We start from the raw sequence: 288,358 nt of genomic DNA on the forward strand, positions 1-288,358 counted from the left end.
TTGATATAATGTTGAAATTTTCATAAAAACTGGAACGTATTGTCCAGAGTGGCCAGGGGATCAGTTTCCGAAGGATCATTCTAACCTCTTTCTAGGACAATAGTGATAGCAGACACTTAGGGTGCTCTGTTTTAAATTCCACACATATGTTCATTCAATTAATCCTCTCAAAACTCTATAGGGTAGATACTATTATTGTCCCTATTTTACAGATAAGGAAACTGAGACATGGTGAGGTTAAGTAAATTGTTCAAAGTCACAAGCCTAGAAAAGACAGAGCCTCTGTGCTTACTCACTATGCAGTGTGCTTCCCGAGGGTCTAGTGCAGGTTCAGGCTAGATGATTTGGGGGGTTATGGTTTTCTAAGAATTGAAAACAGAGGAAGGATGAGTCCCAGATCCCATCTGGTTTTTCGTAGAGCTGCAGCTATGGTACTTGCACAGAGCACTTTACTAGAAATTTAAAAAGCAAGATTCTAATACGTGTTTCTTTCCTTACTAGCTGGGTGATGTTGAACAAATTCATGTAAGCTTCTGAGGTACAGGTTCTTTATCTATATAAGGATTCAATAATATAGATATGTTTTATCTAGCTCATTGGGTGGGTATAAGGTTCAAATGAGAGTATGTATATAAAAAGTCCATTATACATCTTTTAAAAGACTACACAAATTCAGGGTATTATGTTTACTAATTCCAAGCATGTTTTAGAAACAGAGGACTAGACATTTACAAATGACTCAAAGCTGAGATAAATCTGTTGTCTCTGCCTTCCTTTTTTTCATTTCAAGCCAATAACACACACACACGCACACACACGCGCGCACACACACACACGGAATTATGTTGCAAATGAGAGGGACTTGAAAAGGTATCTTATCAAAACATGTCCAATTGAAATGAGAAATGGCCGAGCCACCATGAGCCTCTGACAATTTTATGGCCTAATCCTGTAACCTTACACATGCCAGACTACAAAAATGATTTAGGGGCCAGACTCATAAAAGAGGAGGCTACGATGCTTCAGGAATCAAATGTGTTTAGAGAAAGCATAGCTCTGCCTCACCAGGCACTAGAGAGAGCATGCTGCTGGGCCAATGGGTCAGAAACAGCCAAAATGTTTTGCCATGTTTTACAAAACCAAGGGGGTTTTCCATCATTCTTACCCATGCTTTTGAGTATTCTGTTGTTGTAAAGTCAACAAATGGCATATGGATATGGTTAAGAGCATAGGTTCTAGAATCATATTGCTTGGATTCAAATCCACCTCTGCCACTAGCTGTGTAACTTAGAGCAAGTTATTTAAATCTCTTTAAGTCTCAGTTTCCTCATCTGTAGAGTAGGCATTATGATAACAGTACTTACCTCAAAGGTTATTATGAGAGTTAATATCTAATAATATCTGTAATATTATCTATATGAAATGCTTAGCCTAATGTATAGCACATTTAATAAGCCCTCGATGAATGTAAGCTTTTATTTGTTTATTTATTTATTTGGTAACGATTTTATTGAGATAAAGTTCACATACTCTTTTTTTTTTTTGAAAGCTCTCATTAGTTTTATATGTAGACTTGTTTCAGGCACAGAATTACACCAAACTTTTCCAATTTAACTAGTCCTTCATAAGAGACTTTATCAAAAGAGGAAAGAAGTAAACAATGTCTAATGACTGAATCTCCAGATATAGAATTTCCAAGGATATTAAATACTAAGTAATTAACGTGTTTGCACAGACCAGTTTAAATGGAGATGAACCCTATTTATTCCATCCCATCTGAGTTTGAAATACTGGATTGCTGGTTATTGGATTTCTTTTTATTTTATTAGGCACACATTCCTGTTACTCATCCTTTTTCTTATTCCTGGAATTGTGATGATGGTGGCATATGGATTAATCTCTTTGGAACTTTACCAAGGAATAAAATTTGATGCTAGCCAGAAGAAGTCTGCTCGAGGTAACTATCTTTTAGCTGTATATTTATACTGAAAGGTCACAGAAGCTTGTTTTCTGTAACTTAAAACAGATCTGCCCACAGTATATTTTCAAAAGTACTCTGAACAGTTTTATGTGTCATAAGCCACAGTCATGAGACCAAGTACCTCTAGTTCCTCATCTGTACAATGGAGAAACCATTCCTTGCAACAGAGTGCTGAGTGGAATAAGATGAGATAATACACACAAACCCCAGCTACAAGCTGAGGGCCCATGTGTCCCAGTCTTTCTGTAACGCTGTATTCAGATGGACCCCCTTCGGCCACAGAAGCTAATGATAATTCCAGTCCCACATCCTATCTCCTCCATTCACCCTCACTTTGCAGTGGCCACAAAGCCTCACCTTCCCATTCATTACAATCCACTACCCACATAACCTTTTCCCCTTCTCACGCCACCTCTCCACTCCCTTCTTTACTATGTATAACTTAGTCTCTCTAGCTTCTTTGGTTTTGCTGATTTTTGCTCTTTATCCAGATTCCTCCCAGTAAAAGCAGTTTGGAGGCTTACCAAGGAAGCAGGGTCCTTTCCTTCCCCTGAGGAGCTGGGGAAAATAAGGAAAAGAGTGTGAATATTCATTCTTCAATCATTTTTTATGCTTATACTCTACATACACAGAACGTTATTTTATCATTATATATCGTGTTCTATATTAGATATTATTTTACTAGTTTTAAGCAGCTTTTCATTTGAAGGAGAGGATTGGTACAGGTCAGTACTTACCAAGGACTCGTATAGATCAGTGCTTACATTGCAGGCCCAAGGTTGCCCGAGTCTTCAGTTCAAGTTTGGATTGGCCCCCTTGGTGGAGGGGGTGGGGGCTCCGTGCCTTCCGTGTGGCTTGGCCCATCCCGAACAATAAGTGATGTCCCTTGCCCACCCAGAAAGGAAACCGAGCACGGGCAGCAGCGGCAGGTACGAGGACAGCGACGGGTGTTACCTGCAGAAAGCCAAGCACCCTCGGAAGCTGGAGCTTCAGCGGCTGTCCAGCAGCAGCAGCGGCAGGGTCGAGCGCATCAGGAGCAGCAGCTCCGCGGCCAACCTGATGGCCAAGAAGCGGGTGATCCGCATGCTCATGGTCATCGTGGTCCTCTTCTTCCTCTGCTGGATGCCCATCTTCAGCGCCAACGCCTGGCGGGCCTACGACACGGCCTCCGCGGAGCGCCACCTCTCGGGGACCCCCATCTCCTTCATCCTCCTGCTCTCCTACACCTCCTCCTGCGTCAACCCCATCATCTACTGCTTCATGAACAAACGGTTCCGCCTGGGCTTCATGGCCACCTTCCCCTGCTGCCCCAGCCCCGGTCCCCGGGGGGTGAGAGGAGAGGTGGGAGAGGAGGAGGAAGGCAGGACCACAGGAGCCTCGCTGTCCAGGTACTCGTACAGCCACATGGGCGCCTCCGCCCCGCCCCCGTGAGCAGGAGCCGCCCTGCAGGGCAGAAGGAGCGGGGACGGCGGAAGGGGGCCTAGACCGAGGAGGACGAGGAGGCAGGACGTGAGGGAGGAGAAGGTTCCATTGGCAGGGGGAACTAGTCACTGCTTTTCATCCTTCATCCGGGCTCCAGGAAACACTGCTAGGGTGGGGGCTTAACTTGCTTTCTAGGCAGTTCAAGGCAGGACATTTTCAATCATTCACCATCAGAAAAACCTCAGCACGCCAGTAATGGAAGTCCAACAGGGCTCGAGCTGCAAATGTAATTGCCCAGGACATGTTCCACCGGGGATGTGGACCCTACTGAGCCTTAGGAGGTTCTAGAACATCCAAGGTGGTCTCTCGTGCCCCATAGTGACACGCTTCTGTGCTTTGCTGCTTCTGCTGATGCAGAAATGTGGTGGCTGCTTTGCCCCTGGGGAGTCTAACCGTTCATCTACACACTATGGCCACCTCCCTCATCATGACCACACAGAGGAACAGGAAGCAAACCCTCTTCTGGCCATTTTCTGTAGTAAGAGCACAGCTTGACTTTCTCTTCTTGAGGTCGGTCAAGGACATTCAGAGACATAAGTTTATGTGGTCATCAGAATAGCATAAGAAACTTTGTCTCAAAGATAGGATTTGGAACTTACATTTCTTTAAATAACAGAGGATGCAAGGCAAATAAAATAGCTAGATGAAATGCTATCTTACTATAAGGAATATTAAGTACCAGAAGGTACATAGAAATATTTTTTTCTACTTTAATGATATCTATCATTTAACACCACCTTCATATGGTGATATTAAGCCCTAGGGCTTCTTTGCCTCAACTTTATTTTTCATACTCATCTGGCACTTTCTTTTTTCCAGAAAGACCTCCAGGTACAAAGGTGAGTTGTAACCTATGCGTACCTGGCCAAGGGTGGAAAAATGAATAGTCGGGCCCAGAATAAAAATTTGGGCCCAGAATAAAAAGTTGGGCATACCCGGACTCAATTAACAAAATAGCTTTTGATTGTCAAAGCTGTCTGTTCTTTAAATACAAGCTATGTATTTGGCTAATAATTGTACTGATTTTATGTACATGTGTAAACCAAACATATGTTCTTTACATACAAGTATACTCTTTGGTGTATTTAAAAAAAGAAAAATAGTCAATTGATGTTGGAATTCAGCAAGTGTTATAATCTTACATTTCTTTACAACAGTTGGAGTGTCATGGGAACTTCTTTTCTTTGCAAAATTAGTGTTGAAATCTCTCTCCTCTAATTTAGAAATCTCAATTTAAAATAAGATATGGTTATACATTTAGATAACAGGAAACGCATTTCTAGAATAGAATGTGTCAATCCAGTCTACCAGTACTTCTTTCTTTTTAAGGACAACATTGTCCTGTCTGCTTAAATAAATTAACAGACATTTTTGACTGAAGCAAGTTTACATGCTAGTGTAGGAAGTAAAAAAAACAAAAACAACAACAACAAAAACACAAAGAAAGAGTATAGCTTCCATGTCTCCACGCATCTGACAAGTGAGTTTTCTTTTTCTTGTTTTCATGGGGCCACAACCATCCATCGATCCAGGCCTGACAATCTTTGTAGCACACAAGGGCCAGTGATTTCAATTATTGAAAAAATCAATGAGGAAGAGGGGAAGGGGAGGAGAATGGGAAGAAGTAATCATGAGAGGAAGGAACGCGGTATAATTGAAGAAGCTAATGAGTGTCACCATTTGATTTTTTGGGGGCGGGAGGCGGTGATCAAATGCTAACAGACAAGAAACTTGAGCACATAACTATTTATTAAAGTCAGATGTTAGTTTTTCTATTCCTCAGACTACAATATAATATTAATATTTATAACCAGTCATCTGAAAGATTTCAAAGTAAAAATTCAACCCACTAAAATGCACACTACTAAATGATAATGATAAAAGGTGTAAGACATTGAAAATGTCTCCAATATTTGAGTAAATCCTTCAAAATCTATAATTTTCCTGCCAGAAGGATAAACATTCTCCTCTGACAGTGTTAGCATACAAATGAAGATAAATTAGGCCCACCAATTTGGGGAACTTCTGGAAGTTCCAAAGGTGTATTAACCTAAATATAGGTGGCCAGAATTAGCAAATAAAAATACAGGATGTCCAGTTAAATTCTAATTTCAGACAAATATTTTTTTTAGTGTATGTCCCACGCACTAAAATACATTCCTATAAAATAATTTTTGAATCACATCAAAATATAAACAAGATTTCCCAGATAGAGACCAATAAAATGCCTCCTGTTCACTAAATATCTTGAAAGGTCTTTCACATAAAGTTTTTTAAAAGAAAGAAGAAACACACTATTAACTTCAGAATCTGTGCCTGACTTTTGGGAATGGTACTAACAACAGGCTGATTTTACACTTTAAAAAAAAAATTTAACATAAGTCTGTTCTATAAATAAAGGCCCCTGCCTTTATTTCATGCTCAAGTGGGTTACCAATTTGAATTTGAAATAAAGTGACAAGTAGAGTTAAGAAAACAGATTCACCCAGTTTTGGCATCTTCTAGTGTCTTCTGGTAGCTTCCACTCATCAACAGAGTGTATCTTTGTGTACAACTTGAGTGTATCTTTGATCTTTACTTAATACATGTGTCCCAGTGGTTTCTTGTGCCCTCGTTACCATGGCAATCTCTCCCAATAAACTAGAAGTGGCTAATGAGCAGTGCGTGCATCCATATGGCTGGTTACACGTTTGTGTGTGCTTCACAGGTACCCCCGCCCATCAGTTCAAATGCAATATTCATGAGGCCAGTGACAGTAGCTGTTAAACCTCCACTGTATTTCGTTCCAGTGTTCTGCCCAGTACTGTGCACACTGTGAGTGCTCAATAAATCTTGTGACTGATTTCTGTTCTACCTCCTGTGCTTTTGGGGGCCCCTCTTTCCATCCACAGTGGTGATTCTCAACAAGGAGGGCACATTCATGGGGAAGGGAGATGGTATCAGAATTTCTGGAGGGCTTTTTCCAACTCTACAGGTATCCCCACCCAAGATTCAGCTATGTGAGCATTTGCTGCCATCTCTTCTTCCCCTTTTTCTCTCCTCCAGTGTGTGTGTGTGTGTGTGTGTGTGTGTGTGTGTGTGTGTGTGTGTGTGTAAGTAATGAAAGATATTACTGATGGCAGGTGTTGTGTATGTGAACCAGGAAAGACAGATACAAAAGCTTTGGTGGAAAGGACATAAATACTGTATAACTGCATTCAAACAGAGTATCTAAAATCGTCCAAATCACCAAAACAAAAAGCAGAAAGGGGGTGAGCAGGGGCTGGAGGAGGGAGGAGCAGGAATTAGTATTTAGTGAGTATAGAGATTCAGTGTTGGAAGATGAAAAAGGTCTAGAGACATGTGAATATACTTAACACTGCTGAACTGGTACACTAACCATTGTCACCCCAATAAATTTAACTTAAAAAATGGTGAAGACGGTAAATCTAGTGTTACGTGTTTTGTAACACAGTTAAAAAGGGTGGTGGGGTTTGGGAACCACTCGTCTATAATATGGCTCCAGCCTGGCTGCTCCCTGCCCTCATTCCCTTTAAGGAGAACAGTGAACGACCACACCCCTAAAATACCCAACTTCCTCATTAGGGTCGGTAAACATGATCAAAGCCCATCTGTGCCTTCGCTGTCCCCTCCCGCCCATTGCTGTCCTGTGGGACCCCACTGAGAGCCTCAGTGACACCTGTGGTGGAGCTTCCTCTGCTTCCTTGGATGGGATTTCTCTGGCCCCTGTAGCTTCCTGGCCACCCTCAAATGCAACACAGATTCCAGGTTTCCTAAACCAGCTCCCACAGCCCAGGGCCAGCCCCACAAGTCCACACCCCACCCCAGCTCGTAGAAGCCCAGCCTGAGAGGAATATCAGGTCCTTCCTTCTTGCCCAGGAAGAGGTCAGAGAACTATGTTATCCAGCAGCCAGCACGGGTCATAGCACATAACAGGGTCTCCATAGGTGCCTGGGGTGAGTGAGTGAGGGAATAAGGAATACATTTAAATGGAGTTGCTCCTCAATGCCAGTCCTTTCCTGGCCCCTTCGGGGAGGCCCTGCCATCCTAACCAGACACATCTTGCACAATGTGCAGCAGTGCTTGACAAAAGGAGAGGCTGACTGGGCAGCCACATTCTGTTTCCAACCCACCACGCTGTACCTGCTTTCGAGTTCACCGCCCATAAACACCTCTTCTGAGGGGAAAGAGGATATACTCTGGACTGCAAGTCCAGAATTCTTGTGTCCCAGTCTTAGTAATGTGGCTAACTTGCTGTGTGGCTCCAGGCAAGTCACACACCCTCTCTGTGTATGTGCTTCCTCATGCAAAATGAGGGGTTTTTTGCTCCATCTCTAATACTGTATGACTTGGTGGGTCAGAATTTTCTATGTCCTTTGATGATTCCACACCCTCCCTAATTTCATTGGCTTCCCACAGACCCTGTAATCAGAGAAGCCCCTGATACCCAAGCACATAACCATCTCTGAGAACAACTTCACCTTTAGGACACCTCTGAGAGAAGGCTGCTAGGGCCCACAGAGGAATCTGCAAGCTCTCAGCACCTCTGGGTCACAGCTGCTCAGAGCAACTTCTGAGAGGCTAGTCTCTGGAACACGATCTCCATTCTTGTAGAAACGTAGAAACAAAAATTCACTTCCCCAACAAATTTGGCCTAGGGGTTCAACATTTATTAAAGCCTGCTTTATGCACCATGCAAGTCACTAGTGACAGCAGGTGCCAATAAACATTCATAGAAAGGTAAATCAATGTCTGTTACACATGGTTCCAATTTAGTTCTCAAAGCAACGTATGTGAGGCACCACTTTCCCCACCTCACAGGTGAAGAAATTGAGGCTCAGAAGTGATGGTAATGGGTTGAAGGTCAGGCGGCTAGTAAATGACAGAGACAGAATCGGGCTCCATTCTAATGCCATCAGGCTGCTGTCAGGATTAGGTGGCATTGAGTAGTCAAAGTAATCAATAGGTGGCAATTTCACTTCCTACAATGCTTTCCAGTTCCTAGTCCTTGTGCTACAATGACCGTAAGGAAGAGAAATCCCTTTTCTGTCCCCTTTCTTCCCTGCCCCCCCAGGGACATTTGGTGCCAACCCTGCGCTCCCTGAATGGGGAGGATTTCAAAGCTGGCTTTCTGCACTTGTGTCCTGGATGCTTCTTTCCCGGTGTTTATTTTTAGAAGGAAGATAACACACTTTGCCACCTCCCTGGGAAGCCAAAAGATAACTATCAGTAAATGAGTTTTCACCTCTTTGGCGACTTATCAACATTATTAAAGCCAGTCTGTTTTCTCAGAATCATCGGAGAGGAAACAAATACAAGCCAACTTACCCATCAGCCTGCAGTGTAAAGCCTCCTGGTTAGCCCCTTCACCTGTTACCTTTTTATCAAATCCCCCCTCCCTGGTGAAATGTGCCGATTGTAGTTACCTGGAGGCCAGACTAGGATGCCCGGATGTCCTCCATAGCCCCGACCTCATCATATCTGCGGTGGAACTACTTGTCTTAGTCCAAACCACTTCTCCTGATTCCCTCTGCCTGCTAGTGGTACCTTCATTCTCTCAGATTCTTGGGCTCAAAATCTGGCTCATCTTTTAAAGGGTGGTATCAGGAAGTGGTGGAGAAGATGGACTTGGGAATCAGAAAGACTTGAATTCATATCCCGGAGCCAAGGCTCAGCAGCTGTGGATAGTGGTTAATACTCAGCAACCCCCCCCCCCACACACACACACACACACACGTTTGAGAGTCCTCATCTGTAGCACTCAGCTCATGGGGATTTTGTGAAAATTAAGTTATGTTAAATCATATTTAAGGATAGTCGTGTCGTTAAATTTACAATGATAGTTTCAATGTTAAAGGGGACTTTCTCAGCCTCAGATCGTGGCCGTGGATAGCTGTGCCACCAGAGCCGGAGCAGACTGGAGAATGCATCACTGACCGGAGTCAGAAAATCACACACTGTCAGAGGCCCCCACGCAGTATGCCTGCATGGGAGGGTGGACGTCTCTGAAAAACCCACCAAATTGCCCAAGAGGAAGAGCCAGCATTTGTACATCTGCCATGACAAAGGGCATTTGACCGCTGAAGAAGAAGACAAACAACATCACTTTTGTCCTTTTACCACTTAGCCCTCCTGCCATTCTCAAGAGGAGATGGAGCCAGGAAAAGAGGGAGGGAGAGAGAGGAAGGGGGGAGGGAAAAGGGGAGGGAGAGAACCAGTTTTTTCTCCACTGTAACTGTCTTACTTGGGACCTATCTGACTTACAGGAAAGGAGAGAAGCTTCAAACTGGATGTGAGACATAAGGTTTGATTTATATCGTACTAAACACCCAGAGATGAAGTTCTAATGAAGAGATGGGGAAAGCTATGGGATCTACCAGAGAGATCATGGAGAGAGTGTGGGGACAGGAATAATCTAATAGATGGGGACTAAAGACAGAGGTAGGAGAAAAATAAAGCTGTTTCCTAATTGTTCCACATCTTTCAATAAATGTGTTACATGTGAACAGTGTCTGGCCAGCAGTAGGTACTTAATGAATGGCAGCCATCATAAGCAATATTTAAGGCACCTATTTCAGTTATTAGCCCAGTCTGGCTGGTCTTTTCAAGTTTTATTGAGAACACCCTGATCAGAATTATTTTTGTTACTCATCACCCAAAAAGTCACGATTGCGTTTCAACTGATCTCCCAACCCCCAACTGTCTCCCACCCCAGTTCACCCCACTCTCTGGTTATCAGACTGGTCTTACCAATATTAGGCTTGGACCATCTCATTCCCTGCCCAGGAATTCTCAGTGGCTCCCCATTGCCTACGACCCACTTTCTTAGCTTGGCACTGAAGTTTCCAGCAATTGGGAGTCAACCTTCCTTCCTTATCAGTCAATTTCCTCTTCTTTTCACAACAGAACGATTTGCTGTCCCCTGAGCACTTCCTTGCACTTATGCCTCCCTCAGTTTGGGACGTGCTTTTGTTCTTTTGCTCTTCCTGATAAAACCCTCTCTTTCTTCATGGCTCAGCTCACACATTATCTTCTCCATAAAACCTCCCAAATCCTGTACTGAAAAGGACTTCTCCCTCCTCTGAGCTCTTGTACGTGTTCCATTGTCCAACAAAAGCTTGTTCCTTGCTCCCCCCTGCACACACACACACTCTTCATTGCTAGCATTATACATAAGCATTGATGCTATTGTGTTTAGGGGAAGAAAGTCCAGTTCTGAGGAATAAATCATAGTAAATTTGTGCTGGACACAATCTCATTCCTCTCTATTAGTTTTTGGTATAGGGGTTAAGTTTTTGCCCCCATTCCAGCCAGAGATGTTTAATAACTACGCTCCAATTAAACAAACAAACAAAAAAGCCTTAATTTGTAGCAAGTTTGCTCATTTCCACGGCATAATTACTCCCACCATGGCCAATTTCAAGGTACCAGTGGGAGATTATTGAACACGGAGCTTTGAAAAGATGAGCACTAGCTGAGTACTTTGTAGAATTTCCACCATGCTGATACAATTAACATCAATAGCCTAGATAATACTTAAATGTAGTAAAATAAATAGGAAGGGATGCATTTTGAGTATTTATTACCCTTTTATTTTTATTTTTTTTTGAAACTTTAACAATTGGCTCTTGCAAGCCAATAAAAGCCAACTGTAACATACCACTGGTTCTAGCCAATTGCTATAGACAAAGTTTGTGTCCCCTCAAAATTCATATGTTGAAATCTAACCCTCAATATGATGGTATTTGGAGCTGGGGTCTTTGGAAGGTGATCAGGTTATGAGGGCAGACACCTCATAAATGGAATTTGTGCCCTTATAAAAGAGACCCCAGAGGGCTCCCTCGCCCATTCTGCCAGGTGAGGACATGGTGAGAAGATGGCTGTTTATAATGAACCAGGAAGCAAGTTCCCACTAGATACCACACATGTCGGCACTTTGATCTTGACTTCCCAGCCTCCAGAACTGTGAGAAATTAACATTTGTTGTTTAATGCACCCAGCCTGTGGTATTTTTGTTAGAGCAACCTGAATGGACTAAGACACCAATGAAATGTAAGGAGAAGTCTGCTCAGAGTCTCTGGGTTTATCAGTCAGTTTTTGTGGCGTTATGCTTCAGTGACAGAGGACCCCAAAAGCTAGCACAGACCATCATGCATGAAGGTTTTCAAAACATATTTGATGAGTAAACCCCTCATTTATAAAGTATTTGGACTAGATTAATGGTTTTCAAATCTTAAGGCAGAGAAACTTCCTTTTTCTCCCCCTAAGCAATTCTGTATGGAAGCCCCAAAATAGGAGCGAGATAATAGCATAGCTGTTCTAGTTGAAGGAATGGGGGTTTTGAGACACTGCCTTGGTGTCTTCACGGAACCCCTTGGGTTCCACAGAACATAATTTATAAGCCACTTATTTAGCTCCATTCCAGGACCAATAATTCTAGGGCCCGAAATATTAGCCTGTTGTCTATCACACTAACCAGTGACTTCATCTAAGTTTGGCCTCACAAGTTCAGGACCTTAATTTCCAGACTTGCTGTGCCCTTGGTTTTGACGAGTGAGCAGCTCACTTTCCATTAGGATCTCAATTACAAGTGCCCTCATGCATCATTCAGGCGCATCCTACCAGACTCTCCCTGTGTGGTTTCCTGCCCGCGACGCACTGGCCCAGTGTGTGCCAGGAACAGCCGTGGGGAGGGGGGAGGTCTCCTTGTCTGTCCTACAGCCAGAACTCCCTGCCCCATCCTAAGAGTCTGCCTTTCCCATACTGGCCTTCCAAGCTGTCATGACAGGGATCCTAAAACCATCTGAGATGACTAGAGTTTTCCAATCACCCCAGATGAAAAATAAAGACCCCAACTGAGCTCTACCCCTGCATTAAAGGTCTGTGATTTCATAGTTTCCAAGTGTCCCTTAGGAGGAAGGACTACCTCTAACCCCACATCGTGTCATTCGGACTCATCAGCCCTGATGGAAGCTTTCAGAAGGCTCCTCCCACAGGCCTTTTTATGACATCAGCTCGGCCCACCTGCAACAACCAGGATGCCTTTCCCAGGTTTTGTGCAGCCAGGGTCTCCGTTTATACAACTAGTGTATATAACTCACATTCATTGCATGGAAGGGAAGGAGCCCTGTGGAGGCCCTGTGGGGAATCCATGAACCCTCCCCCTGGACCACAGCATTTAGCTGTGAGGAAACCCTGGGAAAGTAGGTCCATGCCATGCGAGGTCTCAGCTCCTGCTGCCCGCACAAGAACGCAGGACATGGTGAGGCCAAGAAGGAACAACAACGGAACCATAGGTAGGGGAGTCATACCACTATATTCTTGATGGCAGCTGGTCGAGACACAAAAGCAAACATCTACCAGTACCCCAACAGAGGTTCTTCCTGCACCCCAGTCTTACTGGTGGCCACTATCGAGACACAGGAAGTCGGATCCACACAATCCACAATCTGCCATTCACACTTGCTAACCCCACTAGCTAGCCGCAATCCTCCGTCCACTTTTCTGCCAACCAACCAACCCCCTAGCGTAGCCACGGCAGTTACGTTAATGGTTAATGGCTAACCGGTAACAGCTGACGGCCACCCAGCCACAGCGGATGGCCATCTGATTACAGCTGACAGCCATCTACTGCCCGAGCCAGCACCCCTCCACGTGAGGCTGAGAGCCTGGAAACTGCTCTCTGGGGCTCTGTCGCCACACTCCAACATGATTCCTGGTATCAATTGTACCAATTGTGTTCCTGTAAAATTCATATGTTGAAGTCCTAACCCCCAATACCTCAGAATGTGGGTGTATTTGGAGATAGGGACTTTAAAGAGGTGATTAAGTTAAAATGAGGCTGTTAGGGTGGGCCCTAATCCAATATGACAGGTATCCTTAGAAGAAGAAGAGGAAATTGGACACAACGAGAGACATCTGGGATATGGGAGCACAGAGAAATGACCATGTGAAGAGGCAGCAAGAAGGCGGCCATCTGCAAGCCAAGGAGAGGCCTCAGAGGAAACCGGCCCTGCTGGCATCTGGATCCTGAACTTCCAGTCTGCAGAACTGTGGGGAAATACATTTGTTGTTTAAGCCCCCAGTCAGTGGTATTTTGTTACATGGCCCTAGTTGATGAATACACCTCCCCTTCCTGAAGGGTGCAGGGCTCAGAGGGCTACTCTCATTCCCAAGTCCCAGAACCAGCCCGAGCTGGTCAGAGAAGACAGAGCCTCAGAAATACATGCCCCTTACAGGGCGCCAGCTGGAACCCCTGAGAGCAGGAGCTGAGTCCTCCCACCTGCCCTTTGATGTCTTCTGCCTCAGCTGCTCTGTGTCTAATTTCATCCCTCAAGCCCTGAAGCAGCAGCTGCAATCAGAAGACAGCCAATCGGGGGGCAAATAAAACAGATGGGCAAGTAGAACATGAATGGTGGCTACAGGGGGTTTCAGCCAAACTGAAAAATTGCCCCCTGGGGCAGGCCCATGGATCTGAAGACGTAATTCAGCAGGTGTTTTCTTGGTATCTTCCAGGTGTAGCCTTGCCAGAAAAAATACACGGACACACTAAAATTTGAATTTCAGATAAGCAATGAACAATGTTTCAGTATAAGCATGTCCTGTGCAAAGGTGTATTTTTATTTGCTGAATCTGACAACTATACCCAGGGGCTGTCAGTGGGGCAGGTGCCAGGGGCGGGGAAGGAAAGTGAGGAAATGGACTGAGAGGTGAGAAATCAAATGTGATCAAGGGCTGCACACACAGGACATGGCAGGGACGGGCACACATCAACTGCTGCACCACTTTTTGAAGAAGGAATGGTGTGGGGGCAGAGCCCCAGAAAGTAGTTTCCAGGCTCTCGGCCTCACGTGGAGGAGTGCTGGCTCAGGTAGTAGATGGCCGTCAGCTGTGGCTGATTGGCCGTCAGCTGTAGCCAGTTAGCTAATTAGCCGCCAATATAACTGCTGCGGCTATGGAGGAGAGGAGAGAGAAAGAATGGGGGCTAGCAAGAAGATGGCGGCTGGGCTGGCAAGTGTGGATGGCGGTTTGCGGACAGTGTGGATCCAGCCTCCAGTGAGAGTATAGTGCCGCCAGAGAGAATATAGTGGTATGACTCCCCTACCTATGGCTCCGTGGGTGTTCCTTTTCGGCCTCACCATGTCCTGCGTTATGTGGGGAGCGGGACCAGAGACCCTGCAGGCCTCCCTGCATGACAAATGGCGCAGCGAGCAGGGTCTCCCGCACGACAAATGGAGTGCCTCTGGGTGATGTGTCTCTGGCTAGGACAAATGGAGCTGGAGACGGTCACTACCCCAGCGCTGCACCCCCCCCCACACACACACACACACACACACTCGGAGTCCAGTCAAAGAATCCAAGTTGCATGCACGTCCTGTTGCTGCTGGAACAAATTACTACAAATTTAGTAGCTTAAAACAACACAAATGTATTACCTTACAGTTCTGGAGGTCAAAAGTCTGAAATGGGTCTCCCTGGGCTAAAATCAAGGCATTAGGAGAACTGCGTTCCTTCTGGAAATCATCAGGGAGAACCCTAGAATAGACGAAAGAATTGTGGCATTACCAGAGAGAGCTAGCCCAGCTCACTTAGCATGCCCTGGCTAATTTAGAGAGCATTCCTGTGGCAACATGCAGAAAGGATGCATGGTCTGTGTAGCAACCACAAGCAACACTACCTGGGTTCATTCTGGACCCTTCCCTGTGCTAGCTGTGAGCCATTGGGCAAGTTAACAACCTCTCTGTGCCTCAGTACTCTTGTCTATGAAATGGGAGGAGAGCAGTACCTCTGAGGGAACTGCAAAGAACAAAGGAGGTCATTTTTTAGAAACGCACTTACCATATCAGAGGCACTCAAAGGTGGTGGCTAAAATGATTCACCAATGAGTCTCAGTTGGAATTGCTACTTTTGTTTCTGGCAAGCCCATGAGGAGGACAGGGCAGACATTAGATGCTCAATAAATATTCGTTGAGTTGAATTACAGGCACCCACCACCACCTGACCCGTCACGGTGCAGATCAGCGCTGCATTGCTTTGCGTTGGTAAACCTTGCTCTTCTGTCTCCATCCTTAGGTCTGAAGCAACAGGAAGGCAGGCCTAGTGCCCTTTGAGCTTCTCCAGGGTCCTTGGCCCAGGCTTTGCCCAAAGTAGGTACCCATGACACTGACCAGCCCCAGGTCACTTGAACAAAAGCCCAGGTGAGATGGATCCCATGGGCTAGCTCTATCATTTCCCTAACCCCTCCCCTCCTACTTTAGAAGTGGACCGACCAGGGCTTCCTTGCCCATAAAACTGGCAATTCTGATGTTGCTAATTTTTTTTTCCTTTTTTTGGTACTAAATGTTTTACATTTAATATTTTTTCATACAATTCTGGTAACAATCTTATAGGGTAGGTACTATAATTATGTTCACAATTCTTAGATAAAGGCATTGAGACCCAGTGAGATGAAGAAATTTTCCCAAGATCACAAAGCCCTAGGAGACAGGGCCAGCATTTAAGTCCCGGCCTCCGGGTCCTTGAGTCTGACCCTTCACCTCACACCATATACATGCACCACACATGCACACTGCCCACCACACATGATGTTGCCGAGTCTTCATTCTCAGCCTCCTTCACTACCCTAATGACTTACAAACACACACGTGACCCTCACCCTCCTTTCTCAGCTGACCCCCAGGTGGTACGTGTGGATCCAGACGGCAGCTGCACTGCGTCCAGCAGAAGTGGGGGAGGTCAGGGAGTGAGCCCCGCCCCCCACCAGGCATCGGGCAGCGCAGGTTTCTCTCGGTGATTTTTTGACAATGCGAACCGGGTCCCGTTGATTCACTAGGGTCTGGGGCAGCAGCAGGTATGTTGTTTCTGCCCGCTGTAATCAGGACCCAGCACCACCAGAGGAAGAGAAAGGCGGCTGTCTCGCAGCCCTTGGAAGGAACGGTCCTGTTCCTTTTGTTTATGTAAGTGGGTGCCCAGCTGCCAGCAAATTGTCAGATCAAAGCCAAAGGTGAGGAGCTCCGCGCATACGCGCTTCAGAGCAAACAGGAAAATGTGTTTAGGTCTCCAGTTGTCAGTTTTGATCTGTCAATTTCTTATTTTTAGCTCAGCAATAACAAAATACACTTAACTATGGCAATAACCGTTAATATTGAATTTCCTGTGGGAAAGATAATCTCATTAAGGTGAGTCTAAAACTAGCTCCTGGTCCCCTTAACCCTTGTTTTTACAAGGGGAATTTTGAGAAATTCAGGTATACTGGAAAATGGCTGATTTTTTGTTTGTTTTGTTTTGTATTTTAATTGGGAAGGGTGGTGTTGGCCCCCCAATATCTGAACCAAGAATATAAAGGTGCAGAGAAGGAAGTGGAATCTGATCGATTTTAGCACAAAGAAGTAGACTAACTGAGACCTAGAGCCCTAGAATTTGGGGTGAGTCATGGAAAGTCCTTTGAAGAATAAAATCATGGTGCATGAGAGGGTAACATGGCCTGAAGACCCTGATCCCCATTTGAGATTCATTGTCCTAATTCTGTGAGGACCCAATAAAACTGAAAGGGATTAGTGCAGTGAGGTACCTTGTGTGGTTGATAAACACGGCCTTCAATACCCAGGCTGCTGGTGGAAGATTAAATTATTGTTCAGCAAACATCCTTTCTCTTGACACCACCACCTCCTCCACGGGAGGCATAGACTTCCCTGCCCTACAGATATTGGGACTGACTATGTGACCTGCTTTGGCCAAAAGAATTTGGTGGAGGGTTGGGGAAGGAAGTAATAGGGAGCAAGTTTTGAGCCTATAACTGAAGAGGTGTTGAGAGTGTTTCCACAGTTTACAGCTGGTCCAAGACGGATGAGAGACAGAGACATGGGACAGATCGGGACCTTACCTGCTGCTTAAAATCAAGACACAGCAAAGCCTAGTAGAGAGTCAAGTTGACCAATAGACACTTGAGCAGGAAATAAATGTGAGCAGGAAATAATATGTCCTGAGCTTTTGGATGACTTGTTATGCAGCATAACTGTAGCAATAGCTGACTAATGCACTGCCCTTCTCCTTGTTTCCTATTACCTCTCTCTATGTGTCTCCCTTCCTTTACTCTCTGCCTTCTCCCTATTAAAACCTTTCAACCTAAAAAATGTGAGGTCATCCTCTTACCTCTTCAACGGAACTTCAATTATAGAGTTTCTCCCTCCCAAATATACATGCTTTTATCAAGTCACTTGTCTCTTTTCAGAAAGACAGACTTTGCTATTAGGATTTCAGGAATCAGCAAGCGAATAAGAAAGGCATTTAAAGACTAGGGACATCTTTCTTGGGTGTCCTGATTTCATATTCGTAGAAGCCTAGGATGAGGCAGAACACAGTATATGGCTGATTTTTCAGGAAGACGCAAAATATTGGGAAAATGGCTCAGCAAAAGCCATGTATCTGTTTCATTCTATCACTTGCTCTGAAAAAGTTGAAGCACGGGTTGGCACTTCTAGCTGGATGTATAAGGACTTCCCCTCCTCCCCACCCCTCCCTTAAAGTTTGGCCAGATCCCCGGTCCAAATAGCAACATGTGTTCAGGAAGATGTTTAATGTTAGCAGAAGGTTCCAGAGAATCTCTCAGGGCCCTTGTGTTTATTAAATATAAAAACTCATGTTTAAATACAATGTCAAAGGTATGACACAGACCAACACGATCCAAGACAGGCTCTTGGCTCTAATCTTCAATAACTAGATGTTCTTTAAGTTTGACTTCTGGGCTCAAAGCCTTGACAGATTTTCCGGGACGGCTCAGCCGACTCAAGGAAGAAGTCAAAGGAGGCCAACAAAGCCCATCTATTTCTTTCCATCATCTGCGCTTAACAGCAGAGGCTCTGAGTTTCATATTGGGGTATAGTCTGTAGTTGAGTCAAAATCATTGTGGGGGCGGAGCCCCAGAAAGAAGTTTCCAGGCTCTCGGCCTCACATAGAAAGGTGTTGGCTCAGGTAGTAAATGGCCAACTGTGATTGCATGGCCATCAGCTGTGGCTAGTTGGCCGTCAGCTGTAACCAGTGAGCCATTGGCCACAATATAACTGCTGTGGCTATGCTAGGAGAGAGAGAGGAAAAGATGGCGGTTTGAGAAAAAGGAAGAGAAGGAGAGAAGAAGGATGGGGCTAGCAAGAAGATGGCGGCTGGGCTGGCAAGCGTGGATGGCGGTTTGCGGACAGTGTGTATCCAGCCTCCAGTGAGAGTATAGTGCTGCCAGCGAGAATAAAGTGGTATGACTCCCCTACCTATGGCTCCGTGGGTGTTCCTTTTTGGCCTCACCATATCCTGCGTTCTTGTATGGGGAGCGGGAGCAGAGACCCCGCAGGCCGTCCCGCACGACAAATGGCGCAGCGAGCAGGGTCCCCAGCTTGACACATGGCGTAGTCGGCAGGATATGGTGCCGGCCAAAGCTCTCCAAAGGACGGTGGAGCAGTTTGTGTGTATGAACACTCAGTCTGAGGAAGACCAGGAGGAGCAGCTGCCGGAGAGCTGGACCCTCGTGGAGGGGTGGGAGGACGTGGACGGTTCTCCCACCAGCACAGGAAAAGCCATGCAGCTGCTGGAGAGATGGAGCCCCGTGGAGAGGTGGAAAGATGTGGACGGTTCTCCCACCAGCACAGGAAAAGCCATGCAGCTGCTGGAGAGATGGAGCCCCGTGGAGAGGTGGAAAGATGTGGACAGTTCCCCAACCAGCACAGGCCGGAGAAAGCGAAGGTCGTTGCAGTCCTGTGGGCCGGGGAAGTTCCTGCTCAGGCAGCCCGGATGCAGGACTTATAGTCCCAGGAGGTAACGCTTGCTGAGTCCTCCGTGGGAGATGAGGGTGAGGTCAAGGTCGTCCCTCACCCCCAGGACAGCCCTGGTGAATGACTATGGACTATGGGGAATTGCCTTCCATCCCTAATTTAATGGACCGCTTGACTGTTTGTTTGGGAACTGTTGTTAGTGGAACTGGGGGATATTTGCTTTTGTCTCTTGACTGGCCGCCATTGAGAATATGTAAGCACCTTGATTGTGAGTCGCTGTTGTTCCAGCAGGGTACCCTGAGAGGCACAGAGAGAGTGGCAGTGCGCTGAGAGGTCTGGCTGAGCCCTGAAGATACCCTGGCTGTGCCCAGGAAGTCGGGCTGTTCCCAGAGAGAGTAGTAGAGCCCTGAAGGTACCCTGGCTGTGCCCAGGAAGTCGGGCTGTTCCCAGAGAGAGTAGTAGAGCCCTGAAGGTACCCTGGCTGTGCCCAGGAAGTCGGGCTGTTCCCAGAGAGAGTAGTAGAGCCCTGAAGGTACCCTGGCTGTGTCCAGGAAGTCGGGCTGTTCCCAGAGAGAGTGGCAGTGCCCTGAGAGCCCTGGCTGTGTCCAGGAAGTGTGGCTGAGCCCTGAAGATAGCCCTGGCTGTGTCCAGGAAGTGTGGCTGTTCCCAGAGAAAGTGGCAGTGCCCTGAGAAACCCTAGCTGTGTCCGGGAAGACAGGTGGTACCCTAAGAAGTCCAGGAAGTCTGGCTGTGCCCAGGAGTACTGGTGGTGCCCTGAGAAACCCTGGCTGTGTCCGGGAAGACAGGTGGTACCCTAAGAAGTCCAGGAAGTCTGGCTGTGCCCAGGAGTACTGGTGGTGCCCTGAGAAACCCTGGCTGTGTCCGGGAAGACAGGTGGTACCCTAAGAAGTCCAGGAAGTCTGGCAGTGCCCAGGAGTACTGGTGGTGCCCTGAGAAACCCTGGCTGTGTCCGGGAAGACAGGTGGTACCCTAAGAAGTCCAGGAAGTCTGGCCGTGCCCAGAAGCACTGGTGGTGCCCTGAGAAACCCTGGCTGTGCCCAGAGAGCCTGGCTGTGTCCAGGATATTGCATTCACCCCCAGGCTCCTCGCACAGGTCCCCTCGCGGAAGACGCTTGTCGCGTAGATTGTGAGGCGAGAGCCTGTAGGGGTGGAGTGTGGGGGCGGAGCCCCAGAAAGAAGTTTCCAGGCTCTCGGCCTCACATAGAAAGGTGTTGGCTCAGGTAGTAAATGGCCAACTGTGATTGCATGGCCATCAGCTGTGGCTAGTTGGCCGTCAGCTGTAACCAGTGAGCCATTGGCCACAATATAACTGCTGTGGCTATGCTAGGAGAGAGAGAGGAAAAGATGGCGGTTTGAGAAAAAGGAAGAGAAGGAGAGAAGAAGGATGGGGCTAGCAAGAAGATGGCGGCTGGGCTGGCAAGCGTGGATGGCGGTTTGCGGACAGTGTGTATCCAGCCTCCAGTGAGAGTATAGTGCTGCCAGCGAGAATAAAGTGGTATGACTCCCCTACCTATGGCTCCGTGGGTGTTCCTTTTTGGCCTCACCATATCCTGCGTTCTTGTATGGGGAGCGGGAGCAGAGACCCCGCAGGCCGTCCCGCACGACAATCATGCTCCGTTCCTGACTGCCTGCCTGCTCTGGGAACAGGACTATGTTTTCCCATAGAACCCAGACTTCAGGTTTATTCATTCATTCCTTTAATAAAGAGTTGTTTATACAGCATGGGGAATATAGTCAATAATATTGTGACAGCATGGTATGGGGTCAGATGGTTGACAGACTCATCATGGTGATCATTCCCTTAGGTATGTAAATGGTGAATAACTATGGTGTACCCCTGAAACTACTATAATGTATGTTAGCTATAGTTGAATAAAAATATTTAAAAAATAAATAATAAATTAAAAAACAAAAACCGTTATTGAGAACCTGCTGTGTGCCAGCCCAGCTCCAGGACCTGGGCACACCTGAGGTACAGGCAATGCCCAGGTCCTCTGGTTCGGTTCTGGAGGAGGAGAGACAGCCAACACAAGGAAACACACGACTTGTTTGGTGACAGGACTATGATGAAAATAAAACAGGGTGATGGGATGATACAGGTGAATAAAAGAGGGTCCATCACAGTTCGGTAGCGTGGTCAGGGAATAGCAGAAGCAGAAGCTTCCATACTGCTTATCCCATGAGGAATGCTATTGTATGTACTTCACACATATTAGTTCATTTAATCCTCACAGGAACCCCATAGGGTATTGTTACTGCCCTTTTACAGATGAGGAAACTGAGGCACAGAGAAACAGAGTAACTTGCCCTGTATCACTCATCGAGTAGGTAGAGGAGGTGGAATGCAGGCCCAGGGGTTGAGAGTCCACACTCTTATCCAATATGTGACATATCGCCTCATGGAGCAGGTCGCATTGGAGCAGAAGCCTGAGTAATAGGAAGGGGCCAGCCATGTAAAGATCTCAGTAAGAGTGTCCCCGACAAAGGGACAAGAAGATCATTGCAGTCCTGTAGGTAAGAGATAAGGGAGGTGTGGACCAACGTGGCAGCAGTGGACACAGTGAGAAGTGGCAGCTTTGGGAATCTGTTTTCACTCTGGTGTTATTTCTCGTTTAGGTGTCACCTTTCCTGCTAAACTGTAAGCTCCATGAAGGCAAGCATCTCATCTATCTTGCTCACCGTATGTCCTAATGCCTCATGCAGTGCTTAATTCATAGATATACTGAATACTTCTTTTTGGATTAATGAATTAGTGAACTAGCTAGTTAATATGCATTTGACCAGTCTGATGTTGGTTTGCATGCCAAAGCCTTCACCTGTTAATTGTTTAACCTTGGGCAAGTTACTTAACCTCTCTGCTCCTCACTTTCATTTCCTGTACAATGGGTGCAATAAGACAATCACAGGGTTGGGTGTTGAAAGAATTAAATGAGGTATCTTTTTGTAAAGAGTAAGGCCACCATAGATTAGGTCCTACAGAAATGTTGGTGTCCAACTTTCTTTCCCGATTACATGCAAACCAGAGCTGTTCCAGTGACATGAGACCATTGTAGAATCTAGAGTTTAAAGGGACTTTGAGCCCTTGTTCCTTGAAGTATAGTCCAAGGCCAAGCCCGTCTATATCCCGTTGGAGACCATTAGAAATAAAGAAACTCAGACCTCCCTCCACTGAATCAGAATTTCTATAGGAGGGTCCAGGTTCTTTCATAAGACATCCTCCCATCCAGGTATCCTTATCATCAAGGATGAAATCAGGAGAGGAAATCATGAGAGGCTGAGCCTGCTCTAGTCCAGGGTCCCGTCTCCTTTACACTGTTCCAGATGCATGGATCCCAAACCACCACTGCCTCTGGTGCTTGCTGCGTGGGCCTCCGAACGTCGCTGCTAACCCGTTTCCTGGCTGCTGCGCGTCAGACACCTGCCACTCCTCGCTGAGCCCCCAATGACACATCAGCCATCCCACTAGATGTCCATGCTGTACCCATCAGCTGAGCTTCGTGCCCGACGGGAGCCTGAGCCTGGCTGACGAGTGTCATGGCTCCCTGTGAGAGGTGCCTCCTCTCCTGCCAGCCCTCCTGCCTCACCTGCTGATCTGAGGAAACATAACGGAACATAAAGGATTCTGACTGGCTGTGGAAGGTGGCCTCACTTCTGAATCACCCGCCACACAAACAAACCCTAAAGTTAGAGGTCCAAGAGAGGACACCTGTTGACTAGCCTACCAAACATTTTCCAGGCCTGTGTTCAAGGCTCATTCATCAACTCTGAGCCTAGAGTGCCATAAAAATTGATGTTTTCATTTCTAAGATATGACCAAACCTTCCCGAAAATAAACTTTCTTCTCTTCGTTGATGCAGAACTCACTTTAGTGAGGTGTGGAACCTGCTCTTCGTTCTTGCTGAAAGTACTCATTTGGGCTTGTTAGGCAGCTGAAATAAGGGTGCCTTGCCTAGCACCCTGTAACCATTGTTTTGCACCTCACTACACCTGCTTCTAAACAGTGCTTAAAGGTCATCTGTATTGGGATGAGAACCATAGTCATTATGCTAAAACACAACTTCCTCAGGGTGGAGGCCCTGTCTGCCATGGCCACCTGCCTGGCACGAAGTGGGCATTCTATTTATATTTGTTAGTAAGTGCCATAAAGCACAGACAGGGACTTAACAAAGATGCTCTTAAAGATGAGAATCAGAGGCCACCTTACAGTTCATGTTTTTATCCAGTGTTCTTTGCCTTTAAGCCTTGACTGAACGAGGGCTGACTAGTATGCTCTGTCACCGCCAAGTATTTCCCAGGCCACGTTCAAGCTTGCTGACATCTACCGGCCAACACTTACCATTGTCTTTGCCTCCGTAGATTTAAATTTTAACCAAGCCCATGCAAAACTTGTAACATTTGCAGAAAATTATGGAAACATGATCTATGATAAAGATTAGGCAGTTATATTCCATTTTCAAACAAATGGCCATCAGCTGTTTGGATTAACTGTTTTAAAAGCTTAGATTATAAATTAGAGCTCAATGAAATTTCCAGTCAGTAAACTGTTATCCCCTCATTTGATGAATGTGCTGTTTCTCCCGGATTGTATGGCTCCTGCCTCAAAGTCTGTGAGTTTGGGGAAAAGCAAATCAGGTCTGAAAGATGGAGAACATTCCCTGAATACACTCAGGCCCAGAACATAAAGATTCAGAAAAGCCTAGCAGACACAGGTGCCCCTGCTAGATAAGCCAGGAGGTCCATCTTCCCTGTCCCCCACCAAAGATGTAGGGGTGTCCGTGTGTGTGCGCTATACTTTTTTATATCTGAACTATCATGGAGGGGTGCTTGCAGAGGAGACAATGGACCCCTTCACACCAGTCCCCGATGCATCAGAGGGAAGACTGGTCCAGTAACTAAAACTGCCCCAGAAAGACTACACACACACACACACACACACACACACACACACACACACACCCTTAATTTCAAAGATTCTCCCAAGACTTGGTATTGCTCAGGAATGGCCATCGAGGAGCTGATGCTTCTGGAATGAGCCCTGATGTTTCTACACGAGTAGACCCAACATCTGGCTGCTGATTCTTCAGACTGATCAGAGCTTCCACTGCCTCACTCAGCCACAAAAAGCCTGCTCTGGCCAAGGGCAGGCAGGTAGACTACGCTGTAGTCCAGGAAATGTTCCCCTTCCTTGAAAATAGATTTAGCATCTCTGAGAATTAATGTTTGTCCCTGAGAACAGGGTTGTCCGTGTGTGTGATTTCAGAGTTGCCTTTTGGACAGCTTCTCACTGGCAGGATCACCGAAGTCCCCGACCTGCCCGCTGACCTGCTGGGCAGCCCCCACAGGGCTCATTCATTCCACACCCTCATCCAATAAATATTCATGGAGCCATTACCGACACTGTCCTAGGCTCTGGGAATACGCAGTGAACAGGACAGTTTTCCTTCTCTAGGATGTTGTCTTCTCGCGGGAAAGAAAGGCAATACACAAGTACACAAATGCAAAAGCGGTCAGTGCTACACAGAAAATAAAACAGGGAAGGAGATACAGAGGGAATGACTTAGGGGGCTGGAAGAGAGAGGTTTGTTAGGGTGGGCATCTTTGAGGGATGCTATTTGACACCTGAATGAAATGAGGGAGACAGCCCGGCAAACATCTGGGAAGTGCAACCTAAGCAGATGAAACAGAAGGTGCAAAGGCCCAGAGGTGGGAATCTTTGGCATGTCTGAGGAGCCCAAGGAATGCACGTCATATACATGGCCTCAAATAATCTTCACAAAGACCCTAAGCAGTAAGTACTATTATCCCCTCTCCCTCGTTTTACCGATAAAGAAACGAAGGCTCAGAGAGGTTAAGTAACTTGCCCAAGGTCATCCAGCTGACAAATGGTGAAGCCAGGCAAGGAATCCAGGCAGTCTGGCTGTGGAGTCCAGGCTCGTAAAGAATTTGAATTAACGTGAGAAGAAACAAGTGTCATGTATTAACTGGAACACGTGGGGGAGCGGAGGGGGAATAGGGGTGGAAGGAGCATCCCAGGAACAAACCAGTCTTTGTGGATAAAGGGCTTTTCCTTCCTGTTGTGGAGACTTGTAGACGAGACTCCTTCAGAAGAGGGCGTGCCAGCTGACATGAAAGAAACACAGGGACCTAGAGTGTGTCTGTGTGGATCCCAAGTGAATTGTTTGCACTTTCTCTTGTATGACTGTGGGGACAGTGAGGGTATCATTTTAAATTCCTCTCAGCTTAGACCCATAGGTCCTAATTACTGCCCGTCTGTAAAGCCTGAGGGTTTTGCACAGCCCATGAGGCACTGTCATGAGGAAGTGCAGTGCCCCTCATCCTTCTCTCCCTGAGCAGGTGAGAAGGTGGCAGCACAGTTCAAGAGGGGGTGGTTCTGGGATTCCAGAGGGTGGACAGACAGAGAGCCCCATGGCTTTCTTTCCCTCCTGAGAGCATAGCCCTTCCCAGGAGGTGTAGCAGACAGACAGCCTGTGTCTTTCTGTCTCATGCCAGAACTCAAGGTTCCTGAGGAGAGTGGCATAGTGTATCTCACACTAATCTCCCCAGCCTGTAGCACAGGTCCTGGCAGGTTGCAGGCACTCAGTAAACAGGCGTGACATCGATATGTGATGTGCCCATCAGCATCTTCTGTTGCAAGGAGCAGAAAATTTCTGGTTTAAGCCAGAAGAACATTTCTTGACCTGGTAATGGAAGAACTGGGAACTACATTTGGCTTTTCACCCAAGGGATGTGGGGCTCCTATGGTGAACCCAGAACTCCTGTGCTCTTCATGTCTGAGCTCAGGCTTGCACTGTATTTGTTTCATTCTAAGGGAGAGGGTTGCAGCCATTCAGCCCCCACCCAACCTCCCAAGTTCACACCGATCGGGGGAGGAGAAAGCCAGCTGGGCTGTTGCCAGGTTCCTGGGAATCACTCTGGTTGGACCAGCTTACCTCACGTCACCAGCCCTGAGCCAATGTCTGTAGGTGGAAAAATGCAGTGCTCTGATTGGGTTAGATCTGGGTCACGTGCTCCACCCCAGATCGCTGAAATGCTTTCCCACACTGACCACAAGGATGAGCAAAGAGGGAGGGGAAGCCCTGCTATAAAAATCTGCTCTACTATTGAGAACAAGGGGGAAGGGATGATGGGGAGGAAAGACAAATGGTCTGTCCTATCACGGACGGATGTGGTAATGGTAGCAATAATAATGACAAACATGTATAGAGTGCTAACTTCTACAAGGTTCCATTCTAAGCACTTTACAAGTATTCACGCACTCCTGGTAACAGTCCTATGGATTGGTCATATGCTTAGTCTGCACTTCACAGATGAAGAAGCACAGAGAGGTTAAGTAAGTTGCCCAAGCTTACACAGCCCCAAACTGGCAGAACCAGGAATCAGACCCAGTCATCCAGCTGCAAAGTCCATGCTGTTAACTAAGCATATGTAAAAACTGCTGAGAAAGCCCAGGAAGGGGACACATTAAGGGGCAGCATTACAGCAGACACCCAGTGCCACGCAGAGCCCTGACGCGTGACAGGTGTTCACTAACTATTTATCACATGACGAAATGGGGCACTGGTTTCATCCGCGTGCCCGTAATATCCTCAGACTGCAAGTGCCTTGATTTCCAGAACTATCCTTTGTACTACTCCTGTATCCTCCTAGGTTCAGAGTGGGTGCTGACATTTTTATTTTGGGGGAAATGAGTAAGTGGTCATGACTGGAAGAAATATCCTCTCCTCCCCACCTCAGAGAGGATTCTCTTCCTTCATCCACCTGAACTTTTTACCCGGGGAAGCAATTCCAGAAACTAATTTTCTGGGTGATCTTGATAACATTTCCATCTCTGCTCTTCTGGGAAAGCTTTCTTCAGAGACCATATCTATCTACGTCTCTTGCCAAACAATGGACAGGAGCTGCCAGAGCCCACATGCTGTAGACTCAGAGATCTACTGTGTTTCCCCGAAAATAAGACCTGACCGGACCATCAGCTCTAATGCATCTTTTGGAGCAAAAATTAATATGAGACCCAGTATTACATTATTATATTATATAATATATTATATTATATTACACCAGTCTTATATTATAGTAAAATAAGACCGGGTCTTATATGAATTTTTGCTCCAAAAGATGCATTAGAGCTGATTGTCCAGCTAGGTCTTATTTTCAGGGAAATACAATATGAAGCTGAGATTCTCTTGGGGAATTGGATCAGGCATTAACCAAATAATCACACACATAACTTAAAGGACCGGGAGCTAAGAGAGCATGTAATGAGGAATTCGTAGAGGTAGGGCTGGCAGTGGGAGCGAATGGCTCCCAGAAGAAGTGACATTTGGGCCAAGCTCAGTAGAGTGGGTGGGAGTTCCAGCTGACATAGGTTGAAGGAAAAAGCATCCAGGCAGAAGGAAGAAAGAGGTCAAAGGCGGTGAAGAGGGATTGACAGAGGCAGGGTGGGTGGTACAGAGGTTGGGGGCGGAAAGAAAGATGAAGACAGACAGACAAGCAGGAGCCTGACCCTGCAAGATTTTGTTTCGTTTGTTGGGAATTTTATCTTTCACGCTAGGACACTGACAATCCAGTAATGGCTAATGGGTTTAAGAGAAAGAGATGTGATCCAATTTCTATTTTAGAAGGTCCCCTGGTTGTGGTGTGGAAAACCAGAGTGGATAAGGGGAAAACCATTAAGAGGCTACTGGAGAAGTCTACACAAGAGAGGATGGAAGTTTGGACAAAAGTGATGGCCTTGGAAAGGGGTAACAATCGACAGAGAGTCAAGAAATGTTTCAGACACAAAAAAACAAGACAGCTATGTGACCAGAGCAGATTCAGAAATGTATTTTCTACTCACCGCACCCCCAGGACAATTGTCAGACTTCATAGGCCCTAGGCACTTGTTTTTCTTGAAGGTCACTCCCTCTGTTCATACAAAATACCCGCAGCCCACATTAAACACGGCAGTGGTAAAAAAAATAAAAAAAAATAAAAAAAATAAAGATTTTAATAATTTTGCCTTTCAAATTATTTAGCCCTATATATATGTAATACATTTAGTTCACAAATGGTCACAGTTTCTTGGCAATCATCAGGTAGACCAAAAAGTCCTAGCCAAATGAGAAAATCTAACTGCATCACTCCAATCTCTGCCTCCGTCCTCTGGTGGCCTCCTCTTCTCCCTCTGCATGTCTCTCACAAGGACACTTGTCATTGCATTGGGGGCCCACCTGGATAAGCTGAGATGATCTCATCTTGAGATCCTTCACTTCATTACATGTGCAAAGACCTTTATTTCCAAGAAAAGTCACATTGCCAAGTTCCAAGGATTAGCACACAGACGTAACTGTTGGGGACCACCATTAAGCCCATTACATATAGACAGACCAGTTTGTTTATTCTTCAATCAGGTGGTGGACATTTGGGTTCTTTCTGCTTTGGGGACATTATAAATATAGCTGCTGTAAACACCCACAGGGCTTCGCACAGACCTATGCTTTCATTTTTCTTGAATATGGGATAAGGGCTATTCCTTCATTTTGTTAACACACCAGGTGCTTCAAAAAATGGAAGTGATCCATCCCTCTCTGTCCACCTCTGAGTGGCTGGGCTCTGGGACCTCCACCCCCAGCTCTGCCATGTCTGTTTCATCCTGGCTTCAGGCAAGTTCAGGTCCCGTCATCCTGCCCTGTAGCTCCTGCCCCCTGCCCTCACACCCCTGCACTTTGAGAGTCAAGGGCATTTGTATAAATGGGCTTTCAGAGAGGAAGCACCTGGGCACGGAATGGCGACTGAATCTCATTTCCCAGGGCCTGCTTCCTTAGGCACCAGGCTCACATGTGGCAGTTTCTCTTTCTGTCACATGAGTCCACGGTGGCCTGAGGAAGCCATAGATAGATGGACCTGCTGCGGTGCATGCCTCTGCCAGCCCACTCTAGGGTCACAGCCGGGCGGGCCCAGACAGGCTGCTGGGAGAACGGCTGACATGCAACTTTATAATCAACCTGCAATTTGGTTATCTCAAAAAACAAATGAACAATCAATACAGCTAATCTCCCACGGACTCCCCCGCTGAGATGGGAACTCAAGCTAAGCCTGCTTTGTGCTTGGCTGTATTTGTTCTGTTGGTTCAAAGGAGTCTTCTGTTTTATGTCAACATTTGCTTTTGAACCCTTCTTATTTTTTTTATTTATTTATTTTGTTTCATTATTTGCTTCTGCTTGTCCTTGCTGGGTGTGAGAACGCCCGGGTGCCAGGGCCCTTATATTCTAGCTCTTCCGTGTCTGTGAGATCCTGCACACCTGTGTGACCCTCAAACAGCAGCTTATCTCACACTGACTAGGACACCTTCAAACTCCCAGAGATGAAGGAGCCAATGAAGTAGTTTAGAAAAGTGACCTCACCGGTTCCCCCGGGAAGGCTGCCCCCTACCATGCAGGTGAGAAGGCTCTCACTGGGAGCCAGGGAGCACTGCGTCCATCTGCACCTCCTCGTCCCATTATTGACCCAGAGACTCTTAAAATTCGATGTCCTTGACCTTCTGGCTATATTGTCAGCACTAACTCAGCCTGTCACTGCTGAGCAGAGTATATAGATGGAGGCTCATTTCCTCTCCAGGATTCATTCCTTCTATTAAAAAGCCCCTCTCTAGCCATTTGTGGATTGAGACACCGGGTCTGCTTCTACGGCAGAGATGGAGAAATCTGCCTAATTTTGTCCCAGCTCAACTTTTATATTCTCTGCTTCCTAGGGGCCATCCTCAATTTTGTGCAGCTTAATTCATAATAACAAACATAGTTTCTGGGAGGCTGGAAACCAGGAGCATTCACCTTTCTGACTAGAGAATTCGATGTCTGCTCATACACAGGTGAGACGCCCCTCATGTCCTGCACCACGTGATAAATGTCATGGGGTAAAAATCCAGTTGGCTTCAAATATAACCCAGGTCTGCCCTTTCTTTTCCAAGCAGCTGCCTCCCCCTAAAGGCATAGCTGAGTTTCCACATGCCCCAAATCAAACCTTGCATTACATGAGTGCCTGCTGTATGCCGACTACTTTACTTATTCAATTGCATTTTTATCTTTATCAACCACCTCATGAGGCAGATATCGTTACCCTCATTTTACAGATGAGGAATATTAAGCACTGACCGATGATTTACATGAAAATTACATTCGGAGGAAAGGAAGAGAGGAATGGGAATAAGGGAATGGGAATGGGAATAAGCAAAATCCTCATCTACCACAGCACGAACTTGACAGATAATGTTTAACAAGTCAAGAAACAGACTATATGCTTATTATTTAGAAATACGGAGGTAAATGCCAGAAGAGACAACTGAGTTGAAAGGGGTTCGAGCTGGGGAAGTGGAAAGAGCTGAGGAAAGAGTGTGACTTTCATTTACGCTCTTTAGTACTAGGTGATTTTCTTTAACCCTGCAGTTGCATTACTTGGCTAAAAATAAAAACTTTAAAAGTGGGGTAGAGGCCCGGGTTTAACTGAGTCAGACATTCTTCAACCAAAGAAATAAATTCTAATCACAAGTGCAGAGAGAGCTTCCCAAACTTCCTTCCCTCACCTTTAGAAGTTCAGGAGGTGAGAAGGAACCACGAGCAAAGCCTACTCGAGAAGCCAGAAAGCTTGGCGTCCTGGAAGCCAAGGGAAGTTTCAAAACGGGGGGATTAACCAGCTGTGTTAAGTGAGTAAAAGGCACGTGCAGTATTTCAAAGCAACACTTTAGTAATGCACTCTGCATCTAGCTCTCAAAATATGGGTTTGCCAGTATATTTTTAACAGCTCAGAAAACAAACTATTTCATATGCCTTAACGTGCTGTTTTCAATCTTTTAAAATGTGTCCACATTTGTTACAAAGGTTAAGAAGGAAAAAAGACAAAAGCAAAGCTTCCTGTTGCCCTGGGCTCCAGCACCTACCTACAAAGTCAAGTCTTTCTCTCTCTCTCTGCTTGTCCAGGTGAACCAAACTGCAGTCAACATGCGCAGAGCACTGCTCTTTACACACACCTGGCTAGTGTTCAAATCATACGATGGGAGATGTTAGAACATCGCATTCCAGAAAGAGTATCCTTGGTTTTGTTGAAATATTTTCAGAGCAGGAATGCGTGTGTGTGTGTGTGTGTGTGTGTGTGTGTGTGTGTGTGTCTTTTGGGAAATGTTTCTAGGGATCTCACCCTTTATTTTGCTTCTCTCTGCTCACCTTGCATCTACAATCCCACTCCCTTGAAGGAACTTGTTTCATTTAGATGTAAAATCACAGTGAGAGGAAGAAAACATGGCCTTCCTAGAGCCAGGCCACAGGAAGTTTCTCTGCCTAGAAGCCGGGCAGGGCAGGCCACTTTGAGAGTCCAGCTTTCACTTAGCTCTGAGGATTGTCTGTCTGAAATCTCAATACTGCAGATGCCACTTGTTTAGATTTTTGTGATACTTTAGTCTCTTTGAATTTGTAATTGTTCTCAAGAACCCAATTAAAATGGCAGGTTTTTTTTGTTTTCAAACCAGAGTTTTAAAACTCAGGAGCTATTCAATGTTCCTCTAACTTCCAGGTACAGCAATTTTGTCTTGGATGCTAAAAGCTCTGGAGTTGATGACACATCCTTGCATGGTGACTATAATTGCATGTGAACGTTTCTGTTTTCAGATAGGTGGCGTTATTAGCCTACTACGAGAATCTGACTAGCCCATTTGTGACTTGGTATATAAGGCCTTTTCAAGTGTAAGGAGAAATTTTAATGGTGCTTCAAAATCAGTAAGGCTAAGTCTAAAACCATTATTACTGAGTTAGTGAACAGTGAGTTAGAAAACAATGTTTTAAAAACAATCACTTTTATGGAGCGAAGAGGCATTCTTTGCGCCAATCACGCCCATTTCTGTCTGGGGACACACTAGGCCCTGGCTCCTCAAGGTGGGGTCTCTAGACCTACAGCACTGGTGTCACCTGGGACTTGTTAGAAATGCAGGATATCGAGACCCACCCCTGCAGAGCTACTGTTAAGACTCACATTTTAACAGCCTCGCTTTGGGGGTGGGGGGTGGGTCCTGCACAGAACAACATTTGAGAAGCATTAAACAGGACACCCAGAGCTCAGTCTTGGACGTCTTTTCTACCTGGTCGCCTCCCTCAGTGATCTCATCAGGCTTATGGCTTTCGACACCATCTGTATGTGATTGATGCCGGCACAGACTGCGCCCTGAGCTCCACATCTGGAGCCCGAACTGCTTCTTGGACGTTGTAACTTCAAGTCTAATAGCTGTCTCAGAATTAACATCCCTAAAACGAACGCTGCATTTCCTCCCCCACGCCCCCCTTGCTCCTCTACCGTTTCATCGCCACCTTCAGTCTTCTCTATCTTAGGAAATTGCACTTCCATTCTTCTAGTTTGCATTCCGAGGTAGGGAGAGAGGTCACTCCTGAATCTCAGGGAGATGGCAGGGCAACTGCGGTCTGGGCTGCCCCAGCCCACGTGCTGAGCTGCACCAGGTCCCTGCGGGGCTCTCACAGTCCCTCGGCCCCCCCTCTGTCCCTGCTTCCCACTGGGCTGGCTCTTCTGTTAAGGAGGGGTGCTCTCTGGAAACTTCGCAGACCCCAAGTAAGCAGGCGCTCAGAGCCCTCCTGGCCCCTGGGATATTTCTAAGCGTAATTCAGGCTTCCCTTCAAGTCTGTGAATTTCTGCTATTCTTACAAAATCTCGTCCTTAAGTTAACCAGTCTTGGTTTGATTTTTAAAAACCATTGCGACTCCAGTAATGTTTATCATATTGGAGGTGTCCATTTAAAAATCTTTGAAGTATTATTAATAAATACACAACAGCCATATCATTGTTTTCTGGAATGAAGAAGCAAATAGCAGGCCTGAGGACGAGGCTCACATTGGTCCTGGGAGACGCAGGCCACTGGACCCCTGAATCCGGCTAAGGACAACCAGAGCAGGTGTTTGGGCTTCGAGGCTGCATGCATGTGGAGCCAGGAGCACGGCTAAGGGCTTCTCATTTGTGCTCCCTCCGAATAACTGGCACTCCACACCCCCTCCCCCTTACAGAGACAAATGAAAAGTGGAGAGCTGCAGAACCAGCCACCCAGATGATAAATCACAAGTGCCTTTATGACCTGAGCATCAATCACAGGGGTCGTTGTGTCACACTCTGTCCGAGTTCTGGTCTTCCTAAAGCCAGCATGAGGTCCAGAAACGCACCTCGTTACAATTGGCTATTAACTCTATTAAGAGACAAAGATCCGTTATCTTCACCTGGAATGTGGGGAATGTTTCCAAGTGTACGGGATAGATTTTCTCTAGAGGTGTGTAACTTAGCACGCATTATGTGTAAGGCTGGGTCAGGGGGATTAAGGACATTAGCCAAGAGGTCAGGCCACTAGAATAGTAATAAATAAAAATCCAAACACTTGGCAACTGGATCGCACTTTCAAATTAATACGGCATTTTCAATCCATCACATTTCGTTTTTCCACTTCCCTAGGGCTTTTTTTCTCAAATGTAAAACGTGATGACTGAAATAGAATGGCTGTTCCCCGTCAAGTTCCTTAAGACAGAATTTGTCCCAGAACCACTCCCCAGTAACCTTACTCCTTTGATAACTGTGATTTGAGGCTAGTGTGGCACTTAGGAGCGTGACTCGGGGCTACCTGGGTCCACATCTGAATACCAGCTCTGCTAAATTTAAACATCTGACTTTAGGCAAGTCCGGAGATTGTCTCTTCATCTCTAAAACAAGCGTATTAGCTCACCGGGTTATGGTAGGGATTAAATCATGGCCATAAAGCAATTTACCAGTGACCTTGCCTCTGCCCTGGACCCTCAGCTCAAGTCCGTTCATCATCTTAGCTAACTATTGTGAAACCCCAACCAGGGCGTAAGATGCAAGAAAAGCCAAGTATCATCATAGAGATGGACACCCAGCATACCATTTAAAGTGTAATCTAGGTTTCTCAGAAGAACCCTCCCTGCTATGGACTGAAGTGTCCCCCCAGAATTCATGTTGAAGCCCTAACCCCCCATGTGACTGTGTCTGGAGTTAGGGCCTTTACTTAATTTACATAATGGTTAAATGAGGTCCTAAGAGTGGGGACCTGACCAGGTAAGACTGAGGCCTTAAGGACACAGCCGGTGCCCTGTGAGCACATAGAGAGGCCACCATTTGTGCCAGCAAGAGTCCTCATCAGAGCCTGACCCCGCTGGCACCCTATCTCGACTTCCAGCCTTCAGAACTGTGAGAAAATCAATTTCTGTTGTTTCAGCGCCCTGCCTAGGGTCTTTTCTTGAGGCAGCCCAAGCTAAGACAAGCCCTTCGCAGTTTTCAGGAAATGGCCACACCCTGATTGAGCCGAGACCCTAGAATGTTACTGGCCATTTAGAAATAGGGATGGCTCTTCATGCTTCTAAAACAAATAGCTGCATATTCCATTATCTTCCTGCTGACGGCCTCCCCCCACCCCCATCACATTATTCACACCTTTGTCATCTTACCAGCTACTGGTCGATCCCAGCTGACAACTCTTCCAGCCATTCTCCAGGACAGCTGGTGATTATAATCACAATGACCGTCCTCAGAGTCACAATTACTTTTCCCCCAGCTTTTCATTCTACCATCTAAATACCTAAATGCCACATTAAGAACTTAGCTGTGAAGGTGTAGGAACAGGAGGAAACCAGACTCACTGGCTGTGTGCTGTGTGCTGAGGAAGAACCAAGGAAGGCAGCCGTGCAGGGAAAAGTTAACTGGAGAGCGGGAAGGGTAAAAAGAGCAGCGTCCGAGAAAGCTCAAGAGGCCCCTGTGGGAATGACTTGGGCACACTCTCCACTCCTTTATATGAAGGAGGTAGGGGGTATATGTGGATTGATAGTTTGGGATTTAAGTAAGTACTAGCGACCCTACTTGTCCAGCACCAGTAGAAATGAACAAACAGGCAAAGGTGGCAGCATGCCTGGCCCACCTGTCTGACTGGACTGAACGGGCAGGGTAGTGGAATCTCAGGAGATGACGCGCAGGGACCAGTCACTGTGCCAGACAGAACTTGAGGCACACTTCAACTTCACACTTACCTTTAACATTTTTTAAATAAAATACCACATGTAAAGTGCTACCTCCCCAAAACAAAATATTCTGTAAATCCCAAGTTATAAAATAACCTATTTGTGTTTAGTGTGAATGTTTCTTGTAGTTAAAAACCTGTCCCTTTTCTGTATTAGAGAATAGTTATCTGCCTTTCCTATACACCAAGATGAGTCATGGTTTCTACTTATGTGTGCATTACACCTTTAACTATTTATTGACGACCACTGTGCCAGGCACACAACGGCCTTCTCCTTAACACAAACACCGACATGTGTCACTATCCAGTCTCACGGGTCCTGCTGGGTCTGTGGCACACCGTTCTGTCTCTTGGCCTTAGGCTTTAGGCTCTAACTTCTAAGTCAAGATGGATCGCCCCACCTGTACTTTACATACATCAACTTAGTGTGTCTCCCTCAGTGTTTTCTAGCACTAAACTGTTTTTAGGGTTTCTACTTAGTGGATCTTTCTAGATTTCTTTTTTTTTTAGAGGAGAGGATGGTTTCTGTGAGCACTCACCACTAGAACCTCATGTATCTTGACCGCTCCATCTCTGTAACTGACAATCATCTTGGGGTTTGATGACAAAATGCACACACACACTTTATGGATCTTTTACAAGATTGCTTGGAAAGTGACCAAGGGCTAGATACAAGCAAGGGGTACAAGCTTATTATTCTCTTCTAAATTCTAAGCCAGTAACCTCTCCCAATCTTAGCCTTTAAAAGCCTCCCAATTCAAATTTCAGCTAAATTGTTTCTTATTTAACAATTACTATCTTTAGAGCAAGATGTCTTTAGCAAAATCCTGATAACTTCACTTACACACTTTTATTTTGGGGTAGGTCAGGTAAGAAATGAACTATGATTTTAAAAATACATAACTTCCCCCTTTTACTGTTTCCCTATGAAACAAAGTGTGCTCTCTCTCCGATTAGGAGCCCCCACCAAATAGCACAAAACATTCTAAGTTCTTTTGTACACCAGACCAAACGACAACCCTATACTGGAACAGCAAGCTGTTAACAAATAATATTTTCAAATTTTGTTGAGATTTGCTTAAATATTCCTGAATTGGGAGAGACACCCCTTGAGTGACAAAGCCCATTTCCTTATTTACAAGGGAGGGGCAAAAAAACCTCATTAAAGCACTCCATACCGTGTTTCCCTGAAAATAAGACCAGGTCTTGTACCGTATTTCCCAGAAAATAAGACCAGGTCTTATATTAACTTTTGCTCCAAAAGACGCATTAAGGTGTATTTTTCAGGGGATGTCTTATTTTTTCATGTACAACAATCTACATTTATTCAAATACAGTTATATCATCTTCTTCTGGAACATTGTCATAACATACTAAATGCATCCGTCTGGCTGACGATCTTAACTGGGGCTTATTTTCGGGGTAGGTCTCATTTTCGGGGAAACACGGTAGTTAAAAGCATTGAAAAGCAAGTTAGCACAGCTATCACTTTGAGGTGATGCAGATAGCAAGGTAAGGTTGTAAATACACAAACTGTAATATGGAATTTAATTTTATCTTTATGATGTATTCTGAAATCAAAGATGATATACATGCATCAGGCACATCCAAAAGAAGACTTTTACAATGGTTTACATTTCCTTTTTATTTATTCCTTGAAACTGCCCCTATTGCAGGTTTCTCATGGATGAAATATGGAACTGAGCAGATTCATTTTTTCTACAAAATTATGGTATAAACTTGCTCAATTTTCTATCTTATTGCTAACAAACCTTACAGGCGCACAGTTTGTAAAATAAACCCCTTAAGGACTGAATGTGTAGAGCATGCTGCAAGGTACAAGAAATAAGCTAAAAATGAGCACATAAACCTACACCTGGACCAACATAGTACTGAATGCTGGCGAACATTTATCACAACACAGGGAGAAATTAATACAAGGAGATACAGTTCAGTCCTGAAAGGGTTAAATAGAAACCCTAATATATTACTGTTTTTACCATCCATCCTACATTACAGTGCTTGAAAACAAAGTCAAAAGTCTGGCACAGAAAATTACACACATTTGTTCAGTACTCATCAGAAACACAGCTGCTTTTGAAATCAAAAGTAACTTGGTTAATAACTGAATAGCATTTTGCTTCAGAAAGGAACACCAAACCCCCTCCCCACCATGGGCTACCTAGTTAAACATGACTAGTTAGTTTCGTTCTCAAAAACTGCATTGGAAATGTTCTGTGAGGGCACAGATGGTACCAGTTTCCTTAGAAAAACAAACAAAAAACTAACCAGCTATAACTGCAAATAAGTCTGTGCAGTAAGAGTGACAAATATTTCATGAATTAATATATAGATGACGATGCCTTGAGTTGCCACAGTTCAAGAAGAGTCAGCAGCAGGTTAAATATTATACTAGTGTTCAACTCTGAAGTTATTCAAAATAAAAAGGGCATTTTACATTTAAAGCATTTAGCTTGCCTTCCCAATCTCTGAGATCAATGCAATGGAACTATTAAAAACATTAGATCACAGACTCAGCTTCTACGCACAGTTTTAGAAATTGCAGAGAATCATGACAGCATAAGGTACACGTCTAAAACGGAATTAAAACCAAACAAGACCTCAAATGTACTATACTTGAACTGTCACGGTTGTGATTCTAGGAGTCTTTATGAGGGAAATGACCAGCATCTCTAATGATGCCTCCACTGGGGGAGGGGCCATCTTCTACTATAACTGGAGGACAAGGCTCCTATAAACAACAGGCTGAAAATGATTTACAAATCCATTTAAAAAAATTCTTTTTAAGCAGCTGTCAAAAGAACAACTGATGAAACCATAAACTACAATGGACAAATCATTTCAGTCTTTAGTTTGTGGTATGCAGACGGCAAAAAAATAGCAGGGGGGAATGCCTATATAAGTACATTCTTGGACTTTTCAGAAAAACAAACAGGGAAAGAGTTTACAGTTTAATATTTCAATTATCTTATTCGAAGAAACAGAGTCAAGATAAGCTATATTTAAACAGTAAAAAAAAAAAAGATCATTTTAATAAAGCCATAAACTTGAAAAATTATTTTGTGCTGCAAAGCTGGGTAAGGAATAGTTTGTTCTTCAAAAAGCATCTCATCTGTTATCAGTTAATTTAATATAATTCTGTAACTAAATGCCAAACCTGGGAAGTGGAAGGAACTTGTGGCCCATTAAAAATAAAGCAGCACTAAAAACATTTCCACACTCTGAACAAAAAGCACTGTGTAAAGGCTTCTTGTATGACTCAACAGAGAGAATAAATACTACTCAGAATTAAGCAAGTTTGTAAGAAAGAGCCAGTAAACAGTTAACACAAAGAAAGATAAGGCCACAATGAATTCTGCCCTTGATCAGTGGAACAGATCGGAAGTGTGAGGCTGGATTAGCTTACAAGAGAGAAGCTAGTGACTGGAGCAGATTTGAAGAAAGAAGGCTATATATAGTATAATGCAGCCTGTGAGTAATTAAAAAGGCTTACAGTAAGAGAAAACCACAATAAGTTTGATTCAACCACTAATGTGTTTTACAAATGACTTCCCCCTTGAAAACTGAGGAAAAAGCGATTTAAAGATGTTAGGAATTGTATTTACAATGGCAAAGTCTGAGCAAAAATATGAGTGATGAAGATAGCAAAGCTGAAAAATAAAAATGCTACTAACAATGATGTTTAAAAAGTTTACCAACAGAAACTTCCAAATAGCCCAGGACACCAGAAAGACAAGGTATGGTATGGAAACACTGCAGGAAGTTACAGTTTTGCATTCATAAGGTACTTGTGGCTCCTGTTTTATGGGACAGTAAAAGCTTACCACAATCTAGAGGTAGTTTTTACTCTAAGAAGGATGATTGTTTTACCAGACTGAACCCTATAACATTACACACATGGTTCCTGTACTAAATGTAGCCCGGATGAGTCTGCTGTAGTCTCTAAGAAACCGAACAAAGGCATAACCAAAGTGCAGGAATGGAAGCAATGGGAAACGGGCGAGCTTAGCATGCAAGGCCAACACACAACCCTGAATGCAACCAAATCTTAACTGAACGGAAAAATGTTTTCTGAGGAGACATTTCTGGAGACGCTCAGTATTGGGGAAGAGAAGACCAAAACAAGGCAGGGAAAGAAATGGAAAGATAAGTTACATTTGCATTTGTATAATCTCACAACTATCTGCTTCTAAAGTACTGTTTCCAGCTATTTTAGTTGACCATCTAATAAGAGCATCTTGTTTTAAGGTTACAATGATGTCTTGGCCTAGGCTACCAAAAAAAAAAAAAAAAAAAAAAAGTAAATAAAAACATGCTTTTGCTGAGATTTTCCTCATTATACAATACGGGCACCATCTACCAACTGGTAGCAAATACTTCTATGATATTTTTGTGTCATATGCTAACGAGGCAGAAAACACCCTACTAAATGAAATCACTGGGAACATTACAAATTCAAAATAAAATGTTTAACTTACACATAATACAAGTTATGTACAAGATCAGGAAGGGAAAAAACCTGAACAAATCCTGGAACATGTAGATACATTTACGTGTGGGAAAGGGGGGAGAATACTTCAAATACCAACAGGTTCTGTGCCATTAACTCATTAATGACTAAATGGCCACATTTAATTTCATGTAAATGTTAGAATCGCTTGGCTCACCACTATAAATACATTTTTTTAAAAAAACATGGAAATAACTGCCAAGTGTCTGAGAACAGAGACTAAGTTAATGTACATTACACGTATCGCAGGCAAGGCAGAGGCATTTTTTTAAAGCTTTTGCACAGACTTCATATAATCTTTAAAAAAAAAGTATGCAGGCCTTTACAAGATTTGATTTGCTGAAATCAAGACAATTTCAACTTACGAAAAGTCATAAGACTTCAGCTTTAAAAGAAATAAAAAATAAAAAGAACAGTTCCAGCCTTGGACCAAAAAATCCTAGAAGGGTATGGTAATTAGATTAAACAGCATGGTCAGGCTTGGAACCCGAATGAATTAAGAACAAAAGCTCAAGGGGGGGGGGGCGGGGAGAAAAACAACCTATTTGGTAACAAAGATGTACTATATATGGTGATATAAAAAAAGGTATGGTGAAAATGTACCTTTTACTAAAGCTTATACAAGTTCCTTGGTCCATAAAAACTATGTTAGATATGATTAACTTTTATTCCAGCCACATCTCTATTTCTTGCCCATTTAAACAAAACCAAACAAAGCCCAACCAAAAATAACAGCTGAAGAAAATTGATTTCCAATAGTTTGTACATTTTGATGCTTTGTTTTGTTTTACTGTGGCTTCTGAACTTCAAATCAGCACTTGTGGGTAATGGGGTTTTTGAATAATATAACCTGGCCTGGTATGAAAAGTTTTCCCAAGAAACCACCAAAGATTGTTCCTTTTTTTCCTCTCTTTTTTGTCAACATTTTGCAGCACTCAAAGTCCGTTTAAGTCCTAGCAACAAGACGGTGGTTAGGACACCACTGTTGCTGTAGACGATGTGACACTGGTTGAATTTGTGCTGACACTTGTGTAACTTCCCTCGCTGTTTGTGTTTGATTCATTAGGGGGCACTTGGCTTGAATTGGCTCGAAGGATTGCTCCCGCTGCACTGCAGTGTGGCCGTGGCCCTGGTTCTGGTGTGTAGGTAAAGGTAAGGCTGGTGGAATAAATGATTCCATCATTTCGGACCAAAGTTACTGGAACCTGGACTGGCTGCCGGACCCATCTCCAACCTTCTCGGAATGCAGAAATGTCTGGGACAACACAGAGCATGCTCTCTCCACATCTGAGGAGGAAATAGAAATCACTTAAAAGCAAGGCAAATTTTAGAACAGAAACTTAGAACTAGGCTGCTTAATATATTATCGATATCAGGAAAGAATCACATGTACCCAACTCCCGCCCAAAACTCTGGATGAAGTAAAAAGTTTTACCAAGTACCTGTACATAGTTTCAGCTTCTACATCCCCAAACCACACTCGTAAATTTGGAGTGAAATTCTGTCCTGTAAGTTCAAGCATTGCTACGTCCCCACCGCCATTCAACTGCAAGTCACAGAAAATCAGAACAACGTTGAGAAAGCTTTTCATTTCTCATTAAAGTGTGCAGATTAGTTTCTCATTCAATTATCATTTGCAAAAAAAAATGGATCATTAAATTCTTCTTTTAAATGACATGATTATAAAGACAAAGTGTGCTAAAAACATCTCAAGATAACAAAAAGTCCATTTTAACTTTAAATTGTCTTGCATAAAAGTATGCTTCTATTTTTTTTTTTAAATCAACAAATGATGTATTACAAAACCCCCAAATCACCAGATTTGGAGAAAAATCAAAATTATTCTGAAATAACATTATTGCAAGTCAGAGTTGAGAAAAGTTGCAAAGAGGTAAAAGTCAAGCTGTAAGTGGTCTCACCTGAAGACTTTCTACGACAGGCACAGGTGTGACAGGGGCTAGGACAGGGCCCATCCCCTCGTAGAATGTATACTCTGCCTTATCCGTGCTAATGATTGTCCAGGAAGCCCCATCATTTATCATCTCTTTATTTGGTTCTTTTGGGCATGGAGTGGCCTTACGAAGAAAGAATGTTTAGAAATTGAGTTTTACATGCACTGCAGTATAAGACAGTTTTAACAAGTAACACTCATGGGCTAGAATTAACATGGAAAGAATTTGGTAAAAATGTATCAATTTCCCAAGCATGGTCCTTTGCCAATCCCTAAATAAACACAAACAGAATATTAACATGACAACCTTACACAGCAGTTTTTATTAATAGCAAATAGTTCAGTGACATACTAAATAACTAATAGTACCTTTCAGAATAACCATTTAAAAGAACACCAGTACCTGTATAATTTTGAAAATAAAAGTCCAGTATCTGTGATGTAAATAGCGGTTTAAAACTCTGTAGGGATCCCTAAGAAAGAAAGAATCACAGCCTCTCCTTAGAAAGCAGCTAGAAAAGTATGCACTTTCTGAAGGAGAGACCCAGATGTGAACCGAAACCCCCACCCCGACCTGAAGACACCTAGCCCAGTCCCTCTGTGCTCGGCTGAGCAGATCGGCTGTGTGTGACCATCTCTCGGGAACAGGTCTCAGGTGTCTACAAATGCATTTCCCATGAAAGTGTAACACCTATTAAATCATCTGCCCATCATAAATGTCCTCATGAAAGCCTTCTGAGTAGGTGTAGTTAAAAATTAGCTTTTGAACCATGTCGTCATTACTATCTTGGAAGACCCCAATATAAATCTGATGAGAATTATGAACACCCCTGCATGCAACTTTCGGGGATTCTCCGAACACTCAAAATCTACTTTTGGATAATTGGAGGATCTTTTTCATCCCAGAACTAGATGGTAACTGTTTCTCTGAGAACATTTTCAAATTTTGAGTTCTTTCCCGAGGTAGGAAGACCGCCGTGTCTGAGGACCTTTGGACGTGAGATAAATATCTGAACACAGCTTCATGTATTTGCATACAACTAACATTAAACAAGAGTTTCATGTTTCTGCATGCTATTAATCTAAGTTTGCACATTTTAGATTTCACCAATAATTTAAAAACATACCTGAAATTGGATTATTCTTTCTTGAGAAAGGCACAAGTACATTCTTTCTGTGTCCTTAAGGTAAAACGCACATTTGTGGAGCTGCGACACAGGGTCATCCGCATCCAGCAGCGCGGTCTGCTTGTCAACTTTCCTAATTATCTAATGTCAACAATTAAAAAAGAGACGGTCATCACATGGAGAGTTTTCATTATGTATGCTGTCAAGAGTATAAGCTATACAGTAATACGTTTGTTATTTGTCAGACACCTACACATACAAACACATTCTCAAACAACAAGGCTAAAAAATACTTTTAGATCTCAAACGTGTTAGAATGTGGAAACTGTGACCTTCTTCCATGAACACTTGAAAAACAGGACAGGTAGGCACTTGTTTTCTAGATAAGGGCTTTTCAAATTTTAATGTGCATACAAATCATCCAGGGTGCTTGTTACAAATTCATCGGTTCTGATCCTACAGATCTCCTGTGGGGCCTCGGACTCTGCATTCTTAACAAGTTTCCAGCTGATGTTAATCCTGTTGGTCTCTATTCTGAGGAGCAAGTTCAGGTGACCTTTCCAATCAAATACAACGACAAATAATCCAACATCGAAGGGAAAACAATCTCTAAAGGCTAACTTGGGTGTAGCACAGTGTAGTCCATTTACGCGATACTTACACATATATTTTTGAAAACCTAAAATAGGTATCATTTTGCAGATTAGAAATGGGCTCAGAAAGGTCAGGTAAGTTTCTCAAAATCAGCTGGTTAGTAGCTGAAGGACCAGAATATGATTCCACAGCTGGCTGCCTGCCCAGGCTGAACTCTCCATTATGCTCTACAAATTTATAATCCAAATATTCCAGAAAACACGCATGGATATCTGGAAGATAATCCTATCAAACCTTAGATATCATTTGTCACACAGATGCTAATCACTAAGTGTTTGCTGATTATGAAGACCAATCCCAACAGCGTACAAACATGTTAGAACTATTTCTCATCTAAAATCAAAAGTAAAGAAAACCCTTCCTTGACTACATGTCCCTGGGCCCCGATCTCACCACCCCATTTATCTTTTCTCCTTTATAGAAAACTCTTCTTCCTCACCATCCAATCTACTGAAATCTCTCCAGCCTTGCCTCAGTCTCCACTACAACTGCCACCAAGGCCACCAAGGAAGGACTCACAGACACATGAAGCCCACGGGCAGTTCTCTGTCCTCATCTTACTGGCTTCCTCAGAAGCCTGTGACACAGGCTTTCTCCTTTTGGGGCCTTTACGGCGTCCCAGAGCCAAGTCCTCTGACCTTTGCTCCTCTCCATACTCGACACTTCCTGTACTGCTTAGAGGCTAGCAACTTCTACATTTCTCTCTCCAGCCCTATCCTCTCCAGCACTCAACTTGTATATTTAACTACCTAGTTAGCAGTTCCACTTAAGATGTCTAGCAGGCAAACTCAATCTTAAGCAAAAACAGAATTTTTGATTTCCTCCTAAACGTGAATCTCCCTCAACTCCCAGCTCAATAAATGGTGCCACCGCTCACTCAATCCAAAACCCTTAATTGGAATCATCCTTGACGCCTTGCTTTCTCTTACACCCAATCATCTTCATCTGTCAACAAATACTGTTAGGTCTACTTTCAAATAAATCAGTCACCTTTCATCACCTTGCACTACAATCCTAATCTAAGATGCCATCATCAACTCTTGCTTGAATTATGACAAAAGCTCAACCGCCTGTCTCTCTGCTTCACTGCTACACCCCTATGTTCTCCATAGAACAACCAGTTATCCTTCTAAACATAAATCAACCATCATTCCCTGTTTAAAACCCTCTAGCGGCCTCCTATCATACACATATAATGTAAAGCCCTTAGAAAGATACAGCGAGGAACTACACAAGACGGTGCCCACAGCTAACCTTAAAGCTTCATTTCCTGCCACTTACCCCTTCCATTACTCCCTCAGCTCTCGCCGCAATGGCTTCCTTACTAGCCCTCAAACATCCCTGTCTTTATGCTCGCATTCTGTCTGCCTGAAATGCTCCTTACCCAGTCTGTGGTTCCCCAACTTCATCTTGGTCTCAGAGTTCTTTGATTTCTCTAAAACCCGTTCCCAATTCTCTATCCCTTTCTAATCCGCCTTTTTATCACTTATATTAACCTTTTAATATATTATGTGGTTATTTCTTTAACTGATCTTTGTCTATCTCCTTATCAAAATGTAAGCATCAAAATGAGGACAGGAAGTGTGGTGTGTGTCGCTCACCAGGCACAAAGAAGGTTCAGGACTATTTGTATAATGCATGCCTGCATGCAGGGCTCTAATACTCTGCCCCACAGTGAACAGCCTTCCTAGTAACTCTCAAGGGTTTTGGGAGAATTAAGTGAATACATACATAGATAACAGTGCCATTACATTATGTAATATTATCGACTTTGACCACTTGACTCACACCTCACTCACCTACATTCAAGGATTTTTCTACAGGTAAGCCATAAGTATAAAAGTCCCAATCTTTAAGTTAACATTCTTCATATTTACACATTTTTTAGCTCTGTGCTTTATTAGTTAGAATATTTGTCATTCTACTATACCACCACCAATTTTTGAGTTTAAAGGGAGTCAGTACACTTTGAGCAATTGTAACTTCTATGATAGTCTGTAAGACTAAATTTAAGCAAAATGGTTCAATTCAATGCTAAAGTTTCAAAGCTATATTTAAATTGAATGAGGATTTTAGAGAAATAACTAATTTTTGAATGATATAAGTCTAAAGCTTCCAGTAAGTCTATAAGCACTCACTCATGCTTCTCCCACCACATAAGAGTCAAGATTTGTCTCTTGTTGTTTGTGTACTCCACTGTTTCTCCACTAGCTAGTAATAATAAGCACATTGAAAACATGGGCCATGTTTTGTTCAATTTTATTACCTATAATCCTTTGGACACAGACACTGCTGAATGACCTAGCTCTTACCAACAAAGAAACCGAAGACGTCCACTACTATTTGGCATCAAAAACTTGCTTTGATCATTTCTAATTATCACTAAGAGGATGGATTCTGAGAAACCAGGTAGTACGAACATTATAATTTAAGCTATCAAGGGTTGCTCCAACCAGCTTTCTCTCTTCTCTGCTAGCTCTGTAGATTGCGGGTACAGTATTTACCATATTTTCTGAGGTTAACTTGATACAGCTCTTAAGGACAGGAAACATAAACATGTCTTATTCGTAGTCCTAGCACTCTGCCTGGTAAATGCCCAGTAATTGTTGGCGGAGTTTATGTCACTGATGAGCTTGTCTAACAGACTTCAGATGTCCCCAAATCTTGGAGTATCTGACAGCTTTGAGGACATGGGATAAATGGCTAACTGGTGTTTTCTTGTTAGTGGCTAGACCTACACAGAACGTGCCTGTTTCCATTTGAGAGTAGCCTAAACAGGACTTCTCATTAGGACATTTATCCTATTGGAACTTGGTCTCGGGGGGACAGTGTTTTCCAAGCAAAGACCTCCAATAAAGCTGATATTCTAAAAAGCAGTAAAAGCAACTTTGAGATATTAAGGCAGTATTATCCTTCTTAAAAGCATATGAAAGCTACAGAATGCCTCCTCTGGAAAATATGCCTTCCCTGAAAGCTGCATGTAAATGGAAGTGCAGTAGGGCGGGAAGTAGTGCCGGCCACCTAAAGTCTGTCTATGACTTCGAGGAAACGGATTCCTCAGTCATAGACCTTCTAGAAAGACCTATTTACCAGTATGTTAATAATGGCACTGCAACTTTTCCTAAGGCAGTTTTCTTACTGCAACATTTTTATAGTCAAAGTCGTGTGGTTTTGAGTGTTGAAAATATTCAATTAAATATGACTTTCAAGCAAGGCAGACTTTTGGTATTTTATATGAAAATGTAAGTGAAAACACTATTTTAGCATCTGAGTCTGTCTCCTACAAGTGGTCCATATATAAGCCATTGCTGATCAGAGGCATGAGCCTCTGAATTGTGCTTCTGCAGTATAAGCATTTAATGCCAGAGCAAATAAACATTATCCTTTAGAGTGACATCTCGTGAATGAGGAGAACTTGAGTAAATGCTGATTTGGTTTTTTTTTTGGTTTGTGCCTTTCCTTTTTTACACTGTTTTTTTCCTACCTTTACCCTTTTTATTAGAATTTGTCTCAGTTTTAAGGTTTTATAAATTAATATTACTACACATATTTTAGCTTATTAAGTTGAAACTGGAAATAAGGTCACCTTGTACAACCATGACATGGAAAAAATAAAACAAAAACAATAAAAAGAAATGATGAATTTTCTTGGACAATCTAGCCCCTTCCTGCTGTAATAGTCCCAGAAAATATAAGCCAATGAAATATTTCACCAAAGAGATAAATATAAAGCATATTCTGGAATAGTCATACTAAATGTTCTCCCATTCACCCAACCCCCCACAACCTGACCTTGAATCAAACTTACTCATTAAGTTCCCTCCATCTTTAATACAACTAAATTGTATTCCATTTCAGAAAAGGAGGGGAATTATGGGGGAGGTAATATAAAGGGCTTTTGTTTTCATTTTGCTAAGAAAAGCAGTTTTTAGTTTCATGATCTTTCTAGTTAAAAAAAAAAAGCCCTAAACATTACGTCTCTCCCAGAGTAAGAAATAACCAATTTTATTTAATTTTTTATAAATCTAGCTTCTTGTGGGAGAGTAAAGTAGTAAAAATTATGCTTGTATTTCTAAAGAAGTAAGAATTTCTGTGCTTTTGAAAACTTGGTCCTATGCTGGGATGCAGAGGTACCATAAAAAATGAATACAGTGTATCTGCATTAAGAAATCATAACGTAATTTTATAGTGTCCTCTATTGAACATATTCAGATATACAACCACCAAAACTTATTAGAAATAGTACAAGAGGAAGTCATTAAGAATGCATTCATAGAAATTGGGTAACTGCCTTAAAGCATTTTTTAAATAAGGTAGGGTACAACTGTCAATTATAAATACCAGTGATTACTGGTATTTTAAATTAAAAATCTCTTTTTAAAAATTAAAATAAAATATATCTCTTTTTAAATTGAGGTGTATTTTTACATTTCAATGTTGTGTCTTTTCTGTGTCCTTAATTTTTAGAACACATATTACTACAGCAAAAGTGCAGCCATACCAATCTCGGGAGTGCCATGCCGGTAACCGAACACACAAGTTTCACCGTCTGTCCGTAATGGATGTAGCCATCGCGAACCGTGAATTCTTCTCCTTCTGATTCATCATCATCCACTGCAGTGCAATAGAAAAAGAGATCCAATTATTATCTTTTAGAATGCATTAATCTGCTCAGGAATACAACAAAACAGTGAACTGGTAAGTCTTATTACCGACAAGAATTTAACAATTTCACACCAAAAATGTCAAATGCACATTTTTATACTCACAGAGATGAATGTAAAATGCTCCCCACTGCTGAGAACTGGCATGGAAATTACCTCCTTCTACATGCAAGTATCTGGTACTGACTGTCTGGGATCGAAGTCGATTAAACAGAGCCACCTTTGTTCCGGAGGCAATGCACACTGCAAAGAAAAAAACAACTTCTGTTTACGTGATTGGAAGGGACGGGGAGAAAGAAGGAATGTGTACTTGGCAAGTTATACTTATTTTTTATTGTAATTTAATAATTCTTTTAACAAATGGTTTAATCCTCCAAAGAATACAGATGATACCTCCCCCAAAGTCAAGGAAATTCTCATTAATGTCAGGCTAAAGATATAAAATATGCCCATCAAAATCCTTTTTCAATGAGAGCTACATAGTATGTTTAATGCAGTGCTGTTCATTAAAGGGAAATTATTTTTTAAATATTAAATGTCCAACAGTGGAAACTGATTAAATAAAGCACATCATTCACCTATCTAAACTGTGTATCTAAATGCAGTGATGAGAAAATATCTATCTTCCTGGAATATCACTGAATGGAAAAGCAGACTATAAAGCACTCGGTATACCGTGGTTCCATTAGGTAAATAAATGTATGTATTTTTATGTAATCGCACGCATGTCTCAATGTGCTCACATCCAATCCTGTGGAACATTATTCACAGAGGCGTCGAGAGGGATGTTTATCAAAGTTGATGACAACTGCCTCTGGGTATTATTATCTTTTTAGATTTTGATTTCTCCTAAATACCTTACTGTATATATAGCATTGCATGAAATTTCTTGAAAATACAACCACATCTATGTAAGCAGGAAAACATTCGGAAAGTGAAATATGTTCTCTGCCATCAAGAAACTTAAGAGTTCATAGAAATACAAAGTGAAAGAGGTTAATTAAAATCCTGTAATTTGAATGAGATATAGCCTAAATACATGACATTATATGCCTCCTGATGCAAGAACACTTCACCATGAAGTGAGCTTTGTCCTCAAGCAACAAAAAAAACAGAACCAAAGAACAACAAACTTAAATCTGATCAAGCCTCTAACCTGACTACTGACAAAGACCCTCTCCTTGACCGAACTTTAGACAGGCTCCTGAGCCCTTTTCTCCACCAGGCCTCTTCCGTGGGCCTCGTCAGCTGCCTGGTTACTGCAAGAATCCTGCTAAGCCATCCTCCCACGCTTGTTATCTAATGAAGTTCTCACCACCACCACCCTCCTTTGCCTGCCTTTAGAAAGAATTTTGTTAGACTAGTTTGTCAAAAGCCCCCTACCCTAAATGTCCACTCTCAGTAATTTTCCATCCACTGACCCCACCCCGCCCCTTACTCTGCTCTTTGCCTATAAATCCCATTTACCCTTTTTGTATTTGGAATTGAACTCAGTTGTACACTGAAGTCTCTTTTCTCTACTGCGATAGTACTGAATAATATCTGTCTTTACCACCTTTAACTAGTGTCAGGCTGTTTCTCTTTGACACCACCCATTTACTGAAAATACATGCACTACATACACCAAGGAAATGAAATGGGCAGAATCCAGTATGTGAAAATGTCTCATGGCCAAATGACTCAGTCTCCTGAATAAATAAATTACATAGAGGGAGGTCATGAGGGGGGGAGATGGAGAGGGAATTAGTAGATAAAAAACCATGTCAACACAATATATGTTGTAATATCTATTGGACCTTATTTAAATTTTGATTCAAACAAAGGGCTAAAAAATGATATTTTAGACAACTGAAAATTTTAACACTGATTAGGTATTTGATGAAATTATTTCTTTTTATAGTTATTTTATTACACGTTTGTTTTCACGTGATCACACTGTTGTGCTTACATTAAAAAGCAAGAGACCCTTTCTTTCAGAGATACATAGGAATATTTATCTGGTATGATGTCTTAGATCTGCATCAAATTAGGGCAGAGAAAAGTGGGGGTGGGGAAGGGGTACCGAATGAAGAATTAAGATTGGCCTGAAGTTAAGATTAGTTGAAGTTAGAAGATCACAGGAGGTTTCATTTCATTATGCAACTGTCTGCTTCAGTAGGTTTAAAACCTTCCGTAACAAAAAATAAATAACAATGACTGAGTAGACTAAAAACCATTCAAAATTATGAATGCATAAGTTCATAATAAAACAAAACAAAATAAGGGCAAACAAAACAAAAATTCTAAAGCTCACTGGTCCCCTTCAAAGAATATTATTGTTTATTCTGCAAATTAGGAAATAGGCATTTATCCTGCCTTTTCTCTACAGACTACTTTTGAGGCAAATAGCTAACAAATGCAGAAGTTATGAATAAAAGAATGAGAAAGTCACCATTTTGCAGCCCTTGAGGAAATATCTGATTTAAGCAGCCATCATCAGAGACTACTAAAACCACTAAATTAAAGGTTGCTGAGAAACTCCGTAATGGGTAGATCAGGTCAACAGCTCATTTTACTATAGTCAATCTTAAGATGACAAGAAGTGGGATAATCAGGAATTATGAGTTCTAATTTGATAGAAATGGACATATATAGGACCAGCTAATTCTAAAATAAATGTCCTTAGGTCTACCATCAGTTTATGTAAAATATGAGACAGAGGAACATGGAATCAGCCAGAATCAAAATATGGAAATTCCACAGGAAAAAATGACCCATTTTCTTCAACAAATAAATGACAAGGAAGAAATAAAAGGTTGGAAGGAGAGAGAAGAAACTATTACAGATTAAAATCTATGGACCTTATTTGGATCCGGTTTTGAACAAATCAACAGTTAAAAACAACACAACTGTAAAATGGTATTTCTGAGACAATGTGATAAATATGCACATGGACTGGTTTTTAGACGGCATCAAAGAACTACTGTCAACTGTGTTAGGTGGTAAAGATGTTTATAAAGAACGTTATCTGTAGAAGAGTCACTACTGAAGAAATGGCGGTTGAAAGGACACAATGTCTGAGATTTACATTAAAACATTCCAGCAGTAGGAGGAAGAAGAGGTGCTGGTGGGAATGGAGACAATGAAACAGAACTGGTGAAAATCTGGTAAGGCCAGGTAGACGGTCTTAAACTGCTTTGTCCCTTTTAAGTAAGTTTGAAAGTTTTCATAATAAAAAGTTAATATAAAAATGGGTGTAGGGGTTGATATGTTTAATCCAAACAGATAGCTTTTGTCTTTGGTAATCTAAAATCTGCTGATGAGATGGCAGTCTCCGCCAGAGCAACCACGTTAAAAGTTTTGTTTAGATTCTCAGGACAGCCTTCCACAGCCCATTTGATACAATAACGCTGTTTCTCAGAGGTGCTTTTGACTTTCTTGGTGGACCCATTCTTTGTGCAATGGGAACTGTCTGGGCCTAAGACACTCCATGGTAATATAACTCCCTCCAGTCGCCGTGACAGCAAAAGAAAAAAACTCCCATTTTTCCAAATGTCTTCAGGGAGCACTGAAGAACCAACTATTAGATGAGAACCACTTCCCTAGACCAGGTAGTGTCCATTTAAAAAAAAAAGACAATACAGCAATAATAATAAATGAACGTGATCTTTTCAGATAAAGTGAGGGCCACAAAAATATGAATGAAGAACAAACTACCTATGAAAAAACAATTTTTAATTTAAAAAATAGTTGAATTTATCTTATTAATTCCTGGCGGGAGGTGGGGACAGGAAAGAAAACGGAGGTATACGTACAGTCAGCATTTTTCAGTGACTGCTTCTTTTTGGAAGGCTTGGAGATGACTTTTATCCGCTTGCTGAGGAACACACCAATGTCGTCGCTGTTGCCGTAGAACATCTTCACAGACAGCATGAAGTGCTTCCTCTTGTCTGAGTCGGATATGTACAACGTTTTGGCAGTGCAATAGTTCTGTGAAAGAAGAGGACAGTTTTAATAGCACAAAACCTTGTTGGTTATGTACCTATGACTCAGTATGGCCACGGCTAGGTTTGATCAGACTTCAATGCAATAATTTAAACGAAGAGTTGATGAAACCGACTATAAAAATTACAGAAATTAATCTCTGAAGACGAAGTTCAGAGTCTCCCTTAGCAAGTCTATAAAATACTAACATTGTGATCCATCTCACCCTCCCTAAAAGACTTTTTAAAAATCATCTTTTCTTACTTTATATAGCTCTGCATCCCTATCACAGAATTATCAGTATTACAGTGGTGATATAAAACAACTGAATTTTACAGTTAAAAAGAAAATCTGTGACTGTCTTTCTGTAAAGAAAACATAAATAAAGCTTTCAGGATTCAATCAAATGACGTAAAAACCTTTAGCAGTGGTCCTTCCCAAAATAATGCATACAATGTGAACACTAGAGTAACCACCTCTAAGTCTAAGGAAAACTAACTGGATGATTATAAAACATCTTATGCCAGCAAGGGCTTATGGGAGAATATTTTAAAGGACTCTTTAGGAAAGAGAAACACAGAATTTTGTCAGTTTGCTAGAAAATAAACTCTGGTAATTAAAAATATAGTATCAAAGAGTTCCAGCACTCTCAAAAAGCAAAGATACTTCAAAAGGCTACTATTCCCAACATATATGATAATTCTAAAATCTTTCCTATTCCCCTGATCTCTGAATTAGGGAAGGGACTAAATTATTGATCTCCTTTTTGAGACTGAATAAATGATGCTCAAGCACATCTTAAGTATTTAGATTATCTGAATTATATACTTTATTAAAAAAATAGGCTAAACAAGTCCCTGTGACTACCTCTGCTGTGTGTTTTCTTTTAAAAAGCAGGGCAAATGTCACTCTTTTAAGAAATAAGCTAATGTGCTCTAGGTTTTTAATCTTCCAATTTTATTCACAGGCAATTTTAGTAGAATAAAAATAATGCCATAGTTTATTTCATTTCATAGTTTATTTCAAAGTTATATAAGAAAATTTAAGTGCTGTCTTGAATATTTACACTCAATTAACTTTTTACAAATCCGAAAGTGTGGTAAAAGCTTTGAGACTTTGTTCTGCAGAAGACAAAATGAGATAAAGCTAATCTCAGTAACAAGAAAAATGGAAACAACAGTACTTTGCATTCACATGGATCCTTTCACCCAAGGACCTCCAGGTACTCAGAGATGCTCTGGCAGGAGCGTGGGTAAATACTTGGAAAATTAAATATGTATCTAAACAAAGGCAATTACATTCATATGGGAAATTTTAAAAATGTTAAGATCACTAATATGACTGTTAACATCACAGGATGTGGTCAATACCAGAAAAGAGAAAATAATGAAATCTAGCAAAAATAAGATAGCTTGGGAAACAGGAAAGTAATAAAGAGCAGAGATGGGTATACCTATACACAAAGGGCTTTATTTTGTTTGGAAAAAGCAAACACACATATCTCCTTGGAAAGGAAGGAAATATACCCCCTAATTACAAAAGTGAGCAGTTTGAATCTATTAAAAAAAACAAAAAAACCTATACCTGAGATAATTTTATTATAACTATTATTACAAAAATAACTATATAAGGCCATTGACACAAACTAGTCAAATTCCATTATGGGGGGCAGGGGGGAGAAGTCACTGACTCAAAAAAAGGTACTATGACTTTAAGAAAGTAAATAAAAACTAAAGTTACATTTGCTTCATCATACCAAAAGGCTAAGTCAGCTAACAAAATCCTAAAAAATGGCATATAAAAAGAAATCTTTCTATAAATAATGAAGAGTTTAACTTAAAAACAACTAAAACATTTACCCTGAAATGAAAATTACCACATCTAATGCTGCAAAACAAAAGTATTCTGGAAATATTTACATTGTATAATTTGAATTACAGAAAACAAAGCTAGCAAGAGAGGTGTAGGGAATATAATTTTAAAAATAAGAAAAACACAAGTGTTCTAATTAGGTAAATAATGCATATGTTGTATAGCTTACCTATCTCCAACTATGTAAAACTGAGGAAATGAATATTTAACAAACTAACACCATTACATGAAATCTCAGCTCCAAAATATGGTCAAATGCCATGACCTTTATAAAAACAAGGGCTACATATATTAGAGCTTTGTTGCAATGAATATTGAAATAAATACAAATACCCAATCAAGTAAAATAAATATTCCTTCCTTTTCAATAATGAGGAATTATACCATTCAATGAACAGATTGTTGAAAGAAAATATTAGTATCTTAAATGAATGGAGGTTGACTGAGACGGGCCAAATGCTCTTTCCGAAGCTCAGCGTCCCCGTTCCCGGGCCACTTTTGCCTACCTGGGCCCCATCCTCTGATGCCTTTATGCCTCAAGCACATGACTACGTTGTTCTTTCCGCCTGGAATGGCTTCTGCTGTCTCAACAAGTCTAACTTCATACAGACTTCTCTAACAGCATTTCGTTCACACTACATATTAACATATCATTTTAGCTTATAGCCATTGTACGACCCTATTAGTAGGTTTGTAAAATACTTATAATGCTCAAGCTCTCAGGTCTTCTTCTCCTCTTCTGCAAATTTCTAGGGCTTGGAGAAAAGATAGAAGTTGAAGCAAGATATACTAAGCTGTGATGCTAGGAAAGGCAAGCGGGGATGCATCTGTTTGGTACTACTTCCCTTAAAAACTGCTGAAAGCTGGAATTGGTTAAAGCGAGCAGTGACATTCAGTTAACACAGTTTTATGTACACTGATTGCTAGAATCCTGGCTTCTCACTACCCATGTGATCTAACTATTCATTCATTGTACCAAGCATCGATATGTAAACTTGGAGATGTATAACTCGGAGACTCTCTGTAGAACAGGGAAACAGATGACACATGGCTAAGGCCTAGTAGATCAACCCACCACTTAAATATATCCTTTATATCCTTTGGCTCAAGGGTCATAATACAGAAATACTTTTGACTGCTCTATTTTCTTAAAGGTGAAACAACCTTTATTGTAATAAGTTTTATCGCAAACCTAATTTGAAATACATAGTTGACTAGTCTTACTGATAACTATTATAAAGACACAAATGACATAAAAATACTCAAATCTGAAGAAGGTTGCTATTAAGGCTTCCTAGCACTCATTATCTGTAAAATGACTAACACTGAATTTGAGAGCACAAATCCCGTAGCTCACCACCTTCAAAGTTACCCTCCAACCCCTACCCCTAGAGCCAACTACAACACAGCAAACACGAAGAAATTCAATAGAGTTACTGAATGATGAAATAGCTTTTTATGGACTATTTTAAAAGACATTCATGTGGTCAATGAGATCAGAACTAACCATTTTTCCAATTTTAATATCAAGGGAAAACAAAATAGTTAAATGCTAAGTCGATAAAGAACTATTTTGAAACACTGCTTTCAAATGTATAAAATAAAATTAGTAAAACAAATTCATAAATTTCATTCCCTAGCAAATTAATTAAAGAAAATCCCTAAAGGTTTGAGTAAAGCCAGCTGTGGCTGTTCTTATCTATAACATCATTGTACTCCACACAGAGGACAGGTAACATTTACGATCTTTACAACCCAAGTAAATGCTTCTAAGAATTTATCTATATCACTTTGCATCTAGTATAAGACTAAGACTAAGAGAATATAGCAAAAATATTGCTGAACTATGTATTTTCATTGTTCTTTGAGCATTATGCCCCCGTCAGACAAATGAGCGTTTGCCCCCTAAATTTATTCCTTCCCGTGGAATCTGACTCCCAGCCTGCTAAAACTGCAGCCCGCTGAGGAGGAAGCTGACCGTGTTACCACCATTAGATGCTGACAGCTCGAGCTCCATGCATCATGACTAGACCACAGATATCTGAGAAGTTTATTTCTGGTTCTGATTTATATGTTCAAAAAATTGCTACCAATAGTCATCGGGGGGAAAAAAAATCACCACCACAAAAACAAATAAAGAAACTACATTTTGGTATTATGGTGCCCTGTATGGGAACCAACCTAGCCTTACTTTACCTTTCCTTCCAAGTTCAACTGCTGCATTTCTTGGTCACTATTTCCTATTCCAATAAATGCACATGGTTGAGACTCTTGTTCAGAACAACCATCGCGCTCCATTTGTTCTTTTTTTTTCTTCCATCCACTGCCCATAAGATACACACAAGGAGGAGGGCAAAAAAACCTGAAACATAACAAAAATAATGCAATTAGATTCAAGAAATCATTTCCTTGTCTTGAACAGAAGAATATAAAATCATATTGAGGGGCGGCTGGATGGCTCAGTTGGTTAGAGCGTAAGCTCTGAACAACAGGGTTGCTGGTTCGATTCCCAGATGGGTCAGTGAACTGTGCCCTCCACAACTAGATTGAAGACAATGAGCTGCCACTGAGCTTCCGGAGAGGCAGTCTGTTAGCTCAGTTGGTTAAGAGCGTGAGCTTCTTTCAAGAATAAGGTTACCGGTTCAATTCCCGCATGGGATGGTGGGCTGTGCCCCCTGAAACTAAAGATTGAAAATGGCAACTGGACTTGGAGCTGATGGGCCCTGGAGAAACATACTGTTCCCCAATAAAATTTATTAAAAAAAAAAAAAAAGCAGATTGTTGACTGAGGTTGTATTTCAAAGAACCAAAATAAAGCTTACCTACAATAACTAAGTTAAAAAAAAAAATCACATTGAACTGCACTAAGCTCCTAAGGAAACCATTTTGGTGAAGCCCTCTACATTGCAAACAATCACAGCAATGGCACAGAAACCGAGACTTCCACAAAGCCACATCTGTTCAGGTAAGGTTCATCTGTACTGCAGTGATGCATTCAGCTAGATTAAATAATTTTTAGAGCAGGGAATTGCTCTTTACATTTTCAAACAGCTCAGAGTTCTTAACTATTAGAGTTCAGCAAACCCAATGTACTCTAACATGTTACAAAACATGATATACCACCACAGAATATACAATTACTGAATGAAGCCTACTCAAAATGATATATTATTAATGAATGACACTATTATTACAAATATTATACTTTATTAGGTAATTCACTCGGAAAATAGAATTAGAGCAATGCCCAAAGTAGAAACTTTCAAAATAGTAATAAAGCTAAACAGAATTAAAAGCAAACTGGAACACTGAATTACTGTGCTTTATATAAAACCTTATACCCTGAACACCTGATCATGTGATGACTGAAAGAATAATACACTATATCCTTTTAACTCCTAGACTACCCAGAGGTTTGTTTTGCTAATTACCAAAAACCTGCCCTCACAAACTCTTCCCACCTGGACTACTTACATACCTATTTCACAGCCGAACTCAAGCCTCATATTTCACATAGCTTAGATCATCAACCCAGTCCTTACGTAGGGTATAATTTTCTTTTGCTCAATTATACACACTGATCTGTACATACTTTACAACAACATTTACACCATGACACTCAAATACTTACTCCAATAATAGCCAGGTAAACTCAAACAGTAGCCAGGTAGAATATGAATGGTGAACCACACGTACAATAAATAACAGGAATATCCTTCTAATGACCCGAAGAAGTAGGTTCCCTCCCTTTTTTCTTAAAACACAAAGCCCTATGGTAATTCCCACTTTTCATATAGTTATGAGTAATGAGTATAGGAAATATTTTCTTAATCCTTTTAAGCCCACTGTCAGAAAAACAAGAGCTTAAATGCAGTAATAATTAGCCACTGGTGTGTAACTCCGATGATAAGCAAACCATGAGGAGCGGCAGGCCCGTGAGTACACACACCCACTCACAAATACTGCTGAGCTGCAGGCATGTGGCTCCAGCATTGGTCACACCCTTCGATTGTTCAATAGATGCTTGAAATGAAATTTTATATGAAATTCCTAGTTTTAAAATTTGGCCACTTTTTTGTGCTTTTTAACACTTTGCAAGCCAACAAAGTGCAGACTGAAAAAAAAAAAGTACACATGCGTGTGTGTGTGTGTGTGTGTGTGTGTGTGTGTGTGTGCACGACAGCCCAGGCTGGGCGCTCCGGCCTTCCTACAGGGAGTAATAGCTACTTGTTTGCTTCCTGCTGGGTGCCTACCATATACAATACTGACTGAATTGAATCAAAATACATGATGGCACCTTCTTTTTGTTCAACTTTTAAAGACTATTTTAGAAGCAATTTACATGTAATTTACAAGTTAGCCAGGTTTATTTAATGGTCATTAACTCACCAAATTATTTACTACATTCCTAGTCTATATCACGCACTGGAAATACAGTAATTTAAAAAAAGAAAAAATTCCTGTTCTGATGCGTCACATTCTAATAGGAGACACAATTTTAAAAAAAAGATAAATGAGTATCACAATGTATATACTCTGCTAGCTGGTGGTAAATACAGAAGGAAAAAAATAAAGCAGGGGAGGGGTATTTAAAATGTCGAAGACCCGGCGGCCAGGGAGAGCTTGAGTCACAACCTAAAGCCGTGGTATCTGGGGCTGAGAGCGCTGCAGCAGAGGGAGAGCAAGTGCAATGGCCCTAAAGTAGGGAGGACCACACCAAGCAGAGGGGACACAACAGACCAGGGTGGTGGGAGAAGAGAAGAGGAGGAGGAAGAGGAGAGAACGACCCTGACGCCAGGGATAATGGGAAAGTAGACCAAGCAGGCCCTGAGGGGTCAAGCTGAGTGAGGAGTGCAGCCTCCGGAGTCTTCTTATGTTTATCTAACCCATTAGAGCAGCTTTCGTGCCCACACACTCTCAGTGTGGCCACGGACACAGAGGTCACAGCTGAGGCAGTGGGCTCAGCTCCAAGTCACTCCAAGTTTGGAGGGATGCCTGGATTGGCTGGGCTCGTTCTGAGGTTGGCTCAATTCAAGTCTACACCAGGGAGCTTTCTGGCCTCCAGTGCTGGGAGCTACCCAATGCTTATCATGGCACAGACTCAAACACCTAGCTGGCAGGCTCTCAGGATGCTGGGAAGACATCAATTTTGGAAACTTGTCTCCTATTAGAATTTTATTGAACACGGATATTAAGACTCCTTAGTAAACTGGTATACCAGCTATAAAATTCACAGAGCTATGCTTTAGTTCAGCGTACCAAACGTAGTAGTCAAACCTCAACAAGTTATCATAAAAGGTACTTTTATTTCACATATGAAAAATATAAAGAAGGTGAAAACTGTAAAAGTCTGGGTAGTGCTGGTTCTCTCAAGAGTATCAGGATAAAATGCCATGAACGGTCTAAAATTGGTCACTCAGAACACTGACCAAGGTTCTATATTGAAAATGTTCTTCCAATCATGTAATAAATAATAAAAAGACTCTTTAATTTCCTCTGAGCTAGCCTTTTTTAATCAACTCTACAACTATTCAAAACAGTTGTGATGCAAGAAAGCAGCAAATCCAATATAATCTAAACATGGATTATTTCTATAATATGATGAAGTCATTTTAAAATCCCAATATTGCTACCCCCAAAAAACAGCTAATGAATCAACTGTCCAAATTAAAAAATTGTTGTTTCACACCTCATTATAAAGATGTATTTTAATTTTTTCTTCTGTTAATTAGGTGGCCTTTTTTCTCATCCCCATTCTCTTTAATTTCCTTTCTTTTGTCTGTATTCTTCCCTTTTTTGTACATATGCTTCTATTATATTATGACTGAAGTATGTAGAAATTAAAATTTGATTCATTAGCTGTTTTTGGACAGTTGGTCAATATGTAGCCAACGCACTGTGAGCGAAAAGTTTGACCATCAAGAGGCCAGGTTACAGTGTTCAACAGCTGTTATAAAAGGATATCCTATGAAACATTGCGCCTGTGTTTTCTAATCTTTCCCAGTAGCTGTATTTAAGCAACTATGCCAAACAATGCTTTTTTCGGCCACTTGGTGGCAATATGCACACATGTATGATTTTATTCCTTTTCTAGTTCAAACAATCTGTCTTTATTTTCAAAGAATGATTTAACACCTTTTTCCTCAAATCCTGAGATGAGGTCTGGAAAATACCTTACAGATTCAAAAAGGCCTTTAACACATTATATAAAATTAGCTAGGTTAGATGAAACCCAAAAACATCATTTACATTATCTGACTACCTCTGCAGACTCATTACCCTTTGATGATGATTTCATTCAAAAGCAAAAAAAACACAACAGTTTGCACACCAGTTACCATAACACACATTCTCACAGTTCTAACTGTTTAAATGGCCTTACTGTTGTCGCAACAGCATCATATCACTTTCACTTCTGCTTAATTACTTCCCTTGACAAAGTTGAAGGAATGTTAGTATGTCAAATGGCATTTCCATTTCTTTAACGGAAATTTTCCTCTGGACAAAATAATCTTTTTGAAAGTTTGTTTTTCAACCTGGAAAGACCTCCTTTAATCAAAAAGTAAAACTAACCACTAACATAAACGGGATACCGGATGTGCTAAGCAAATAAATATTTGTTATTAGGCACAAAAGTTAGTATCAAGACAATTTATAATTTTAGGATAAAATTTCCTGACCACATATTTCTAGCACCATTCACTGGAGTTATTTTATATGCTTAGGAGACTGTAGTCGTGTCCCCAAGTTACCTCACACCTTATGCCTTAGCAGCTTTTCAGAAAGGCCTGATCGACAAGAGGGCCCACCTGCCTCTTTCCACTGCGCACCCCACCCCTGAGGAAGGGACCAGACCTCCCGCAGAAACACGTCTTGCCAGTCGTCCAGGAGGCTGGACTGCGTGAACATTCCCTTATTACTAATACTTTTTAAAAATCAAGTAATTTTAATAGATTTCCACCTTTTTGTAAAACTAATACATGGGCACTCTAAGAGACTTTGAATAATATAAATATGTAAAAATATAGAAAGTAGTTACACTAGTCTTTTCATCATTTTTTCTTCAGTCTTTGGAGGCTAGAAGCTTAGATACTTCCAACTTTCTTTTGACTGGTGTTTTAGACTGGCCTGGCCAAAAAACAGATACTGAAAATAAAGGCAATTACAATAAAAGATAACCCTTAAATTACCTATTTTAACTTGAAAAGCCACTATAGCTTTGTACTCGTGTATTTTTAACAGTGACTAATAAACAGGAATCTTATCTGGACTTAGATGTAATTTTTTGAGTACCTCTTCTGTTATCTCCACTGGGCTTGTTCTCCACCATAGTATTAAATGGCATGGTGACTTTTAAAATTAACAGTAAAGATCCTTTTGCATAGTACCTGACATCTAATAGGTCATCAGAAATAAAGAATAAATGAGTTAATGAATGAATCCAATTGTACTAAAATGCACCCTCAAAAATCCAGAGAAAGAGAAGCTGCACTGCTCAAGTTGGTAGCGATACAATACACACATGCCTAATATTTCCATTAGATCCAGCCCAGTCTCATTCAGCTAATGCTAAAAGGGATAATCCTAGGCAAAGTTAATGAGACAGGATAGTTAGTATGTTGCTAGGTAGGTAGACAGGGGGGTCCCTGGTGGAAGAAACAAAAAAGCAGCCATATCCTGAAACTCCAGGTCCTGGAATGTCTCCTTCACTCCAGGACAGAGACATGAGAATACAGCTGGAGGTTAATAGATAATCGCAAATCCCTTCTGGCCCACAAAGGAGCAGATCTGATAGACAGGAATGGGTCATTTCGTTAATCCCTTCAGAATGGGCAAACAGGACAAACCTGATAGATGAATTCCATTAGAAGGCTCCAGCTCCCTTCCCCAAGCAGGCAGGGGAAGGTATAAAAGTAAGAGCTTTTGCCTCAGTCACTGGACACCCCCACTCAGGACCGCCTCCCGCTCGGGAGCTGCAACCTCTTCTCTGGCCTCTAATAAACTATCTTCCTTTACAACTCTTTGCCTGTCCCTGGTCCGTGTGTCCACTCTTCGGCTTCACAAGACTCGATCCCAGCCCACACCCAGAAACTGCCGGCAGATCCAGCATCATTTACATCATTTGGGGACTCACAGAAAAATCATTCCTCCACCATTATGTTCATAAAGTTTGTGTTCTGTAGGCATCTTAACGTTGTCCTCATCCTCAAGCCCTGTTGTACATAACCAACACTCAAACACAAATGGAAGGCTATGAAAATTAGGGCAATAAAAAGAATAAGAAATCTGGAATCAGAGCCAGTAGTTCTAATTCTGGCTACATCCATTCCTCACTGAGGTGAATCTGGGCATAGGGAAAGTCTCTGATCCTTAGTTTCCTCACTCACAGAATTGGAAGGATAACGTGGCTTTTTACAAGATTATTCTGAGGATGAAAATTTAAAAACATTTATAAAGGCATTTCCAGAACAATGCCTGGCTCATAAGTAGGAAACTGCGTTCCTCAGATTCACTGTGAGATGCAAGGCTGGCCCAATGTGAGTCATCTCACGTAATGCAGGTGTTGCCTTGCTCTGTTTTGCTTAGGAAAAAACAGCTGCAGCAGCAGATGATTTTCTATGTACACATACTCAATTTCATTATTAAAACATGCTCTCTATCTGAATTTCCAGTATCAGCTTCATGAAAAAAGGGGCCACTACCTTGATTTGGTTTCTATGTCCCAAACTGTAGATACCAACTTCTTCCAATATTTAACTCTAAATCAGACCATTAAATTCTATCAGTAAAATAAGATAATCAGGAACTTAGTAAACTTGGATAATGATAAAAAGAACGCTTGGTAGTATGAGTCCTGAATACTGCTTTCCCTTGTTTACCCTCTTTGAGGACAAAATAAACTATCAACTAAATAGTTTCACCTTCTTTTCAGCTCAGAATTAGAGAACTCTAAGAAAGAGACTTCTCAATTTCCTTCTAGCATGTAAATTAATTATATAGTGACATTTCCCTTCTTTTAATACATATGCTAAGGTTTCATTTATCTCACAAACTCTAAGATTCCACTCATTCTTTCCAGCCCAACAGCCAAACCTAAGTTTTTATTCTTTTTCCCACTTGAGTTTGGTGCCTTTCTAGCCAAGGCAAAAAAAAATCTTTCATCTTCACCCACTAACAAGGCTTTGTTCGTGAAATGCTTAACATAAAAATGCTGTCTGAAAGACAAAGACTTGAGAAACTATTAACAACAAAAATCTAGAACCAAATAAAAAGACAAACAACAGAAGTCCATCATCATAGACCAAAAATGCTGAAATGTGTAAGATACCGTAATAAATACTAAAGATCACTTTGTTATAATTTAATTTTGGCTAATCTGATTTATGTCACTGCGTAGTTACACACATTCATGTGGTAGGACAGGACTAACTCAGTTTTGCTGTTTTTTGCCTAGTGTGAACAGGCACAGCACCAAGGAGGAGAGGGGCTGGGAGCCCTTTTCTTTACAATCAATCATTCCATAGTCCAATTCAGGTTTGCTCAGCCTCTTTTTAACACGTTGCGTGCGGATCACGAGAATCTTCATTTTTTTCTGAGCCATGCGTTAAGGACGGATAACGAGAATTCTCGTTTTTACTGTTGACTCTTTTTACTTTGCACATTTTATTGAATTATTTGTGTTTTGTTAATAACAAAGGATGCTGCTTTCAGCAGTATCACACCAGGAGGGATTACTAACATCATAGGTGAGTAAATCCTAAAAAATTCCATAGAAAAATAATAAATGACATAGAAGCATTTACGCTTTAAAGAGAAGAGTGCATTTTAAAGTAGTTTCTTTTAAAAACCTGCCGGAACAGAGGGGTATGAGGGATTTAAACCCCACCGTACGCAACGTGTTAAAATGATACTTTTGGGGTCACATTTGTTTACAAAACTACATTTTCCAGCAAAAGGAAAGCTACTTTTTGAACAAGCAAATACATCACAGAAAAACTTACAGAATATCATGCAGCCCAAAAGAAAAATTACGGATTATTACATTTTTATGTCATGACATTACGGATTCATTCAGCCTCGTGATCGTTACTAAACCTGCAACAATTCACATTGTTTCCCCCCTTCAATAGATACAAATCCCCCATTTTTAATTTTGTCCTTGCAAATAACCCAATAGAAGCCATCCTCTTACTTCCACATTAATACATCATTTGCAAATTCATGTGATATCTACAATGAACTATCCACAAGAAGAACAATCTTACCTTTTTTCATTTCCATATGACTTCTGTGCAACTTTTGCATGAAGAATAAGTACTGTTTGATCCCCTCGCTCTTTTAAATAATTCCGCATAGCTTCCCTAAAAGAAAACACAAACATTACTATTACAGGGGTGAGATTTAGGATATTAGTATGCTCTGTAATGAGAAAAATGCTTATGAGTATTTTTTATACAAACAAATCTAAAAATGAAAACAGTAAGGCAAGACAAACTCATGAACTAAACTGAAAGAATGCTACATACGGGAGTAATAAATGCTGCTCATCTTCAACTCTATACTTTGTTCTTTAAAAGAAGAAACTGTCCTTCATTCTTGGAATTTATGATATAACTGAATTAAACCACAATTACAACTTCTAGAATCACTATGTGCATTACTAATCTGACTTTTAACTGTTTATAAAATTAATGACATGCAATACTATATATTTAATAATCTAAATCCCCACCAGCCACTCTTCCCCAGCTGCTAAGAGTTTTTTTCATTGAATACAAAGCCACAACAAATCATTAGATCATACAAACTTATTATTATCTGTTCTTAAAATAACAACCCTACATAAGGACTAAGAAAGGGCTATCATTTATATACAAACACACAATTACCCTGAGGGGTGTTACTAAATATATAACCAAATTTAATAAAAGCTAATTCAAATTAGTGAAAAACTGAATTAAATTTGGGAAAAGAATACAATGTTAATTCTTTCAAGTAAAAGTACTTCACCTATTTATTATCCATATGTCATTTCAAAAGTTCAAAGTGTTAAATATATTTGCCCAATTATTTTGGTAAACATACTACAGAGTATAAAAAACACAAGGTCTACACAGATCAAACTTTTACAATTTGCAATCAGCAGAGTCCCAATTTTGGAGATGTTTTACACATTACAAAATTAAAGCAAAAGTATTTCAAAGACAGTCATCAAGAAACACTTTTAACAAGTTAATTGCTGTTTTATTCATATTATAAATAAATGACAATTGTATACTTACACAAAAGGGGATACCTACACAATAGTAAATTATTAAATGTAGGGAACTCTAGACGTAGAGCAGTTAGAGAAAGCACTTAGAGAAACTGAGTGGCCTGGGACAAATTGTTTAACTGTATCCAGCCTGAGTTTCATGTATGATAATAACAGGTATCAATGCTGACATAACAGAGTGGTTGTGGGGATTCAATGAGATAATCTAGATGACAGCCTTTATGTTTACTGACTGAAAACCTGTTAGCTGCAAGGCAGGGCAAGGAACACGGGATCCCACAGATTGAGAATGAATCCATATCTCTTTTTTTTTAATTAAAGTTTATTGGGCTGACAATTGTTAGTAGAGTTACATAGATTTCAGGTGTACAATTCTGTATTACATCATCTATAAATCCCATTGTGTGTTCACCACCCAGAGTCTGTTCTCCTTCCATCACCATATATTTCATCCCCTTTACCCTCATCTAACAACCCCCTCCCCCCATATCTCTTAAAAGTCCAGTGAAGACATTTGGAAAACAAATGGTAATGAAATACATGATCCAAATATAGAGGTGTAAACAGACGTCCACTTCCTGGCATACAACTTGAAAGTTGCGATATATTTGAAAAGAAAAATGTTCAACAGCAAGTGTATTTCCTCACATTAAATTCTACCTGCATTTATAGTCTCTATTATATCATTTAGCAATTACTTCCTGTTTGTCAGATTTCATGTCTTTTTTCCTTGTCTTCCCAGGCTACAAAATCTTTAAGACACACTACTAGACACTGAAGAGAACCAAAATCTTACCGCCCTGAAACTGGTTTTGGAGGTATTGATTAGCTGTTTCTTAAGAAACAAGCTACAAAAGGAACCTTTGACCCTCCCCCCTTTCCTGCCCAAGAGATTCAGACAGAGAAGCCTGCGACAGGAAGGAAGGAAATCTTAGAATGCTGCCCTGCCTAATTTGCATTAAGTGTGGTAAATAAGAGGACATCCCCGTGCCCCCCAGTTTCTGGGCTGCCCAGCAAGAATTTGCCTGCCATGTATGTTCCTCTCTTCCTCAAGTACCTGTAAACAGCCCATTCTCACTTCTGAAATCTGATGCCCATCCTCCCCTTTCTCCTTTGTCCCCAAATACCTTATATACCCAATGTTGCCTCACTGCCTTGGGAATTTTCATGCATATATGAACTCCCCAGGTGCATGTATTAAAATTTTGATTCTTCACCTATTAATCTGTCTCTGTTAATTAGCCCAGCTAGAAGAACTTAGAAGGTGGGAGGAAAAGCATTATTATTTTTAGACCCCACAACACATTTTAGAAGAGAGGTTAAATAACTTTCCCAAGATGGTACTGAAGACCCAGAATTCAAACTTAGGCAGTCTGGCTCTTAAGTACAAAATTATACTATCAGATATTTTGCAGTGGTTATGAGCACAGCTTTGGTATGAAGCAGACAGGTCTAAACCTTAACTCTTGTCACTTACTAAGCCTGAGGTTTCTCAACCTATAAAAAAACAGTAAGTAGTATCTCATACAGTGAAAAAAATATTTTTAAGTTAAGTTACTCCCACAAACTAAAAATACCAGGTGTCAGTAAACGATTATTTTCTTAGAAAGGGTATAGGAGGAGAAGGAAGGAGACTTCCACTGAAGTTTGAATGCAAACTTGAAAAGCACTTGGAGGTAAAGGACTCCTGAGGCCTGCGTTTTGCAAGCACATCAAGTTAAGCTGGACATTTATCCACCTTCCCATTAAAGATTTACTGAGAGTCTATTACATCTCAGACACTGGTTATCGTGCTAGTTGCCAATATTGGAAGTAACTGTCCACAAATTATGATCATGACAAATGCTTTCAGATCTCAAGGTGTATATGATGAATGCAAGATGAGAGCTCCAGTTTTCCTGTCTTTCCCTTTATATTTATAATACAAACTCCTGAAAAAATCAAATACAACCTTAAAGTAATCATTAATAATAGCTGTCTTGTAATAGTAATATGCCAAATAGCTTCTTTCAACAGAAAGAAAAAAAACTTTGCTTAATAGTGAACAATTATGCTTTTTGCCAATTAAAAGGTGATAATTTATTTCTGCAATTTAAGGAGCTCATAAAAAAAAAAAAAGCCAGTACTCCAAAGAAACACACTTAAACAGTAAAGCCCTTGGACTAATAGCCCATGTGCTTTTCATCCAAATAGAATAGGGTTTCATCAATAGAACAGGGTTTCAATTTCACCACTGTTGGCATCCTGGGCAAAATAATTCTTTGTTGTGAAGGGACTGTCCTGTGAACCTAGCTTTTGGCATCTACTATAATAGTTGCTATCCTTTAAAATTTATTACTGCTTTTGGATACTCCATATTGACGTTATCTGCGTATTTAGCCAAGCGATTTTTGATCAATAATAAACATATGTTGGGATCTCTTGAACTTGTATGTATGTGTACTCCTTTGACATGACATTGCTATCAATGTATATAGTTTAATCTTAACCGCCTTTACTTTCTCTAATTAACACATTGTTTCAATTGCCTTTGTCTTTTGCCATTGCATATTGCCACATAAATTGATTAGCTATTGCTAAACAAATCAATTAGCCCCTCGCTAGCATGTGCGCCTCTCTCTTTTACCCCGCTCGCTCGTCATTATTGCACTATAGGGTATTTAACAGTATCTCTACCCTTTAGAAAGCCAGCAGTACCCTTCCTGAGTTGACAACCAAAAATGTTTCCAGATATTACCAAACATCACAGGGTAGAGAAGATCACCTGAGTTGAAAACTACTGGATTAGTGAAAACCAAAAATATTCCAACAAACAAGATGCCAAAATCATCCAATGTCTAAAGAAAGAACGAGGGAAATTTTATTACTGGAAAATATAATGCAGGTGCTGCAAGAATTTTACCAGAATTACTGTGTATTACTAAATTGTTAAAACATAATAACAAAGTTAAAATTCATAATTTGTTGGAAGATGCTATTTAACAAGTTTTTAATTCTTTGTTAATTTCATTTAACGAATCCTTATAAAATATTCATTCTGAATAAAAACCATTTAAAAATTATTTCAAGAACACCACGAAGTAACTAGTTTTAAAAGAAGTAACATGGAAGTGTAACCATTTAGAAAAGCAAAAAATTTTACTCATCAATATTTTTACTGACATAAACTCATGGCATATGCCATTCTAGTTTGACATGTTTAAATGGTCTATCATTATCTCTGTCAATTTTTTGGCTGTGTTTCCTTCATAAATTTCAAACTTTAATTCTGCAAACAAAATTCACAAAAACAATGTCCTTTTAGTGCCAACCCACATTCTGCAAACAGACCCCTTACTTCCTCACCACACTCATATATAATATACCTCTGTGACTGTTCCAAGGGGAGAATAAGTGATTTAAACCAGACCTCTGTCTGTGTATGTGTGTGTGGGGGGGGGAGGGGGAGTTGGAGGTGACCATAGCAGCCCCAACTACTCTAGGAGAGAAAGGGGCCTGTGGCCCCCAAAGGGATAGAAGGCCCAGCTAGTCATCCTTACCAACAGGCTGAGTCCCTATACTTCTTAATCTGGATTTTTGTCACTCGTGAAATCCAAGTAACAAAAGTTCCAACATAAATTGTCTTCTAGTAAATAAACTTATTTTTGTTTTATCAAGCGTTTCCATAGTAAACGTACACCCCCCCCCCCACGTGCAAACATTTTAGAGAGCTGCAGAGTATACAGTTTAAGAAACACTACTATAAGCCAGAGGTCAGCACACCATGCCAGCAGCCAGGTTTTCTACTCCTTAGAAGCTAAGAAGGCCTTTTACTTTTTAAAAGGGTTGTGAAAAAGAAGTCTATGCAATGGAGACAGTAGGTGGACCTCAAAGCCTAAAATACGTACTACTTGGGTCCTTACAGAAAACATTTGCTGAGCCCTGCATAGGCAATAAAAATGAAAAGATTTTAAAAGCAAAGTTGCAAAACGGAATGAATAATATTCTAATTTTTTAATCAATTAAATATACCACTGGTTGACATTTAATAAAGTTTTTTTTTTTTTTTTTTTTTTTTTTAAAGCCTCTTTCTCCAAATTGGACTTGGGGACCATTGAAAGTCCAAAAGGTTCAACGGGATTCCTCACTTCTACTTCAGAATGCTGACTACATACCAACACCCCCCTCCAAAAAAAACCCTCATGGAGCTGCCCCATTTCTGTCAGATTCCAGCAGTTAAAAGTCTTTCACACCATCTCAGACAACACTTTTCAAAGTGAGTGCCACAACAGTTCCGATTTGCCAACAGAAGACTGGCCTACTCAAGGAAGTTTTAGAGAAACTGGAGCAAATAAACTGAAACCAATTCTTTCACTACTGCAGGACTACTTAGTCATTTTAAATCTTCCAGAGGGGGATACCTGTATGCAGCATTTTCCCAACTACTAGATGAGACCAAGATCTCTGTTTTTCTTCCAAAGGAGGCTGTTTCCCCAAGTGCCAAGTTTGAAAATGATCATCTAGCGATAGTACCAACCAAGTTCCTCACGATACTAATGAAACGTTAAGGCCGCTGCACTAGGTTTCTCTATCTATTGGTGACTCAGGCCAAACAACAGTGCAGCTCATGTTCCTATGGGAATACTGGCAAATTTCATTTCATTCCCTCTTTATAACAGAAGTAAAAATAATATCCCATAATTCTATGAAAGTAAATGTGCAGGTAAACTGCTTCAAATCCTGTCACATAGCTATGAGACAAATCCTTTCAAGTTCTGATAAACGCTCCATGGTTTTTATTCCCCCTCCCAAACAGACACAGGCTATTACATTGTAAGGATTGGGTCACCATCACTTCTGTGTTCTATTTTAAAAGCTTATTTTGGAAATAAGCCATTTTACTACTTCCTTAAAGCTGTATATAGAGAATAGTGTACAGAGAAAAATTTGAGACTTGAGGATTTTGAGAACATATAACAGTAGGGGATACTGACATTCAAAGGTAGGTCATCACCTTAAAACTTGGCTCCTTGAATCCCAGGGACCACCCAGACCCTTCCTCCTCCACTCCATTTTCTTCCCCTAAGTTGCCTGACAAACATGACTGGCCTGAGAAAAGTTGAGTATCAGTTGCAACTACTTTTATATAAATCATTCACCATTTATGAACTAATTAGCTGACTAATAACGATATAGAGCAAATCTACATTAATAGTAATGTTACTATTAACGTAGATTAACTTTATGGTTTTATTTTACTATAAACCTAAATTCACTTCATGTCTACTCAGCGTACAGTGTTTCCTTCTCAGGGTTGTCTTGTGATAAAGTAGAAGGAGAACCTATGACTAGGTAAAAACACCAATATTGTAACCTGTGATATAAAATAGCCTCTCGACTACTAGAAAAGGGCCAAAATAGACATTAATCTGACCTAAGTCAAAATTGCAAAAAACAGATGGTTCTGTTGTTACAAACTGATAAATCATAAATAGGCATAGTAAGCAGCGTCCTTAGCTATAATCCAGGGTGGATAAGAATAAACTGTTTTAAGAGTTTCTCATTAGGCACTGGTAAAATACGCCAAAACTGCATGCTCTGGAAGAAAAGCAATTCCAAAAGAAAAAAAGGGGGGCTTACTCAAAGACAATGGAATCCCAAAATTAATATGTAAATATTTATAAAATAAATATAACCCATGTTGACAGGGACAACAGATATGAAGGCTATTTCTTAACTATCATTTTACGGTACATGTTATTACTTACTCTGCGGCAATCTCCAAAACAAGCCAAGAAAGAGTTTCAGAAACTGAGTTTTCCCATAGTCTGACCAGGGCAGAGATGGAGGTACAATGAGACCAGAGAGGGGTGGCAGTGAGACCAACAGGGTATAGGGCTTCAAAAACGTGTTAGTCCAAGTGATAGAAAAAAGATTTTTTAAGCAGAGAAAACAACATCAAAGAGTTCCAACAATTACAGCAAACCTTACAAAAATCTCAGTACTAAACAAATTCAAGCAAAAGCATGAGTTAGCGGATACTAAAGTGGAGCGTTGCGAAGGGGAAGGAGGTTAAGACTACATACATGCCTTTGAAGGTTGTTTACAACACAAGAGTCTTCAAGATTCCAGTTGTAACCTTTTGGTTATTGACACAAGGGGGCAAAGTCAGTACATGAGGTATTCAGCTGAATAACATCTATGTTTTTGTAAAGCATGAATTCCAGTCCTGCTGCAGTCACAACTTCAGAGCTCAGACCTACTCTGACATAGGGACAGGCACACTCACTGGGATCCCCTCAGCATTCTAGAAACTGCCGAACTGCACTGCAACTATATTTTCATTGATCACACCAGGCTCTAAATTACTAAATAAGAAGCCTCCACAATTAAGAAAAACAAAACAAAAACTGTGTCCATAAATTAGTATAAGATCTAGTTATTCTGTTGTGTTTTTTAATCCAGTCAGCTATACCTGTGAGCCACATTAAAGGGTCTATTGCAAGAAAGTGGGATTCCCTGAAGAGACAACCCTCCATTCCTACCACAGATATTTCTGAAAGTAGGCAGTCTGTTTTTTAACAAAGTGAATCCATAGTAATGCTGAATAATACATAGTGTTAACTATTCTTAATTAAAAATTTAAACTGTGTAGATAGAATTGTGCTTAGAACACTATCTAAAAGTTCACCTCTAAATAACAAGATGCTTTTTTAATATTGGTTAATTTGGAAGATGGGGGTAAAAACAGAATGGTTTAAAAGATTTCTTTTTAAAGGGAAAAGAAACCATTTCTGAATCAAATTCTCCAACCACCCTCCCCACACCCCAATGAAAACAGAAATAAAATCCTTTTAAAAATATTTCTGATTAAGTAAAAGACACTAAAATTTTCCTAACAGGGAAAAAACCCTTTAAAGGAGAAATGAAAAAAAAAAAACATGGTTAAAAAGAACCAGATGGAACCTAAATGTGCTATATACTATCACAAGGAAAAACTTCCTGATTTTTAACTTTGGGATTAAAATCAATTTTTTATCAGAGAATTGGTCATTGCTTTTACATTACATTCCAATTTTGTTTTATACAAACTGTTTTGCTAAGTTTGCTTTATTCTAACGTTGATAATAAAGAATAAATATCTGTAAGTTTGCCCTCCTTAAAAGAGATTTAAAAAGAAATAAAGCTTACCTGAATTCTCCCCTATAAGATACACTAATTCCTGTTAAGGTATTTTTAAAGGATAAAAGCTACTAAAATTTTTAACATATTTACTGAGATTTAACTGAAAAACAATGAAATGCACTTATTTTCAAGTGCACACTTTGGGAAGGTTTGGCATTTGTATACATCATCATCACAATCCAGATAAAGGTAGTCATCATTCTCAAATTTCTCTTCTGCCTCTTTATAACCACCCCCTTGCCTCTCCCCACCCCCAGGAAACCACTGATCTGGCTTTGGCATTATTGACCAGTTTGCATTTTCTAAAATTTTATATAAATAGAATCATACAGTATGTATTCTTTTTTCCTGACCTTTGAAGAATATTGAGCATAATTACCAGATTCACCTGTGTTGTATCAATAGTTTATTTCCTTTTATTGCTGAATAGAAATCCATTGTAGAATACACCACAAATGGTTGATCCACTCACCTGTTGGTGGGTATTTGGGGTAGTTGTTTGGCCACTGCAACTAACACTGCCACTACCATCTGTGTTCAGGTCTCTGTTATTGTACAGGCATGTTTTCATTGTTCTTGATAAAATATGTAAGAATGAAATAAATGGCTGGGCCATATGGTATGGGTATTTAATTTTTTAAGAAAGGGCCAAATTATTTTCCAAAGTTATTGTACTATTTTTTCATACCCACTACCCAGTGTGGCGAGTGCAGTGGTATCTCACTGTGGTCTTAATTTATATTTCTCTAATGGTTATTTTCCATATGTATTTATGGTTTGGAGAAGTATCTGTTCAAATCATTTTTCCATTTAAAAACTCCTGTTTGAGAATTCTTTTCATAACCTGGATGTCAATGTTTTATTCCTAATTTTGATGAAGTAAATCAATTTTTTTCTTTCATAGATATGCTTTTGGTGTTATATCTAAGAAATTTTGCCTAACCCAAGGTCACAAAGATTTTCTCCTATGTTTTCTAATAAAACCTATATAAAGTTTTACATTCAGGTGTATTTTGAGCTAATTTTGTATATGGTTCTAGGTAGGTACGGATCGTAGTTATTTTGTGTATGTGTATCCAAGTAGTAGGAGCATATCGATATGCAATTGTTCGAGAATCACTAGCTAAAAACCCTTTATCTAACTAACCTGCCTTTGCACCTTGATTAAAAACCATACATCTCAAGGATTATTTCTGGCCACTACTCTGCTTCAAAGATCTACTTGGTTATATCTTTACACCAATACTATTTTTTATTTTGTAGCTTTATATTAAGTTTTGAAATCAGGTACTGTAACTTCTTGCTGCTCTTTTTCAAAGTTGTTTTGGCTATTCTAGGTATTTTGCATTTCCATTTAAATTTTTAGAAACAGCTTGTCAATGGCTACCAAAAAAGCCTGCTGGGATTTTGATTCAAATTATGTTGAATCCATAGATGACTTTGGGAAGAAGTTACCTTTAAATAATATCAAGTCTTCTGCCTGAAGAACATTTATTCAGAACTTCAAGTTGTTTGCAGCAATGTTTGGTAGTTTTTAATGTATAATTCATCTATGTTGGATTTTTTCCTAAGAATGACATATTTTTGATGCTATTGGAAATGATATTGTTTTTTCAATTTCAATTTCCCACTGTTCATGACTAATATAAAAAATACAATTCATTTTTGTACAATTTGTATGTGGAGCATGTATGTCCCACAACCTTGCTAAACTCACTTATTAGTTCTAGTAGCTTTTTTTTGAAGAGTCCATAAAATTTTCTATATACATGACCACAATGCCTACACATTAAAAGAGTTTTACTTCTTTCTTTCCAATTTGGATGCCTTTCATTTCTTTTTCTGGCCTTATTGTATCTATTCAGAACCTCTAGCACAATGCTAAATGGAAGCAGTGAGAGCGGACACCCTTGCGTTGTTCCTGATCTTAAGGGCAAACACTGTTTTTCACAATTTAGTATGGTGTAAAATGTAGTTTTTCATAGGTACACATTGTCAAAATAAGTTAATTCCCATTATTCCTAGTTGGATGTGAATCTTCATCAAGAATGAATGTCACAAGCTTTTTCTAAATCCCTTAAGACAGACCATATAATTTTCCTTTTTCGTTAATATATTGAATCACATTGACTGATTTCCATTTCTGAGATAAATCTCATTAGGTCATAATATATTATCCCTTCCACATATTGTTGGATTCATTTTGAAAATTTGTTAAGACTTTTTACACCTATGTTCGTAAGGTATATTGGTCTATGGTTTTATTTTCTTGTAATGTCTTTGTCTGCTTTTAGCAACATGGCAATGCTGTCCTCAAGAATGAATTGGGAAGTATGTCCTGTTCTCCAATTTTCTGGAAGAATTCTGTGTAGAACTGGCATGGTATAGTTCTTAAATGTCTGGCAGAATTCCAGTGAAATCATCTGTAGTTTTCATTTGTGGGAAGATATATACTTATAAATTCAATTTCTTTAGCTATAGAGCTGTTCAAGTTATCGGTTTCTTCTTGAGTAAGCTTGGGTAGTTTGCTAGTTTCAAGGAATTTGTACCTTTCTTCAAAAGTTACTGAATTTATTGGCAGAAAGTTATTTATAATAGTCGCTTGTTATTCTTTACTATCTGAAGAATCTGTAGTGATATCACCTTTCTCATTTTTAATAGTAGTAATTTGTACAGAATCAGATTTCCATCTGGTATAACTGTCCTCTGTGAAGGAGTTCTTTAACATCTCTTGTAGCTTAGTGCTTATTTGTGAATCTTTTTTCAGTTTTTTTATGTCTAAAAAGGTCTTAGTTTTGCCTCTGCTGGATACAGAATTCTAGGTTGCTATATTTACCCCCTTGGGTACTTGAAAGATTTTGCTCCACAATGTTCTACCGAGACAAGGTTCCAGATGAAAAAACCTCCTGTCATCCTTCTTTGTTCCTCTGTATATATCTTTGTTCCTTTGCTCCTCTGTATATATCTTTTTTTCCTCTGTTGCTTTTAACATTTTCTCTTTATCACTGACTTTAAGCAATTTGATTATGATGTGCGTCAGTGTAGTATTTGTACTTGGGTCTCACTGAGTTTCTTGGAATGGTGATTGTAGTTTTCATCAAATTTAGAAAAAATTCTAGCCATTATTTCTTCACATATTCTTTTAGTTATACCCTCCCCTTCAATGACTCCAATTACATGTATGTTAGTCCATGAATAAAAAAAACCACAGCTCACTAAGCATTTTTTTCCTCCAGATTTTTTCTGTGTGATTCATTTTGGATAGTTTCTATTGCTGTCTTCAAGTTCACTAATCTTTTCACCAGCAGTACCTATCTGCAATTAATCCCATCAGGTATGTATTTTGATCTTACGTACTGAGGTTTCATCTCTGGAAATCTGATTTGGATCTTCCCTTTTTAATCTTCCATGTCTTATATTTAACTTGTTCAATCTTTCTCTAGCTCAGGGATGTACCATTAAAGCCTATAGGTCAAAGCCAACTCACCACCTGTTTTAGAAATAACAATGTTTTCCAGTATATAGACACATCCATTGGTTTACATATTGTTTATGGCTGGTTTTATGCTACAACAGAGTTGAATAGTTATAACAGACTGTATTGTATGGATCACAAAAAACAAAACTATTTATTTACCATCTGACCCTTCAAAGAAAAATTCTGTGAACTCCTGATCTTATCATCTTGAACATATAGAAGACAAATATAAGCGTTTTAATGTCTTTGTCTGTCATCTGTGTCATTTTCTAGGTTGGTTTTAATGGACTGATTTTTCTCCTCATATGGATTCATATTTTCCTGCTTTTTTTTATGACTGGCATATTTTGATTAAATATTAGGGACACAATGAATTTTACTTTTGAGTGCTGGATGTCTATTCCTGTAAATATTCTTGAACTTTGTTCTGGTACACAGTTATTTGGAAAGAGTTTGATCCTTTCAATCTTACTTTTGAGTTGTTAGGTGAAACCAGACAGCATATAGCCTAGGCTTAATTTTGCATCACTACTGAAGCAAAGCCCTTCTGCCTACTCTAGTTGCTGCACTGTGAATAAGAGTTTTCCACACTGGCTACTGGGAACAGGCACAAATCATAGTACTGAGTGAGTTTTAGGAATTCTTTCCTCTTAATTCTTTAGGTTGGTCCCCCAATCCCACCCCCGAACTTGGGTAATTCCCTCACATACATGTGCTGATCCATACTCAGCTGAAGACTAGAGGGAACCCTCTGCGATCTCTGGAGCTCTGCGCAGCATTTTCCTTCGTTCTCTGCCCTGGAAACTCGAGCCACCTTGGCCTCTGTAGCTCTATCTCCTCAGCTCAAGGTGCTTACTGGGCTTCACCTGGATTCCCCCTCCCTACATCATGTCCTGGAAACTCTCTCCAGGCACTAAGCTGGAGCAATCATAGGGCTCACCTCATTTGTCTCCTGTCTCTCAAGGATCACTGTCCTTTCATGCCTGCCGTCCAATATCTTGAAAACCGCTGTTTCATCTATTTTGTCCAGGTTTTTAGTTGTTTCAGGCCGGAGAGTAATTCCAGTCCCTGTTATTCCATCTTGGCCAGAGGCGGAAGTCCTAAAAGCTACTAAAATTTTCCAAACAGGGATAACTGCCTAAAGGGTAAATGGAAAATCATGATCAAGTAGATGGGACCTAACTATATTATTGTATATATTTAAGGAAAGAAACTTTTCTTTATGATATTATTGTATTGATTGCTATTTTTACAGAGGTATCCATTAAAGTAACTAATGTGTTCATTAAAATATATTTTATTGTTTAGGTGTCACTCCAACCTATTGCTGCTGGTAATAAAATAAAAATATTTTAAATTTTAAATTTCAAAATGTCTATACACATGAATTAAGCAATTCCGCTTAGAATGCCTTCATGATATATAAAAGTTAATTGAAATCATATTTACATGGACCTGTGAGACAAGTTTTATTTTCCCAGCCCATTCAATCTGCAATATTTATGCAATGCCTTTTGAAAAAGGTGGTTTTTTGTTAATATTGAAGTAATTTCAGACTTATAGAAAAGTTGCCCAAGTAGTACAAAGAATTCTTAGTCCCCTCTCCTCCAGACTGCCCAAATATTAACATTTTACCGTATTTGTATACTAGGCTTTTAAACCATTTAAGAGTACACTATAGACATAAAGCACCTTCACCAAAAATACTTCAGTGTTAATTTTCTAAATCAAAGACAGTCTCTTTTACAACCACAATACAATTATCACGGATACAATATTTGTAGCTATAGATTTTATTCACATGTTGCCACAGTCCCACTAATGCCCTTTATTGGGGGGGGGAGGGGAACTATTGAGAAACTACTGCCCTTGGGCCAAATCAGGATAGTCACCAGTTTTTCTAAACTAAGTTGAGCTGGAACAGAAATGCCACTCATTTACATGGCTGACTTGGAGATATACGAATGGAGTTGAAAAGTCACAAAAGACTTAGTGTGCCTCAAAAAGCCTAATACGTTTATTATCTGGCCCGTTACAGAAAACATTTGCCAACTCCAGCTTTACAGCAAAAGAAAAATTTTTTCCTGGCCCAGGATTTGGGTGAATTTAGTTGCCGTGTCTTGTTCTGCTTTAATCTGGTAATCCTGTCTTTGTTTTTCATGATCTTGAAAATTCTGAAGAATATATGCCATTTATTTTATAGAATGCCCCTCCTTTTTATCTTTCTGATGTTTCCTTATGCTTACATTTAGCTTAACGTATTTTGGCAAGAACATCACAAAAGTGATACTGTGTTCTTCTCAGGATGCAGAGTATTTATTTGTAATATTTATTTGTCCATTACTGGTGGTGTTAATTTAGATCACTTAATTAAGGTGGTGTCTGCCATGTTTCTGCCCTGTCATATTACTATTTGGTGCTTTATAATACATACTTTGTGAGGACATGCTTAGAGATTACGTAAATATTATGTTTCTCATCAGATTTTAAACCAATAGCTTTAGCATTCATTGATACTTTCTGAGGGAAACAATTATCATTGTAGTCGTTACCAAATTGTGATTTCCTAGTTCCACCACTCCTTCTACATGTATTAGGTGGATTTCTTCTGTAAGGAAAAGCTATCTTCTCTTCTCCATTTATTGAATCATTTTAAAACACAGTATAGACTTCTAAACTGTCACTTGCTTATATGGGTTTTAATCTATTACTATCATTATTTATTTTGATGATCAAAGTGCCCATGATTTGGCCAAAGGGAGCTTCTTCAAGCTGGCTCTCTTTGAGTCCTTCTGGCATGTCCCCATCATTCTTTGAGTGCCACAGCTTTTTTAATAATAACAATAATGTGAAAATAACCCAAATGACCATCAATGTAAAATAGTAAATAAAAGCAGTGTAAAGATAATGCAGAGAACTAAGTAGAAGTTAAGAGGCATTAAAAGGCACAGAACAATGGACAGGTATGATGTCAGACTTTAAAAAGAAAAAAGACAGGAATATGTTTTACATGCATACAATTTTCTTGACAGATATTAACAATGCAGGATTGCATTAACTCTAGGACTGAAACCGCAACTGGGTATCTTTTTATTTTACAACCACTGACTTAGAACTTTTAAAAATCATTTTCAAGACTAATACTTTTAAATTTAACATTTGTAATTAAAATACTCATAGACATTAAAAATGGGTAAAATCTTGTGTTTCCTATAAAATTCTTTCCTGAAAGCATTTAAGTATCTTTCAAGTCCCACTTGTAGTCAACAAACTGTGACTGGCTAAATGCAACTAGATATAGGAAGTTATCTTCACACTGCAGCCCTGGTTATGTTAACTATATACTGCCCAAGACTAATTACTCGGAGGTTTCATTCTCGCCTTTGAACTCTATCTTCTTATCCTGTGATTTTTAGGGGTGCAGGGGGAGATGTGGGATAGGGAAGATGGTAATAAGTTTATAATTTAGATACCAATATTTGATTAACTTCTTTTCAAGAGCTCCTAATATAGTTTCTAAAATGACAGCATCTTATACTTTTAAGAAATGTTTGGGTGAAAGGCTGACTAATATAATGCTTACCTAGTTAGTCGTTTAGGTGGAGGCCGCTCACCAAATTTTCTGGGGAAAAAAAAAAGGTAAGAAATTAAATAGGCTGTATGACATACTCCACAATAAGCTTTTTAGGAACCACAAAATCTCCTTTAAAACTTATACTTCAACCCTACTGAAGACCAGAGTAAAGAGAAATCCTCTAGTAAATATCTATACCCAGAAATAACAAAATATATACTTTAAAATGGTTCGTAAACAAAAACACACCCTAAGTAGGCCTTACTTCATCCTCCATCATGACAACACTCAGTGTCACACATCGCTTCTGGTACGGCAATTTCTGTCACATAAAAACATCACGGTGTGTCCTCATCTACCTATTCACTGGATCTGGCACTGTGCGACTTCTGGCTCTTCCCAAAAGTCAAAATGACCATGAAAGGTAAACATTTTGAATTGATTCAGGACATGGAGGCAGTCACGACAGCCCAGATAGACACTCACAAAAGAGAACTTCCAGAACTGCTTCAGAAAGTGGCAAGAATGATGGGATCAGTGTGTCTGAAGCGAGGGGGAGTATTTTGAGGGGGGTTAATAGCAATGTGTCTTTTACTATAATACATTTTTAAAAATTTAAATATTCACTGTATGTTGTGATCACACCTTATACATTATTACTATATATCCTGTAAAAATATACATTATTACTATATATCCTGTAAAAATATACAATATGAAAAACAAAATAAATGGTCCTACGAAGCTGTTTAGTAATTTGCTAACAAAAAAATACAAGAGGCCAATTAGAAAGGGCTATATACAACATTCTGTCTTGTCTCCAGATTCATTTATTCACCTAGTAGGGACCAAGTATAGGCATTTGGTATTCATGGGTGAATAAAAAAGAACCAAATCCAGGCCATAATGGAACTTATATGCTATTAGGACAAATGGAACTATGAGATATGCTCAAGATGTTCATCTATATGATTTATAAAAGCCAAAAAATTACAAACATCTTAAATATTGTACCTATTGAACGAATGAAGAGGTTAGTATTTGCCCAATAGAAAATATATTTTTAAAGTAAATATATAATTTATCTTTACTTTAAAAAGCTTACTCATTCCTTCATCCATAGCAGAAAATAGCCTAAGTCACACAACTCTGAGCAAGACATGTCAGCCTTTGTCGTACTTCAAATACTAGCTCTGGACCTGCTCTTACCTTAAGAAACACAGCAACACTGCTTAACACTTTACAGGTATAACCAATGGTCCTTTGCTACTGTAACAAAGATGATCGAGGAATGATGTATCCTCCTGGACTCTCACATTTAAGTAACATGCTTCTTTTAGAACAAATATCTAATGGGATAGATCTCAAAGACATGCCATGTTTGCAGCTGGCCCCACCAGGGAGAAAGCATACTTCCCCCTTATTATGTATACTGGATAGAACATTTGGAAAGCAGTTTCCTTTATTTTTATAGTCCCTTTATGCTACCTTTTCTTTTTCAATTAAAAACAAGAACAACAAACATAACTTTATAACAGACTACCAGCAGTTTGTGTAAAGAAGCAGGAAGAGTGGAAAGCTATAAATGTGGGGTGACGCAGGTCAGCATCTCCCGCTATTCTCAGCATCTGGCTTTTCAGCTATCTCCAATATTACTGCCAGGTTACGGGGGGCCTTTCCAAAAATCCATACCTGGGGAGGGATTTTCCCACGTTAAATCACAATAAGCCTCATTATCCAGATGGCACAACTGAGTTGTGAGAAGTGATAGAAAACCATTAACATGGCATATGAAGATCTTACATGAAAATTGTGTCTTAAAATCTATGGCCTCCAAAAAAGGAGGCAATCAGACGATGGGCAAACTACTCCATTTTCATGTATCGAGAAACTGAATGTGACAAACTGACATCAAATGCCTCCTGATATGATGTGAACATAGTCAATGATATTGTAATAACTACGTATGGTGTGTCAGATGATACTAGACTTATCGGGGTGATCACTTCATAAGTTGTACGTCTAATCACTATGTTGTACACATGAAACTAATATAATATTGTATGTCAACTTTAATTGAAAAATAAAATTACTTTAAAAAACCTCACCTGAAATTAATAAAAAATAAATTAAAAGAAAAACAAAACAAATGCTTGTCTCCCCAATAAGTTTTAATTAAAACAAAACAAAACACCCAAATGCCTCCTATTATCATGAATTTAGAGCACAATATCACTTCTGTGATACTGCTGCCAAAAAACGAAGAACACGAATCTAAATATAAGGAAACATAAACCTAAACTGTGGAATATTTAATAAAATAACTGAACTATACTTTTAAAAGCATTATGGTTATGAAACACAAACAAAAAATACCGAGAAACTGGCCCAGGTTAAAAGAGACTGAATACACACGATAACTGAATACAACATACTATCCAGAATTTACTTCTGCTATAAACATTTAGACACATGACAAAATCTGAATAAAATCAGCAGATTGGAAAACATGATTATATCAATTTTCATTTTCTGGTTTAGTAACTGTACAGGGGTTACATAAGAGAATGTCTTATTTTTAGAAACACTAGCTTTAGTATTTAGAGCATGACGTCTACTTCTTACCTTCAAGGGTTCAGGTAAAATGAGTGAATGAGTCAGTGAGGAGAGAGAGAGAGAGAGAGAGAGAGAGAGAGAGAGAGAGAGAGAGAGAGACAGAGACAGAGACAGAGACATACAACGGGATGAAAAAAATGTGAAATGTTAATACTTGCGGTATATGGGTGAACTTTGTAATATTCTTGCATTTTTTCTATAAATTGGAATTATATCAGAAGAAAAAATTCACATTTAGAGAAGCACTAATCTCTCCTGATCAAGTTGCTGGACTGACTTTGTTTGCCACGGAACCTGGTGGTGACAAACCTATTAATGGGAGGTGACATATATGAGACTATGGCCAGCTTCCTGGCATAGCTTTTACATATGTTCTTATGAAAACTATTTAAGAATCGCTTGCTGTAGGTTTAAAGTTTGATAATACCCAGTGATGGTGTAGAGTGGAGAAACAGGAATTCTCATGTACTGCTGGGAGTTTAAATTTGTGCATTCTTTTTGGAAAACATTTTGGCAATGTCGATTATAACTCAAGATGTGCATTCTTTTGAATTCCCAACCATTTCAATTCTGGAAATTTCTTATATAGGTAGACAATTTGGGACTGTGCAAAAATGTGCATACAGCAAAATGCAATAAAGAAATCATCTGTATTAAGAAAACAATTTTCTGAAAACATTTATCCATGAAGGTATGTGTGCTCCGATGTTCATTGCAGCTTTATTTATGGCAGCCAAGACATGGAAACAACCAAAGTGTCCTTCAAAAGATGATGGATAAAGAAGTTGTGGTATATATACACAATGGAATACTATTTTGCCATAAGAAAAGATGAAACAGTACCATCTGTGACAACATGGATGGATCTTGAGATTATTATGCTAAGTGAAATGTCAGACAGAAAAAGTCGAGAACCATATTTCACTGATATGTGGTATATAAAACTGGAAACAAAGGAACAAGACAAATGAAGAAACAAAAACTCATAGACACAGACAATAGTTTAGTAGTTATCACAGGATGGACTTTATTCCTATTGTCTTCAAATTCTATTTTAACATCAAAATTTTAGAAGGTAGTGATTTGCAGTCCTCGGCTGCACCAAGCCAGGATGTATGCACTTCAAATTAAGTTAAATATTAAGTCAATGAGGATGTAAGTCCTGACAAAATTGGCCTCTTCCTTCTCCATCCAAATTGCAGATTCCCACAATCTTCCCTCCTACTCAGTAGACAAAAGATCAGGATGGACTATGGTCCTTTGGCAAATCACCTACCGTAAGAATATGCTTTTTTTAAAAAAAAATCACTAATAAAGCAGTGTCATGGAAAAATACTGAATTTGTACTAGAATTAGAACGCTCCTATTGTTAAATTAAAAATTGGCTTCCTTTGCCTATCTCTCCTAAAACTGAGATGAATAAGGAGAGAATGATATAATTAATTGTTTTACTAGATTCTGGTTCCCGTTTCCCTTCATTAACCGTTTAACACACATCTAAGTGCCTACTGTGTGTCAGGCCCTGTACTAGACACTTGGGACACATGGCAAGTAAGAAACACGGTCCCTATGCATACTGAATACAGTGCAATAGAAGCTACTAAAGGGCTGGCCACTGGGCTACATACTGTGCATGGTTATCTCACATATCAATTTTATAAGGTGGGTACCATCTTTCTCATTACACAGACGAGGAAATCAGCTTCGAAAGCACCTTGCCCAAGTTCCCATAAAGGTAAATTTGGTTCAAATGCGACTAGAGTGTGATGTTCGTGACTTTCCATACACTCTGCATTGAGAAAGAACTGAAGTTCAATTCTGGATACTAACATGTTAAGACAATGCCCAGGGTATAAATTTTTATGACAGAATTGTAAAGTGCACTAATTGATCCTAAAACTCACTATGATACAGTGTAGATTTGGTTTGCTTCAGTGAGAGGTCAACAAAAAAACCTGAAAAGGAACCTTCTTTCATAACCTGACTCTCAATGCTTGACTCCTGACTAAATTTTTTAAGGGTAATTTTTTCTTTGCTTAGTACAAAGTGAGAAAAATGTTTTCTAAAACTACACATACATAAAACTCAGGAAATCTAAAGACATCTTCTGTGGGAGCCACACGTTGGCTACTGCGTACATATAAATATAGACACGTGTGTGTGTGTGTGTGCCCATATACATAAGTCATAAATTTGACAATTACTCTTGGATCTTTCCCTGCACAAGGATAATACGTTACAATTGCAATGGGAACTATGAAAGTCTGGTGACTTTTGTGTTTCCACTATCGATCATTTTCTACAAAGTACATTTTTTTCTGAGTTGAAAAGGATGAAGAATCTACACACACATGCTCAGTTTAATGAAGAGGTTTTGCATTCTTCTTTTTTCTGCTGGTAGAAATTACAGACATACTACCAGCTTAACCTCCATCAAACCATGTTTGCCCAATCTCTTAAACAGCCAAACCGCTAACACACAGCTTGGCGCTCTCAGGTATTTGAATTCAGCAGTGCATCTGCCTTTTATTTTCCTTTTAAATAATGCAGGCCAGAACATCTACGGATGGGACAGCCCAAGTAAGGTCAAATGCATAAAGGAAAGGCTCTGATTCAGGTTTTGTAAGTAAGGAGTTAATAAGCTGTTTCAAAGAAGCCTGTCCCTAAGAGAAAAAAATTTAAAATGACCATTATTACTTTAAAACATGCAAAATAGGACACTGAATTACAAGGGAGAATATTCAATAGATAAAAATAATAAAATGATCAAAATTCATGTTCGGAATGGGGAAAAGAGCTTTCCAGAATGTTTCTAATAACACCATTGCATGAACAAGGAAACGCCTTTCTGCTTGAGTGTTAATACCCAAAACAATATTATTTCTTTTGAATTGTAGTTTAGCTTTCTGTTATCACGTCATATTATAATAATCAAACCTCCTTTTGTGGTAAAGCCAAAAACCACTCTGAAGAAGTGGTCTTAACCACAATGCAAAGCTTAAAGAATGCTTTCTGCCAAAGTGTATCTGAGCCACTAACCTGTCAAGCTGCTTCATGCACTGCCAGGGCACAAAAAGCAGGCCCAGCAGCTGGCATCTGCTCACTCAAGCCCCACAGGAGGCCATGAGGCTCTGAAAGAGGAATACACAACACAGGGCACAGGGGTTGACGGAACAAAATTTGACAGCAAACTGCTTTGCTTTGGGTGGTACTACTATCAGGCGGCCTCATACTTCCACCACCATCTGAGGCAGCTCTGCTCAGCCAGCACAGGTAAAGGAAATTGAGAATCACCATGAAGTGATAAACAGGAGGTCATCAATAACTTACGGTGGTGAAACACTAGTACAGGAGCAAAAGGTTTGGGAGTTTGAGGGGAGCCGTGAGGAAAACAAGAGGAAAGGCTCTAATAGGTGTAGACTTAACTGTCACTTTGGGTCATTCATGCATGTACTTGCTATTTTGCTGTGCTATGAATTTAAATTATGCAAACTTCAAAGCTGCTGTCTTGCAGTTAGTTTACTAGTTAACTGTTCAGTCAACTACCCTACATCAAACTGTTTAACTAGAAAATAGGATAGTTTTTCTTTCAAGATGAGTTCTGTGGTGGCACCTTAATTTCCTCATGTTCCCCTTTCACCAACCTCTACACGTGCATGTTCCTTTAAGACACGTGGCCTCTCTTCTCTACAGTATCACTGATGTCCCTTCATTCTTGCCTTCCATCACAAGCAATTCATTGACAAAGGCCGTCATCAACTGTATTTCCAAATTATCTCCCATATTTCCAATCCCTGATTCCATAAAGTTAGGAGCTTTCATTACTACATATATCTACAGCTTCCTAAACTGGCCTCATATACAGGCATAACTCATTTTATTGCACTTGATTCACTTTACTGGGCTCCACAGATGTTGCATTTAAAAAAAAAAATTGAAGGCAAGACCCTCCACCAGCAAAAAGATTACAACTCACTTTATTGAGGTGGTTAGTCTGGAACTGAACCTGCAATATCTCCCAGGTGTGCCCTGTAGCAAATGACAAGGAGAAAATCCTGAGATATCCTACATTAAATTACAGCAGGCCAAAGGGTGGAAGGAAGAGAACAAAGGGTTAAGCAGTTAACAACTGCAGTGCAAAACCAACAAAAGACTGCTCACACTCCTTTGTGTCTGTTGGAATTGTTGAATTAACTTAGGCTATTTTCTGAGATTATCTAAAATGCGACAACAGCCAGTTCCTATTTACACAGGAGCTTTTCAGAGCAGGAGCTTTGCAGATGGGACTGCACCTGTCCTAGTCCCACTTCACCTTCTCCCATCGCGTCTGTCTACAGCGAGTGTAATTCTTTCAGAGCAGCTCACATCTTTCTCCCCTCTAGTGCAGGAATAAAAGGCCTTGCAAAACTCCAGGATGAGGGATGTGTCTTTTCTAACCTAGCCATGCTGCTGGTGGTTTAGACTCCATGTCCCAAGCCGGGTCTTATTGCTAGCAATGGCCTACTAAAACCCTTTCGTTTAATAAACAGACTTTCAGCCTTAGAAGTTCAAATTTTTGTTTAATACAGAATAGACAAGCAGATTGCAACAAACAATATATTCCTTGTGTATGCGCTCATTTAATTCTCATTAACAATCACTAAAGGGTAGGCATCATTTCAAACTTAGAAGGAAAAACTGAAGCTCAGAATGTTATAAGGCAGCATTTCCCCGACTTCTGATTACACGACGACGATACTAAAGTTGAAGATAACAAGACCCACATATAAATATATAAGGAAGCAATTCTCTTGTCCTTAAGCGACTTACTGTCTTTGCCTTCCCAAAATAATTACTTTTATTTTTTCCTAATTCACTAATAAATTGTCAATACGCTTTTTCCATTAAAACAAACTACCTATCATATGAAAACATATTTAATGTCTCAGAAAAATCACTTCTTAACCTGTACACTATTTCTCATCCAACCAAAACTGTTCAATCCCAAGGATAAAATGCTGTAGTAATATAACTACAGAATATGAAACAATACTAATAAGGTTAAACAAACCAGGAAAAACAGCTCTAAGGAACAGTCAAATCCAGGGCCTTTAAAACCTATAAGTATCCTAGTAATGAAGAAAATGCCAACCTGTTTCCACAATAAACTGGAGGTGCACACAGTGGATTTTTTAGGCCATTAACTTGTCTGCTGGACAACACTTTTCTTAAAAATGGCAGCAGTGTACATTAGAGAAATATGGCCAAAGCTATAAGCTTGTATTATTCACATTAAAGCTGACTCGAGGGCATACAATATTAACATCAATTTTTCAAATGCAAGTCTGCACATGTTAAAAAACAAAAACTTATCATGGAATCGTAACTCTTGAAATCATATTTAGGGGCTGGCCCGGTGGCTCAGGCGGGTTGGAGCTCTGTGCTCCTAACTCCGAAGGCTGCCGGTTTGATTCCCACATGGGCCAGTGGGCTCTCAACCACAAGGTTGCCGGTTCAACTCCCGCAAGGGATGATGGGCTGTGCCCCCTGCAACTAGCAACGGAAACTGGACCTGGAGCTGAGCTGCGCCCTCCACAACTAAGACTGAAAGGACAACAACTTGACTTGGAAAAAAGGCCTGGAAGTACACACTGTTCCCCAATACAGTCCTGTTCCCCTTCCCCAATAAAATATTTTAAAAAACAAACAAAACCAAAAAACTGGATTATTTAGATCAACTATTGTAAAGTAAACAATGATTATGAGCAAGCTGATCTAAAAGGCCTAATAAGTTATTTTCTACAATGGAGGAAAAGTTATAAACAGCCCTTCAAATGAGCTGATAATAAGTTTACAAATGTTACAATGAGGAGAAAAAGGAACTATTTTACCAAGTCCAAAGAGCTAAAATGATGATTAATTTCCTCACCTTAATGAAAATATCTACTTCTCCCATGGAGAATGCCCTGCAAAGATACAATGCTTCTACGTTACTGTTGATACTTGCTCAAGAGTAGTAATGTTCTTTAATGAGGCATGTTGACACTTCAAAAAAGTGACAGTCCGGTTTCTGACAAATTCTATGGAGTGGTATGAAGATCTAAATGGGGCTACAAACAATACACCTGAAAAGAGGTCCTTAGAAGTTTATGTTCCTTCATGTAGTTGTATTGAGCCTAATAAGAAAAAAATTCTGATGTGTTCTAAATTAAATTACAGTGGCTGGAGAGCGAAAGAGAACTGTAACAAAAGACTTAGCAGATTCCCCTGTTGACATTTCGGATTAATTTCCAGGTGTCTATTTCCGCAGCTCCTCCCCTTGTTTACACGTGGGGTTGGGGACTGCTACCCTAGCACACCACAGGAGCGGCCTTTTCTTCAGGTGGACTCTGCTGGCCCCCCACACCGTCCCCCACCCCTTTGCCTACAGCTCATATACATTCTTTCTTTCCCCTTACCCCTCCTTGATGTGTAAAATGGCTCACAAAACTCTGGGACTGCGAACATGCTGTCTTTTCTACCTAGCCATGCTGCGGGTCGTTTAGACTCCATGCCCCAAGACCAGTCTTTTGGCTACCACCGTGTTTCCCCAAAAATAAGGCCTACCCCGAAAACAAGCCCCAGTTAAGATCATCAGCCAGCCCGATGCATTTAGTACATTATGACAATGTTCCAGAAGAAGATGACATGACTGTATTTGAATAAATGTAGATTGCTGTACATGAAAAAATAAGATATCCCCTGAAAATATGCCCTAATGCGTCTTTTGGATCAAAAATTAATATAAGACCAGGTCTTATTTTCGGGGGAACACGGTAGCATTTTGGGCTCAATAAAACCTTACAAAAAGACTTTCAGCTGTGGGAGGTTAAAGATTTTTCATTGAACATTTTGGCACCCAAATGAGGGGCCAAGATTTGGAGAAGCAGAAAGGGACACTGCTCTCTCAGGACGGCGTATGACACCCACACAACCCCCCAGTGGCTTATGGGACCCAAGGTGCTCCTCCTTTTTTCTGCCCCTCCCTGGATTTCTGCCCTGGATCGTGCAAACCCACACCTTGTGGGAGAAGCACCGTTTTTACTGGAAACAGAAAGCATTCATAAGTAGCCCCCAGGACGTGATGACGCATCGCTCCCTCAGCGTCCACATTCGGCAGGTACCGTTCTGCACCACGCAAGGGAAGGAGGGAATCCCCAGTCCATCAGCTGACTGGTGAGTCTGAGGGGATGCCCTCAACTGTCTCCATAGCAGTGAGTCTTTGACATAACTGACCTCGGAGTGGCATCTTGTGGCCATTCCATGTAATTACTATTCGGTGTTTGTGTTTGGCTCCCGCCTGACCAATGCTAGCTCAGCTTTGGAAACTGAGAATGGGGCTTTTCCACTCCAAAGATAAGGGCAGTCACCGACCCAATGCGGTGGGCACTCAAGAAGCAGCACTCTATCCACCAGAAAACAATTTCCCAGCCTTGATTGGTTGAAAGCAATTTAAATTATAGGAAGCCAAAGCTCCAAAACTTACCCTGCCACGGCCCAAAACACCCAAAGGTGCTTAAAACAATAAATAAATATATGGGGTTGATTCATGCAGTTTTTCTAAAAAAAAAATCTAACTGTGTTACCCTTACTAAAATTAATTTAAGTCAGAATTCAGAATCTTTCTCCCTTCTAAATTTAGATTTGCAGGAGGAAATATTTGTGAAGTTAGATTCTTGGGATAAAGGTAGGAATACATTTTGAGGGAATTAAAATTGCCCTAAGATGGTCATTTCTGAATGAATAAGAGACACTCTAAATTAGATAGGTTATAGGTAGTTTATAAAAAGAAATCTTAAAAAAACAAAATTTTATATCTGGTTAAGATGAATAATATTAGAATGCATTTAAATAAGCAAATTTAAATATCAAAACTTAGTTGATGCAAAACCAGAGTTTGGTTCTTTTTCACTCTGTTAAAGACAGTTTTTCCTGTATTTATTGTTCTGCTCTAGATAAGAAATTATGAAAAAGGTTTCGACCTAGAAAGCAAGAGTCTATGTTTTATTAAAAGTTTCGTGCTTTATATTGAAGGGTTTTGCTAACAATAGGTAACTTGTATTTTTGTTTGATATCTTTAGTCACTTTGAATAAATAATTTAATTTTTCATAATATATGATATTTTAGTCAAGTATGCTTGACAAACTTCCCAGGGTTCAAGTTTTAAGACTCCCTTAACCTGGAATAGCTTTGGGTTATTCCAATGGGCCCCTAGAATGCCTCCAAGATTTATTCTCTCTCTCCTTATAAAAGGGAAAATTTAAACTAATTGAGTCTATTTGATATACTACAATTACATGGGAAGCTTTGTCAAAGAAATAATAATTACGTTGTATTTTATATACATTATATAGTATTTTCACTTGTAATTATAATTATCTCAAAATGTTGTTAGAGAAAAGCAAATTTGTTTTTCAATTGCATTATAATCAGATCTATAACTATATCATTTTAATTAAATTTTTTCTCATTTACAGTCATTGCTTTACTCTGATGCTTTTGCAAATATGTTTCATCTTCAGAAAGATCCATGGAGAAGACTGACTTACTCTAAATATGTTTCTGAGAATAAATTTTCAGATTATCTTTAACTGGATGAAGATTTACAGAACTCTAAAGAATAACGGGACTCATGAAATACTGGCAAATGATCAAGATAAACAAGAGTTATGGGACTAAATGAGGATAATTATTTTTATGCCTTTTTATTTGAAATTGATTTTTAAAATCTTTTGTTACTTATGACTTAGAACAACTTGGTAAATTATACCTTTGTAAGTAATACTGAAACATTTACATTTTCCTTCCTACCTGATCCCTCCAGAATTTGGAAACTCGTCATGAGTACTATTATTTTCATGGCAACATGGTTATTTACAAAAATTCAGTAAGAAACTCTTCTCTTTATAACAGGACACAATTGGAAACTGGTTTTATTACCAAAGCTGTGGGTGGAATGTCATATTTGAGCAGGTTTAAAAGAGCCTATATAATCAATTGCTGTTTTTCCAGTATTTATACAAATAATCAGGCCTAATTTATTAAAGCTAGACTTATGCAATAAAGTCTTAATTTGGCAATATTTGATAAAAAATGAGGGTGATTTTTGAGAGAAAAGTTATGTTTCAATAGAAACTATAATAATACACACTATGGATATCAGATTCTAGCATTCAGTTAATTGTCTTTAAAGTTTTATTTTTCACCTGTTAACTGGATTACAACCTGAATTCTTCGTTTTCTTAAATATTTGGCTACAACTCTCCAAGCTAACGTTTCTTTTTTCTACCTTCCTTTGACTTGGAATTATTGGGAACTAAAACGTATTTTTTCCTGTGCCTTACAATTACAAACTATAGCTAGACAACTTGATGTAAACTGTAGAGAAATGGCCAATACAGCTCATGCTTAAGTAATCTCAGTGACTGATGCTGTGTAAACCAGTTGAGCTGAGCAGGTACCTGATGACCTTCAAACTGCAGGCCATCAGACTATCACGGCCCGCCTTCGCTCCAGCAACAGAAGCTTTGAGCCTTACATCGAAAAATCTCCTTGATAGCCTTATAGACTCAGGAACTACATTTATAATTTACTTTAATCATTAATTTTGTTTCTTTTGTCATTAGCTTTTAAAAACATACCCCTTATTTAGATGTCTAACTGCTTACAGTAACCTTTTAGTTGGTTGCCAGCAGGGATAAACCCGTTATTTAGAAAACTATTACAAGTTGGTTCAATATTTTGCCTTTTTTGATTATGATAATTTTTAATGTTATACCTGTTGCTTCTCTCAATTATGCAGCTCCATAAATCAAATCCCAACTAACATGATGCTTGCTCGACAGATGGAACTAGCTACCTGTATCTTTCCAGAAGTTACTCTTCAAAAAAATTGAAATCCTCATCAGCTGGTGACTGGTAACACTCTTTGCCCATAAGTGGCCGAAGAAGACATCTCATCACCTGATGTAATCCTTGGACTTCCCTCTGTGGGACAGCACCACCTAGGAATAAGCCTTCCTAGCAATGGTGGGACAATGCCTTGAACATAAAAGGGCCATTTAAGCATCATTAAAATCATGCAGACATTCTACTGGGATGCTTTCTTCAGAAGATCTGGATAAAAGGGGGGAAAGTCACAAGGAAAAAATTCTTGAGATGTTCTATTAAGTTGGTGCAAAAGTAATTGTGGTTTAAAAGGTTAAAAACAATTGCAAAAACTGAAATTACTTCTGCACCAACCTGATAAATTATAGTGGTGAAAGAGACAGAAGAACTCGAATAAGACTTCTCACATTCCTGTTGTGCCTGTTGGAATTTTGCTTTCCAGGTGGCTATTTCCGCAGCTCCTCCACTTGTTTACACGTGGGCTTTCCGGGCGGCCACCCCCAGCCACTCCACAGGGGCCGCCGTTTTTTTATGTGGGCTCCACTGGCCTCTTACACCTTTTCTCACCCCTTGCCTGTTGCTTATATAAATAAATTCTTTCAGACCACCTCTTTCTTCTCCCTTCCTTCCCTCCCCCCTCTGCCTGGTACTGTAGACTCCATGGTCGAAAACCAGTCTTTTGGCTACTAGCATTTTTGGCATAATAAGACCCAAGATTTTGGAGTTTAACATAGGAAAACCTGCATTTACCAGGCGCAGGTCTCCAGCAATTTCATCCAGGCCATTATTTTTTTATTGTAATAACACTAATCAAATGCTAATACAAGACTCATTATGTGTAAACTGATAATGATGCAGTTAACAAATTAACTTCTGGGCTTTTAAAAATTAAATTCTCAATGCTAAGTATAAATTTGAACTTTGGAATGAAACTCAAAGTTAAAAGGGGAATTATTCTAATTGTTGACTTCTTCCCCTGGTTATCCATCAATGCCTTGTTTTGGTTCTATTGCTCAAGAATTAATCCTAGTGGTCTGGTTATACCCACACACTGTTTATTCTGGAAGAGGAATACTACTTGTCCTGGGTCAGCCCTCTTCACTTTTGGACAACCTCCTAGGACCTACGTCACATGCTATTTTTCATAGCATCATCACTTCCACTTGGCCTGACTGGTTCTCAGACCTCAAAAACACTCTTCATGTATTATTCTAGACAAGAAGAATGTAGAACAAATATTCTGTTGGTTCAGGTTGTATGTAAAAGTGCAGAGAACACCGAGGGGTGCTAAGGGGGGAAAGGAGAGGGGAGGAACACTAGAGTGTACGCAGTAAAAAAGAAGAGAAAGACTGCGTGAGGAAGCATCACAGCCACCAAGTAGAAGAGAAATAAAGGAGAGCAATGGAGTGTCTAGAGACCATAAAAAGGGCAACTGCCTCCCTCCTCACAAAACAAATCTGGTCGATCCCCCAAATGGAGCTGTTTTAGCTCAAATACAGAGCTTTCTCTTCTGTGGGATATGAGCACAAATTACAATCATTCTTGCTTTATAAAAAATCTCATACTTGGATAATGGATCTCTACCATTATGAGATAAACCTACTGAATTCATAAACTATTACCAAGTTTTGTTCCCCAAAAGTCCAGGTCTTTCTAACCCTTTTGGCTATTCTATAGCTTCAGCCTCCACGTCTGTAAAATAGGAATGTGAATTCTAACAACCTGGAGAGCTGTGTGAAGACTGAGTTAATAATACATGTAAAACACTTGGAAAGGGGCCTTTTGTAAGTGCAGTACTCATTAAATGTTAGCTATTTACGCACTCAGATTTCCTCAGCCTTTAGTTAGACTTACAAATCCCAACCTGCGAAAGCGCAGAGTGATGACAAAACTGTAAAAATTAAGATCAAGATCATTTTGAAATAAGATTACTTCCTTAAATATCAACTCATTCTCTCCATATGTAAATTAAGAGATAGGTAAGTAAGAGACAGCTGATCTTCCAGGATAAGGCAGATGTCTTAAAAACCCAGTATCAAAAGTTCATTCGTTTGACAAATATTTACTGAGTACCTGCTCCGACTAGTCACTATTCCAGGTGTACAGGAGTCAACAAAATTTGTGTAATTTAGGAGAAGGAAATGGAAGGCAGAGAGACTGAAAATGTGTACCCTGTAGTGGAAGTGCCAGGGGCCTACCTCCTCCAGATCACCCGTGTTTTACATATACTTCCGGTAAGCTCCTTGCCCCTGGGCTAGAATTTCTCACAGGTTAGTTTTCCCAGGGGAATTTCAACAATAAAGACGTTCTAATAAAGCTAAATTTCATGCACTTGATTAATCTAGCTGCTTAGCTGCTACCACCAGGACTTGTATGTCCATTTTTAATCACTTATTATTATAAAACACAAAAGTAGCATATTTTCAACTTATATGTTGACATGATAGTTGTTAAAGCAACACCTGGGGACTTGTGGAGGTCAACTAAAGCTGCCGTTATTTTATTTGCACTTCCCTCTTCACTAGCTACATAACAAAGCCGCACAGAGCTCACCTCCTGAAATGAGTCAGAAGGAATCTGGCTACATCACTGGTGAGGTCTCCATAAGGGAAGCTGTACTCATTCACGAAACAAGTGTGGCATTTTGAGGACAGAATGCACGCATATTTTCCTGCTCACTTATATACTCTCCTCTTAATCCCATAATCGCTCAACAGTACAAGATAAACTGACTTCATTGTATTTTTCAAAAGGAGTGAGACCTTGATTTTCATGACCATTACTGACACAGCATATCCCACTTTTCAATTAAGTTCATACTTGAGATGGCGGTCTAAAGTACTCTTTTAATACGGGGGAGGGGGGGCTCAAAAGATGGTATTAATCTATCTAAAATGAATGCTAGCATCACATTGCGTTACAATTTTAATAGTTTTTTCTTTCTTAAATGTGTATACATTTTTTGGCACCCTCTGTAGATATCCCAGAGCCCACAGAACTGCAAAATAGTGTTGTTTTCAAATAAAATATAAAATAGCTTGAGAAATTGCCTAATGCTAACAATACTGCCATTTAATCAAGATTTTTAAAACTAATCTTCACAATCTAAAACATCTTTTTGAAATAGTCTCAAAGCAGCTAATCTTCATTCTTAAAGGGTGATTTTGACTTGTTAATAACCACAAGTTTACTGGAATCATATCTAATAATTAACGTAAATTACGCAATCTTCCTCCTTCTAATCCTAGATGTGTGGCTGGGTGGGGCGCTGCCTCTGGCCACTGCTGTCAGTTCTGGGCCAACTAAACTACAATTAAGTTCAAGTTTCCTTCTAAACCTTACACCTTTGGAGGAAAAAAATCTACAGAAAAAGACTGCAAGTTGCTCTTTTGCATGATGATAACCAAAAGGGACACAATTTTGAAGAAACAAATGCCACAAAGTGACAACAGGAAACCTTGCTCTCTCAACAGGATAAACAGCATGAGGCAGAAAATGATGAAGTGGGGCGTACACACGACTGAAATAATGATAAAAAGCCAAGCGACGCTACTGAGATGAGCAGGAAAACTGGGGTAGCCTGGGGGGAGCCTGGGTCAGTGGGGATGGGGGGACTTGGGGGAAACAAAGTAATAAAAAACAGGAATTCAACTCTTCCGTTCTCCGAAGCCATAGGCTCCTGTCCTCTGCCTCCACCGCTAGCAAGATACGCCTGCGTACACTGGTGCAAAGACAAGCAACCACCACCTGGGTAGTGAACCCACTGGTTGGGGAGTTACACTTTATCTTCTGTAAGTTCAAAACATGATTTCTAAATTTAGTATATATATCATACCCAGTTCAGAGCAGAAACTGGATATTTGACTCAATTTCAAGAACTTGAGAGAAGAACTGTGCTTATTATCTTTAGGCCTTTTATTTTGGCAGAGTTCTTCCATTTTCAAGTCCCAAGTGTAGAAAACTGATGTACAAATTCCATTGTTATGAAACAATTTACCAGAAATCGTCATTGTCTTACTGTTTTCTAGGGAGGAAATTGTCTTTTAGACACAATTTTACAACATACATATCACTCTACTTGATAAAGCAGCTTTGGTTAATGCCCCTCAAAAGCCACTGCTTATGTCCTATTCTCCTCCACTCCTTAGATAATATCCTGTACTAACCTTCACTTCAAATGGAAAGGACGGTAGGGGGATCCTTGGAGGGGACAGAGCAGGATATACCATCAGAAGTAACAGGCTGGTACCTATCCTGGTCACTTCTTAGTGTGGCAAAACAATACAAAACTAATACCACTTCCGAGGGACACCTGTAATTAGGGGAGGCATATGCTTAGTGGGACGAAAATGATCCAATGAACATACACGTCAATGTGTATATGTTGTGTTTATTGCAGCATTTTTTAAAATTAAAATGTTTTTTTAAAAAATACACTGTTTTCTACATTCAGTGCACTGTTTTATTTTCTATTATAATACATGTCTTACTGCTGGTTATATAACCCACTAAATCGATTTCTTGACCCACTAATGAATGGGCTGGAACCTGCAATTTGAAAAACACAGCTTTAAAGACGCACAAATGACCCTAACAGGAGAAGAGGACTACAGATAAACTACCATTCTCTAGTGACCATCTTCTTTCACTGATGAGAAAAGCCCAAAAAACTGAAAACATCAAATAGTGATTGTTTATTTAATTCTAGAAAGGTCACAGGAGAAAGTGTAAGACTCAGGATAAGAAGAAATGTAATAGCACCCCACCTCCCAAAAGAGGTTCCTTTTCTGGAATTTAATAATCATCACCACTGTTAATCTTACACTGGCTTCCTACATGCTCAAGTCTGCACTAAGTGTGTGTGTGTGTGTGTGTGTGTGTGTGTGTGTGTGTGTATATATGTATGTATGTATGTATGTATATATATATATATATATAAATTATGTGTACACACACACCGGGAAGCGGTGGGGGGGGGCCAAAAAATGTACATTTTAAGAAAGGAAAACTGTATTAAAATTGTAATACTCAATATATACCGATAACAAAAGATGAATACAAGTCACATTTGACTTCTGCAATTACAAGAGGTGCTCAAAGTGGTTACCATCAGCGTCCAGACCCTTCTGATTATGGCAAACCACTGCTTGAGCATAGATAACATCTCCTAAAATGTGTATGTATTTTTTGGCACCGTGTGTGTGTGTGTGTGTGTGTGTGTGTGTGTACACATATATATACATGTATATACACATAAAATACAATATATAAATTACATTATATAATTATACACTTATGTTATATTCTTAATATATAAATTTATGGTTTTTTTCCCAGATCATTTTACAACCTGTCAAAATAACAAAGTGTTAGATCTGAAACACAGGACAGTTGGCCCCAGAATCTAAGCTCTTAACCACTGTTACAAACTCTTCCAAAAAGAAGAGGCGTTCCCAACTCTAGCTGTGCATCAAGAATCCAGTGTATTGACAAAAAACAGATGCCAAGTACCACCCGAAAAAAAGAGTCTGAAGCTGAATTAGTGAGTATAGTATTATAGAAAAATGTATTTTGTAAACAATGTATCGATTACATACATTATATCAGAAAGATCTTTTTGGACACTGGATACTATTGTGTGCCGTTGGACACAAAGTACCTGGTTCAAATGAATAATTGCCTTGGTTAATAAGCAGCTGACTTTACCATGTAACTTGATTAGATCACTGTCATTATATTTAATATAAAGCAGTTTTACCTTAGGTTTAATAAACAAATTCCATTAAGAATTCAACTGCTGACATGTCAAAAGAATCTTAACATAAGGCAGCCTAACATAGATCACGGAGTGCACCAGTGCATCTCCATTAAGTTTATCTATTCATGACTTAAACCTCTATCTTCCCAACGTATTTTCCTTCATTACCTAAAAAACAAAGAATTCTGAATGTGATGTAACATTAATGAACTCAGCCTTCTCCTTGTGTTGGTTCCCTTTTACCACCCTTAAGAACTCATTTAGCAGCAAGCACACGGTACAAAATTAGGAGACTTCCAAGGTTTCAAATAATTAAAAATGGTTTTGTCCACATCACTCAAATAAAAATGTTATGAAGATAAAGAGCTAAAAGATCTTTGATGGTTAGGTGGGTAACAAAGCCTAGCATTACCATGACCAGCAACCACAAATAACAGTAGGACTATATACCACAAACACATAAATGATTAACTGAATACATACAATCGCACTATTAATAAAGAATTACTCATTTTCCTCTCAATAAAAATTCTTTATAAAACACAAAAACAAGCACAAACTATAAACAGCACAAGTAAGAATTATTTTGTTTGATCAGATTAACACCCCAATTGAAGAATTTATCCAAGTGTTTCCTGTTCAGGCGACCATGAAAAAACAGCACTGCAGAAAAACTAGTCTATGATATAAATCAAAAAGATAATTACAGACTAATATATGCATAATCCCTAAACTATTTGGTGAGAGGAATTATAGCCCATTACTATTAAAATCTAGGGAAAATAAGGGGGAGGAGGATGGTAGAAGAGGTTAAATGGGGTCAAATATATGGTGATGGAAGGAGAACTGACTCTGGGTGGTGAACACACAATGTGAGATACAGATAATGTATTACAGAATTGTACACCTGAAATTTATGTAACTTTACTAACAATTGTCACCCCAATAAACTTTAATTAAAAGAAAAATAATCTAGGGAAAACAGCTACAGTGTCTTCTCTAACCATATTGCAAAAAGAAAAAAAAAATCACCCATCAGGCTTGAAATATAGATTTTTTTTTCCTAACCAAAAAAAAAACAACAACAAAAAAACTATTGCCATAAATCCATAACCACATCTGCAATGTAAACACTAAAATATCTTAAAATACGAGATAATTCAGTACAGAATCATGACCGTTTATTGTATCCACGACGCTGGGGGGCACTGGGAGACTTCTAAAGCATACCTTTTAATCCACGCCATGGCACTTCAAGGACATGTTAAGGTAAATCACAGCTTGGGACAGTTCGATGCACCTCAAAACACCTCAGCCCGTGTATCAGTATCATTCTCCTTTCCTTTTGAGATCATAATGGTTCCGAAGAACTATAATGCTTCCATTTGAATGATAGTCTCATAATTTCAATGACTTAAAAACAAAAACAAAAAATAAGGACTTCAATGTTGGTATGTTAAGCCACTGGTGCACTGTTAACTGCTGCCATGACTAAGAAAAACCAAGAAGCCACCACTATTATTAGGTAATACTGTCACTGTTAACGAGGCGTACGTGCTTAGTGGTCAGAGAGACAACTCTGGCTTTGCTGGGATCTCTCAAAACCCCACAAATCTCTAACCCAATCGATTCTTCAGTTTTCTTCTGAATGAAAAATAACCTAAAAGACAGGTCTGAACACTTGGTAGGTGCCAGGTCCACTTCTGATTGACCAACTATTTTACTCTGTGTTGAACGAGCTCAGGAAATCACCACACACCTGTATAAAAGGGAATTCATTAATAGAGACAGCGGGGGTTCCTTCAAACAATACCCCTCCTGCTGTTAATATTACTGAATCATTTTAATTTCATGGAAGTCATTAAACGGAAACGAGCTCCTGCTTCTAAAGCATACTTCTATGAAGAGCATGCATGGGTCTGAACAGAGATGGCTGACTGCTATCAAGTTTTACTGCTGCTCTGGGACTGCCTTGGCAGACTCTGTTCCTCTTCTCACCCCAACCACCTTGCTTATATAAAAACATTAAGAACATGTCATTATTAAAATAAGAAGTCTACGTATCACCTTTTAAATCTAAGAATTCACTCTACGTTTCTTCTAGAGTTACAAGACAGCAAGAATACTCGAGCTACATAAAGAAAATGAAGCTGATAAATTATCAATACACATATATATTCACATCATAAAGCAATTAAAATTACTTAAAGAGGTCTGATCAGGAAATTTTTAATGAAAACAAGCTATAAAAAGGGCTTCCAAGGGAAGAAAGAAGCTTCGAGAAGCTGTTCCACTCTGGGTTTGGGGAACAGCTCGTGTAAAGGTTAACAGACAAGGAACGAAAGCAAGAGGACAAAGTCCCAGGCTGGGGCTAACAAGGATGTGCTAAGGAGAAAGTGAAACTATTGGCTGTTTGAAAGGGTAGATTCGAGTGACAACCTTTCAAGTCCACTGTCAGAAAAATTACATATTTCTGAGACTTGGCGCTATTGAAGGTTATGGAGAATGCAGATTATAAAATGTAGGTTCCTTCAGAAAGCTGATAATGGTGGCGGAATTGCATATAGGAAAGAACTCTACCCGAGTAGGGTGGGAAGAAACTAATGAAGCACAGAGAAACAAGGGCCTCGGGCCAATAAAAGCACTGCAGCCACGGCCATCGTTTTGAAACTGAGCATTTTACCACATTCGTGCAACCCCCTGACCGGAACGTTCCCACTGCAGCTTTAAACCACTTAATGGCTCTGTAGATATATACAACTTCCTGGAAGGACATCCACATTGTTTCCTATGGCTCTGCGCCTCCAAATAAAAGCATCCTACACAGAACTATCAGGTTCACGCTCCTGAAGTACAGCGCCTCCCTTGCACACAAAGAACAACGCTCACCACTGGGGAATACGGCAGGCTATATAAAGAATAAACGCCTCGGTCTGCCTCATTACCTCGTTCAATTTTCAGAACCCCAGTTTACAGAGGAAAAAACTGAGGTTCTGTAGTGAAGGGACTGACCCAAGAAAACATGCAGTAAGAGAAAAGAACTAGGACTTACATGTAGATCTTCTGGCTGGGATTTCGCACTTTTCTACCACAGCACTGTTGTAGAGCATTAAATCATAAACTACTCTGATTCCCATCTTGATAGTAAAACTGTAAGTTCCAGTTAAACACTGGGGGCAAGAGGACGTCAAGCATCTATAGCTAAGAGACTGAAGTCAGGATCAGTGAGACCTAGTAACTAAAAGATACTTGTGATCTAGCAATTCTGGAAGAGGAAATATTCAGCTGATTTTACTTCGAGGAACTCCCAACTGGGGGAAGCCCATTCCTTAAAACATATATCCAAATTTTCAGTAACATTGATAAAAACATCTACCAAAGTGTCTGATGAGACTACTACTCTTAAAGTGGCAAACACCTAGGGTTCAACTGGGATATGCCTACAGTTTTTTGCTAGAATTCTACATGGCACCGTATGGACAGGTATCATTTAAATATAAATACACATGCATATATACACATACACAACTATCCTTTTTCAAATGGATCAGTGTACCTGCCAGGAGACCAAAGATAGGAGGGTGGGAACAGTAGAGAGGGAGGAAAAAACACAGTAAGTAGTTCAAAAGTGCTAAGTAAAGGATGTTAGGGAAGGAAAAGCAGTAACACCGTAAATCTGCTCACAAACACTACTATGTATCTATTCAAAACAAGCAAGTCAACAGAAGTTTCTTTCCTTTCTAGGATTGAGAGGAAACTAAGAAACGTGAAAGAGCCTGAATATACTTTTTATGTCTACTATTAGGTGGGTGCAAAATTGTAGTTTAAAAGGTTAAAAACATGAGTTTCTATGAGTTTCCTTCTCCTTCAGCTTAGTTGCTTAGGTCTCTTTTTGTTTAAAATAAAATGTAAATTTTGGTGACTTAAAAGATTATGTGGTTATGAATGATAAAGAATGTGCTGATCAAGTTCTGAACTTGGGAGTGAGGAATCAGAGGTTAGAAACTTAACTGGATGTTTAACTTCTCTGTAGATAATACCAGCACAAAATTGCAGTAATAATGCTTAAATGTGAAAACACCTGAAACACTGCCCATCAGAGTAGGCATTTGCTGACCTCTGAAGGTACAACTTGGTAATCAGTTACTGCTAACGCCACAACTCTAAAATCAAAATAAAACATGTTCCTAGGAATGTTTTAATGTAATGGTCAAGAAACACGCTTTTAAGTTTAAAAAATGTTCACACTTATGTTTATTCCAATTATGTGGGTGATGATCAAATTTGTGGCTCTAATTCACTGCAGTTTATCGGAACTTTCTGCAAATGGGTACGGAGATGTGATAAATAAAGTTAGTCTGTTTAGTTCTTGCTTGTAGTTGGATTTTTTAAAGAACTGATGAGGTAAAAGTATTACATATTAATCAAGTAATCTTGGTATTTTAATTATGCATCCTCTGCCATATTCGTCAGTGTTGAATAAAAGATAATGTGGTAAGAATATTAAGAAAATTTCTAATTACAGAGACTAATTTAAGGGAGACAGTCTATATTCAAACACTGTAGAGGTAAAACAATAAAGGCAATTTATGCTAAAAAGAGTAACCTATTATCTATTTCTCTCCAGCCACTAAAATGCCTCAGTCTCAAACCCATAGTTAGAAATAATAAGTTTAACAGACAACATTTACGAAGTGCTTCCCACATGCTAAGTATCTCATTTAAATACCAACTACCTTCTATTAGCTTATCTTTTAAGATGAGGTCGAAAGAAATTAAGCTGAAGAGCTATCCTATAACTGTACCCATCCTAGAAAGAACGAATTTAAGAGTCTCCAGGGACTTCTTTTGATCTGTTTTAATTTTCCATTACTATTCTTCATCTATGTTTTATATTCTCTTCATGCTTTTCAATTTTCCAATGCCAACTGTTACAAAAATTTGATATATAGCAATTTGTGTGGGTAGATGTTTTAATAGGAAAGGAACATCAAAGAAAACTGTGTGTTAATGAGTTCCAAAACATAACACATTTTCCTGAGATGAAACTGTGTTGAAATGTATTAATAGAAGTCACAACGTCAGGCCGTGGGCCTACAATTACAACTCTGCTAAATAGAAATGGACCGCAGAGAACTTGGAAAGCGATGCATTTCCTAGGAAGTAATGGATTAGAAAAGGGAATGGCCGGCCCCATACACTTGTTCTCACCTGCTGTCCTCGTTTTAACTCAAATTATGAAATTACTGCCACAAAGTAACCAAGATTTTGGAGATAGCGTCACAATTAACAGATAACAACACCTACTTGATGGCAACTCACTCATCATCCCTATTTTACTTGACAATATCCATATCACAGAAGTTATTTCATCAGATGCAGGGGCCGTTTTATTTTATCTATCCAATAATCCAAATTCTTTCAAAACAATTCTTCCATCAGACTAGAAAATGTATTACACCACCTTCTCTGTTTGGCGTACTTCAAAGTGTACATAACTTTGAACGTATTACTTAACCCTCATAATAATCCAATGATTGTATTAAAAACTCCAGGTCTTCTAAAATCAGTTAACTTTATACTATACCTTTAACCATTATGGTAATACTATGTTAACACTTTGCTTACCCTACCACTAATAAAATAAGCATTTTAGATCCCCAAACCATGGTATTATATATTTGAGTTGTACAGAGTAAGAACTTCTGTAATCATCCTGCGGCAACAAACACTATTTTCTAACCGTGGATCTATACAAGAGTGCAGTGTTTTGTACTGTTTTACAAACTAAATTTTATTGTAGTCACTCTCCAATAATTAAACAAAAAAACCCCTTGCCCCAAAAACCCCCAAACAAAAGCAACCCATGTGTCCATCAGCAGATGGATAGATTTTTCAAAAGTGGTACGTACGTTTATATAATGGAATACTATTCTGCCTTAAAAAGGAAATTCTGATATGTGTTGCAACACGAATGAACCTTGAAGACATTAACGCTAAGTGAAATAAGCCAGTCACAAAAGGACAAATACGGTACGACCCCACTTATCTGCAGTACCTAGAGCAGTCAAATACAGAGACAGAAAGCAGAACGACGGTTACCAAGGGCTTGGAGTAAGAGAGAATGGCGACTTATTGTTTAATGGGCTCAGAGTTTCACTTTAGGAAGATGGAAGAAGTTCTGGAGCTGGAGCGTGGGAATGGCTGCACAACCATACGAATGTACTCAATACCACTGAACTGTGTAGTTAAAACTGGTTAAAATGGTCAATTTTATGTGACCACAATAAAAAAAAACACCACACCTTACGTACACATACAGACAGTAACTTATCTTCTTTAAAAAATTTTTCCGATTTTATCCCAAACCTATACCGCCTAACCGCTCCGATAGCCGCAACATTCGGTCTTTTCCCTTCTTATCCTAAACCAAGCCTCAGAGATTAACTCTGTCTAACTGCTGGGATCTGATTCCTTCCTTTCTTCATTTCTAATGCCATGGGCTTCGTCACAGCATATGACCATTGGGACAGCCTCACAGCTCATCTGTCATCCTCAGAAACCTTGCCTTTACAGTTACTGCTCTTGGAAAAAAAGCTCGTATGTAAAACCTTTCGAAAGGCCCGCATTGTCTTCTCAAGTTTCAAGTTCTGAGCAACACACTAAACAATATTTTGTTATCTGGTCCAACCTATCTTTCTGGACTCACCTTCCACAAGCCTCGCTTGCTTTCTATACTGTACACCAGATTACTTGCTTCCTTTCCTCACCATACTTACTAGGCTCGCCTGCCTCCACGCTTTTCCTGTTGAAATCTGCTCATCAACTCTTATACTGCTGTATATGGATGTAAGTTAACATATGGATACATAATAAAGTTATATATGGATATAAGCTTTTGGAGAACATTTGACAGCATCTATCAAACCTGCAAGCGCACACACCCTTGCAGCCAGTACGTGTCCTAAAAGTGTATGTCCTACAAAAATATTCATGCATATGTGGTACACAAAGGTATTTACCAGCGTTGTTTCTCAGAGAGAAACACATCGAGTTGTACACCAAATGGGAACTAGCTAAATAAGTTGTTACACCTACATTATGGATAAGGAATACTACAGACTTAAAGGGAGAGAAGTAATCCTAAATATATGCTAAGAAAAGAACTCAAGATTATTAAATTTTAAAACTGAACATAATACATAATATACAAATTCATTAATATGAGCCCATCTGCCCTGAAGAAAACCCAAACTACACTTATGTACTTTCATGTGTATTTTAATTGTGTGGAAGAATATATCCCAAATTCTGTGGAAGAATATATCCCAAATTTTTAATAGTGGTTACCTCTGCAGGAGTAGAACTGAGGGTTTCTAAACTATCCTAATCATGATACGGAAATATACTCCTGAATTAATTCTGTACCATTTCAAATGTGTTACAAACAGGCAGGAAGAGCCTACAGATGGGAGACCGTCTCACTCCTGACCCACTTGGCCTGATCGACTTCCTACTCTATTTAGCCAATGACACAGGATTTAACTGAATGGCGGCGGCACACACAGCAGAAGCTCATGCAGCCTGTCTTGGGCACAGATTCATCTTGGCCCAAGCTCCCGAAGGGCACTCAAGGCTGCCAGCACCAGCCTCCTAAGGTCCAGCTCCAGCAGGGCTGAGAAAGCCACATTCTTACTTGGCCGCTACTCAGGCTTACTGACTTTATTTTCTCCCATTTAAAGGAATGTTTACAAACACTAGGTACTGCTGGGTTTTTTAATAAACTTATCTGTCTCCAACAAGAACCACATCCTGACTGGGAAGGGCAGAGGACAGTCAGGACCCAGGTGTTCTGACAAAATCTCCTGCCTCCAGACTTCCAGAACTCATCTTTCTCTAGTATAATTTAACAGTGTTAAAATAAGAAGAGGAGGGAATCCTTCACGAAGGCTTTGCTGAAACCCCCTGTCTGAATTCATCATTCCTTCTCCTGTACCTCAGTGTTCCTTGAGAAATGTCTCTATTACAGGCAAGTTTGTGTTCTTCCTTACATTACAGTTAGTTATGAGCATAGCTCGATTCCCCACTAAGGCACAAACTACCAAGGACAAAACTGTACTTAACTCATCTTTTATAAAACTGAAGGCGGTCCAAGTTCTTGGCTATAACAGTGTTTCAAGAAATGACTCCTGAATAAGATTTGTTGAAAACAGTTCAGTGCATGATACTAGACAGCCCACAGATGGGATGTGTTTAACTTCCCAATAAAAATGTCAACAGGCAGTATCAAATCAAATAAGAAGAATCAATAAGAAATTTTAAATGGAGTTCCATTTCAACATATTTGGTTAAATGAAACCTTTGAGTTGGAAGAGAGAATACAAACCTCAAAAACCACTACATGTCACAGGCAAAAGTAGAACAGCAGAAAACTTTTAACAGCATTTAAATAAAAATAAGTTCATCTCTATCATAAGCTATTGGAAAAAAAAAATCTTTTCATATTCCCGTGACATCACAAGAGTCTATATACAATTACAGCTTCTGCATATTCTGATTATTTGATCAGTTTCCTGTGTAAATCTTTGCCAAAAAAACCTAAAAATACAAATCTTATTTACATTTTGTATGTGATCCTTGTGACCTAAATACTTGATGTTAGGAACAAAATCCTACCTTCTCGTAAATATTTCATATTAAATAAAATTAATAAAGATGTAAAAATTATTTGAAAAATGTTAAACTTGCGGAAAAATGTTCCTTGATAGTGGTATATGTTGTCATGCTCTGAAGAATCTTATGAATTATAAATGACAATTGCAAATAAGAACTAACATTTACGAGTAAACTCAGTGTATAAAAAAGATTGTCTATCTCATTTATTTACTACCATGTTTCCCTGAAAATAAGACCTAGCTGGATAATCAGCTCTAATACGTCTTTTGGAGCAAAAATTAATATAAGACCTGGTATTATATTACATTATATCTGGTATATTATATTATATTATATTATATTATATTATATTATATTATATTATATTACATTACATTATATTATACAAAACCTGGTCTTATAGTAAAATAAGACTAGGTCTTATATTAATTTTTGCTCCAAAAGACACATTGGAGCTGATTGTGCGGCTAGGTCTTATTTTCGGGGAAACACCGTACCAATTCTATGGGTAGGTACAGTAATTAACATTCCATTTTATAGATACAGAAACTGAGTCTTAAAGAAGTAACTTGCAAAAAGTGACAATGAAGTAGCAGAGCCTGAATTCAAAGCCTCATCTTTCTGAATCCAAAAAAACTAATACTCACCTGCAACTCACTCTATGTAGTTAACAAATCAAATAAAAACAATCCGCTAAAATTTATGTTTCTTTGCTATGAATCACCTTAGGCAACTAGAAATAAAATGATGCTGATGTAAAAGGAAGTCACGTAGCTTCAGACATGGTTTTTCCTGGCAGCACATTGTTTTGAGGCAATTGGGAACAAGCTTTTTCACAATTAAAAATAAAACCTTAGCAAAAGATGAATATTTTAAGGAAAAAACCCTTGAAAACCTACAAAAGAACTTTTATTTCCTATTAGTGGTTGAATTCAGGGGCTTCAGGAAATCTTTCCCTTTCAGCTGGGGTAATCATCTATTTGCAAAGCTGCCTGTGCAAATGAAGAAGCTGCAAAAGAAAATTCCTCCTGTGTTAAAAACACCAGACTAATTAATAAAGAAGAATTCGCCCTGACTTAGATTTTCAATTTTAATGAAAATAGTCTCTTAGTTGCAATGCCCTTCCAGGACCTAGGAGGAGGAGGCTGGAGCCCACAAAGACCCCAAAGGCAATAATACAAGGTAAAAACGCTAGTCTTTGGCTTATTATTAGAGTTGTTTTAGTTATTATTCAAGATCAAAGTTCCGTGGATTTTTAGTAGTCTGTCCCACCTGTTTTTCCCCCATAAGCTGTCTTACTGTAACTGCACAGTTTTGCAGAACTCAAGGTTTGTCAGGATACATAGGGCATCATGGCAGAGAATCCTGCATGCATTTGACAAACAACCCTATGAACCTTCAGTACATAAGGACGCACTAAAACGCCGTGATAATTTTTCCTTTGGTTTTGTTTTTGGTTTTTAAAAGATGTGAGGTAAACTCCAACCCTACAGGGAAAATAACGAATTTGTGTTAAAACTGCCACCATTAGGACAAAAGTGCACAAGTAGAGATGAATGCTACTTTGAATTTAAAAGTTTAGATGATTTTTTATTGATCTTTAAAGATCAATGTCAACTCCCTGTGATCCCAGGCAAAGTAGACACGAGAAAAATACATACACACACACACACACACACACACACACACACACACACACACACCTCTCTCTCTCTCCCCCCTCCCCCTCCCCTTCCTCCTCCCCCTCCCCCCCTCTCTCCTGCAGCCCTTTGGGCACATCCCTTCTTAATATAACTACAGAAACTGGTACTATGGAGAGTGACGCTACTAAGTAATCTGTATAAACTAAGGCAATGGGTCCTATCCAGCATGCATATATTTGCAAATATATAAACATACTATCAAAACAGAAAGCTCATAAAGATCAACACAGCTTGTATAGAAAACAGGCTACATAGCAGGTATTTTGATAGATACAGTTGCCCTGAATAACTGTCCATAACATAGAGCATTCCAGGGGAACTTCTCCTAAGTGACGCCTGGAGACCTAAGTATGTGGTTAAATGGGTCCTGGTACCAACTGCGGAATTGTGGGAAGGGGTCTCCCACACCAAGAAGCACTTCTCTGGATACTGGGACGGTATCCTACAATTCAATTCAATTCTGACACAATCTACAGATAGTCAGATCCTACAGTTTAAGGGTTCAGTCTTTCAAGACTGCCCTCCTCCCTCAGATGCCAGTTGCAAGGCCAGATTTTGATGACCAGCTAGACACTTGTGGGTCCCATGACCCCCTCCTTGGATTCGGTTAATTTGCTAGAGCAGCTCAAAGATCCTAGGGTGACAGTTTAATAACTAGATTCCTGGTTTATTATAAAAGGAGCCAGATGGAAGAGATGCGAGGAATGGGGAAAGGGCACCGGGTTTCCCCACCCTTTTCAAGGGCAAGGCTCTCCCATCACTTCCACATGTTCACCAGCCTGGAAGCATTCCAAATCCTGCCACGTGGGTTTTTTATGATGGCTTCATTAGTCATAATTGACGAAATCATTGGTCAGTGGCAAATGATTCAGCACACAGCCCCTCCCCACCCCCAGGAGGCTGAAGGGTGGGACCACAGGTTCCAACCCTCGGATCCCCCGCGGGCTCCACGGCAACCAGCCCCCTTTCTTATGCACTTTCCAAAAGTCACCTCACTGACAAAACAAAAGACACCTTTCATTGCTCTCATGACTGAGGAAATTCCAAGGGTTTTAGGAGCTGTGAGCCAGGAACTGTGGACGAAGATATATGTGAGATATATTTTGGTCGTCTGAATGCTCAAATATATACTATACTTCTTATAAATCACAGTATAACCGTGGTCAAAAATTTGTCTTCTTCCCATTATTCTTAATATTGGAGCTTTATGCCTCCCAATTTCCCTGTTTCTATCAAAATTGTCTCAGTACTTATGTTTTTCACGTCAAAGATTACATACTAATCTGCACAGTATTATCACATTTATTGTTGAAATCAACAGGGTTGGGGTAAGTTACACACTTTAATAGAATAAAGCAAACAATTTTCAAGTATTTAGGTAACCCAATATTGATACATAAAATACTTTTGTTTACTCCAGGAAAGTTCCTTTCCTTTATAATTACATTTGGCAAATAAAATAGTTCATCTTCCCTAAGTACCATCAATTTAGAGCAAAACCAATATTCAAAATTATGTTTCCTACCAAGAGTTGGCCTGCCTGACATTTTTAAATACGTCACCATGCAAAATCCAGAAGCAATACGAGCAAATTACTCCTTTGCACACGTCTCCATCTCCCAATCTCACCCCAACCAGTTTCCCACATCAAACGATGGCAACCCTGTAATGACCCTTGTTCAGGCCCAAATCCATGGCGTCACCTTTGACTCCTCTCTTATCTTCACACACCATATCCTACACCCATCTAATCTAGGCAGCTCTGCCTCAGGGCCTTCACATTTGCAGTTCCTTCTTGCTGGAATGTTCTTCCCCCATATGCATACATGCCTGACATTCTCACCTTATCCTTAAGGTCCTTTGCTCAAATGTCACCATCTCAGGGAGACCTTCCATGAGCAATTCATCTTGTTGCAAGCCAAGCTCTTCCCAACGCTCCCCCTACTATTCCCAACTTTTTCTTCTTAAGCCCTTATCTCAATAAATATTTTACTTGTTGTCTGTCTCTCGCTGAAATGCAACCTCCATATACTTGCAGAGATGTGCGTGTGCGTGTTTTCTCCACGTGTGTATGTTGCTGCCTGGAACACAGCACTAAGAGTCAGCCCGTCAGGGGAGCCAGCCTGCGGGAAGGACAGGCATTCCACAACGGGAAAAAGCTGACGGGCTCTCACTGACTGGTTTGTTTCAGCACATCACCAATCACCTTGTTTAGTGACCTGAGCCCTCAGAAAACAGGTGAAGGTCTGAAGATGATTTCTGCAACAAAACAGGTATTGAAGAAAATACTAATAATTCAAGCCCACCAAATAAATAAATAGCAGAAGGGTGGCCTCTTCCTCCTAGTAGCATTTCCTCTTTACCAAGTAAAAATGATGAACTAATCAGAAATGGATATAGCAAGACAGTCAAAAAGAAAATAGAAAGAACCAAGATAACTTTTAAAATATATATATATATGTATATATATACACATCTACTGTTAACAATAACCTCACCCTACATATAAGTTTTGCCCTGAAATATTACCAAATGACAAGGTAATCACAATTAGTATGACACTTTAACAATGATACTTTAAGTACTTAAAACACAGCACATCTCTATAGGTTGTGAGCTTCTTCTATCTGGCAAGGTTTAAAGACATGATTTTCAATTCAGTACTTTGGAAAATTACATTGAAATCAACTATATATGTTTAGATTCCTCTTTAGCAGTTTCTTCAGAAGCCACATACCATGAGGAAAGAAATATGACTTGGGGAAAAACATGGACATAACCAAAATGTATTTTCTTGTTAGTAAATTACTGTATAAGTATGTATGGAAAACACTGTTGAAGATCATGGAGTGGAGACAAGAACTACTATTAGGAAAAATTACATAGTGTGGGAAATTTCCCATAATGTTGGTAATTAATATAGATGGTTTTTCTAATCTGCCTCAGTTTATAGTATTTGCTCACTTGTTAATGAAATGCAAAATATTTCTAAGAAAACATCTACAGGAAAACACTGCCAACTGTAAATTCATTCTACAGCTTAATATTTACGGAGTGCCTTCTACATGACAGGTACTCTGCTAGGTGCAAGGGACAGAGCACTGAACAAAAGACAAGGTTATCTTCAGGAGGAAGCGTCTCGGATTTCTTTAATAAAAGCATTTTATGGAAAATCAGTGATAGCATTATCTGTTTAACCAAAACAAAACAAGATTTCTATAAAAAGCTTCCTGAGATTCATCACACAAGAAACTCATTCATTACATCTTTCATTAGAAGCAAGGGAAATGACCACAGAATGGCACAAAGTCTGCTACCAGATGTCATGGATATGGTTAGGTTTATAAAACAATGTATCTTCGTAAGACAAGTAGTAACCACGAAAATATTTGGGACCACACAGATGTTTGCTCTTTATCGCTGGCAAAGCACTTAAAAGGGTTGTGAAACTTGACGAGTTACTGGTCTTTCTTATAGCAGCTTCCTATAGTATGCTACGTACCATGTTTCCCCAAAAATAAGACCTAGCCGGACCATCAGCTCTAAGGAGTCTTGTGGAGCAAAAATTAATATAAGACCTGGTCTTATTTTACTATACTTATTTTACTATAAGTCTTATAGTAAAGTAAGACCGGGTCTTATATAATAAATATAATATAATATAATATAATATAATATAATATAATATAATATAATAATATAATATAATGTAATATAAATGTAATATAATACCAGGTCTTATTTTAAGATCAGGTCTTATATAATATAATGTAAGACCAGATCTTATATTAATTTTTGCTCCAAAACACACATTAGAGCTGATGGGCCAGCTAGGTCTTATTTTCAGGGAAACACGGTAGCTTCACTTGACTGGTTTCTACACCATTCCTTAAATGTTGATGCTCACCAGCGGTCTGTCTGTGCTTAACTCCAACTTTCCCCAGGAGACTTGCCCACTCGCAAGGTTTTAACTACCATCTAACAGTCTTCAAGTATGTATTTCCAACCTTGACCTCTCTCTCCCCTGAGGTCCAGGAACCACAACATAATACATATACATAACTGGCCGCTGGGTACCTTCATCTAGCTCTCTTACAAATTCAACATTCTCAAAACCAAAAACTTCTCCCCCCAACACTAACTCTTCTACTACGCCAATTATCTCAGTGCCATCTCATCTTCACAAATGGCACCAATACCACCCCAGATTTTTTTCCTTCTTGATAATTTTAGTAACACTAAAGTCAAGATATATCCACCATGACTCTATTCGCTCTTAAAACTTGCTCCAACCAGTTATAGTATTAAAGAAATAAAGCCCCATTCTACCTTTCCAAAAGTCAACCTGTTCCCACATATCGCCAAAATGTCAGAGTTCCTTTCAGATGTCATTAAGAAATAACTCCAAAAGACATTTGCTGCTAGCTATAGAATAAATATAGCCTAGAGATGCAAAGTTTTTAGAATCTTAATAGTTGACTGTGTTTTTGAAATGTCAGGAGCATAAATATACATGTGGATCCCCAGTATGTGAGTGTGCATGTTTTTATATTTCCAACAGGAAAAGGAAAACAAACATTAAAAGGGGGAAAGGTAATCCTATCAACAAGTAAAATCTCCACATTAGAGCTGAAAAAAAGATGTGATTCTGTAACTGTAAGCCCCTCCATACTGTATTCTCTGCGAATCTTCCTCACACACAACGGAAACCTATCCTTGATCCTAATAAGCACCTGCCTCCCAACGCCTCACAGCACTGGGTGGGCCAGCCCTCTGACTAAAGCAGAAATGAAAACGGCACATTGATGTCAGAGCTAATGAAAGTCAGAGAGTAGCAGAGGTAGCTAAGAAGTCCGTGAGAGGGCAGCTGAGGCATTAGTACCCACTACTAGGTGATTCCTCTCACAAGAACAGACTACATACACTCCCCCAGGAGCACAGGAACTATATATCACACTTCCAAGTTTTGGAAGTTCTCAAGTTCACTAAGTCATTGTAATATCTACATCGTATTCTCTTACCAGGCGTGATCTTTCAGAAGTATACCAAGTTGGTGTGATCAGGAACTCATCCAACATAAACAGGCACCTCAGCAGGCACTATTAGGGACCAGAGCTAGGAAAGCCATCTGTTTGATGGAAATAATATTTCTGCTTCCCTAGTGGTTATAGCTATCAGTGACAACTGTGAAATCCCAGAAAAGAAATTTTAACTGCCTCAAAATTTTAATTATTCATATAAACTGGCCAAGCAATTAAAGTTAAATGTTACACAAAGGGCTCTCTAATCCCTTAATATTTTTTGGCTTATTATTCCATTGGTAGTCTACATCTGCTCTGCTAAAATTTGTTTATGAATCAGAAATAACTCACTGGGAATGCCTTTATATCTGAAAGTGACTGTGGATAATAACTAAATTCACAAAAATTGTTCCTTTAATGTGCATAAAAATCTTCCTGAAAACATGTCCCACACAATAAAAGAACAGATGTTATTGCCAAAGTTTATACTCTCAACCACTATGAAGAATAAGACGAAATTTAACAACAACAACAAAAAGTTCACATTAACAGCACATTTAACCTAGACCTTTCGAATCTCTTCAATGATCAACAACTTATGATCAGGAAGCATGCAAAGCACTGCCTTTACAAATCAAGTGACTCTATTATGATGATTTAAATACATCAATAGTGAAGAGATTTGCAAATAGGGTGCCAAAAAAATGTATACACATTTTAAGAAAGGAAAAAAACTGTATTAAAATTGTAAAACTCACTATATACCAATAACAAGAGACGAATACAAGTCACATTTGACTTCTGCAATTACAAGAGGTGCTCAGAGTGGTTACCATCGGCATCCAGACCCTTCTGATTATGGTGAACTACTGCTTGAGCCATGCTGACCAGTGTCCGCTTGTATCGCCACGCATGACGCCGGCTCAGTTTCTTCCCACGGTACCACCATCTCAGCCTTCTCACGAATGCAAGCGGTCGTTAGGCGTGTTGGAAGTTCACTCGCATATCCACGCCTCCACTGTAACTGTACCTTCCACAACGTGCTCGAATTTCAAACACCACTTCGAAATGGTCTTGGGCTCCAACGACAACCGTGCTCCCGCCATTCTCTTTGACTGTCCTCCCTGTGGCTTGGTGACGCCAGCATTCACGTGATTAATGCCACCTTTTGAGCGAGCATCATACTACACACTGCTACCATAATTCAATTCAATTTGCTACCGAAATTCAATTCAACTTTAAAAGTACATAGATAACATCTCTTAAAATGTGTAAAAGTTTTTTTGATACCCCCGGTGTATATTCTAAGACCTTCAAAAACGCTGACCATAATACCACATACACAGTGGTGGGTATTTTTTGGTCAGAGATCCTCATTTGTTTCAACTATTGCTCTTCCAGCCTTATTCTTTTTCTTGAAATAAACATTTTCTAGAATTCTTTTGAGAAATGTATCGCCTAGATTTTTTGATAGAAAATACCATAGCTCCCTTTCTCGTAGTTTATGTCCAGGTGGTCTTTAATATCTCAGAATAAAACTACTTTTAATAATTAATAGTTAACTATTTGGATATGCTCCACAGCATTAAAACCACAGACTTCTGAAAGAAAAATGGGTGTAAGCACTGTGCCTAAAACTGTATGTATGGCCAATCAGACCAGACAAGCCAGCATTTACGCTTTACACAGCAGACACAGGATAAAGCTCCATCCACAAGTACTGTTACACACAGCAGTAGTTAGCTACTGAGAGCAAAAATACTAGATGATAGAACCCATGCTCGTAAAACATCTTCAGGTTACAATTTACCTTTACACGTATCCAAATGATACAGCTGAGAAAGAATTATCACAACAGTAAAGCAAAACATTCCAAACTCCTTCAAAATCATAAGAGCAGTAGCAGAATGATTGCTCCAAAAATTACCAGACTAGAAACTCTCTCTCAGTCTGTACTATCCTAACTCATCCCCCTCAAAACACTCAACCTTAGGGATTCACAAATAACAAACACAGAATTCACTGCAACTGGGACCACCATTTGTAAGCAGCCTTTCAGTGCTCCAAAAAGGCTCATCATTGTAGACGCTCATCAGTGAAGCCACATCCACAGCTGCTGTCTTAGTTACAAAAACAACAAAATTTGACAGCAAAAACTTTAAAATTATATTTACAGAGCAGTTTTAAACAAAATTAAAATTACTACAGTATAAAAGAATGAATATATCTAGACAACGAGAAACTCTTAAAGTCATTCTTAACAGTAATACCTTTCATTTATAGGGTGTGAGAATTATTTTCAAAGCTCTCTGACACGTATTCGTATATGTTGAATTTAAAGCCTAGATCAAAGAGGTATCATTTTACGCTGAAAAAAGGTGCAGCAGAAATATCAGCAAATTTGTTAGTGGTAAAGAGAATCTGTTTCATGACCACCAGCCTGTGTTCTTTCTACAACCTTTCTTCCAAAGTTGTGTAATGAAATGCAGAGACAAAATCCCAAATAAAACTGTTCTAAAAAATAAAGATTAAAAAAAATCTTACACAAACCAATTTCCTGTTCAACCTTACCCTCCTGCCTCAGATCTGTAAATGGATCGAGGGGAAGGGCTCCTCTGGTTAGTGGGTACAGCCAATCACGTGCTGATGGATGACTAAGGGGTAACCATGCAGCTGGGGGTGCAGGAGGAGGCAGAGCAGGGATTCCCAGTAGTGTTATCACATACGAGGTAGATGTTCATAGCAAGGAAATGGAATCCAGAGACATGAGTTTGAATGCCAACTCTCCCACCTCAGTGAAAAAACACAGCTTTCAAAAAGTGATGTTTAAGAAGCACTTCATTCATTCATTCCACAGATACTGAGGACCTACTATGTAGCAAGCACTATATCCTAGTGGGGGAAAGGCAAATAAAACGTTCTGCTAATTGATACATACAAGAGAGAAAAATAAAAGAGGGCAGGAGCACAGAATGTGGAATGAAAAGCAAGACAAATGTGGTAAAACGAAAAAGTACTAGAAAGGAGACCAAGAAAAGGTGCCAGTGAGGTGGGAAACCAGGAGGGTGGTATCCTAGAAGCCAAAGGAAAAAATGTTTGAAGAGGGGAGTGATCCACGATTTCAAATGCTGATCAAGTCAGATAATAGCTGAAAAAAACGGACCACTATATTCACCTGTGTGGAGGGAACTGGTAAGCTTGAGAGGAGCAGTTTTGTTAGAATGGTGGAGATAAAAAAAGCTCGGCTGAAGTAGGTTTAGGGAGAATGGAGTGAGAGTAATTGGAGATAGAACTCTTCACGGGAAGTTTGTTGCAAAAGGGAAAAGTGAAATAGGGAATAGAGGAGTGTGGAGTCCAGAGAAGTAATAGCATGTTTGTATGTTGTCAAGAATGCATCAGTAGAAAGGTAAAAACTAAGACCCGAGAGAAGGAAGGCTGGCTGGCCAGGCCAGTTTCCAAGGGCAGCTGAGAAGAGATGGGATCTAGTGCACACGGAGAGGGCTTGCTCTTAAAGGGGAGCGCTCACAGGCTTTGCGCATGTCAGTAGGCATCAGAAATCACGTAGGGTGTGCTGAAACACTGTTGAATGCCACTGCCAGAGCTTTTGAGAAGGTGGGGCTGGACTGAAATAATTTGCATTTCTAACAAGTTCCCAGATTATCACATTGCTGCGGGTCCAAGGACCTCACTTTAAGAACCACAGCTCTGTATCAATAGAAGGGAAGCAGAAAAAAAATTGAGTGTTTGAGAATAAATGCTATACACTTGGTTATACATTTGGAAAGAAATAAGGTTGGAGCCCATATCACATAATACACAGGGAAAAATAAATCCTCCCAGAAGGGTTAAAGGGATAAATCATGTTTTAAACTGTAGAAGAGCATATATACAAGAAAAACACATACAAATATGCTTTCATAATCTTAGAGTGAGGAAAATAAGCAAAATACAGAGCCAAAGGAAAAACTACAGACTTGACTACATAAAAATTTTAAATTCCTGTTAAGATAATAAGATTGAATGATTAATGAAAAGTTAGAAGAAAATATTTAATATATTGACAAAAAGTATTATCCAGAAAATAAGAAGTTCCTACACAAAATGAGAAAGACATCCGTAAGGAAAAAAACAAATGGCCAATAAACAGATGAAAAAAGAACAGTGATTCCACTTAAAAGTACTCACACCCAGGTTTTGATATCTTCGCACGTGCACAGATGTGTTTGGGGCAGTAATGGGAAAAAACGAGAAGCAGACTCCCTCAAAGCAACGACTGAGAACAACAGGAGTGACACGTACGGACACCCAGAAGTACACAAAGAACACTGTTCCCAAGTAGCTGAAGAACAATATGCTGTTTAATTGGCATCCAATTTATGTGCAGGAAGGGCAGACAGGAGGACTCCCAGTTTTTTACATCACATATGCAAAAAGTGTGGGAGGAGACTGCCCATCACACTCTAACACAGGCCATCTGGGGCAGAAGCCAGGAGGCGCCACTCCTTATGCTCCACGTTTACTTTCGAGTTTTTTTAACAATATATTTATATGTTACTTTGGGGGGTAATAAACATTTTTTTAAAAGAAAAGCCTGAAAGGATAAATATACATTTAAATGTTACTTTGTGTTTAATTTGGTAGGATTAGGATTTGTTTACCTTTTTCTATTTTGTTACTTTTGTTTTGAGAGAAAAATACATGTAGCACTTGAACTATCCATCGTCAATACAAAGATGTTGAGTCTGTCTTTTAATGTGAGCCCAAAGAAAGTTTAGATTTTTAGAGAATCTTTCATAACAATAGTAACCATGACTTTTCCTTTTTCCGTGCACGAGAAAGGTGAGCCTGGCAAGATAAATTAATTTGGAGTTTGGGAGGATACTCACCCCACTGTAAATAAATAGTGTGTATCTTTGGGGGTTGGGGTTTAGGTGTGTAGAGGAACCATCTTATTATATTATATTGATTTCATTTACAATTAACAAATATTTAGCTAATGATTTTTTTAAAAAAACTCAGATGGGATTTTAGGATGATTGTGTCAACAGCAGAGTTTTTCAATCTCCCACCTGAAAGACAGGGTAACTAGACAGCAAATGAAAATCTCTGCACACTATCTACAACAAAATTAGGTCACAACCCCCCAAATACCAAAAGGTGTACACTAACACCATCAACAGCCATAGATTAAAGAAGGAAGCAAGTGGGGTAGTGGGTTGACAAGTCTGTGATAATAGTCCAACCATGAGATGAAGGAGGCTTGGAGAAATAAAGCAAGGGCAGTAGGCGAGGAGAGCCCAGAATATCTGACACAAAAAATCTGGAAGCAGAAAGGGAAAGATTTGGTACCCAACAAAACAAGAAAATGCAACAGTAGGAGGAAATGAAGAAAATCCTTAAGTTCATTTTTACCTGTGGCAGCAAGATGGACAACAGCACTAGTAGCAGGTACCAAGCCTATTTCATAAGATACGACAGGTCTAGGTAGTGAAAGAACAAGTTGTTTTGGAAAAACCAAGTTTCATGGGCATATAGAACAACCAGTAGGAGTTCTAGAAATATGGATCTAAACATCTGAGCTAATGATACAGATATAAAGTCAAAGAACAGATAAGGAGAGAAAGATAAAGATTGCAAATGATGATATTCAAGACTGGAGGAAGAGGAGGAGGCAGCAAAGAAAAGACGGAATGTTTAAGAGATGAAGACAATGAGTGTCTTGCTAATCAAGAATAAAGACATCATGGTCAACAAAAACAAAGGATGCAAAAAAATTAAACAGACTCATGACCAATATGAAGTTTGGAGATCTGGTTGAAAGATTATTTACTGATCACCTGGGGTGACAACCAGATTTTAAAATATAACACAATATAAATATGAGAAAAGTGGTAAAGAAAAGATAAGGCAGTATCTTGAATGAGAGCTACGAACGGAAATGGACATTAAGCAATTCTTATAGACCAGACCTAGTCTGGCAGCCCCTTTACATACATACATTTGATCCTTACAAGAATTCTCAGATAGACTCTCCATTTTACAAATGGGGAAACTTAAGTTCAGTGCAATCATATAACCTGCCCAAGGCCATATATTGTGTATACAAAATAATTAAAAGACCTGGAAATTGGTCTTTAGGCAGAAAAGGAGTAAGATAATAAAAAACTGAAAATACAAATTGAAAAAGGAGGATTAATGGATAGAACATCACAGGAGTACCTGACAAAATTATAGTAAATTTTACTTAAAGATAAATGATGCTAGCTACTTCAGAGAACCTTTTAAGTTCAAAGACTAGTCAAGTCTAATTTTGAAAGCATTTCTAGAACACAGATTTATTTTGAAAATAATCTAATAATGAATATAATCTCCTTTTCCTTAAAGGCTTGCATTAGACATTATCTGGGACTGTCTTGCCACCTAAGAGAGAGCTTGGAAGCTTCCAGGTGATTACATTTATTTAGGTGGCGCGGTAAACAAAAGCTCTGTCAGTACGTACAGGGCAGTGCAAATGGCAACGCAGAAGCAAAGCTGTGTAAACTTGAGGTAAATGACTAAATCCCAGACCCTCACATACCTTATCTATAAAAAGTTTAATACCATCTCCCTCATTTTGTAGTTGAGGATTCAGCAGATATTCAATGAAATGTCAGTTCTCTAATCTTCTTGATAGTATATTTGCTAAACTATTGACATTTTAATACAATATTATATACATACATATATGTATATATGTATATATGTATATATGTGTGTGTGTGTATATATATATATATATATACACACACACACACATATATATACAGTATGAATGTCAATATTTCTTTTTTTTCCCCTTAACAATAACCCACACCCTTCGGACCAACTCGAATGTCAGCATTTCATTAGGAAAAAAAGTTGAAGAATACAGAGGGTGCCAAAAAAATATATACACATTTTAAGACAGGAAAACACTGTATTAAAATTGTAACACTCAATATATACCAATAACAAAACACGAATACAAGTCATGTGTATACATTTTCTTGGCACCCCCAGTATACTCCCAATTGTTAAGAGTAGTTAATTTTCTGATAGAAGACTACAGCGGCTCCCTTCACATGATGTATTTAAACAACTTTTGAGTTTCTCATAACAGACATTATTTTTCCAATGAGAAAAATAATCAACATTGCGTGTTTACACGACATTCATTAACCCTTAAAAAGTTCCACATCAAGATAGTCACTTCCCTGAAATAATTATGGAAACAAGATAAACATGAAATGAAAAAAGGAATCAACTGTACACCTAAGCTACCACGTGAATTTAAATTCTAATATAATTTAAAAGATATTTAATTTACCAACTGACAACTTCCAGGAGTTACAGCTAAGAAACTAGGTTTAAGCGAATGACATGCCACTAACCTTGTATGTAAAATGTATGCATCACACTGTATATCATGGGGCAAGGCCACGATGAAAAATGGCTTGTTTACCAATAATTATGAAATAACCTTCAAAAGCTACAGCTATCCAGGTGTGTGTTTTTTAACATTACAAGAGTGAAGCAGCAACTCCCACTAATTCAGTACTATTTAATCAAATAATGACACTCATTATAAACTGTAAATTACCAAAACTATCACTACTATCTTTGAAATGCTGAAAAAGATTTCAGTAATACTGTCTTGACACATACACTAAAAAAAAAAATCCCTGTATGAAAATCATCAGGTTCATAAATGAGCCCATCTTTCAGTATAAAATTTCAAGTTGTGGCCACCTTCCCCGTGTGACAGTCTTTTTCTCAATCTCTTCCATTCTTCCATTTTCTTTTCCAGAGGCTTTAGGAACTCAAGACAGCCGGGATTTAGTGCAGGGAGCAGAACTAAAAGCTAAGGAGGCAAGAGGCAGGGACTGGTGAGCCAGGGGTAATTGAACGGAGGCTTCTCTCGAGTGGGGGCCGCGACAGCAGAGCGGGTGAGAAGGTGTGCAGGGAGAACAAATGTGTTCTCCAAGAGGCCGCCCTCACTGGGCAGAAAACAGCACCGGAGGAAAGAACAGGCTGGCTCAGAGAAGACACTGGCAGCAGCAGTCCACCTGCCAGGCTTGGGGCTGAGAGATTTGTTTTCTTGGTCTAAGTGCCCACAAATAGGATTGAGAAAGTATTTTAAAAAACAAAGTGCATGTAACATTAAAAGGCAGCTGAGGGGTATAAATAAGAGAGTATAAGACCAGCATAAGTCTCTCCCCAAAAATCAAACCAGGAACTAGTCCCACTCAGTCAGTGAATGTATCTTAGCTATTAGCTAACTGTAAATTATTTAATCTATCTGTGCCTATTCATTTAAACGAGTGGTTACTTTAGAACATATGATTAGCAAAGTCTTTTCCAGCTCTGAAGTTTACTGAATCGAATGGATTGAATAATCTGTAGGACGTAGTTACATTTTATGGTACGTTGCTCCACAACAGGGAGGGTACCATACACCAGAATATAAATAAGCGAACATAGAGTCATAGCCCATTAGCCCTATTATTAAATCCAGTAAGAAACAAATTCCCAGTCTCTTCCATTAAAACAATCCACAGTCTTAAGAAAAACCATGATCTAAAATCTAGCCACCAGGCTTCACTTGAAACACATTCAGAGATGAGAAGTTTAGTCACTTGTGAATTTCACTGAGCCTTCTTTCTACAGAACATGTTCTAATGCCATTATGCTTTTCTATTTGTTAACATTCGGGGTTTTCTACTTGCTATATGCTTCATATTCCACTTCAAAAAGTATAGTCCTGAAATGGCAAAAAGCTGAACATAACAATCCCGAGGTCAGTTTCTCAGGAGGTTCCACGTTCTCAGGAGGTTCCACGTAGAAAAACCAATCAATGCTGAATGACAGCCATATCACTTCAACTAAGTGCCACCTAGTGGCAAGTGTTATATATTATTACATCCATACAAATCCTATTCATCCAGAATAATCTGGCCCACAGCAGTTGCTCCGCAATTACAAAAGACAGTAAAATATTGATCCTCTGCTTATGGAGCTGACAGATTAAAGACACACAGAGATAATCAATGCAGATGTATTAATTCAACTGCATAAAGATTTTAAATGTTACAGCAGATGTATGCAAAAATAAGTATTTGGCTTTTATTTAAAAGCTAAAAGAAACAAAAACACTTTGTTAAGTAGGTTCTCTTATATCTGTTCACTTCACTCAGACTTTCCCATTTCTAATTACTTCATCACTCAGTTTCCAATCGTTAGTTGTTTTTCCCTCACGTTCCCTTTTCACACTTCCCCTCAACCCAGCTTATCCTATTTATTGAGCGCCCACTACTTCCAGAACTGGCCTATGGCATTTCATTTCCCCTATCTCATTTAATCCTCACATCAATACCAGGAAGTATTATATTCTCCCATTTTTTAGACAAGTGCAAGACTTAGGTTAAGTGACATGCTCAAAGCCACGGATCTATTTTAGAGATAGCGCTGCGATTCTAAAGCTCCCTATGCCACCCTGCCTCAAAAAGAGCTGTTTGTTTTTCCATTCCTAGGCCTACCACCAAGATGAGACCTTGGTTGTATTTCTCTTACGGTCTCCATCAATTCCAATCTATTTTACAATGTTTACGTACAGCCTGACCTCTTCAAAAACGTTTAGTGATGCCCTCCCATGTCCCTGATTGATAATTCAAACCCTTAGCTTAGCACTCAAGGTCCTCTAAGAGGCCCCGGCCAGTTTCCCAGTTTTATTTCCCACCACTCCCTATCAACTCTCACGTTTTCTATGAACTCTCCTTCTTTGTATAGAGCCATACAATTTTTTGCATGAAAAATTTTCTCACATTCAAATCAAAAGTCACATGATTTCGAAAAGCATGCTGGGAACTATGGAAACAACAAAAAGTTCAGCGATTGTCAGGGGTTAGGGAGGAAGGAGGGATTTAGGGCAGTGAAACTACTCTGTATGATACTACAATGGCAGATACATTATACATTTGTCCAAACCTAAAGAATGTACACCAAGAGTGAACCCTTGTGTTAACTATGGACTTGGGAAGACAATAATGTGTCAATGTAAGTTTATAAATTATAACAAATGTCCCACTCTGCTGGGGGATGCTGATAATGGGGGAGGCTACTTATATGTGGGGGCACGGAGGACATGGGAAATCTCTACACCTTCCCCTCAATTTTGCTGCTTCAAAAAATAAAGTCTATTAAAAAAAAGTATGCTGGCAAAATAAAGCAAGATATTAGTGGGTCTGCAGTTTTCCAAAACGGGAACAAACACTCTTGTTCCAATTATGCAAACCAGCTTAAAGCTTCTATGTTCTGTCTGGAGCAAGATTAGTTCCAAAATAAGTTGTTTATAATAATCATTTTTTAAAATCCACAACACTGGTTCTATATTTTATAAGGCAACTAATATTGTAGTCATAGGTAACACAATCTTTACCACACTATTAAAAAAACAAAACAAAACAGGGCTTTATAACGTGATAAACATTTTTCCTGGTTACATAAACTTTTTATGAGAAACTATTCTTATTCATTTACAACTCTACCAACTAATTAACAATGTACAAAAAATTAGCCCTAAGACCAAGTTAAAAATACTGAATATAGACAAGGAAGCACGGGAGGGGAATTCAAAGAATCAACTTGATTTTCCAGTGTATTCCACCGCACATCCAACAGGAGCAGCACTTTCACTGCAGGGCTTTTGCAACTTAGGGTACCTAAAAAGTAGTGGTTTCTAGCTTCTCATTTTTGTAAACTTAAAATAGTGTAAATATTCCCTAGACTGCCATGAACATGACCAATCTAACTAAAAAACTGCCATGCATTGTCTCAACACAACAAAACTACACAAACATTTATACAGATTACTACCAATTACACAAACCAAACCGGAGAGCCTCCAATGCTTGCTCTTCCCCAGTAGTAAGTTATGTTCAGGAACTACATTACCCTTTTCACACCATTAGGATATCATTTCATTCCCTGGAGCAGAAGCAGGCCTAATGAGGCATAAGCGACACCATGATGCAGTGCCAGACCTAAGGGGCATCCAGAACTGTGGGCAGCGTGTCTGAGAAATGGTAGCAGTTGGGCATTCAACATTCCTACATTATTACGGTTGTCCAAGCAGAGAAGAAAGCAGTAAGACACAGACCCCAAAAAGTTGGGGGTGACTCAATGACAACATCCGTGGTCAAGCAGTAATTTACCAAGTATGTCTGCTCAAAACGCCAAGGCACATATTTCAAGGGCTGCGGTCCTCTGTACTAAATACACTGCTGCCTTCCTAAAACATGACCCACAAACCACACGTTGCAATATAAAAAGTCCATCTTGAACCCTGCCTGTGAAAAGTTACTAGGAGAAACCAACTGTTATAATTAAAATATCATATAGAGTTTTAGTATCTACAAATAACTTACACATGCATTGTTTTATTTGACCTTTATAATTTCACGTATTTTACCTTACTTATAGTCACAATGTGCCTGGCAGATAAATACAACAAAATTATCATTCCCTATCTTACAGAGGTAGAACCTGAAGCTTGGAGAAATCACAAGTAACCTGTCCATAAGAACTGAGCCTCTCTTAAGATTATCAATTTATTTGGTTCAATGGCATGAATCCCCCAAAAAGCAGTCTACTGTGTTTTAAGGTTTAATATACATCCTCATGCGTCTAAGCAGTACTTAAAAACACTTAAAAATAATGAACTCTTGAGACTCACTTGACAGTCAACCATTAAAAAAAATGTGACATTTAAGCTTGTCAGTTTTATACAAACAATATAGTATTTTCTAATAACCCAAAAGAAACTTTTACCTAAGAGTTTTACTATAATGCTCTCAGGGGTTATGAGACTGCCGCCAGTGGAAAATATCAAATCCTATGGGCATTTTAGCAACTAAATTCCCTACAGAATCAATATATCAAATTCTGCCTACATGAACCACGCTGCATGAAGGTTTCAAAGTACTCAGTCCTTTGCTCAAAAAATCCTTTACTGAGTACGTATCATATGCTAGACATTCTTCTGAGTATAAGAATATATAAATGATTCAGAGAATGATATCCGCCATCAAGTAACTAATAGCCTTTGGATGTGACCATTATAATTTAGTATGACACTTCCAAGAAAATTATACCAGGTCCTTTTAAGGAGGGGCACTGAACCCACCCTGGTGGATCTGGTTAGAATATCCTCAGACCTAAGTCTTGAATAACAAACCATCAACACCAGCACTTTTCAAGCCCAGGGAGGCATTAAACTGCTGAGCCCATGCAGGGAACTCCAAGTTCTTATATATGGTTGGAGCATTGAATATGAAGGGAGAGAAAGGCAAACAGTACAGGTGGAGAAAAGGTAAATGGAATAGATATAGAGGATCCTACATGCCATGCTAGCTAACATTTTTTTGAGCACTTGGTATGTGTCAGGCAGGCATCCTACTAAATGTTTTCTTGCATTTATTTAACCCTCACAACAACCCATTGAGCTAAGAAATTACCTTGCAATAGATGGAAGAGGCAAGGAGAGACTAGAACACCTGTCAATGTTACAGCTTTTAAGTGGCAGAGACAGAATTGGAACTCAGTCCAGGTTAAATCCTAAACTATCCATCCAATCTCTGCTGCCTCTTTTAATGAAGGCTGCTAGGGGGAGCCATTGAAAGGTTTTGTAACTAAGGAGTGAAGTGATCAGATTTGCTTTTTAGAAAGACTGTGGAAGGTGGATAAAGGGTGTTGAATCTAGAAGCAGAAAGAAGAGACTGCCAATGTCTGTAGTAATCCAGGTGAGAAATGATAAAAGCATGAACTGTGGCACTGAGGACGAAGTAGACAGATTCAAGAAATTTTTCAGGAGAGAAAATTTATCAGTTCTTAGTGAGTAAATGTAAAGGGTTAGTGTGAGAAGAATCCAGAAACCTGGCGTGGGGAACTCATTGGGATATGATATCATCTACCAGGAATAGAGATGCAACAGGTTTTGTTTGTTCAATAAATACCTACAGAGTGTCTCCCATATGCAGGTCTGAAATTACAGTCCTGGTTGTTAGAAAATATTGAGAACAAATGACAAAGCATTCAAAACACAAAGTATATTGAAAATTTATTATGACTATTAACAAACTTGGCCTAAAGTCTAGTGAAAACATTCTGTGCTATTTTTTTAAAAAATACTACCACACGCAGAAAACAAGTCAGTAGAATAAAAGCATCCCATAATTTTACAATGTTATTACATTTGAGTTTGACAGACCTTCAATCTCTTACACCACACACACACACACACACACACACACACACACACACATACACACCCCACCCTGTAATTTGTTTTACTCTCCCTCTAAGTTTATAGGATAAAAAATGTTTTATTACCCAAACTATAATACATATTTGATGTGTTTTTTTCATCCTACTATCACCACTGTGATTTGCCAAGAACTTAGTTCATAACCTTCTACTTGACTTCCTACAAAATATGACCTACTTCACATCAGCTTCAGTCACAATTCCTAGACTTTAACCACACCTTTCGTCTAAGGATGCTCTCTGCAAATCCTAAAGCACAGCAATCCTGTGCAGATGTGGCAAGTTATTACAATTCCCATTTTACTACATAGTTAGGAAATTGGCCCAGGGGATGTAGAGTAACTTGGAAATAATCACAAAGCCTGATGCCAAAAATAACAACTTTTAGTCAATCCATGAGAAAATACTGCCCCTAGTTGAAATAACATGAAAATGAGTATTAGAAGAAAGCAAAATGCAAAATAATGTTTTAAAGCCAAGTCCTAGGTTTTTAAAATTTATTTTTAAAAATGACCAAATACTAGAATTAAGATTTGCAAGAACTGACACCCTATTTCCCCCCTAATACCTTATCCATCTGGAGTGCCAAAAATGACTTAATGAATTAGAGCTGGCAAGAGTGGCTTCCCCAAAAACCATCTTTCTTATCCACTTAAAAAACATTGATAGAAATCTGTTAGTATAAGAGGTAACATTTTAGTAAACTTAACTGCTTAAAATCTAACACCTAGAGGCACATTAGATCTGAAAATACTGATTGTGAGCCTGATATTTTTCCTGCACTCTCCTGCAATATGCATGAGCAATAAATTTACAGCTTTAATCATCAATTATCAGAAAGTCTCCCAACCACAGCTCATGCCGTTTCTAAATATGCTATTGTTTGATATAATTTAGTAAAGACACTGTTTCATTTGGTCACCAAATAAAGATCTTACACAATTTAGAAACAAAAAAACACAACTTGGTTTGTGAAAGTTGCTTTTATGATATTTGTGTGATCATTCTTACATGCATAAATCAGAGCAAAATACCTCCCATTATTATTACACTTTGCTTACAGTGAGAAACAACTGTGTGCTCAAGATTTTACCTTCAAAAGAATGATTATGCACTAAGAACAAGTAAAGGAGAAATGACTGTTGGTCAAAATCCAGTCATGGAACCCAGACTGCAAATTTTGACAAAAGTCTCACATATCAATCATGAAACACGAGTTTCCGTCAATTAAAATTCATACTAATTCTAATCACAGCCTTCAAAAAAAATAAAAACGCTTTCCACTATACCAACATCCCTCACACTACATCTGGCACATTCTCTACTAGTGGCATTTTATGTGGAACTTTAGTTTACAAATGATAATAATCCAGATGATTTTAAGGGTAACATTATCTTCTAAAAGTAGTGATAAATTAGTGGGGGGAAGGGAACCTCCTGAAATACACATTCAGCCTAGCAATCCTGGTAAATCTAACACCTTATTCCCAGTACCAGAATATTGAGGCCACTTAAATACACCACACCGCTTTCTCCCTACCCACCCCCACAACTCCAAGCTTTTAACACAACCGTAACAATAAGCACCGCGAACGATTTAAAGCTCCTTTAACATTAAAGCTCCTTTACCTTAAGACTATTACTTAAATGTCTTTTCATTGCATTTCATTAATGCATTCCACAAAGATTCTAGAAGCAGTATTCATCGACCAGAACTGCAGTCTTAAGCGCTTTCCTCATTTCAACTCCAAAGATGGGGCAGGGGGTTGTCATAAATCTACAGAGCAAAAGCGAATAATTGTAAACTATAATGATGAAGAAAAAGTTAAACACTTATATCAAATTCACAAGCAGGATGCCTTCCTTCTTCCTTACGAAGCAGGAGTTACTGGTACAAATAACTAAACTCCACACCTAGAGTCTAGAAAAGGCTGAAATTCTCCACCCCAACATTTACAAGTTTTTAACATCAAAATTCACTTCACTGCTACTCACATGCCAAACGAATATCCAACGTGGAGATCTGAAACTACTCTCACACGCCAAAGGAAAAGAAAAAAAACACACACACACCTTGCGCTTCTTCTAACCGTTCGCCCTACGATACCCTCAGGTAACCCAGACGCAAAGCTGCTACCACGACAGCTGCCCTTGGCCTAGGCCGCCAGGAACCAAGAGCCGGAGGGGCAATAACCAAGAGACCCGATCTTTTTCCAGCGTTACTGTTTCCAAGCAAAACCACCACGGGCCCAAAGAGAGGCGAAGAAAACTGGAGACACTGTAATCCCGAGAGAAATGGGGAGGCGGGGTGCACAGAATCCCGAGAGAAAAGGGTGCGAGAGCAGGAGCGCCGAGCAGGAAAGTAAGTATCCCCACGCATCTTTCAGACCCACAACAACAAGCCCGGGGTCTGCCTGCACGTACCAGCACCAGATGGAGTCCCCGGGGCTGAGACAGTTCAGCCGACACACACTGTGGGGAACGGATAAATCAATCGATGGGAGGGAAATGGGGGTGCCAAGCGAATAAGCCACTGGGTGGGAGAGACAAAGCCTGTTGGGATGATCAAAGACAACACAGAAAGGTGAGAGTAATACATGAGAAAAATAATAGATGAAAACTGAAGAGAGAGAAATCTGGTGCCTGGGCTGTGGCAGGTCACTTAACTGCCGAATGGAGAGGGGCACAACAAAGGGGCACGGGAGGAAGGACAGCCGAAGGGAGGAGATGGAGAAGGGATGCAGGGCGCGATGGGTCGGACAAAGCGCCCAAGGCGGCGAAACAAAGGGCCGGGGGTAGAGAGTCGCGGGGGGCAACTGGGAAAGACAAAGCGCCCGGGACCGGGGGCACCGGCCGGGCGAGGAGGCGACGACGATCCAGAGAAACAAAGCTGCGTGGGGCTGAGAGGCAGGGCCCGGGAGCGGCAGCGCGGAAGACGAGCGGAGGGCACGGCGCCCGCGGGCCCCGTGCGCCCCGCCGCACTTACGCCCGCACCCGCCGGCCTCGCCGCCGCCGCCGCCCGCCCTCACGCGCCGGAGCCAGAGCCAAGGCGGCGCAGAGCGGGCTGCGCACGGCCACACGCCGCCGCGCTCGGCGCACGCGACGCAGCTCCCGCGCCCCCCGGACGCCAAGCGCGCTGCGGCCCCCGAACCCGCCTCCCGTCGCGGGCTCGGAGACGCCCGCAACTTTCCCGGTTCCCAGCGCTCCGATTCCCTCAGACTTACCCTGTCACAACAGGCGCCATCTTCCACAAACTCTCGCCAAAACTCCAACCCTCGCGAGATTCCCCCCGACGCCTGCCCTGGTCCCTCTCCCCCGCCCCTTCCCTTTTTCCTCACTCCGTGATTCCACCCAGCCCCCGCGCTCCTTTTCCCCTAGCAGCCGCCGCGAAGAGCCAGACGCCTCGCGCCGCCCGCGAAGTAGGGGATCCTGCTCGCTGCCTTCCCTGGAAACCTACCCAAGCGATGGAGCATGCGCAGGCGGCTCCGCCACGGGCGAGCCCGCCGTGTGGTCCATGGGGAGCGCTCCGGTTATCCGGGTTTTGAGACGCGCCTTGAAGGACGTACGTGGAGACTGAGGAAAACCGGAGGGGATTACAACGGGGACGGGGAATGGAGGGGTCAGGAGGCGGGGCCGAAGCGAAGGGAGGAGGGGTCCTGGGAAAATCTGCCGCGTTTCACAGGCCTAGATGAAACACCTCCTCAAATGGGTGTTTTCCAAGTGGCTTCCCGCTCACTCTGGTTCCCAGCCCTTTTCATTCATTCAAACGTTCATTGGACGCCTCCTTTATGCTAATGTCAGCGTTAGGTGCTGGAGCTACACTGATGCCTAGAGTTCGGGCGAGTGACCACACGAGGAACTATCCTCATTCATTCGACCCTCTTGCCAGCGGAGAGACGGACGAGAGTACAGTGTAGTTTGACCCTCCAGAACTATGTAAAGGGAAAACTTTTGCAGTTGAGCTCTGTCGCCTTAGTTTTCTATTCCTTGCGTGTGAAATGAGGTCAGGCCAAGGCCTCTGGCAAAGACATGCCTAATGTCCACCTCGCATACCACGCCAGAGCGCCGCGTAGTTTTCTCCGGCGGGGAAAAGTGCGTTGGAATTGAGAGCCACCACTTCCCTGCCCCGCACCCCAGCCAGAGGCCCCGCTCGGACAGAGAGCTGCCTGCGCTGTGAGCCTCCCTAGAACTTCATCCCAGCTCCCAGCCTTGCATGAACCTAGGTGTATAAAGGAACAGACTCTGCGCAGGCCTTCCCGCGAGCCTGGCACAGTCGAGGACACTGCTCGCTGCCCGAAATGTACTTCAGGCGACCTACCTAAGCCTGGAAGCCTCCGAGCAAACTTGGCCCGACTGGGCATTTAGCAAAAAGGTGCAAAGCCCCAATCCCCGCCCTCCCTACCAGCAGCACCCCTTTCTACCCTCTACCCCGCCTTGCCCTTTCAATTCCTAGAGATTCCCAGAACCAGCACTGCCTCCCGCAGGGAGCCCCAAAACCCGGAGAACTGGAATCCACTGCCCGAAACCTGCTGAACGCGCTGCAGGACTGGCGCGGCACGCGCGAGCGGCACTGCGCATGTGCCCAATGCGGGCAGCTGAGTCTCACGCTACACCTCCTTCCCACCGCCTTCCACTACTCGCCTCAGACACAACACGAGCCGTGGGAAATTTCGTAAACCTCGCGAGAATGCGCCCACTGTTGCCTATGCTTTCGCCCCAAATCTCGCGGAGCCCAGGCGGGACAGGTGTTTGTCTAGTGCAGCTCCGGGTGCTTTTCGTGCCGCGCGTGCCCGGGCGGCGGGCGGCGGGCGGCGAGCGCGGGCGGGATAAGAAGGGCAGGGAGCGGCTCGCCGCGGAGGCGAGGCGGGTGGGCGCGTGGCGGGGAGCGGGGGGAGGAGGGAGGCCGCGAGGGTTCTCGACGTCTTGCACCTACATGCCGCGTGACGCTTTGTGGAAGAAAAATGGGTCGGGTCGGGAAACTCTAAAGGAAGAAGGGGAAGCCAGGAGATTAGAAACTCCTGGTGCGGGTGGTTAAGAGGTGAAACTCTAGGGTAGGAGGAGCCCCAGGCGGGTCCCCCGGGGAGGTTTCCTGTCGCCCTCTACGAACCTGGTACTTTCCTAAACCGTCTTAGACGCCGCGTCCCCGGCCTCCGGGAGCTGACGGCCCCCAGTGTCGGGTTTGAGTCATGCTTCTGAGTCACCTAGTCTGGCCCTCACTTTGAAACAAGTTCAGATTATTTTAGCTACTCTCTTCTAGCAATTGGTTATATTCTTTCTCATCTACCCGCTGGCCTCGCGAGTTGGGTACAGAAAAAAAGCTGCTCCCTGCGCTCTCGCATTGTTGCCTTTATAGATTCTGCCTCCCATTTAAGGACACTTTTTTTTTTTTAATTTCTTCCCCGCTAATCTCTTCCTAGCCTTTTAAAGTGATCTCTACATAACAGTTTCTGTTCTTGTTTTTTTTTTCTCCCACTAATATGACTTAAAATACTGGTTTTGCTTTCATTCACCTTTCAGTTTGTTGAATTATTCGTTCCATTTTAAGTATTGTTTCATCAGGTGCTTTAATGACAACTGTTTTAAATGCATACCTTCTTTTTGGATTATTTATGTGTCCAGTGAATTCCTGGTTACATTCTCCAATCAGGCACATTCCAGATTGCCCTGGTGTAGTTTTGTACCAGCCTAGCCTAGCGTTGTCTAAGAACTCGTGTCTTGGTGACATCATAGACCCACAAATGTAAAATTGAATTCTGTTTTGATTTTTGGAGGACAGTGAGTCCTTTGATTGGGGTTCCTGTTCTGCTGGTTGTATAGTGGACGAGAAATCGTATTTTTGAATTGTTTCAAGGTTTTTAGTTTGTGTGTGTGAGTGTGCATTTACCTCACCCTTTGATTAAATATTTCACACAGGAAAAGAGAAGATATAAGGACACTTACTATAGTATCTCAATGCCAGTCTGATGTGGAACACGAGAGCTCAGGAGGAAGACAATGCCCATGGGCACACATTCCTTGGAGCCTTCATCCCAAGAAGACATTTCAGTCATGGTCTAGTCCAGGCCATTAATCTAATTTGGAACCATGGCCATCTGAGAACCCCAGCCATGGAAAGCCAGGGCAACCACAACGCAAATCACAACTCCTCTTCACCCTAAAACATGTTCCACCTGCATTCTTTCCCCAGCCAAGTAAATGACAACTCCATCCTTCCTCTCCATTAAGCCAAGAACCGCAGAGCCATTCTTGCCTTCTTTTCCTCTCACATCCAACATCTCATCGAACAAAATATGCTGGCTCCACTTTCAAAATAAGACCCACAGTCGGAACAGTTCCCCACCTCCATGGTGACCAGCCCCGTCCAAGCCATCTCATTTCTCACCTGCTTTACAGGAAGACTAACTGGTTCTCCCTTCCGTTCTTGCCCTCCCTCAGTCTGTTCCCAACAGAGCATTCAGTGTAACTCTCTAGAACTCGCCCATGGTTTTCCCATTTCACTATGAGCACCTACACAATCTGGCCTGCCACCCTGACCGCTCTATTCTTCCCCTTAGCTCTAACCAGCAGACTTTCTTGCTGTTCCTAAAACATAACAACTCCTGCCTTTGCCCTTTCCTCAGATGCTGTATGGCTCGTTCCTTCACTGCTTTCAGGTCTTTGCTTAAATGTCACCTCAGTGAGGCCTACCCTGACCACCCTTCACTAAAGTGACTCCTCACACTCTGTGTTCCCTCCTTTATTTTCCCTACAGGGCTTATCATAAACTAACACAGCATATATCATACCAGTGTGTTGTGTTTACTCTCTGCCTCCTCCCATTGTAATGTAATCTTAATGAGGGCAGGGACTTCTGTCTCTGTATTCATTGTTTGAGCCTCAGCCACTAGAACAATGCCTGGTGCACGAGAGATGCTCAGTAAGCATTTGTAGACTGAATAAGCTGTCTTCCACTTTAGAGCAGAGCAGAAATGATTCTGAAGACTCACGAAGCCTTCTAGGGTTCAAAACAGTATTGGGGTTAGACCAGACTTGAATACCCCAGAGCCAGCCTGCCTGCGGAGGAGAAAAGAGCCTATAGATCAATTGCCTGTGTTGACTTTCTGCCAAAAAATTTCTTACTCCTGGGTTAGACCAGAAGATGAGCCTACATTTATTTGAAGGGTTTCCATTACTCTCCATTTTAGAACCTCAGGAATGAAAACACTATTGACAGGATATTAAAAAACAGGTATTCTCACGTGTTGCTAGTGAGCGTGAAAATGGATGTAAGCTTTATAAAAAACCATTTTGATAAAATTTAACCACTACCTGTTAATCCTATAATTCCATGTCTAGAAATCTACCTAACAAATATACTCACACGTGTGAAATTACTTATACTGCAGCATCATTGATGGGAGAGAATATTGGTTAACAACCTAAATGTCAAGAGATGTCTTATTTTTTAAAAAGTCATGATATATTCATAGAATTGGATAGTATGCATTTGTTAATAAGCTGAGGTTGCTTTTTATGTACTTATGTGGAAGGATCACAAAAAGCAAGGTGCAAAATGGTGATAAATATATACTTATTTGCCTATATGTATCTAAAATGGTTCTGGAAGAACACAATAGAAACTGTAAACAGTGACTGCTTCTCTCTAAGAGACTTAAGGGTTGGAAGACGTAAGTGAGAGGTGCCTTATCTCACAACCAGCTTTGAATTTTGTATCAAGTGCATGTTTTGCCTATACAAAATATAAAACATAAAAAAGGGAAAAAAGAAAAGGAATAAATGTACAAGAAGAAAAAAATTGACCAAATAAAATTGCTTTCTCCCATTTGCTAGAAAACGATTTTCTAATAGAAGTTATGTACACGATCTACCACCTCAGTAGAATTAAGTACCATAGAATTTCACCTCAGTCATTTGATAATACTGAATTCTTGGTCCATTCAAATAGTAAGTTTAAAGTCGTTACCACTCCACATCAGGCATGATCTTTGGTGGTTTACAAAGATGGATAAGGCAAAGCCCTCAGGACTTCCTGGCTAATGGAGTACACAGGCCAGTGGCACTATTATTCCAGGATAGAGGTACAATGGAAGAAGCACCTAACTCTTGCCTGTTGAGCCCAGGGAAACCTTGCAGAGGTGACTTTTGTACTGACTCTTAACAGAGTGGGAGTTCAGAAGACAATAGGAGGAGGAAATATGAGACGCACAGGAAACAGCATGTTCAAGCTCTGAGGTGTGAAAGCATTTTGTATTCAGGGGAACTCCAGGTGGGGGTTCGGTGTATGTAGAAGTGTGTATGGGGAGGGTATTGGAGGGTAGGCATCCTAACCGGTCTCAAGAAGGACTTGGTAGAAAAGTGTGTCTCAAAAGTTCGTGGGCTGGGCGTCAGAATCACCTGAATCCCACTCCCTAAGACTAAATGAGCAAGTCTGAGCTGAAGCCCAGGAACAAGCATTGCTAGCAAGCTGGTCAGGTATTCTGATGTAAATTGTCCATGAAGCAAGGCTGCAGAATCTTTGTTATAGAAGTTAGGTGCAATCTTCAGGAGTTTCACATTAAAGGGAGTAATGTCATATAGTTGTTTTGTTTTGTTTTTAAATAATACATGAAATACTTAAACATTAAAAGGAATGAGTTTGCAAAGCCCTGAGTATATCCAATGGGCTTGTGAAGCCGGCAGTGGCAGTGAGGCAAGCATTCCTGAAAGGATCACGTTTTGCTCTGGTGGTTTAAACACAGTGACACATTTCAATATTGTTTTCATTCTAAGATTGAGTTATACCATCTTATATTGAGAGACACTAAAACATTGAAAATTTTACTAGGCACCCCCATGATGGGGAACATGGGCTCTAGTACAAAAATGTATGAGTGCTAGCTGTGAAACCTTAGATAAGTTACTTAACCTGTCAGTGCCTCAGTTTCCTCACCTGTAAAGTGGCGATAATACCACCTACCGTGTTTCCCTGAAAATAAGACCTAGCCAGACCATTAGCTCTAATGCGTCTTTTGGAGCAAAAATTAATATAAGACCTGGTATATTTATTATATTTATATTAATTATATCATTATTATATATAAGACTGGGTCTTATATTAATTTTTGCTCCAAAAGACACATTAGAGCTGATGGTCCAGCTAGGTCTTATTTTCAGGGAAACTTGGTAATTCATAGGGTTGTCATGAGGATTCAGAGTTTTTATGTCTAAAGTATATAGAATGATACCTGTAACATAATTGTTATAGCAATATTAGTTTTTATCATTTTTATTCAATAAATCTGTAAGTTGCACTCATCCATGAAAATTCTTATAAAACATGTCAAAATGTCTTTAAAACTTCAAAAATCAATGTCAAATTGGCCAAATATAGTGATGATTTTATCTAGAGTGGTGTTAATTCTTTTTTTTTTTTACCATATCCTACTCAGAAGTGACAATATCATTATTATTGTTATTTAATTCCTAAGAGGCTCACATGTCCAAAAAGATTGGGAAACCTGTGGTAGTGGCCACTGAGAGCCTCTGCGAATGGAAGGCACAGTTGGATGTGACCAGATCGTGAGGTGGCTGTGTGCCTAAGAAAGCCGACTGGTAACTCACGTTAGAAATTAGGAACCGTTCACGCCTCAGAATTTTCATAACTCGTGGTTTTCATTCATATCTATGCCTCTTTCTTTTTTTTAAGTATCTCTATTGCCTTCTACTATGTGTTAATCAAGGAGAATAAAATGTACGGGAGATTGAAAGAGTCAAGAAGGATTTCATCAGACTGCAATTCTGTAAGGAAAAGAAGCTCTAATTCTAGGATTACAAGACGTGAAAAGAACACTGAAAATGAGTAATGGAGTGGGCTTCAGGAGAACTTGCGAAACAAAAATAAATATTCACCCTTTACTTTCCAATCATGTTTGATTTTCATAGGATTCTTTGGCCCTGGGAATTTGAGACTTTTTTTGCAGGCCCAAGTCAGGCTGTGCTGGACTTGCTAACATGTGCAGCAGTTCAAGAAGGTGAAGCAAGAAAAAGCTCGGGCCATTTACTCTAGTGATGTGGAACGTGAATGGAATCAAATGCACATTTCGTGAGAAGAATGAACAAGTCTAATAATTTGTCAGAAGTTTTCGTAGCTAATGTAATTGGAAGAAAATGTTTCCATGTGTGATTGATATATCTTGTTCTTTTTATGACACGAACAAGATAGAGCCAGTTATTAGTATCTACAAAAAAATGACAACACCATATGAATCAAAATCCGATGATCTGTTTCTAAAGGAATATATCTAAATTTTTATTTCCTAACCTTTCCCCTTTGCCATGCATTATAAATTGCAGTAGTTTAGGGTTCTGTGTTGAGGCAATGTTGAATACCCATGGTTAAAAAAAGAAATAGCCAGGGTGGCCGGTTAGCTCAGTTGGTTAGAGCGTGGTGCTGATAACACCAAGGTTGCCTGTTCGATCCCCACATGGGCCACTGTGAGCTGCGCCCTCCTTAAAAAAGAAAGAAAAGAAACAGCTACTTTAAGAAGGAAAGCATTGGATTGGCTCTACCACTAGCCAGCTGGTTAACTTCTAGCTAATTTTTCCTCATGTGCAAATGGGAAATTTAAGACCTATTGCTTAGGGTCATTTGAGAATTAGTTGAGATATTACATGAAATACCTGGGTACACAGTAGGTACTTCATAAAAGTTACTTCTTTAGGAAATTCTCCCACCCACACCAATGCTCAGTTTTCTATTCAATGGGCTAATGCTACCTGCCTCAGAGATTTGTTGCACAGATCAAATTAGCTAATTATGTAGATAAATAGAATTGTCTTCAAGTTCATTGTATTTATTTTTGGTTGATACATTTATTTTTAAAAATGTGGCTATGGTTTTATAGCAAAGCAACAGAACAGAGAACAGAGCAGCCGGTTAGCTGAGTTGGTTAGAGCTCAGTGCTCATAACAACAGGGTTGCCGGTTCAATCCCCACATGGGCCAGTGAGCTGCACCCTCCACAACTAGATTGAAATCGACTTGACTTGGAGCTGATGGTTCCTGGAAAAACATTGTTCCCCAATATTCCCAAATAAAAATTAAAAAAAAAAAAAAAGAACAGAACAGAAAATGATCCCTGCATCTTCTCCTCTGGCCCATGTTACTATTAACAGCACAGATGGCCGTTAACAGTTTTACAAAGAGAGTCTACCAGAAAGGTTTCACTCTGCATCTGTGTGGCTTTGTGTCATAGATAGTGTAATGATAAGCATCAACTTGTAGATTAACTTTGTGGCTAGCACCCGTGTCCAAAATAGACTAAGGACTAAAGACCAACTTTGGAACTATTCTATTCAAGCACTGGCAAATAGTGAGGGATAAGAAAACAAGTCCCATCTTGTGAAATACGTAAGTGTCAGACAGCTGGTGAACTGAGAGTCCCCTTGGGCATCCTAACTAGCATTGTGCATTGTCATTTTTAATAATTACCATTATGTCAATATCTTTCATTTAAAAAATTTTAATTGTCATGTCAACATGCCGTAATTTTTTAAATCTTGTGAAATTAATGCAGGAAAAAAGATCATTTCTAATTAATATTGAGTACTAAACATTGAGTACATACTTAAGTTTATGCAGTAGATATGTTTGAAAAGTTTCATCTCAATCTCATAATGATATATTTAATTTGTAAAATGGATTGGAGAAACTAAAGGAATGTTTAAAGACTGTTAGATATTATAACTGGTATTGTCATATAAGTTCTTTTTGCTACTAAATGATTATTTAAATTCTATTATAATTAGCATCCTGTAGAAGGTAAAATAAAGTCTATTAAGGCGACATAAATATCCCACTAGTGGAAAAATATTTCTCAAGATCTTAACTACAAATCACCTCCCATTAAGTACTTTGGAAAGATTTTGAAATTTATGCATGCATCTTTTCTTTTTTTCTCCCAGCTTTCCAAACACTTGGCTTAAATCCTACCCTTAGAATTACTTTTGACTTCAATGGAGTTTTAAACTACCGTCTAGGAGAAGCATTTGGCTCCTACTGTTCAAGTCTAAAGTTCTCCAGAAATGTTCTTAGGAAATGCGACTCTGATTTTCATCACACAGTTTTACCTACATAGCATCATATTTTCCTTCACCAGCAAACACTAAGTATTTTATTTTTAACCAGCACAGCTATATCTATATTTGCATGGTACTTTCCAAGTTTCCAAAAGAGGCAACAAATCACATAATCTAGGCAAAAACAAAGGACTTATGATGTGAAAAATAAGTTCTGAAAAACATTACAACAGAAGTATTTCATTTTCTGCAATAAACCATTTTCAGAAAGTTGTAAGCCAATCTAACGCAGGAGATCAGCTTTCTATTTAAAGGGACTCTGTGATATATAATTTTTGAAGTGACAATAAATATGATTGAGTCTACACTATCCTAAGCCTTCCTACAAACATTTCAGTCAGTCCTCAGGACAAAGCGGCGAATAAGGAACTTAATCCGTGTTGTTACAGATGAGGCTCAGAGAGCATGACTTGTACCAGTTATACTTCTAGAAGTGGAATTTATGACTATCAGTGAGTTCTTTTTTGCTGTAGAAGTTTAAATTATTATGACAACCTGATAAAGAATACCTTGTGTCAAATATGCAGAGAATCAGATTATAATTTTTTCAGATTACAATTTTAATAATTTACAAAAATATAAATGCCAAGGAATGCAAAAATTTATTTTTAAATAGCTGGATATATATATATATATATATATATATATATATATATATATATATATATATATAATCTCATGTGAACTTGCACCAGTGGCTAAGGATGGGTGACCAAGGCAGAAGGAGACCTAATACCCTGTGGATTTCTTTGCCATGCTTATTATTTTAAAAGATAATCCACCAAAGACATCACAAGTAAAGAAAACTACAGACCAACAAATATAGACACAAAAATCTTCAACAAAATACTAGGAATAGGGCCAGCCCAGTGGCTCAGGTGGTTAGAGCTCCATGCTCCTAACTCCAAAGGCTGCCGGTTCGATTCCCACATGGGCCAGTGGGCTCTCAACCACAAGGTTGCCAGTTCAATTCCTTGAGTCCTGCAAGGGATGGTGGGCTGCGCCCCTGCATCTAGCAACAGCAACTGGACCTGGAGCTGAGCTGTGCCCTCCACAACTAAGACTGAAAGGACAACAAATTGAAGCTGAACGGCACCCTCCACAACTAAGATTGAAAGGACAACAACTTGACTTGGAGAAAAGTCCTGGAAGTACACACTGTTCCCCAATAAAGTCCTGTTCCCCTTCCCCAATAAAATCTTAAAAAAAAAAAAAAAAGTACTAGGAATAGAAGGAAACTTCCTCAGCCTGATAAAGGGCATCTATGAGAAATTCAGAAGCAACATCATTTTGAAGGTGGAAGACATCATTTCCAACTAATATCAGGAAAAAGACAAGGATTTCTATTCTATCACTTCTATTCAACATTGTACTGGAGGCTCTAATCAGGCAATTCAGCAAGAAAATGAAACAAAAGGCATCCAGATTGGGAAAGAAGAGGTAAAACTATTTCTATTTGCAGATGACATGATCTTACATACAGAAAATTCTAAGGACTCTACTAAAAATTATTAGAGCTTATATTCAAGTTTAGCAAGGTCAACATACAAGGCAGGATACAAGGTCAATATAAAAACATCAATTGTTTTTCTATATGTTTGCAATGGACAGTTCAAAAAAAAAAATTAAGAAAACTATCCCATTAGAATAATATAAAAACAATAAAATACTTAGAAATAAATTTAACAAAAGTAAAATTTTATACTCTGAAAACTATAAAACATTGTTGAAAGAACTTTTGAAAGATCTAAATAAATGGAAAGTCACCTCTCATTCATGGATTGAAACATACTGTTATTAAGATGGGAACACGCCCCAAATTGATCTATAAATTCAACACAATCACTATCAAAATCCCAACTGTCCACTTTACAGAAATGAACAAACTATTTCTAAAATTCATATGGAAACTCAAGGAACTCAGAATAGCCAAACAATCATGAAAAAGAACAAAGTTGGAGGATTTATATTTCCCTTTTTCAAAACTTACTACAAAGCCACAGTAATCAAGACTGTGATACTGGCATACACTAGATATAGAAATCAATGGGATGGAATTGAGAGTCCCGACATAAACCCTCATTTATGGTCAACTGATTTTTAACAAGAGTACCAAAACAACTTAATGGGGGGAAAAATTGTCTTCAACAAATGGAGCTGGGACAACTGGATATCCATATGCAAAAGAATGAAGTTGGTCAGAACTTCACAACATATATAAAAATGACCTTAAACTAGATCATAGACCTACATGTAAAAACTGAAACTAAAATTTTTTGAAGTATAGGGGTGGGGCGGCCAGATGGCTCCGTTGGTTGGTGCACGAGCTCTAAACAGGGTTACCGGTTGGATTCCCACATGGGCCAGGGAGCTGCACCCTCCACAACCAGATTGAAGGACAACAACTTGGAGCTGATGGGCCCTGTAGAAACACACTGTTCCCCAATATTCCCCAATAAAAATTTAAAAAAAGAAAAGTAAAAAGAAAGTATAGGGGTAATTCATCATGACCTTGGATTAGCTATGGTATGGTTTTTTTTTTTTAGATGTGACACCAAAAGTGCAAGCAACAAAAGAATAGATTAATTCTACATCATCAAAACTAAACTTTTGTGCTTTAAAGGACATTCTCAAGAAAGTGAAAAAGACACCCCACAGAGTGGGAGAAAATATTTTTAAACCATATATCTGATAAGGATCTAGTATGAAGAATATATAAATATATAAAGAATTCTTAAAACTGAATAATAAAAAGACAACCCAACTTAAAAATGGGCAAAAGATCTAAATAGACATTTATCCAAAGAAGATATGCAAATGGCCAATAAGCACCTGGAAAAATATTCAACATCATTAGCCCATCATTAGCCATCAGGGAAATGCAAAGCAAGACCACAATGAGATACCATTTCACTCACTAGGATGGCAATAATAAAAAAGACAGACAATGACAAGTGCTGGCATGGATGTGGAAAATCGACTCCTTTAAACGTTGCTGGTGGGAATGTAAAATGGAGCCACTTTGAAAAACAGTCTTGCAGTTTCTGAAAAGGTTAAAGATAAGATTTACCATATGACCCAGCAATCCCTCTCCTAAATATATACCCAAGAGAACTGAAAACATATCCACACAAAAACTTGTACATGAACGTTCATGGCAGCATTAATCATAATAACCAAAAAGTACAAATAACCCAAATGTTCATTAACTAAAGAATGGATACGTAAAATGTGGTATATCTATAAAATGGAAGATTATTAAGCCATAAAAAGAAATTAAGTACTGACACATGCTTCAACATGGATAAACCTTGAAAAACATACTAAATGAAAAGCAAGTCACAAAGGTTCCATGAAGTGTCCAGAATAGACAAATCTATAGAGATAGAAAGTAGATTAATTGTTGCCTAGAACTAGGGAGTTTAGGGGTTGAGGGATATCTTTCGGAGTAATGAAAATGTTCTAAAATTGTTTGTGGTGATGGTTGTACAACTGTGAATATACTAAAAATCATTGAATGTACACTTTAAATGGGTGAATTATATGGTATGTGACGTGTATCCCAATAACGCTGTTAACAAAAAATGAATAAATTAATCAAATTTAACTTTAATTAGGTGCATTAAAAATCACTGTGATCATAACCTTCTTCTTAGTCATAGGCTGGTATAAAGTTTCAAGTACAGGCAAATAAATAATAAACTCCATAGAAAATTAGGGAATAGTCATAACTATGTCTGTTATTTACCTCTAGCTTCGTAGTAAGTTTGAGATTATATTTCTGACAAGGATAACATTCCTTAGCATTTCAGAAATGGACTCGTTTTAAGATAAAAAGAATAGCTGAAATTATTGAGTACCAACTTAACCCAAGGGACTTCATGTACATTTGATCCTCCCAACCCCTGAACAGAACTCCTACCCCCTTTTAATAGTTAGGGAAGCTATGGCACAGAGAAATTAAGTAACTTTCCTTAGCTCACACTCACAGTTACAGATAAAGCGAGAAGGTAAATGCTAGGGTTCTTCTAACCTTTCCTATAACCTGCCCTATGCTGGCCTGCTGGGTCACTTTATCACTCATTACCACTGGTGAATTAAGAATCCAAAGACCTGGGGAACTTGTAAGGGAAATTACATAATGGCTATGCTAATGTTACTTTGAGGACCTAAGAATCATGACACCACTCTAGGCCATTCCAGGGTGCTGGTCACAGGGCTGAGGATGGGGTGGAGTTGGAAATAGAACTTTCTTATTTTCAAATGTGGAGGAAAGGATGAGGAAATTGAAAAGAAAACCCCAAAGGTTCTCTCCAGCACTAAAGTTTAGTCAATTTAAGGCTCTACCTTAATGGAGCTGAAGGCACCCTGGAATTAAAATCACTATTTCTTCCTCTCCTGATTTAGTCTTGTCCCAGGATCCATGATTGAGGTGTCACCTTCAGGACTCCAATGACTATAATTCCATCAAGAAGTATGTTTTCAGACCTCCTCCCCGCCCCCCGGCTTAGCTGTACTCTTCCAGTAAAATGCATGCCATCAAAATCATCTTTGCAAATTTAGTCCTTTTATACTCAGAAAAATTACCCGTAGGTGTCAAATTGAACTTCAGTCTATACCATGTCTATTTCTAGCCCTTCATTAAAATTGCCTTTTAATATGTGACAGATCACAAAAAATGCTCTATTCTTTTTTTAATTTTATTGTTTTTAGAATGGGTAATGCATACACACGGAACAAAATTTGAAATTCATAGCAGGGGATGCACCTAGGGTTGCCAGAGCTAGCAAATAAAAATATAGGACATCCAGTTACGGTTGAATTTCAGATCAACAACAAATAAATTTTTAGTATAAATTTGTCCCATGCAGTCTTTGGGACATACTTAAGATTATTTGTTATTTATCTGAAATTCAAATTTAAGTGGCATCCTGTATTTTAGTTGGCAGCACTAACTGCAGAGAAAAATGAGACTCCCTCTGGCTATGGTTTCCCAGGGACCCAGTTGTCCTCTCAAAAGAAAATCCTATTACCAGTTTCTTGAGTATCCTTCCAGGAAAATTCCATAATCAGCTTTCCTTTACAGCAATCAAAGCTATCAAGCCCCAGCACAAAATAGAATCTGAAAGAAATGGATCTAAACCGAATGGAACAACGTCTGAGTTTTTAATTTGGACTCATAACAGTTACTAAACGAACTTAACGGAAGCCATACGATGCACCAGCTAGGTAACCTTGAGTGTGTTCCTTACCTTCTGGGATCATGTGCAGAAGAAGGTTAATATTAATACCCACTATACATTTGTTGTGAATCGTACGTAACACACCTAACATGCATACAAAATGCCTGGCAAAATGGTGGGCATTGGGTTGGCAGAGTCCCCTTCCTGTTTAGATGTTTTGGGGTATTTATTTGTAACTTTCTTAAGAAGTTCATCATTAAGGCCCAGTCTGGAAGTACAGGCCAGATAAACTAACTCTGTCTCAGTACAACCTTCTAAATTCGCCATCAGGTAACTCAGTTAATGACGTGAACTGACTTTATAATCCTGAATATTTACGTCATTCGGGACCCTGATGGCTCAGTTTATCCTCTCCAACTTTCACTTTATTGAATCTGTTCCTCTGTCATCCACTGATTCAAAAAGAAATATTTACTGAACACCACTAACAGCCAAGCACTACTCTAGGCACCGGGGAGACAGGTTTGAGCAAGATCACAGCGCTCGGAGGACTCGTGTTCAAGGATGGAGACATAGATAACAAGAGCGTAAAGAAATAAATAAGATCATTTTAAATAATGATAAAAGCTAATTGAACAGGAGTGAAAAATGCTAGGGGAAGAGGGAAGCTATTTGGATTCATTGCCCTCTTCATAATAAATTCCTTTCATTGTACTTAAACTGCTCAAAGTACTTTGCGGAATTCTTTTTCAAAGGTTTTTAAACAATACAAGTAGAGAGCAACAACCTTTACAATTTTTTTTATGCGCGCTTTTGTCTGGTTTATTTTTCTTTTCATCCTGTATAATCAGAATCCAGCATTAGTCTATCACATCTTCCACGAGTGTCTCCAATCAATTTTTTTATGTCCCAGCTTGTGTTAAATAGAAGTGAAATATTAAGGGAAATAGATTTAAGGGAAACTTGAACAATTCTTGAAGCATTGTTCTTGATCATTTAATTTATTGAAAGGAGATGCTGCTCTCGTTCTTGACTCAGCAGCAACCATTCTTTTTGTTTACATGCAGTCATTGTTTTATGTGTTGTTTTGCTCTATACTGGACACAATGTTTCCTACATGATTTTCAGTTAAGAGCCGGGAGGTATAGTGTCTTGTGTTTGTAGTGATATGCATATTGTCTTTCTCGGATGTGTTTCCTCACCATGGAGAAAAGAGCGCTTTGGATTCTTGCCGGCGTGAGTGCTAATGTTAGGGGTGAATATGCTGCAGAGCCATTGAGCGTAAAGAAGACCCTAAACGAGATCCAAACACATGGGCACCAGGTGCTTCTTTCTCTTCACAAAAAAGTCCTCACCACGGAACTCCATCCCCTGGGGGGCGGGGCAAGCGATGAAGGCTAACCAATCCAACGCATTGTAGGTGGTACAGGCCCATGGACTGACGCTTATAAACAGCCAATGACAAACGCATGAGGTTCTTTGTGAGACACGGCAAACCCGGAAGAAAAGTCGGTCTTGGACTTTCTAGCACCTTGAAAGTGGCTAAAATGGTCTTAAATGCCTGAATGAGTCACCAAACCATCATACACACCATCGCAGTAGGGGAGATGGAGATAGTTTTGCTCGCCCGTGTACACGATGAAGAGGTTAATGGGAGTCTGTTTGAGGGGACGCAAGGCAAGGTCCTGCCAGTGCTTTGCCACCAGGGTCGGGTCTGTCTCTTGCAGGCTGGTATGAGGCACTTTTGTGTCCATGTAACCAACTGGGTACAGTGAGTCTCCCTGGCCACAGCCCTTACTGCCTGCCCCAGGCCCACTCAGCTCAATGGCCCCCTTGAAGTGCTGGCCTCGTTGGCCACCAGTCTCCCCTGAGAGTTCATGGCAAAGGCTGCCTACCAAAGCGGAGAAGCTCCTTGTCATGCAGAGTGTTGCACAAGGTCTCAGCTCCCGCTCCCCACGTAAGAATGCAGGATATGGTAAAGCCAAAAAGGAACACCCACGGTGGCATAGATAGGGGAGTTATCCACTACAGTCTCGCTGATGGCTGGGTTGGAGACACAGGAAGCAGGAGCCACACTATCTGCAACTTGCCCTCCACTTCTCTCTGCCAACCAACCTCACTTGCTAACTACAATCCGCTCTTGTTAGCTCAGCCACCATCTTCTTGCTAGCCCCCACTTTCTCCTTGTGCAGCCACGGCAGTTATATTAGTGGCCAATGGCTCACTGGTTACAGCTGACGGCCAACTAACCACAGCTGATGGCCATCCAATCACAATTGATGGCCATTTACTACCCGTGAGCACCTTTCCACGTGAGGGCGAGAGCCTGGAAACTACACTACTGGCTCTGTCCCCACACTCCTTTCTCTAAGGCATAGCTGGGCCTGAGGCTATGCGCCCACAGCCTTTCCAATTTTAAATTCATTCTTCAGGCTAGCAGTATGCAGATACCAAAGTCTTTCAAAAGTATACACTTGGGTATTTCTACTTTTCGTTGGTCAAGTCTACATGGGAAAAGGAACGCTATGAGCATTCAAATTCTGAGTACCAATTATTAATGGGCAAAACAGTTATTCACATTTACAATCCATCTCCACCACCACCCCAGACGTGCGTGCGTGCACACACACACACACACACACACACACACACACACACGCAGTGCTGGGAGCTGGGTGCTTTTATCCGTATTTTATAGGTGATGAAGGTGAGGCTCCCAAAGTTCAAGTGACTTATTTGCCCACGAACACCGAGGTCAGAAGTGAACAAATCAGATTTGAAGCCATCTTTCTGCCTCCAAATCAAGAACCTTTTTACTTATACTACCAGCCAACTTATAATTTCATGCCATTCCTACTCCTTGGAAAAAACTTGCTTCTTCATTAAGAGGTTTTCATTAAAAAAAAAAAAATGCTGTGAAGGAAGTTGGGGTATGCTGAGGAGTTTGGGCATAAATATTTCAGCATTGTTTAAAAATTATAATAACGTCCCATTTCATTTTGCCTGTAAAGTCACATATTATCAGAACTAATATTCAGAGATAATCATCTATTTGTAATGGGGGTGAATACAAAATTATTTTAAAATCAGTCTTAGCTATCTTTTCTGAGAAGCTGCTTGTGGTTTGTCAGGATAATGCAATTCCTGTCTGTGTACTATAAAATTAGTACAATTTATATGAAGAAAACCTTTTTCCCTTGTTCCGCCCAGTGAAATGATGCATTTTCTTGATGATTAAAAACAAAACAGCCTATGATGCTATATTAGTTCAAAAAATTTCTCAGAATGGCATATTAAAACTGAAACTGAAACATCACGGAGGTGGTAAAATCTACTCACATTCAATTATTTATGGGCAGAAAAATATTACATACCATCGGTGTCTGCAGACTTACAATATGTGTTAATAATGATATTAAAAAATAAGTGAAACTGCTCGCTTCGGCAGCACATATACTAAAATATAAGTGAAATTTAGGGTGAATCCTCTAGATAAGTATGTTCTTCTCAACAGGTTTAGAACAGTTGTTGAATTTAATAGACTCTTAAAATTAACTGAAGTATAAAATGAGAAACACATAAGATACGATAATATTAAACTTTGCTAAAAAGATAAGAATAATTTTGAAATGTCACTAGTTTGTTGTTTCTTAGTTGACTCTCCCTCCCCTCCCCTATCCTTAAATCTTTCATCTTTTGAGGTATAAACTGTTTATTTCATTGCCCCATTCTTTTTTTTTTTTTTTTTTTTTTGAGTTCTTCTCTTTCATTTTTTTTGAGCAGGAGGGAAATGTGAGGTTTGTGTAGGACAAGCTGCATATTTAGAGGTAGTAATACAGCTTTCTCTGTCCTCTTTGTCTCTTGGAAGTCTAGATTTTATATGCCTCTCAAATAGTTAGTCTTAATTCTACTTAAATGCATTTTACAGATTTACTTCTTCTTAGAAGTGCTTTTTCAGACTATTACTTTGTATTCCAATAACTACACTGGTTTTCTTGCTTCTAAAATTTGGACTTTCCTGAGTTGGTGATGTCATTTTTGGTGTTGTCCATTGTTGTCCTCTCCACAACCCCCTCCCACCCTGAATCACTCTGCACTGTTAATAATACCAAACTCATGCGTTAAAGAACAGGCGTGTCAGGCATACTGCTTTGAACTTGACTTTTACAGGAATTTCTAAGCCAGAATGTTTCCTCAAATTATGGTTCTATTGAACAAATATTAGTTATTAAGAAGATCCTTTTAATACCTCTCTTCCCCTTTATTTACTGTAAAGGGTTGGGTTTCTTTTGGAGGCACACAAGTAGTACGGAATTTAGCTTTGTCCATCTCGTGCAAATCCCTGTAGGGTTTGTAAAAATACAACCCATAATCCCCTCTTGAAAAAACATACTGATTATTTGTGCTTATGCTGGTTCCAAATATTACAATAGTTTCTGGATTTTTGCCACATTCCTCTCTAGATGGTCATTGGGAGAATTTGTTTATAATGTGTGTTTTGAATGAAATTTAAAAATTCCAAGACCACAGGATGTAAGACTCAATTGTAGGTTAAACTTCATTTTGCACTTTTGCAAAGAGGCCTCACTTAGATTACAACAATAGCAACACTGAATAGAAAATGAGAGAAGGTGTGTTTTTTTCCCCCAAGGATTAGTGTTTGGAAGAATATAAGAGAAAGCATGCTATTTCCAAGAATTAGGGGATGTTCTCAAAATGCCCTATAGCATTCAGTGGGTGGTTTGGGTGAATTAAAACATTAAGATGTATTATGGATATCATGAAAACCATTTTCTTTAGGGATTGTGCTAGCTGTGATTTTAAAATCAGAAACAAAACCTGGAATTTAAAATTGGCCCCTCACTCCACCTGAAAAGTAGTTAAGTTCCTGGGGGATAAACAGTGTAATAGCAACTTTTTTTAAGGCAACATTAAAAATATAAAAGCTCCCTTGGGACTTTTTCCTTCTAAGAAATTCTAGTTTTTTTCTCTCCTACTCTATTTATTTTAGAAACTGATGCTAATTAAAGAACGCTTTAAGATTTTAGGACCAAATGAAAGACTTAATGATAGACTTCATAAACCGGTGTGTCTGACTTTACCTGTTCCCTGCTCTGGAGCTTTTGCCTGTTACCACTTGGATGTATTCTTTTACTCTCCACAGCTTGTAAAACAGAAAACAGTGAACACAATAGACAACACATGTAAGCGAAGGCCAGCTTCCTCTAGCGACATTCTCGGTCACCACAAACTGATGGATTTCTCCTCAAGATGTTTTAGTTTCATTCTATAAACCTCTCTCTCTCTCTCTCTCTCTCTCTCTCTCTCTCTCACACACACACACACACACACACACACACACACACACACCAGTGATTTCTATGACATAAACTTTCTGGAATTCCATAAACACAGGATAGGCAACACGGGTTAACCACTTGTCTAGGAAAGAAAACAAGCAGACAGTTGCCCACAGAACACATCTTACATTTGGGCTTCTACGTGTGCCAAGAAAGTGATCCAAGAAAGCGATAGCTTTGAGTCCCTGCCTGAATAATAACAGGACCTTGAAAGCACTATTGCTATTTTAAAAGAATGTTGCTTGTTAACAGATGCACAAAGAATTATGGCCTCTGCATTAAGCTCTTTCGTTTATTGCTGACATTGATCTTCAGAGATGGTGTGGTAGGTAGCAAACAGCACATATAAACCTTCTGTTAGGTATAGAGGAAAATATTGTACTTAAAAAAAAAAAGAATATAACATCATGTCACTGGTGAAAATAAAATCATTTGTTATTCATCAAGATAAAGAAAAAGATATTATTAGGTTGGTGCAAAAGTAATTGCGGTTTTTGCAATGATTTTTAACCTTTTAAACCGCAATTACTTTTGCACCAAACTGATAGTAGCTCATATATGGCAGCTTCCTTACCACTTTTAGCAAATGGAGCGAAGACTAAAAGAGTAAATAAATGCCCTGAGTATTGCCCTTCTTCACCAAGCCACTTGACTTATACTGAGGCTAATTAATATTGCCCCCAAACAGTGATCCCATTCACAGCTTTATGCTAAGCAGCTATACTCAACAGCGAGTTTTAGGCCCAAGTCTACTCCCACTTACCTAGTGCTGAAGAAAAGAGAGCATAGTTAGAGGTGGAGTGGGTAGAGATGTGACTGACAGCCGTGTCTTTGTGATTACAGTGGGAGATCACTGTGCTAAATATTAGCAACTTTGTTATTCTATCAGCACTGACATCAGGAAGCCATCACATGGCACTACCACTGGTGATTACAGCAACGGCTAATTCAAGGAATCAAATTAGTCACTGAACTCCACTTAAGACAGATTCAAAGGAAGGCTCTTCGGTGGAGGCAGAGGGAATACTCTCTCTCCATTGCACACTTATAGTCTCATTTGGGCTCATTAATTTATGTGCTGTCATAGCAGTTCTAAATGGGAAGAATCTGTTTTCTCAATTACTGATATCACATGAGCATTGCAGGAATGAAGTGATTTACTGTGGTTATACAATTATACAATTCCTCTAATTTCACCCCTAGGGTAACTCTACAGCATCACAATCTGAATCTGAATCCAGCTCAGATTGTGGAGGGAGGAATCCCTCAGGAGCCTTCTTTCCCTTCAAACATCCTTGAATCATATGAGTATTGGATCGGCAGGGACCGCGCTGCTGAAAATCCACAACCATCACCTCTCCTCCAAGCCCCAAATCAGCTCTGGTTGATTCCTTGGCCAATAGGGTGGAAGGGACCTGCAGTAGACTTGTTTTCTTCACAGAACCAATCTTTGGGAGTGACACTTAAGTGAGGTAGGGTAAAGTGTGCTTTAGGAATCCCTGCACATTATTTTACCTCTCCTAACCACTATCAGCCTTTTCCTCTCACTCCCTCATCAATAGCCTGGTCCTGTACTCCACATCAAAGCCCACCTCTCTGCATTCTACAAAGTCAAGTACTAACCAGATAAAGCAATTCGTGCTGTGAATGGGAGAGAAGCGCGCCTCTTCCCCACACATGTGTGCACACGTGTGTGTACACACATACACACACAAGCCCTTTTCTTCTTGGAGAGCAGGCATACTTGTCATCGTGTAACAAAGTGTCATTCCAACAGAAGAAATATAAGCCTAATAGAAGAGGAGAAAAATTATCTCGTCATTTTCCTACTTAAATATTTTCAGTTATTTATAGCAATTCATCCCAAAGCTCAATGCTAGTCAGTCCAGAGAAAATGTCTAGAAGAGAGTAGTTGTCAGAAGGGCAGGGCCTGATAAACAGAGCGACACTCACGTAGATGTGTAATGGTTCATCCTTGATTCTTCTCTTTCCATCATCAACTGTATCCAATCTGTTGGCAAGTTCTGTTGGTTCTATTTTCAAACTATGCCCCGCATCTAATAATTTTTACCATCTGCCCTCTAGATCCTAGTCCAGGGCATATCACCTCTCTCTAGGTACCTGCATTACCTTCTACCTTCTCCCTACTTCTACTCTACCCCTGCCCCTACCCCTACCATCCATTCTCTGCAGGATTTCCCAGAGTGATCTCTTCAAAATGTAAATCAGATTACGTTACTCTTAAAGTAAAACTTCCCACATACACGTCTATTACATATTTTTTATATTCCTTGAGCATTTTGCCATGATAATTAGTATTGAATGTTCTTTAACCAAAAGGCTGCATGCTGTTTTACCAGAAACAAAGAATCTGGGAGCTTGACGGCATTACCTTCCAGATTCAGGAGAAAAGGTGGGTGGCGACAGCTTTGGAACGGAGGAAAGCCAGCAGAGTCCTGGTGGCCTACAGTCACGGAAGAAAGGGGGATGCTAAGAGCTGACCTGGCCCGAGGAGGGGCCTGGGCTGAGCAGTAGAAGCGCCCCTGACTGGCCCATGAGGCCCCACAGGATGTGGCTTCTGCTCACTCTCACCCCTCTCCCAGAGTTCTGTGCTCCAGCTATATTCAATGTCTTTCATTCCTGAATACAGGAACACCAACTTGTCTTGCCATTCATTTTCTCTGCTTAGAAGGGCCTTCACCAGATTCTCTTCCTGGTAAATATTTATTCAGTTCATACAATTCCCCAGAATAGATTTCCCTCAGCACCACTTAATTTCTTTCCTTGCTCTGAAGTTTGCATAATTGTAAGCCTATCCTTTTATTCTAAATGACAACTTTGTAATAACGTCTTTCAGTAGGTTTCCAACTTTTGAAGTTTTCTATATGCCACGAAAATTAATATTTATAATTCTGTGCGATGTAAAAAAAAGATTATACTGAACAATGTCCTCTTGAATCAGAAAGGCAACTAGTGCAGATGTTAACCCTGGACCAGAAGAGAATCTAAATCTACTAGTCGTTCTGACAAGTTGTTTCTCCACTCCGATGGCCTACTTCTCTGGACTCTGGATTGTTGCACAAAGATTAACCCTCATTTCCCTCTACTTTTCACATGCAGATTAGTTTTATCTCTCTGCAATACTTCTCAACACGTGTTACAGAAATATATACAGGTAATAAACTTATTAAGTTAATACCTATTTGCTCAGGGCACATAAACAGTGTCCAAAGAGAATGCTTTTCACTTTTTAAAATGAAAGATTATTTACTTTATTGCTTATTCACTTCCTTGGAGGAAGAACAACTGGTCTAACACAGAAATAAGTGATATTAATTGTTATGTATTTTATTTACAGTTCTATTCTGGAAGGAGCATTCCCATTAATAAACAGAAACATTAATTGGTACTATAATAACTAAATAAAAGTACTCTCAGTCTTCTACTTTGGGGGTAATATTTAGGGCATATTTTTCAGCTAACTAGAGAAATCCTGACAGAGCTGGAGTACTTGGACAAAGGCACATTATTACTGGTAGAGATAGACTTGAGTTCTTTTACAGAAGGATTGGACAGCTGCTTACACCTGCCTTAATTTTTATTCAGGCTAAAGTTATCTGTTCCAGGATCCTATGTCATGCAGTATAAAGCTTTGGTTTCAATCAGTCACTAGCACGGGAGCTTGGATATATTTGAAATTCCTTTCAGAGGAGAAAATTAGCCAAGGATTTTGATCGTATTGCTTCTCGCACCCAGGCCAAAGTGGGTTGGCTCTCCATCAGAACAAGAACTCATATTGGCATCTCACTCTTAAAGTCAGAGAATCATCACATTTTGGCCCCAAGGGGACTTTAGAGTTCATGTGATCCAACTTACTTATTTTACATTTTTCTATGACATTATATTAGCAGTTTTTGTTCCATCATACCAAATATCCAAGACCCCTAAATTAACTAACAATATAGAGTACGTGTACTATAGGTGCCTGTTAGAGGATGTCAAGACAAAAAAATTCTTCAGCAGCTCAGAAGCACTTATGATTTCTGACGTTAAAAGAGAGAGTTCAGGGCCAGCCCGGTGGCTCAGGCGGTTGGAGCTCCGTGCTCCTAAGGCCGAAAGCTGCTGGTTCAATTCCCACACGGGCCAGTGGGCTCTCAATCACAAGGTTGCTGGTTAGACTCCCACAAGGGATTGTGGGCTGCACCCCCTGCAATTAACAACGGCAACTGGGCCTGGAGCGCCCTCCACAACTACAATTGAAAGACAACAACTTGACTTGGAAAAAATCCTGGAAGTACTCACTGTTCCCCAATAAAGTCCTGTTCCCCTTCCCCAATAAAATCTTTAAAAAGAGAGAGAGAGAGAGAGAGAGAGAGAGAGAGAGAGAGAGAGAGTCCAGCAGATAGATTAACCATCCATTCACGTATATTCTCCAAGTTCCATTCTTAATTTGGTAAAGAAATTAGAGAGCAACATACCTGAACCACCTTATCCTTAGCTTCTTGCTCAAATACTTGCTCAAATATATTCACCAAGTTAAAGGTGAATATGTCCTCTGTTTACATACAGGGTCATATGAGCATATCATTAAAGATGTCGACCACCCTTATCAAGTGGTATTAGCTTACCCAGATCCATGTGATAAATTCTTTCTTCAATTTAATTTCAGGCAATGATAACATGTATGCTTGCTCTTGTCAGAAAATGAAACCCCTGTAGCCTATCATGTTTCTCTTTTTACCTTCGCTGCCAGAAATATATGAACCAAATTTACTGCCAAGTGTTGTAATCTGATCAACTCTGGTATTGAGAAGTATTTACTTCTCCTGCTTGCTTCTTAAATATTTTGTTTCTGCGCTGCCTCAAGTAATTTTAGAAGTACGTCAGTTGACAATAGAAATTTCAATTAATAAAATGGGGAAAAACAATTTGTGGGAGTGAGGAATAGTCAGACTTGCCAATGGCACATGTCTGGGAAGGCCTTTCTACCTGTGTTTCCATTTGGAGGGTAGTGTTTGGTGTCAGAAAACCTGGGTTTAATTCCCAGCTATACAACTTACTTGCTAAATAACCTTACAAAAAGTCACCTATCTTCCACTTCCTCATTTTTAAATTGGGACGTTAATGCTGTTGATCCACTGGGTTGTTGTGACAACTGGATAAGAAAACATGGGGAGATGCTTTCTAAACAGTGAGTCACTCTAGAAATGTTCGTTGTTTTAACTTCCACATTCTGTCTTGCAGTGCTGACCCACTCTGTTTTAAACAGTGTATGTTTGTGGGGGTTTTAAAATAAGTTGATAAATTCCCGAATAAATTCACAAATTCTTTGATACTCCTTTTAAGAGATGAAGCCGAATTGCTCTCCCCTAGAATGTGGGATGTATTTAGTAACTTGTTTCTAGCCAATAGAATATGGCAGAAGTGACAGTGTGTGACTTGTGGGACTCACTCATGGAAAGCACTGCGCCTTCTTCCTCACTCTCATTCTTAGATCACTCTTTCTGTGTGTTCTGAGGACATTCAATCAGACCTACATGGAGGCCCCGTGATGAGCAACTGAAGCCTCTTGCCAAGAGTTATGTGAATGTGCCATCTTGGAAGCAGATTCTTCATCCCCAGGCAAATTTTCAGAAGACGGCACCCTCAGCCAACTTTTTGATTACCAACTCCTGAATCACATCAAGCCAGAACCACCAGCTAAGCTACTCTTGAATTCCTGACCCTCAGAAACTCTATAAGAGAATAACTGTGTATTCTTGCTTAAAGAGCCTAAATTTGGGGGTAATTTGTGAGAGTTGATATGGACAAGATAAGATACTTTGAGCTACTCTCAACTTGGTAATGTCAGTTTCTAACCAAATATTAATAATTGTTAGTTGCAAAACCATAATTTATTTCCAACAAGTATGAAGTCCTGGGCTGAAGAATCTTAATTACAGTAAGGGGTTAATAAGTGGAAGATAACCTTTAAAAATCCAACATCACAACTGTTAAGGAAATACATTACAGCTTGTTCCGATGAATAAGTGTGAAGTCAGTAATCTTGCATTTTGTAGCCTTTTTTCTCTTCACCTCCTGATTATCACTTCTGGGTTTTGTAGGTATCATAACATATAACAACAAAATAAGTACTATCAAAAACAACTGCCCAGCTTGAGAGGTATTCTCAATAATCACTATCATATTTAATCTTGTAATTTGGCTGTATTGATTCATTTGGATATTATGAGAAAATGGAGACTTGGGAGTTACGTGACCTCTCAATATAATCTACCTTTAATTTAATCTCCTGGATGTCTTACCAAACCACAAAAATCACTGTATCAAAAAACTTATTCAAATATATTCAGTAGGAAAGAAGAGAAAAATCAGTAGCTTCTGACTCTTTTTGCTTTAGAAAATCCTAAAAGCTATCTTTAATTAAAAAGAGTCTACACTTAAAAACAAAGGGACAATATTTTCCTGATCTCAATTAAGTATTTTCTTCTAGTATAATATTAAACTTTTATGAAATATATCAAGCTCATCTGATATGTCATAATTTAAATTTCTTAGATGTTTATTTGAATATGGAGTGTATCATTAACTCTCTTGCACCAGTTTATTTTGGTTTTTGTCCCAGATGATTTATCTCTGTGTTCCTATATTTCAAACTAAACTGAAAATTAAAATTCAAGTGCAGTCTCATAGTGGTATAGAGATTTTAACATGGTGTTGGCAGTTCATCCCAAAAGAAATAAATGCCCCAGACTTGGACACGTTCTTTATGTCTCTTGGTGACCTGATCCTACTGTTCATAGCAAAATTCCCTTTTAGATGATTCATAGGCAAAATTTACATTAGCAAAAAGGAAAGGAAGATTAAGGATGAAGGAAATTATTTACATCTCACAGAATTCCTTGAGAATTTGATAAAACTATGACTGTCTCCCTAGGTAAACACATACACATGAAGTTTGCATCAAAATGTGTGGGGAGAGGTCTTTTCTGATCTAGATAATTTGGAAAGCACTTTCTTTGAAAGAGCTATGTAACTCAGATAGAAAAGGGGGATTAAATTAGAACAAAAGGGTTTTAAGAAATAACTTTATAAGACCAAGACTAAGAACTGTTAAATTAGCATAACTCTTCTGTCCAGACATCAAGAAATTAGAACTCCAGTGTCTATGAATATTTACATGTAGCCATTTGAAGATGGGGGATAGACTCATTGAATAATTCCATCTTTTTGATTTGCCTTCTCTGAAGATAAATATGTATCTTGCTTATATTATTTTTTCATTGGCTGCTAAAAGCAACCCACAGGATACAAATCTTTTTCAAACACTAAATATTTTAAAATTATAATAAACAAGTCAGAGAGAATTTTAAGATGATGTAGTAGAGTGGTTTCAAACTTTTTTTCTGAGCAATGGCACTCTAGACAGTATTGTAAACTATAACAGATTAAAATGGCATTTTTATCATAACTGTTTTTTTAAATATTAAAATGAAAACAACTCCTTATTATGTCATTCCAAGTGGCTGATTTTGTTTAACACAAACTTTTAGAAATAGGACCTAACAGAAAATAGTAACGGCTTCATCATCCGATGGTTTTTTGTACTTAGTTTTGGTCACTCAGTAAATATCAAGAAAATTCTGATTTGGATATAAATGTAGTTGCAAATGGTAACAATTTTTAAAGAGTCACCTTTTCTTCAAATAAATAAAGATGGGAGGAAATGCTTTATTCAAAGTCTACATAAAAACTAAATAGCACATGGGAAATCTCCAATTTATGAAAATTAAGATATAACTCATCTTATATCTTACTATTTGCTTTAATTTTTTATTGTAATAAACTATACACAACATAAAATTTATCATTTTAATCATTAAGTGTATAATTCAGTGGCATTAAGTACATTCACAAGGTTGTACAACCATTACCACTAACCACTTCCAGAAATTTTTCTTTTCTTTTTTATATAAACCTCTCTCATTTTATTTTATTTTTATTTTATTTTTTATTAGTTTTAGGTCAGAACTTTTTCATTATCCCAAATCACTTGCTTTTTTTTGTTTTAAGTTTTTCCAGTCCAGTTTTAAAATTAATTTATTTCATTGCCCTCCTTCATGAAGATTCACATTAGAAAGACAGGTGAATTATTAGCTGCCTAATCTACATCATTACGGAGAAGTAGTTGTGTGCAGAGAACTGGAAATATTAAAACCAGGAACTCATTACATGGGTTTTGCATCCTCCCGTGCCCACCCCATCCGAGTATGACAGCTCCTTCAGAGCAGGACTGTCCAGAAAAACACTACCCTGACTGCCGGGACCACTATGTGTGCTTCTTTAATTAGGGAGAGGGTGAAGCAGTGAGTGGGGCCTCTGAAAAATACCTTGTCTGGCATTAATCACACCGTTTGCTTTTAAACAACCAATTTTTAAATAGTAAAAAATGAAACTTGAATCCAATGTTTGCAAAGCTCCTAAAGCACCTCATGGAGCAGTTTAAAACGTATGGTCCACTTAGTTATCGGAAGCAGAGAGCATTAACTGATCTGGACAAGTACCACTGTCTACGGTTAGAGAAGAAATGGGGCTCTCCTGGTCCCTGGACAGTGCTGCTTTTTCTATTCGACCCTGCCATCCTGAGGACCCACATCTCTTTATGATTCTACTCCTTAAAAGACAATTTCAACTCCACTCAAAAAAAAAAACCTTTCACCTCTCTCTATGTGAAAATGAGAAGTTCAAATGTGGCATGCAAAAACCTGCTCTCTTCTTGGGAGGTTTCACTGAAATTCATCATCGCTTGTCTAGTCTGGTCTTAGAATCATCCTAAATTAAAAGCAAGTCTAAGCAACTACAGGAATAGGCGTAAACATTTCAAATATCATCTGCAGAACAGCCTGCTATGCAAAACCTGACTTCTTCCGTAAGTGGCCCCTCCAAGTTTATGGCTCTGCTCAGGTCACTGTCCCCTTCCACCCCGCCCACCCTTCTGTTAATACCATTTAATTGAGTGATATTTATTAAGAATTGCCAGGTACGACAGACATGTCCTACAAACAAACAGCTAACATTGATTAAGTACCTCCTATGTGCCAGGCTATTTTGCACCTATGTGTGAGGGAACTCATTTCAGCATTCCAGATTGCCGACATATATATTTGTTCTTCACATTGTCCTTTGAACTGGTTTTAACATCTGTCTGGTTCCCTAATGGATTAGTGAGCTAAGGTCTTTATTTAGCATGTGTTCATTTTACATTTGTGTGAAAGTCATGATTTTACATTTTTGAAAATTATATTTTAGTACCTTATTTTTAGACGAAAAAATTAAAGATGAATATGAAGCATGTGTGATAACCTAGAAAGCAAAAGCAGCAAAGAGAAGGTAAAGGGGCAGAATCATTGAAGAGCTTCTAATTAGAATGTCAAAGCCTTGGCATTCTCAATCACAATATTATATACAGTGCTTAGCACATAGTAGGTGCTGAATAAATATTCATCAAAGGAGCCAGTAGCTTGGAAGATAGATAGATAGATAGATAGATAGATAGATAGATAGATAGATAGATAGATAGATAGATGATAGATAGATAGATAGATAGATAGATAGATAGATAGATAGATAGATAGATAGAATAAGCAGCAACTAGGAAAAAGAACATGAAGATATCATGCACAAATAACTTGTGAAGATGCTGAGTCCAATTTTTAAAAGCATGTCAGAAATCTATGGGGAAAAGCAACCCATTTCAAAACACTATCATGCCAGCAAAACCCTTCCTCTGGGCTTTAGGGGCTAGAGAGGGTCAGGAGGGCATTTCTCTCAGGGAAAAATGTGAGCCCACAAGTACAAACTAAGTCTCTCCCTTCTGCTAACATTTGCCATCTTTTCCTCTATCGCTGCCATCCCAGATAGTTTTAAATCCTGCCAAAGAGATGAGCAGGCCGTTCACCTCTGTGTGCTCTTCACAAGTCAGATTTTCCATGACATTGCCCTGACATTTTGGGGCACCTACAGCTCAGCCAGGCTGGCCCTCACCTACACAACTCTCAAGCCTAACCCACAAGGGTCACGCATTGGAGATCCCAAGCTCCATGGCCCACAGGCTTGTAGCCTAGACCTGGATCCGAGAGAGAGAAAGAGAGAGAGGTTCTTGTCTGGTGGTGCAGGAGGTGGAGAGGAAAGTCCCAAATCATAAACTAAAGAATTCCATAAATGTTAGATTTGCACGAGTACTAGTGTTACAGAGAGGGATGAGAACCCAGTTTTCACAAGTTCGGTTTTTTACTTACAGGAAACTATGTGGCCCGATGATTCTGTGCCAGCAAACATAGAATAATACTATTTAGCCAAAAGGAACAAAAATTCAACATCAATTTCATAGGCTGAAGAAGGAAGATATGATTTAACTCTGCCCTTGCTGCAAGGGAAACAGAGAGAAAGATTTCTTTGCTAAAATAACCTTTCTCTGAAGATACAGGGACACTTAACCTAAGACTTTAAATTTGCCTATGTAAAGTTTTTCCTTAACATAGTATGTGCTCAGTTAAACATCAAACACACAAAGCCACTACTGTAGGTCTCCTGTCATGGTAAAGCAAAGACTTGTTAGTCTTTTTCGCTCCTATTTAAATGATTCCAAGTGTTTCACATACAGCACTTATCCAGCAAACCCAACAAAATAGGAAAGTAATCAACAGAGACAGCATTCCCGTGTGTAACAACAAGCCTAAAGCCCAAGGCAACTTTAGATTTTCCACAGATTACATTTTAATAGACTTCTGCGGATTGTATCATTTCAGGGAAGTCATTTCTCTTGAACATGTGGCATGTACTCTCACATCCCGCCATCTTGGCACAAGCAAGAACGCTTAGCCCCTGAGAGCTCATCCAGCATTCTACCATTCCTAATGCTTTGTTTCAATCACCTCACAGAAAGTGTTCTACATCAGAGACTTTAAAAGTAGATGCTTTAGGGGCAGCCGGATGGCTCAGTTGGTTAGAGCACGAGCTCTCAACAAGGTTGCCAGTTCAATTCCCGCACGGGATGGTGGGCTGCACCCCCTGCAACCAAAGATTGAAAACTGCGACTGGATTTGGAGCTGAGTTGCATCCCCCACAACTAGATTGAAGGATGACGACTTGGAGCTGATGGGCCCTGGAGAAACTTACTATTCCCCAATTAAAAAAAAAAGTCATTAAAAAAAAGTAGGTGTTTTAAATTTATAGAAACTCTAAGTTAGCCTGTTATCTCAATATCTCTTTTGAGCCATAAAAACTGTGGTTTCAAGAGGAGGTGACAATTGTGATATGTTCAGACACCTCCTGCCCAGGTGGTTTTTCTCTGGACCACTGACTTGACATGTTTCTTAACCACATGTGAGTCACACAGTCTTTCTGGGTTTTAATTTCTTCTTCCGGACTTATTGATAGTCATTCCCTTCCTACCCCCCCCCCCCAGGGCGGTTGGGAGGAGTAAGTAGAATCATGGATTGCTCGGTTCCACCTTTTCAGTTTCTTCAAGGAGAAACAGGTATCCACAGAGATTCAGAGGCTGGCTTCAGGTTATACAGCTGATGGGTGGCAGAGCTGGGATTTGAATCCAGATCTGTGCTTTTTAACTGAATCTGCTTACGATGACAAATTACCAGGCTTTGTTCCAAACAGAAGTCAGGGAACCGACAACTCCACAGTGGAAAGAACACACCTATAAAGTCAGACATCCCTGGGATTGTCTGCCACTTTCTCTTTATGCGACCTTCGGTATGACCTTGGGTAAGTGTGTGAACTTTCTTTGCCTCTGTTTCTTCATTTATGAAGTAGCAACAATGACACCTAACCTGTTAGTCTATTGTAAACATGAAGTGGCAAAAGAGCCAGCTCCCCATCACTTCAGTGCTTTCTTCCTCCACGCTGTCTAATCTGTCACCTCCAACCCTGGGACTTTAGAAATATTCTCCTTGATCAAAAGCTATGCCTTCCCTTGTCTTCTTTCCGGTTTCAGAAATTCCTCAAATTCATTTATTAGTCAACAAATGCTTATTGAGCACCTAGTGTGTACCAGATGCTTTTCTAGGCACCCGGGATGCAGCAGTGAACAAAATAGCCCAGATTCCTGCGCCTTACATTTTCCATTCTAGAGGCCGAGGTGTGCCGAGGTGAGGTTGGAGGCGAAAATAAGAAGAAAACAAAGAAGTAAATGCAAATACAAAGCACGTTAGGAGGTGACAAGTGTTCGGAGGAAAATAAAGCAGAGAAGAGGGTAGCATAGGATCCATAGAGTGGTCTGTCTAGAAAGTCCTCTCTGAGAAGGTAACATCTGAGCAAAAACCCATAGGCGGCAGGGGCGTGGACCAATAACAAACCCTTTCCCCCAAAACCAGAGATAACACAAACACTGCCAGAAGAAACCAACATGGAAGAAACCAACATGGAAGAAACCAACATGCCAGAAGAAACACAGATTCCCAGGGAGGTGTCCATGGAGATGGCTGAGTCTTGGCTGTGGCTGTGTGCAGCTTTCAAGAAGAGGGGGAAACGGTTAGAGTACCAAGCTCTGAGAGTGGCTGCAAGGGGCCCCAGAGAGGCTGTGGTCACCACTGATGAAAACAACTGCCCACTTCCCCACTTCTCCCTGAAAGCTGACGAGGGGACAGAGGCAGTTGTGTGAACAGCTCACTGGCCCAGTTCCTCTCAACTTTTCTGAAGGAGGGTGTGCATGTCTGGGTGAAAATGGTCAACGGAGAGGTTCGTCCCTGGGCTTGGAATAGATGCCCTCCTTCTCTGAGATTCCAGAATGGCCTTGGAAAACTACACTCTCTGCTGCCTGCTTCTTTCGGCCAGCTAGAGCTGGGAAGTCCTTCACCTCTGCAGCCTGCCAACCGGGTGGCATCTCGCCTTCCTGGAGGTCAACAGCCAGCAGGCTTTGGAAAACAGGGAGCTTGGAAAAAAGTCACTTGAATTTTATAAAGTGGTAACTACTCTGGGGCTCTATGTAATTAAACCTAAATGCCATTTTCCTCCTAAAGCTCTCAGGTGAGGTAACAGTTCTTTTTAATGTCAACTCAGGAAGTTTTACCCAAGAAAAAGGAGGGGGGCGGGCTGTTTGCCAAATCAGGAAATGTGAATTAACTGACAAGGAGCTGAAAAAAAGAGACTGAGGCAACCGAGAAGGGAAGTGGGAGAGAGCAAAAGGTAGTCCCACAAATGACTAGACTTGGGAAACACAGGCCAATTTTCACTGCAAGTAAATTCTGCTAGTTGAACCTTCCTTTTTATTGTGGGTTGCTTTGAAAAACTTGGATGGAAATAAAATCCAAACTTAATGCTGTCTTCATGGAAGGAAAACCTAAGGCATTAACAAGGGTTTCCAGCCTCTGCAATGTAAACATTCACCTTGGGCATGGAAACTCTTGCTCTGAGTTTGCATGAGTTCCCTGTTTCATGCCACAAATCTAACCACAGCTTTCTGCCCAATGTATGGTTTTAAACAATGAATACATTATGTAGATCAAATAGGACTTTCCTCCACCCCACCACCCCTTCCCTGGTATTAGGCCTACTTCATGGTTTCAAACATGCTTGGCACACCCTGAGGACAGAGAGAGAAGAAAGCCCTGTTTTTAAGCAGGTGTTCAGGAACCAAGAATGAATCACTTTGGAAAAAATGAAGACAAAATTCAAGTTCATCTGTCACCAAATCTGTACTACGTTTTAGAAAACATAAGTAATAACCTTTTCATTTTCTCTTTTCTGCAAATATCTCTTGGTTTTATCTAGAACAAAATCAAATGTCTGAAACACAAGGAATTTTGTCCAAAGAGGTTTTGCCCTAAATGGTTTCCCTCCACCCTCAGCAGATTCTACTACTGCATTTCCAGACTCAGCCTTGATGAGGGCTGCCCCAGTCAGGGGGCCTTTTAAGGGACAAGGCAAGTGACCCAAAGCAGTGACCCTGCAGAGTGTGAAATCAACAGCAAGCACGTGTGCACATGTGTGTTTGTGGCTGGGTGCGTGTCTGTGACACTGTGTGACCAAATGAAAAGAGATCATAGTTTCTTTGTTAGAGTTTCATGGGTCTTTCCTAGTTGACAGACCTGGCTCTCACATAGAAGGCTTGGTCTTTGATGAAAAACACTCCACATACCTGGACTTGGGTTGGATGAAGGGGGATCAAGTGCACTCAGGGAAGACTCCATCCAATGCTTTTCAAACTCCAGTACCTGAGATGCTTGTTGAAAAATCTCTGAGGTCCCATTTCCAAAGATTCTGAGCCCTAGTCCAGGGTGGTCATTTAACCACCATACCAGCCATTTCACATGCTGAGGAATACCAGTTTACTCTATGAGCCAGAATCCTTCTTTTTCCGTGCAATCTTTCCATTAGTAAGTATACTGCTTCCTTCAGAGGGTCTGGATCCTTCTTAAAAATAAATGTTAGTTGTCTGAAAGTAAGTTCAGACACCCGTAGGAACCCCTCTTCCCTCAGGCACTGCACAACCCTGTCTCTCCCTTCATTTTCCTTCCTTGAATTCTCCTCCCTCTGCCCTCTCACCTGTTTCTCCTTTTCCTTAGTTTAGTTCATGAAGCCAATTCATGAACTTCACTAAAGTTTAAGGTGCCGGGATTATAAAAATAATTGAAGAGGGCTGGCCCGGTGGCTCAGGCGGTTAGAGCTCCGTGCTCCTAACTCCGAAGGCTGCCGGTTCGATTCCCACATTGGCCAGTGGGCTCTCAACCACAAGGTTGCCAGTTCAATTCCTCAACTCCCACAAGGGATGGTGGGCTCTGCCCCCTGCAACTAAGATTGAACACAGCACCTTGAGCTGAGCTGCCGCTGAACTCCCGGATGGCTCAGTTGGTTGGAGCCTGTCCTCTCAACCGCAAGGTTGCCGGTTTGACTCCCACAATGGATCGTGGGCTGTGCTCCCTGCAACTAGCAACGGCAACTAGACCTGGAGCTGAGCTGCGCCTTCCACAACTAAGATTGAAAGGACAGCAACTTGACTTGAAAAAAAGGCCTGGAAGTACACACTGTTCCCCCAATAAAGTCCTGTTCCCCTTCCCCAATAAAATCTTTATAAATAAATAAATAAATAAATAAATAAATAAATAAATAAATAAATAAATAAATGAATGAAGACAGAGCGCCTGCCTTTAAGAAGCTGAAGTGTGGTTGAAGAGGCAGACTGATTAAACAGATCATTTCAACAGGGAGAGCCATGTGTTAACATAATTGTGGGTCCTCCCAGAATCTTCCGTGAGTGGGGGCTCAGAGGGAAGGGACTTTGAGAAAGTGCTTTGAACAGTGCTAAGTGCTATGGTTTTCCAGCTGGCTGAAGTGGGGGAACAGTGGCAAACCCTGGTCCAAGCATCCCAGTTCCCTGCTACCCCCACCAAATTAAGGCACAGGTATCTGCCAATTGCCAGTTTACCAGAACAGCCTAAGACATCAACTAGCAGAGAAAAAGAGCAAAAGTGATTCAGAATTATCATTACAAAAGGATACAAGTGTCCAAAATGTCCAGGGACTGAACCCACGTTTATCAAGTTAATATACAAAATCCGTTCAAAACAGATCTTTTAAATTTAGATCTGTGCAGAGAAAGAGCATTGCTTGGGGGATGGAGCAGAGGAATTGGGAGATAACACGAACAACAAGCATTACTGCCGGAGCTTTCCTGTCAGCAGCTTTGACCCTGGGAAACAGAATGCTGGCATCGAAATCGAAACTTCTTTCCCTATAAAATGATAACTAAGATTTGAAAATACATATCTAGATGTTTAAAGATAAAATATTGAGTTTTCTGTTTCGGTGGATCATGCATATGAGAAAATCTGCAAAACTGAAGAAAAGTCTTTCAAAATGCTGTGAATAAGTAAGAGTATCATCTTTGTGGCTATCTTGGTAACACTGATAACTTTCAATTAATCTTGGGTTTTCAATAATGAAAACAAAAATAATCCCCAACCCCCCTCCATTGGTGCTCCCTCTCTCTCAACCCTGCTTGACCTTGGACAAGACACTTTCTGCTTTTTGTTTTCATAAAGTAGGCGTTAAAAATCTCTTTGCTTCTAGATGCTTGACAATGACGCTGAAAAGATTTATGCACTAATTCTGGCAAATTCACCTGAACTGACTGAAGGAGCCAAGAGTGTGTGTGCCTTCAGTGGAGAGAACAGAGAAGCAAAAGAACCACATTTTTTTTTTCCACTGTACTCCTTGCTGGCTAATTAGAAAACAGATTCATTAAGGCTCAGGCCCAAAGAAAAAGCCCAAAGCGTGAAAGAGACCAAAGGGAATTACATCATTTCCTCTGTATCTTCCCTAAGGGCATCCTGGTATCGGAGAGAATGACTCAGGCCACAGAAATGAAGGAAAAACAGCTCAACTTCCAATATTGATTATTTTGGACCAGAACCTTCTACAGAAGAGGACACTTTTTTAGAAAAATAAAGGAGTGAGGCAAGCAAAGAGGGTGGTTTTCTGACAGGGCTGAAAAATAAAGCAGAGGGAAACCAAAGCTAAATCATAGCATGTACTGTTCCTTCTCCCCTCCATATAAAAATCAAAGCAGCGTACAGACTTTATTCAACTAAGTTTTTGGAATTCATATTCAGTCAGATTCTTGGAATAGAAGCATTGGTGTAGAAGCTTATACTTAAAAAAATTCATTTATTATTATAGGAATGTCAGATGTGATTGGGCAGATAAATTAAGTCAGAAGATCTTTTTATTCTGACTATTCCAAGTAGCTGTTATTCTTATATTGAAATTGTAGTTTCCTGCCGTGAAAATGTCTAATTAAATTCATTCCTTTGCCTCTAGCAATAACACACACTTAGTAATCTATTGTTCTTGCTCAGGTGATGATAGAATACTGATATTTACATACGAATACAAGTCACATCTTCTTCTTTTTCTTTCTTTCTTTCTTTCTTCTTTTTTTTTTTTTTCAGTTAGTCCCAGTACACTCACAGGAACCCAGGAATGATCCTTGGCAAATTCCTAAACTGTGAGTCTGTTATTCTGGCTGCTGAATTGCATTTACACTGGGAGGTTGGACCCAGGACCAGCCTTGTCCCTTCTCCAAGCCCCACCCTCTGCAGACACCAAGACTCTGGAGCAACATAAGCAAATGTGACTTGGGGAAAATCAGGTCCTCTTATATTTTACAGCTTGGATTTAGAGATCCATCAAGCTCCATGAGCCCCAGGAAAAACAGGTAAAGTAAATGTTGCTCTTCTGTATAACCACTTCTGCTCTACCTTGAAATCAAGAGTGAGAGACAACTTATTGACTATTTGCATTATCAGAAAGTACAAGTTTAAGGTTATCTGGGCTTTAATAATTAATATCATGGAAGAGAAGAAAAGCACTTCTTTGGAACTTTGGCAATAAAATGATTAAGAGGTTCAGATTATGGAAAGAAAGTTGGAAACTGTTTAGATAATTAACATTTCTACCTTTAGCACAATTTTACCTGGGAATTGTGGTGTTTCTGTCACTGAAGCTGTCAACAGAAATCACCAGTGATACCTGATCTTTTTGGATGATGAATCCATCCATCCACCCATCCATCCATCCATCCATCCATCCATCAATCCACCCATCCATCCACCCAGCCAGCCATCCACCCACCCAGCCATCCATCCATCCATCCATCCATCAATCCACCCATCCACCCACCCAGCCATCCTGTTTTTCCAGGATGCAGACAGTGTGCTAAGCAATGTGTTAAGTGCTGGGAGCTCTCCAGGGAATGAGATGTGGCAGGACAGTCTACTGGGGGAGAAGGATTTGATAACTTCAGGCAAAATACCTGCCACAGTAGGCAGGGGGCCGTGGGAGCACGGGGGAAAGGCACTGACACCATCTTGAAGGTTAAGAGGCATCCTTAAGAAAGTGACAAATTAAGCTGAGACACAAAGGCAAGAGCAGTTAGCCCGGGAAAGGGCCTGGTGCTTTGGGAAAAATATCTGCTTCAGTGTGGCTATACTGGAGAGGGAGAAAGTGAGCGAGCATGTTTGCTATGTGCTGGGAGGAAATGTGGAAAGAGAATAGTGATGAGAAGGAAGGCTGGAAAGATGAACAGGAAGGAAATTTCGAGGCAAGATAAAGAGTTTGACAGCAACATAGGGATTTTAAGAATTTTAAAATAGAGGGAATGGCAGGATCAAATATACAGTGGAGGAAGATCACTGTTAAGAGGCTACATGATGGAGGGGCAAAGAGGAGAGACAGGGAAGTCAGTTCAGAGGCTGCTGCAGAGCTCCAGGCTAGATACACTAGAGACATAGATTAATAAGAATTTATTCATGAATTCAACACATATTTATTGAGGCATATGGAATCAGATTATGAACAAAAACCCATCTGCCTTCACAGAGCTTAAAATCTGGTGGAGGAAATAGACAGTAATTATGCAATTGTACAAATATATGGAAAATGACAATTGTAATAGTGCTATTGTGGCAGAGATTGCTTTGTCCCCAAATCTGTTGTTTGCCTCTTTGTGCAGGTAGATAGGTGAGCTACATTTCCCAGCCTCCCTTGCAGTGGGGGTATTGTCCTGTGACTAAAGTCTAGCCAACTGCATCTAAGTAGAAGTGATGGGGCATTGTAGAGAAATAAACCAAGAGGAGCCTGGCCCCCTAAATGTGTGGAGAAAATTGTACTGACAACTGAACACCAGTTCAGGAGCTCCTAATGGCTGAATAATTACATATTTGGGTCTACTTGTGACATCAGCTTAACCTACCCTAAACCAGTATATTTGTAAAAGAGAGGCACAGAGTAAAATGAAAGCGTAAAGTTGGGGGACCTGACATATCTGGGGAAGGAAAGTCAGGAAGATTTCATTGTGGAGCTCTGAGGATGAGTAGGACTTCACTGAAATGGATGGATGTGGACAACTCATGAAACACACAACAGGTAGGCTCCATGGAACCAGACAATTGGATGTGTAGCTGAAATTAAAGATAATATCCAGGATTCTGCGACAGGAAACTTGATGGATCATAATGTTGGCATAAGAGCATACGAAACATAACAAGTTTTGGGTGGAAGACAAGATCACTTTTGGACTTGGGAAGTGTGTAGTGCCTGAGGACCACACGAGAGACGTCCAGACTGTTGGAATGACGGTTCTAGAGCTCTGTAAGAATTAGATGGCAGATAGAGTGTGGAGAATTCATCTGCCTCTGAATAATAATTGAAATAAGGGAAAGAGAGCAGATGAACCAAGGAGATAGTGTAATGTAAAAAAGCAGAAAATCAAAGATGGACTCTCAAGGAATGCCAACATACGGGAATAATCTAGGAAAGAGTCTTCAAAAAAACAAACATAAAACTCAAGAGTAGCAGTCAGAGTGGGAAGAGTGAGATTGGATGAAAAAGGGATCCTAAGAGCTAAGGGGAAAAAATGTTACACATCTTTAATTTCTAATTTAAATAAATTATAACTAATTTTTCTCTGCTAATTTGGCATAACAGGAATCAAACTTAGGATGGTCATAAGACATTGTTAATTAGACAGTCACTGGAAAGCTCTGATTTAAAATGGTTGAAAGTTTCTTATATGATGACAGAGAATTTAAACTCATGCTTTAGAAATTGTGCGTACAATTATGCAAATTGCACAGAGTTTCTGATTCAAACAATCACCTACCTAGTCACATTCCTGGTTCTGACAGAGCGATATTTCAGGGTGCTATTTGGTTCTACATCATCATCAGAACAACGCAGAAGGTGGAAATAACTTTAAAAGTGTAGTAAAATATTCCATTGTAACAAGAAAAGTATAATCTGGACTCTTCAGTTCCTTTCATTGTGATTTTCTTTTTTCCTTTTGATTTTGCAAAGTCGTCAAAAACTGATTTTGTTTGGAATAATTTTAATAACCAAAAAAAGACCAACCACTTCCCTCTCTTCTTCCCCTTTATTTTCTATTTACTTTTCTCAGTTCTCTTACCTTTGACCAAGGGACAGAGCCTTCCTCATTTCTTCTCTACTTCCCAAAGCCCAATTTAGCTCTGCTGGTTGACATAAAACATTTTCTTCAGATTATAAAGATGCTTTTCAGGAGATTCTAAAGATGTTTTTCCTTCTGTCTTTATTTCCCACTTCCCCCCTCTTAAAAAAACAAAAATCCTCCTTTTTCCTGCTTATCCATCATCTCAGCCCTCCAGCTGATGCATCTCTTTCTTTCCTGTCTCTTCTCATTCTTTTCCTGCTCATTTTACTCTTTGCCAACCTCCTCTTCTTCTATCTTTAAACAGTTTCTGTCCTTTTTTGCTTTTGTACCTTGGTTTGGAGCCACCATGAGTCAATGCGATATTTTCCTCAATGTCCACATGTGTGTTTTAACTTCCTCATCTATAAAGTGGGCAGAATCACGCCTTTTCTCATGCATCCCCCTCCCTTATTTTTAAAAAATACCTTTTATATGCAAGATACTGTTTTAAATCATTTAGGGAATAAGACATTGGTCATTTTTCTCTGTCCTCAAAGAGTTTACCATAAATAAGTAAAAATCTATGGCTTCCTAAGAGTAATTGTGGCAAGAGGTGTCAGGCATGAACAGCATAGGCAGTGGGTGGGCAGTGAGTTCAGAGAAAAGAGGGATTGAGGTGGATTCAGGAAACCAAGATGGCACCATGGAAAAGGAGAGGAGCCTTGAGGTGGGGGTGGCTGTGAAGGATTTGTATTTTATGCTTATCAGAGTCAGGGCCCCAGGGACGTACAAAGGAATAAAAGAGTGACATTTCAATGAGGAGCACTTCAAAAGTCCAAAATGGTCCTCAACTGCAAAGTACTATTATTTCTATCTACTTGTAAGTCAACACTCTCTACAAAACAACTTCAAAAACCTCCATCGTTTGGCCTCTTTGAAATGTCAGATTGATCAGAGCTCCTGGGCTACAAAAAACACACACAGATAACAGCTGCTTTTTTGTATCCTGAGTCAACTAAACTTTTTGATGATAGATTCGACAGGTAAGAGAGTTGAGGACACAGAGCATTAAAAAAAGTTTATGATGTCCAATTCTGAGTATGCCACAGCTAAAATGGAACTCAAGCCAAAATCTACAATGAGCCGAACACTTAGCAATGACCCGTTAGTTTTTGGTTTCTACCCTTAAGTTTAATAGGTTTTTTTTTTCCCCAAGAGCTTTTGTCCTGATTAGTGCCATTAGTACATGAAAGAAGACTTGTATTTGTACCAGAGAAGCCATGCAAAGTACCTAGTATGCTCTAAGTTCCTTTTTATACATATATTATTGTTACAAAGGAATATTTTACTACACTTTTAAAGTTATTTCCACCTTCTGCGTTGTTCTGATTATGATGTAGAACCAAATAGCACCCTGAAATATCGCTCTGTCAGAACCAGGAATGTGACTAGGTAGGTGATTGTTTGAATCAGAAACTCTGTGCAATTTGCATAATTGTACGCACAATTTCTAAAGCATGAGTTTAAATTCTCTGTCATCATATAAGAAACTTTCAACCATTTTAAATCAGAGCTTTCCAGTGACTGTCTAATTAACAACGTCTTATGACCATCCTAAGTTTGATTCCTATTATGCCAAATTAGCAGGGAAAAATTAGTTATAATTTACTTAAATTAGAAATTAAAGATGTGTAACATTTTTTTTCCCTTAGCTCTTAGGATCCCTTTTTCATAGAGTCTCACTCTTCCCACTCTGACTGCTACTCTTGAGTTTGTTTGTTTTTTTGAAGACTCCCTCCTAGATTGTTCCCGTATGTTGGCATTCCTTGGGAGTCCGTCTTTGATTTTCTGCTTTTTCACATTACACTATCTCCTTGGTTCATCTGCTCTCTTTCCCTTATTTCAATTATTATTCAGAGGCAGATGAATTCCCCACACTCTATCTGCCATCTAATTCTTACAGAGCTCCAGAACCGTCATTCCAACAGTCTGGACGTCTCTAGTGTGGTCCTCAGGCACTACACACTTCCCAAGTCCAAAAGTGATCTTGTCTTCCGCCCAAAACTTGTTATCTTTTTGATTTTCTGTGTTTCCTTACTTCTCACGTGTTTTAAAACAAATTTCCCCCTAACTGACATAACATCAGCTTGTCTCTGCTCCTTCTTGCAGAAAGAATCTAGCTCACATAGTTATGTACAGAATGTGTTTTTATACAGAAAGTATGCAGAAAACATACTTTCATGGGCCTTAGCCATAATCTGTTGCAGTTTAAGCATTGCTGATATAATAAAATCGTGGATTGTTCAAGTTATTTAGGTTGCAGGTGGCCTTCTCTTCTTTTTGGTTCCTTTATCTTTAAATGTGTCTACTGCCAGCTATTACTGAGAAGATAGGTGAACGCAGGGAGAAAAAGCTCAAGTCGGCTCCTTATTATGTCTTCTAACAATTTGGTGACGGGCAAGTAGGAACTAATGAGTAGGTAGTATAGCATACAGAAGCAGCATATGTACTGGTTTAAAGGTATATACTTGAATTTGAACTTGAGCCTGACTCAATCTCTTTATGACTCAGTTCCTTTACTTGTAAAATAGGAGTAATAATACTACTTTATAGGATCATTTTGAGGATTAAATGACTTATTAGATGTAAAAGGCTTAGAAAAGTGCCTGACACATAGTAATGAGTTAGTAATGATGAATATCATTATTACCTACGTTATTGGGCTAGTTGGGAATTAAATAGGATAATACAAGTAAGACACATAGTAGATTACCTAATACATAAACTAAACAAATATTCGCAAGTACTATAACAAAAACATGACAACAAATACTATAATTCCTTAAGTACTTTCTCAGTTAATGGACTGACCATTTTACATTTGAATCGATCATGTTCTTTGACTAAGTTGGCCCATGTGATTGAAAGTTGCAAGTAACTACAGGGTCTCAGAAAGGCAGCTTGGTATGATGAGAAAGTCACCAACCAGGCGACCAGAGTGTTAGTTCCAGCTTCAGCAGAACTTGGCCTCGTCATTTGATCTCTCTGAGTTTCAATGTCATCATTTGTTAAATCAAGGCCACAGTGTTCTTCTAGCTCATAAATGCTGTGATTCTAAATATTCATGTGGCTTTAAAACTTGGTTTGTAGATATGCATTTACAAGAAATTAAAATCTGTCCTTGCAGCTAACATTACTTCAATTCTTCTAGACATGGAAGAAATTTCCTTTTCATTTCCTGAGGCCATTTTTCACAGCATCGGAAGTAAGGAACGGTGTAAGTTCTAGTGTATAACGTTGCTATCTAATCATCACTACGTTGTTTTTTAATGTAGATGTCTGGCATGTTATAAACTAAATGGATAAAAGTTGGGTATGTACAAGAACAGTCACTGTAATTAGGTATAGACCAGAAAAGGCAATTTAGAAATGGTCACTGGCAGTGTCTAAAATCTGATATGTCTGCCTTCTATTATCTTCATGGGCTTTATTATATTAAGAAATTTCATAAAGTTGTTATGAATCCTGTCAGTTGCACCCTGATTGTTTCAGAAACATCATACTAGTTAAAATTTGTGCAGCTTTTTTTTTTTTTTTTTTTAATTTCCAGAAGCCAGGGATCCTTCTATTTCATTTTCATTTCCAAAGGCAGGGTAGGGCTGTGGCTTGGCAGTGGTGGGTGTGGTTTTGATGGGGTTGGCTGGGCAAGGGAAATTAAATACTACAACATGTGGCTGTGATGATAATTCAGTGATGATAATACATCCTTGAGAAGTTTCTGTTTATGCATAAATATCTCCAACTGGTTTAGAACGATTCATGAATCCAAGGGAGTACTGCTGAGAGAGAAAAAGAGAGGGAGAAAAGAAGAGAGGAAAAAGACAGAAGGAGGAGGAGAAGGAGGAATGGAAGAAAAACGTGAACTACTTCTTGAATACGAAGCATGGAAATATAAAAGCAGAGCCCTTAACAAACATCTAGTCCAGTTGACTAATTATTCATAGGGGAATCTAAAACCTAAAAAGGGTCAGTAAATGCCAGAGATCAGTTTGTTAGTTAGTAACCAAGCTAGGGATAGAACTTAGGTGATTACTGAAATTGTACTCATTCATTCATTCATTCATTCATTCATTCAGCAACACTATTGAAAGATTTCTATGTGTAGGTATCATTTTAGGCACTGAATGGCAAGACATTCCTGCAGCTTGCATTCTAGGGGGAGATGCTATAGCATAAACTAGTTACCCAATAAATGGTCAAGACAAAATCAGAGCATTGAGTGCTTGGAAGAAAATAAAACAGAATGTTGGACACAGGGTAATGACACATGTGGGGAGGGATAGCTTCTCCAAGGAGTCAGAGAAGACTTGAAATGAAGGAAGCCACCAGGCAAAGATTAGGGAACACAGCATTCTATGCGGAGGACATGGCAAGCACTGAGACCCTAAAAGGAGGAAGCATTTGGGGTATCTGAAGAAGGAAAGCCTGTGAAGCTGCAGCACAGCGAGCAAGGGAGATAGTGGCGTAAGTGGAGGTGGGAGAGGGAGGCCTGGGCCAGATCAGGACGGACTGTACGAACCACAGTCTAGGACTGGATTTTATTCTACAGGCACGGAAACCACGGGAGACTCCTGAGCAGGCATTGACATGATTTGATTAACAGCTAAGCAAGTCCAAGCTGACATACTGTGTGGAGAAGGATTGGAAGGGGCAACAATAGAAGCAAGGAAACCAGCTAGGGTGTCACTGTACCTGTCTACATGCAGGAGTGTGTGGAGCAGAATGGTTGCTTCAGAGGTGGGGAAAAGTGGACAGACTCCAGTGCTTAGAGAAGACACAGTTAGGCGTGTCCCTGACCTTGTTACTCAGTGTTCTCATTACCAATAAGGGGGAGGATGGAATTTATAAGGAAGGCAAAATTCTAAAACCTTTAGACATGATTATCATCATTGTGCAGTGATGCTATTTTAGGCCATGTAGCTGTTTAAAGTATCATTACTATTTGTAACCTCAGAGGGACCAGAATCTCCGCCCTCATTACACTCCAATTTTGTAATTAAAAAAATCAATTCACAAGAAAGCAAGCAGATGCCAGGGTTTTCATAAAATTCAAAAATAAGCTTCCAGTTTATGATGTGAAGTCAACGTATACTTTACTCTATTTCATATACAACTTATACATTTACACTCACCGAAACATTCATGTTTCAATGATTTTAGTCACGACTAGGAATGCTGAGGCAAATCCACAAAGTATACTGTGTGAAAGTGGACTGGCAGACTTAAGAAATATTTGCAACATGGAAGGCTGAAATATCTGCTTTAAAAAATGTAACTAACCAGGAATAGTTGATAAAAATTCAATTAATTAGACCCTAAGCTAAGAGTTTTACTTTGTTTTGTTTGTACTTTTGCATCCCATAATAGCGTTGGTAAATACTACTATGATTATATGTGTAATATTGGGTTACTCAGTTTAGAATATTTTCCCAAGCGTGGAAAAGGCTTAAGCATGAGCTAAAGCTCATGGACCATACCCAAAACCTACAGCTCAAATGTCCCTATAATATCAGTGGCTGTCATTGAACACCCCTAATATTCCCCAGATGCTTTAAATATGTTAAGTATAATCCTTATAGTAAACATGCAAGTTTTATTATCAACCTCTAGTTTAGAGAAGAGGCAGCTGGGGTTTAGATGTGGTAGAGCCAAGTCAAGAAGCAAAACCAGCCTAATTCCTAGGCCCAGTCTTTTAGATATGCCCATGTTTATGAATTATTTATTCTGACTTTGGAGTAGAGAAACATTTATATATAAATTCACATTTGAGTTCAAAAGCTGATGTTCTCCAGCCAAAGGCCTATTTGGTTGTTTGTGTGGACATTTTTCCATTGTGATGGCCCTGGTCTGGAAATTCTGCATCAAATTAACTGCTAGGTTAGTGTTTCTGACTTCAGCAATGTATGGGGCTCTTGTGATAGGGAATAAAAATGTATTATTGATTTAAATTCGTTTTCGAAGAATGCAACTTTAAAATGTGTGAACCGAAAACTAGCGATAAACTCCTTATGCTTACAGCTTTTACATATACAGCAACAGAACCCAAAACAAATTTAAAAATTATATTCAAATAAAATTATGAAAACCTATGGAAATTCTGTGGTCCTTATCACTGCAGCCACCCCCTATCATTGCGAGAACAATATTAACTACTCCATTGCAGATATTTTTTTTTTAATTTGGCTTCTCAGGACTGTGACGATCCTGTTCTTCCACCATTGTTCTCTGCTCAAACTACTGAAAAACCTGAATTCCTACAGTATACATGATGTCTTTGGTTCTGCAATTGGAGTGAACTCACCAGGTTCGCCACCATTCTTTTTGAGTTACTCCTTGACGGGGCATCACTGCCATCATAAACACAACAGTAGACAAGGGTACCAGCAGTGGTTGGCAGTACTTGTGTGGAAGCGGGTCACTCAGGTAATCCACATAATGCTGACAAGTATATTTAGATGATCTCAGACATGAAAGCACAAAATGTCATTTTATAAAGAAAATATGTGAACTTAGAAGAGTATATCTGTGAAAACTTAGGGTTCCACAAACTCCATTTTAAGAAAATTTGTTTATGTCATACAGTCTCAGGTTGTCTCTTCATTTTCACCACCTAAGGGGGAAAAGGCCAAGGACAGTAAAGTTTACTTATATTCAACGTCATCTTCAAATTACTATGGAATACAAAGCAGTTAGAGAAAGGAATGAGAAAACTATCTGTACTGACTTAAAGAGCTGTCCATGATTTATTAAGTGGCAAAAGCAACATGTCAGAATTGAAAACAGGGATTTAAACAGATGCTTGTGCACCAATGTGCATGGTGTGTATCGTTCACAATAGCGAAAACGTGGAAACAACCCAAGTGTCCATCAACAGATGAATAAATAAAAAACAAACAAACAAAATATATACATATACATATATATATATATATATATACACACACACACACACACACACACACACACACACACACACAGTAGAGTATTATTCAGCCATAAAAAGGAATGAAGTTATGACATATGCTACAACATGGATGAACCTTGAAAACATTAGGCTGAGTGAAATAAGCCAGACAGAAGAGGACAAGTGTTGTGTGATTCCACTTACATGAGGTATCTAGAACAGGCAAATTTATAGGGACAGAAAGTAGAACAGACATTATTAGGGCCTGGGGTGGGGAGGGGAGAATGAAAACTATTGCTTCATGGGCATAGAGTTTTTGTTTGGAATGACAAAAAGGTTCTGGAAATAGAGTGTGGTGATGGTTGCATAAAGTTGTGAATGTACTTAATGCCACTGAATTGCACACTTAAAAACAGTTAAAATGGTAAATTGGATGTTAGGTATATTTTACCACAGTAACATTTTTTTTAAGTAAAAAGGAACATGTCAAACAACATGTATGGTGTGGTTATATATTATATATTTGTGTGAGTGTAAACACATACATATACATATTATATACATACACTTGTAAATGCATAGAAAATTTTCTCTATGGTGCATTCTAACTTGTTCACAGTGAAGAATGAAGGGGTGTCTTACGGGTTGAACTGTATCCCTCCAAAAAGATACACAGAAGGTTCTAACCCCTAGAACAAGGGCGTCCAAACTGCGGCCCGCGGGCCAACTGCGGCCCGCAATCCATTTTTTATTGGCCCGCAGCAAATTCAAAAAATATATTTAGTTTACTTAAATAAACCAGGTGAGGCAATATGTACTTCACCTCGAGTGAGTGGCCCGGCTGTTTGTATATTTTACTGCATATGACCCTTGGTAAAAAACATTGAAAAAAGTTTGGACACCCCTGCCCTAGAACCTCAGAATGTGACCTTATTTGGAAATGGAGCCATTGCTGATGTACTTAAGATGAAGTCATAGTAGGGTGGGCCTCTAGTCCAATATGAACTGTGTCCTTATAGGAACACAGCCAGGTGAAGACAGAAACACAGGGAGATACCACGTGAACCCAGAGGATTGCAGTGATGTATCTACAAGACAAGGAATGCCAAAGGTTTCTGGCAAATCACCAGAAGCTAGGAAGAGGCAAGGAAGGATTCCTGTATGAGTTTCAGAGGAAGTAGAGCTCTGCTAACAACTTGGTTTCAGATTTCTAGCTTCCAGAAATGTGAGAAAATAAATTTTTATTGCTGTCAGCCACCTAGCTTACTCTACTTTGTTATGGCAGCCCTAAGAAACTGATACCAGGGGCTTTCTTTCTTATACTCTTGTATTGTTAGATATTTTACTATAGATATAATTTAATTTTGCAGCCAAAAAAATGTTGACTTAACCTCGTTAGTCATCATGAAAATGCAAATTAAAACTACAATGTAATGGCATTACATGTCCAACAGAATGTTTAAAATGTAAAAGACAACACAGGGCTAGTGAAGAGGTAGAGTAACTGGAACTCCTAGATATTGTTAGTAGGAACATAAATTGGTATAAACACTTGGAAAACTGTTTAACAATATCTATGGAAACTAAAAATAAAAATATCCGTGACCCAGTAATTCCACTCCATAATGTGTGACCCTACAGAAACATATATGTTCATCCAAAGACATGTACTAAAATGTTCATAGCAGCACTATTCGTAATAGTTTTTACCTGGAAATATCCTAGATGCCCATCAACAATAGAATGAATGAATACATTGTGGTCTATTCATACAATGGAATATTATACAGCAGTGAGAATAAACAAATTAGTTACATGCAACAACATGGGGGAATCTCAAAAACACAATGTTGAGAAAAAGAAGTCAGATACAAAAAAGGTTTGTACTGTATGATTTTATTTATACAAAGTTATAAAGCAGCTAAAACTAATATATGTTGTTTGTGATTACTCTGAGTGGTGGTAGTGGCTAGGAGGGGGCTCAAGGGGAACTTCTGGGGAGCTGCTGATGTTTAATTCTTGTTGTCAGCGGTGGCTAGGTGGGGGTGATAATTTATTGAGCTGTATGATTTGTGTACTTTTCTGTATGCGTGCTATAATTCAATAAAATCCTTACTTTTAAAAAAAGACTTTTAGAAATGTCATCTCTTTTGGCATTGGATATTGCCACTTTTCCTTTGGTTTTTGAGGTGCTATTGTTTTTGTCTCCACTTGTCTATTCAACAACAAAAAGTTTTTTTGTTTTTTTTTATGATCAACTGTATACAAGTCACTGGGCTAAGCAAAGGACTCTACTACACCGACAAGAAGATAAGTCATGTTTGGGAGCTTGAAAAAAACTGTTCTAGAAGCTGCTTGTCAAGACTGTCTATTAATCTTCAAGATTCTTTCCTATCAGAGCTTCACATTGCCTCTTTGGCTTCTGCATTAAACTGTTTTGACATAGTGGTCCCCTCCCAGCTGGTGTTTTTGGCTTTTGCCCAAGAAAATCCTGCTTTCTGATCTCTGCTCTCTTGTTCTCCCCAGCTGTTCCTAATCTTTGAACTTTTAATCTGCCATCTTGAATACATCAGATTCTTCCTGGCTCCTCTCTCCCAACATTTCTTTAAGAATTTAAAGAATGAAAAATTCCTTCAAGTCTCTATTTCTATCTTGTGGAGACTCACACTTACTCTGCTCTCAGGGCATTACTCACTATTATATATCCTAAATGTAATTGTTGCTATCCCAAAGGGATATAGTTTGCTTTCCTGTTTTGTATTCAAGTCTGTACTGGCTACAAAATTTTCAAGAGCAAATACTCTTGACTTCAATAACAGGTAAACAAATATCACCACTATTAATTAGCATTGTTTGGGAGGTTCTAACTATGTAATAAGACAAGAAAAGCAAATGAGAATTTCAAATATTGAAAAAGAAAAGGCAAAGTTATTTTTGTTTGCATATAAATACTTTTATGCCTAGAAATCCAAAACAACTCAATAAAAATAAACCAATATGAGAATTGGTAGAGTGACTGAGTATAAGATAAATATTTTTTAAAAATCAGTAACTTTTCTTTACATTAGTAACAATGTTATATGTAGAAATTATAAAATAAATCTTTTAAAAATTGTGTCATGAACAAATTTAACAAGGAAAAGTAGAACTTATATGAAGAAAGTAGTAAAATGTTATCGAAGAAAATAAAGCCTGTCTTGAGTACATGGAGAGCCATACCAAAATCTTGGCTTAGAAAAAATCATGCAAATAAAATGCTTTTCAAGTTAATAGAAAAATGTTACTGAATCCATTCAAAATCCTACAAAAGGACCCAGTAAGGAAAAGGATATGAAAAACAAAAATTCAGAAATTGTCAAGGGGCAGCCAGGTGGCTCAGTTGGTTAGAGCACAAGCTCTGAATAACAGGGTTGCTGGTTCGATTCCCACATGCACCAGTGAGCTACACCCTCCACAATTAGATTGAAGACAATGAGCTGCTGCTGAGCTGCCGGAGGGGCAGCCAGACGACTCAGTTGGTTAGAGTGTGAGCTCTCAACAACAAGGTTGCCGGTTCAATTCCTGCATGGAATGGTGGGTTGAGTCCCCTGCAACTAAAGATTGAAAATGGCGACTGGACTTGGAGCTGAGTTGCGCCCTCCACAACTAGACTGAAGGACAACGACTTGTAGCCGATGGGCCCTGGAGAAACACACTGTTCCCCAATATTCCCCAATAAAGTTTATTAAAAAAAAAATTGTCAAGAGAGTCTTGAACAAGAATAATAAAGGACAACTTTGCTATACCACAATTGCTTTTTTTTTAAAGTTCTATAAAGTGATTGCAATAAAAGTAGCATAGTATGTCACACAGATAACAGAAAATACTATTACAGCTCTAGAGAATTGTCTTTCATGAACAGGGTGTTTGTAAATGAGCCATACCCAACCACTATAGGATGACAGGCCCCTAAGGAACTTCATATCCCATGGAGCTCTGCCTCTCTGAGTGGTTTCATTCTTTCCCCTTCATTTACTCAGAGAACCAGGCAACACGCGTAAAGCAGGCACTAGACTGGGCTTTAGAGAGCAAACTGCGTGGAAGAGCCTGTCACTGCTCTCAGAGTTTGAAGTCTACTGACAGAAACTGGCAGTTACAGTATTAAAAGCCAGCACAACTGCCTCTGAGGGTCTTGCTTCTCCCCACTTCCACAGGTTTACCTGAGCCCAACGTCCAACGGGTTATGTGTTTATAGTCTCTTAGCCCACACCAGTGGCATTGTCCCAAAGAGCCAAGCGGATGAAATTCCCAGAAAAGTTAATGTCCTGTAGCAGGCTATCAGAATGTGAATTTTATCTCACTAGAACATACTTTCAAACATATGTTCTTAAATATTATAGCAATCAGTATACCAAAATCAATTTTATTTCTATATACTAGCAGCAAACAATGTAAAAATGAAACTAAAATAATTTTGTTTATGTTAGCAAAAAAAAAAAAAAAAACAGAAATAAAATTAGCAAAAGTACAAGACTTATATACTGGAAACTACAAAGCATCATTGAAATAAATAAACAAAGACCTAAATAAATGGAAAGACATCCCATGTTCATGACTTGGAAAGCTTAATACAATTAAGATGGCAATTCTCCCCAAACTGATCCACAGGTTCAAAGCAATCCCTAACAAAACCACAGCTAGTTTTCTTGCAAAAATCGAAAAACTGGTCCTAAAATTCATGCGGATATAGAAGGGGTCTAGAATTGCCAAAACAATCTCTAAAAAGAAAAACGAAGTTGGAAGACTCAGACTTTCCCATTTCAAAACTTATTACAAAACTACAGTAATCAAGACTGTGTCATATAGGTATGAAGATAGACATAGATTAGGAGAATAGAATTGAGGGTCCAGAAAAGAACCTGTATTTCTATAGTCAATTGGAATGGTGTGGTCATACCATGTTTCCCCAAAAATAAGACCTAGCCAGACAATCAGTTCTAATGCGTCTTTTGGAGCAAAAATTAATATAAGACCCCGTCTTATATAACATAATAATATAATATAAAATAATATAATATAATACTGGGTCTTATATTAATTTTTCCTCCAAAAGACGCATTAAAGCTGATTGTCCAGCTAGGTCTTATTTTCAGGGAAACATGGTATGAAATATAGGATATCCAGTTAAATCAGGTAAACAACAAATCATATTTTAGTAGGTCCTGTGCAATATTCAGGACATACTTTTACTAAAACTTATTTGTGATTTCTTTGACAATCAAATTTAATTGACATCCTGACTTTTTATTTGCTAAATCCGGCAGCCCTAAACAAGGAGGCAGGGCAGACAAGCTTTGCCGACATTGCCAACTGCCAGGGCTCCAGGAAACAGGTAGTGGGAGTCATAAGTATTTAGTCACTTAAATTTCTGCTAAAAGGATTCTGTTTTCTTTACAATAACATCCTTTACAAGAAACAATTGCAAAGTGGTAAACTGCATTTTACATTAAAAAAAAAAAATCTCTTGGCTTAGAGTAGAACCATGATGAAAATAGAGAATGAAAACAGAGTGTAACTGGAGGCACCATAATCACTGAAATAATTAAGGAAATGTTCCCCATTTCCCCATAAACAAAGTTGTTTCTATCAGTCTGTCTGTCTCTCCCCTTCTCCTCTCCCCGCCACTCCCCACCAGCTCCCTCACCCCTCCACCCTCATCCTTCACGCCCACCGCACCCCCAGTCCACTGTGACTGGTCTGGAAATGTATCCCGGGATGCTAGGTTGGCATTTGCTTTTAGTACAGTCCGAGGTCACGATGTGCAAAAGTTTAGCCTTTCCTTGATTGCATTGTGCCTAAAGTGTTCACCCGGCTAGCAGCACAGATTTCCTCAATGAGACTCTTCTGGGCCTGACAATGTAACTATTTACTTGTCAAGTCACTACCATTGACATTTGTGCTGCTCGGCGCTAAGTGTTACCAGCGCTTTCTGTATGTCTCTGTTTCTCTTCAGTCACTAAGAAAAGCAAGACAAAGTACAAATAACTGCTTATTCAGAAAGAAATCTCGGATTGTTCCTTAAACCTGCTCCAGGCAGCACATACAGACTTTTGAGTGATCTGGAAAATATGAAAAGCACTTGGCTGAGAGACAAAACCCAACTGACCTGCGGTGATGGCAAAAGCAGAAATAGGAGCTCAACAATAAAAACAAATTTCTGTACGACTGACTGTGGCTTCAGGAGGGAGGAGGAGGTCTCAGAAGTTAAACTATTATCTGTGCAGCCACTGCTTGTGGGGAAGTGACAGGGGGGGAAGGAAAGGGGCTTTGCTTCAGGGCTGGTCCCTCCATTGTTGGCTGATTGATTGAAAAAGGCAAACGGGGGCCGCTGTCTCCCTGCCAAGGGTTTTGTTCTGCGTTGTCCCTCCCTGAGTGCCTGGAGTGTGCATTCTCAGTGGCCCTCACCTGCTGCTTTGTTCTAACAAAGCTGGCGTCTTACAGCCACCGCCACTCCAAGCCGTTGTGCCGGCTGTCCTGAATATGTAAACTCTGCTACCCCCATCTGCCCAGCCACCTGCCTTCTTGTCTTTAAATAGCTTCCTGCAACCCCACCACTTCTGGAAAGCTCTCTGGAATTGTTGCCACCCACTTGTCTCCAACTGCCGACACAATCCTCTCCCAGAGTCACTCTGAAAATGACCATATCTCGTTTCTGTTGATTGTATGTCACACAGAGCAGAAAGCATATGCCCTCTGACGCAGGTGGGCTAGGGTTCTTTCATGGACTTTGTCATTCATCAGCTTTGGTCTGGCCACAACAGCCATGATGATAGCCGACAACTACGACACGTCACCGTGCTTCCTTGTATTTTATACCCATGTTAAAGCTATGAGGTAGGTGCAATTATTCTCCTTAATTTACAGACCAGAAAACTGAAGGAGAGCTAGAGGAATTTGATCAAGGTCGAATAGCTCCTTCATAGTGGAGCTGGGATTGGAACCCAAAAGATCAAGCGCTTACTATCAAGTCCAAGCTCTTACTGTGACCTAAATACCAAGTGAAGTGCCTTTATTATTTAATTTGGTCAACAGCCCTATGAAGTGTGTAATGAGAGACCCACATTATATTAATGAGATGGCTAAGGTTCCAAAAGTTTTAGTGACTTAGCCCTGATCATGCCTTCAAGAAGGAGGCAGTGCTTCCAAGAAGGAGGCTTACACCGCAGTGGGGGGAGGGTGGGGCAGGGGAGTGCGTGTTGTGCTCTAACAAGTTTGCAAACACTGGGTCAAATCTAACTAAATGAGACTTTTTTTCCTTCTAATTTTGTTATCATTTAACCCTAGGACTTCCTAGAGTCTTTAACATCACATAAAACGTGTGCTGCAAGTCTCCAAGATAGGATTTAATATGCAACCTTTTCAAATGTATTGGACCATAAAGCTTTTTTTGAGATTCACCCACTGACAGTTTTTTGCAGTCATGTGTCCCAGAATACAAGTTTGGAAAACACGACAGTATTTAAGTGGTAACACCTGCCAGATAAGGCTAGCACTAGAGATACGTTTGTCGTTGCTGTGGCTGGTTAGGAGGTAGTGACGAGGTGCAGAGGTGTTCCCCAGGCTGGATGAGCTGCCCTTGGTCCTCAGGAGCCTGATCCCCAGATGTCCTTTGCTTCATCTGTTTATTGTACTGGTGTTTGTTAGTGCTACTGTCTTGCCAGAGCTCTGTGGCTTTCTGGGTTCTTCTCACTGAGTTCTAATGTGGGCGCAAGCATTTCACAAGGTAGCTTCTTGTAAAAATCCAATAAAATAAAACTCAGGGCCGAGTTTGGTGTCAGTACCAGCCTTAGAATAGGTTGGCATTTAGCACTTTGGACCCTTTGTAATAATAGCTACCGTTTATCCAGTGTTTAGTATGCACCAGGTTTAACATGGGTTGTTTCGTTGAACCCTCTCCATAGCCGGTGGGGTGGATACTGCTGTACAAACCTCCAAGATGGCCCTCGCATGGTCCCCTCCCAAACCGAATTAGTGGCTGCCTTGGGGGACCAATAAGGTATGGCAGAAGTGATGTTGTGCAACTTCCAACGGTAGGCATAAAGTCACTGCAACTTCTATCTTGGTCTTTTGTATTGCTTGCTCTGGGCTGAAGCTAGCTGCCATTTTGTGAAGACTCTCAAGCAACACCGTGGAGAGGCCTACGTGGAGAGGAATCGAGTTGCTAGCCATGTGAGTGAGTGATCTTGGAAGTGGAACCTTCATCCTCAGTCAGACTGTCAGATGACTGCAGACCTCAGCTGACATCTGACTGAAACCTCATGAGAGCCTCTGAGCAACTCCCAAATTCCTGACCCCACAGGGATGCCCATTATTATTTTAAGCAACTAAGTTTTGGAGTGGTTGTAACTCTGAGAAATAACGAATGCACATACTATTACTATCCCTCATTTTTCAAGTGAAGGAATGGAAGCTATAAAAGAGGTTAAGTTACTTACTCAAGGTCACAGGGCTTACTCACTCAAGGTCATAGCCAGAGTTTAAGTGGCTGAGGCAGAATGCTGCAAAGGACTCTTCTCTTCACACCCCAAAACATTGCCCCAGAAGTATGCTACAGAATCCAGAATTCTATTTCTAGGCTTATGTATTAAGTGTGGTGATGTGATAATACAGACAATTATGGAGTCCATGTTTTACCTCTCATGAATTTCAGTTCCTCAGAGAGTAATATCATCTACCTGGTTGCAGATGAAATAATTTAATATATTAAAAGTTCAGGCAGATTCTAGGCACTGGATATTTTAAGTCTCCTTCCCTTTCAATTCCTTCTTTAGCATCAGGCCTCACTTTTGCGGTGAGGAAAACAGAAGGTTAGTCCAGCCAACAATCTGTCATTCCCACCCTAAAGGGAATTAGCTCATCAGGATCCAGTCCTAACTGGCAGGAGACTGAGGAGACAGACTTTTTGCTTGGAGAGCAAAGGACAGGAAGACATAATTTTTGAGTATGGGTTACTTCGGGAGCAGGCAGACTTGGATGGGTGCCCCAGAGGGTTTTTGGAACAGCTAGAGGGCACCAGGAGATCCTGGAGAAGACAGGAGTGGGGCCCGGCCACCACCAGTGGAAAAGAATTTCTCTTCACAGATTTACCTAAGGCCTGACATACCCCATCCCATTAACAAAGACGGCCATTGTGTAAAGCATCACCTGGAATGTCTTCCTCCAGGAGAGGCTAAGAAAAGAGTGCAGTAATTCTCTTCAAAGTTTTGTTTGTTGGTCGTTTGTTTTTATAAACTCACTTAGAGGCAAAAGTCCTTAGCCCCAGGTATAAATATCTTCAGAGAGCCACAAAAACCAAAGTTAAATGTCTTGGTTTAGGTCGCATAGCTAAACAGAGGTAGAGTTTGGTCTGGAACCCAAAACCTATGTCCTAATCACTATGTTTGATGAAATCAATTTGTTTTGGGTTGAAAAGGCACACATGTCATTACTTCCAAGAAGCTTTTCCTCATTCACATTGCCAAAGGTTACTTAGTTTGAAAAAATCTCAGCATAAATAGTCGTCTGACAGACACTATTAAACACTTTGTTAAAGGGTTTTTTTTGACCACCTACGACGTGCCAGATACTCTACTACTGCCTGCTACGGATTCGGCAATGAGCAAAATGCAAAACTCCCCGGCTTTTTTTGTTACATTTAGAGGTGGGGGGCATTGTAAGATAGATGATAAAAATATGTAATAATCTAAAAGGTGATGGAGAAAAGCAAAACAGGGCAGGGGGATAGAGACGGTGTGTGGGGTGGTTGGTGTAATGTATGTACAGAATGCTCAGGAACGTTCTCACTGAAAAGGTGACATTGAGGCAAGACTTGAAGGAGCTGAAGGAGCAAGCCACGTGATTATCTAGGAGAAGAGCATACCACTAATGTATATATTCCTAGGGACTTATTCTTGGGTTTTTCCATGCTTACAATTTTCTTCTTCTGTCGCCTAGTAAATGCTCAGGAGTGTATATTACATCTCCTGCTTTCTTTGGGTCTAATATAAGTGCCTTTTGCAGAATGCTATTTGTACCACAGGCTTTTAATAAATGGTTGTTGAATATCTTGGTTAAAGTCATTTTCTCACTATTGCCCTTTTTAGGCAAGAAATGAAGGGAAAAAACTACAGTAGCTCAGTACTCTGTCCAATAGTCTAAATTGCTTAGAATGTACAAACCGACATTTAGCTGTATTATCCAACATTCTGGGTAAGTATTCTTTGCCTTCCATAAACATTACATCTAAAAATATTTGCAAAAGTCTTGGCTTCTCCTAAATTCAAAACAGGAAGCCCCTATAGTCTCTAAGCGGTCTTTAGTCACCTCCAAACCCCAAAGTGGAATCCAACATTACTATTTTTTTTAGATTATAATGGTTTCGTACAATGAGCTCTGACACTTTTTGAAAATGGTTTCCTGCCTAAGCTAAAGACATCTGTTATTCTTAATAATATTCTGTGCCACCTAAATAGTAAGGTCTTGAATTCATAAGGACAGAACGCTTCATGGCCAATAACTTGTTCCTCTTTGATTTTTGCACAAAGTTACACTTCACAGAAACACCTCCCAATTTCCTTTTGAACAAGATTCTCAGTTTTCATGTCAAGGAGACCCTGACCTTGTTTGAGTTCGTGCTCTCCATAGAGGTCTATAAGCTGTGCTTATTTTATGTGCTCTGGTTTTTATTTTGAAAAGACAGATTGAAAACGAAAACGCATGATAACAATGGTGAATATCCTAATGGCTTTAATAATTATGACGTTGGGGAAAATTTAACAGAAACTCCAAATCAGAAGTCAGAGTCAGCAGCGGAGTAATGAGCTAACATTACACATAGGAACCGGGGGACAAGGCAACATCTTAATGAATCTGAAGGGATCAGGGAGTCAGGGGCCGTAATTCTCCAAAGGATAACTGAATTCAACCCCAAATGGGAAAGGAACACTTGTAAGAGAAACAGAAGAGCTTGCTGCTTTGATACCTGTGGTCACCTAAGTGCCCCTGAGAATGAATATTAGGATAGTGTGTATGTCCGTTCCTAGGGTTATTTTCCTTCCAGTATTTCAATTTATAGCTCCACACATTCTCTCATAGTCCGTCCTCAGATGTATTTATTAATGCTTTATGTACCATCTGGAGAAATAAAAGTTCAATCATGCACCAACCATCCCGAATCTTAATCATTTCTGGATGTCACATATAGAAAAAAGGGATTGTCTTCATGCTTTCTACAGTGCATATGATACTACTTGAGCATCTGGAGAAGGAAAAGCAGCTGCTCGCTCTGTGTGTGAAAGCTTTGGCAAATTGTTTACTATGCTGAACTTCACTTTCTTTCACTGTAATACAGGGATAATAACACAATACTTAGATGGTAGGTAGGAACATAAAGGAAACAGCCAACTTAAACTAGGCTCTAGGCACTCTTTTAAACACTTTACATGTGTAAATTTATTTAATTCTAATAACAATCCTGTAGCATAGGTGTGATGGTTTACAGATGGGAGAACCAAGCACAAAGAGATCCCAGCCATGTGCTCACAGCCATTCTAAAATATTACTCTGATGATGGATGTAAGCACATAGTCAGTGCTCAATTAATGGTTGTTGTTGTTATAGAGAGGAGATACAGTATTTCTTACCTCAGCAGATTCAGTACAAATTGATTGCTTCCCTTGATGGAAAAACTGACCTAAAATGGTGACCTGAGCAGAGAGAGAAGTCCCCAGCCTAAGCCCCAGCCCACTTCCGCATAACCTCCTCCAAGCCACACCCCGAGCCAATCACCAGACGACACCTACCCCTTCCCCAACTCAAGGAAGTCCCCAACCCATAAAAACCTGCTCAAAACCTTGCTAGGGGCTCACCCGTAGGTGTAATAAAGCTGTCCTTCGTAACTCTCTGAGTGCCACTTGGGTTCTGTCTGGTCCTGGTATCCAGAACACCCTGAGACTTCCCAAGTCACTCAGATGGGAAGAAAATCAGAATTGATAAAACGGAGATTTAAAAATAATTACATCAAGTACAACATTTCCTTTTGGACCCCATGTCCTAGATTTACAATTGGGCTGAACTGACTGGTCATCTCAATCAAAAACAGTGCTCTGTTAAATGAAAATAGCAGTTTAAGTTAATTGCTTGGCGATATCAATTGTTTAGTTCCACTTAAAATAATCAGCCCGTCCGTTCCATGAGGCTCCAGCCTTTCTCCTAGGGTTTTGTCGTTCTTTGCGAGTTAGATGGAGTTAAAACATGGATCTCGTTCCTTCGATCAATAAATGGACTTTGTAAACAGGTCACATCAGAGAAGTGGCTGTTTCTTCCACCTATCCATTTTTATGTTCAGAATCCATCATTTTTTCTGGTATGTATAAAACCCACTTATATGTTTTCTTGTTGGATATTGTCAGAGAGCCTGGGGGGAGGGCTTTCTTCCTGCCACATCAGGGGGAGGTGATGAAAATGACAGTCAAGTGGAGCACTTTACTCAAGGTGTCAAAGTCTATCAGTGGAGACATTTTATCATACTTCATTACAAGATGCCAGCATGCAAGAGCTATGCCTGTTATTTCTATTATTTTGTGGACCATTCTGATGCTAGGATGAAAATGTGGAATGCTAATGACTATTTAAGGAAAAAAAATAGAAGAGAAATAAAGTGAACTTATTTGCAAAGAAATAAAAATAAACCGTCAGTTAAATCAGAAATAAAGAGGATTTAATGAAACGAGTATTTGCATAACAGACCAATTATGTGCCGGCAGTAGAACTTAGTGGTTGGAACAAGGGGCTCTTTTGAATGAATCTTTCAGAATCAAATCCTGGCTGGGCCACTTACTTGCTATATCCCACATAAGTGTTCACTATTGATATTGTTATTACTATTCAATACATTTGTATGAGTTATAATAAAAACATAAGTTTGCCTGAATTGTGGTACCTAGTAATAGAGGACTGAGAAAGGCAAAAAGTCAGTCAACAGTTTGTTTCCATCTTCAGCTACTGCGAATCGTGCTGCAAGGAACATGCATCAAGATGATGCATCTTAAGATTCATGTTACAGGCAGTGGTACAGCTGTGATCTCTCAGTCAGATTACCTGGGTTCTAACCCTGGCTCGGTGCTTTACATTTATTATCTCATTTTACCCAATTGTTCTTTTCCTACTATTATCTATCCTGCTGTTCTAAACTTACTATTATTATCCTAAAATGAAGCCCATATAGTATTGGCACTATTATTAATCCATGTTTTATAGATGAGGGAAATTGCAGCTCAGAGAAGTGAGGTTCCTTGAGCAAGGACACACAGCTAGTAAGTGGCAGAGATGGGGTTCAAACCCAGGTCTAGTTACACCTACCTCCGTGCCCTTTGTTATTACTTTATTCTGAGGAGAAAAGTTCTGAGGCAATGGCGCCTGATGGAAAAGTTAAGGGGCAAGTACAGCTGGGTAGGAAAGGACCCCGGAGAATGGGGTGCAGGTCCTTACAACAGCCCAGAGCAGCACTGGCCAGTGAGTGCCCGACAGAAGGAAGAAGACACCCAAATGCAGGCCAGCTATGGAAATCTTCCCTCTTTTCTTCCTTGTGCCAGGGTCAGCCCTATAGATTAATGCACACTGACCCACTCAAGACGGATTCCTCCCATTGCATTCAGCTACGCTGCACCCCAACACAACTGGGGAGGCTATTTGGCCCACCACAAACACCCACAGACCTTTTCACCACATCCAGGAAAATCTACCCAAAAGGAAAGAGAAGAGAGGCACGGAGTTGATTAAATTTCTTCTAGGCTCCCTGTCTGAGTCTCTCTCCCGCTGCCTAACTTGTTTTAAGGTCTCCCAAGGCAGCCCAGGGGTATATGCTGATTTGCTTGGCTACAGTCAAGGGCACTTTTTAGAAAAACAAAGCCGGGCAGAGCTCTAAGGCTCCTGTGACTCGTACCATCAGGCAATAGTTGTTTTATTAAGTGCTGATTCCTCCTGTGGAGTAAATGGAGGTGGGAAAAAAAAGTCAGAGCCCAAACAAGGCACCATTCAGATGTAGTATTCAAACTATCAAGGTAACGGCGAGTTTCTGCACCAAGCCCTGTGGGGCCAAGTTCCATATGAATGAAAGGGGAGTGGTTGTTCTACCGGCACCCAGGCAAGCTATTCAGAGACCCAGCGAGAGAGAAAAGGCCTATTACTCATGGCCTCCACCCCTAGCCAGCTCAAAATGATTCCCGAGGGGAGAGTGCCTTGCATTTTGTCCAATTTCATTTTAAAATCTGAGTTGTACCTAGAATTTTGTTGATTAGCAACATGCTGTGCTCTTGGGTGTTGGTTTACTTCCCTTGCTTTTCAAAAAAGGAGCACTGCTGAGACTTGAAAACAAGATGCAAATCAGAAAAATATAGGCTCGAATTAAAGAACCTTGCGAAATGTGGAACAAAATACGAATTGGAAGGGGAACTGAAAGCGTTATAAATCATGGATATCGGAACAAAACATCGCTATTAATGACACATACTTGTGGCAATGAAATCTAGCTCTGCAGCTCCCTAGATTTCTTGCTCTGGAGAGACGCCCGTGTGCCTACATGCGGTGAGAGTGCGAGTGTGCGTATGTGTGTAGCTGTGTGATCCAGTGTATGTTTGAAAAGGAATAACCCAAACAGAAAGAGGCAGTCTGCAAAGTGGCAACGGGGGAAAATGGCAAAACCAGGAGTGATGGCTAAAGTAGCCAAACTGAGAGTCTGCCGCTGAAATTACAACCAGATTGCCTCTGAAAAGCAAATAAACTCAAACAAATAACCCCCTGTGGCAGATTAGCTTTCACAAGCCTACCTGCAAGACAATGTCCAGACCCCTCCTTCCAGATGAAAGGCAAACCGGCTAAGAGGAGGGAGGGCGTGATGCTGAGGCCCTGTGTTCAGTCACTGCAGGAACTGGGACGCCCTGATACAGGGGCCAGGGCTGCCGGTGAGGCCTGGAAACAAGTAGCAGTTCAGGGAACAGAGAAACCAGAGATGTTAAGGCATGCTCTCTTGGGATATTTGGGAATGGGAATGTAAAAGCCAGCCGGAGAAGGGATAGGCCAGCCGGGAGACGCGGAGCAAATGTGCTGACATCTGACATGTGTCACTATCACCCAGATGCCCCGTGACTAAGACGAAGGCTGCTGTGCGTTTATGGATTTCCACATCACAAGCGGCAGATTCTGGGAGAGCGTTCTCAGAAGGAGGTGGACATATGGTTGTGGACCCTGGGCCTGCTGCCTCAGATATCCTGAGACAGCAGCAACTCTAAGTGAAAAAGAATAAATGAATACAAGACGGGGAAACTCTCCACTCTACTCAGGGTGGGATCAGTATGATTTCAACTGCACAGTGCAGATCCCTACAAAAGTGTCACGTTGGGCCCGTTTCATGGCTCTTGATAATGATCATACAAAGCACTAATATTTATTATTGCTACTGTGGGCCAAGCTCATGATCTGCATTTTCCTATGACTCCTCACAGCTACCCTCCGAGGTAGCCATTATTACCATCCATTTCTATTTTACGTAGATGTTGAATGACCAGCCAAGGTGCTGTCGCCAGGATGAGGCAGAGCTGGGGTCTGAAGAGCAGGTCCTACTCACTAACAGAAGGTCCCAGTCAGCTAACCACCCTGCCCAAAGGACTGAGGTCCCAAATTCAGTTAAGAAATTACCCAAGTCTTCACAGTGGCAAAGGATACAGGAAGGGATTCAAATCTAATTACAAGGCGGCCAACCAGGCAGGATACAACCATCAGACAACGCAAATGAAAAGGTTTTTTAATTCTTCTATTATTGCTGCATAAACAGTCTCAGTTTTCTTGAGACAGAAACATAGGTGAACATCGGAGAGTTATGCAAAAAAGCCACTTCCAGGGCTCTTCCTTATGATCAGTGAGGATGCATCTACCTCTCCTACCTGCTACGTCTCTGCAGTTCTGCACAGGGAGAAGTGACATTTGGTGTGACACATCAAGGCCCTGTTGAATCCTGGAGGGCCTTCCTCATCACTAAGGACTCAGCATTGAATAAATTGAACTTATGTTCGGCCTAGTTTTTCCTTTAAACCAGTTTTACTGCATGCATTCTAATTCTGAGAAAATTGGATGGCTATGTACGGTATCTATGGCAACCTTCACTTAAATAGAATATGAAATTAACCAGGCCCCTCTGTGCCTCTGATAAATGGAGTTAACCGCAGACAGAAGCAACGTTGGCACTCTGTTTAAGGCAATTTCGGGAATTTTATGCCTATAGGAGCCTAAAAAGGACGACGTTAGTTCCTGAGTAACCCCACTTAGGTAGGCAACCATCACAGAGACATTCTGAGCCTCAGTTTCCCTATTTCAGAAGTGCAGGAATTGGGGGTTCGCTCTTCTCATTGTTCCCCTCTCCCTGATTTTCATTGGATTGATCCAGATTTTTTATTCTCCCCCATCCTCATTTAGTGGCATGGCAGTTGAAAATATCCTATTTCTATTTTACTGGTGTTTGTTCTTGATTTTAAAAAAACTGAATAGGCATTATTTTTTTCCAGCCATTTTAGGTTTATAGAAAAATTGAGCAGAAACTCCAGAGTTCCCATATATCCCCTCCCCAATCCCTAGTTTCTCTTATTATTAACATATTGCAATGGTGCTGTACATTTGTTATAATTGATGAACCTACTACCCTGATATATTATTATTAACTAAAGCCCATAGTTTATGTTAGGTTTTTCTCTTGGTGTTGTGTGTTCTATAGGCCTTGACAAACGTATAATGACATGTATCCACTATTGTAGTATCATACAAAACAGTTTCACTGTCATAAAAATCCCCTGTGCTCCATCTAATCATGCCTGCTCCCCTCCGCCCCCCCCACCGCCACCGCCAATCCTTGGCAAACACTGGTCTTTTTATTATCTCTATAATTTTGCCTTCTAGAATGTCATGTAGCTGGAATCAGTAGTATGTAGCCTTTTCAGACTGGCTTCCTTCACTTAGTTATAGTCAATTAAGTTTTCTCCTTGTCTTTTCATTGCCTTTGATTTTTTCAGCAAACATGTAGACCTATATGTTTCAACTAAAATAAAGACTTAATCAGTAGCTATAACCCACACTGCTTTCTTACCACAAAACAATGCATACACTTACTTCTGTTTTCCTTCATACCAGTGACCTCCAACCCAGGTTTTGTTAACATTTTGGCTCCAGATAGGTAACAAAATTTTAAAAATCTTATACCTCTTCTATTGGACAACTCTTAATATATGAACCTCTCCACTTTATTGTCATCAATTGTTTAGATTTAACTCATGTGTCACTGTTTTTCCACTCCTTACGGTTTCTTGTATATCTTGTCTTCCCTTGATTAGATTCTTTGACCAAGCTCTAATTTCTAGGACTATCTTTGGGGCTGGGTGAGCAGAGGTAGATCAGATGGGACAGGAACTCCTTTGACTGTCGGAGTTCTATTGGAGATGTAGCCAGACTTCTAACTCCAGCACTTCTGGGACTGTCTCTGGAGAATTGGACTGCCCCACTTGGCATCAATTTAGCAAGCATGTGTTAAATAACTGCTACACGCTAACACTGTGCTTCAAAAGAAGCACATGTCACTTGAATTCTGTCATCAAAAATGTTCTGTTATGGGGTATGGATGGGAGATGGGGGGGTTGAAGGGACAGGGTGGTGGTAATTGGTGTCTAAGTCTACTCTCTGAGTCAGAAAGCAATGGGGATCAATTCAAGTGATTGACCAATATTAATCGTGAACCTCTATTAAGAATGGGCAGAGATTTTTCTAAACTCTCTAGATTGTGTCATTTAATTCTCATAACAACTCTATGAGGTAGGTACTATTACTCCCACTTAGGAAATTAAAGCCCAGAGAAATCAAGTAACTGCCCAAAGGTCAGAGAGTTAGTAAATTGCAGAGTATGGATTCCAACTTGAACAATAGCCCCCAATTACTGGGTTCAAGAGGGGGATACAAGATAGTTTTTCAGTGCTGAGTCTCTCCTGGCCCCAATTTCTCCTCTGATGCCACTCTTGCTATATCCCTAAGGAAAATTCTACTCCTGTCTCTTTCTTCTCTTCTGCTGGCAAAAAAAAATGAAGATCAGGGCAAACAAATTCTGAGTTCCAAATGAATAATGTAGTTAGTATTATAGATGCTACAGAATTAAAGGCCAAAGTATGTGTTTGGGCCCCACATGAATTTCCTCACCGTGATCTTAACGGCTGTAGTGCAGTGAGGTCATCGCTGGACTTCAGCCAGGGGTGTTCAGCTCTGGGCTCAGGCCCCTAGCGCTGGGCCGGCCTTTTGGATCAAGGGCCTTCAGTCTCTAGTTCCTCATCTCTAAGATGGGGATGTTTATACCAGCAATAGGCACCCAGATGCCCTAAGGCCATTACGGAGGCTTGGTCCTTCAGAGCTCAGGGAACGGTTGTTCCATCAGAATTTTTCGGTTCTAAATTCTTTAACGTGTGGGACCCAGTGAGAGGCAGGAAATACTGGGGCCAGAGTCCAAGGGCTGAGTCACAACAAATAATCTAAACCCACCAGCATATAAACTGTCAGGGCAGAGATTTGCATCTCTTTTGTTCACTGACACATCCCACATGATTACAACAGCGGCTGGCCCATTGTAGGAGTTCATTGAATATTTGTTGAATTAAAAGTTCATAGAACAGTATAAGATGTATTTCAGTGCCTTACAAACCTAGGTCTCCCACTTGCTGACTGAGAGTGACCATTGGTCCAACGTTTTGAAGGGCCATTAGGTAGAATCTACCCAAGTTTAAAATGCACACACGCACGTTTGCAGGTAAGCTATAAATGCCTACCCTCCAGCTATTTGATTAGTTATTATTGTAACTTATCTGCATATTATATAGGCCTGCATATACAGTAGTAGCTTTCATTTCCTGAGCTCGGAAACGGTATGAAGGAGTGACTGAGAACACACACTTTCAAGCAGAGTGCCTGGATTTAAACCTTGGCTCTGCCTTCACAGATCACTTACCCTTTCTTCTGCTTCTTTGCAAAACAAAAAGAAGCACTCACCTACCTCATAGGGTTGTTAAGAATATGGAAGGGATTCATATGTGTAAATGGGTAGTGCCTGCTACACAAAGAGTTAGGTACTGGCCCACTTTTGATTTATGGGGACTTTGCAAGCTCACCACAAGCTCTTTGATAGCCAACGTTTAGGGAAGTTAAATAGTGAAGGCCAGAAGAAGCCAGTTAGCTGCAGAAGCAGGTCTTGAACCTTTGCTTGTCTGCCCCAGGGCTTACCCATCTCTCTCCCCAACGACAACAGACAGAACCAACTATTCTCTTCAACTTACCAAGTGGTTTTGTACTGATCTATATAAATTCCAAGTGCTCTGCTCGGACTCTTGTCACAACCACCATGTCTGGGGCCATGACAATATAAACGTCATCTTCCCTGGATAGTCTTGCTTTCCTGAATAAGATGCCCAGGATTTGCAGGTTAGGTGGGCAAACCCCCATCTCGTGACATCATAAGGTATCTGGATAGTCCTCTTCTTAAAACCCAGCCTTCTCTCAGCCTCGCCCCCAAATCTGAATTTCCACATTGGACAATCCTATTCTTATTTCCCTTGACTCATTTTTCTTTTAAATTTACTTTATCAAAGTGGCATCATTTCCATCTTTGGAAAATGTTTGAAATCCTTTTTCGGACAATGAGGGCTATAAATACATTGATTACCTTTTGAGCTGGGGGCTGGGGGTTGGAGCGCCCCAAAAGGGGCCTAGGCCAGGCGTCCACCCTGGCTCTGGAGGTGGCTGGCTCTGGGGAGAAGGGCTGGAGGCAAGAGCCAGGGTAATGGACTTCTCCTCAGCCTGAAGCCTGTTTCTCATTAGAGCGCTGGCTTCCCGCAGCTCCTTGAGGGCTCGGTGCCCTCCCCACCACACCCTGTTCTACTCTTCCAGGCTCTGAGCACTCGGCAGGGCTTATTTTCAAGGGCTAATCAACAAGCCATTATTGAGTGCCTGTTGTGTGCACAGATGAGGCCAAAGACCCCCAGCAGGGATGGCAGAGAGGCTATGGCAGAAACAAAAGGAAAGGCCCCGTCTTCAGGGCTTGGCACTCCAGGCCGGACAGCAACCCAGACAGCACCATCAACAGAAACAGCATGGTCACGGGGCCATTTATGAACCAGGAGGTCTGCCAGGCCCCAGAGTGGTGGTCTTGTTTCAACTCACAAGCACATTCAGGTAGGAGGGCTTATGCCTTCCCGATTTTCTGAGGAAGTATCCTTCTGGGGGGAGAGAGGAGAGAACATGAGCAAAGCCATGCATTTCTATCCTCTCTGCTCATCAGGTTACCTCAAGGGGAATTTCCTCAGGCGGTCACAGTTCTGGGATGGACTTCCACTTCTGTCCTTAGAGTCATCTGCTTGGTTCTCTCTTGGCTACATCACTGAAAATCTGTCTGCAGTTATTTCCCCATCAGCGAAGAGGGAAAGAGAGACTGAGTACACACACAGCCACAGGCCACAGTGGGGCGGATGCTATGGCCCTGGATTGCACGTACGGGGCCTCCTAACCCAACTCCTCAACTCCTCGTTTGAACAAAGATGAAACTGAAGCCTGGTCAGGGCCTGAGACTTGCCCCAGGTCACACAACTAGAAAGACTGTGAGGCTGGCCGTGAGTCTTCTAATTCCCTAGGCAGGGCTCCTGGTAAACCAACATTGCTTTCATCAAGATGATCTTACTGCATTTTAATAAGGCAGAAGTGCCCTGTTCTGTTTTGTTTTATTCTTCCCTCTTTCCCAAACCTTTGAGCACAGATTTGCCCATCAACGAGTATTTACTGAGCACATCTGCGTGCCTAGCGCAGGAGTGGAAAAGATGCAGAGACCCAGACTTTGTCTCCACGGAAAACCACGGGGAGAGATCAGACCAACCCACGAGACAGGGACAGTCCAAACTCAGGTCTGACTGAGGACAGCAGGCTGGATCTTGTTGGGGGGAGGGGGGGTGGGAATTGAAAAGTTTTGTGTCATAACGGAAAGAATTAGGTGAAAACACCAAATACTGGTTCACATTTTTTTTTTTTTTTTCCCCAACTGGGCAAATTTTCCTTCCACTTCTGGTGTTACATTGAATGCAAATGACACTGCCCAGAGAGGAAGGGTTTTCTACCTTCCAATCAGGAGCCCCAGCCTTGGTTCTGAGTGAAAGGAGGGTAAACAGCCCTGAATCCTGGGAGAACTGCTTCTCACAACTTCCCAATTATTGGGCATTCAGATTCCTCGAGACGATTATTGGGTTTTTCGGGGTCTGCTTGGGTCTTCTTGGCACTGGGATGCTGGCTATAATAGCTCAGGCCATAAAAATACCAGAATGAAAATACTTGTAACAACCACACATCCACGTATTCCATGCAAAGGCTATTAAAACCTCCAAATTACACCAGTGTTGCTTTTCAAGGCCACAAGAGTGCACAGCTGAAAGGAAAAGGAAGGGATATTTTCAGGGTGAGTTCAGCACCAATCATTTTATAAGCATTCATTTGTCCTCCAAAAAATGTCTTCTTCAAGCCCTTCAAAATAATTTACAAAGGTTGACTCCCTCTGTAAATAGTTTTAGCAGGCCACAGTAAGTCACGGTTTTCACATATTGCCTTTCTCAATGTGACTAATCAAATCTCTGGTTAGGAGAGATGAGGTCCAGCAAAATTTGGTGGTTGTGACCGACCCATTCTACTCTAAAATTTCTCTGCCATCTCTCTAGTCCAAACCATTGCCATGTTTTGCCTCAAATCCCAAAGGGCATCCTAACTGACTTGTCCATCCTGTTTTTCTTTCTCACATCCATTCTCCACAAGACACAAGTCTTATTTTTCTCAAATGCACACTTAGCCATGACCCTCCTCTGCTTAATACCCTCAATGGCTCCCCATTCCCTCCAAGTCCAAACATTTTCCCAGAGCTTACCAGGCCCACAATGATCTGGCCCTGCCTAAGCTTTCTGGCCTCGTCTCACACCCTTTCTAACTTGGGTCACATCCACGGGAGCTCTATGCTCTCTTCTTCAAACCTGCCAGCTCCTCTGCCTGGTGCTTTCCCTCTCTCCTTCACTCTGCTAGTTCACAGCGACCTCCAGCCTCAGTTAATATCCTGTGAGAAGATGGAGCAAGCCTCTCGTTCACTGCATGTAGTCAGTTGAATGGTGTCTCCCATCCTGGATGGTATATCCATCCAGTACCTGTGAATGTGACAGTATTTGGAAAAAGGGTCTTTGCAGATGTAAGTAAGTTAAGGATCTGGAGATGAGATCATCTTGGATTATCTAGGTAGGACTTAAATCCAACAAGTATCCTTCTAAAGAGAAAGGCACAGGGAGATCGGAGACACACAGAGAACGTTATGTGAAGATGGAGGCAGAGACTGAGTTATATACAGCCTTCAGGCAAGGAGCCACCAGAAGCTGGAAGAAGCGAGGAAGGATTCTCCCCTAGGGCCTCAGGATGGAATGCAACCTTGCCAATTTCAGAGGTCTGGAGTCCAGAACTCTGAGCGAATAAAGAACTGTTGTTTTAAGCCTCCCAGTTGGTGGTAATTTGTTCTGGCAGCCCCCGCAAATGAACACACGGCTTTACCACCGCACTGGACACGCTGCCTAGTAATGATGAGGTGACCCAAATCGATTTTTGGACTGAGCGACATCCAGGAGACTGACAAGGGGATGAGAGGGCCTGGGAATGATGGGAGGGGGGAGATGTGCTAAGAGGAGCTAAGAGATAGAAATTTCCAGAGGCACCTCTAATATATGGGCATCGCTCTCCTCCTAGGGGCCCTGGAATATGTGATTTGCAGCCCTGTTTTCACAATACTCCAATGTGCTTTCTGTTATCTCAGGGGATGTTGCAAAATCTCACAAATGTTCTTTTAGCAAAGTAAGTCACTCGTAATAGGTAATTGTGTATATAAAAATATATTTCAATTAATTAGCAAATGTATTTGAGTATCTATGAATCCCTTCAGACTTTACCTGAGTCGAACAGACTCTTGATGTTCCCCCTGAAATCTGTACTTTTTCCAGCCTTTCCATCTTGGTAGATGGCACCGCCATTTACTCAGCTGTGCACGCACAAGACTTAAGTGATACCTTTATTTTTTCTCTTGCCATCACCCCCATCAACAAGACCCGTTAATTCTATTTTCAGAACACATTTCCAGGTGGTCTGCCTCGCTCCATCGCCAAGCCTCTGCTCTAATTCAAGCCACCATCCTCTCACTCTTGGATTTCTACGATGGTCTCCCTATTGGATCCACAGTTGCCTCTCTTGCTATCTTACAATCTAGTCTGTACCGAACAGCCAGCATTGCCTTTTCAGACATAAATATGATCTTGATTATCTCCTGTTTGAGATCTTTGAATTGCATTCTCATTGCATTAAAAAAAAAGAAGTCCAAACCCATTACCGTGGCCTCCCAAGCCACGATGGACCTAGTCCCTGCCTACCTTTCCATCTCATCTGGTACCACGCTTGCCCATGGCCACCACACCACAGCTTCACCCTCACCGTCATCTTCTGTTCTTCTGACAGTCTAATTTCATTCCTGCCTCAGGGCCTGTGCATGGGCTATATCCTCTGTCAGGGGTGCTCTTTTAGGATTTCCATACAGGTTTCTCCTTCTCGTTGTCCCACTCTAGGCTTCTTCTCAGAGCAGCCTTCCCTGATGACTCTGCACAAAATAAAAACTAGCCCCCTTTCCCATCTATCCCTTGGTCCCCTTATATTTTCCATTGTAGGCAATTCCAAGCTAAATGAAGTTCTTAGCTTGCTAGGGCTGACATAACAAACTACCACAAACTAGGTGACTCGAAGTCTGAGAGGGAGATGTCGCCAGGATTGGTTCCTTCTGAGGCTGTGAAGGAGAATGTGCTCCCGGCCCCTCCCCCAGCTTCCGGTGATTCGCTGGCCGTCTCTGGCGTTCCCTGGCTTCCGAGGCTTCACTCTGATCTTAGGCATCACCTTCACATGGCGTTCTCCCAGCGCATATCTGTTTCCAAATTCCCCCTTTTTATAAAGGGGATAAAGGGCCCACCCTACTTCAGGATGACCTCATCTTAACTAATTACATCTGCAACAACCCTATGTCCCAAAAAGGTCACATTCTGAAGTACTGAGGGTTAGGACTTCAACATATAAACTTCAGGGGAGACACACTTCAACCCGTACCAGGGTTGTTTCCTTGTTTGATTACTTATTTACCGCCTGCTCCAATGGAAGGTAAGTTTCTTAAAGGCAGAGATGTCATTCATCTTGTTCCCGCTGCCGTATCCTCTGCACTAAGAACAGTGCTTGGCACAAAGGCTCTCAGTAAGTTATCTGTATTAGATTGTACTGATGGTTGCACAACTTTGTGAATCTCCTGAAAACCACTGAGTTTTGTACTTTACATCGTCCGTATAGAATTTATAGTATGTGAAATATGGAGGGTGCGAAAAAAATGTATACACATTTTAAGAAAGGAAAAGCTATTAAAATTTTAATACTCAAAAGACGAATACAAGTCACATTTGACTTCTGCAATTGTAAGAGGTGCTCAAAGTGTCCAGAGACTTCTGATTACGGCAAACTACTGCTTGAACAATGTTGACCAAAGTGTTAACATCTCTTAAAATGTGTTTACATTTTTTTGGCACCCCCAGTATATCTCAAAAATAAACAAACAATCCTTTCATGAGTGTATGTATTAATGATTATTTATTGTATACGTATCTATTTTTTCTGGGACGCAGTTTCTCTAAGAATGTCCTAATTTCCCTGGGGTTTAATGATGTTAACATTTTTGAGAATCTGATGAGCATTTCTCCCCAGAAAAATGCCAATAGGTATGTGCCTGGTTGCTTGCACAGCTGCATACAGTACTTTCTATATCACTTCAGAGAGTTCATGGACACCCTGAGCAAGGCTGTTTTCATGGACCAATGTAATAATGCCGAGGTTAGAAGACCTTGCCAAACAAACACCGTTCTAGGTCTGACAGTTATGGGATTCCACACACCTGTGCTCTGCAAAGCACAGGCTATCTGGGAGGAAAGTGAAATACTTTGCCTCTCCTTACAGGGAACTTAGAGTCTACTTGGAGAGAAGAAAAAATCACATACTACAAAAGCAAGTGGAGAAGTCCAAGCAGGTCAGAGAAAGGTTCCATGCTCTTGGTTGGAAAGTACCCATAACTAGGCTTTCTGTTGGCATACTGACAATGCAGATGTGCAGAAAAAAAAAAAAGAGAAAGAATACACAAACTTGCTTAAGAGTTTGAGAACTAGTGCCATCAATAAAATATGTATTTTGCCACAATAAATGTAATGAAAAGTCTCATTGATATTTGAAATAAAAACTTTTATTACTTTATGACGCTATTACTTCCCTTTAAGAACCTGTTAATGTCATGTAGCTTCTTTAAAAACTACTGCTAACCATGGTTTTTGATGCAATGGGAATGGTTTTGAAGCAACATAATTGCTTTCTGCTGGTCTCTGCACCCAGGCAGGCCCCATCAGCTAAGTTGTGAAGGAGCCACTTTCTACATAAGCCTTTACCTTCCTTCCCTAGAAATTCTGATAACAAGGGGTTTAACAAAGAGGAGGGGGTGATGGCCTATCTCATGGGGGAGGGGAGGAAACTGGCAGTTAGAATCTTTATAAATTGAGAAAAAACAACACTCCCAGCTGTAGAACCTGTGAACCTATGGGAACTGTGTTGAGGGTTATCTCTTTCCCTCTAAAATGATTCTGCCCAGTACGCATCCCAGTAAGGACACTTTAGGAAACCTGAATAAAAAAGCTGAAGTAGAAGAAGGACTTTCTGGAAAGAGTTGTTGTAAGTTCCCCAGTGGGTTATCACATGGGTTTAATTGGGTAAGGTCACTGTCTTCAAAAGTATTTTCTTATCCCACCAACATCACAATAAGTTAAGAGCAAAGCCTACTGTTAAAAATAAAAATGGCATGAGAGTAAAGGTGGTGAGGTGATGGGAGAAGGAAGGAAGGGAAACAGGAAGAAAATATGTGGGAAAGAAGGCAGGAGATAGAATGTAGCTTGGTTGTTTAATTTTTAGGTCCATTAATTTAAACGTAAAACCTTTTCCACCATTTGCCCATGGAATGACTAGGTGAGCAATTCCTACATTGCTAAGGTTTATATTTCAAATTATCACATATACAAACCAAAACCCTTATATTTCAGGCAAACCTGGATAAAATCTCTTGCTAAGAAAGTCTTTGTGAACTGCCAGTCATCATGTCCAGCAAAGATCATAATTTAGGGGCAGAAATTATGTTTTGGAGCCACTTGTACCAGCTTAACAGAATCAATTGTTAAATTTTCAGGAATTTGGCAAGGCAGTTGACATCATACTGGTAGCTTGAAATAGTCCATGCTGAGAGGATTTACACCATGGGAAATGCTACAGACCAAGTTTTTTTTCCCCCCTGGAGAGCTGGTTGTTAAACATTTACCAGCACTCTGTCTTTACATATGAATGTACAGTTCTAACTGCAATAATACAAAACAAGATACCTATCGTCAACCAATATTGAACAAGCACAAACAGTTCTGAAGAAGCAACTTGGAATTCAGCTTAAAGAATCATCATTCAAACAGCCAACAAACATTGGTTGAGTACTTAGGTTAGTGCTGAAGGGCCAATGAAGGCATCTAAAATAGGTCCCTGTCATTGAGTACCTTATAATTTAGGGAGACAGGATGCACATACATGAAATAATTATGTGAGTGTACAAAGCAAAGCATAATTACACGCAAGATTGTCCTGTAAAAACTGGGTGCAGCAGAGTTCAGAGACCATCGGGTAAAGAAAATTTTGCAAATCTCAGTCCTCTGTTAATTCAAAAAAGTAACAGATAAACCATCTTCATCCTAATGGGATGTTTGGCTTGCAGCAAAGGGATCTTCAAACAATTTTTTAAAAAATCCTTTGAGTTTCTTTCCCTCTTACTTAATATTACCATCACTCACGAAATACATTATTAGCACAGAGAGACCATTGTTCTTTGTAATAGATGGTGACATCTCTGGTGTGTGGCCATTCATGTGTTCCAGGCCAGTTGATCAATGGACCAGCCTTCTTTTCTGCACTTGAGAGAGTACACTGCCCTCGGACCCAGAGCTGTACCATTTGCAGAGGCTGCTTAAAGTTGGAATGACCCGAGTTTCATCCGAGCTCTGTCACTTTTTAGCTATGACCTTAGGCAACTGATTCACCCTTCCTGTGCCTCAACTATGTCATCTGCAGGAAGAGGGAAATATTCATGTCTATCTCACTGGGATGTTTTGAGGATTAAAATGGGTTAATTCACACAAAACACATAGAACAGTGCTGAGCCTGTGGCAGGCACCATATTTATTATTATTGCTATTATTCTGCTGAGCTTGAAGCCTAACCCTGCCACGTGGGCTTTGTGACTTTGTGCATGTCACTTTTGCTTTCAACACCCTGGTTTCTTCATCATCTATAAGACTGAAATGGTCCTCTCTGCTCATCCTGCAAGGCTATTGTGAGGACTACTGGAAAGAGTGTCTGTGAAAGCTCTTGGCCAACTGGAAATCTCTGTACAAACGTGAGCTGTTGGTACTGGCATAAGACGTCTGTGTTCAAGATCACCCGCTGTGTTCTTGGTCTCATACTGGTTCATTACGTTTGGTGTGTTGCCATGGTTTCCAAGAATCCCACTGCTGTGTCCCACTGCACAGAGTGATGGCTTGCTGTGACTTGACTTGTTTCCCCTGCCTGTCTTTCTGTGAGAGAACATCATAGAAATGTACTCAAAGCATTTCTTCTAAGTGATTAGTTCATTGTTTATAATCTACTCGTTCCCCTCTCATTAGAACGCAAGCTTCCTGAGGGCAGGGATGGTTTGTCTGTTTTATTCATGGCTGGACCCCAAGTGCCTAGACAAGACATTGGTACGTGATAAGTGCTCAGTGCCCACTTGTAGCAGGAATGGATGCTTACCATTCTCAGTTCACATTTCCTCCAAACTGGAAAAGTGAACCGAGAGACATCTCTGTAGGAATGAACCAGTATACTGCAGAAATTCCAAAACCAACCAATCGACTGGTCAGCCAACACTCAGCACCATGTGTGTACAAGCCACTCTGTCAGGTCCCCTGGGGGGGGGGGGAAGGCAGGTATAGAGAAGAAGGTATGCTCTCTGTTAACATTAATTCTGTTTTTAAAGAAGAAGCCGCCCAACTTGAGATCTCATAAATCTCGTATTATCCCACCCTAGTTCCACATCCTATCCCTGACCTGCTTGTCGCTGACAATGGCGCCCAGAAGTGGACACTCATCTAGATCTAGAACCACAAGTTACTGGTTTCCCAAGGACCATCTACTCACCCCCTATTTGCCAAGGTTTTCCATTTCGGAATCAGATGTGAACCAAGAAAGACCCTTTTGCCTTACACCAAGGTGCTTAGAAAAGACTGTCATTTCCACATTAAACAAGAAGGGAGAGGGCTGCTTGAATCTAAACGTGGAAAATGCTGCATTGACTGTGGAATTCTGCAGGTAGGTTGTCCTGGAGCAGGAAAGCAAACCGTAGCCCCCTGTGACACTGACATGCCGTGATTTTAAGGCGAGGTACAAAGATTTAAGGGACTTTTATGTAGATAATCCTCCATTAAAAAACTACCAGAGTTCAGAGAAAAAAAAGGCCCAGAAATGTTTTCTTGGCTATATTTCTTATAGTGACTGTGAAAACCCATGAAGGAGGAAAACTGGCCAGGAATCTTTTTTTTTTTTTTTTTTTTTTGAGGGTATGAAAACCTCTCATTTTTATAGTTTTGGAAATCCTTGGAGTTTAACTTTGAACTTTAACCAAGAAAAATTACATCTTATAAACAATGGCATTTGTTGATTGGATGAAGGACTAGATCAATATTGGTCTTGGCAACTCATGTTGGCTGCAGTTGCCTGCAGAACTATGCTAGTTGTGGTGTTAAAAAATTATGTCAGTTCCTTACCATGTGCCTCTTTTTCTTGGAGTTTTGCCTGAGAATTAGTTTCCAAAGATACTTCCAGAAGTTAACCTAGAGCCTGGCCTCAGCAGCAAAGGAAGTTACACATAAACTCTCTGAAAGCAGCCCCCCACGGTGAGCTCCTGGGAGGGACAGAGGAAGAAACCCCGACCTTTGGAGGAAGGAGACAACCTGGAACAACTTCTAATTCCACGGGGATGGTCACATTCCCTCTCCCTGCTAAGTTTTTCATTTGGACTCATCACACTAAGGGAGAAAAAAACACACCAAACTAAACAAAAACAAATCAATGTTGGTAAGTGAAAACCATTGCTTTGAAAGAAAATAATCGTGTTGCAGCCGCGATGGAGCTGTCTACAATAAAATGGCTTAAATCTGTCCATTTTGCCGGGAGGAGTGATGGTGGTTGGGATGTTTAAGGAGGGGAGGAGGAAAGCTTTCAGTGTTTTATTTTAGACCATCATATTATCAATTTATTTTGGACATAAGACTCTATGCCACATGTTTACTTACGCATATATTCATAAAGAAAATATGTGTCTGTCATATCTACTTCACTTGACTCAGCAGATTGAGTTGGGTTATTTACCTTTACTCTTCGTAACTTTGGTCTGGATTTGCACTTTAAGCGTAATAATGACAGCAATGCCCACTGGGAAAGGAGGGCAATAAGAAAAGCTGAAAACGAGTCCCACACGCTCACTCCCAGGTCTTCCTTCAGGACGGCAGCCATTACTAATCCATCCTCATTTGCCCTACGTGGCCTGCACTGGTTCTCCTGCACTATAAAGAGTGTGGGGCAATCTTCTCTACCTTAACAGTTGGCAGTGAAAGATGGCACAGGGCTGGAGCTGCCGCCATGTTTTTCTCCTTGCGAAAGATGAGCACACACCTGTCACTGCCTGAGAAAGGCTGAGAGCCAAGAGCTGTCACTGTACGCGACCTGAGGAACTGTTGGCTGAACACTCTCGTGTTCCTGGTGGCCAGGGGGCACCCTTGCCTCCCCTGAGCCCACCCCCCATGTAGCTGCTACCAGAGGCATCTCCTTCCAGACACATGGTCCCTGCCCCCGAGGCGGGAACGTTGGCACGTCCCTTTGGAAAAGTGGCCAACTTTGCACTTGCCAGATTCTCACAGTTTTCTGACCTGTGTCTTGGGTGAAATGAGTGCAAGGGGTGAGATTATTCTCAGCTGAACTCAGTGAGGACGTGCCAGGGCACATACTAACAGTAATAAAATGAGGCTGCTAACATTTAGTGAGCACTTACTGTCCACCATGCATTGTGCTGAGCACTTCGCATGCTTTATGCTATTGAATCCTAACAACCACTTTATGAGAGCAGCACTATGTTCGAGATGAGAAAATTGAGACTGGGCATCTCATAGTTATTCACCGTGCTAGCATTTCTTCCTGGGAGGTCTCACTGTGGAGCCATGTCACTTCTAACTTGGCCCAACACCCCGGTCATCTCATTCTACTGTGCTACCTCTTTTCAAGGCCACATCTATCAGTGTTCCCACCAGGAGTCTTATTCCCAGCGAGCTGCCCACGCCCATATAAACAATGGGTGACTATGTAGATAGTGAAACTCACCTACCTGACCAGGTGAACCACCTTTCTCGGTGAATCATTTCCAGAACTCTTCCAGCCTTTGCTGAGCAGAGCACTCATGGACCCTTCCTTATTATATCCTGGCTTCAAAGGGCATCAGCTCTTTCGTGGGCATGAGGACATTTTCCTCAGCTAGATTCAGTATTCCTTGAGGGCAAGAAATGTGTCTTCTATTTCTTCCATATTAAAAACTAAATAAATAAAATCACTGACTCTTAGGGTTGGAAAGAGTCTGTAAAGATGACCTGCCCAAGTCAATCATTTTTAAGGAGATGGAATGGAGGTCCCGCGAGGTTAAACAATATGGCTGAGGTCCCTCAGCAAGAGAGAGGCAGCTTCAGAACCAGAATTTCCTGCTCCTGCCTGTTAGGAGAAATAACTCCTCCTCCAGTTGATCTGAATTGACCTACAATAATCTCCCTTTATCCTTGGGAGATACATTTCAAGGCCCCCAGTCCATGCCTGAAATCTTGGATAGGAACAAACTCTAATCAACGTCTTTCAGTTCTGCGCAGCCTCTCCAGTAGTTTTCATATTTTGTAGTCCAAAACTATTCCTGAATCTGTTAAACTTGCAGTACATGGCTTGGTGTCACTGGTTTCAGGGGATCCCTTGCTGAAGTCGTGGTGTAGGCTCAAGACTTTCTGGGGCCATACATTGCCTGCTGTTGATCAGAACACGTGTTCTATTCATGTCTTCCACCCATAGATTTAATGCCTGTTCCATGGTAACTAAGCGCTTTTATCATGCACTGTGACTATACCGTTTGCAGTTTAGGTGCAAACTTAGCATGCATTTCCTTTTCCTTCTTCAGTTTCGGGATAGAAGATTTGTTGTTACCATAGATCTTAGCAACCTCAGCATACGATTTTTTCCCTTTTCCTTAGTAAGTGGAGAACGTTCACCTTTTCACTTAAAGGAAGCACTTTCTGGCTTCTCTTTGATATATCCAAATTACCAGCATCACTACTCTTACGAAGGCCGATAAGGGCGACTTAAACACGAGCACTGCGGTGCCACACACACTGGTTACCACGCCGGCTACTAACTGACGGACAGGGAGCGCCTGCAGCTGGAAACACAAGCCCAACAGATGACTCATGTTTGGGGCGGGACAAAGCAAGACATCGCGAGATTTCATGGCGTCCTCAGCGCTGCGTTCAATTGAAAGCTTATGAAGTGTTTACGTCGGGAATTTTCTATTTAATATTTTGGGATTGCTGTTGACCAGGGTTCTCCACTGGTAGCTGAAACCACGGAAAGTGAAACCAGAGATAAGGGGGGACAACTGTATTCAGCTGGAGAGAGCAGGAGAAGAGAGGCCGTGGAGCAATTACTGAAGGGACAGCCTCCTGGGTCCCATCCCTGCTGCCTGTCACCCTCTTGCCCCAGCCTACTCCTCGGAGTGTGCGGTAAGTGATGCTTGCAATGGAGAGGCATTGTTGGTCTGTGACTTAGAAGAAATCAAATCAGCCTCTTTCATGATGGGTTGAGTCCTGCAGGGCCCTGTAGACACACAGCCCCGGGCCTGATGGGGCTCAGTGCTCCGTGCAGACCCTCTCTAACCCCCTCGTGCGCCCTGGCCAGATGCACCCGCGTCAGGCTCCCCACCTGCTGGAGACCCAGCTCTCCTCCTTCAAACACTCCTGGGCAGAAACTCTTCTGCACACTCAGGGAGTGCTCCCTATGGGGCCCCTGCACTGTCTGGACCCGCATCCTGGATATCGTGACCTAGGCTGGATAGTATGTGCAGCGTGGAGGACACATCTGCTGGTGGCATGGAGCAGGAACCCCCACGGAGCTCTGCTGAGCAGAGCCCTGGTGGCAGCTGCACTGGCTCAGAGACACCTGGGGCTCAGGGGTCAGGTGCTCCTTGCCTGGCCCAGCCACCTTGGCCAGCTCTCTGAGGTCCTGGGGTGAGCAGAACTGAGGTAGGGCCGGCTGCTGCAAGAAATTAGGATTGTGTATAGAAACGTTTGCCAGTTAGAAAGGGCACAGATTTAATAAATAATTAAATTAATATTATTGCTTTTAGGTGCCCCTCCTCCTCACCTGCTCCCTGGCTAAAATGACTTTATATGAAAAGTAGATGCATTCATGAAGCGTGGGCTTGCAGCTTGAAATTGAGCTTGGTTGTATTAACTTTGCGTTACTTAGTGTTACTGTCCCGGGACATGATAAACATCTAGTGAATAGTTGATGAGGGAATGAATTTATTCCTCACAGAAACCCTACAGTTCCCCTTAACTGACAGGAGACAGAAGATGAGGGCAGTACAGCCCATCTCTCTCCAATCATGAAGTCTCTTAATGTGAAATTTTATTCTACCCACATAACCGGGAGTTTAACTAGAAATTATTTTGTGTGTCTGTTTCTCTCTTGCGCAACACCAGCTCTTACTCTTTCTTCTTCCCTCCCTTTCTTTTTCTGGTCTAAAATCCCTAGGGAAGAAAAAACCCCATCTCTTCCTCCATAGCTCACCTCCCTTATGGAAGAGATCAACATTTTACAGAAATAATAGAGAACACATTGTGCTAAGCATGATTCTAAGCACTCAATATAAATTAATAAATTTAATCCTTACCACGAACCTACTAGAAAGAGACTCTTATCATGTCTATTTTGTAGATAAGGAAACTAAGACACAGAGAGGTTAAGAAACTTGCTCCAAGCCACACAACTGTTAAGTGACCAGGATTTGGATACAAGAAGTCGGCTTCCAATATCTATTTAGCATTATGCTATATTGCCTCTCAGGGTTCTCCTTCCCTACAGGGAAGAAATAAGCAGTTTCTGTGAGTATTTGAAAGGCGGTGGTGAAGTTAGTCTGAAAGACAGGGAGGACGTATGGAGGGGCAGAACATGTGAGTGGAAGAGAACTATGCCCTTTGCCAATGCTGAACCCCTACGGCAAAAGGTTACGTGAGGATGACTGTATGGGAAGCTTTGAGGTCTGAGAATGAAGGGCAGTAAGTGTGGGAACCTTGGAAAAGATCAGAAAGGGAGAGGCTCCTGGCAGCCATCACCTTCACGTGGGTTCCAAAGGCGGCACCAGTGGCCAATCATTCATTCACTTAACAGACTGAGCCTTTAGTCTGAGCCAGATCCTGTTTCAGACTGGAGGGTGGAGCAGTGAACAAAAGACAAAAGTCCCTTCTCTCACTAAGTTTACATTTTAGAGGAGGGAGACAGACAATACAGAGATAAATACATTTATAACATTTATAACAAGTCATGCTAAGGGCCATGAAGAAGAATAAAGTTGGTAAGGGGACAGAGAAAGACAGGGGTTGGGAACATATAGGATGGTCTTGGAAGACTCCACTGAGAAGGTTGCATTTGAATACAGACATAAAGGTGGTGAGGGAATAAACCATGTGAGTATTTGGAAAAGATTATTTCAGACCGAGAGAACTGTATCATGCTAATTCCTGCAGATCACTAAACTCTTTGGATTTTACTTTGTGATGAGAAATTATTGGAAAAGAAGGTGAAAAATTAGTTTTCTAAGCAAGAGACAATGGCATTTGCTGATGGATTGAATGTGGGATTGAGAGAGAGACAGAGAGCGTGAATGAGAGAGAGAGAGAGAGAGAGAGAGAGAGAGAGAGAGAGAGAGAGAGAGAGAGAGAGAAATGGAGGAATCAAGAATGGCTTCAAGGTTTTTAGCTTGAGAAAACAATGCAGTGAAATTGTCTTACTGAGATAGGAAAGAATGAGGATAGAGCTGAATTGCGGGGTGGGTGGGGTGATCAGATTTTGGACATGTTAAATTTGAGATGTCTGTTGGACATCTAAGTGGAGATATCAAGTAGACAGTCGTCTATAGGGTTCTAGAGTTGAAGGGAGAATTTGGAGCTGGAGATTACTCTGGAAATTATCAATGCAGATTGATGGTATTTAGAGCCATGGGGGCACATAAGCTCTTCTAGACAAACAGTGAAGATAGACAAGTGGTTTAAAGGTGAAGGCCTACAGTACCCCAGTTTTTTAGGGTGAGAGAAGATGAGAAGGAACCAGCAAAGTCACTGAGAAGGAGCGGCCAGAGAAGGGATAGGACAAGCCAGAGAAGGGGAAAGTATTTTTGGGGAGAAAAGGGAGAAATCAGCCATATCAAATCCTGCTGGTAGTTTGAATACGATGAAGACTGAAAAACATAGCATGGGATTTTGCAACCAGCAGCTCATCAGTATCACTGGAATGATGGGTGCAGGACCAGGGACCTTCCCCAAATCTCTGATCTGTGTAAGCCCTGAGTTTCTTCTGTGATTCAGGCAGCAAGAATAAACCACGGAAACTTTCTGGGATTTGGCTACTCTTGATCCTTTTGAGGGCAGAGCATGATATAGGTTTAATGAGATTTAGAACATTAAATAAATATGGCATTTTTTTGTACTCCAGGGTGTCACAGAACAGTGTATACCTGCTGCACTGAGATTTACTTCAATGCCCCTTTTGTTCCCAGAGAATGTGAATTATGGGGCATGCCTGTTGGAGGTGGAAATGGGAGGCAGAGGTAAAGGCATGGGAGGGGTGGAGGTTTTTGCAATGCAGCCATGGTTGTAATCATGGAAAATGAGGCCAAAGCCCACCTGGTCCTTGGAGTCACACTGATGCCCTCTTCAGGGAAGGGACAGAAGTACCTGTAAAGGGAGCTCCATGACCTGTTTTTGACACAAACTGTCATAACAGAGCAAAAGCTCTTTAACCTTGATTACCAGAGAGAGAATTAAGAAATATCTGCTCAGCTATGTCATCCAATTAAGTAAAAGTTACACCATCCTTTTTCTACTGCCAACATTTCAACTACACCGCAAGTTTAGGACCACAATTAAAACCAGGACGACAGACCCTAGAGGCAAAAACCAGTCAACAAATCTGAGTCACAAAATTAGAAAAGCATCAAACATTTGGAAAGAGAACCCATGGGTGTGTGGGGGGCAGCTTTATATTATGCACTTTATCTATGACAAAGCAAAATGAAGTTCCAAACATTTTTGGGGAAAATCACAGAGTGGAAAGACCCTGATAATGTCTCCTGAGAGTAAGGGGTGGTAAATGGAAATTCATTCATCCATTCATTCAGTTTTGTTTTGGAAAACCATCCATATGCCAGGACCTAAGGATAGATCAGAGAACAAGGTGCACCTGTTCCCTGCCCTCACACCGCATACAGTCGGCACACCTGAGTAAATAGGCAATTATGGCCTAGTGTGAAATAATGTGAGAGGAGAAATACAGGCACTAGAAGGTCACAGAGGAGGTGCACCTAATCAAACTGAGGAGGTAAAGGAGGTTTCTGAGATGAAACAGTGTTTAAGCTGAGACCTGAGGATAAGGAGACTACAGTGATTTCTGGGCACCTATTAAATGGGTGGAGAGATAGTACAGTTGGCACTGGATTCCATTGCCTGGGTTCAAATCTGGGCTGTGCCACTAGCTGTGGACCTTGGTGATGTTAGTCATCTTCCTATGCCTCAATTTCATCATGCTATAATAATACTACCTCTTTCAAGGTGATGGTTGCGTAATGTCTGTAAAACATTAAATATAGCACCTAAACGTAGCTAAGAACAACAATTTCTTCTTCATTTAAAGAACATGTCAACAATTTCTTCTTCATTTAAAGTACTGTTTCATAACTTAGAATGTAAAAATATATTTCTAAGGGTTTTACTAACTTTATCCAAAACCCTATTTTCCTTACAACACTTACGTTTCTCAATAGCAAGTGTAGACCTACTGCTAGGTCTACAGGCTCTGCCCTTGAGGTGGAGAATGGAAAATAAGAACCATCAGAATTGGATGAGGAAAGGTTACTAGAGGTTGGATGGAACCATCCTCAGTCACTGAAAGTAGAATAAATCACAGGGTACTGGCCCATCCAGGAACATTTACAAGAGAGAGGAGCCAGCAGGGTCGCTGCCACTGAATGGTATTGGCCAGGATTTGTGTGTGTGTGTATTTTTTTAAATTAAGAATTCTTTTTATTGAGATACAATTCACCGTACCATAAAATGCACCCTTTGAACATGTATTATTCAATGGTGTTTAGTACAGTCATAAGGTTTTGCGTTTATCACCACTATCTGATCTGAGAACATTTTCCTCATCCCCTAATGAAACCACTTGCTAGGTTTTTCTAAGGTGCAAGTCTGTGTCAGAGTTGCTGATATAGAAATAAACTATCTGTGATCAAGAAATTTATAAATAACATCAGATCAGAACTGCAAAGCTCATTTCCAGGGATTTTCTGCCTCTCACCTCCCCATCCCTTGCAAGTTCACGCTAGACCTTCAAACTCTACTGACCTAGAAGAATTGTCACACAGCAACACTGTCCTGTGTTCTCTTCTGACATGTGTGTGCATATTATACACACATACATACATACATATAATGTACACAGTCAACTCCTACCTGGTCTCCTGATCCCCGGGTCTGTCCCTCCTTTCTTCCTACACATTTTCTGATACGCAAATCTGATTATGCTACATTCCAGCTTAAAATCCTTCTGTGGCTCCAAGTTGGTGTGAGGATAGAGTCCATATTCCTTCGTTTGGTTTACAAAGCCCTGCCTGATCTGGCCCCCGCTCACCACTTGAACCTTCTCTCTTTCCCTGTTCTCCCCACATCATGCCTCATCCACCTCTGTTGGTCATTGTGCAGTTTCTCACTTAGGTATCTTACATTCCAGTCTTACACATACTGTTGGGTTTTCCCTGGAACATTCTTCCTGCCCTCTCTCCCCACTTCTTCCCAGCCGCCTTCAGCTAATCCCTACTCAAACTTCAGGTCTTGGCCGAGAATTCTGCTTCTCCTGGGAAGCCTTCCTTGAACTCCTCTGTGTGCCCAGAGTTGGAGATTGTTTCCTTCTGTAGCATAGACGCTCACACTGTTTCCTTTTCCATGGCCCCATGACAATGCCCATCAGCATATCTCCAAGGCTTCGGCAGTGTCCGAAATGATGGGCACTCCTCGGTATTTGATGAGTGAATGAAGGAAACGCAGCTCCCAGTCCCAGACAAGCTAGGAAGGAAGAAGGTTTCTTGGTGTCAGCCTTCCTGACTTCCCTTTGAGTTCTCACTGAATCTCTACACGTACTTCCGTTGAAAGCCGCTTGAGGCTCTGACCCTCTCTTTAGACTCATGAAGACCTCAAGATCGTCAAAACCACAAAAATAACTCCTTAATGGTAGAATGTCTGAATTCATGATGGCTAACAGAGGAGCAAATTTCAAGGGGAAGAATTCTTATTGCTCTTCTCAAATAATTCCGTACAGCTGACTCCCCACTCCAGGGTCTAACTCTGGCCACATTTCACCTTGTTAAGAATTTTAGAGGAATGGGGAATTAGTGTTTAGTGGATATAGAGTTTTAGTTGGGGAAGACGAAAAAATTCTGGAGCAGGATGGTGGTAATGGTTCCATAGCAATGTGAATACACTTAATGCCACAGAACTGTACACTTAAAATGGTTATAATAATACATTTTATGTTATGTACATTTCACCGTAATTTAAAAAAACCAGTGGCCTGGATTTGAATCTCAGCTGCACAGCTCTCTAGCTATAGAGGAATGGGCCAGCCAATTTTTTTCTCTAAACCTCAGTTTCATCCAGAAAGTGGAGATAGTAGTTTTGCCATCATAAAACTATTAGAAATAATTGAGATAATGTATAAAAATAGAACAGTTGCACAAGATAAGTGCCAATTATTATTGTTTTGTTATTATTATTGTTACAGATGCTCCTCGAGTTACATTGGGGTTGTATCCTGATAAACCTATTGGAAATTGAAAATATCATTGTGGAGACAGAGCCAGGAGTGCAGTTTCCAGGCTCTCGGCCTCACGTAGAAAGGTGCTGGCTCAGTAAGTAAATGGACATCAACTGTGATTGGATGGCCATCAGCTGTGGCTAGTTGGCCGTCAGCTGTAACCAGTGAGCCATTGGCCACTAATATAACTGCCGTGGCTACGCTAGCAGAAAATGGGGGCTGGCAAGAAGATGGTGGCTGGCAAGTGCAGATTGTAGAAAGGTGGATGCCGCCAGCGAGAATATAGTGATATGACTCCCCTATCTATGGCTCCGTGGGTGTTCCTTTTTGGCCTCACTATATCCTGCGTTCTTATGCGGGGAGCGGACCAGAGACCCCGCATACCACCCTGCATGACAAATGGCGCAGCGAGCAGGGTCTCCCGCATGACAGTTATACATAAAAAATGCATTGGGTCACTACACCTCACCTACTGAACATCAGAACTTAGCTTAGCCTACCTTAAACATGCTCAGAACACTTGCCTGAAATTGAACCAAATCATCTTGTCGCTTGTCCCAGCATCATGAGAGAGTATAGCACTGCATGTCGCTGGCCCGGGGAAAAGATCAAAATTTGAAGTATAGTTTCTACACAGTGTATATTGCTTTCACACCATTGTAAAGCTGAACAATCATAAGTCGATCCACTGTAAGTCAGGGACTGTCTGTATTATTCTTATTGCTGCTGTTGTTACTTGAGCGAGTTAATGTATGAAAGTACTTAGAACAGCATCTGGTATAAGTGTTACCTGTAATTATTATACGTTATTGTGTCCCAGTTCTAGAAACTGGAAATGTCGCAGTGAACCAATTAAAGTCTGCCTTCCTAGAGCTTATCGTTCAGTGAGGGAAAAAGTAAATGCATAATATGGCAGATAGCACCTAATATGTCTCACAGTATTGTCGTGAAATTACATGCGATAATACATGCAAAGTAGCTGATGGAGTCAGAATCTGCCTCATAATGGGCACTTCATAAATGTTAATTCAACTCTCCTTTCCTGTCTCTTTTTCTCTTTCTTTCCTCTCTCTTTGGAGAGAAACCAGTTAGAGAACAGGCAGCCACCCAGGGGAACCCATGCCCATTAGCTGAGGATGTGGAGGGAGCAGCTCAGGCCAGGACCTGAAAGGTTGGTGGCAATTTCTGAGGCAGGTAGTTTCTCTTTTGCTGCTTTAGAGGAAATATGAATCATCTGTTGTTTGGCTCCCATTTCCTGGGAGGCTGCGGGCCCAGGAAATCTGTGGTTTGAGCATCAGTGCGGAGATCAAATTAAGTGGCTATTGGTGGTAGAGTGTGTTGCTAGGACCACTGACAATCATCTCTTGAGCCAGATGACTCATCTTGAGCTGGCTCCTCAGCCCTCCGATTGCATTCAACTCATGAAATGAGTCGCATTTCCGGGCATAGGGTGATTCTTCCCTTAGCTGTGCTGGGTGTAGAGCACATCCGGACCAGGTTGGGGCAGGAGTGACAGGGGTCCAGCCTGTGTACTTGTGTCCATTTTACAGATAAAGGAAAGGAGGCACAGGGATGAGGGCCGTGTGTGTGTGTGTGTGTGTGTGTGTGTGTGTGTGTGTGTGTGAGAGTGAGAGAGAGAGACAGCTAGTGAGTGGTAGAGTCAGGAAAGCCTCTCCTGATTCATTACCCCACATTATGCTGTGTCCAAACCATTGGTTTCTCCACAACCTCACCCATACCCTGACTTGACCTGGCTGTACTCCAGCATAACACAACAATCAGATCTTGTGGAATGTCACTTTGGACAGGGCACCCAGTTTCTCAGTGTGCTGGTCTGTAAAACGCGGATAACAAGAAGTAATTGCAGGTTTGTTGTGATGATGAAGCGAGCTAAACCACTCACAGCAGTTCGTAAATTATGAATCGTGACATAAATGTCATGAATAGTGACAATAGCAAGAGCACGAATGGGTTGCCTTACTGTGTAGTGAACACCCCTCCCTCAAAGAGTTAAAGTGGAGAATGACATTCAGAAAGAGGGCACCTGGGATATGAATGAGGATACCTTTTGCCCAGCTGGTGGGGACATGTGATATGTTTTCCAACTTTCAGATTCCGTGATGGTCTTGACCACAAGCTGAAATCTCAAAGACCCGGGCCAGGCAGCAAACAATTGACTGAACTCGCCAAAACTTGGAGTTGGGGCTAGGGTAGGAGTGGAGATTGAGGAGAACCAAAGGAAGCGTGCTTCACTTAAAGAAGGCAGCCACTACTGAGAGCCATCATTTCTAGAATTCCACAGGTATGTGGGCCCACTATTGCTCTATATTTTTGTATCTATATCAACACACACACGTATATGTATATATGTTTTAAACAATTCAGTGTTTTTTAGTATATTCATAGTTGTGCAACTATTGCCACAGCCAATTCTAGAATGTCACTGTCACTCCAGAAAGAAACCCCATACTCATTAGCTGTCACCCCCCATTCTTGTTTTCCCCCAGCTCCAATTACTAAGCTGCTTTCCGTGTCTATAGATTTGCCTATCCTAGACATTTCATGTAAATGGAATCATACAATACTAGGCCTTTTGTGACTTGCTTTTCACTTGGTATGTTTTCAAGGTTCATCCATGTCGCAGCATCATTACTTCATTCCTTTTTATTGCTGAATAATATTCCATTGTATGGATCAACTGCATTTCATTTATCCATTCATCAGTTGATGGACATTTGAATTGTTTCTACTATGAACAATGCTCCTGTGACCATTTGTTTATAAGTTTTTGTGTAGACAGATGTTTTTATTTGTCTTGGGTACATAACTAGAGGCTGCCAGATATTTTAATATTTCAACAGAACCAGAAGGAACAGTTTTCTCTCTCTCTCTGTCTCTCCCTCTTTCTCTCTGTAAGCACACAATTTAAAAATACTGACCCAACTTTAAAAAGTCATATGGACCAAACACGAAACATTTTCAGGGCCCAGTTTTCAAGTGTGGTATAGACCTTAGTTATTTTGTTTGCAAAAGGGAGGAGTAAACAACTGATCCCCATGAATTCTTTTAGCGTTAAAATTTTACTTTCCTCAGATTTTATTAAACCATCAAATACACATGCATCCATTTACAAATAAACCCACATTTACTGCCCAAGAGAGTTTGAGGTAACTTATAATATTGACCTGATAAGACAGTTAAAAATCAGTAAGGAAGGAGAACTCATAATTTTACCAGGACCGTGAGTTGAGAGGGTCAGTGGAAGACTGAAATTTAGAACCTATCGTGTTTCCCCCAAAATAAGACCTACCCAAAAATAAGCCCCAGTTAAGATCATCAGCCAGACGGGCGCATTTAGTACGTTATGACAATGTTCCAGAAGAAGATGACATGACTGTATTTGAATAAATGTATATTGTTGTACATGTAAAAGTAAGACATTCCCTGAAAATATGCCCTAATATGTCTTTTGGAGCAAAAATTAATATAAGACCCAGTCTTATTTTGGGGGAAACACTGTAGCTCCCTGGTTGGTGCATGCATAATTGTAGTTTGGGGGATGTGCAAAGCTAGGGCAACAGATATGTTTTGGGATCACAGGTAATAGCCACTTATGTAGGAAGACATTTTTTTGTGCTGCTTTTGTGAGCTCCCTACTCCAAGGAGCACATGTCCTCTAGGAAAACACATAGGTCCACACAATTAGAATCCAGTGAACTAAGTGCAAAGATAACTGGTAGCTCAGAGAAGCACTTTGAAATGTGGTGGTGGTGAGTGGCGGTCCACAAAGATCAGAAAAGAATGTACTGTGGGTGATTGATTGACCAAGCTCTCTGAAGTCACATGACCTAACAGCTGTATGGCAGAAAAGCAAGTTATTTCATCTTAATGAACTTAGTTTCCTTATCTGTCAATGAAGACAAAATAGTACCTGCTTTACAGGTGATTTTTTTAAATTCAAGAAACAAAGTGCTTAACACAATTCCTGGTGTGCTGTATATACTCGGTAGGCATCATTTGTTGTTATTATATCTGTCTCCCTTAGTGTTTTCTCATCTGAGCTAAATGTGCGTGTGTGCACATGTGTGCATGTGCACGTGTGTGTGTGTGTGTGTGTGTGTGTGTGTGTGTGTGTGTAGGGGGGTTGGTTATGAGCTGAGGCTGAGGCCTCTGGGAGCATCTCTTACTTGAGGCTGTAATTGGTACCAGGTTCATGGGATGAGCATCATATATGTCAACTGTCCAGTGGGAAAGGCCAAGCTCAAAAAGCCAGAAAACAGAGGTTGGTAGGTCAGTATCCAGGCAGAAAATTAGAGATAGATGACATAGGGAATCATAGCTGAAAGGTAAACAAGTAGATGTTCTGTACCCACATCTGTGTGTCTACCGAGTGCTGTTACCTGTGTCTGTGCAATGCTGGGACAATTGGATGTATCAATGGTCTGGGGAAGGAGGGGCTAGAATTAGTCTGATGGAAAAGGGAGAGGATGTTGCTCGAGATGAAGGAAGCAAATATGTAGGGTACCTTTGAGACAACTTGTTTTCCATGTTTGGGAGCAACTGAGCAGCTTGGCTGGAGCAATTGAGGGCTGGAGCACGGGAGAGAGACACTAGGTGAGGTTGGGAAGCTGTGGGGACCAGAGCACAAGGGGTTGTGGATATCAGGCTTAGTGGTCTGTCATTCATTCTGCACGTAACCGGGGTCAGAGAAGGAATTTGAGGACAGGAAGGACACTGTCAGATTCCTGGAGTCAAATCTCCCCCTGGCTGCTGTGTGGAGCTGAGCGGCAGGAGGCCCATCTGACAGCAGAAATAGCCATTGTGTAAGAGTGGAGAAGGTGCTTACTCTGAACACAGGGTAATTGTTACATGATTGATTATATTAGCAGTTACACTCATGCCAATGTTCTGGAGCAAGTTAAATGGCAGAGTCAGGGCTCAAACCCAGTGGAAAATGTTCAGGAAAGAAAGTTTTGAAAAGTCTTCAAGTAAAAAATTGACACTGAAACAAAGAAGAAGGGGGAAATTTCATAAAAAGAACCACCGAAGTCAATTTTGTAGAAGTCAAAATGACAGAGCATCTCTGTGGATAATCTTTACTTATTCCAAAACCAAGACAAGAGGCACCTTCATTTTCAATAGGGAAGCGAGAACTTACTTGTTGCTCCTTAGCTGCTCAGATGTACTCACATTTCTGGCTTTATTTGGGCAGCAAGCATGTTGCTGCGATCGCCGTGTCTAAAACATGGTTTGCAAATGCTCACACTTTCCTCTGATCAATGCCTTCTATTAGTACTTTAGGGATTGTGTTAGTTTTGTGTTGAGACTGCAATAGCTTGCCACAGATTTAGTGGCTTAAAACAACACAGATTTATTATTTTACAGTTTGGCAAGTCAGACGTCAGACATGGGTCGAATGTACCTAAAAGTAAAATGTTGGCAGGGCTGTGTTCCTTCTGGAAGCGCTAGAGGAGAATCTGTTTCCTTGCCTTTTCCAGCTTCTAGAAGCTGCCTGCATTCCTTGGCTTGTGGCCCCTTCTTCCATTTTCAAAGCCAACAACCACACCCAGTCTGACCTCTGATTCTGACCTCACAACTCCTTCTATGACTCGCACTCTCCTGCCTCTCTCTTTCCCTTATAAGGCCCCTTGTGATGACATTGCACCTATCTCAAGATGCTTATTTAATCCCAACTGCAAAATCCCTTCTGCCATGCATTCACAGATTCCAGAGATTAAGAGCTGGATATCATTGGGGGGCGGGAGGGCTCTTATTCTGCCCGCCTGAGCGGCTGTTAGTGTGGAATAATAGTGGTTAATTATGGAATGGAAGTAATAAGAAATGGACTCATGTGCCAGTGAGATAATGTATGTGATAGTTAAACCTGAGTTCTGGGGCCAGGTACCCTGTGTTTGTACACGGCTTCCCCTCGCTGCCAGCCCTGTGGTCTCCAAGTATCCATTTCCTCATCTGGTAATAGGCATGTTCTTCAGACCCACCTCACAAAATTGCTGTAAGTACCAATTAAGTGCTGTTATATGTCAATAACTTTGAACAGTGACTGACACATAGTAAGGGCTCATTAAACAGTGCCTATTATTATCTGATCAATGAGCATCGTCTAATCCTTTTCTTCTGGGGTTGAATTTTGATTATGAATGGCAACATCTGTGTGTGTGAGTGAGTGAGTGTGTATATGTGTATCTTGGGAGAATTTCTGTGTTTAAGAAAAGTCTGATTCCTTATTCCTAGGACTTGTCATTAGCTGGAAAGGAAAGTGCCTGACAGCAGTTGACCTGTCCAGGCTAATTACTGTTAGCTCAATAGATGTAACCGGAATAGTTTCTGGGGCTACCGAGATTTCCGTGACACGTTAGATAAAACCTGTAGATAGAAATTTTAGGTTATGTTTTTTCAGATATTGTGTGTGCTATTTCATGAGGTAGTTAGAACTGACTTTATAAAATCATACATTTCCTACTTAAAAACAGTTATTTGATACATGGTGGCCTGATTAGTTTTAGTATAATAGTATACAGGTAGATATTGTTTTCCTATTTAAAAATTTCATTAAACAGAAAAGTGTGAGCATGAGGGCTAATGAAATTATTTCTGACTTTTAAACATAATTCTTATTACATTATATCCAATGCCACACATCAGAGTTACATGCATAGATTCACACAGCTTAAGGAAAGAATCTCATGCCTTTTGTCATATTTCTGGCTTCATAACTAACATAATTTTAGCAAAGCAGTATGCCATTGTATTGCAAATCAAGTAATGAGAAACAGCATTGTTAATCCTGTTTTACACTTATTGGAATATTAATTATATCAGGTCTACATTAATATAAACTTGGCTACTTTTTAGAAACCTATTTTATATGATACAGTCCATAACTTATTTCTCAGTGGTTTTTATAATATTCTCCAAAATGAATATCAACACACCTTAGTTGAAAAACAAAGTCACACTTTTAATGACAAGAATTACATTTAATTTGGCTGATTAGTTTGACAGTTTATATGGTGGAACATTTTCCACTAGTTGAATGAGCCAAATCTGAAGCTCCAAGATTTTGACAAAATTTTATTAAAGCAGGCAACAAGATGAAAGGAATTCTACTCTAAAAGATGTATGGAAATAAATATTTTGATTTGCCCAACTCTTACTGAGACACATTTGACAGAGTGCCTCTAAGTGAAAAGATAACAGGTCGAATAATAACTTACAAGTCCTGTCCTTTCTGGTACACTTCACAGAATGAGACATTAATGACTGAATAATAAGTCCTTTCTCAAGTGAGATGATTTCCAATTATTTACTTTCAACAAAATTGGAGGAAGACCTAATCAAAGTTTTAGATGCTTCAGAATTATAGTATGTTTGGGGCTTACAATTCAGAAGGAGTTCAAAGCATTGAATGTCAGTCCCTTAGGAAGACTCTTTCCCTTCCAATCTACTTACTTATGTAGTAAATAGAAGTTCTTAGTGGTCACATTTATGACAAAGAAAAACAGGAATAGAAATGATTCTAAACCGTGCACTTTCTAATAGTAAGTAATAGCTATTCCTGAACCTATGAAATAGTTGGGGGAAAATATCTCTACCCATCTCATATAGGTTGCATTAAAAATTACTTTTAATATATGTGTATATTAAAAGTCAAAATATATTGATGTTTTGATCAATTGTGCACTGCTAATAACTTATGATACTTAACTCTGGAAGGTTTATATTTTATTTTTTTTTACATTTAGAGCCTAGTGGCCAGAGGAAACAAATATCTCTGAGTGTGAAAGAAATGCTTGTTTGTGTATTTTTTAAATGAGTGGTGATGGGTGGCAAATTGTTAGGGTATTGTCGGCATAAGAAGTCCCACGTGATTCATTCAAAATAGTGATCCAACTGTTTTGTTTTCCAGTGTATAATATATAGGGACTCTTGCCCTCATTTAAGCTTAAATTAGAATGGTAAGTTAAAGTTTAGGTAAATTAAGAATGTAAGCAGAGTATAGTTTTCAAAATTCATTTTTAGAGAGTAGGCGAGTGAAAAAATTTGAAGTCTGATTTCATTAGCAGGTCTGTGAAAGTAGATGGTCTGGACCCATCCATCTCAATGCCCTCCTTTGTGGTTTGTTTTTGATGGGCTGCTCGGTCCTGATCTCAGTGTGTCCCATTTGTGTTGTTCAATCTGCAGGAAAGACAGCATCCAATCCACAGTGGGTGGTCATCAGCCAGCATCACCCTTTAGATTTCGTTAAGCATGACTGTTTTCTCAAAGTGTGTTTATTAAATATGCATATAGCACTCACTGTGTACCAGGCACTGTTCTAATTGCTTTACAGATATTAACTCATTTAAGCCTCATAAAACCTCTGTGAGGTAGGTACTGTTATTATCCCCATTTTACAGGTGAGAAACCTGAGGCACAGAGAGATTAACTAACTTGCTAAAGGTCATGTAGCTCATAAAGGGTGGAAATGGGACTTCTTATGCATTGCTTTTCTTTTTAAAAAAGGGAACAGAAAGAAATGATCCTAGGTAGACCACCATCAGACTCCATTTCTCCCAATATGCCGAGTAGTTCATGCTTCTTTGTCTATACCCAACACTTGCCTGGATTACAAGTAGATTGGGTGTGCCTATGAGAATCCAAAGAATCCAGTTTTGAGATGCAACAGAATCGAATTTGAATGGCCTGTTTATTGATGCCTGCTTCCACAGAAATGAGTCATCGTATAAATGTCTTATGCAGATAGGAAGGCTGGGTAATTAGTATTGCAGGCCTCACAAAGCATCAAACCACTCCAAGCAATATTTTTCCTGGCCTCCTCCATACAACCTCATAACTCCAGTTTCAGAGGTTTGGAGTGGGCAAAAACCTCTTACGGTTTCCTTTATAGCAATGAGGAAAACAAATTATCCTGACGGCGCAGTTGAGGGGAGAAACAATATTTCTGCCATCTCCTGCCACTGCCGTCCAAATGACTTCCACTGGACTTGCCATTTGACACAGGCAGAGGGTGGCAAAAAAGGCGGCAACAACTTTTGAGGGTAAAAAATACCTTAGGCAGTTCACCATCTTGCAAAAGGAAACTGCTTTAAAAAGACAAACCTCTCCTGAAAAAACCAGTTTGCCCCCCTCTCCCAAACAACATAACTATCTAAAAAAAGTCCGGCATTTATACGAAGATTAGTATCTACTACTGTACTTTGTGGCAAGCTAAAATTATATTTGGGCAACTCGGGGACATTTCAATGTCCTTAATGTTATCCAGTCCCCACTCCAACCTGTTACAGGGACCGTAGGCTATGAGCGCTGGTAAGAAGGATGCAGAGATCAGCCAGTTCCTACGCTGCCACCAAATAGCCTTAAATCTGTTAGAAAGATTTCCCAAAATCTTATTTGTTTCCCTTCCAAAGGTTAAATTGCTTCCTAGTTGTCAGAGTTGTTGGGAGCCTCAGGAGGTGGACTGAAGTGAAAAATAAGTTTTGGTTTAAAAAGAGCTGTGCCCGTGGCAGGTATTGGAGTGGCATTGGAGAGACATATCTGTGTGTGATCACGATAGGGTAGATGATTATTGATGTGACCTTGTGCCCTGACTCTTTCCTGGCCCCTGTCCTGTAAAAAGGAATTGAATATTAAAAAGTTGGGAGATGGAGGAGACGAGGGAGATAGTACCCTGTTTCCCTGAAAATAAGACCTAGCCGGACCATCAGCTCTAATGCGTCTTTTGGAGCAAAAATTAATATAAGACCCAGTGTTGTGTTATGTTATATTATATTAGATCCGGTCTTATATTAATTTTTGCTTCAAAACACGCATTAGAACTGATGGTCTGGCTAGGTCTTGTTTTCAGGGAAACCCAGTATTTGTAGTCCAAGGGTACAGAGAGAAGTATGGAAGTAGCAGCATTGCGTCTGAGAGAATTTAGGAGTTCTAAGTGTTGCTAGGGTCTTTAATTTTGGTTTGAAGGGTACAAATCAGAGATTAAAATAGTTTTTAAAAAATCTCCTGTGGCTATTTGGGCTATGCTTCTGTCACTGTGACTTTGTGCTGGTGTTGGACTGGCCGTGTAGAGTTAGACGTGGCAGGAAAATCAGGAGAGAAATCTTAGCAATAATTAATAACACATTTTTCACTGATAAGTTTTTAGGATTTCCTGAGCAGAGGTGGTTTCTGTTCACGTTGAGCTATTTCTGTACTGAAGAAAACGGGGGAAAAATAGATGACATTGTTGCTATGGTCTGAACGTGTCCCCCCAGAATTCATGTTAAATCCATCCTAGCCCCCAAGGTGATGGTATTAGGATGTGGGAACTTTGGGAAGTGAGTAGGCCTGAGGATGGAGCCCTCATGAATGGGATTAGAGCCCTTGGAAAGGAGACCTCAGAGAGCTCCTCACCCCTTCCGCCATGGGAAGTAAACAGTGCAAAGAGAAGAACAGCAGTCTAGGAAGTGGGCTGTCACCAGACATCACATCTTCTGGTGCCTTGATCTTGGACTTCCCAGTCTTTGGAACCGTGAGAAATACATTTCTATTGTTTATGAGCTACCCACTTTATGGTATTTTGTTACAGCAACCCAAATGGGCTAAGACAATCATATCAGAAAATTTGAGGTCAAATCTGCACCTTGGCCTGCATCCTGAAGAATGGTCAATTTATGTGGTCACACTGAGCCAGTTTCCAGACCAGAGTGGTTTTGAGGATTAAATGAGATCTGGGACTGTCATCTATCCCAGCATGTGCCACATGAGAGGTACTTAATAAATGTGTATTAATTCAGAATTATAGATTAAAATTCACATGTCAATACGTTTTTGTTGAAGTAGTCAAGGGGCCCTAACATGTTTAAAATGGGTGTAAAACATTAAACATGCAGTTGTTATTTTCAACCAACTTTGAATGCTGATTCAAAAATATATGGGGAACATTTGTTCAGTCTTTTTAAAAAATTAGGTTGAACGAATACATATTTATGAAATTACTGTGGGTTCCAATGGTGCTAAGCTCTCTCTGCCTCTTTCCATCATCAGCACCCTCGTGCTCATTTATTCCTTAAATAAGTATTTGAAGCCTTTCTCTGGGCAGGGCAGTGTGTCCTATGTGGCAAAATGCTGAATCCGACTACTGGATGGGGCCTCATACTTTACAAAGTACTTCCACAAGCATTATTTCATTTGAGCCTCACCACAACCCTGCAGTACATTCTCTGCTTCCCCTCTCCCCCGCCCCGAATGAGGGGCAAAGTGCCTAAATGTCTTGTTTAAGGTCCCACATCTAATAAATGGCAGTGGCAGCATTCAAACCCCGGGCTTCTGATTCTCTAAGTCCCATGCTCTTTCTGCATTGCCATATGTTCTGGGCTGACTCGTGTCCCCTCCAAATTCATATGTTGAAGTCCTAACCTCCGGCGCCCCAGAATGTGACTATATTTGGAGACAGGGCCTTTAAAGAGGAAATTAAGTCAAAATGAGGCCATGAGGCAGGCTCTAATTCAATCTGACTGGTGTCTTTGTAAGAAGAGGAAGGCAAAACATCAGAGAGAAGGTCATGTGAGGATACAGCAAAAAGGTGGCCATCTGCAAATCAAGGAGAGAGGCCTCAGGAGAAACCAAACCTTCCTCTGCCTTGATCTTGGACTTTCAGCCTCCAGAACTGTAAGAAAATAAGTTTCTGTTGTTTAAGCCACCCAGTTTGTGGTATGTTGTTATGGCAGCCTAGCCCTAATACACCACGCCACGTATCTCATTCCGGGACTGGAAACATCAGTAGCTCCCTCTGACCATAAATGAGGTCTAATTCCTTAGCATGGCATTTAGTACGTAGGACTCTGTGACTGTCTCCCACCCCTTCACCTTACTTCATCAGGACTTCTTTTTACACCCTTATCATCTCTATTCGTTTGGTGATATTATTTCTTTCCTATCTCTAGGGGTTCAACTAGTACTGGGTCTTCGAGGCCCAGATCAAAAACCACCATCTCCCTGCCCTTCCCCATTCACTTTGTTTCCAGTAACCTCTTACTTAAGCTTTGGAGAACACACCGCTTCTGGAGGCAGATGACCTGGGTTTTGAATTCCAGCTCTGCTCTGTGTGAGCTGTTTGACCGTGGGCAAGTTACTTAACCTCTCTAAGCCTCATCCTCTTCCCTTTGCATGGGAATAAGAGTAATACCACTACACAAAGGTTGGGAAGAATTAGTAAGATAATGCCGGCAAAGCTCATTGTGTGTTCTCCCTCCCCTGACATTTTAAGTGTTCGATGGTCACAATTAATTTTCTTATTACCGAACTGTATTATTCTTAGTATTTTCCAATAATTTTTATTCTCATTTAAATCTTTCTCTTATTTCCTAAAGCTTTCATAATATTTCATCTGTCCTAATCTAAAAGCACTTCAGTCTTTTTATAAACATTTTAACTTAATTTGAAAATTTTGATTATTGACGTAATGCATGCTTGTTGCAAAAATTTCATTAAAAACAGAAAAGCAAAGAGGGAAGGATCATTTATAATCCTGCCATCTGGGATATCTATTGTTAACATTTTGATATATCACCTTTCATCTTTTTTCTATGCGTAAATGCATGGTTTTGAAACAAAAATGTGATCATATTAACAGATGGCTTGTGGAAAGTGCTTTTCTCATAAGGGTAGATAGCTGTCCATATCCGCAAATGTCTTCTGCATCAGAGGTTCACACTGGTGGCTTGCCCTGATCCAGCCTCTGAGTATGTTTTGTTGAGTTTACATAGTGTTAGAAAAAATTCAGGCAACTTTTTTTTAAAAAAATCAGGATTTTAACAGAAAAATCACATTCTCCTGCTTTGGAAAATCTGAAGCTCTAGCCCCACTGGGCCTGTGTTCCAGGAAGCCAGTTACTGGCCAAAGCTGAGTAGTGCTTTTACGTTGTATTCTGGCCCTTGTAGGTCCCTGGTCTCCATCACCCTTCTTAATGGTCACGTAGCATCTTCTGGCTGTTTGTGAGCACATCTGTTCTACTCAACTAGAAGAAGCGATCTGAGGGCAGAGCTTATTCTTCTTTATCTTTTAACCCTTAGGCTTACTTAGTTCTTAATTATGTTACATAAATACTTGAATGAATGGACTCATTTGTGACATTTCACATATTCACATGACTCGAGGAGCGCGTGAAAGATTGTATACCCCACCAAAGCATTGGGCTTCTTCTGCCCCTTGCAGGGGCTCCCACAGCTAGAGTCAAAGTGGGACTCTATCCACACTGGTAACTTTGGGGAATCTAACTTCTTTCTTCCTGGAGGAGCCTTAAAAGCGTTCAAAAGGCAATACGTTCTAATCACTTTACTTCCCACCAAAATGCAACCAGCTCTGAAGTGGAGATGACAGGTTTCAGGTAATACCATTAAGCCTTTCAGAACATCGTGACGGTGGAAGAGAGTAAAGAAAAAGAAATCTGTCATCATCTATCCATGGCTGCACTTGCTTTTTTTGTTTCTCTTCACTGTTTTCAAAGCACCTCGAATTGTCTCCTAGGTGCCGGGGGTGCGTTACGCACAAGTTCCTGGTGGGTGTCGGAGCTCAAATTAGAAGGTGGATTTTGGGGACAGCTGGAACGCCCCCTTGCTGCTCCACCCTGCTGGCGGCACGTGAGGCCCAACCACAAGATGTGAGGCGGGCCCCTTTCATCTGACACCAGAGCTTTGGCTTCCAAAAACTGATCCTTCAAAATTTGGACTTATATAACTTATTTGTTTATTTTTAAGCCAACCCCGTCCAAGTTGAGAACATTTAAGACTCCCTTTTAGAGGAAATTTGGAACCCAACATTATCATTAACTAAATCAGCAAAAGCAATGGTTCTGTAAAAACACCAAGCGGCATAGTTCTGAGGACTTTTATCGTCATGTTCCCAGTGGAATGACATCGAGTGGTGGTTTCTCTGAAAACTGTTTCTGGGGTTTTATCTCTCTCTCTCTCTCTCTCTCTCTCTCTCTCTCTCTCTCTCTCTCTCTCTCTCTCTCTCTCTCTCTCTCTCTCTCATATAAACCATGGTCTGAGTCTAAGCAGGGCTGGACTTCCTGCTGAGTAGGCGCTGTCTTCATTTGACAGGGACCATGTTCTGTAATCGACTCTAGTGGTTCTCCAACTCGTTCAGTTGGTGGGGCCTCAGGAAGACATACTGTTGTTTGTAGAGCGTGGTGGAGCAGGACACATTAAGACACATATCTTTGGGTCACACCAGATTCCATTTTATATTAGATTCTAGATATGAGGGGACAGGTGCCAAGGGCCTGATAGAAATATGTGTGAAGGAGATGTTCTCTGCTGTGTTATTTCTATGAGGGAAAGCATTGGAAACTCGCTAAATGTTTAGCAAGAGGAGAGTAATTAAATGAATTATGGCCATTTGCAATGCACTCATTACAGATTCATCAAAGTCACAAGGGTTCTTTGGAGAATCTTTAATGATGTGAGAGAAGTCTTTATGATTTGTTTGGTTTTTTAAAAAGTGGAATACAAAGTCACATATGAAGTCTAAGAGCAATTATGTTTACTATATGGGCAGAGATGCTTAGGAAACATGCCACAGGTTGAGGAAGGGTTATGTCTCTGCATGATGGGATTATGGGTAGTTTTTATTATCCCTTTATCCTTTGCAGCATTTTCAAACTTTCCCACAACGGGCATTTATTGCTTTGATGGTCAGAAAATAAAATGATGATAAAGCAGCCAACTTTCCTGGTGGCAGCAGATGTAGGTCCATATTTTCTCATGATGCCATTTTCCTTGGCCCTGACACCCTCTCTCCTCCCATGACTTATCCCGTGAGGGTCTGGAGGACCAGGCTGGGACTCAAGCTCTTCCCCTATGCCTAGAACCATAGCAGTTTCCCCTGGGGCCTGGAGGTTTGTGGGCATCTATGAGCTGTGTGCGTTCCATCCAGGTTCCTGGGTGCGGATTCATAGAGCTTCACAAACTGAAGAAGGAAAGCAGGCTGGGACCTTTGCATCTACTGATTGATCCCACCTTCAGGCAAGAAAGAGTTGTAGCAGGATAGCCCATCCCTCATCCTATCCCCACAGCCTCTGCCTCCGCCAAACAACGCTGACTGATGGGCAGATAGATATTTTCAAGTTCTGTTGAGGCACTTTGGTTCAAGCAAGGTGACTAGGCTGCACATGCTGAGCTTTGAAGGTTGTCCAGCCCAGACAGGACTGGTTTATCCCTTGGGCCAACTCATTCCTTCAGTCCTGTGGGTTTCCTCCATGTGTCAAATGGATGTAACATGACTCAAAGCTTCTCTTGGAGCTATGTCCCATGACCTCATCTACCAATGAAGTGCTCCCTCCAGGCGTTGAAGGATAGTGTTGAAGGGGGACTTGAGCTGGAAGTGAGGAATAAGTCTTTTCTTGAGTGTTTATAGGAAAGGAGCCTCAGGGTATTTTAGCTACCAGTCATGGTGAGAATTCAATTTAATGACATCCACCAACTATTTATTGAGTAATTAACCTACATTTTGAGCAAGGTATCCATAGATCCCCCCCAAACTCCAGAGAATGCCGCAGCTTCCTCCACTAGCCTCCCACCTGTACCTCTCCTTTAAGGCTTGCATCCCGGTGTGGTGCTGTGGAAACAGGATTGGTTTTGAAATCAGTGAGTGTGGGTGACAGTTTCATCTCTGCTCTGTCACCTACAAGCGCTGTGGCTCGGGCAAGTCACTTAGTCTGTCTAAGCCTCATTTTCCCCACCTTTAAAATAGGAATAATTATGCCAGCCGCATGGAGTCATTCTTGAGTAGACTTGTTGGATTTAGCAAATAAAACTATTGACCCCCAAATCCAGTTCAATTGGAATGTCAGGCAAAGAAAAAATAATTTTTTGTATAAGATGTCCTAAAGATCGCATGGGACATACTTATACTAAAAAAAATTTTGTTTGTTTATCTGACATTCCAACTTAACTGGGTGTCCTGCAATGTATCCGATAATCCTATTCTTGAGGCTGAAATAAAGGGATTTATTGGAAGCCCTTGCCCGTGGCTCAATCACAGGTCTTTCCTCTGTACTATCCTCTCCCAGGGCAGGTCCCAAAAGGTGATTAGTGGCTTCCCTCTTCCATGGCACAGACAATGAACACTCTGTAACTGGGTAGGTGGGGGTAGGGGTGAGGTTGCACAGGGGGGAGTAAGAGAGCCCAAGACACACAGGCTGCTATGAACGAAACCTCTGCTTAATGGATGTCTTTCCAGACGCTGGAAGATGAGGTCCCTGGTCCTGTATGCCTTTAACGCAATCTGTCTGCTTTATACAAGGCTGTCAGTGTGGGTGACACCACAGACCCAGGAGGAGCCCAGATGGGGATACTGACCCCAGGGAATCCCCATGTAGGCATCACCATTCCATGGGCTTCAAAGGCCAGCTGTTGAGTTAGACTGAGGGACTTTCCTGGAGGTGATTTTTACAATGAAGGGGTAAAGGTGACTGGGTGCCCCAGAGACCTTACTGCGACTTGGGGGAAACCCGGGGTATGGCTGACACAGGGCTGTCTGTCCTTCTGCTCCCTCCTCATGTCTCCTCCCCACTGCCTCCTCCAAACTCAGATCCCCTTTATCTTAATCCACAGCTCACGGGGAGGTGGGGGACAGGTGGCAGGTTCACTCTCTGGCATGTTCACTCTGCATCACAAGCTGCTCGGGTGCCCCCAGAACCTAACCTCAGGGTGTAATTTTCCTTTTCTGATCATCTGAATTCCAGGCAACGAGCTCAGCTGTCATCGGCTTCAGGGAATTTTTCCACCAGGATTGAAATTGGGGCCAAGAAAGCGCGGGCATACAGAAGGCATTCTTTTCTGCTATTCAGCTGCGTTTTCCCTTAGTTTGGGCATTAGAAAATGGTGCTTTTCGCGGAGTCTTGTAGATGAAAGTTTTGAATTTCATTACAGTGAGAAAACACATGAAGGGAGACTATCACTTGCTGTATTTCTTAATCTCTATTGTTTTTTCCCCATACCGCCCTTTTTAAATTAGAGAACACTTTAATATATATTTTCATGTATATAAAGTTAAGAAAAATAAAACTAATTCAAGCCATGCCCAGTACAAAAAAAAAACACACACACAAAAAAACAAAACAAAACAAAAAAAGGGAGAAAAAAGAAAGAAAAATTTAAAGCGAGACCTCTACTGATCTCGTCTCAACTTAAGTATCACAGTGAACTTGTTACTTTTATTTTGGAAGAGAGAATGTAACATCTGACTATTATTTACTAAATAGTTTTCTTTAAGTTCATTTACTTTCTAGTTTTTTAATTCATATCATTAAAACCTAGGGTTTGATGTGCTATATACATATATGTTCCCTGACACAATAAAGGAAGATAAATATATACTATTAAAATTTAAAAATGCTCATCTGTGTATCACTTAAAACTGCATTTCAGAAACACAGCTCTACCTTGTTATTTGAAGCCAGGGATTCCTATTTGTAGCCAGGTTGAGTGAGACTTTTTCTCTATTTCGGGTATTGGACTTTGCACACATTAGCTCATTCGTCCTCCCAGGAACTCGACAAAGAAGGTATTTTCATTGCCCCCGTTTTACAGATAAGGAAACTGAGACTGAAAGAGGTAAAGAAAAGGTCATCTCACTAGTGGGTGAAAGTCAGATTCAAACCAGAGCAATGTGAGTTCAGAGTCCATGCAATCACCTCTCTCTTTAACCTCTTAGAAAAAAACATAGGTTTTGATACCACCACTTGCCAGGATGAAAAGCGGGCAACAGTCCTGTTAAAGAATGAGTTCATTCAGTACCAAATGGTAAGTGCATCCTTCTCTTCTAAAGCGGTGCATACAGTTCCCAACTTGCACAGGGCTTGGATCCCAAAAGTTGGTTTAAAAGCAATTTCCGGTTCCCTTCCTCTGTGTTCCAGGGCGCCTCGTACACACCTCTCTTATTACACTCAGCACATTGTCTCTAAGTTGCTTACACATCTCTCCCCCACAGGGCTCTGAGCCGCTCAAGGGCAGGGAGCTTGCCTTTTACCGTGTTTCCCCGAAAATAAGACCTAGCCGGACAATCAGCTCTAATGCATCTTTTGGAGCAAAAATTAATATAAGACCCGGTCTTATTTTGCTATAAGACCGGGTATAATATAATATAATATAATATACAGGGTATAATATAATACTGGGTATAATATAATATAAAATAAAATATAATATAGTATAATATAATACGGGATATAATATAATATAGTATAATATAATACAGGGTATAATATAATACGGGGTGTAATATAATATAATACCGGGTCTTATATTAATTTTTACTCCAAAAGACGCATTAGAGCCGATGGTCCGGCTAGGTCTTATTTTCGGGGAAACACGGTATTTACGTTGGTATTCCCAGCACTTAGCACAGTGCCCAGTCCACAGAGACACAAAGTATACATTTATTGTATTAAATTATAAGTCATTTGTTTGGAAATCAGCACACATTTCCCATCCCCAAAATGCATTACAAATGGAAGTGGAAGTGTAATGGGGCCAACCAGCCCAGAAGAAATTTATTTAACCTATCTCATAGTCTACGAAGAGTACTAACTAATAAGTTATCTGGAGTCGTGGGTGTAGGGTTAGACCTAGATGAAATTTCACATGGGTCAGAGTTCATCTTTGAATCTCTTTGAACGGCCTTTTCCCCCCTACATCTTCCATTCACAGGTATCATTGTTTCCAAACTTCCTCCTCAATATGTAGCTGTGGTCCCACACCCAGGCCTTCCCTGCTCTGACCCCAAATAACCTAGGGGTCTTCCTTACCATTCTTGTTTCTTGAGTGCAGCTGAATTCAGTTGATTTTCAGTAGGAAAAGCATCTGATTGGATTATTTCTTGCTAATGTGTGAATGATTGCCCCTAATACCCCTCCACCTCTACCCTCCCCACCCAATACCAAGCATGTGACTTTTTATAGCACAGCAGTTAAGATGATAGGATTTGGAGACAGACCTCGATTTGAATCCTGGTTCTAATTCCAAGTTATATATGTGGCCTAGGTAGAGTAACTTTCCTAAGCCTTGGTTGTCTCATCTGTGAAATGGAAATAATCATAGTTCTAAAGAGAGCTAATAGTTTTATTATACTTATCAGTGTTATATATACCAGGCACTGTTCTAAGGACTTTTTATTCATTGACTTACTTTAGCTTCATAAAAACCCCATGAGGTAGGTACTCTTATTAACTATTATAAAAAGATTTCTAATGGTACATTAATTATTATTTATCCCCTGCCTTCTTTCAAAAATAAAAAAGGGGGCTTTGAGGCAATATGATACATTGATAAAATTTCTGGCAGCGTGGATGCGAAAGGACAGTCATTCCTGGGAGGAGATTTTTCAGGGCAAAGAAAGCAGGGGCTGCTGCGGGTCATCCGTGGCTGGAATTTATGCCGAGTCCATTCCCTTACGTGGCTCCTGCTTCCACAGCTTCTTCCCTCCCTCCGCCTCTGAATGTGCCGAATCTGCAAGTGGTCCAAGTTTTTTTTTTTTTTCCTATCCCCTTTCTTTCTTTTTTTAAATTTTTTCACACAGCCCATGGCAGCTGCAAGGTGGTGGGGGCCAGGCGGATGGCAGCAGCTGTTTGTATGTATGGGACCTCTGTAGTCTTCCTTTGTGAATCAGGGGCTGTCTGTATATATCACAGGCTACCACCTGGCAAGACATTTAGTTCCATCTATGTTGTTTAAATATTTCCTGGATGATATCATCAATGCATAAGGATGGGAGGAACTTCAAGATGTTGATTTCCAGCCCCTCACTGCCCTCACTGCGCTGAAACATTCTAGGGTGACTTTATCCTCTAGCTTAGCAGACAGCCTTGGATTTGCTCTCCAGTCCTTCTCACTTGCCAGATGCAGAGATTTTAAAGCCAGTGGGGTATGCATTTCAACAGAAGTAACAGTGTAGTCATGGAAAATACTGAGCAGAAGCCCAGGCAGAGGCAGGTGGCAAGCTTGCCACTCGGCCCCCTCACCGTGGCTGTCCTTGTGATGAAGTGACTTCACTTCTCTGGGTCTCAGTTTCCTCTTCTGTTAAACCAGGATGGAGGGCTGAACTATCTCTGGTCTGCCTAAGCTTTAGGACTCTGTCTGATAAACGACCTGGGACAGCTGGCTGTCCATCCCTCCTGGTGTCACCCCAGAGGAGGACAATCCATCGTGATCCTTGTAAACCTTTTTAAATGTCCTCATCCTTAAAACTGAGAAACTTCCCCTTATGCAAACTGAACGTTTCTTGTAATTTGCACCTTTTTGTTGTTGTTATTTTTGTTGTTAGGACTTCTGAAAATACGAATAGAATTCTACCCTATATTCCTGTTACCGTGACAGCTTTTATACACATGAAGTGACATGTCTCTTGTAGCCTGGACAATTAGTTTTCAAAGACTTAGTAGTGACGATATTATAATTTTATATGACATTTATATTTAAGTGCTATTTTACATACATCATTTCATGAGAACCTCAAAATAAAAACAGGAAGGGAAATTATACCCCTTTTTTTAACATGTGGAGAGATTTAGGATGAATAAACCTAAATACCTGCAACAACATATTATCTTCCAGTTACTAAGTGGAAGAATCAGGACCCGAACCCAGGTCTTTTGACTCAAAATCGAGAGCGAAGGCCACGTGAATACATGTTAATTTAAACCAGCACCACCACCCAACACACCAGTTCCCACTGCTTGAATTTCTGCTATGTCCTGGGTACCTTACCAGGTGCTTTGTATACAATGTCCCAAATTCTTGAAACAACTGTGCAAGGGAAATATTATACTCAGTTTAGAGATGGAAAAAAATCAAAGTTAGGAGAGATTAAGTATGAAATAGTTGCCTAATGGCTGATGTGCACTGAAGGCAAAAGTAAATCCAACCCTGTTCTTTTGACAGTGCTGCGTTTCACTTAAATATGCGTCACCTACAATGAGACCCAATATAGTTTCATCCTGAGGATTTTTTAGGCTGCATGAAATATTGGTCCATGAAAGTCCAGTTAAAGATATTACTGGTTGGTTGAATCTCATTCAGCCAACTCAAACATCACTCAGTTGCCTTTAAGTTGTCCTGTTGTGTATCATTCTGCTTCTTGGACTTTCTCTTCTAGATTTTATTTTCCATTCTTTCAAAAATGTTTTTGTTGCTTTTTCTTCCTGGGCCCTTTTAACATGTCTGCACTTCAGTTTTAAAAGATTGGCATTTGAAGTGAGCATTGTAGTCTTAGTTAGAACTTGAATGATGGCCGGTAGGAGAATGGGATTCTAGCTTACTTCCTCCTTCCTGAATTACAGATCATTTGATGTTTATTCATAATCCATTTTCCTGACCATTTTACCTAGTTAACCCTTGTCCATTTTGTATGTGTATAATTGCTTGCCTGTTTTTAAGCACCCTAATTTCATTTGTGAAATGGGGAGAATGAGTCCTGTCCTGCCCATAGCTTACGGCTTTGGCGATGTTCAATCAAATGATGTATAGGAAAAGCTCTTGGAAAAGTATGAAGAACAATGAACATAGAGGATTACAGTATATTTTGCTTTTACAAAACATAAACTAGGGATATGGAGCTAAATAATCAGGATTGTTTGTTAAGGCTAAGATTTGGATGTTCCGGATTTATTATTTATCATATAAAATATATACTAATTATATAAAGTAATTGAATTTGTCATTAAATCATTTCAAAAGAAAAAACTTATGTGCTTTGTTTAATGTCCTTTTCATACCATAGACTGACATAGCTAAGGTTGGTTAACTACAGTACTGGGACTTTCTGTGCTTCTCCTTACGTCTCCCTGGCTTTTTCGCCTGTAGACCTTTTGCTGCTCTTCTACAAAACCGCACCCACATCTTCTGGTATTATTAAGAACCCTGCATTAGCCTTCTTTTACAGAAGTCCCCACATTTTTTCAGGATAAGAACATTTATTTTAGTGTTAAATATTTTTGTGCACTTCCACTATAATAATGAATTTCTGGCATCCACTGACTTAGAAAATGCTCCATCGGCCCAGTGGCGCAGGTGGTTGGAGCGCCTGTGCTTCTAACGCCAAGGCCGTCAGTGCGATTCCCACATGGGCCAGTGAGCTGTACCCTCTATAGCTAAGATTGTGAATAACAGCTCTCCGTGGAGCTGGGCTGCCGTGAGCAGCCAGAGGTTGGCATGAGCTGCCGGCAGCTGCTGTGTGCTTCCAGGAGCGGCCGGTGGCCAGTGTGAGTGGCCGGCAGCCGGGGAGAGCTGCTGTGAGCAGCCGACCAACGACTGGCGACCAACTGCCTCAGCCGGGGGGAGCACAATGCTTATAATACGAGCATGGGCCAGGGAACTGTGTCCTACACAACTAGACTGAGAAACAATGGCTTAAAACAGAGTCGGGCAGGGGGAGGCGGAAGACGGGGGAAAAAAGAAAGAAAATGCTAAATGACAAAAGGACATTACAAATTCAGTAAAACTTTTAAATGGACTTATATTTAATCGATCACGACTACATCCAAATGCTTTTGGAAAACGCACAGGCATGTCTGAGACATTATCCCATCAGGAACGTTTATGAACATTCAGTAAATACTTATCAGATGAATGCATGAATAAGAAGAGAATGAAAATTTGCCGACAATTCTTGTGGTGTGTGTGGATTTGTGACCCTTTTCTCCTATCTCCATTCTCCAATCCCTGCCTGGGGGACCAGAACTCAGAGTTTGGAAACCACTTGTATGATTTCTCAAATACCCAGTATACAGTAGGCACTCAATAATTGTGTGCTGAATGTATGAATGAACAAATGAGTGAATGAATATTACTCTTGTCTCCCAATTAGTACAATTTTGACGACAGCAAGTAACTTGTAGGCACTTCTACATCACCTTGAGGACCCAGCATGGTGCTGAGAAAATGCAGCCTGCTTTCAAATAAGCAACTAACTGGATCAGTATCACCTACCAACAGATATATTTCTGGAGGAGCTTATTAAAAAGAAAACATCTAAAATTTAAAATACACAGGAAAGAGATATCTTTGAATCGAGAAAATTCCGTGCGTTTTTCTGTAAGGGTTAGTGAAAGATAGTGTGGAGAAAAACTCTCCTTAGAAAAACACAAGGAGACGTGAGAGGGCCTAAGAAGGAAGCAGTGTTGTTGCCCTAAAGAGAGAAGAGTGTCTTGTTAGTGGAACAGAAACCTCCTCCTTTGAAGTCGGCCTCAGTCTTCTGCTGAGTAATCTGAGGCCTCAGCACAGCGGAGTCAATGTGACCAGAACACTCTCAGGTGAAGATTGAAATGGCAGAGGGGATGGCTGGCTTCTCATTACACTTCAGAGTGGCAGTGGCAAAAAGCAATTTACTTCTTCATAAATCACGAACTAAAGCATATTAAATATTTTTATGGGCATTGTGACATAGAGCATTTGTTAGAGGGCTCACTTACCTCAACAACGCTGGATGGAGTAGTCCAATCATCTTGAAGAGAAATTCTTATTACAGGCTCTGCTTGGCGGTGCAGCTGTCACGAACACTACAGAGAGATAGTCTTTTGCGCCCTGAGTCTGGTGGCCACTTCACCTTGCAGCAAAGGAAGTGAAAGTGTCAAAATGAAGAGGACTTGAAGTCAACATTCTCTCTAAGGGAAAAAAAATGCAGACACAAGCTTTTTCTTTTCTTTTTTTTTTGTGGGGTGGTGGGTTTTGAAGTGCTTTGATTAGAAAGGTCTATAAAGACAAACAAGAAATAACCTTTCTTATTTCTTGTTTTTCCTCAGCTTATCTTGAAATTTTAGGCCTGCTTTTGTATATGAGCAGCCCGGAAGACAAATTACCAAAGGAGAGAAATGATGCTATAGCTGCTTTAGGTTAAGTTGATTTTCTTTCATGTGTCATGGCTGCCTTGATATTCCTGACTCCCTTATTGATGTTGAATTGGAATCACTGGATGAGCTGCATTCCCCAGTCCTAAAGAGGCCTTAACCATAGTTTGGTTCAGATTCCCAGTTTTGTAGGTTTGAAAGCTGAGGTATAGTGCCACAGTGCTCCCTGTCATAGGTCTTTCTCACCCATCACAGGTCATTCACCATGACACAATATCCTCCAAATTAATCTCTTGAACAGAGGCTCAACCCAGGTGCTACAGAGCTGTGACCTTCTTAGTCTCTCTGTTTGTCCCTTTTCAGTGAGACATGTGTCAGCCTAATGGGATATTTCATCTGGAGTGAGAGTCCTGGATGGGATGTGCTGGCTTTGGCGTGGGTGGATGTGGACTGGAAGGCAGTCAGACCATGGTCCCTGAGACGGAACCGGACAGTGCCGTGTGTGACAGAGGACACGTGCACTGAAGCCTGAATGCCCAAGATATCCTGGCCCTGCCATTTAATAATGGTGTGACCTTGACAAGTTACTTAATCTTTGTGGCTCAATTTGTTCATCTGTAAAATGGGACCAATAATGGTGCCTCTTTCCTATGACTATTGTAAAGATGAAATAGATTAATGCATGATGTGCCTAGAGCTGGGCTGGATAGATGATAGACACCGGGTAAAGGTTGTTATTATTACTGTATATTATGATTACATTTTCTTCTCCTGTAGAACAGTAGCCATGTCACAGGATTGTAAAACTTAAGTGATGTTGAATGTGTGACTAATTGAAGAACAGGGATGAATGAATTAGCAGTGTGATCTTGGGCAAGACATTCAATCTCCCTGGCCCTTTGTAGCTTCTCTGAAGTAATATCATGCAGATCATGGACTGGCTGGCCTTGCTGTAGGGTGACCAACTTGTCCCATTTGTCCTGGGCTTTCCCAGTTTTTAGCAGAGAAAGTCCCACACCCTGGGAAACCCCTGAAACAGGTAGACCAGGACAGTGGTGATGCTGGGTCTCCATAATCCTTGCTATGTTTTAGGGCACACTAATAACCCCTTGGGCCTTGAGGTACCCTGTCCTGTGTCCCCCACCACACCTTATCAGTGGGGAGTAGCTAGGGATGTGTGTCACAGACGTTATTGATTGTTTATGCCAGTTCATCTTCCCTCATTACATTCTTCCTTGCTGGCAGAATCCTGATTTTATCCTTTGGTTCAACTCACTGAGTGGCTGTGTGCCCAGAAAAAGTGACCATAACCCCAGTTCACCGAGGTGGGGGTGGCTATTGATTAATCTAAGCCAAGCGTGCAATTCTAGTTTCCTGACCAAGGACTGAGTTTGTAAGGGGAAGTGGTCTGTGTTGATATGGTTACTAGTTGTTAAAACATTGAAATGCTCTGTCCTGGTTGGTAAAGCGATGTTGCCCAAGTGCCCCAACTCCTGTCCCAGGATTCCTGTGCCAAAGCCCCTCCATTCAGCTAAAGCATTAATGTCTAGCCACTCAACCCTGGCTCCAGGCCTCCTGTTTTGTTGGCTCAGTGCCCTTGCCTTTGTGTCTGTTATGTATTTTGTAGAACATATTGCCTGTATGTGACCTAGTTCTGGGGACAGGTGGCAGCAGTAATAACTCCATGCCCTTTCCTGAGAACAGTGGTCCAGGTGGCAGTTACCAGGGCCTGGGGTCATGGTGTTGGTGTGTACACAGCAGCAGATACAGTGGTTCTGGGCCAGGCCGGGTCTGTGATGTGATTCTGGGCATAGCCACTCTAAGTCTCACAATGTCCTGGTTTTGGGGGGGATACAACGTTTTAGTAAAGTCCTTTTCTGCATAAATCACTCTGCCAGTTAGCTTTTGCATGGACCATGCCACCCGAAACTTAGGGGTATAAAACAGTAACCATTTATCTAGCTGTGGGTCATCAATCTGGATTTGACTCAGCTGGGCCCATCCATGTACCTGCAGTCAGCAGCTTGGTGGGCTGAGACTGGCCGATCGGGGTGACCTCGGCTGGGACAGCTTATTTCTACTCCATGTAATCCACCCTCCAGGCAGACGAGCCCATCCGTGATCACACAATAATCATAGCGTGATCGCATAGTGGTGGCAGCCTTCCACAGGAAAGTGAATGGAGGTGTACAAGGCCTCTTGAGGCCCAGATGTAGCACAGTGTCACTTCTGCCCATTGAATGGTTCAAAACAACTCACAAACCCAGCCCAGATTCAAAGCCTGGAGAGACTGACTGTGCCTCCTGACAGTGAGAGCATAGGTACGTGGAGAGTAGCAACTGGAGGCATTACATAATCATCCAGAGCTTGTATTCAGTGCTCCAACATGGTGGTGGAAGACCAGGGCAAAGGAGACGGAAGGAATCCCTTTTCTCCTCAGTAGACTCAGGAGAATCAGGTGGATCTGGCTAAGCTGCCTCAGTTCTGGGAACAAAGGCCCAGTTGGTGGGAGATGTATGGGAAATGCATGGGAAATGCCATCAGGCTCTACTTAGATCTCCTTGCAGGTACATGTGGTGGTGCGTGATTAACCCCCACACATGCTTTTCCTTTCTACTCTGGAAATCAGCATTGTTCTAGATGACAGCTTCTCCATCAGCCTCCTTCCCAGAGGGAACAGCAGACTCTCTCTTCCCATCTCTCCCCACCTATGGACATGTAGTATGAGTGAGAATTAAACTCATGTTGTTTTAAGCCTCTGGGACTTTTGATATTGCATCATTAACTATCCTATCCTGACTGATACAGTATTTAACGAAGTACTAGTCCTGAAAAACATTGCATAAAAAAGGGTTTTGTGGGTAAATAAATTTGGGGGCAATGAAAAACTGCTAATTTCCCTGTGGTGTTTCTTCTCCCTTTCTACATTTTGGTGATAGAACCCTCTGAATTTTCGCCTGACACTTGGGCACCTAACTAGAGACTGAATTTCTTAGCTTCCCTTGTATCTGGTTATATCTACATGGCTGAGTTCAGGCCAGTGGGATGTAAACACAAGTGATAGGTGTAATGTTCGTGTTATCTCCTTAAAGAGAAGATTTCTTGCCTTGGACTCTCTATTTCAGTTTCCCCTGTCTGAGAAATGGTAACCACTGGTTCCGTCTTGGAAGCCATGTGTTGACAATAGAAGAGCCACTTGGCCAGCCTGGACCACTCATCTCTGTACTGATACATGAAAGAGATGTTGGCTTCTATTTTAGCCACCAAATAAGTTCTTAGCCTGATGCTTGAGACTCAATCCAATTGGTTTTTATTAATTAATTAATTGATTAACTAATTCCCACTGCCTTCTCCGTCTCTTCGATTAGTTTTTAAAATGGAATTCTTTTTTCTTTCTTTTTTTTTTTTTTTTAAAGATTTTATTGGGGAAGGGAAACAGGACTTTATTGGGGAACAGTGTGTACTTCCAGGACTTTTCTCCAAGTCAAGTTGTTGTCCTTTCAGTCTTAGTTGTGGAGGGCGCAGCTCAGCTCCAGGTCCAGTTGCCGTTGCTAGTTTCAGGGGGCACAGCCCACCATCCCTTGCTGGAGTCGAACCGGCAACCTTGTGGTTGAGAGGATGCATTCCAACCAACTGAGCCATTCGGGAGGCAGCTCAGCTCAAGGTGCCGTGTTCAATCTTAGTTTCAGGGGGTGCTGCCCACCATCCCTTGCGGGACTCGAGGAATTGAACCAGCAACCTTGTGGTTGAGAGCCCACTGGCCCATGTGGGAATCGAACCAGCAGCCTTCGGAGTTAGGAGCACGGAGCTCTAATCACCTGAGCCACCGGGCCGGCCCTAAAATGCAATTCTTGATCAGCTGATATTCATAACACCAACTCGCCAACTAGACCTTCGATTCTGTTAATGATGACAGTAGCCATATCTCGAGTACCTATTGTTCACTAGGTGTTTTTGTACAATATCTTTCATTCTTGCAATACTCTGTGAAGTAGGAATTATTATGCGCATTTCATGGTTGAGGAACGCAGCCCTAGGTTAAACTTCCTGCTCCACTGCAGAAATTGTTCGTATCACAAACAGGATTTGAACAGGTCTGTCTGACTCCTTGGGTTCTGTCGCTGCTCCTCTCAGTCTCTCAGTGATATTTGTATCTCTCTAGGAGATATATGAATTACATGGATAACAAGGCATAGAAACACACACCATGCTTTCTTCTCAACTTGGTCAGTGTTGTGCATGGAGAGAAAAGTTCAGTGTGCTAATGGTCAGAGGGAACGTCTATCTTCTGCACCTTCATTGAAGAAATTAGAGGTTTTCCAGCTCTGATCTTCAGCCTTCCACAATGGAAGGAGTTCCATGATTGGAAAGCCTTCTTTACTCTGAGCCTTTAAGAAAAAAGGAAAGAGCTCAGTGATCTGGAGGGCATGGGTCTGAGGTTGACTCTTGGGTCCCCTGCTCTACACCTCAGTTTAAGGGCTGCAGGACTGAGGAGAAGATGAGAATGGCACTCCAACTGGTCACTTAAAAAAGTTTTAGTAACTGCAGGAGTTAGTTGGAAATGCTTAAAATGTAGTTGTTGTTTAATGACTGGAATAAATACATATAAGGAAATGATTGACATAAATACATACATACGCGTGTATTTGCCTCTTCTTTCCAAAGGATTGTGCTCCATATGTTTACTGGGAGTTGAGTATTTGGAACTTGGTTTGCATTTTCCCTTGTAAATGATATTTCTAAAAATAATTTGTTTCTAAGACCGGTCAGTAGATTTTTTTTTTAACTCTTAATGTTCTTCAAGCCCAGCACAGTTGTTAAGCCACCCAATCTCCATTTCCAAACGACACTCACAGGGAAAAGATGTGTGTTCAGGTGCAAGTCAGATCAGGAAGTACATTCATCCTGGACTCAGTGGCTCCTTTGGATTCCGCATGAAAGGGATGAGGAGCTTAGGCGCAAAGGGCCGGAGCAGGTAGGAAAGCAGAAAGTTCTACACAATGTGTTTTGGGTAAATTCCTAAGGGAACCAACATTCATCAAGTACCTGTTATGTGCCAGGCCCTGCCCAAAGCACTTGTCAGACCACCCCATTTTCTCCCCTCAATTGTCTAGTGAGGTAGACATCTTTATCTTATTTATTCCATTTTACAGATGCAGAAAGAAAAGAACTTGCCCAGGGTCTCAAATCCGGTAAGCGGCAAAGTCAGAACTTGAACTCAGATGTGTTTCCTTGCACAGTCTTTGCTGTTTCTGTTCCCCATGTGGCTGTTAGCTAGATCTTCAGAGTGGACGGTAGCACTTGTATCTTCATTTGTCCACGAGCAAGAGAGAGGGTAGGAACTCTGGGTCAATAGCTGAGCAATTCTGAGCTGAGGAAGGCGTTAAGCAAGAATGGAGCAGTGTCAAGGAAGCTCAAAACACTTCCACCAATTTTGTCTGCATGGGCTGTTTCTTAGGTAATTGTTCCTAAGTTGGGGCAGTTCACATTATTTGCTGGACTTTGTAAGTGCACGAGTACCATCTGACAGTCTGGCAGTGGTCGGCAAATGCATCTCACACTTTTCAATTTCTCAAGCTCTCTGTCCTCAAAAGGAGCAAGGATACAGCATGGATTCGTGATTACGAGATTGGGATATGAATGCAGGGCAATCTGGATTCAAGTCTTGGATCTGTTCCTTATGAGCTGTGTGAGCTGAAACGTTCTTGATTGAAACCTTGGGATAAATGCTATGTATACAAGTGCTATGGGTCATTGTGTGAAGTAAGATAATATACGGAAAGCACTTAGTATAGTTAATGCACTTAGTCAGCATTCATTAAATGTTGGAGAAGAAATACTCTGGCTTAACCGTGGACTAGCTATGGGATCTCATGCAAGTTTACCAGTCAGGAGAGACTAGCTCATGCTGCTGTAACAACAGTCCGAATACACCCGTGGCTCACCACATAGCAGAGAAATAGTGCTTGCTCACACACATCCATCGTGGATTGGCTGAAGCGTGGCTTCTCCACCCCTCCCTGGGACCCAGGGCAGCTTCTATCTGGAACATTGCCAGGCCATGTGGCAGATGGAAAAGACAGATGGCAAGCCACAAGCTGGAGGACGTGTGTCACCACTGTCTACATTTTACTGTCCAACACAAGTCATATAGCCACTCCTGAGTTCAGCATGCAGGGGTGGAAAATTCTCCTACAGGGAGGGAAATTGAAGGGAAGAAAATTGTAAGATTTTATCATCTAACCATATAATTTAGCAGCAATTTATCCTGAGTCCCAGCTCTCGGTGAAGTGTCAGGCTCGTAGTAGGCAAGAATATTATCATGACTCTCTCACGTGCTCTTGGAGCCCCGTCTTTTCCCAGTTTGGCCTTAAGAGGTATCAGACCCTAAAAGTCCAGTTGTGCCTTATTTAGCTCAACATCTGGAGAGACTCAGCTGTACCACATATTTGTTCCTAAGTCACTGAATTGCTTACTGAATTGGCTGCCAATCCACCTTTTCCAGACAGGAGAAGAGGAAAAACTTACTTGCAAAGAAAAAGACAAGATTCCTCTTGGCCAGGCTGAAGCCTCTTCTGGAGATGGGCCAGAATAAACAGAGAAGATTTATATCAACGAGGATACCCAAACAGAGAGTAAAATGGAACTCTAGGGGATCAGCAGGGGTGAGCGGCTTGTGCGTCAGAAGGCTGTCATTTCAGTGTGATCTCAGACGAGTTCCTGTACTTATCCGTGTCTCAGTTTCTTCATCTGTAAAAGGGGGTCGAGGTGGTGGGGAGACTGACTGTCTCTCACTGAGTGGGGATGAGAGTAAAAGGATATAAAATACATGATGAGTTTTACAAACTATAAAAACCATTCCACAATGGTTTAACAAAGTGGTTAAATTTAATACAAGTTAAATTCAACAAAAATATGACTGCGTATGAAATATATCTGATGATAATTTGGTAATAACGATGGAAGTGGTTGCAAATCCCAAAAGACCAGTTTTTATTTGTTCCCAGTTCATAAAGTTCTTCAAAGGGTGCAAAGAAAAGAAAGTTGTATTATTTAGGTGTTCAATTTGTTGGCAGCCATCTTATGCTATAATTCAGCATTAGTCATGGTTGACTAAATTTTTTCTCTAGAAAATTAGATGGAGTATGCAAACACAAAGACCCAGCGTGGCCTCCTGGAACAAAACAAGATGTACAAAGTCTTGGGGCAAGATTGAGAGATCAAAGGCCAGGTGGGCTGCTTGCTTTGTTGCTTGGGTGCCATTTGGTATCGTTTCCGTATTTCACTCAGTCAACATTGCTCAACTTCCACTCTTTCCATCATCAAAAAGTATTTTTAGTCCCTTTCATTACAGGAAATCTTTGGCATTGTTCTCAGGGTTGGTCAGATGGGGGAACATGAGTTTTCCATTGTTAGTACATCTGTAAATAAGGACTAGCAAATGCATCTTTACATCTTAGAGGGCGTGTTTACTCTCCTCCGAGGCCGCATTTCACATTTGACCGTTGCAGGAGATCAGAGTGAAGGTGTGTGAAGCTCATTCACTAGTGTGAACCTGGCTCAGCTCTCCACCAAGTAGGTGGCTTCCTAGGAACTTTCCCCACCTCCTAAGACTGAGGGAGGGGCCCTCCTCTGTGTTCCTGTATCCATCACTGTCTCTGTCCTCATCAGTTCCATCACATATATATAAGCAGGTAGTGCTTACTCTGTGCCAGATGCTGTTCTAAATGCTTTAAGTGTGTTAGCTCACGAGACTGTTACAACAACCCTATGAGGTAGGTACTTTTTGGAATTCCTTTTTCAGAAGGGGAAATTGAGACACAGAAAGGTTAAGTAGCTTCCCGAAGGTGGCATGTCTTGGGCTGTTCCGAGGATGAAATGAGTTAATATCTGTAAAGTGCTTCACACAGTGCCTGGCACATAGTAAGTGCTCCACAAGTGCTTGTTAAGGAAATCAGAAGAGTCTAGGCCAAGCCAGACTGCAAGGGGCTGGACATGTTTGCAGCAGCTGGGGGCCACGGGCCTTGGTCTTGCCTCTCTCTTGCAGTGAGATCATGGCCAGATTGCTTATCCCCCCTAGGACCGTGGTCCTTATCTGTAGCATACATTTGATGATAGAGCAAACCTTTCCTGGGTCAAAATGTTGCTGCTTGTGTAACATGTGGCAGAAAGTGCTGTTGTAGGGAATATAGCTGGAGAATTTACCATCAACAGGGTAGAGGCTTGTTTGTACCATGGAAGATTTTTTCCCCCAGTGAATTCAGAAATCCATGTATTAAAAGGGACTCATTTCCAAGACTTTCTCTAGAATCTCCTAACAAGAGGTAGTAATAACATGGGAGTCACAGTTCAAGGGCATAGAGAGTAGAATGAGTGTGGGAGAGTTCATTAATGTTAACTGCAATAGCATTTGAGGGGCCAAGAAACATAAATTCTGTTTCTTCGGATTTGGGGATAGAGTTGATGTGGAAGGAGGTGGTTGAGGTGGGCAGACCTGGTGGGAACATGGGGAGGGAAGGGGAAGAGGGAGAGCCAGCCACCAGAGGGGCAGAGGCGTGGATTCCCCAGTCATCCATCTCTTGGCTGTGACATAATAGGTGACTCCTATTACCCATGTTGATAGGTCTCATGGAGTCCACCCAGGCCTTCTACCATCATCTCACTTGACCAGAGGCATTACGGGCTAACTGCCCCCCTAACCCAATTGGATGGACAGCTGAAGGGAGGCTCAGAGAGGTTAAGTGACTCGTACTGTCTCACAACCTTGAAGTTGGGGAGTATTTGAACTTCGGGTGCTAAATCGGTCATATAGGATCCTTCTCAGCCTTCCACAGATTCACGTGATGTGAACTTTTCCATTTCCCTTCTGACTATGGAAAAACTGATTTTCACTTCCTTCTTAAAACTGACTCTACAGATATCAGCCTTTCTTAAAGCGCTTAAAGACATATATGGGAGAAACACGTCTGCCACTCTCTACTCTTCCTTCTCTCCTCCTAGAAAGAGAAGTAACTTTCTCTGGCTGGAGAGCTTGAGGAATGGTCTTCTCAGGGGAGTAGCGGCCTTCTCATCGGTCTCAGAGCAGCCTGGCCTCTGGGAGCAGGCCCCCTCGGCCCCCTTGTACAAGTAGACCTGTGGGGCTCCAGCCCGTCTTCTGGGAGATCTTCCCCTAAGGTCTTCAATTAGGGGAAGATATCCAGAATCCCAAAAGGATCTTAGGTAGAAGCCTCCACATTTTCCAGCCTGACTGCCAGAAATAGCACTGAGTTTTCATTCTTTCTGACCCAATCCTCTATCTCTCATTCATTTGGATCTGAACTGAAAGAGGGACCAGCTTGTGGTTAATTTTTACCATTATTGTCCACAGTAGCAGGTGCCTTAGTTTCCACAGAGGGTGCCATGCTTCTTCTGTTTGGATACCTGTGTGTGTGTGTCGGGGTGGGGCATGCACCCCACGATGACCATCTTCCACCTAATTTGTAATAGTAGTCCTTGAGGCCTATGCAGTGTTGTTGAATTCCTCTGTCCTGCCTGTAATAGCTTACTAGTTTATCTAGTCAGCAAACCTCTATTGCCTCCTTGCACCCGGCTTTGTTCAAGGAGCCAGGGATACGAAGGTGAAAAGACCCATTCCTTTCTCTGGAGGAGCTATCGACCCGGTGGGAAGACAAACATGTTAATAAGAAATATAACACTCTGATGTGGTTCTTGTAATGGAGACACACAGAGAGCAATAGAAGTAGAACAAGAGTGGAAGGCAGGAGGCCCTCATGGAAGAGGGTGCTTTGAACTGGGAGGTGAAAAGTGAGGAGGAATTGGTCAGGTGGCCACATGAGGAGAGGGCACCCTTCCGAACAGAAAGGCATATGCTATGTCATGGAGGCGCGAGGAAGAATGGGGTGCTCAGGAGCCACAAGCAGTTTGCAATGGCTGGAGTTGGAGTGCCAGGTGGGGAGTGCCAGGCATGGAGTGCCAGGGAGCTGGAGAGAAAGAATGAGGTCAGTTTATTAAGCCCTATTGTGCCTGCTAAGGTTCTTGAACTTTATCATATAGAGCAGTGATTCCCAAATTTCCTCGATGGTAAGTATCACGTTGGTTGACACGATAAACATTTGGATGTGCTAGACTCATTCTGGAACTGCATAAACGATCTGACTATTTATCAAGCACCCTAGTGATTCGCAGAATCGGGCACATTTGGGAAAACACTGCTGAGCTATGGGTTTTGGGGCAGTGACGTGGCATGGAGAGAATCATTCTTTTCATGAAGTCAGTCTGGTGCATGGAAGATGCTTAAGAGGCAGGCCAGCAAAACTGGGGGACTGTGGCCAGGTGAGGGTGATGTTTGTCTCCGTGTGAGATGAGAACTTGATGAGGGGAGGGGTGGAATGGATAGGAGCTGAGGAGACGGGGGTGAGAGTACTAATGAAGCAGTGTTGCACACTCATGCACCCTCCACTTACACGAGCAAAGAAAAGGTATCTCCTTAATAGTAGAGAACTTACCTACTACCGGGTTTCCCGGAAAGTAAGACCTAGTCGCACAATCAGCTCGAATGCGCCTTTTGGAGCAAAAATTAATATAAGGCCCAGTATCATACCATACCATACCATATCATATCATATCATTATATCATATCCTACTGGGTTTTATAGTAAAATACTGGGTCTTATATTAATTTTTGCTCCAAAAGACACATTAGAGCTGATTGTCCGGCTAGGTCTTATTTTCGGGGAAACACAGTATGGACTGAATTATGCCCCCCCCACACACACTCCAGATTCATACACTGAAACTCTAACCCCAAAAGTGATGATAGTTGCAGGTGGGGCCTTTGGGAGATAACTAGGTTTAGATAAATCATGAGGGTGGAGCCCTCGTGATGGGATTAGTGCTTTTTTAAGAAGAGACATCAGAGAGCTGGCTCTCACTTTCTCTCCTTCTGCCATGTGAGGACACAGCGAGAAGGTGGCTAAACTGCAAGCCAGAAAGAGAGCCCTCACCATGGTGGCACCCTGATATTCAATTTCCAGCCTCTAGAACTGTGAGAAAATCGATTTCTAAACCACCCAATCCATGGTGTTTTGTATTGCAACCCAGGCTAATATGTTATCTAATCTTCCTTATTAGTTCCCCACCCCTCTGAGTGTGTGTGGGGGGGAATTAATTTAGAAAAAAATCTAGTAATTTTGCATAAGATTCCCTAAAACTCCATGTTGCCAAATCCAGGGGTCCCTCTTCTCTATCTTTCTGGACCTTTCAGCACATCCAGCGTTGTGGACCACGCTGTTTTTTCTGAAAACACTTTTTCCTTGCTTCCTCTGACACACATTCTGTAAGGGTTGTCCACCGTGTTCACTCATGTCTGCCATGGCCACTCCAGCTCAGTCTCATTGGCTGAATCCTCTTCTCACACTTGACTTTGACTTTTCACGTCTGTCTTAGATCCCATTTTCCTTTACATCCTTTCTTGGTGATCTCACTGTATTTGCTTTAATTCTATCTAAATGTAGATGCTTATCGTACCTATTTCTCCATTACTGATCTCTACCAAGTACTCCAGACTCATGGCCATCTGCCTGCTTGACATTGCCTCCTGCACACCTAACAAACTCTGTGTCCACAAAAGAAGCCCCAGTCTTCGTTCCCTCAACCCGCTGGCTCACAGTCTCTCCATCTTGGTAAAAGGTGCTACTACCTTCCCAGTCACACAAGTGAAAATCTATGTGTTTTCCTAGATTCCATTCTCTCCTTTAAATGTCATATCAAATCCTTCAAGTTCCGCAGGATACTACTGAATATTTTTCTTCTCTCCATGTCCCATATCAGTGGTTCTCAAACTTGAGCGTGTATCAGAACCATGTGGTGGCTTGTTAAAACCAAACTGCTGGGCTCACTCATCCTCAGAGTTTCAGATTCAGTAAGGCCAGGGTGTGGCCGGAAATTTGCATTTCTAACAAAGTTCTCAGAGAATGCTGCTGGTCATGGGCCACACGTTGAGACCCACCATCCAATACGTGTATTATCAGCCTATCAAGTCTCCCATTATTGTTCACCTAAAATAGTGGAACTGTCTCCTAATGTGGATCCATATTTTCACTCTCATTCCATTTCTTGGAGTTTTTTTTCAGTGTTTTCTGACTTCCTAGTACTTAAAAAATACCCTTCTTATATTGGGAAAAATTCCAGCCTTGAAAGTGTTACTCCCTAAAGTTAGAACCTAGAAAACTCAAATTCCTAGCTTCTTTTGCAACTCGGATGTACGTTGGTGACTCAGGCTCTGCTATTTGGCATGCTTGAGAAACTTTGATTCAGTGGTGAGTCGCTTGAAAAAGGAAAGTGTATGCAAACTTTCTTTCCTTTTTTTTCCCCCCCAGAAACAGCTAAGTCAACTGGTTCTGGGGGAGGCAAAGATGCCGAAGTGGAATTCCACACAGAGGTATCATCAATGGGGCATCCACAGTAGGGGTTCCCTTCTTACGGTTTTAGGAATTGTCCCTGGACCCTGGACCCTGAGTATTGTTTTTCAGGTCCTTCAAAAAAATCTATGAGGTGCCCAATATTCCTTTAAAAGAATTCTTTAAAATAAATAAATAAATAAATAAATAAATAAATAAATAAATAAATAAAATTAAGGTCAGTTTCTTCCTGCTCAACCAGCCAGAGCCTGCGTTGTCACTTGCAATGAAGAACTCTTGAGTGATACACCCTTTTGGAATCCATTCTCTGTTCAGTAGAGATCCACACTGATCTGAGTCAATCACCTTTGAGGACACAGCACCTCCTCCCCTTAGCTCACCAAGCTCTCTGGGACCAGGTGTCCTCCTGCAGCTCCCACCTTTTTCTGGTACCACTCACTACTTTGCCCATGTTGATCAAGCCTCGCTGACCCATGCAGGAATCATACTGGCCACCTTGTTATCAAGAGCTTGTACTCTAACCAACTGAGCCATCTGGCCGCTCCTGTCTTCTGCAGAGCACTAATCGCTATTTGATATTTTTCTTGTTAATTCATTTATTGTGTTCCCCCTATACCCTCTAAAGAAGATAAACTCTTTGAGAGCAGGAGTGGTGCTTGCAAATATATTCTCCCAGTCTGTTGCCTGTATTTTCATTTTCCTAATGGTGTCTTGTGAAGCACAAAAGTTTTTGTTTGATGAGGTCCAATTTATCAGTTTGTTCTTTTATGGATCATACTTATGGCAACATTTCTATAAAATCTTTGCTTAACCCAAGGTCTTGACGATTTTCTCCTATGTTATCTTCTAAATGTTTTACTATTTTAGCTCTTACCTTTAAGTCTATGATTGAATTTGAGTTAAATTTTGTGTTTAGTGTGAAGTAAGGATCTAAGCTGGCATTTTTACCTGACTATCCAATTGTCCCAGCACCATTTGTTGCAAAGGCTATTCTTTCCTCCAATGAATTGCATTGGCAACTTTGTTGAAAATCAATTGATAATGGGGGTTGGGAGTCTTTTCTATTAATATACTTGCCATTCACCAAAAATGTAAGAATATATATAAGGATTTATTTTGGGATCCTCAATTCTCTTTTGTGAGCTATATGTCTATTTAATGATTTGTGTTTGCATCATTTGTCTCTTTAATCTTTCTAGAATTTAATTTGATTCATGGTATGAGTTTATGGTTAAAATGGAGTTTTCCTCCCTCAAAATGTCTAATGAATATCCTGGCATTGTTTGTCAAATAACCCTTTTCTTCTCCATTGATTTGTTATGTTTATTAAATGGTTAAAAATATATTTTTATAGCAAACTCTTACATGGTATTCTGACTCGTCCCTTTTTCCCCCATCCAGCACTTTAAAAGTCCCTAATCCTGTGTTCTGTTTAACCAAATGACAAAAATTGTCCCTGCCTCAAGAGCTTAGGTTGGAAAATAGGAAGAGGACGTTGACATGTTAGAATAATAAACACAGAACAGATATTTGCATTGGACCTCAGAAAGGGTTAGTGCATTTGTGGAACAGTAACTGAAATGAAGGGATTCTCAGAGGAGTTTCATGTTTACTTCGGGTGGGGTTGTGGACACTTAATCTGAAAGTCACCCAACCCCTGCTCAGATTGTTCCTACCTATTTGTCTGACACTATTTTAATCTTCTGGTGGTGGTTGTGGGGTTTTTAAACACCAAATGACTATGAAATTCCGCGGGAAGACTCCACCCACTCCAACAGAGTTTAAAAGTTCAACATTTTTCTCAATGAAGACACCCAAGACGTATTTGTAAAATTTCCAGAAAACCTAAGGCTAAGAGGAGCAGCTTGTATGACAGGTGATCCAATGAAGGTTCAGTTGGTCTTTACTTGCTGGGAAGCACCATTGAAACCAAGAAGATGAAATGAAACTCAGAAAAATGTAAACTACTGCATTTTGTGTCAAAAAAAATCAATGCCAGGGAAAGAGAGGCTCAGGAAAAAGAATGAAATTTTAGTTGGCTGAAAATTCAGTGTGATCGTATTGACTTAGGCTTGCTCTGCTTGCAAGGAGCAGTGACGTACATCAGACACGGAGAAGAGTTAAGGAATCACAGGAAAGGAACACAGGGAACCGATTTTAATTGGCCCAGTAGCTAGGCTCCCTCGGTCTGCTTACCCAGGCTATATAGTGGAAATGCATCTTACTTGGGACTAGGTCACAGGTTCCACCACCTTCACCACCACCACTGCTGCCCGCAACAAAACAAAACACATTTAAAAACACCCAAAACTTGTCCCAATTTCCTAAGTCACCAGGAACTGGGCTTTTGGTAGCTCAGCTTAAGAATTAATTTATTCTATTTCTTTTTTACATTTCAGCTGTGGCTAGCCCTTTTGAGGACATTGTCTATTTTAAAAGGAAGGGGGGATAAAAATAAATGAGAGAATGTCTTCTCTCCCCCTCTTGCTCTCTATAAGGAAATTAGAGCAAATAAATCATTGGCAATTTTGTTTAAATCTTGAATTGCATTTTGCAACTTGTTTATACCCATTATAGAAGTCAGCTTATTGAAAATTCAGTCTGCATAAGAACGTTATAGATGCCTTGTATACTAAAAAGTGTTTTTAAAAAATATTACCCGTACTGTTTTGTAGCCTTTTGAAATTTAATGCATAGTAAAAAGTTTATCCTTTCCTTGATTTTTTTTTACAATAATGGCTTTTAAGTCTTATCAGCAGTGAACTATTTTTTTTAAATGTGAAATCTTAGTGGTTTTCTACTGTTGTCTAACAAATCCCCTTAAACTTAGTAGCTTACAAACATTGAAATGGTTTATTCATTCGTGATTCTGCAATTCCTATGGGCTCAGCAAGGAAAACCTCATCTCTGCTCCATGTGATGTTAAGATGTGATGGCTCAGCTAGGGCTGGAGGAGCCACTTCCAAGGTGGCGTCACTCACGCGAGGCACAAGTCATGTCAGGCCCTGAAACTCACTCACTGGAAGAACTTTGGCCTTTGCCCTTTGTGAGGTGGGAAGCCACTGGATGGTTTTGAGCACACATATAACTTACGTGTTCATGAGCTTACCCTGGCTGATATGCTGAGAATAAACTAAAAGAGGGGTGGACTCTGCAAGGTGGGAGCAAGGGCACCAGTTAGGAAGCTGTTGCCATTACCCAGGTGAGAGATAACAGTGGCTTGGACAAATGAGGCAGCAAGGGGAGACGATAAGATGGATTATATTGGGACTAATATCCATCTATGCTTTCTTCTACTTATTTTATGGCATAATTATGATATAGGAAGTTAATTTTGAGGTAAAGTTTGAGGTAGTCACCGACTAGACGATGTTTCTTGTACGTCTGTTCCTCATCTTGTGATTTCACAGGGCAGGAAACCCATTGCATGCTCCAGCAGTATCTGTAGTTTCCACCTGAGCAGGTAACTTAGCTCATGTAATAACAGCATCTACTGATAAAGATCCTGGCCCTGCCATCTGATAGGCATATGACACAAATGAACACTTTGCAATTTAGATCCCTTCACAGTAAAAGCAGCTCTTCCCCAGCCAGTAGCCTAGCCTCCCACCTTTGACTAGAATATACTCCTGCAATGGGCAGAAACTCTTATCTTCATGATCCTTTTGAGCCCCAATCTTCCCCCTACAGCTGCCCACTGAAGGCTCAACAAATGTGGGTTGAACTGAATTGCATCCTATCAGCCTCCACACCCGTTGGAGTGATGTGGAGTGAGATTCCTAAGAATAGATCCAATTCTTGGAAGCCTCTGAGTGCTGGCATGTCCTCCGGGGCTGCATTTGGCTTTTTCCTTTTCTTTTTCTTCCCCCTCCGGGGAGCCCCAGTGTTGTGCAGCTGTTACATCAGTCTACTGCCCGGCTGCCAGATGAGCAGAACGAAGATGCGACTTGGTGACTATTCACATCTGTACTTCTCAAAAGCAAACAGAACAGATGCCCTTAGCAACGGGGCTCCCCTGCTCGGGGCAGGGGAAATGTACCCTAAAGGGGGAAGTTTCCCTACTAAGAGCTGACAGAGCCACTTAGCGATGGCAAGGAAACATCATGAAACAGAACATTAAACTTTGATGAACTGCAAAGCCTGGGAGGTTTAAGCTGCAAGTCAACAGAGATGTTTTAATCTATATAAACACTCGGCATGCAAACTCCGGCACAGCTCTGGGCCTTATTTGGATGGTGTTTTCCACTGTCTCCTCAGGAGAGAGGGCTCTGAAGGCAAAAAGAGATGCTGTGGAGTTCTTAGGAACTCAAGGGGAGGGAGCACGTCTTAGGAACTCCTTAGTGTTGTCCAGTCCTGCCCTCTGGCCTGCCCTCCAGCTGGGTCTTCCTGGGTCTGGCACTCATGGCTTCTTCCCTGACTCTCAGGAAGGGGTTGATCAGTCACTGAGCGCCCTCCCTGCCTTTAGTCTGCCTCGCCTTCTCTCTCCTGAAGGCTTTTAGTCCAGAATCCAGCACTGAGTGAGATGACCAGAGCTAGAGTAGGAACACCCACTCATTCGTAACAATTACAAGTGCAAATTCATTATTTATTGTGGGCCAGACACATGCTTTTTGGCCTGAATCTCTCATTAATTCTCACAACAACCCCATGAGGTAGGTAGGATTTTCGGCCTTGTTTTACAGACAAGGTGACTGAGGCCCAAGGCAGTAAGTCGCTGGTCGTTGGCCCACACCGACTTCCTGCTGTTCACTGCTCCAGGGGGAGACTGTTCACAGTCTTAGCTGTAGATGGCACAGCTCACTGGCCCATGTGGGAATCGAACCTGCGACCTTGGGGTTAGGAGCACGGTACTCCAACCACCTGAGCCACTGGGCCGGCCCCAAGCATGGATTCTTAACCATCATGATACAACTGCCTTGACTCTCATGTTTGGAATGGAAAGAGAAGATCAACTGCTTAGAGATGTGAACGGAAAAGAAGGCAGAGCTTTTCCTTTCTATGTTAGAGTTGTCTTCTGCTATCCTCAAATATCGCAGACTTTTTTTGTGGAGGGGAGTAGTGCCTCCATGTATGTTTCTACGTGCATACATGCATTTCTCTACGTGGCTCTATTTCTAGTTCCAGGGGTGACACTTGACCCAGACCTCGCTCATCGAAACATTGGTGACTCTTCCAGGACCAAGTCAGGCCAATCGGAGGCAAGGAGATTTGAACGAATGCTGTTGTCTGTAGGGAAGAAATCTCGCTCTTTTCTCACTCAATTGTTAGCCAGGGATGGTGTGGCCCCTGCCGCTACTGGCAGCCATTTTGTGACCGTGAGTAGGAGATCCTGTCTGAGAATGGAGTTAACACATGAAGTAGAGCCAAGTAGAGAGAGTGACACTAGAGCCTGACCTCATCCTGTGAGCATCTGAACCAAGCTATGTGCTCTTCAGTTATGTACACTCGTAAAAATCTCATTTTTGTGATGTCAGCGTGGGGCAGGTTTACTGTTACTTGTAACCAAAAGAATCCTAATAGCTACATTAAGCGTTCAGTAAATGCGTAGTTTGTGCCAGAGCCTGGTCTGTAACTGAGCAATTAAGAAGGCCCTTGTGTCCACATGGGGAGCTCAGGGGCTTGGGGAGAGCTGCAGCAGCCCGGGTGACGTGGACCAGCACAAGTATTTGCAAACACTGTGACCGCTACCAAGTACTGTTTTACGTGCTTTTATCCATTTTAGCTAATTTAAGTTACGATTATCGCTACTGTTTTAAAAGGTGAGAACCAAAGGCACAGAGAGGTTGGAGAACACATCCAAGATCACACAGCTCCTAAGTTGGGCATGGAGTGGAGCCAGGTCCCCGATGCTGCTGACTGGCTCTGGGCATTCTGCCCCATGGCCCTCCTCACCTACAGCCAGGCAGCAGAGGCTCCAAGTGGGTCCACAGGACACAAGAACATTCTTGCAGAACACAGTCTCTCTCTCTCTTTTTTTCTAAAATGATTTTCTTTAACTTTTAAAAACGAAACACAGAAATGAGTGAAAATTCAAGGGTACTTGATTACGAAAATTCTGAACCACACAAGTAGAGACAAAGACTGTCACCTCCGTGGTTTTCCCTCCAACTCACTGATGAACCCATGACACCGAAAGGAACAGAAAATAGAGGGCCATGAAGAGGTACCCACGTGGTCAGCTCTGTACAGTGCCACTGCTCTCCATTTGCTGCTATGTGTCCCTGCCTCATGTCTCCAGGCTCTGCGGTGGCGGCCTGCTGAGTGCTCCCCAGTAAGACCTGCCTGCCCCAATTTCATAGGGAGCCTCCCCTATAGCTGGAGGGAAGGCCTCAGCCCAGCCCCTGTGGGCGCTTAGACTCACTGAGGCCCTTATCCCTTCCTTCATCTCCAGCTAGGAGATGCAGAGTGTTGAATGATTAGAGAGGGTGAGGTTGGGCTCCTGCTTTGCTCACAGCCCCTTCCCCATGCCAGCCTCCCCTCGGAATCCTAGCTCCCCTTCTCGCCAGTGACCCCAAACTGCCTTGTGTTGAGCTCAGCTGTGTGTCAGGCACTGTCTTAAGCACTTGGAATGCACTTATTCATCAGAAACAGTCTTATAAGGGAGGAATTAATATTCCCATTCTCCAGATGAAAAACCGAATCTCCAAGAGATCATTTGAGGGCACACAGCTGGTGTGTGTTGGAGCTGGAGACCGGGGGGGTGGTGCTCTACCCCTTGTGGACATGCCCCTTGGGTCGTGGCTGTCTCCCTAACTCCCTGCTGCTGTGCTGTGTTCCCTTGTCTTGCAACCTCAGGGGCTGGCTGTTGCCCAAGTTGCCCCTGAGCTGGCCCAGCCCTTTGGATGTCCTGGCTTATTGACTGTTACTCGGTCATCCCTCAGGTGGTCCTCGTCATCTCCAGGTTCTTGCCGAGCACTTTGTCTCAACTCCTGCTACCAGCAGAGGCTGTGCTGTGCACTGGAATTCTTGTACAGGCTCTCCAGTCGATGAGCTTGGCCCTCAGGCCTCATCTCTCTCGTCCTTTGGGGTAAGATTGGGGCACAGAGGGCCAGGAGCAAGCAGGACTGCTTATAGGCTGCTCTCCCAGTGCCTGTGAAACGGCTCGTGGTACTTCAGATGGCTCACTAACATGAGGTGGCCTCTGTCCCAGGCCTTGGAACTCTCTCCGAACATGATGGTTTGTACCTCTGGAAAGACTCAGGATTCCAGAGCAGTGATATTTCCTTGGCTGTGTTTGGTGGGGATTAGCACTCCCAGCCAACTGTTGATTATCTGTGGGAGATGGGAGAGAACGGAGCTCTGACATTTCCAAATAACCCTGGAACTTATTCTGGCCAACAGCCCCGAGTGTCTCCTGTTGGACCTCTTTCCAGAGCAGCTACCAAGAAGTCCAGTCTACGAACTTGGCTTTCAAATCCTCTCCTCTTTTCTTCCCTTCTCTGCTTTTTTTCCCCTGTGTGAGAGAAGCCTCCAGCATTGGACACGGAAGGGGAGAATCAGCAAGAGGAATGATGTAGCAGAGTGCTCTGCTGCAAATAGCAGAGAATCCAACTCAGACTGGCTGAAATAGTGGAAGACATTTATTTAGTTACACAAATAATGAAAAAGTCTGGTGGTTGGGATGGCATCAGTTAAGGTTTGTTCCAGCAACCAACTGAGGTCATCAGGACCCCGTTTCTCACCTTCTGCCTCCTACAGCGTGGGTTTCATCCTTACATTTCACATGGTGGTTCCCCTGGCACTTCCAGGCTCTCGAGTCATGCTAGCAAAGAGTTATGAAGTGTCAGACCTCACACTCTCTAAGGGAAGATATCATGTCTTCTGGTAGCTCCTACACATGTGTGAGGACTATCGCCCCCTCATTGGCTCAGACTGAGTTACATGTTCTTCCTTAAACCAATCATTATGTCCGGGAGGAAGGTTTATCCTTATTGACGTGAGTTAGTAGAGCCCATCCCTGGAGATGATATAGGGTCAATCCTATCCAACACACATGGACTGGGTCCCCCACAGGGATGTCAGGGTACTATTGGCAAAAGGAGGGGGACCAGATGCTGGGGAGAAAACAGGCTAACATCCATCGTTCTTGGATGACCCTGGGCCATGTTGATGCAACCAAGTGACAGTTAACCTGCAGTGCGATGGGGTACATGCTTTCCAAAGCTCTTCTTCCTCTTGTCCTTTATTAAATCCTCAGGAAAACCTCTATATCAACTGCAGTGGCCATCCATGATTTTCTATGTTTTACAAATAAAGCAAGGAGGTTTAGATAGGTACAGTGGTTTGCTCAAGGTCACCAGCCATACCTGGTAGGATCTGGACTTGAACCCATGCTCTTTCTCTCTGTCACACTCTGGTGGGAAACTCATAGCTGGCAGAGTGGGGTGAGCTCCCTGAACAGTGTTATCAGCTGCATCCTTGAAGATGGATTTGGTTAGAGCAAAGAAAGGTTCAAGGTCTACAGACTGTTAGTTTAGACACAAAGGTCACTAGAGGGCAAGGGGTGGGACCAGCATAGAGCCTAAAATGGAGAGAGTATGTATTAGTCAGCATTCTCTAGAGAAACAGAACCCATAAGAGATAGATAGGTAGATAGATAAGAGATAGATAGATAGATAGATAGATAGATAGATAGATAGATAGATAGATTGATTTTAGGAATTAGCTCACATGGTTATGGAGGCCAAGAAGTCTCACAATCTGCTTGCTGTCTGCAAGCAGAAGAAGCAGGAAAAGCCAGAGGTATAATTCAGTCTGAGAATCAGGGGTTGGTGGTGCAAGTACTGGTCTGAGCCCAAAAGCCTAACAACCAGGAGCTCCATTATCTGAGCAGGAGAAAGTGAATGTCTCAGCTCAAGCAGAGGATTTGCCTTTCTTCCCCTGTTTTGTTCTACTCAGGCCCGTCATGGACTGGGCAATGCCCACTTGCGTTGATGTGGGTGATATTTTTTACTCTGCCTGCTGATGCAAATGCTGATCTCTTCCAGACACGTCTTCACAAACATACCCAGGAATAATGTTTTACCAGCTGTCTGGCCATCTCTTAGCCCAGTCAAGTTGACACATAAGATGAACCATCAGAGCATGAGTCAGGACACATGCATTAAAGTCCTAGGGGACAAAATCTGCCCCAATGTTACCTTCTGCTGCAGAAAGTAAAACTAGGGTGGGGAAAGACCAGGGGACTCATTTGAAAGGAGAGAGACTGCAGGGAGAATTCCAAAGCCTGTGCCTTCTCTGGCCAATGGCCCACCCAGTCCCACAGACACTCCCTTTTCTGTCTACTTCTCCAACTGCGCCCGTGGGAAAAACCCGTCTTGGTCACCTGCCGGTGAGGCCTCTGAAGGCAGGGGAATCTGTCTTCCACTTCTCTCGTATTTTCCATTGGTCAGGCTTCTCCTAGATACACAGGCTTGTTTTTTCCGGCACTTTTGTCTAGTTCTAGAAGTGACTCTTGAAGATGTTTACATGATACAGAGACTTGAGTTTGATGTCCACCACGGATTGACTGTGTAACCTCGAACACATGACTTTAGATTTCTGAGCTTGAACGATCTCATCTTTAAAATGAGGGGATAATAGTCGCAACTCTGTTGGGTCATTGGGATCAGGCAGATAAAGAAGTTAGACACGTGAAGTGCTCAGTGACTAGATTAATACGGGGAAAGTGCTTAGACTAGTGTCCAGCTAAAGGTACACGGTAAAAAAAAAGAATTATCAATGATGATGGGAAGATGATGATTATCAGGTAGATTGTTCTTTTCCATCTAAGTCATCTAAATTTTGGATAGCCCTGACCACTGCCAAGATGCTACCAGTGGCAATCCAGAGTAGAGACATGCTCTGGGGGAGCAGGCTATCCTCATCCAGTGTCTACTGTCACCTTGGTCCGTTACTTCCTCTATGGCTCCTTGCTTCTGGGTCACTTGAGGCGCACCTCCCTCCAATGTCCTCACCATGGTAGCAGATGTGTAAGCTGAGGGTGTGGGAGTGAACAGGACTTGTGGGGCAGGTCTGGGTGCAGTGTGGGGGGGGTGGTTGGTCGGCGTGTGTGGAGGTGAAAGAGGAGGAACAGGAGGCCAGGTTGTGATGCCTTGGGAAAGAAGAGATCCTTTCAGCTTCCTGGATTGTGAAGCTTGGTCCGTATCTGAGCTTCCTCCCAAGCAGAGCTGGCCCTGGAGGGGAGATACACACCACACCTGAGCTGACCTTCTCGGATCCCACAGGTTGAACAATGCACTTCCACACCAGAGGCTGATGCAACTTTGTGTGTGGGTCAGGATGCCCTGAGCCTTCGCTGTGCTCCCTCCTTGCAGCTGAATTCAGCTCGTCCTTCTTCAGCACCCAGCAGGGCCTCTTAGCTTTCTGCCAGAGGACGGCTATAGACTGAATGTTTGTGTCCCCCTCCCAAAACTCGTATGTTGAAACATAATCCCAATATGATGGTATTTGGAGGTGAGGTTTTGGGGGGTGACTAGGACATGAAGGTGGAGTCCCCAGGAATGGGATTAGTGCCCTTTTGGAGACGCTAGAGAATGTCCTCGCCCTTTCTGCCCCACAGCTAAGTTGTGGAAATGGGTTAGGAATCCTGGTGTATCTGACCCCAAAGTTCTGCTACCCCATGACTTTGAGACTCAAAAGGAATGGACTCTAATAGTAGAGTTTTGATTTCAGCCACCTTGTTGGATTTTAGGGTGAGGATAAGGCCTTCCTTGGACACCCTTAAACTATAACAGGTAGGTTTTCATCGATGCTACTACTCATAAGACTAATGCTAGTGTTTAAACTCATTCAACTTCAGGGTAAGGAAGATTCTGTGTAACTCCAGGCTGACAGTCCCTGTTGGAGGCAAAGAGTAGAGAATTTCTCTCTCCCTTTCCCTCATTTTAGCTTTACTATAGCAAGGGGATAAGGCGAAGAGGTGGAGTGGAAATTGGACCAAATCTAGAGCATAAGATGGGGGTCCGACTCCAGCGGTGCCACCTCCTAGAGGAATAACATAAAGTAATGGGTCTCTTGAGCTCTGAGCCCCAGTTTTTTTTCATTTGCAAAATGAGATGATGCAAACATAACCAGTGCCCACGGCTGTGGTGAGGATCAGACGATCAAATGTACATAAATACAATATGTAAAGGGCAATCCATCTCGGGCGATGGTCATGACTTGTAGTGTTGGTTGGTGCATGCGTAAGGAAATGGTGTGGCCAGAGAGCATGACACCTGGGTGAGGGAGAGGGAGGTTTTACCATAGGGTAGGCACCTGTGGTGTCCCTAAGGTGGAACTGAGCTCAGCCATAACCTGGGGTGAGAAAGAAGTGGGAGGTGTAGGGTGCCGCAGGGATTGGAACTGCATGTACTGGTTGCTCAAAACTTTTCTGCCAATAAGGAAGGCAGAACTACTGATAGTAGTAATAGTAAAATCCACCTACAAAGTGGCAGGACAGAGGGTACTCAGGAGTGCAGAAATGTGCTTTTCACTTGAGATAGGGGTGTTTGGGGTGCAAACACAGTGTTTGCTTGTTAGGTAAGGGCCCCACCCCTTCTTGCATCAGAGCTGGGGATGGGGACAGCTGTTTGGGAATCAAGGCGAAGAAGCAGGAATCAGGCCCAAGAGAAAGAAGTTTGTTATACCTCAGAGACAGTGTTTTTTGTTTGTTTGTTTTTGTTTTTTAAAGCAGCATTTTGCTTAAAATCTTTGCTTCTGAGACCACGGGGCTAAGATAAGTCAGTCCTTTGAAACTACAGACAGCACTGGAACAAAGAGCCTGTGAGGCCCTGAGGTCAAGAGAGGTGGTGGAGGTGGTGAGGGCAGATGGTCAGAGTGGCTCTGAGCCTGCGCAGCCAGAGCCCTCAGACCTGCCCTCTAGAGCAAGTGGCCCATGTGAAAGTGCCACGTCGAGGAGCAGGTACCAAGAGTAGTTGAAGAAGGGAGTGTAATGGGTACAGCCTGTGGGTGGATCAGCCCACACAAATTAGGCTCAAGGTGTAAGAGATGTAAAGAAGAGATGTAAGATGTGTCTGATGCTACAGGGAGATTGCTCTTACTGAGTTTCTCAAACTGGAGTCCTGAGCATCTGCACCTTGGGAGTCCACAGTTTCTCTATGAGGGTGTTTTCATATTGATGGCAACCTGAAAAAAAAGAAGTTAGTCAGTCCAAGCACATTCTAGGTCATCTGGATTAGTGGTCTTCCATCTCTTTCTCTCTCTCTTTTTTTGTTTTTGGCATCCACCCACAGAAGTAATCCATTTTGCATGGTGACCCGGTTTCTATATACTGATATTTGTGCTCACATAAATAGTGTTGACGGGAAGCCCATCTAGGCCAGTGCACCTGCACCAGTTGTGAAAATACGGACACACTCTGAGCCAATCGGTAAATAGCTCTGAGCCTCCTGAGTGTCACCACCCCTACCTCCCTGTCTTGATGCTTCCTCTGAGATCTACCCACCACACACACACCTCCAACCACCCCAGGATGCGACAACCAACAGAGGTGAGAGCAGAGCGGCGGGGGGTGTAGTCGTTTCCTGTGACTGTTGTAACAAGTGACCACAAACTATATGGTTTAAAATAGCTGAAATTTATTCTCTCACAGTCCTGCCTACCCAGAGTCTGAAATCAGTTTCACTGGGTCAAAATCAAGGTGTTAACACTGCTGGGCTTCTATCTGTGTCAAACTTTCCTCTGCCTTTCTCATATAAGAACATTTGTGATTGCGCAAGTGTGGCCCTCACCCATAACTCAGAGTAATCTATCCATCTCAAGGTCTTAATTTAATCACATCCGAAAAGACCCCATTTCCTTATAAAGTAACATTACAGGTTCCAAGGATTAGGACCTGATATTGTTGGGAGCCATTAGTCAGCCTCCCTACAATGGGCTTGCTGTGCCCTGCTGTAAAGACCATGCCAGCATCTCTTTTTACTAGTCACGTGCGTGTGCGCGCGCGTGTGTATATGAAAAACTTTCTGTATGCAATACTTATTCTGACACCATGTGATACTCTTTGATATTTTCTCTTTTCTAGATCATTTTTTAAAAAGTGCTTGCTGCAACTCACTACATTTTTTTCATGGCCCACTATTAGGTTGTTACCCAGTTTGAAAAACACTATAACCACCTTATAACCTAGTAGCCTGGTAGTGCCACTGCCTTTATCACAATGGTACTAAGCCTAAATTATTACAGGCTGATGAGAAAAGAACAGAGAGCTTTAATATGTAAATGATGCAGTATGATACTGGCATAAAAATAATGTATTATCGTACAGACATATACACCAATGAACAGTATAGAGAGCTCAGAAATAAATCCAAGCAAAAATCCAACCAATTTTTGACAAGGGTGCCAAGAATATGTAATGGGAAAAGGATAGTCTATTCAATAAATGGTGCTAGGAAAACTGGATATCCACATGCAAAAGAATGAAATTGGACTGTTATCTTACACCATACACAAAAATCAACTCAAAATGGATTAAAGACTAAACTTAAAACCATAAAACTTCTAGAAGGAAATATATGGAAAAAGCTCCTTGACACTGTTCTTCGCAATGATTTTTTGGGTATGACACGAAAAGCTCAGACAACAAAAGCAAAAATAAGTGGTACTACGTCAAACTAAAAACTTGCTGCACCGCCAAGGAAACAATCAACAAAATAAATAGGGAACCTACAAATTGGGAGAAAATATTTGCAAACCATATATCTGATAAGGAGTTAGCATCTAAAATATATATAAGAAGCTCATGCAGCTCAATAGCAAAAAGCAAACAACCTGATTAGAAAATGGACAAAGAACTTGAATAGACATTTTTTTCAAAGAAGACATTCAAATGACGAATAGGTATATGCAAAGGTACTCAATATCACTAGTCATCAGGGAAATGCAAATCAAAACCACAAAGGGGTATCACCTCACACCTGTTAGGATGGTTATTACAAAAAAAAAGATACCAAGTGACCAAGTGTTGGTGAGGATGTGGAGAAAAGGGAGCCTGTACACTGTTGGTGGGATTGTAAATTGGTGCAGCCATTATGGAAAGCAGAGAAATTTGCACAAAAAACTAAAAATAGAACTACCAGATGATCCAGTAATTCCTCCTCTGAGTATATATCCAAAGAAAGTGAAATCAGTACCTCTAAGTATATCTGTACTTCCCTGTCCATTGCAGCATTATTCACAATAGCCAAGGTACACACACACACACACACACACACGATATATATATATTCACATTATTGACATTATTCAGCCTTAAAAAATGAGATCCTGCCATTTGCATTTGCAACAACATGGAGGAACCTGGAAGACATTATACTAAGTGAAAAAATAAGCCACACACAGAACAACAACAACAAAAATGCATGATCTCAAGGTAGAATCGAAAAAAGTCAAATACATACTGTGTTTCCCCGAAAATAAGACCTAGCCGGACAATAGACTCTAATGTGTCTTTTGGAACAAAAATTAATATAAGACCTGGTCTTATTTTACTATAGTATAAGACTGGGTTTTATATAATATATAATATAATACAATACAAAATATAATACAGGGTCTTATATTAATTTTTGCTCCAAAAGACGCATAAAAGCTGATTGTCCGGCTAGGTGTTATTTTCGGGGAAACAGGGTAGAAGCAGAGAGGGGAATGGTGGTTACCACGGGTGGGGAGGTGTGGGAAATGGGGAAATGTTGGTCAAAGAGTACAAAGTTAGACTTATGTAGGATGAATATGTCTAGACATCTAATGTAAATCGTGTAGACTATGACTAATAATACTATATATTGAATACTGGAAATTTGCTAAGAGAATAGATTTCAGATGCTCTCGTCACACACAAAACGTGGTAGCCATGTAAAAGGAAAATATGTTAATGAACTTGACTGTAGTAATCCTTTCACTGTGTATATGTACATCAAATTATCGTGTCAAGCACCTTAAATATTTATGACTTTTATTTTTAAATATGTAAATGATGTGTTTACGATCAGCAAAAGCCAGATGGCATGGTGAACAAGTGAAGACTTGACAGGAGTGTGGATGGCAGAAAGGTTGGGAAAATTGAGTCCTCACATGGCACACCATGGCTAAGGCATGCCAAACTCAAAGGAGGCCATGCCATGTAGCCCCTACCACTGTCACACTCTGTGCAGAAATTTAATTTCAGCAATTTCAAACAATATTGTCCACCACGGTAAATTGATACTGTTATGATTTTGTAGTGTTGTTTATTCTTCACTTAGAAGATTGTTTTGGTCTTATATGTCATATGAAAGCTGGGAATCCAAGGAATTTTTTTAGACCTATTTTTATATTTGCATATGTATAGGTGATATAAAAAGAAAAATAATTTAAGTCAATCCTAGCAGAGTGGTGGTGGTGGGGAAGCCACAGGACTTTTTTTCTACTGATGAAAGGAGCAGTAGTACATCATTCAAGTTTCAGAAACACTCGTCTGAAACTTGAATGGCGGGGAGTATAATAGGATATATGAATGTGAAAATACAGAGATAAAACTGGTGAAAAAAAAGAAGAAGAACGGCAGCAGGACTTACTGCTACAGCTGTTTCAGCAGAGACATTTAACTTGAAAAATAAGGGCTGAATCCAGGCGGGGAAACCCTGAGGGACAGTGTCAGCCAGCATGCGTCTAGAGTGTCGGAGACAGTCCTACCAACAGAAAACGTTGACAAACCCAGGTGGACAAATATGTAGTCCAACTAGGAGGGTGACACAAAAACAGATGGAAAAGGAATTTTACCTCCAATTACTTATAGTTAGAAGGTTTAACCACTCCCTAGGCAGAAGGACGGGCAGCAAGCACATGACCCCCATGTTATATCTACGGAGGTGAGAGGGCCTAACTTACCTGTTCAAGAAGGTGTATGTGTAAATTGGCTTTAATTTTTTAAAAAATGATTCCTCTGCCTCCAAGATTAAAGAAAAAAAAAAAGTTACGTGACACCCTAGTCGAAACCCTCCATTCCAGTTAGGTCATCTTGAGGCCGGGCAGGGAACACCTGTGAATGAATAGGCGGGTTGCCGCCACACATGTGCTGGTATCTCAACAGCTCCATTCTGAGACTATGCTGATTTGAGTATTTCTAGGTAACCTAGTCTTACAATATCACCATCATATCTCTACGAGTCATAAGGGACAGTAAGTTCATGAAAACCCAACCTCTTGGATTTTCAGAAGAGAAAAATGAGGTCCCAGGGAGATAAGTTACTTAGTCAAGGTCCCCAGGATTCGTGATGGAGCAAAGACTAGAACCCAGGAGTCCTGACTTCCAGCTCAGACCTCTTTACTCCCCATCCACCTCACTCCCATTTTGTTTAATGTTTATACTTTAGGAAATACTCACTATATTAAATGCAAGCACAGAACCCATGTGTGGTCATTCTTAGGTACTTTTAGGGTATGAATATACCTTACATATTTTTGACTACGAATATTCTTAGACCCCTTTGAAACAACTCACAACAGTATAGACTGGGAAGCAGAACCCTTGAAGGTCCCAGTCCAGCCACTCATTGTTTATTAATTCACTTTATTTTCTCTGAGCCGCCATTTCCTTATCTGCAAAATGGGTAACTACACTTGTCTGGACTCCCTCATTGGACTAATATGACGATGAATTGAAAGAACTTTGTGTTAATAAATCGTAGCACATTTTCAGAGATTGCCTCAGAAGATGTCAGATCATCAGGTTAATGAGATGTTTGGGAGCGAGAGGCTCAAATCCACTTACAAGGTGTGCGGCTTTAGGCGGCCACTTACCCCTTCTGTGCTTCTATTTCCTCCGGTGAGAAATGGGAATGTATTAGTGTCTGTCTTACAGGGTTTTTATGAGAACTGTGTGCATTTATTCCTGCAAACTACTGTTTGGCATATAGTAAGTGCTCAGTAACTGTTAGCTAATAGCTTGCAAACTTGCTGGGTAGTGTCTTCTGCATTGTTGTTTTGTGTAAGGCTTCAAAAGTCAACAAGCTTTTGTGTCTCGTCTATTCCTTCTCCTGGGAATCTTTTCATTCTTAGGGCTGAAATAGGAACAGCAGAGCTGCTTTCCAGAGCCAAACTGGCAACCAAACCCTCCTGCTGCCCCCGCAACCCACGGCCCAGCTGCCGTCAGTGGGAGCCTCGTGGTGTGAGGAGGGACGAGCGTTTGTACTGACCTGGTGGCCACTTCTGCCTGACAAACAGCAGGGGCCCCAGGCCATGTCACCCTTTGCGGGAACCCTGGCAGAGCACACAAGTCAAACAGGATCAGGGTGGCGCATGACTTGGCCCAGAGAACCCACTGGCACCAGCTCATGGAAGGTGGGAACAGGGAGTGCCCCAGATGATTCACTGGGTGGCATGTTGCCCTCTGAGCTGCTGCCAGAAATGCCTCGCAGGCACCTGGTTAGGAGGCAGTGAGTACAGGGGTGGCTGGAAGGCCACCCCTTCAGGGCCACGCTAGTTTCTCTCACGCCTTTGTGCCTGCTTTCATATGGCTGTCTCTGCTTGGAGTGTCTTCCCCTACCTACCTGCTGGGCAGACCCCTACTCCTAGCTCATCCTTCCAAACTCAAGTCTGTGGGGAACCTTTCTAGGCTTGACGAGGTAGACCTAGGCACAGTACACAAACAGTAAAAATACATATTTCCTCCACTAGATACTTAAATACTTCATCTTCTATACAGTTAACCCTTGAACAACATAGGTTTGGACTGCATGGATTTTTTTTTTTTCTGTTTTTAAGGAGGACGCAGCTTGTGCTTGCTTCGGCAGCACATATACCGAAATAGGAGGGCGCAGCTCACAGTGGGGGGATCCCCATGTGATGATCGAACCAGCAACCTTGGTGTTATTAGCACCACGCTCTAACCAGTTGAGCTAACCGGCCACACCTGGATTTTTTATACATGGATTTTTTTCCCCAATAAATACTGCAAATTTATTTTATCTTCCATAATTATGATTTTTTAATAACATTTTATTTTCTCTAGCTTACTTTATTGTAAGAATGTAATATATAATACATACAACATACAAAACACGTGTTAATCAACTGTTTATATTACCAGTAAGGTTTCTGGTTAAGTTTCAGGTGAGTTAAAGTTACACATAGATTTTCGACTTATGGGGGTTGGTGCCCCTACCCCCCACATTGTTCAAGGGTCAATTGTACTAATATATGCCCCATCTACCATAGCACATTACAGTTGTTTATTGGTATATGGTCATGCCACTTAGTGTGCCCACCAACAGCATTTCCTCTAGCCCTGCCCACAGACCCTGTCAGAGGGATAAATCTTGAAGGGCATGTTTCTACCGTATGATCCTGCTTCCCACCATAGCTGAGTGGACAAGGAGAGCCAATCTCCAGATGGTTAGTGACCTGTGATTTGGGCCAGGTCAGGTCAGATTCTCACTGTCAGGGATCTGGATTGGGAAGGACTCCAGGGGTGAGCAGTAGGAACTGAAGCTGAAAGGTCATGACGTGCAGAGAACCGATGTCGTGGGTGCTGTGAATAGCGGTCCAGATCCCATTCAGGAATGAAGGATTCATTCCCTCTGCTGCTGGGAGGGCTGCCAGCAGACAGCCCTCAGTTGTCAGCTCTCTTTGGAGATGTGTCTATTGAAGAGTTCCCCCTCCTACCCACCAAAGATTATGCACCCTCCCCAGGGGGGCCCATATCTACTGTCTGGTTGACACAGAAGCAGGGTCAATCTCGTGGGAAATTTTGAAGAGCTATCTCAGCTTCAGAGTGACCTGTGAATTGGCCGAGGCAATACTAGGGTGACCAACCATCCAACATTGCCTGGGATAGAGAGTTACAGGGACCTGGGCATTTCAGGGTTAAAATTTGGAAAGTCCCAGGTAAACTAGGACAAGTAGGTCATGCAAGTCAAGACTGCACTACAACTCCACTTCTCTCTCCACCCAGTTCTGGCAACTTCTTTTCCTTTCCTCAGGTGGGAATCCCAAGGGCATGCCCTAATAAACCTCTCGTCTGAGGGTCTCCATCTCATGGTCTGCTTCCCAGGGGACTCAACCTGTGACATTGCAGATGTTATGATGTAAAAGCTTAAGTTATGAGGCATCAGAATCTGCATAAGAAGAAGCTATAATGTGTAGAAAATATGTGTTATAGGGAGTCTGGAACTCGCTTGGTGGTGGGACAGAAAAAGCTGCCATACCTGGGATAGTAGTCATGTCAATAGTAGCTCCTGGATTGAGGGTCCTAAAATCATCTTGGGTCTGTAGGAAATACATCTTCATTTTTTCATGGTTTTTGTCATAAACTGTACTACTTCGCTTATCAGTTTACGATTGTATATTCCTTTAGAGCTTGGGCTAGGGTCTATAGTGTTTGCTATATACTTGAGGATAGATTAGATGCTTGAAACTCAAGCTTCATGAAGACTCTCCTGTAATGGCATCTCATCTTAAATTTAGGCACCTCCACTTCCCATACTGCTCACGGGGTTTCTACAGTAAACTCTCCACTTATTTGAAGTGGTTGGGCTAGGTTTCTCATCTTTGTATTAAAAAAGTAACGTTGCTGCATCTGCAAGGGATTTGCTTGTTGGCCACAGAAACCAACTCTGGAAATCTTAAGGGATAGAAATAAACTTACTGGAATGGTATTAGGGTTTCTCAAAATCAAAGAAAGACTAGGTGAAGGCCAGGGTTGAAAAATGGGCAAGAACCAGAGGCACTGCCGCCGATATCATGATGGCTCAAACCTCCAGTGATACCCAAGGCTCTAACAACACGACGTAGAGTCCGTGTCCCAGGAGACCATCCGATTGGCTGGGTCTACTCTGTGCCCACCCTGTAGCTGAACCAGGAATGAAAAGGGAGGGGGGAAGGAGCACCTAGCAACTTTGGTTGCTGTGCTGTGAGACAGCACTACCCATCCCAAACTCACAGTATGGGGGGTTTCCCAAAAGAGGGAGTGATTTACTAAGAGGAAGTTGGGATCAAGGGCTGGAAGCCAAAAAACAACAGATGTCCACTTCAGTGTCTAGTTCCTTCCTAGTCTAAACGTTTTTAAGGCAGGGACTATGCATTTTCATCTTTGTATTCCAGATGACTGGTGCCTGGCACTTAGTAGGGTCTTAATAGATTTTTTTTTTTTTAACAAATGGCAGATTGGGTAATCTTTCATTCAAGGAATCAACACATATAAAAAGGCTGGTGCTTGTTCCTTCAGGAATGCAAAGATGGATACATAAATCACCAATTCTTAAGGGCTTTGAAATCTAGAAGTGGGATTGGGGCATACAGGCAGTTTATCATCTATCTATCTATCTATCTATCTATCTATCTATCTATCTATCTATCTATCTATCTATCATCTATAGTGTGTGATAGACACACCACATAGGACAGGTATGTCTCCTTCCATGCACTGGGCCTGGGCACATGGACTTGCGTCAGTCTGTCCCTTTAGTTGTTTTCCTGTCGTGAGTGGAATCCTCAGTCAGCCTATAATCCACCAAAAGGATGCTTTTTGGTAACTGAAAAGGAGCAACTGTTTTTTCCCAGTTCCAAGTACAACTTTGGCGGCCCTACCCAAAGCCATTACCTAAAAACCTGTGTTCCAGGGGAAGTTTAAGCAGTGTTTTACTCAGAGGTTGCAAGGATATATTAAAACTTTCCTGAGTTGGGGGTATAGAAAATCAACTGTGCTTCCAGGCTAGCTCATTCCCCTTCTCTCCAAAGTGGGTAAGGGGTGTGCACTGCTCAGACCTCAGGATATGCCTCTTGGGGCTCTAGATCATGCCCCCCATAGATGCTCTGTCTTGTCCTAATGTTCCTTCTTCTTTCATTTTCTTTTTCCTCTCTCCTTAACTCTTTCCTCCCAAACTAAATCCTGGCTCGCTCACTCCACCCCATTTTCTGAGACATATGAAGGCCTGACAATTAAGTTCATGAATTTAGTGCAATGATGTTGCTAACCTTTTTTGATATCAGAGGGATTATTCATTATGAATTTGTACCAACTGGACAACCAGTTAACAAAGATTACTATTTGGAAGGGCTAAAAAGGCTGCATAAATAAGTGAGATGAAAAAGACCTGAACTTTTCAGCAATAATTCATGGTTCTTGTATCACGACAATGTGCCAGCTCACACGACACTCTGTGAGGTAGTTTTTAGCTAATAAACAAATAACTGTATTGGAACACCCTCCTTACTCATCTGATCTGGCCCCCAGTGACTTCTTTCTTTACCCAAAGATAAAGGAAATATTGAAAGGAAGACATTTTGATGACATTCAGGACACCAAGGGTAATATGACGACAGCTCTGATGGCCATTCCAGAAAAAGAGTTCCAGAATTGCTTTGAAGGGCAGACTACTAGGTGCTGGCGTTGGTGCATAGCTTCCCAAGGGGAGTACTTTGAAGGTGACTGTAGTGATATTCAGCAATGAGGTATGTAGCACTTTTTCTAGGACGAGTTCGCGAACTTAATTGTCAGACGGCGTACTGTGCTCTCAGAATTCACCAAGTCTCATATTCTCTTTTGTGTCTTGTATTTTCTAGCTCCTAGAACCTGTTTTAATTCAAAGTCATAGTCTAGATTACCATTTCTCCTGCTAGTGGAGAGACTTGAGTCCCAAAATAGAAGGGTCGGAAGTGTTTCCCAGTCCTAATGGCACATGACTTTTTTTCAAGCATCTAAATAAAAAACATGCATATCCTTCACTGCTAAAACTAGTCTCCTGTTGAAAAACCTTAAGTTTAGACAAGATAGTCATATCATCCCTGGTAATATAACTTTAACTTACCATCTTTAAAGGACACTTATGCACCTTCTAACTCTGGGTTAGATTACAATACCTATTCTATTAATTTGACAATGAAGGTACGTGTCCTGGTCATTTCTTCTTTCCTGCGTTTCTTTCCAGCCTGGGGGACAGAAACAGGAGAATGAGAAACTGTTCTCACATGCATATATGATTAAAGTGAAAGACAGGAGGAAAAAGTGGCAAAGGCAGCTAGTTGTCTGCTAATATCTCTTTTCCCTTTTTCTATAGTAAACAAACAAACAAGCCCTAATTTTTAACTAGCTACATGCTGCCAAGAATATGCCCTACATTTCTCAGCCTCTTTTGCATCTAGATGTGGTCATATGACTAAATTCTGGCCAGTGGGATTTGAGTGAGATGATGTGTGCAATTCCTGTCTGGCACACTTAAAGGGAAGGGATATGCTTTTCCTTTCCCCCTTTCCCCTCCCCCATTCTCCATTCCTACTGGCTGGATAATGGACATGGTAGTAAGTTGAGGGGGAGCAGAGTTTGCCTGCATCCCAAATATGCCTCTTTTCAATACTGATTAGTTTAAACTGATTATTTTTAAGAAACGAAAGACTCAGGAAAAACCTTTGACCTCCCTCCTGCTGCCTAAAGGAATTTAAGATAGGGGACCTACACTATTAACTATAGTGTAACGTAAACCAGTGTGGCACCTAGCAAGGCCCATTTATTTGATAAAAGTCCTCTTTGTGTCCCATTGTTTCAAAATAGCCCAACAAATAGTTATTTACTAAACATTAACTCTTTTCATTTCCTGTTAAATTTCTTTCTTCCCCTTTGAAGTCCCAGACCCTGCCTCCCCCTCCTTAATCCAGAATGACATAGACACCTCACTTTTCCTTACTGTCTTTGGAATTTTCATGCTTATGTCAATTCCCCACAGGCATGTATTAAAACTCGATTTTCTCTGGCTAATCTGCCTCACGTAATTTTAATGATTTGTCCAACCAGGAGAACTAAGAGGGAAAGAGGACAGTTTCCCCAGCCCCAGCAAGTCATCTCAGATCCCGTGCATGAGGGCAACATCCTAGGACTGGCAGAGCAACAAGATGGAGGGAGTCTGGGTGTCTGACACACTGTAGCTGCCATAACAGCTCTTTCCTGTTTATGCCCAAGCTGTTCCTGACAGAGAAATGCATTTCTACTTTATTTATGTCACTATAATTTTGAGTTTCTGTTAGAGCAGCTGTTCCTATATCCTAGGGGTCAGTAAACTATGGCTTGTAGGCCAAATCTGGCCTACTACCTGTTTTTGTAAATACAGTTTTCTTGGAACTCAGCCATACCCATTCGTTTTTGTATTGTTTATGGATACAATGGCAGGTTGTAATACAGATCATATGGCACACAAAGCCTAAAATATTTACTATCTGGATCTTTACAGCAAAAGTTTCACAGCCCCTGCTATAGTCCATGAAGTCATATTGATACCAAAATATTAATGATGGTTACCTCAGGATATTTTACTGTCTCCTTATGTTTCTCTCATTTGCTCACTCATTCTTTCTTCAAAAAAAAAAATCTCGGCATGAAATGGGTGAATTTACTCTAGACTCCACCCTATACGAACCTACAATACTCATATTTTTATTGTCACTCTCTCCCCTGCCAGAAACATGTGAGCTACTTGCCAGCTCTTACAAAAATACTGGATCTGCTATTGTATTTGGTAGGATAATTTTGATTGCTTGTAGCCAAAATTCTACTTAATGGGGATAATTTATTGGCTCTTTCTATCTCTTGGCTCTGCTTATCTCTAATAATCTGTTCCTTAAATGGGCTCTTTGTGCCCTGAAAATATGGTTGCTGGAAGGCTGGAGCTTGCACCCTTCTGGCTAATGATCCCTAAATGTGTCCACATATCAAATTTCAGAGACAATTCTGATTGGCCTGCTTGAATCCAAGTTTATGCCAGAACCAATTATTGTGTTTAGGAGAAAGGAGTGATTTGACCCTCCAGGTGATGATTCTCAAGGTCAACATGGAATGGATTCCTTAGGAAAGAATGCTTTTATTACCTAAAAAGGAAAAAGGGTAGCACAGGAGATTAAAACATAACAAAACATGAAAGTACTAGATGCTCACCCCAGGCAGCTTCGGGGTCTTGTATATAGTATTGGTTGCTTCTGGGTATGTGATGTTACATTTATTTGAAGGCTAATGTGTATCTCTGTTGTCTGATTTGTATGCCAATTGATGATTGTTTAAATTACTATACCAAGCTCAGCTCATTACAAAGCCTATGTGAACTGTGAATAATTCCTTTTTTTTTTCTTTTTAGTCAAGATTGTAGTTTACAGAGTCTAAATGTCTGGTTGAAAACTGAAATGTAGGCAACAACCAGCTTTATCTAAATAGCAGGATAAAAAAAGGAAGAATCATGAACTAGTAGAGAAAGGGTAGTATAAGAAGTTAGCAGTGTGGGTTTGAGGCTCTGATCTTCTGCTTCTTGGGTGGTCATGATGACTTATTTAGTGTGTTTTTTTGGAGACTCAGTTTACTGTTCTCTAAAATGGGGGTGATGAACTTGTTCTTTCATGATTGTTTTGAGGATTAATTCTTTCCTGGGCTTTCAATTATTTGGGTGTGAATTTATCTCTGCTGATTTGGTTCTCAAGTTATTGACACAGAGGAGCATTTGGCAAAGGGAAATTTGTTGATGGAGTAAAATTAGAGGTGAGAAAAGCAGGGCAGCCAACTGGCTTCAGATCCATGACATTACTGGATTAAATCTTTGCTTGTGCTGATAGAGCCTGATGCTTCAAGTAAGTGCTTAGACGCTATCATTTTCTGGAGGTGTTGAAAGGGCTCTCGGGAGGAAGTCAATCATTACGTTAAATTGCTGCTTCAGTTACTACCCACTTTTAAAGATGGTAGACGGTTTCTTTCATTTTTTAAAATTCATGTTCATTCATCTTAGTCTAATCACATAGGGACCAGTCTCCCTTAATAGCTTGGATATCTCAGGAATTCTAAATGACATTTTTGCTTCTAAACCTTACAGCACCCCTTGCCAGGCTTCAATCTGTCTATGCCTCAACTGCCTCACCAATAAAGTTGAGAAACTGCTCTTGAATAACCTATTGGTTTAAGAAGCTCACCTATGGCCATTAGGAGACAAAGGAATGAGCCAGAACTTGCAAACAAGATGGTATCAATCAATAAAGGGCCAAGGTCAGGATGAAGGCAGTCAGGTCTCAGCAACTTGAGATATTTGCTGTCTGGATAGTATGAAAGGCCATGAGCATTTATGCATTTCACTAATGTGCTATGGGGCAAGACAGAGAGGATTAACTCTGTCACCGAGGAAAAAACAGAGGCCCCAAGAGAGCTATTTCATGCCTGGGTGTACTACGGAAGGCTCTTCTAGACTGTTAAGAACAAATATTTACTCAGTTGCCCAAAGTGATGGGTGTTTACCGTAGGGGTGCTTAGCTGGTAAGGAAGCACAGAAAGTCAACATCAGTTGAAGAGTTCGCCCAGTGGAGACCTGGAAGTTTGCTTAGGACACCATACCATTCCGGGTCTCAGCAGCAACTCTAGTGGGTCATCTCTCTGGTGACCCAGCTTTCCCTTTGTCACTTCTACTCAACTAAGTGTCCATCTACGACTCGCTCCCTGTACTTTCTGCTTGCGCTCATGCGTTTTGCTCACTCACAGCTTCTGTCCCATGATGTCTGCTTACTGGCATCTCTAGTAGCTGCTGCGGTTCTCTCAAATGCTATTTCTTCCAACTTCTCTCTGTGTGGCTCAAATTCAAACTTTCCTAGAAGGAGAAACTGCCTATAAAACGGACACTTTTGGCTCAGATACAAAACCCTGTTCAATCATTTGTAGGCAGGGTGATTGGGTCTTATTATCCAAAACATGATATCTTATCTATAAGCTATGAAGAAAAGAGTTTATGTAACTCTTATGCATGTTAAGACTTCATCGCATGTTTGGTACTTGAATATATTTATTTCATCTCTGCTTTGTGCCACAAAAGAGTTAAGGCTGTTACATTGATAATACCATTTGCGAGGTGCTAAAATGTTCTGTGGAAATTCAAACAGAAAGTTGATTTCAAACTGGTGATTCAGGAAGGCTTCGTGAGTGAGGTAAAAATAAATGGAACTTTGAGATGGATAGAATTTTGATAGAAAGGAATGAAGAGGAGAGTGCATTCTAGGAGGGCAGAACAGTGTAAAGAAAAGCAGGGGCATGGAACATTTGGGGGTAATTGGTGACTCGTGAAGTTTGAGTAGGTCAGAGGCTTTCATAGGGAGGAAAGAAGGGTAGCTAAATCTGAAAATGTAAATGCTAAGCTAAAGAGTCTGAACTTTATTTATTGAGTTGACATTGGAGGGGTTGTTAAATATTTCCAGTCTGGGCAGTGAAGGCATTGGAGCTGTTTATAGAAAGAGCCTCCTGACAGCTCAGTATATAATGGGTTGGAGAGGGAAACAATGGAAAACAAGGAGGTTATTGTCACGCTAGGGTGTGTCAAAGAAAACAAGATGAGATAATAGATGTGAAATGCCTGTCAAAGGTAGCGACTAAGAGCTTATGGTTACTGAGAGTTCACTATGTAGTCTTGTGCTAGGGAATTTTCTTACAATATTTTATTGAACCTGACAATGATATCATAAGGTAGGTGTCATTAGTCTTATTTTACAAAACTGAGACTCGGGTCAATTCAGTAACCTATTAAAGATCACGTGTTAGTGAGTCTTAGAGCTAGAATTTGTACTCAGCTTTGGAAGACTCCAAAAGTCATGCTCTTTGATTACTCTGGACTGCCTCCCAAAGTCATTGGTAATTGACTTAAGACAGGGGCAAGCAAAAGAGCACCGTCAAAGAGAGTGTCAAGTTTTCAGGAGTTGGTGATGGGGACTGTGGTAGTGCTATCGACAGAAGTCAGATAAAGGAACACCTTTTCCTTGGGAGTTGGAAATTTAAGAGGAAATTTTGGGAGATGAATAAGGTTCTGAGCTTATTTTGACCTTGCCTTAAGGCAAAAAAAAAAAAAAAAAAAAAAATGTGAATCAACCTAAGCAGTAGAAATTAGAGGACATAAAGAGGTCAGGAAACCCAATATTACAGAAGTGGGTGATTGACCAATCACTCCATCTCTTTGCTTATGTTTGGACTGGCATGAATGACCACTCTGTTCCCTGTACCTTGGCCATATTGCCCTACAACCTTCACTGATCTTCCACACCTGCTTGCTGATATTAAACAACGTCAACTTGTGGGCTCAGTCTACCCACACTTCTAGAGGACAGCCCACCTACAGCCCTAGGGAGGAGGTGGCAGCCATGTTTTGTACCACGTGATCTCACCCACATGGCCACAGCTGGCTACAGAGTAACCAAACCATGCATTAGCTAATAATCTACGCCGTACCTGGTGGATGATTAATGCTAAAGAATGGACTTCTTTCAAAAGAGGTTCCTTAGTTGTTCACACCAATAGACATCTGGTAGACCCATGTCTCTAATTGTCCAGGCCTGTGTAACCACGACTAAACAGTCAGAGTTTTAAGGGCAGGGCTGAGTCCTTATCTGCTTATCTGTCTATCTCCCAGGTGTAGCAGAGTGTCTGACACACTGTAGGCAATCAGTAAATATATGCGGATGATTATAGATTTAAATCTTAGCTGTGGACAATAGCTTTGGCTCGAATAAAAATACAGAATTGTGTATAGTTGTTGTTTGTCCTTTTAGTACTCCACTAAATAATTCATTCTATTTTATTGTAGGTGATTATGTCCACGTCTATCTATCATATTACGTTGGTGCAAAAGTAATTGCAGTTTTAACCTGTTGAACTTTTTCTCTGTGAAAAAAACAGTATTTTTTTCCTCTGGAAAAAAAAATGGTGTGACTTTCAATCTGTGGGAAGTCAGGGTCGTCAGTTAGAATTGAAGCTATTGTCACCGTAGGGCGCGCCTAGGCCTGGGCTTACGCAAAGTTACCTTCGTCGTGCATTCTCCTGGCATCTCCCGGTACGGAAGTCATCCTCTGAGAAGGAGACTCAGGTCCCACACGTGGTCCACAGCGGATGTCTTGGAGTCTGAATCTAGCAGCCCCTCCCAGGGCCCGTTTCTCAGATTTCCTTCTGGTGCAGCCACAGGGACACACGCAAGTCTTACTCAAGAATAGTTTATCCAGAATCTATGTGAGGCCTGGAAGCGCAAGTCACATCAGCATTGAGACCCACCCTCTCTACCCAGGAGGGAAGAGCACTCTTCCTAGTGACACAGAAGGTGGAACCCTTTGGTGCCACTTTGGCAGCCTGTGACTGCAGTGGCAGCAGCCACAGTGAGTGGCCTCGATAATAGCATGCAGTCAGTCATACCACGTGGCTTTACGGAAGCATGTGTGGCTTGATCATATCTTTGCTGTCTGTTTGGTGTGACTTTATGAGCATGAGAAGCTTCTGCTGTAGTTCTTTCTAGGAATCCAGGACTATAGTGGGGAAAGCGGTATATAGCCAGTGTAGCTGAGAGTCTCTGAGATACACCAGGTACCTTCAAGGGACTCCCAGACACTGCTGGGGGGACTTTGAAGATAGAGAAGGCTAAGGGTCTTGCAATAGCAGGCAAGAAAAACATTACAGAGCCAGTGTGTGGCCTGTTTCCCTCACGTCAGGGCTGCCTGTGAGACTTGGCTCACACACAGATTAAGATCAGGTAAGGGTTTTTCTTTCCACCTTTTCACAGCATACCTGGCATTCCACATAGTGAGGACAAGCTGCCGGCAGCTTCTTCTGACGTCATCCCTGCCCATGTATTGCTTTGACAACCTGTCAACTCAGTGCAGCCTGTTAATACCGCCACATGAATCAGTCTGTTAGAGCCTGTCAACATGAGTGGATGTGTGTTTTCAGTGCTGATAGCAGAAACCGGAAATGTTGGCTTGGTTAACATTATTGAACGAGAACTTGATGAAAATTTGGAATCTTGAGCTAACTGTTAATTTTGGTGGGGTTTTATTTTGAAAAATTCAATTCATCGTGCCTGTTTATTTTTAACAGGATGTTAAAAAGGGACTCCGTCCTCGAGTTTTTCAGAAGCTGAGAACAGTACAGTGGTTGTCTAGTACGGCCTCACTGAAAGTAAGCGGCCAGAGCTCCCTGCAGAACACGCTAAGAAATCATCAAGTTTGTTCTGCCAGCGTTAGCCCAAGAGCCACGCGTGGGCTGTAGGAGAAGAGAAAAAAGAGGTGAGAAGGCCAGTGGAGAAAAAGAATTTCATGGGGTGCATCATGAGGGTTCTGGGCGTTTCTGTGCCTGCTTCCTGGGGTGGGGAGAGGAGCACATGCCTTTCACCTTAGGCCAGCTTTTAGAGAGCTGCTTGCAGAGACGGGTGAGTGTCTCCTGGAGCTTAGGGGTCCAGGGACTGGAGTCTGAATCTCACAGGGAGAGTCTGAAAGCTGGAGGCTGGGCCAACCCTCCCTCTCACAGCAGAGTGAAGACAGGTGGTAGGTATTAGCTGAGCAAGCTGCACTGTTTATACGGGTGAACCCCTGGGATGTGGCCCCCTGGAAGGGAGCTGGCCTGGGATTATCTTCAGAGAGCTGGACCAATGGCCTTTAGAGGGTCTTCTGTTGGTGCGAGTTCCCAGTCACAGACAGCAGCACCCCCTCCAGTCAGTGAGGGGTAGGGTTTCCGGATGGGAAATCCCACCCATTTTCGTGAATGTTTTTCGCTTTTCCATTCCCGAATCCTGAGAAAAGTTGGTCGGGAAATCGGAAAAATCGGCTCCTTGAACCCAGGTGGTTGGTAGTATCAGCCATCACTTTCTGGAAACAATTCATTGTGGAGAACAGAAAACAGTTTATATCTTGGGATTCGGGAAAGGGAAAGCGAAAAAAATTCCTGAGAACGGGCGGGAATTACCTCCCGGAAATCCTAGTGAGGGGTTTAGATGAGGGTGTAAGTGACTTACAGACCCTTTGGAACAGGTTTTAAGCCTGGTCTTTTGGGAACAAGTCTCCGAATGTCACCCTGGGGAGACACCTGCTGCTGGCCCTCTGTTGACTCCAGAACTGAGCTGCACCTGCTGTCACTCATGTCAGAGCCTGTCTGTTTCCTCACACGACTAACTCCAGCACCTCCTGTATGCCTCTAGTTTGCAAAATCTTTGTCACATGTCCATGCCCTAGCACCAAGGAAACTAGAAAATGTTGCATTATGGACTCTCCCTTACGAAGCTGGGGTTCAGGCTGTGGGGAATGGTAAAAATGCAAGAGGGTGTGCAAATGACAGTTGTCCACTTACCTTCATGGAAGAGTTGGAAGTCACAGAGCTTTCTAAGCAGCCAGCTGGAGATTATGCATTCCCTAGGACAAAAGAGCTGGAAGGTGCCTAGCAGGAACTTTTCTAAAGAGACAACAGCTCCAGGAAACCATGAGTTAGCTGTGGCATCTGCTATGCCATGGGGTACCAATGCCTTTTAACAGGTGCTTCACTCAAGTAAGTTCTTTCCCTCACCTCCTCCTCCGGCCCCCCTGTACTGGACCTGAAGGTTCATAATCAGTAACTAGTGAGTGGGGAGGAGGTGGAGTAAGAAGGAGAGACAAATTGACCAGTTCCCCTTATCTACTGCAAGCTTGTGTTGGGGGATGGGCCAAGTTTTAACCAGGTGTAAGCTTGTAGAGTCCCTCCCACCAGCTTTGTTGAGGTATAATTGACATATAACATTGTGTAAGTTTAAGGTGAGCAATGTTTTGATTTGATGCATTTATAAATTGAAAAGTAATCACAACACTGCATTATTAGCCAGCCACCATGTCCCCCCCATCACATAGTTACCATTTCTTTTTTTGAGGTGAGACATTTAAGATCTACTCTCTTAGCAACATTCAGGTAAGTATACGATACAGTATTATTAGCTATAATCACCATGCTGTACATCAGCTCCCCAAACTTGTTAATCTTATAACTAGTAGTTTATACACTTTGACCAATATCTCTCCATTTTCCCTACCCCATAACTCCTGGTTACCACTACTCTCTATATGTCTGAGTTTGGTTTTTGTAGGTTCCGCATGTAAGGGAGATCGCACAGCATTTGTCTTTCTCTCCTGACTTATTTCACTTAGCATGACATCCTCAAGACCCATCCAAATTGGGGGAATCTGCAGTTTTGATTATTTAATTTTACATTGGATTGGTCTCTTTAATGGTTGAAAATAAACTGAGGCCTTTTTAGGATCTAAGAATGATGGGGAAAGCTATGGGGCCGCACCTGACATCTCACCCCAGAGTAGGGAAGAGGGCCAAAGGGGCAGCACCCTGAATGGGCAAGGAGAGAAAGAAAAAAATGGATTCTGTGTGCCCTCTGGCAAGTCTGCTTTATTCAGTCAGCTGGTGATAAGAGTTATTATTATAAAAGTATATTGAGCGTTGCTTCCGTTTTATTTTATTCAGTTTTATTTTGTTCACAAAATCAATTGAGAATTCAGGAGGAAATGTAGAGAAAAGAAGGCAATAGAGACATTCACAGCTTACTATTGCTGGTGATTTTAATTCCCAACGGCTGGTTGTGGAAGACCAAGAAGGAGAGATATCAGCCTGGCAATAAGACAAATTCCTGGACAAGGAGGGACTTACTAGTAGCACTGTGCTATGTCCGTATAGTAAAGCATTAGTGTCTTTTATCCTCAGAGAGCCCCGGGAGGTAGGTATAATCCCCCTATCTTATGGATGAGGAAACTGAGCCTTGAACAAGTTAAGCAGCGTGTGCTGTGACACAGCTTTCAAATAGCCAGATGGGAGCTCTAGCCCTTAATCTTACTCTGATTTGTGCTGGGTCTTAGACGTGTCCCTCCCATTCTGGTTCCTTCAAGAGGGCCCTTCTCTTGCCATAATCATAGCTGGCTTTTATTGTGCACTGAAGATATTTGTCACTGTCCTATGCACTTCGTACATTTTCTCATTTAATACTCTCATCAGCTCTACAAGATACTAGATGCTATTGTTATCCTCATCTTACCAACATAGAGAGTCAGGCAAACTTGCCTGAAAGCCATGCAAGTGGTAAATAGTGGAGCGAGGATTTATATTCAGGCAGCCTGGCACTGCAGGCAGACTCTTAACCGTAATGTTCTACCACCATGGGGTGCATGAAAACTGAGTCAAAAGGAAAAAGGACCTGCCCAATAGCTTCCCAGCCTTACAGGAAGGAGAGCAAGTAGAGTCTTTCTTCTTCTCTTCTTCTTCCCCCTCTGCCACTGTCAACCCCTGCTGCTTTACTCCCATCTCAACGGGAAGGGTTCAAGGTGAATCACCGTTTCCATCTGAGGAGGATGCTGTCATTTATCTTTCTTCTGGGATTTTGCTTCATAATAACCCTCTCTCCTGTGCTTTCAAATCCACCCTGTATCCTGATTTAAGAGCTCGTGGCAGAGTCTTGCTTGGAAGACAAGCTGTCTCAGTGGGCCAGTTTGCCTAGAGAAAGGGTCATCTGGACAGGCTAAGCTGGATGAGGAAGCAGACAAAAATCTAAACTGCTGAACAGAAGAAATAAATAACATTTTTCTGGCAGGAAGAGGAGGGTCTTGATGACCTGGCAGCATTTGGGAAGCAGGAACCCAAATGGATGAAAGAACCAAAGAGAATTCTTTGAAGGCCAAATAGGTCAAGAAACTTTTAAGAAAGGGCCTCTCATTCAACTCTGTGGTTTTCTGTACTAGGCGGTGATGTAATATCCCGACCCTTGAGTGAAGTCTGCTACACCCTGTCTTGAACTGGTAGCACTTTGGGGAGTTAAGGGTTTGAAGTGATGGCCTGAGGCAACACCTTGAAGAAAGGTGCAGGTCCTCTGGAGGATGGCATCCAAAGCAGAGATGGAGAAAGCGGTGGAAGGGGGAACCTGTAACGATTATAAGAAATGTGAGCACACTCTTCTTTCCAAAGCACTTCTGTGTGCTGGGAAGAAAGCTGGAATTACGAGGGTGTGTAGGATGAGCTTTTAAGCCAGTTTCTACCTAATTCTTAAGGACCAATAGACTACAACCATCAGGAGAACTTGGGGTTGCCTGGAGTTGCATCTCCCTCCTTGTTCCACACCCTCAACTTCTTTTGCTACAGACCTCTCGGCTCATCCTCAGGCTCTTTCATCTCAACCACTCCCATTTAATGCAGAATTTAATTTCTGCCTTTGGCTCCATTTCCTGGCTTCTGATGTTCTCTCTCTTTCACAACTCATCGATTCAGAAATGGCTTCCTGGGTAAAAATCTCCCTAGGCCACTGAAATCCTGGAAACACCCCTTCTGTTTTCTACTCCACCCCCATCCTCCTCATTCAGTTTGCCATGTGCAAAAAACTGGGAGGAAGTTGGGATGCCTGTAGCTGTACCTTTTGGTACATCAGCTGCAGAAAACAACGTGCTCTAGTCATTTTAAAACAAAAAGGGATTTATTAAGGAGTACTCAGTGGCTTACAGAATTATTGGGAAGGTTGGGCTTTCAGAACAACTCTCAAAGCCATGGTACGGAACAGAGACGCCACACTAGTGACTAAATCTTCCCTTATCAGCAAGCTGCTCACCGAATGTGGAAGTGGCTGCTGGAGCTGCTGGCTGCAGAACCACTGCCACAGTCAGGAAGCCAGTACAATTGGGGCACATAGTAAGGACACCAACACCATCAAGAATACACCCTAATCAGTGAGCCCCTGGTACCGGCCTAGAATCCATACTTGCTAAATGGATGGCTAGCACCCCGCCACTAGACTCTTGCAAAGCTCCCAACTGGTGACTGGGATCATACTATTTCTGCCATGGTGGTGTTTGCCTGTAGAAACTGTACAAGCAGAAGAGTAGTGTCCGTCCTACTCTCCACCTCAAATCTTGTACCAGTGATTCCAATGAATGAATCCAAATGATATTCAGAATTCTAGCTGCAAGGAAGCCTGGGAAGTACTGTCCAGCTAGCTGACCTCTCCTGTACAGGGAGGCGCCACTGAGAGAGGTTGGAAGGGAGGTTATGCTTTGATCAGTCATGTTTACCACAGAGGGTTAACTGCATTCTTCAATGGCGCGTCAGAATCTCTTTCTCCATATAGATTTATTGCCCACCTCTTTGGAATGGCTGAGGATAGTCCTATTTGGCTCAGGGAAGAATGACTCATTATCAGACGATTATTTATCATAGATTGCATTGTAGCCTCTTCCAGTTTATTGATTCACCATAACTTAGTAATGGCTGAGGGTTGACAACCTCTTTCTCCCCAGGGCACTAAGCCACGGCATCGATGTGTTTGGTATGAGGTCCACCAGGCAGCTCTCTTTTCTGGGGCAGTACCAAAAGCAGAAAGACTAAAACCCTTCAGATTTCCCCCCTCCCCAGGGGAATAAAAGAAGCAACAAGTCAAGTAGTAGATACTTTGTTTTCAGTGCCGTGTTTCAATTATTTCCATCTCTGGCGAAGCGTGAACCAGCATACACCATCTTTTTTCTTTTTCTTTTCCCAATCTTTGAGTGTTCTCCAGTTATGTCCAGCTGGTTCCAGTTGTTAGTAGACTCTTCCCAAGATAGTCCAGTCCTACTGGAAACAGGAAATACTGGAAACCTCACTAGAAAACCGGGTCCATTTCTGGCCTAGTTTTGCTAGAGTTTTGATAAGCATCCAAATTTTTGCTTGTTTATTCAAATTGAACTTATGAATCTCTTGAGATTTACTCTTTGCAATTGGTAAGCCAACAGCCTGCAGGGGGAAGAAAATCACACATTTTCTGGCCAGTCCTTGGAAAAATGTCTGTCTTTTCTCTTTGCCAGGTTTACTAATTTGCACATGTTTCAAAGCTGAGGCTGACTGGTTCAAACTGGAAAGACAATTTTCAACAACTGAAAAATTCAACAGTGAAAGTGATTTGAATTATTTCAATACCAAATTAAATCTTTAAGGTTATTGAAGGAATATGTGCATTGTTTAAAATTATATAAATTGAGTCTCAAATATATGGGTTTGATTTATAATGATAGTTAAAGATTGGATCATAGAACCATAGAACTTATATTTAGAAGGGAACTTCCAAGCCCCAACATTCAGTTATCTTGGGTTAGTGGGTGTTACTGTAAATATGATTGAGTTTTCCATTCAATATTAGGGAAACTTTGGCAAAAAAACAAGGATGCATTTGTTTAGAGGGAGGCAGTAACTAATATTAAGAAGTAAAAAAACAAAACAAAACATGACATTGCAATGTTCCTTTAGAAGGATTTGGCATTGATTCAGATTGTAGAACTAGGTACATGAACTTGCGCAAGTTATTTAACTTTTCTGAGCTTATTTCTTCATCTATATGTAGTTCAATTTTTTCTGTTCTCATCTACCTGTTGGTTAAAAAGGGCTCAACTTAAACAAAATAAAGCACATTCAAGTAATTCTTTTTCCACCGAGGCAATGGAATACTCCTCAAATCTCTCTGAGAGTCTCAGGATTGTCTTGCATTAACTCTAATGCAAGACATGGTTACCATGTTGACTGCCATGTGGAATGTACCTTTCTCTTCAGTTTCTCCCCTTCTGATGGACATCGTCGTATCCTCTAGCTACTGCTGGGCAGTCATGTCTCCTGATGGTCACCACCTCTCTAATGCCAAATTCATCCTGGTGTACCCATCAATACGTGGCATGCCTCAAAGTGCCAAAGCTATAAGGTAGTTCGTGGCTAAGTGGGGGCGAGGTTTCCTCATGCCATTTATTACTTGAGGTGTTTTTGGTTGTAGGTTAATAGAAAACTCAACCCAATCTGGATAAAACAAGTGGAATATATTGTCTGTGAGACAATAAAGTAGAAGTCCGAAGATCAGAAGGCATATGCAGCAGTGAGGCATAGGTTAAGCTGTGAGAAACAGAGACCCAAACTAAAAGTGGCTTAAATGAGCTTGATTTCTCTCACACACATACAAAGCTGGAGGTAGGAAGGCCCAGGCTTCTATTGCAACGGTACTCAACAAAATCTGGGCCAACTTTCTTCTTCCAGGCTTCTTCCAACTCACTACTCTGTCATTTTTCTATAGGGATAAACGCTGTTGTCATGGTCCAAGATGGTGGCTAGACGTCCAGCCATCACACTCATGTTCCTGCAACAGGAAGGATGGAAGGATGAAGAAGATGCCCATGCACCAGCCTTCTTGTAAGGAAGGTCCCTAGAAGTGGCCACATGACATTTCTGCTTAGACATCATCAGCCAGAGCTTAGTCACCTGGATACGCCAAACCGCAAAGAGATGTCTTGGTTCTGTAGCCACATGTGCAGCTATAACAGGGTCTCTAATACATGGAAGATGGGGAGAACAGAAACAGGGAGGAATAGTTTCTGCCGAAGCACTTTTCAGGTGGGTGAACTAGAGGGGCTTCAACTTTGTTTTCCTATGATTCTCTTGGCTTTGTTCTACTCTGTGTTTTGGCTTCACTTGAATTTGGTAACAAAGCAACTGAAGCAGTTCCAGAACATGCCAGGGAGAGGAGGTTGCTCCTGGATATTCTCCTAAAGGAATGTGAGAGAATTTTCCCACAAAACCCCAGCAAAGCTGGATTGCAGTCCCCACCCCCTTCTTTCCCTCTCACTTTTGAGCCAATGAACGGCAAGAGGAAGGGATGACGTGGACGCCTCTCAAACCCACCATCAGAGTGGGAATGGGGCCAGTTTCCCCAGAGTAAGTGTCCTCTTGAAGGAGGAAAAGAGAATAATTGAACAAAGTTGGGATTGTATTAGGAAAGAAGAAAGAAAGAGAATAGATGTCAGGCAGAAAATTTTCTAGTCTGGGCCTACAAGGGTGGCACTAAAGCTTGCTGCTTATGGCCCAGGGGCATACGCAGTTCTTAGAGAAATGGCTCTTTATTTTTTGTTTTGTTTTTATGTCCATTTATCTTCTTAGGACCCAGACACGCGTCCTTATGAGTGAGTTCAAGAATATCAATGGCAAACACCATATTTTACTTACCCTTTCAGTAAGATGTTTGGAACTGGGTTAAGATCACTGTGCTCAACTTCCCTTAGTGTGAGTTCTCGCTCATAAAGGTTTTACTCCTCCATGCAAATAGACACCTGATGGCTTACTCTACAGGCCATCGCGAGATGGGCATACCGTGTTTCCCCGAAAAGAAGACCAGGTCTTATATTAAGTTTTGCTCCAAAAGACGCATTAGGGCTTATGTTTAGGGGATGTGATCCTGAAAAATCATGCTAGGGCTTATTTTCCGGTTGGGTCTTATTTTCGGAGAAACATGGTAGCTTAAGTCCATATTGTAACCTACCTTGTATAGAACATGGGAATAGTAATCATTCCCCCAAAAGCTTGTTATGAAAATAAAATATATGGCCTTTGAGTGTCCATTCTCACTTTTTCACACCACCAAATCCCCAGAGAGCAGTGCAAGACACATGGTACTGAATAATACACAGTTGTTAGATGTTTTCGGCACTAGATTAAACAAGACAGCACATGTAGAGTTACTTAGTGTGCAGTAGGAATTTTACAAATGTGAATTCTCTTTCTAGAGAGGCTAATGACTTCAGTCACCTCTATTCCAGAAGAATTTCAATAACTGAGAACTATTAATTGAGTCCCTGGTTTATATCAAACATCAAGACTGAGTTCCTTTTTAAACTATGCCAAAAATCATGTCCCATATCGAAACACACAGGTGAAAATCTCTTT

The 288,358-nt window shown here is 41.1% G+C and overlaps 2 protein-coding genes and 1 pseudogene across 15 annotated transcripts in view; 1 reads left to right on the plus strand and 2 right to left on the minus strand.

Annotated features, from left to right (window-relative positions):
- CCKAR (cholecystokinin A receptor) overlaps positions 1–4,909 on the plus strand; it is a 9,301-nt gene extending 4,392 nt beyond the window's left edge. Inside the window, exons 4-5 of the mRNA XM_019743859.3 lie at positions 1,830–1,957; positions 2,880–4,909. Of these exons, the coding sequence (XP_019599418.3) occupies positions 1,830–1,957; positions 2,880–3,412 (661 nt within the window). The 3' untranslated portion in view covers positions 3,413–4,909. The remainder of the gene's footprint in view (positions 1–1,829; positions 1,958–2,879) is intronic.
- A 31,937-nt stretch (positions 4,910–36,846) lies between these two features.
- On the minus strand, positions 36,847–238,204 carry RBPJ (recombination signal binding protein for immunoglobulin kappa J region). 14 transcript variants are annotated; one of them, XM_088792594.1, is made up of 13 exons: positions 129,802–129,905; positions 99,070–99,252; positions 86,151–86,203; positions 79,568–79,606; positions 64,333–64,428; positions 56,264–56,429; positions 52,027–52,201; positions 48,338–48,475; positions 48,070–48,182; positions 42,915–43,055; positions 41,756–41,911; positions 41,279–41,382; positions 36,847–41,123 (listed from the first exon to the last, which is right to left on the minus strand). In XM_088792594.1, exons 5-13 carry the CDS (start codon positions 64,419–64,421, stop codon positions 40,808–40,810), a joined length of 1,398 nt encoding a protein of 465 aa, XP_088648720.1. In that variant the 5' UTR covers positions 64,422–64,428; positions 79,568–79,606; positions 86,151–86,203; positions 99,070–99,252; positions 129,802–129,905; the 3' UTR covers positions 36,847–40,807. The 14 variants fall into 14 exon arrangements, with proteins under 14 accessions (XP_088648720.1, XP_074178138.1, XP_074178159.1 ...); XM_074322037.2 differs by lacking the exons at positions 86,151–86,203; positions 129,802–129,905 and adding an exon at positions 238,088–238,204; XM_074322058.2 differs by lacking the exons at positions 86,151–86,203; positions 129,802–129,905 and adding an exon at positions 130,035–130,051.
- LOC109453820 (ER membrane protein complex subunit 4 pseudogene) lies at positions 145,170–145,755 on the minus strand (annotated as a pseudogene).
- Positions 238,205–288,358: the final 50,154 nt, after the last annotated feature.

Source organism: Rhinolophus sinicus, chromosome 1, assembly GCF_057876585.1.
Source record: "Rhinolophus sinicus isolate RSI-liver-muscle chromosome 1, RSI-T2T, whole genome shotgun sequence".
NCBI classification, from domain to species: domain Eukaryota; kingdom Metazoa; phylum Chordata; class Mammalia; order Chiroptera; family Rhinolophidae; genus Rhinolophus; species Rhinolophus sinicus.

Bases quoted from the DNA above. Each gene is read 5' to 3' on its own strand.
- RBPJ (XM_019743886.3), bottom strand. From the start codon at position 130,093: ATGGACCACACGGCGGGCTCGCCCGTGGCGGAGCCGCCTGCGCATGCT. The intron at 64,429-79,567 runs GTAAGCATTATA...GTTTTCTTTTAG, and splicing joins CCACCTAAACGACTAACTAG to GGAAGCTATGCGGAATTATT. The intron at 48,183-48,337 runs GTGAGTATAAAA...ATTGCACTGCAG, and splicing joins AGCATTTTACATTCATCTCT to TGGATGATGATGAATCAGAA.